This window comes from Coturnix japonica, chromosome 8 (genome assembly GCF_054131305.1).
Source record: "Coturnix japonica strain WE chromosome 8, WE-NBRP24, whole genome shotgun sequence".
In the NCBI taxonomy this organism is placed as follows: domain Eukaryota; kingdom Metazoa; phylum Chordata; class Aves; order Galliformes; family Phasianidae; genus Coturnix; species Coturnix japonica.
Window position 1 is genome coordinate 1679264 of NC_140670.1, and position 242348 is coordinate 1921611.

Sequence of the window (242348 nt, forward strand, 5' to 3'; positions counted from 1 at the left end):
AAATGGACAAGTTCAGGCAAGTCCTGGCCAAGGTTCCAGGACTGCCTTTGTCTGAGACACACAGGAGATGGACAAGTCCGGGAGCTACGAAAGGGAGATAAGATACTGATCAATGGCCCTTAAGTGGTCTTTCCTGTTGGCCCATCTCAAGGAAGATTGACATCTCTGAGGAAGTCACAAGACTCTGACCCGAGCCGTCCCGAAATCTCTGGAAGGCTGGAAAGAAGGATAAAAAGGGCACGGACAAACCATGGTTGTGTGGGCATCTAGGTATCTGACCTCAGATCCCTCCACCGTTGTCCAACTGCTGCCTATTCTCTCTTCTGGGATTGCTGCTCGAGACTCTGCTCCGAGGGACCTCGCTGCCCAAGACTCTGCTTCTAGAGACCACGGTACTCTGACCATCTTTTCTGCGATTCACCGATCTGCTGCTTGCAGCCTGCTACTCCGTTGCTGCACTCCCCTACGCTTATTTTGCCCCGGACCAACGTTAACAACGTGCTACGGGACGCTGCTGCATTCAGGAGGTGACTTTTCCCCGCTTTAACGTAATTCTTGCTCTTTTCTACCTTTTTCTATCGCCTACTTTCCCTTCCCCATCACCCTAATTTTGGCATTCGTCACTCTCTCTTCCCCATCCCCTCAATTGTCTATTATTTCCAATAAACTGGTCGGATCAACATTTGAATGCTCTTCTTCTTAATCTCACGCCGGGCATAACATTATTAAAAGAACCTTTGCCTCACTCCTAAATTGGAGCGAGACAATATGAAATCATGTATTTTTCATTAATCATATATTTGACATCTGATAAGGAAAATGAGGGCAACAGCATTCATTTCTGTTTCTGAATTTAAGGACTGTTAAAATAAGCGAAGGTTTATGAACTTGAATGTCAAATCCCAAGTTCAGCTAATTGCTTAAGCTCACGAGTAACCACAGTACTAGTTAAAACAGCACTCTAATGTTTTCAGCTTAAAGCACACTTTTAGAAGGTTGCTGTTGCTCACGAGCAGTGCTTTGGTTACTCAGGTGCTCAGGGAGAGATGAAGATGAGTACCTGAGTGAGCAAGGACCCGACGCCAGATGAACAAGGACGTGTTCTAAATGAAAAGAGACCCTGAACATTTTGTTCACTGAAGATTCTGTTTGAATAAATTATACATAAAGGACATTTCTTTTTCTTGGTGCGTGTTTTGGAGTCCATAGCACAAATTATTTATTAACATCAACTGATAGGAGAAGCTAGAACAGTTAAAAAAGTATTCAGTGGAGAGCTGAAATCTACACTGATGGCACGAGGCCACTTGACCTCCAAGCAGCTGCTATTCATTTTCCTTAAACAGAACAAATAATCATTTTCTTAAACTCTTCTGAGCTCTGCACTGCAGCAAAAAGTGACTTGGGGCTTTTGCTAAAACCACTGCTTGTGCTTTCCAGTCTCTTTTAACATGCAGGACACTCACTGTTCTTTGGCAACTTGTTGGAAAAAGAACAACCCACTTCTGAAATTCAGAGAGCTATGATCTTAAGTGATCAGTTTCCACCTGGATGGAGTGAAATTTTCTTCTTGGGAACTTTATCGGTACATTAAAAGATGCAAATTAATTCATAATTCTTTCAGCTCATTCTCTTGGGAGCAATTATACAAGGAAGTTATTAACGTACAAGAAAACAATGGTTAAAAATCTCAAAGGGCAACATGGGTGTGGAATATATGAAAACATTTAGACCTAACTAATAGCAGAACTTGGTTGTAATAATAACAGTTGATAAAGCCATTTGCATTTGTCTCTATTTGCAATCTATTATTAGCCACATAACACACACGAGGAATCAGATACCAGCAAAGGTCCCAATGTCACTGAAGTGCTAACAATATGCAGTGTGAGGAGCCGAATGCATGCTTCCGGGGCTTCTGGGATCACAGCCAAATGTAAGGCTCTGATCGATTCATGCTTTCTGGGTCTCTGATGTATACCAACCATTCCGCCATGACTGCATTCAAAACTATCACCTCAACAAAAGCCTCTGCACTCTGATAAATAAACCAAATATTTTCATCTGGATAATGAGCGCCTCTTGGGATGAAGTTAATATTTGATGAAAACACAGCATGCAGATTTGCTTTTTAGGCCTTATTTTTTCCTCCTTTTAGTTAAGGAGTTAGCTTTAGCTCAGCTAGTTCCCTTTCTTTTCAGAATTTATCCTACCTGCTTTTAATGTTACATATCTGCTGAAAATCTCAATTTTTACAATCGGAGTCCTGGCACAGGATCTCACTGGGGAACCAGTAACTGCTCTCATTTCTGCTGCTAGCGTTCCCTGACATCCGGACAGCAGTGTGTGAAGGGAAGCGTGTGTTCTCACAACACCATAAAACAAGCATCACTACAGAGGAAATTTTGTCCCTAACATGAACATTAAGTTGCCTTAAAGAAGTGAATCTTACAAACATTAAGCATAATATACATCAGTCAAGCTGCTGTTGTCAATCTGGGGTAGGTGGCAGCTGAAGGGGAGAGACTCTGACTAGGTTAAGGCTGCCGAGAGAAACCGTGAATGACTCCCTGGCTATTGCCATGGTTCCATGTATTTAAAAAAGTATATGGACTTACTGAGAAAAAAGGAGGGCACCTTTCATGCATAATTACGTTACTTAACATTCTTGTGTCTAGGCTCTTTTAGCTAGCTTGTTCTCTGCTGTTTCCTCCTGGAGACCTACAGCCCCACAAACTGGCAGAGAAAGAGATGCCAAGGTCTTGAAAGACAGTTTCTGAGAGAGAACACTGACAAAAGGCTATTACAGTTAAATCGTCAAATGCACCTTTAAATAAATGAAAATGCAAGCACAAGGTCTATCTGTCTGTCAATCTTTTTCCCCTTTCAAAAGCAAACAAACAAAACCAAAACAACTTGAAAGAAGGACAGACTATCTGGGGAGAACTGTGACATGCCGTGGGCATCAAAAGGTGAGGCCAGAACAGGCTTACCGTAACCAGAATTTTACACTGAAGTGCACCATCTGAAAGGATCAGTGCAAAGCCTTAGGGAGAACTCAAGTTAAATAGAATCGCTGTTCTGAAGAAATGATATAGTCATAGTGGCTATTCTAGTTAATTGTAGTCATTTCTGTACATACAGATGGCAGACAAAGAAAAGAAGTGCTATGTAAGGACAGTCCTTCACAAGGAGTTTCCTCCATACAGACAAGCAGAGAGGCTTGGGTTAATGGAAGAACTTGGCATGCTGCAAGTAAGAGGTGAGAGCTCCTCTAGAAATCAGGCTTGCTCTGGGTTTGGTCGCTGTATTTCTGGGACACGACCCTTAGCACTGCGGTCTTTCAGAGAGAAGCTTCTGATTACTGTCAAAGCAGAATCTGTGGTAAAGGTGCATGAAATGCAGAGGCTGAAGCAAATCACTTTGAAAATGCAGAGCTGCCTCATTGACCCAGTGAATTCACTTAGGCTGCTGACATTTTCCCATCTCTGTGACCAAAGATTGCTCATCTAATGGAAGTGACATACCTCAGCTGGTGAGGCTTTCTTCCCAGTACCCAGGAAGCAAATGAACTGGAATGTTGAGTCTCAGCTTGAAAAATAATCTTTGAAATGGATATTGTTTCACCTGCAATCATAAATGAGAATAAGCAGTGAGCAAGTGCCATGAAAACACACAAGTTTAGTTTTAAAGATAACTATAGGAAGTCTCACTTATGGCTAAATGATGGAGAACAGTTATAATCTGTTATCCTTAATTTACTGCTATGTAAGTAAAAATGTGCTAAGAGCAGCAGACCTGTTAAATGAAAGCTCTCTTAATGATTACTCAGAAGCTGGGATTAACATCCAGTTAGAGATTAAGCAATAAATAGATTTTTCTTCAGAATTCTTCATAATGGGTAAACATGATATGACAGAAGCCCTTTACGCTTCTGCTGGTTATGAAAAGAAACCAAATATCAGACAGGTGACTAAGAGGGATTTCTTTTAACTGTTAATCTGTGTTGGGTATCCGAGTGCTTATTCCTGCTGATACAACTACTGTGAGGAGGCTGCTGATTGTGCACCCCATCACAGCAAGATGAGCTGAAGTCAGTACTGAATGGGCTGGAAAAGACTGAATAAAATACTGGTCTGGATACTACTTACCTTAATATGTTTGTTGTTTCTGTTCTCATCGCCATGGTATCTGAAAATGTGATGCATCAAATCAACAGTCACGGCAGAAACACCAAACCTCAGATAAATGTTGGTGATTTCCTTGTTACAGTGAGGATTTTAGCTGTGTTAGGGTTATTTGTCAGGTATGGAGTAGCCTTGGTGATCCTGGGGAAGTGCCGAGAATGATGGGGAGACGTATATAAACTTTGGAACTGTAACAGCCTTTCTGATGAAAGGGTATTCTCCAGGAGTTGGGCTTGGGTGTATTTTGTCAGGAGGCTGGGTTATCTGTCCTATCTCTTTTGAATGGCCAGCAAAAGAAAACACTTCTGGACATCGTTTTCCTGTCTCATCCTGGGCTTTTCACTCTTCTTCAAAGTTATCTCAGACCTAAACACATAAAAAAAAAAAAGGGGGGGGGGGGGGGGGGGGGGAGGAGGGGGGAAGGGGAAGGCTAATGCCTGTAATTTAACAATCACAAACTTCACAATATTCCCATGGCATAATTGTGTATGTTGGGGAAAAAATAATAATTCCAAGATGAATCACAAAATTAATTGCTGAAGTTACATTTAGAAGCCACCCAATTATTTCTAAGCATGAAAAAGACTGCACCCTCATTTTTCTTCTTTTCTATCATGCACACATTTCAATAACAACCTTTTTAAAATCAGTGCTTTAATGACATTATGATTTTCTTTAATCTTAAATGTGAAAAGTCCTCTACAGCAATACAATTTGGGATCTTATTTTCTTTTTTCTTTTTTCTTTTTTTTTTTTTTTGTTATCACCTTTTAAAGCAGGAGCTTTATAAAGTGTAGCATTAGCGGTTCAGGGCCATGTTGCAGCCCCTTTGCATGGCAGTGTGAGTGGAAGCCATAATTCAGAGCTCAGTCACCTCGAGATGTATTCGGTAGAACTTGAGCACGACAGCACTGCACAAAATCAAGAGCAAGGATCACTGGGGATTTGAGGGCCTTCATGTGCTAATGTGGGATGGAAAAGGCTAGAGATGTGATCTTACAGCATCCTCCTTAAGCTTGTACAGATAGCCCCACACTGGAGGTCTAGGATGGGTACCCACTGACAAACCAGCTAAGTCATCCTGAAACAGAGCTACAAACAGATGCTTGCATTTTGTCTTTGGCAGTCAGCAGCTCCTCCCCCTCCCCCCCCCAACAATGCAATGACAATATGCAAAAGGGATCTGGACTCATCTGACACATGCTCGTCTCTGTGCTCCAGCATCAGATGATTATTTTTCTTTCTATACACACACTCTAATTGCATGATATTGGCAAAGGAGAGTTGCAAATGTAGATGTATTCACTCGTTTAACAGTGCTTGCATAATTGGTTACATATGGGATCTTAACGAAGACTACATGCAGTATGCTGTTTGTCTAATAAGAAATTGCAAGTGCATCTTTTTGTGGTTCACAGTGCGATCACTAAGAAAGCTCCTGCATGACTGAGAGAAAGCCTATCCTTTTATATTCATTTAAAAAAAAAAAAAAAAGGATTTGAAAAGCCTATATTTCTTTTCATGGAGGTACCGTAGTTAAGAACCTAACATTAACGAGAGTTACTAAAAGTTCAGGAATCGTTGTCTTGCAGAGAGTGAATCATCTCACCCATGATAAATTATACATATTGCACTGTCTATACAGAAAGATGAGAGTCAGTGACTCTCTTAATGGTGTCCGCTTATTCAGGTCCCATGCAAACCTACATATGCAAAGAACACAACCTGCTTTTAATTGAAGACTTTTTTTCCTCAGACATTGTAGGTACGTGCTGGCTGTATTTGTTACAATCTAAAATTATTTGGACTCACTGTAGACTTTTGCACTTAAAGTCAGGCCTAGGAAAGTCAGAAACCCTCTCCTTTCCTGAGGCAGCGCTTAATATCCCAACCTGTGAGATGCTGCTTGCACCCTTAGAAACAAATATATGTATTTTCAGCTATCATCATTAAGTCTTCACATTCCTCATAGGAAAAGCAAGCTCACCAACTTTACTTTGCTAACAACACAGAATTCTCAGTCATTGTGGCATCATTTTTCAGAGCTGCACTAAACTAAACCCCTGTAATTCAGCTCCACAGAAGTTTTCAAAACTGCATTTTAGATTAAAAACAAAAAACACCAAAACAATAAACAAAAAAACACCCAGGAGGAACATTTAACACTTAAAAAGATTTTGGGTTTTGGGTCCTGTCCTTTGAAGGGGTCTATGTTCATTGGGCTTATGATGGAAAGTCAGTCTCAGCCTTCACTGTGGAGCAAATACATACAAGTTATGCATAGCAATGCTGCTGCATAATCTGTTCCTCTGAAATGTTCTGTCTTACTGCAGATACCCATGAGAGCATATTGGTGGATGCACTGGCTCTGACGGGCAAACTACTTGTAAGAGCAGTAGAAGCTGCTGCCCATGAAGACTTGACAGAACTAGATATTTATGCAAGTGCTTAGTAATACTTATAAAAGGGACATTATTAAGCCTCTACTCTGCAATTGGGATATTACAAATCGTTTAGTATGTCCTCAGGAAAGCTGTGTTATCCAGCTAAGAAATGAATACAAAAGACTGAGATGACTGAGATGCACAGTGACCACATTTCTGAACATGAACTGGATGGCAATGTGCAACTTTTAATAAGGAACCCAATGAAATTACAGGTTGCTGAAACTCAAGGACAACCAGGCATTCCATCTTTGGCAGCCATGCTTTTCTCTGCCAACCGCAGTAAAAATGGGGATTTAGTGACACTTCTTTTTAGCATGAACAGAAATAGTTGGTTGTAAAAACAAATCCAATGAAATATTCAGCAATAAAATAGTAAAGTCACTAAATAATGCATTCATTTGGCTCTAGAGGCTGACCTTTGTTAAATTCTTTGGAGGTGAAGTGCAAACTATTATTTTGGCTATGGTGTATTCCTGGGGAAACACTGCTATGAGAACTCTATATTTCACAATGAAAGTAGCTCATTTATTAGCTTAAATTATGCATATTTTTCAGTAGGTGGCCTTCTTCCTTCTCAGGAGGTACTGAATCAATAGCCTGGTATAGTGCTAATGGGCACTTTGCCGCTTGAGGTGCCATCCTTCAGAAGACAGACTGAAAGCAAGGCCTCTTTTCTTTCTGACTTTAATGGCTCTTAAAGCATTTCCCCCCCCCCCCCCCTCCCCTCCCCCTTTTTTTTTCCTCCATTATTAAAGGTGTTAGTGTCTTGGCCACAGTTCAATTTGGGTAATTACATTCTGTCTCCCTAAATTTTGCTTTGTGCGGTTTTAATTTAATATGGTGTTCTTCTTCTCTTTCTTCCTGCCCTAAGTTGTTTTGTGTCACTGCTGAGCGCTATTAAATAACCGCCATATTTCCCCCAAGACAGCTGCATTTAAGAGGTGGGTGAGGTGAAGCCTGCAAACGCAATTTGTGATTCATTCCCAGAGAGAGAAACACAAGATCACTTGCAGTTGTTATTTGCTTATATTTAACTGGACAAACTCCAGCTTTTCCGCTCCCCTCTAGTAGTTTGTTTTATTTGGAATTTAATTACCCAGGTGAAAACAGGCAGCTGAAGGGAGCACTGTCTCTCCTCCAGAGAACACAAGGCTCATGCTTGAGAGACCTTTCTGGGTAGACTAGTGGCTTTTATTCTTTGTCTGAGAACCTAAGTTGCCACAAGCAACCTTCCTCCATAACTACGTGTTATGGAGTTAATTAGCTGCGCTGGAGATCAGTTTGTCTTTAGCTGCCTTCCCTCTGTCTCATCCCTCATTCAAGATCAGTCTGTCCTACCAGGAGAACTGCACAAACCTCAGCAAAGCTTGCCTTGTTACACCCAGAGCTACCCTTCATCTGACAAGTTCTTATGAGCAGTGCAGGAGACCAATAAGGGAGACAGTGTCCGGTGGCGCAGTGGTAGGAATGCTGCTTGCAACACCGGAGGCCTGGGTTCAAATCCCCCCTGTGGCGCAAGTGGTAGAAGTGCCGCTCTGCTACACAGAGGCTCGAGTCCCAGGGGTTGGACTAGATGATCTCTAAGGTCCCTTCCAACTCGCACGAGACTGTGAGACTGTGAGAGTTTCTAGCTTTAGCTTATAAAGCGACCTTCCTGATGGACCTTGTTGTACCTAAACTTGACACCTTGCACTTTAGCTTTCTTACTGAGTAGACACAGAAGCAGCGCTAAGAGAAATAACTGCTTGTACAGTCTAGCATGCAGATGGGGCTGGTGTGGAGTTCTCAAACCCAACAGAGCCTCTGCCATGAAGACAAGAACTGCAGCTTCCCAGTCACTGACAAGGAGACCTTCCCCACAGCCCGGGAGCTGCGGCCCACTGCCAGCATGACCCCAGAGCAGCAGGGGCCAGACAGCATTGAAGGCAGCTTCCTCCAGGAGTTTTTATTTTTAACAACTCTGTCAGCTGAATGATCTGCACTGAAGTCTGGCAGTTGCTTAAGAAAGGCTCTGGCTCTAAACCATCTGGAACTATGAGAACTTGTCTGATTTGGGCATTCTGTGGAAGGGGAAAAGTCCTGAAGCATTCTGAAAGGCTGCAGGGTAGCTTCAGTAGCAAGGAGACAAAGTAGAGCTCTGGGGCAAATGCTCCAGGTACTACTTGTGCAAGTTTCTCAGGCAATCCCTACTTTCTAGAAAATGCAGTATCTGTAACAAAAGCCATACAGGAGACTTCTAAACCCTACTACTCTAGAAAACTAGAGCAGACAAGGGCTTCAGTCTAACATGATTCTTTTTTGTTGGCATGAAACCCTTGTATGAACACTGCTGCTTAGGACTGAAATAACTCAGTTCAGCTTCACTGCCAGGGGTTTTCCTACACGCGCATGCTTTTAATGGCTATAAAAGGCAGAGAACACATATCCTTCTGAAGATGCAAATCAAGGTAGCCCGCTTTTCATCACCTTAGTTGAAAAAGTAAGCTAAAAGTTAATTTTATGAACTTATAATACGGCACTTCAGATGCAAACTGTGTAACAAGAACCATTCAAAAGAGGCCAGCAGCTAGACCTTCCCCCAGAAATCATGTGTTTGGAGTCTTAACATGAAAGTAATGTCAAAGGAGCAAAAACTCTACTGCTGCTAATCAGAGAGCCCACTGATTTTCCAATTTACTGTATTTGAATTATCTAAAGTATGTATTATCTCTCTTTGCTTTAAAACATTGCCAGAACTTCAGAGTTGGAAGCTTTTCACATGGATGAGATTGTTGTTCTTGATTCTTCAATCATTATTTTTGTTAAAATGAAACACGTTTTTAATGTTTAATTTAAATCCATTACTTCCGCCTGCTACTGAAAGACATTTTGCATGTGACAATAACATTTTGTACCCCAAATCAGCACCATCTGCTTATTTATAGTGAGATCCAATAATAAAGAGTTTTTACTAAGCCCGCAATGGGACCTGGATAATAACAGCATTAGTCACATGACTGCGTTATGAACTGAGTTTTCAATTTTCAGACACTAATAAGAGTGTTCCTTTATCAGTCACTGTAACTATTTTACAGTGTTCTGCAACAAGAATGTCTAAAGAACCTTCACTTCCCGAGATCCATTCCTTTTACCACCCACAGCTGCTGTTTCACCAGTTAAGGGCACATCTGGTCCTGGCATGCCATTATGTGCCAGGATTAAATGCCTCAGCATCTGAGGTGAAAGGTGAGCTGCTAAGAGAACTGCTTTCAAAATTAGCTGAGTTATCCTTAGTGTTACCCTCAAGAAAAACAAAACAAAACAAAAATACCCCTCCCCCAACAACAACAAACAACAACAGCAACAACCACAGAACCAAAAACCACAACTACAACATCAAGTGTAAGGTAGAATGATACAAAGATGGTAACAGATATTCAAAAGTTTATTTATAGGGAAGAAATCACTGATATGGCTGCCTTTGCTGGGAAATGCTGAGGCAATCTCCACCAGGGAGCAGTTTTCAAGAGATGCTGCCTTAGTGGTGGTCAACCCTTAAATGAGGTCTATAGGAGGTGGAGTCAAGCTCCACCCCTTCTGGGAGCTCAGCTGAATTACTCTCACCTGTGTTCCCACACCTGACCCAACACTTGCCTCAGCTAATTAATCAGAGGTTCAGGCTGTAATTACCAATTTCCCATACACCAGGGTTTTAGTGGAGCACCAAAATCAAACAGTTTCAGGAAGAAAGAATTCAGACACTGCTGTCAGAAAGCAGAGATTAAATAATTGAAGGAACCTATCTTGCATAACTGTCAGCAGCAAGCAAAGACTGAAACAGGTTTCAAACTTGCATGAAGTTTCTCATAAACTATGATACTGAGGGACTTTGATAGTAATAATAAAAAAAATCCTTCTGTGTTCAAACATGAGTATGTGGGAAAGAGCAAAGTTAGGCTGAGATCCTACTTCAGACGGATCTCTTTTCCTTCTAATGAGAACATGTTCCAAGCGCAGTGCAGTACAAGGGCAGACTTCTGCTGCTCTCGGAGTTTGCTCTTGACCCTTAAAGAACAGTGTGTGGTGAGTAGGAAGTTGTGTTTTTTTTACTTCAGCGTGTGCTGAAGTTGAAACTATTCCACCACACTTTTACAGACGGAGCTCTTTGTGCTACAATGACATCTCATTTTTCTAACTTAGATCCAAAAGCGAGTTTATTGGCTTTCACTGTGACGTGATTTTCACAAGCACTCCAAGTTCACAACGCTCAACTGACGTGTATCACATGAGAACTATGAATAAAGTTCCTGACACTTACTCTTACAGTCACCCATACACAGTTATACCAGTCAGTAAATAAAGCAAAACTAAGCCTTTACAATATACAGTACTAACTTCTTTTAATGCAATTACAGAGATAGTTGGACCATAGAATCATTCCAGTTTGTAGGGTTATGAGGTTTTACACTGCTTACCCTACTGGGCAGTTTGGTCCAGTATTGAGACATCATGAGATGTCTAGAGCAGCATGAATGTGAACTGAGAAACATTCAACAGCATTTTCAAAGCTAACACTGATTGATAAAAGGGACTTTATTACTTCTCTGCTCATATCAATTTGAATTTGTCTATTGAAAATACAAGTTGACAACATGAGCATACCTATTATTTGGTTAGGCTTCCTTTTCAGTCAAGGACAGTAATAGGCTTTTCTAGATTTATTTCCCCTTAAGATAGAAGTTAAACAAGCGTAGATGAGTTATGCTGTAGAAATAACTACTTTTGTCCATTGTCTGTGTGAGAGTACTGACCACAAGCCATGATATAGATGCTGATAATTTTGTGAGATGCACCACTCAGTCTCTGAGTTCTTCAGCTCCTTGAAACTGATGATGCTGGTCTTGCTAAATACAGCTGCTCTATAGATTTACAGAGTCATAGAATCTTTTTGACCAGGAAAAGACCCTTAAAGGTCATCTAATCCAACTCTCCTGCAATGAACAGGGAGACCTACAGCTAGATCAGGTTGCTCAGAGGCCCAGTCCAGCCTGACTTGAAGCTCTCCAAGGATGAGGCCTCCATCGCCTCTCTAGGCTACCTGTTCCAGTTACCTCATGACCCTTATTTGAAAAACAGCAAAAACAACAAACAAAACAAAACAAAAACAAACCACCAAACAAACAAAAAAGCCCTTCTTCTCTATATCCAGTCTAAATCTACCTTCTCTTAGTTTGAAACAAATTTCCTCTTGTCCTTTCACAACAGACCCTGCTAAAGAGTCCATATCCCCTCCCTCCTTGTAGCCTGCCTTCCTTAAGATACCAAAAGGCTTCTCCCAGGGCTCCCTGGTGCCTTCTCTTCTTCAGGCTGAAGAGCCCCAGCACTCTCAGCCTGTCCTCATAATGGAAGTGTTCCATCCCTCAGATCATTTTGGTGGCTCTCACCTGGACATGCACCGCATCCCTCCTGCACTGAGGACTCCACATCTGGATGCAGTACTCCAGATGAGGCCTCCCCAATGCAGGATCACCTCCCCCAAGGTGCTGACTGTGCTTGTTTTGATGCAGCTCAGGATATGCTTGGCTTTCTGGGCTGCGAGGGCACATTGCTGGTAAGCTCTCACAACCAGTTCATTGTCCTTCAAACAGAACACTCATCAAAACCATATCTTTCCACTTTCCAGACAGAGGACATCAGTGGCTCTTCCACTGATGCAATTGCACCATCATAAAAAGCAACAATATTGGGCACGCAGGACACGCCCTTGGTGAAACCAGGCTGGCTATCCCATACCACCTCCCCCACTTCCGTATGTTTTATCATAGCTTCTAGGAGAATCTGCTCCACGGTCTTCCCCAGCACAGAGTTGAGTCTAAGAAGTTGGCAGTTGCCCAGTTATCTTTCCCACCCTTGTTAAAAATAGGTGCCAAATTGCATTTTTTCTGTTCATTAGGAATACTGTTTGACAGTAGCACAGTGACTTCATCAGCCAATTCCTTCAGGACTCTGGATGCCTTAGATGAAACTGCTCTAGTACGTAGGCAAATAGTTGGTGTCTGAGTATGAAGGAGAAAGAAACCAGGCAAATCTGTATAAAATACTATATGGAGAGAAAATTCTAGTAGTGTTTCAGGAAGAGAACAGACTCTTCTGTTAGCTTGCAGGAGTGATGATGTACAGACAGAACACACCTGTAGACCATTTCGAGTGAAAACTTGATTCAACCGAAGTCAAATGCAAAGCTCAAAACTTCAGCCTTTGTCTGAACAACTAACATTTACTAATGCAACTGCCAAAAGACAGAGAACAGACTTGAATCTGATTGGACTCTGGGATACTCTTAAAGGAACATCAAGAGGCTTAAGGTCATCTTGGTGAGCTTACTGAGAACATTGTTCATCGCGCATGGTGTTCAAATGGGGTTGCAAACTGAGTCAAGTGGGACTGAGTTATCCCAGAACAGGATGGATGAGCTTGAGTGCTCCAGCAAGAAAAGAGCTGCTTTCTCTTCTATCTCTGTAATGCTTGGAGACAAGTCAAGCCTTAATTTTTGCACTACCTCCCAAGAAATGAGTAAATGCTATTTTATCTTGACTAGCTTGTCCAAGCTTAAGCTCTTCACGGTGTTTCTCCTCTGGCCACAAATCCGACACTGCTTACCAGCATTGGGTCAATTTTGACTGAATCTAATAATAGCTAGAGGTGGTGGACAGCATAAAAGGAAAACCAGGTCGTGTACCTTTAGCTAGCCTGCTAATTCTGAGCTCTGCAGCCATCAGCAGGAAGGACTTTCAAGTGGTGTGTGCAAATACAACTCTCAAAGATATCTGATCCGTGTGGCAACTATAACTATAGCTTGACACAAAAAGGTCTCATGACCTTTGACTTCGTGTGATACCTGCTAGCCAGCTGTGCTTAAGAAGAATGTACATTAAGAGCTTACAATATGTTGATTCTCTTCTCATGCTATCCAGGGTTTGTATCCTTTTTTTCCCCCCAAACACTAGAAAATGAATTGACTACAACCACAGCATTCATGTAAAACCAGCCTATCTGATATGACTGATACAGATAACAACACCTTTCATCAAAAGATCCCAGTGGTACTATGCATCTTATTCACAACAGTTCCCAGCCCTGTAACAAATCCTCGCTTAAATTTATACACAAACAGCTCCACTGAAAGCTAATCAGATGTGTGGGTCCTTTCAGAATCAAGGACTACTACAGCACCAGAATTATGTTTGTCCCTGCTGGTAACAGAGCTCTCTGCAGAACAAAGCATGACAAGAATCATGGTTAACTGTTTGAACTCCTCAGGACCATCATCCTGCGCTGGCTGATGATACTCCAAGATGCTTAACAGACAGAAGGCAAGCAGGATTTTATGCATATTGGGGGCTGAATGCTGCTGAAAAGGTCTGAACTTTTCAATGAGCTTCCTCGACTGGCTAATTAACTCTTTAGCAAACTAAGATGACTGACAAAATAACAATACAGACAAATGAGGCATTAGAGTGGAAGAAAGAGCTCTTGATGCTCAGACTGACACCATTTTTAAACACAATCCCCAGTGACCTTGGAGACAGAAAACCACACAAAATGCTATCATGAAATTGTATGGGCGTGCTTTCCCCTAATCTAGCTGGACCTCAGCGTCTGGACTAACTCAGGTGAAGTCATCAGCAACATGAAACCTCTTATTCTTGTAAAGAAAAACAACTGCTCATGTAAACATACAAAAAACACAAAATTTTGACTCGCATTCTTACACAGAGTGACAGCCCTGGTTGCCAAGTCACAATCCCATAAAAAAAATCTAACATGTGCTGCAAATGTTAAGAATGGTCTAAACCTAATTGCATAGCCTGTCTCATCACACCGTACATTTTAATCTAATCAAGGTCTAGAATCTGCTATTGGTCAATATCTGCTATCGGTCAATATCTGCTATAAGAAAGAAAGGACAAATTTCAAACAGTTAACTTCCAGTTTCAGTGGCTCTCTGTGCATGGATTTAACAACTGAGAAGTCAGAGCCCACCCTACCTGCCATAGTCACTAGGCAGTACAGCCAGGAAGGATGAAAAGCACATTTCAGATCTCTCTCTGTACCTTGGGAACATTTCAGACCTGTAGTTAGACTCAGATGTGACCCTCTGCCAATATCACACCAAAGCAAAATGTAACCAAGGAACTACATTCTTACTGCTTTAAGCAATTATGACCCAAAAGCAGTCCTGGCTGCAATTTATTTTGCAGCACCCTTTTTAATAGAGCTTCTGTATGCCCCTTTCTATATGCCTGCCCCTTACAGCAGCCTGCAAGAAGCAAGGAAATATTCTTGCATTTATTGTAGCACGGTAAACCGAAGGTGAGTCCTTCACAGCATAAATCCCAAGCAGAAAACTTCATGGAACAGCATGCTCTTTTGTTCTATTCATGTGAAAGGAGTCTTCTCACCCAACTCATAATTCAGTTCAGATAATGTCTCTTAAATAATACACACTCCCTTCCCAGAAGGCAGTCATCAGTGTTATCAGGTAGCTGCTTGTTCTTAGCCATTAAAGGAAGCGCAGTTGCATGCTGAGGGCTATAAAGCTCCTGTCTTATGTCCAAGTGGAATTTAGGGGATCGCAGGCTGGGGGAAGTGGTCAAACCCCCAGTGGTCTTCAGAGGAAACTTTGCAGTGTTTCTCAGGACCCAGGGAAAGAGCCCAGACTGTGCTGCTTCACAGCATAACCTCACAGAAAGCGAAAAGTGCAAACTCACGGCACTGCCAAATCCCTGTTTACCCAGAACAAGCCTTCTGTAACAAACCCAACCTCTACTGTAGGCTCTGTACGCTACAAAAATCCTAAGCCTGTTGATGTGGAAATCTTAAAACAGCATACAATAAAAACTAGTATCAATATTTTCCTGAAAGTCAAGATCCAGTTCTATGTCACCTAAAATACTTTTAAATACTGGGACAGAAGTAGGGAAAGAATAAATGGAAAAAAGTTCAATCTCACTTGCACTTATCTAGTTACATTTCAGAAAACTTAAACTGTCCAGTTTGATCCTGTTGTGTTTATGAGTCTGTGTTTCCACAGAGTAAAGTCTCTCCTGTCCTTGGAAGAGATGAAGGCAGTGCTTTCTCTTCATGCAACCAGTGAAGTGAATGCACTCAGAGTACTTAGTGCTCCATTGCAAAGCTACTACCTTTTCTGCCCAGCCATGCACATGCCCCCTCCCAGCACCTCAGATGATTACCAGGTTCCTTAGATGATTTCCAGGTTACCTAAGGAAGGTGGGAGAATCCATAGCTGGCAGCTTCTCACCAGAAAGTCCCCAGCATGGATGGAGGCAGTGCCAAACAACTCTCACAGGCCCACAGGAGAAGTAAATCCTTCCACCTCCATCCCAGTGTCTGAAGGCTCTTCCCCCCTCTGCAGTCCCCTTCGATACACATGCCCCCTGCCCAGCACTGCCTGTCCTCTCTACTGCTCTGGTGTGGCTCTTTCCATGCAGCCATCAGTGCCTCCAGAATCCAGAGTGCAATGGGGAATCAGGCCTGTCACATTATGGTTGCTCATCCCACAGTGTCCTATAAATTGTTTTGCATTTAATCATCCATATCCATGCCTTTGTCCCATTTTCAGACTTGAGTCCTTCTGATTCCTTCCATCAAGTCAGTGGGTTCTTTCTTCTTAAATGTACCTTTTAACAAAACCTGTATGAAATATGCCCACTTGTGTCAGTGATCTGGAAAACGTGTTCTGTCTTACTAACAGAGAACGTGCATGTTTCAGATTTCCCTTAAGCTTTCCTAATTATTTCTGATCTCAATGGTTTTACTTTGTCAGCCCAGCTGATACCAACAAGATGACAGAAGTGATTTGAGGGTGGACTTTGTCTAGGAGGAAACAGAGTAGAAAACGGACAAGGAAATTATGGTAATTTCTCATTTCATTGTAGAGACAAATCATGGGTATTTGCATATCTGTGAAATAAACAGAGCTATAATCAGGTGACATGGCAAGAAATGCTTGAAATACTAGTCAAGACTTAAAACATAAACACTTATTAAGCAAGACATCTTTCCTATGAAGAATGCTCAAAAGAAAGCATCGCACTGGGCACCTTGCTCAGTGAGTTGAATCTATTCTCACAAATAAAGGCTGAGAAACTGAACATATCAAACCATATGTATGGGCAAGTGTGTGTATACTACAGCAAATATTTGCACAACCTATTAGTTTGGTTGCAATCCATGTAAATAATAATCTAGCTCCTGCTGAGCCATAGCATGCTGAGAGCTTCTGTCAGCATTTTCCTCAGCCCCAGTGCTACATCCGTCAGCTGGCCTCACAGTGGAAGGAAGGAGAGGGTAGGAGACATCAAGATACAGCTTGCAATGGTGAAACCGTAGAACTGAACATCTCTGTTTCAAACTGACCGGTTCATTTAGCAGCTATGACTTGCTGTGACACCTGCTGAAGGGGAGAGGAAGCTCTAGGTACTTCACATTTTAGAATGAATCTCTGTTTACCTTCAGCTATGTTTAGTGTCTAGTAGATGCAAATAACATGCTTCTTGGGTGGGATTCAGGATGAAATGCTTTTCGTTGCCCAGAAATATCAAAGCACCTTACTGTTCAAATGAACCAACAACTCACACATTGATCAGTTGAAGCCATTTGGAGGAAAGGACCACAAGAAACATTTAACAGCTCTCTCTGTCCCTCTATAAATTTTTAGAGAAGTGATTGAAAGATACATTTCAGCTGAGAGCTCACAGATACCTCTCAGCTGAGAGGCCAAGGGGAACACAGGTGGAAAAAGTTTAATTATCTGAATAGCAATTTGGCTCTGGGAGTGTATCACTCTTTCTCATGGTACAACATTCATCTGCTTGGGGTGGCATTGTGCATATGGCCTATATAGAAACTAGTCTAGAATCCTCTTGATTGAACAGGTACTGTTCTAATACTGCAGGAGCCCAGCTGCAGGAGTGCACAGCCAGCCTCTTCCTCCCTCCCTCTCACGCACAAACACACACCACACAGACCTGTGTGACCCCTTCACCTCCTCCTGGACTTTTCTATCACATACAGCTCGTTGGATGCCCTAATTGAGAAGACAGCAGGGTTAGCTCATCCTCTTTCAGATTACTAAGAATTGTCTAGCATGCTGTGGTCAGAAGACAAGTGGAGTAAATCAGAGTAATAGTAAGGACAAGTTCCTTGCTCATGCCTTTGCATAATACATCTCCCAGCAGATCCAGACAGTGATTATGCAACCGGAGGAAGTGCGTGTGGGGGCACTCAGAGAATGCAGCTTCATCTCCTCGCTTCCATCCTGTGTCTGTAATGCATAAATAATGTTAACAGCATCCACACAGATGGACAAGGTGCCTGTTGAAATAAAGACTCCGCAGCAGGCTTGAGGGTGCTACTTATATGCAACAAAAACTCCTTGCTAGGTAAGAAGAGCTGGGTACTTTTAAGTGTCCCTTTAGGCAGGCGGCCTTCAGATTGACTCAAGAATGATTATGAATAGGAGGTGGCAGCTGCTTGACATGTAACTGCTCCATACGGCACACTGACATCTTCAATATGCCAGGAACTTCAGAACCGTGACAGATGCGATGAGCAGGAGACTCAGTGTACAATGGGGTAGTTAACACAGAATCCCTTGTCAGTGGGACCTACATCATTGTAATGATAGATGTTAACATGCTTAGGAAAAATAAGCAAGAGATCAAAATTAATTTGTGATGCATTCAGTTTCTCCTATACTCATCCACTCACATTCTTCCTCCTGCTCTTTGTACATGCTCTGGCCTGACTGCACAGCTCAACAAGGCAGCTTTCAAACATGCTGACCTCATTTGATTGCCCACAGGGAGTGAGTGGTTTCTGACTTGTAAGAAAACTCTCCTTTGCATTGGTGCCTTATAATTAGGGCCATTCACTTGCAGCATAATGCAGTAAGCATATTGTGCTTTATCATCCAGACAATAGTAGAGAATGAAGAAAAAAAACATCTGCGGAGGACCTAAAGCACAGTTGGGAGACAAGGAAGTACTGCTGCTCTTCAAGGATAAAATCACACACGGAGGGATGGCTGATTACACTGCAATTCATCCCAAATATCTTTTAAAAACGAAACAATGCACTACTTGTTAAAATTCCCCGACTGCATCCTTTGCGATCCTGCATGCAAAAGCACTCTGTTCTGTAGTGTGACGGCAGTCAGTTTAGGGGTTCTAAGATCTAAGATAGACCCACAGTCACTGCTGACACTTCAAGCTGGTGGGGGGGACATACACCGTTCTCAATGTTACTCTTCTAATGTTAAAACTGCTGGGTTTTAATGTGAGTCTGAGACATTTTACCACCTTCCACCAGTGTTTCTAAATGTTCCCTGGAAAGTTGTTTTGCAAAGCAAGCTCTGTGCAATTTTATGTGAAAACACTGAAAATGTTACAAAATATCAGTCTGCATTGCCACTAGAAAAAGAACAGGGAAAAAAAAAAAGGTCTATAAAATATGAAGCGTTTTACTAACATCTGTCCTCAGAATCTCCTAAATAAAAATGTGTCATTTAGCATATCGTCACTTTGTGTTGGTGCACAATTAATGTCATGAACTAGAGAAGCAATCCGTAACATTTGAGAAACATCTCAAGGTAAGAATGTGCATTCTCAAGCGAATTTTACAAAACAAACAAAAGAACAACCAAACCAAAACCCAAAAACAGACAAACAACCAGCCCCCAAAAGCACCAACAAAACCCCCACCAAACTCCCATAGTTTCCCTTCTACTTCTCCAAAACTGGTGTTTCGACTGCCAGTGTTTCATGCACTGGAAATTCTTCGCATTGGCTGCCTTTCCTAACACAAAAACAAAAGACTAAGGAAGTTAAGAAAGCAGCACAACTTCTCATTTTTACTTTACTTTTAAAGATGCGCTCGGTCCTGTATCCTTAATAACAAACTCCTAAAGGACAATTGCCAAGGGCTTTTTATACAATCATTCACAAAATTACATGGGGACAAAAAACAATATACAGAGCAGCTTGATTTGGTTTGTGACTCAAGCATTTTCTGAAACAGCTTTATAAAAGATGTCTTGAAAGCTGGATATCCATGCTTTGGCACTGCCACCAGGGCTGCAGCGTATCATGACTGGCATGTGTGATCCAGTAATTGGCTGTCCAAAACCATGTTGCCTATAGTAAGTGTGAAAGGGTGAACTAAACCCTTTTCTGTCCCTTAAGGTTAGAGCTAGGCACTACATAATCATTTCAGATTACCGAAATGCAATCAAAGTGGAATGTGACAAGTCCAGGATTCCCTGCAGAATCATAAGAAAGCCTTCTTAAGTTGGAGAGGATCTTAATGATCACCCACTCCCAACCTCCATGCAGTGGGCAGGGCTGCCACCCAGGGCCCATCCAGCCTGGCCTTGAATGGCTCCAGGGATGGGGCAAGCACAGCTTCTTTGGGCAGCAGTGCCAGTGCCTCACCAAATTCTGAGTAAAGATTTTCTGCCTAACTTCTAACCTTAATCTCCTCTGTTAGTTTAAAGCCACCCCCCTTGTCTCATCAGACTGTGTAAGAAGTCAGTCCCCTCCTGCTCCCTTAAAGTACTGGAAGGCCACAGTGAGGTCTCCCCAGAGCCTTCCCTCCTCCAGGCTAAACAAGCCCATCTCCCTCAGCCTCTCTTCGTAGGAGAAGTTCTCCAGCCCTCAGAGCATCCTTGTGGCCCTCTGCTGGACCCGTTCCAACAGCTCTGCATCTTTCTGGTGCCCCAGGCTTGGACACAGGAGTCTGTGTGAGGAACAGCATTGCTCAGCCTCCACAGGAGCACGGAGCTGAGGGCGGCTGTGCCCTTTGCAGGCTGGAACTGAACTTCCAGGGACTGGCTCTTTGGCTCCTTGATGGGCTCTCATTTCCCAAATGGAGCAGCTCTGCTGCAGCACAGCTTTTGCACCTCAACCAGCGGTGTGGAAATGGGGCTGTGGAAATAAAGCCATCCCTAAGAGCAGGTACCAGCCTGAGTCTGAGGGGCCCTCGCCAAAATGCATTTTCAGAGCAGGCACAGCACATCTATTATTGAAAACTGTTGTTTCTGTATGAGGTGCCAAATTGGAAGAAATGCAGATTTAAAATGTAGAAGTGATTGCTAGGGAGCTGGCCAAGGAACTAGAGGGGAAGGAACTAATAGCATTATTTCTTTTTTAAAAAAAATAAATCTTGGACTAGTTTTCTTTTTTATGGCAATCTTAAATAATTTACCTGTCTTTCTAGGTCAGAAAATGGGAGTAAATTTTAGATGTGATGCTTTCTTGTAATCCGGAGGTACAAAATGGGCTCTCACAGCACGCTGCAATATTTCACAGTGCCGCGCTGGCACAAAGAGATGTGTTTTGGGGTCCTTTGTGGCTCAGGTGCTGCTGTTGTGCCTGGTGAGATGTTTGTATCTGCTGAGAAAGGGAAAATAACAGAGCATAAAAATAATATCGGAGTGAAAGTAAGTAACACAGCCTCTATTTCAGGGACATTAGAGATAACTCCCTAGGGAAAGCCAGGCTGATTTTTCATCCTGTTTGGAGCCTGTCATCTTTTTCAAAGCCTCTGTTCGTCCACAGAGCTTATTTGAAGGAGCAGGCACTATGGCTGTCAGAGAGCTCTGCAGAAAATTCTGACCCACTGCTATGAGGGGAAAAAAAATGTAGCTGTTATTAAAAACATCGCTGCTGTTTTAAAACGGGAACCATCTCAGATTACTCCTAAGAAGCCACCTGCATAACATGAAAAGAATTTTCTAAAAGAAACGTCACCTGCTGCCTTCTGCCCTTTGTTTTTCTCATTATTCCTCCCATCTGTACAAAGAGAAGTAAAAGCAGGCAGAGTTTTCCACCTCACGAGGAAGTAACTTGTAGCTCAGCCTCCAAGAGCTGCTAACGCTTTTGTACTTAGGATGACTACAGCCAGAAATCATTCTCATGCATGTGCATTAGATTGGCCAGATGTGGTCTAAATCCAGAACGATTAAGACCCTGAATAATTAAGGACAGTTGTGTGCAGGTTCAGCCTCTAAGCAGGATCTGTGAGAGCAGAAGTTGCATTGATGACACGCTGCTGGTCGATCAGGAATATTAGGAGATTTCTGCAACACGACACACACAACCAGTGGTGCCACTGTGTCCACAGTTCAGGTATGCGAGTACTTTGCCACAAAACTCACCTCCACGCTCCGAAAATTCCTTGTACTGCTTTCCCAAAAGAGTATCCCGACACAGATTTCACCACAGAACAGCCATATTTTGAGCAAAATACAGAGTGCACTGCAGCTTCTTTCTGTCTCTCCACAATGGATCCATGGAAGTAAGAGAATTCCTGGCTCAGGCATAAAATCTCTCTTGGACCCATTAGCAGCAAAGCACGAAAAGTTTACCAAAAGGAAAATATTAGGCTAAAGCGATAGAAGACAATGAATCCAACTTGAGTTTCAGTTTACTAAGTGAGTGCTGCGATGACACTGCAGTGGTATGACCTTAGGTGAGGATCTTGAGCAGAAATTTAACATGAGGAGCTAATTGTCAATGGAAGAAACAACCACTGTTTGCAAAAGTGCTTCAAGAAAGCTGTCACCGAGGCCATCAGTGTTTGCCCTCGCCATAGAAGAGTTTATAGTGCTTGAGGTTAAGTAGCAACAGACAGGATCAGAAATATTTCTTTTAACAAATGTTACATCCATTTAGTTTCTGGCCAGTAAGTACAAACCCTCCAGAAATGTACAGCAAACTCTTTCACCTGTCAGTTGGCTTTAAATAATTGTAAAACCCGTAAGGGTAATGAGTCCGTACAGCACTCCAATTATTAAGTGAAATAGTTGTAACTTAAAAGGCTGCCTGGCATCCTGTTTCCATGGCTGTGTGACTTACATGATTCCCACAAATTCGATGGAAAGAATTAAAACGGACACATAAAACCCCCAGTGAAGCGCTGGCTGAAACCCAAACAGTTATGAATGGTATGGCCTGAAGTTTGTTCACCCAGTTACACTTTGGAGTTTTGACACACGAGCAGCAGAGCTGAAGAACACGAGCCAGAAATGTTGGCGCTGCTGTGGCAGTTTGCCCTTTCTCCCCAGCTGCTCAAGCTCTGCACGCCTTGATGCAGGCTGGGAAGAGCAGCTTTGCCTCCCTGTGCACCTTGAAGAGATGGACAAGTGAAGTGTTACAGATTCCACAAGAAAAGCAACTGCTCAGTCAGCCTGTGGGGTTTCTTTCTTTCTTTTCTTAAAGCCTTCCTTGTAGGATGAAATTGGTGAGAATGGCTGAAGATCATAAATAAATAAATAAATAAATGTCAGATAGATCAAGCTTTAGCTGTGGTCCTATTTATGTAACAAATCAGAGGCAAACCACTGTTAATATGCTACAGAGGCAGAGAAATTTTTGCTAATCCATTACCAGGGGACAAGCTGCTATTCTGGCACAGTGAGGGCTCACATCAAATTCTCTGGCAACCTTTTTTGCTCGGATCTCTCACATCCCTTGTTCTTCCCTTCCTGAGACAGGCACTCATCGCTGATAACTCTCACAGATGTTTGGCACACCAGAAAAACGTGTGGCCTACTTTTCTTTCTCAAGCACGGAGCTGCTGCACAGGACTCTGCCCTCACAGCTGATCAGTGTGTGCAGCTTGGTTTTGCCACAGCCAGAAATGGAGGCAGGGAGAAGCTTTTCCCTGCCAGGCTGCTTGGGTGAGGACAATCAGAGCTACACTGTCGGCAGGAGCTGGTACGTATTTCTAGGTTTACCTCAATGGGCTTCCCAGGCTCTCTTGTCTGGTCTTGCTATATACACGGCTACTGTGGTAGCTGCCTTGCCTTGTCCTGTTTAAGAAGGCAATGCCAATGCAGGTTCACAGCCCAGAACCAACACTCAAGTGGGAAAAAGGCAAAACCCTACAAGTTTCTAACAGTGGATTAATACCTCTGTACAGAAACATCAGCATTCCTTCCTTGAGGAAACCAAGCCAAACTGAAGAACTCCTCCCTTTAAAAACATCACATGGAAATGCTTTGCATAAATTCATAAGGCGCCACAATTCCAGGCACAGCATTAACTTTCACTGTGAGCTAAGCAGCTCTGGAGAACACATGCAGTTGTACTGTGATTCACAGATCTCTATTTACACATGAGCTGCCTAAGGGCACTGAGCCTCTTCCTTATAACAGCTGGCTACTTCCTCTGTGCCTTTCTAATCAGATCAGCAAAAAGAAGCAGCCACACAGCTTTCAGTTTGGCAGACCTTCATAATGTTTCCATTTCCATGCTCTGCAGTGTTCCATTTACCTGCGCTGCCCCTGCTGAACTGCACTCCTACATCTGATGTGCAGCTCCACCTCAACAACACAGTGCCAGGGGCGTACTTGTAAAGAGAAGATGGTCACCAGCTTCAAAACAAGTGCCACTCTTCTCCTGTGAAGAACAGTTTGCTCCCCTTCCACTCTTCCTTCTCTGCCAGGCCTTCTGCTAAACACAATTACATGCGGCATTTGACAACAGAGCTGATAAATTACATGCTGCTCAAACTGAAAATGTGAAAGACAACAGGGATGAATATCATTGCATTCATAGATGACACAAACACATTTCATCACTCCCAAGGCTTTCTGTCTGGGCTTGGGCTTGACTTGCGTGATGTGCTTCCTCGGTGCATCTTAAAACATCTCTAGAGGAAAATGGATTATGCCTAAGAGCTGGCTGACAAAAAAGAGGGAAAAAAAATCACAGAAAACCCTCAAATCCTAATGGGATACATTTTTAGGGGCATGAAAACCTCATAGCTGAGAAGCATAAGCTGAAAATTTTTCAGTTTTGCTGAAAGTGGAAATTGTGTCTGGCCTTCAGATAACTACAATTTATTCCCATCGGAACAAGGTTTGTGAGCTGCTGGAAATACTCTCTTATGACTTACTTATCTCTAATAATTACAGGTGAACACACCTGTAACAAGAGGATTCTTATTGTTGGCTGCCATTTAGCACAGAAGTCAGCCATCTAAAACCTGCAACAGGCCGCTATCTCTTGTAGATACCATCATTTCTGAAGGAAATAGCAATATGGGCAATCCACAGCCCTTAGTTAAAAACTGTAATGTAGCTCTATTGTCATTGTCCTGTATTAAAACGGTAGTTTTCCCAGAAATCCTTCCAGTGGAGGAGGGAAGAAAAAAAAAGAGAGATGTCAGTTTAACTATAGTGTTGCTAGTGGGAAACTTCAGAGAGTCCACGTTAGCACAGAGAATGCTCTGAGATCAATACCCCTAATTCAAACTGAGGGATGCAGAGGGTCTCATCACTGCTTTGAGCTTGCTTCAGAGTTTCACATGTTTCTGTTTGTGTGAACAACTCTGGCCAGTGCTCTGCAGGTAGGGATAGAACACCACAAGGACTTTAAGGTCCCATCCAACCTAAGCCATTCTGATTTCGGGATTCCATGATTCTTTTTGCTCTAACCTTTCTCCAGCTCCCCAAAGAGAAGTTGCTCTTTCCTATCAGCCATTCACAAGCAGGAAGACAATTGCAACTGCTGGGAAGCCCACTTTTTCTCTTCAGAGCAGCTTTTCAACATGAGCAGAGCCAAAGCTGCACAGCCAGGGCACTGCTCAGCCTGGCAGTGATTTATGTCATGAAATTTCTAGTGACTGTCAACTTATCACAGTGAAACTAGGAGACAGAGGGGAATTCTCTGCACCTTGTTAGAGAGCTCAGAGAAACTGGATTTAAAACAAAAGGCAAGCCAAGTGATTCCTCCCTCTGTGACTCATCTGACAACTGAATAGTGTAAGGTCAGGAAAAGCCAATCTTTGGCTGCCTAGAGGCAACTGGTTGCTTTCTATTAGCGCATCATCTTGTATCGAGTCCTATGCAAGTTGGAAAGAGACAGAAGAAGATTCCAGATATCCCAAAGAAAAAAAAAATGGAAGCACTGAAAAATAATTATATACCTTTACTAGCCATGTGCTGATCCAAACAAAACCTTATTAACATATTCAAGAGTGAAAAATGTGTTATACATATCATTTATTTATCACATGGAAAGTACCATGAGCTTTATTTATGGCACAAAGTCTTTAGTTTTGAATAAGTGACAAATATTCTTAGTATTAGGGACAGAGCTGAGCTGCATAATAAGTCATTAAAAGCAGACTTTTTGCCAGATGACATCTCTTCTTACGGATTGAAATTAAAATGTTGAAAATAGAGAGCATCAATAATTTTGAAGGTTATATCCTAAGGGCTTGTTAACAGTATGTAAATAGAGAAATAATGTCATAATGTAGATAAAAAACTCCCACATTCCTCATGAAAAAAAGAAGCTTGCAATTGCAAACATGGCGTGCATGTGTGTGTTTGTTCATTACAACTTAATTAACACAGCACAATATTAAGGACCAACAGTGATACTGGGTATGAGCTGACACTAGTTTGCGGGTGACATCTGTACTTACACGCATCAAGAGTAGTTGTCAATATAATAAATGCTGAAATAAAGACTGCTGAAATACTTGACATGGTTTAGTGGGCATGGTGGTGATGGGCTGATGATCTTCTCTAACCTTAAAACTTCTCTGATTCTATTCTGGAACTGAAGGGTACTGAATAGTTTAAGAATGTGCAGAGGCGAGCAATGAAGCTGTTGGAGGGACTAGAAAGACTTAATGAGAGTGGCTAAGGAAACTGAGGTTGTTTTGCATGAGGAAGAGGAGGCTGAGGGTAGATCTCATAGCTCTCTCAACTACAAAGTGTCCATCTCTCTTCTCAGGTGACAGGTGATAGGACATGGGGAAACAGCCTCAAGTTTTACCCAGGGAGGTTTAGATTGGATATCGGGGTGGGGGAGTCCTCATCCCTAGAGGTATTCAAGAAACATGTGGACGTGGCACTAAGGGACATGGGTTAGCAATGGGTCTCAGGTCTTGAAGGCCCTGGGCCAGCAGGACATGCTGTGTCACAGCCAGCCCACCCCCAGGAGCCATGCAGCTCCACCGTGCAGACCCAGCTCTCCTGCTGCCTCTCAGCAGAAAACTCTTTGGGCAGCTGAAAGCAGTGCTGGCTCACAGTGCTGCTGTTGCTGCTGATAGGCAATACCAATTAGGCAAGTGACCCCCGATCTATTTATGGACAAAATGCAAAGCACTAAGGAATATTTTTTGGCTCTTACAAGTTAAACAATATAGTCCGGCAGGGAGAGGGTGATGGTTCAACAGGAAAGATCAGAACACAATTATACGTGGCCAGAAATGTATTCAGTAGCGATCCATCATGCTGTCTTTGTCTGCTTTACATGCAGGAAGATCATCTGCTTTAATCTTCCCAGTCTCCAGATCCAAGCAGAGCATCATATATTATGCAAAGCAGTACTCTGGGTGGCAGCACTGAGTTCACCGTTGCAGCAGGCTCTGTTGTGCGCTTCTGATATTTTTCTTTTCCCTTCCAAGTCTCAACTAGGTATCCCCTTTCAGAAAAACACTTTGAAAGTCTCCATCTCAAAGGAGAGGTTGCTGCAGGTCCCCTTTTCCCCCGGTGCCCTTCCGCCCTGTGCTGCCTTTCACTACGCTGCCGGAGACATACTTCAGTGCAGGAAAGCAGCATTTCCTCCCTGCAGAAGGATTTGATAAATTCAACTTTGGGGGGGGTGAGGGGGGGGGGGAAAGGGGGGTGCTTGAATATTTTATTTCTGTGTTCTTTATTCTTTAAATTCAATCTCTATTGGACATCAGGCGTGTGCTGATGGGAAAACGGGGTCCTTCTGAAGAATTTGGGGGGTTTTCACCATGGAACAAAATCTGTTTTCTGCAAGCCTGTATTCTTGACAACACTCTATGCTAAAAGGAGGGGCTGCAGAGACGGGGAGGAGAGTCTCGGACTCATTACAGATTATTTCCCACCTGGAGCCCTGTCGCTCCAGGTGAACAAATGCCTGCCTGCCCCCAGTACTCAGGGACGGATCACAATGTGACGCAGCAGACACAGTACTGTGGGAGTGAAAGACATCACACCACACGACACCTGACAAGGATCTGGCCCAAATCCTTGCTGCTTTTTCTTCTGAGCCACTTAAATTTGGCATATTTTTAAAAGAGAACTGCTTGCAGGAACAGAGTGCAGTTTCGTTTGCTTCCAGAGAGTTGACCCAGATTTTCAAGGAGAGGAGCCCAGCCCCGTGCTGACCTGAGCCATTTTTGCTGTGCAGAAGGGCTTTGAACACCCCAGAGTGTGCAAATGAACCAACCCTCCTTCCTTTGCACCCACAAATGGCAGCGACTGCCAAGGGCCACTGCAGGGCAGGCTGGGCTCGGAGCCACGCGGGCTGACAGGCAGGCTGTGCCAGGCCCCTCTGTTGCAAGAACAGCCTGACTACGCAGCTGATTCCTTTTTTAAAAGTTTTATTTTACCAGGGAGCTAAAGGCTCCTGAGAGACTGTTTATAGAAAGTGCTTTTGAATGTATGCCTCAGCATAGATATCTCCCATTTAAAACAGAAGATGGTCCTTTCATCAAAAAATGTGACAGGCTATCTTAAGGGTAACTGTCACAGGTGTAGCTATCAAAAGAAGAAAAAACCCTTTTCTCTATTGTTTCGGTCTTCTTGTAATTTTTACCAAGCATTCAGAGAGTGAGATAATGTCAGATCCATCCGTCTTGGGCATTTTTAGGTATGTATCACCTTGGAATCTAAGTGTTCAGGCTGTATGAGATAACATACTGAAATACTTCCATCTCCCAGCTTCCCTCTCATCTTTCTTTTATTGTATCTCAAAAGGAGTTCAAGTAACTCCTAATTTTACATTTATCTAAATCTGACACACAGAAAAAGAAGAAGCAGGCCCCTGTAATTTAGCAGTAGATAAGAACTCTACAAACACAGTTCAAACCTATTCAGGATGAGCACTGAATTAGGAACCAAAGGAGATCAACTCTGAACTTTTATTTTGTTTTGTTTTTGTTTAAGGAAGTATTTGAACTGATTGTACCTCTGTTACTTCTGTAACTTCAATTCATCAAAGGGAGTATAGGAAGCCTTGCTGTCCTCAGTGTACAGAACAATAAGTGCACCTACAGGCAATTTTAAAATATTGGCATAAATCACTGCCAGAAGGGTTGCTGTGCCCTCATGGGAGGAGCCCACGACTTCCTACGCAGAAGAAAAGACAATTAGTAGCCTACTGGAATCAATTCCTCCCCTCTCCACCACTCTTAACATAATCCCAGCAGTGAAAGACCACCCAGAAGAGGACTGAATTGGACAGATGTGAAAGCTGCTCCCAATAGCAACACAGCAAGAGAGGCTGTTGCTTATGTTTAACAGGGACAGATCTCTGAATCTGCAACAGTGAATGTCCTTCAGAAGCAGATGCCTTTCAGGTGAGCAGTTCCAGCCAGAAGCAGCTGTGTGGAGGCTCGGTTGGATTCAAAACTTTAAATGTGGTATTCTGCTAATACAGCAGCACAGATGCCAGTTGGCTCAGAGTGTGGGTCAAGGCCATTTGCATCAAACAGAAATTAAATGGCTTAGAGCAGAGAAGAAAAGCAGTCCTGATAACTAATGTTTCTTTGAAATCTTCACTGTTGGAGTTTTCTACTTCAGCTTGGTCTAACAATGCATAAATAATGCTTGGCACTTTTGGATCCAAACCATCCTGGAGTCCACAGTTTTTGAGGAGGATTTTGAAAAGGATGTCTTTGGTGGCTGATAAGCGGACAACTTTTATGGGCAATCAGTGAGGCAAGGACATGGCCAGGAGACCGCTGCAGGAGCAGAACCACTGCCAGGCAGATGTACTGTGACATTTGCTTTGTCAACTTCTGCACACCCTATTTCTTTCATTATTTGCTGCTCTTCTGCATAGTTTGCCTGGTTTTATCCTCCTCCGGTGTTTGGCAAAATGGCTGACCCACCCACCCAAAAGCATATGATAAGACACATATATGTGATGCTGATCTCACCTGTGTTTGAAAATAAACCTCCAGCCTAAGAAGTGCTGGTCTACTAAGTTTTAGCCTCAGCTGTTTGTTTCCACCTCAATCCTTAAGCATTTAGCTTGGTTTATTTGTCTACCAGATTAAGGCTTAGTTGTCAAAGAAGGTGAAAACCCCACAGAATGATCTGAATTTGCCCCTGGAGGCCCCTGAGAGCCGTCACCCTGTGTGACCGCAGTGCGCTGGGAGGGCTGCAAAGCTCTGGCTGAGCTTGGGAGTGCAGACTGGGAGCCCAAGAGCTTCAGTCCCAGACAAATGATGTTGATTCACTTGCTGCCATTAAACCTAGTACTGATGTACAACAGCAAAAGCCAAGTTCATTTTAGTTCAATTATGAATATGGCATGAAACAGAAGTACATTTGTATGTACTGTACAAATGGGAAAATAGAGATGCTTAAGTGGGTACAGCTGGTCTCTCCCTACATGAATGATACATTTTAAGAACCAAGTTTCAATGTTCAAAGAGAAGGAGGTAATTCTTTTTAAAGATGTTGGATGACACTAAACCAGAAACCTAGACCAGCTCAACATTTCAAGTGTTTCTGCCCAAACAGGCCAAACAAAAAAACTCAAGAAGAGTACAACAAACACCTCATAATGAGCAGAAGGCCAGGTTATCTCTTAGGGAACGAAATGCTTTATTTCTTATGTTGTACAAACCTAAAAGTTATAAGGCAATTCCATTGTGGCTGCTGAAGCAGTGGGCTGGTCTGTGAGGATACCTTTCAAACAAGAGATTTTATTCCTTAAGCAGTGGAGAAATGGAGTTTCCCACTGCAGTCCACCACGGGCTGACCATGGTCTTGACTGCCCTGACAGGTCCAGGTGGCAAAATCCCTGTGGTGGACAAGGTGGACAATGGATTTCTTCAGTAACATGCACGCATCATGTGGGACATTTCCTTGGCTTGGGAGAATGAAGAAGGAATGGATTAAAACCCACAAATGTGGTGGTGAGGCGCTTTATTTCCATTCAGCCTTACTGCATTCACTCAAGGCCCAGTACAACATACTGCCTTGTGCCCATCAGTCCTCCTCACAGGCTGCACCACATATACACATTTCACCAGCAGTTACCACAGACATAGCTTCCATTGCAATGTGGAAGAACTTCCAGGTGGGCAGTGGCTAACACAAAGCACATGATGCTGTCCAGTATTATGGGCAATGAAAAGTAGATGATACCTGCCTGCAGCCTGATATTGATGGCAACTTCATTGCATATATTTATGATTTAATGGAGATGCTTCTACTTCAGAGGCCAGAGTAGGTGAGATGACAATGAACCTTGTCAATCCCAGGAGACCAGTAACCATTGGATCTGCTTAGACAACAGCATAGTAGCAGGTACCATGAAAAAAAGCCACACCACCACCACAAATCAAGCATAACACAACCCAATCCAAAAAGATCTCTCAAGTTCAACTAACAAAAAACTAGAACTCCTATTTATCTGGCATTTACCCAGCTAAACTGCAAGTACATAGTTTTACACATTATCTGTTATACCTGTTGGAGGCTGCTCTCCTTTAGGAAAAGGAGTCAAGTATCTTCTGTGTTTTACACTATTTGTACTGATGGGGTCAAATGTTAAAACACTCATGCCAGAGTACTGGCTGCCTGAAGTACATTCATTATGGATACCATCTTCCCCATGGCTGGTGCTCAGTAAAGGTCAACTGACCTTCCTGAGAATACTTCAGGTATTCAAAGAGAAACAAACTCACACAAATTCACACTTCCATTACTAAAGTTGTCCGTCAGGAGATACGACACTATTTGTTGAGAGGAAATGCCTCCCCTGTAAAACCTCTCGGAGCCAAAGCTGTAGGAAACCACCTCTGCGGTGGAGAACATTTGTTCATAAAGCATTACTACCAGGCAAGTAGGGCAATGGGATGGAAGGATGCACACAGGAAGCCTGCTTCCACTTCCATAACCTGAACTCCGCATGGCCTAGAACTGGCATGCAGGTCATTCAGCATTCAGGACACAAAACAAGCTTCTCTGCTTATGGCAGGCCAGAGCCTGCCATGGTCAGAGCAAAGGTTCAGTTCACTGTGGGAGTTGTAGCCTGTGGATCCAAATGAGTGCTGTGATCCAAGAGCTGCAATGTTTTAATGCAATATGAACAGCAAAATAAAAAGCACTAACAGAACAGGTTAGTTGTACTTTTTTGAAAGAAATGCTTTCATGTAACTGCAATTGCCCACACCTGAAAGGTTTGAGTGCTGTTGATGTGCATTCCCAGTCTCTGTATACTGTTCATCTAAATCTCTCAGCACAGCATTTGGATACCTTGCTGAAGTGCCCACTTTTGGAAGAGAGCTCAATACTTGCTGAAAGCAACGTGCCTCTTGCATAAGCCTTTTTATTTATTTATTTATTGTATAAGAGATCAATTTTGCTTTTTCTGTGGAGGTTCACAAGCTCTTGTGCAGAAGATAAATTGATGTGCAGCTGTGGGGCGCATCTGGATGCACGTGCTGCAATAGACATGCAACAGGTAGGAGGAAAACCCTCAAGCTTTCTAGAAACCTGCCCTAAACTAATGAATGGTGTCCAGTCCAGAGTTCAAGACTGCACGTGCAAACCTACCTAGACAATGACACTAGGTATCCTGTAACCTATCTCAAAATTCACTGATCATTGATTTGACATCTACCAAGCAAGTTCCTGTCTGAGATTTCCCTCATCATTTCCATGACCTTTATAGCTTTTCAGCTGAGAAAGCTAAATCAAGGCTGGTCACTGAGGGATGACAGAAAGCCAAACTATCACAGCGGGCAAACATGGATTAGAACAACATCAGTGTCAGCAGAATGTCACAATAATTGATACCGTTGTTATTAGCATGGCAAGTTGAACGTTATGTCAGTGTCGCATCAAAACATACCATCTTTGCAGGACATGCCATATGAAACCCTCACAGTGTTTTCCTTTTCCCCGTGTACGCTGACAGAAATGCAGTGGTTTCAATGAGCGGCCAACAGCTGCTTGATTCGGGAGGGCAGAGCCTCAAAAACCTCCTTGTCATTTTGCCTTATCCACTGGGATCAGGTTTCCCTCTGTTCCAAACAAAAGAGCACAATGGAGCATTTGTAAATGTACTCTATCTTTTGTCAATAAATCTGACAGCATTAGAGATAAATCCGCAGTCCCTTGAGGGTGAGATCAGCACACAGTTGCATTCCCATATGAGTGTATGTCCCACCATTAGTCTGAAAAATCGGAACCTACTGACATAATGAGTAGTTGTGACCAAGGCAGAATAAAGCTTTCTGCCCAGTTCCTAAATTTTTCTGTCACTGTTAATCATCTCTGTTTAGAACAATGTTTCTTGTTTACTAGCAAACAACTGCCTGTAGACAGGCTAAATATTTCTCTATCAACACTACAGTGCACTCATAGCAGGATTCAAGGCACTGAGAGGGATGGTCCTCTCCCCCACCACCTCAACACGCTTTTTGCAATGCTGTCTTTCCCTGCCATTAATCAGCAGACACAGACCAAGGACCCTCTCCAGGGGGTCTTCCCCCCATTCCTTTATCCAGCCATGAATTAAATGAAGAACACCCCGCACTGGGTAAGTGCAATTAATCAGCTTCCCCTGAGGCTGCCAACAAGGGCTCGGGGGCACACCAGGCTCCCACCCCTGGCACACCCTGACAAAAGATGGCGAAGCGCAGGGCACAACCGTGCTGAGAGCTGGGCTGTGAAACCCTGCTCCTTGCAGGTGTGGTGCTGTAGGTATCCATCTTCTGCTCTCCTCAATAAACAACACACCTCAGAGAGCTGGGGGAGGGCAGAGGAAGGCTGAAGCTGAAGCTGTTGCTATAATGGCTCTCTAGCAGCTGCCTTTGGAGGTTAATTGCCTTTCTAAAGAGTAACAATTCATCTTTTCCCCCAAACCATAATATCCTGCCATGCTAATTCTCATTTTGAAGACAGGAAAACGAATGACAGAGAAAAGGTTTAATATATATAACTCGAAAGAAGGAATAAATTTGCCATAACTGTGTACCAAACTCCATCAATAAAAACTCATACTGAAAAATCACAACTCACGCTATTCCCAGAACATAAATATTTTCTAGGATAAACCATCATTAGCAAAACTCATCAAGCTTTTGTTTCAATAAACAGCATTTGCCATGAGCATCTTCTCTGAACCAGGCAGAATTAAACAAAGTTTGGTCTCTCATTTATTAAAGGGGCAGCCTTCTGGGCTGGTGTCTCAGGAGTTTTTCTGAAACTTTTAAAAGACACAAAAAAAGCCCATCTAATTTGACCACCTTAAATATTGTAACAGGTGTTGTGTCATGAAAACACAAATACACTGGATCTGCTGGATATCATCCCAGAAAGACCAACTTTATTTGCTCCTGGTTGCTTCAGCTGTACTACCCAGCCACACAGCCACCTTCCTGGCTTAGCAGCAGCAAGCAACTCTCATTTTATTGCTGTGAAGACAGTAAGAGAACAGAGGAAGGCAGCTAGGGAGTGACTCGGGTACAAAGGTTTTGGTGGCAGAGCAATTGAGGGCAGGAGCAACAGGCACTGTTCTGACCTTGCTTAATGGTTAGAACAGTGGCCAGTCCCAGCCAGAGCCCTGGGCTCCTGGTGCAGTCTGCCTCCAGCAGATGGATAAAAACAGAAAACCTCATCCTTCCTCTCTTACAATATGCACAGCAGTCAGCAAAGAGCAAGCAGCTGACCAAAAGCTAGCCTTGGCAGGGACTGAAGCAGTGATCCCCAAATGTGTGATGTTTGTCTCTCAGAACCTACACCACAGGTTGCTTAGTTTTGTCCTCCTTGCTGGTTAAAATGCAGTCAAATTCTCTTCCATTCACCCTAGCCCTGACTGCATTATATTTTTGTTCACCTTCTCTTAAGTAGCGCTTAAAACACAAACCTCCTCATGACAAGAGATGTGCACAAGTCAAACAAATAAATGTGTTTGCTGAAACAAATGAAGAACAGCATCAGGTTTTCTCCAGGCTCTTGTTCTTTAGGTGGGTTTGTCCAGCCCTCACTGGCAGCCTCACACTGTGCTCAGGGGCTGCTGCGCTGCCTGGGTGCTGTGCCAAAAAACATGAGGTGCTACGGCTTGTAAAGAAGCAGTGGCAGGACAAAGCCAGCCCTAGAGCTCCTTTGAAATACTATTTTCAGCTAACTGCAGCCCTGCTGAAATAGCCACTGCAGTACCATGGGCATACAGCTTTACCATTCCAGATGCTGGAGTTGCAGGAATAAAATGTCCTCAAGTTCATGCTGAAAGTGACAGAAAAATCAATGTAGACTCTGAGAGTATTAAAAGAAGAAGAAGGCAACCCCAGTACATGTAAGCCAATTTCAGGCTGTCTTTTTTACAAGCTTCCAGAAAACTAGATGCAGCAGCCCGTGGTGTGTAATGCTCTGCCAGCTGAAAAATGTTATGTCAAATATCCCCATTAGAATCTTATTTCAAATTAAACATGACCTATATGGAAAGGCTGGAATGACCTGGTGTCACATTCAGGCACATCCCTGGATTTTCATAACAAGCAGGCTGAGGCCAGGCTTCTACCCCTGAGACAGCTGAGAGAACAGACAAAAAAAGTAACTAAGAAAGCTGACGCACAGCTCTCATTCCTTTGCAAAAGGTTTTTCTCCTCAGTTTTCTTCCCTCAGCTTTAGGTACGTGTGCAGCCAGGTGGACCTTTCAGCCACAGCACAGCTTGCCTCACCTGCTACCTGTCTCGCTCCAATTTAGGAGTGAGGCAAAGGTTCTTTTGATATGTTATGCCCGGCGTGAGATTAAGAAGAAGAACATTCAAATGTTGATCCGACCAGTTTATTGGAAATAATAGACAATTGAGGGGATGGGGAAGGGAGAGCAACGAATGCCAAAATTAGGGTGATGGGGAAGGGAAAGTAGGCGATAGAAAAAGGTAGAAAAGAGCAAGAATTACGTTAAAGCGGGGAAAAGTCACCTCCTGAATGCAGCAGCGTCCCGTAGCACGTTGTTAACGTTGGTCTGGGGCAAAATAAGGGTAGGGGAGAGCAGCAGCGAAGTAGCAGGCCGCAGATCAATGAAACGCGGAGAAGATGGTCAGAGTAGCGAGGTCTCAGGAAGTGGAGTCTCGGGCAGCGAGGTCCCTCGAAGCAGAGTCTCGAGCAGCAATCCCAGAAGAGATAATAGGCAGCAGTAGGACGACGGTGGAGGAATCTGAGGTCAGATACCTAGATGCCCACAAAGGTTCTTCAGCATGCAGGCATCTTCTTCAGCATGCAGGCGCTCGCGTAGAGAGGCATCTGATGACAGAAAACCTCCTTGTTTCCGTAGTGAGGCATCAGGTGTCAGAAAAACCTCCCCCAAATTCGGGGTTTGTACGTGCCCTTTTTATCCTTCTTTCCAGCCTTCGAGACATTTCGGGACGGCTCGGGTCAGAGTCCTGTGATTTCCTCAGAGATGTCAATCTTCCTTGAGATGAGCCAACACGAGAGAAAGACCACTTAAGGGCCATTAGTCCTCAGAGATGGCCATCTTCCTTGAGATAGGCCTACACAAAAGACCACTTAAGGGCCACTGATCAGTATCTTATCTCCCATTCGTAGCTCCCGGACTTGTCCATCTCCTAAACAAAGGGATTTCTCGAACCTTGGTTCCTGTGTGTCTCAGACAAAGGGAGTCCTGGAACCTTGGCCAGGACTTGCCTGAACTTGTCCATTTCAGCAAACTTTGAGACAGTAATGCAAAAAGCATGGCCTCTTACACTACCCCCTTTAGATTTCCAGTGGGTCTGACTTCTTTCCCGGAGCCACCTGCCAATGGGTATGCACTGTTATTCCTGGAGACTTCTCCAGCATTAGGTTAGTCCAGTTCTGCACACACTCCAATGATAACAAGTCAGAGTTTTCATGCAGATTTGCAGATGGGCCAAGCAAGAAGAAGCTCCTTAAATATTTTAAATAAAAAAGATATTAAACTCAAGTTAAACACACTACTGCAGACAAAGTCAGTAACACTTTCCCATCTTGATTTTCCCTTCCTATTTGATTTCTCTCGCTTGGCTGCTGCACGGACACTGACTGCAGTTGGCAGTATAACCTTACTTATGATGTGCTCAGGAACAGATGTTGTTCTTTGCATCTACCCCTCCTCTCCTACCTTTGGAGCAGAATAATGAGATATGCTGCAGCTCCTGTTCAGAGTATGGCTATTAAACAGCTAGGGAAAATGATGCTGGCGTGGCAAACTGTGTATCGCTGAATTATTATGAAACATGGTGATGAGACAGTAGATCTGCTTTGAAGGGGGAAAATGGCCTCGTTTCAGTCAAGAGCTCTTTTCTGTTATCCAGCCCAGCCCATGAGCACAGTATTAGTGTATGCAGCAATTTGCGGGCTGCACAGAGGGCAGCAATTTGCATCTAGAAGCTGCCACATCCAGCCCCTGGAGGGCTGCAGCCACTGTCTACCTAAGGACCATACACACGATGAACAATTTATGAGCTGTAATTATTTTCTGCTTGTCTTTAGAGAAATACAGCAAAATAATACACACAAGAACATTTCCTGCAGGCTTCCCTGTGCAGAATGCTGATTAAAGCACACAATGGGTGAAAGAGGATGACAGACATTTCACTGACATCCGCATCCTACAAATACAACATCCTTGTGCTGTGTGCCAGTGTCAAAGGACTGAGCAGGGATAAAATCTGCCAATTCATTTGCTTACTTTGCTAAAGTTTACATGGTTCTTCAAGCATCCCCTTCTGCCATGCGGTACTTTTGTAGGGCCCACGGAAGCTGCAGGCAGTCCCCACACACAGTCCTAAGCCACAGGCTGCAAGGAGCTGAGTCTGTGGTCATCCCTCACTGGTGGGTGAGAACTAGAGAAGTCCAGGACTTGTATGCCGTGTCATTGGGCAGCTTTTCCTGGCAGCAGTGCCACAGCCAGCATGTGAGGAACAGGAAGGTCAGTGGAGAACTGAAAGCAGAAACACTTCCTAAACATAAACTTCAAATAAAAAGGTCCTCATTCCATAATCCTACATTCCTGAAAACCCTTATCTAAAACCACAGTGACCTCATACATACACACAAACAAGCAGTGCCGCTGTTTACTAACAAGGATGTATTTAAAATATGGATGAGATGAACAGAAAAGATATAAAACTGTTATGGTGTAGTGCAGCAAAAGATTCCTCAGAAACACTCCAAATGCCCATCATAAATGACAACAGAGCAGACTCCCTGCTTTTGCCTCACTGCTCAGTTAGACCCATTTTTGTTACATAGTTGAATATTTAGTGTTAAAAGTCATTACACTGACATTATGCATGCAGAATGGGTCAGAACAGTGGTTTCTGGCTTGGTAGTTGGGAATTTATAAGTTGTACCTGTTCTCTGATCTTCTGAATAGCCCAGGTGAAGCAAACCCACCATCCTACATCTGAAGAGCTGAATCTCAGCTGAGTCCCTGGCTGATGATGCCCGACCACTTTCTCACTTGCTCTTACCAAGGCAGTGCTCAGAGCACCCTGCTGTGACAAGCACTTGTTCCTGTTGCCCCTAAACACTATAATGCAGTAATGAAGCAGGAGATAAGGAAATATTTGGTTCTAGCACTCAGCTAAGTAAAAAACTGTTTTTAGCTCAGTGTCAAGACCTGAATTCAACATTCGTCCATCCTTATCTGTAGGTGCCAGACTCATTAAACTTTTGTACTCATTCACTGCCATTTTAAATTGAAAAATGATCTTAAATCATCAGCTGCCCTGGATGAGCTGTGCATAGATTCAGACACTCTTTGTAAATGGTAGCTTTATGACAGCACTCCCTTTCTCGACTTTCTTTCTGATTGCTCACCTGACAAGATCCACTTAGCTAAGAGAGAGGAAAATAAGGCAACGTTTTCATACAGGCACTTTCATCTGTCAGTTAAAAGTCCTGCCATGTGGACTGAAGTCAGGTTTCACTTTTGCTGCTCTAGGTGAGCTTCAATAACCAGCCTCACTCACAGATGATGGGAAAGGTGAAGTCCCTGTAGTGCTCACCCAGGTCCAGGCCTTCTCCTTGCCCCCATCCGGAGTCACAGCTGATTCCCTCTGGGGATAAGAGAGCAACCACAAACCACCTTGCTGTCCCCAGTAAATGTCCAGTAAAAAAACCACCAGTCTAACTGTTATTTATACCAAGTGAATCATAGAGTGCCTTGGGTTGGAAGGGACCTCAATGATCATCTAGTTCCAATACCCTGCTGTGGGCAGAATTGCCATCCACTATATCAGGCACCAGACCAGGCTGCCCAGGACCTCCAGGGATGGGACACTCACAGCTTCTCTGGGCAACAGTGCCAGTGAGTAAATAATTTCCTCCCAGCATCCAGCCTAAATCTCCCCTATTTTGGGGGAGATTTTTGGTACATTTGTATATTAAACCTGGACAGAAGGGCAGAAGCTTGTGGCAGGTTAGAAGCACCATTACCTGGCCCTGGGAGTGCAGGCTGCTGGGTATGCTCCAGTCAGGAGCAGAACATTGCATATCACACAGGTGTTCCATCTGCATAAGGGCTCTCAGTCTCTGTTTGCAAACCAACTGCTCGCAATGCAGCAAATATAACCTGAAGCTGAGGAGCTATACTAAGATATTTAATAAGAGAGCCCTGGTCTAAAAATCTCCTTTCCTTGCTTGAGCAGACAAAAACACCGAGGTGTCATTGCTCATGATGGCACTCCTGTAAGATTTAAAACTGGCTGCAGTGAAACACAGCAATCTTCTTTGCAGAGGAGAAACTGACTTTGTCTTAAGTGTGCAACCCAACGTGCAATTTTTCTTTCTATTTCTAGGCATATGAGAAACAAGGCAAAAAAAGGAAAAGATTAAAAAGAAAAGAAAATTCCTAGCCATTGTCAGTGTGCTATCTGGTACAAAGGTAAAACAAAGCACGGATTATCAAGGAATGTGAATACAGTGCTCCACCGCTGCCTGCTGTGACCTCCCAGGCATGGCTCCACTGCAGCAAGGCTCAGTGCCACCAGCCCTCTGAGGCCATCAGTCAGCAGCTCCGCTCTCACCTGCGCCAGCATCCTCTGCTCCCTGCTGTATCTGTCATCTCCAGCAGTGACCAAGAAGGAGCCTCAGGAAAAATCACTCGGGGTCATGGATGCTTGGGATGTAACAGACCTGACAGCAGGCAGCTGTGCTGGCTGGAGTCATATATATTAATGGCACGTAAAACATTGGTGTATTGTCTGGGATCTCCCACGAGGCACTTTACCAGCCAGCATTTCATTGAGCATGAGCAAGAGGGAAAAATAATAACAGTTTAAGAATAACAACAACCAAAACCTAGTCCAAACAGAGAAATGAGCCTGGAATGAAATCCGCTCCACACAGACTTCTAAATACCTTTGAGATATTGCCGGGTAATTCTACCTTCCCTCCTGCTGAGTGGCTTAACCTTATTCCTCACTGGCAGTGGTGGCTGAGTGCTCAGTGAATAATAGGGTACCGGTGCTATGAGCTGGGAGCAGGGCAGCACCTCGAGCTAACCACTGCTTGATTTTTCTTTTCTTTAATGATACATATTCTCTATCTCTTGCAAAGAGAAAATGGACAGCAATAGGAAAAGCACGAGTAGTGGGGAACAGAGAGAAAGGAAAACGGAGTTGAAGGAACCAACCTCCTGTGTGCTTGCCCACACTCCTGAGTCTGCAATAAAGGGGAGAAGGAAGGTGAGAGTGGGGAAGTGAGAGAAAATCTGTTCAAAAGCAGTGTTCTTGAAATTCACTCCCTTCGGGCTATTTGGTGATGCTGAAGAAAAGACAGGACACGCATACAAACAAGGAACTGTAATTTGTTATAATAATGCTCTGTGGCAGAGAAGCACTTTCTGCAGCGAAGAACTAGACAGAGCCTGATCCTAAAGGGAAGTGAGATCTGCCCACAGCCCACCCAGGGCAGCATTAGGCCCAAAGAGAGAGCACTGCTCTCTGTTTCCTTCCAGGTCACTATGGCTGCCATCCTTCAGACCCACTGCCTTCACCTGCACTGGCTTGGAGGAAGCAAGGATTGAATGTGCAAAATAACAGAAGGACAGATTTTCAATGATTTTGCAGATCTGTAAGTGGCCATGCAGGAAAACAAACTAAAAAACTCCATAACTGTTATTATTATTGTTGTTGTTGCTAATAATAATAATAATTTTTAATAATCGGTATTCACAGGAGCTATGGAATTATGTTTCCCAAGTGCCATTCATCCAGTTATAGCTGTGAAAGAGGTGGACACTCACATTTCAACCTACAAATCTGGGCAGCTTGAAATGTATCTGATACGCATTAGTTAAGTAGCACAAATGAAGGCCTAATCCAAAGCCACAGATATCACTGGGATCCTTTCCATGTTTTTTACTGGTTTGGAAACAAGTTTCTGATTAACATAAGCTCCTAATCCTGCAATTATACTTTGGCAAAGGTCTGACTACACAGAACCAATGCCAACCCTGCTGCAGTGCTCCCGGTTAGTATTTCAGGACAGTTCTGGGTTTATGATCAAGACAGACCTTCATCGTGACCAACAGGTTAGTAAAGATTTTGCACAGAAGCAGAAGGGATCTATGTGTCAGTCCTGGCCGTGGACAGGCAGGCTGCATTGCTCTGCCAGGGTGCTGGCCACAGCTTCAGAACAGAATTCTCCATTTCATCTAGCACATCTAGCACCCTTACAATTGGCAGCAAAATTGGAAGTTTCCTTTAATTTAAGCCTATTCTGTGATTAATGCTTCTGTTCACTATTTGTGATGCTGACTTTGACTGGCAATGTACCTAAGAGCAACGGAAAGCAGTAGATTCTCCAGTACATTTTGCCTTTATCATCCTCCTCTCACTTGCTACTGTTGATCTGAATTGGGTCTGAGAAAGGCACACACACATTTCAAAACATTCTTTCCTGAAGGCGACTTAGGGTTTGGGAATACCCTATGTCAACAAAAGCTCAGTCCACTGAGAAACTAACAAGGGACCTGAAGAAGGTTTTCTGGACATAATCTTAATCCTGGAGTACTTCAAAACTGAGTTATACTACATTTCTACTCTCCCTTTTGCATATGCATGGCTCTGTAGATGGACATAGCAGCATTCATGGCATTACTCTTCACCATCACAAATATGTTATGCTGAGGATGGGAAAGAATTCCTCCCCTCTTCTTTGACCCCCTGTAGCCTTTTAAGAGGACTCAAATATGGCGTGCCACGTGAGATTTGTTCTGCAACAGACCCTTGCCATAAACTTTCCATTGGCATTAAGACGTGCAGTTCCCAGAAAGGAGCTGTTGTGAGTCATGGTTTTACACCTAGTATCATTTGTTGATAGTTAATGAATGCCATAAATGTGCAACTTCCAACTGACTTAGAGGTAATGCCAGTTATCTCTCAGGCCTCTTTTACCACCTAGAAATGATACAGCCTTTAATGCTACAATTGAAGGTCTTTCCTCTAAAAAGCCTTCCTACATTTTTGAATGTTTCCCCTTCATTTCTGGCCATGTCTCCCTTTCGATGTAAAGCATTGGCACCAGTTGTCAGAAGAGAATTCTCCTCCTCTATAAATACAGACACTGGCTATTTCAGCAGCTTTCCTTTGAAAGAAAGCACATTCCGTCCATCTGTCTTGAGGCTGACATTCTCAAACTGCCTTTAGACTTGTTTTCATTTGCTTATGTGACTTGCTTCCATTTTACGGCACAGATTTAGGTAATGCAGAACCAAAAGAAAAACCCCAGAGCGGACTGCAGCTGGAAAAACTCTCCCACCAGCCACCAGCATGTCTTATCCCTCCATCAGCTCTCCCTGGCAGTCACTCCTGCTCTTCTACTCCTTTGTATGGCAAGCCTGGAAGCAACAATGCCAATTAGTGAAGATTACCACAGTCCTTTTTCCTCACAGTGTTGAGGGAGGAAAAAGAAAAAAAGTGAAAATATATCAGCCAAGGGTTAGCAGCCAGCCCGTACTTTCTTTTTCATATCTTACTATGCACCACAAATAAAGATTTATACTTACGTTCTGCCACTCAGCAACAATTTAGAGCTTTCATCTCTGTCTTGCAGCAAAGATGAGTGTTACTTAGTGCCTTTGTCCCATCCTCCAAATGAGACCACCAGATCCCCATTTTAAAAGCTCAGATCGCCCTTCTCCCTTGTCTTGACAGCCATCTTGTTGCCCCTACTCCTGTGCATTGTGCACACACCTATCTGCCTTCTTTCTCTTTGCAGCTCCTAAGACAAGCCCACGACAAATTAATCAGTGCCTTGTCCTTTCTGCACAAGTGACTGTCAACAAAGCAGATGGTGCTGTCCCTCACAATGCCTTGTGTCTTCAATCTCTCTCTGAGCACATGCCCTCCAGTTTCCTGACACGGGCTGCTGCATGGCTAATTTCTCACTTATTTTTTTCAATACTCACAATATCAAACACTTACTACAGGACATCACTCACCTGCTCACAACTATGGATCAGAGTTGAAAGAAGGATGTGAATGAAGAGAAACACACCAAAACCTCAGTCCTCCTTCAAAGCCTGAGGGACAATTAGCAGTCTCTTGGCATAGGAGAATTATCAGATCATAAAAATTCAGGGAAATAGGAATGAAGAAAACTAGCACATGCCTGTGGCTCTGACTCGAGCAGGTTTGAGTTGTACCTTGAAGGAACCATCACCTTTGCCTGAAACAACCTTCAGTTTTCTACCTGAGCCTCAAAAACCTGTAGGTCATACAGCTTAACCACCTGAACTGCCCCATGGCTACTAAGAAGGTCCCATTTCATCAGGAATTCAGTACCTGTGGTAACCCTTCACAGAGCCCAGAGGAGCCTCTGGAACACCACTCCACTGAGACCGCCTGCCCTGCATCAGACATCCAGCTTATTTATTACACTGTTATCAGACATCATAGCCATCAAAAGAACTGTGTAGGAAAGGCTCATTACTAATGCTCCCAACTTAGGCTGATGAATCAATATCCATGATAAGATCAGTGTCATTCATGAATGAGATTTCTGCTGCAGTGCATCAAGAAGAAGCTGTGAAATGGCACTGTGAACTCAGTGTGTCACTGAAACACCTCCCCAAGCAGGCAAGGAAGAATGGAATAAGCTCCAGTATTTCTTTCATGTGACCTTGAACACAAAAGGGCATATACTACGTATAAAGCATGCATCTGTTTAACATGCTTTATTTATATTGCTGCAACATTGCTGCATACAACGAAAGGGCTTCTGCCATCTTTCCTCCCTCCAGGAACTTGGCTAATTCGACATTTCTAAGCTCTGTGATCCTGAAGGACACTGATATACCCACTGACACTGTGCATAGTCTGGAAGCGGCCTTTTGCTTGGTGTCACCAGATCCAGCCAGAAAAGCACCATTTCACAGGAGCAGCAGCACTTGACATGCAAACAGAACGTACCTCCTCTGCTCCCAAGTTCTTCCCATAGACATACCTTCACATTGTATGTAAGAGCCTTGGTGCCCTCTCAATACAAGCCAGACTTCATTGCACTCCTTCATCTCTTTCCTGCGGTTCAAGAGGTCTGGAGTCATTCTCAGTGTGAGACAGAGACAAATTCAAATGCCTAGGGTCAGACCCATTTGGACTTGAAAATAAATATAAATCACTGTTTTTATTTGCTGCCCTAAGCTAGTCATTAACACATAAAAAACAATTTGGGTGCAATGATTTTCTTCTGATTCAGCTCCCTTCCCCTGCAATCAGTGCTCCAGGAGAACATATGGGCTTCTTCTGTCACTTGGCTCCTGATTTACACCAGTGTAAATTTACACTAGTCAACCCAGTTCCTCAGGAGCCATATTGGGTTATACTGCATCTGAGCAGCTGCTGAAATCAAATGAGCCCCTGTGCTGCAAGGGGTAGCTCCTGGTGCAGATGCCCCAGGTGCCTGACTTGGGCAGGGCAGACACCTCTGTCCCACTGTGCAAGCAGCTGAGGGCTGTGATCTTGCTTCCACGTGTGAGGGCTGCAACTCTCAAGTGCCCAATGAGTGCTTGAGAAAGCTGAACAGTGCAGCTAACTCAAGAGAAAGAGCTTGGAGAGGCCCTTTTTGAGTTTTTGAGTGCTGTGCGTAGATGTGTGCGCCTGTGTTTGGGGTTGGAAGGTTAGGCATTTTTCAGGGTATGTTGTGGAAGGAAGAAATTACCAAGAGAACAACAAAGAGAAAAGGCTAGGAAAGACAAGCACCCCGTAGGTTTAGATGCAGGTTAGGCAGTGCCTTCCTGGAGCACAGCTTCTCATCTAGCATTCATTATTAGTGCTAATTCATGTTTCAGCTGCACAGGCAGTCAGTTCAAACAGTCTCTGGCTGGGATTTCTGCCAAGCCCCTCCTTTGGAGGCAATTCCTACTCTGTTTCCCTGTTTATACCATGGTTTCTTTATACACATCTCCCACTGCCGGCAGATCCAAGTCAGTTAAAGAAGTAAAGAGGGCACAATCTTTCCTCCCTTATCCACAGTTGTCATTCTACCATCTTTGCTGTTTTAAGTGTTTCCAGTTTTCTCCTGTCAAACATTCTGGGGGAAAAAAATTGGTATCGTTTTTCTGATATCTCCACCATTTTTTCTTTGTAAACTGGTACGAACAACACAGCTAATCCTTAGCATTTCCAAATCAATCAGCTCCATTCAGATTTCATCAAAAATCAGAGATGTCTCTGCAGCTGATACCTGTGCTTTCTTAATACGAATCCTCAGTTAAGTAAGCCTTTCTGGATAAAGAGAAATCTCTCCAGAGCTATTTCTGTCTAATTGAGGTGAGGGGATGCATATGAGATCTGAATTTGCCTAGAGTAATGGGAAAAGGACAGATTTTTTTTTTAGAAAAACACAGTATTTTTATGAGTTTTGTGAAAACATGAGGAACGGGTAAGCCAGGAAAGGAGTGATTTAGGCTCATAAATCCTGTTTGAATGGAACATGGACGATCTGCACAGCTCTTCATACCTCCCCACCTCATCAAACCGTTTCAGTGCTTGGTGGTGCTTTTCTGATGGGTCAGAAAGGAGAGAGAATACAAATACAGTCTTACAGGGAGCAAACCACATCCACTACCTGTGTCTGGGCTTCAGAGTAAGGCAGTCTGTATCTACTCACAGCTGTCACAGCAAAGAGACAGTGAAATGGTGTGGGCGCTGCACTACAGCCAAGGACCAGTGGAGCAGGGGGTATGTCCCAAGAGCCGCTGGAAACTGTTTCTACCTTAGAAAAGGCACCACAGCATCTTTGCTAACTGCTCAGGGCAGGAAGGACACTGATTTGTACCACCCAAGCCAAGTGATCTCAAGGGGGATGAGCAGACAAAGTTACAGTTAGAGGTGTCTCAAAGTGATTTCCTGAGCCAGACTTTTGGCAGGTGAAAATCAGCAAGGCTCCTGTGAAGCCAATCGATGCTTATCGACACAAGCTGCAGAGCCAACTGCCCCTCTCTAACAGAAGGTCCTGACTAACCGCTTTTCCCAGAGGAAAGCTGAGTTTACTAATGATTACAAATCTAAGTCATTGTGATCGAGACTTTGTAAACTGTAAACAAAAGCTGATTTACTAATCACCAGCCCCTTACTGACATCTCCTGGTTAAAAATCAATTTTCCATTTTTAAAAGCAGAATATTTAATTATCACCCGCATTGATTTACAAGTATCTCAAGTTGCGCTGATGTTACCCAGAGAAGATCCAAGGCAGGCATGACAGTACCTGCAGAATGCACTCTCTCACACTGTGCATCCTCTTCTGACCAGGCAGGTTACCCTGAAGGTCTTCTAATGAAATGCTGTGTAGCGTGTATGTTATCCCAGGGGATGTCTTCTTGAGCTGTAATTACATCTGTGCTAAGACATTAGTCATCTCCTTTCTGGTTGCCTTCAGAGACATGGAGACACAGATGGTTGAAAGTTTTGGGCCAATGCCCTGTCCTAGCATGTTTTTGTTTTCCCCCCTCTCTCCTTTCTTTTGATAGTTTTACATGGTACGGTCATTATCTTCCCAAATGGATGCACTGATATCAAATGAGAAAAAAATATCTAAAAAGGAGGAGTTTGTACCTACCTAATGTGATAACTGTGTAAAATCCACTTGGACTGAGCCAGTCAATTTTGTTTCCATGTATCTACATGTTTATTAGCTTGACAACCGAAAATCAGACAAATTCTCTCAACCAAGAAGCCTGTTGGTGAACGCCTTAGAGATATTTTAAGGTGAAAATGAGACCTGTTTTCCTTATGCATTTCTAGCTAAACACGCATTACCTTAATTTTACAGGTAACCAGGGAAGACTGTCCAGCTCCCTAGGATAAAAGGAATTTTCTTTCATATTCTACTAAGCAGGCAGGAAAGGAACTATTTTCTCAGTAAATTGTATCTGGCTACAGAAAGGCTGGCTGCTGGTCTAAATACAGGGATGGTAAAAGCGTGATCACAACATGAAACGCTGATGAGAAAAAGAAGAACATATCTGAGATACAAGCACATTTATACTCCATTCAAAATACCAGAAAAAAAGTGATAAAGCTTGTAAATCTGCTGCTTTGGAATTTACTGCTTTGGAAATTACCATCTGAGGAAGATCAGGGGAGGGGAAAAGATAATAACTGTCCACCTTGAGATTCCTTGAAGTTATTCCTGCTGGACTTGGCAGGAGAAGAGTGGATGTGACAGGCAGGGTGTCAGGGACACTCACAGCTCTGCAGAGAACAACTGCTACTTCACATAGTCCTTCAGAGTTAACAAGGAATGGGAGCGCTCAGGAGAGCTCTTCTTTGCCTGACAGACAGCTGCACCTTTTGTTTGCCACCCAAAACCTAGCAACCATCCTCCCAACCCCTGAGCATCCCGTCTCCCTCCAGCAATTCCCTCGCCCTCCACACCTGACGCAAGAAACTGAACTTCTCACACACACGCTTGCTAAATCATTTAGAGTCAAGCATTACAGTATTTTTACAAAAGCATTTGAATTCCCATATACCTTTTTCAGGCAAAATTGTGTTTTTCTTCACTGCTATGAGAGCTTTCTGTGTATGTATTTAAGAACCCATCAGCAGGTCAGATAAAAAGATAAGCTTTTTGGCAGTGCAGAGGACCTGTGACACATGCATACACCTTCACACAGCTAGCATATCTGCATGAACATAGCCTGACCCTGCACCGTGGGCACATGCAGGAGACAACTCCATTGCTCCTCCTATCTCCTGCTCTCCTCACACTTTTGGGGGAGCTTCCCTTGGGGTCTGGGCTGCTCTCGTGAGCCAGCATGGGCAGCTCTGTCCTTACAGGGAGCAGAGCAGGGGAAGGGGAGATGCAGCGTGCTCCTCAAGCATACAGCCCATCAAGTCAGTTCTGTTTTATGAGACCAATATGCCTGACGCTAATTTTTTTCTTTTTGCAATCAATACTGACTTAAGGAGTGACCATAGTTCTTCCAGAGCCTTTAAAGTTTATCATACCACTGTGATACTAATCTCTCTTACTCTCCTAATGAAATTAAATTGCTTCCCTTGAAGGATCAATCTTTTGGGAGTGATTCTGATCTCATTCATGCTGCTTTATTCCACTGCCTCCAGCAGAGAGCTGCTTTACACCCACCATCAGAATAAGCCTCTTTCCACTCACAGCAAGCATGGTGCACGTGGCACCGCTGGTGCCCAAGTGCCTGGGAATGCAGCCGGATGTACTCTGAGAACCTTTCAGCTCTTTGAACTTCTCTATTGTGTAGCTTCTGCTCACATAAGACAGAAAATGAAAGCCCAGCGCGCTTGTGCAGAGTAACCAAGCAACAAGGCGCAGCAGGGAGACCCAGCTATCTGGTGCTAATCACACGCCAGGGAGTGAAGGCTCATGAATGAAGTGCCGTTTTTAACATTTATCATATTTCTTTTCATTTAAAGGTAAAAATAAATTATTGCTATAAACCGCTTTGATCCCTGGAAAATGCCTTCTGACATGAAATCCACTCCATCTGGCTCTCAGAGATTAGCATACTGCATACCCAGCTGCCACTCAAAGCACTCAGCCCGGAGCAGTGAATCGCCAGCACTTCTCAAACCTCACAGCCCACAGCCACCTTCTCTCAGACCTGATCTTTGCCATGTGGTCACTTCCATACGCTGCCCTGGCAATGAGCCCCATGAGGCTACAGCAGGTGGCCAGACAGCTCCTTGCTGCCTCAAAGCGGGATGCAGGATGGATGGGAGGCTGCCTTCATGCCCACAAGGACTCTGAGCTTCTATGTCCCTAAGTGGTAATTAAAATGACAACATGCAATTTATGGCAACCTGCTAAGAGCTGCATTTCAGCTCCGCTGGAGATTGGAGCAGATCAGAATTTCCAAAGCAGGATACAAACCTACACATCCCTCTCCATCTCAAAAAGGAGGTCCAATTAAAAATGTGTGTTAAAGTGCTAAATGCAGCCCAAGCAGCTCTGTGCTCAGCTCACTTCATACTGCCCTGTCTTCTCATCATGTGTTGGGTCTGTGAGGGACTCTGGGAAACAACCACCTTGCTCACTTCAATGGCACTGTCAGCAAAGTACCATCAAGCACACAGCAACTGTGGTTGATGACATCAGGTCCTCAAACACTCCAATTAATGCAGTTATTCAGAAATTACATTTCTATGGACCAACATACTGTACAAACTCATTTTTTTTTCAATTTGTCCTGCCCCAAGGCAGGGGCTAAATAGACTAGTTGGTCTCTTAGTTCACCTGCAGGACTGTGTGTGTGAGTACTGCATCTTTAGTCTGCTGCAGCATGGCAGTATGAAAAGGCAAAGTATCAGCACAAGTGCCGAGCCTACAACCATTGATCAAGGTCCCTCAGTGCCTCAGCAGATGGCAGCAATGTGAGAAGGTATTAATCTCTGAACTCAGTTATAAGACAGGAATGCCTACTGTCGAGCACATATCTATACGTGAGCCAAAAGGTTTATTGCATAGGCAACGCCAGAAGACAATTATGACAATTAGGCAGTCTTTTTGACCTGTTTTAAATGGACTAATAGCAGGGATTATTATCGGTTTGTATTTTGTTTCAGTGATGATATGGTTCTGTCTGCACTGAGGATTCTGCACAAGCTGTGCAAGCACAGAGTCCATTTCTGTCTAGCTTGGCATACTGCTGAGCTATGGGACAGGGATGAAGAACAGCGAGGCTGGCAGAGAGCAAAGGGACCACCCCAGGCTCACTGTAGCTGACGCTCACAAACTGGTAGCGCAGCTATATACAAGGACTATTCCTTTTCATCACCATATAAATGCTATACTAGTAGCAGTTTGTGGTTTCAGCTTCATTTCTGTGCCTCATTTTTTGCAGCATGTGGAGTAAGAGAATTCAGAAGGAAATGTAATTATCTTTCCCAACTCCAATCCTGCTCAGCTAAGCCAGAACTGAGCCCTAGTGCTGGGAGGCAGGCTTCTTTGTGTTAGCAGTGGGTTCCCCTGAGTACAAATGCCTGGAAGAATAAAGTAGTGCTCATCAGAACCAAGAAGGGAACCAGCCACTGCCATTAGAGGCTGTTCAAAGGAGTAAAATCAGTATTTGGCTCTTTACTTAAAGCCAAGAGGAAATAAGATTTCCACTTGGAAACAGTGCAATAAAACAGAGTTTAATGCTGGGATAAAAGAGTCTAGAAGGTTCACAGAAGACTGCAAAAGCCAAGATGCTCTGGAAGGGAGGCAGCTCCTCTCTGACCCACCATGTGGCTGAAGGGAGCACAGGGTGCTCAGGCTTGCCAGACGCCATGATTCCAACACTGAAGTCACTAATCACACTGCTACATATGTTTTTTTGGCTCTGTTAATTTTCAGCAGTTTTAAATTCTCTGCTGCTTTAAATTCCAGAACACAGGAAGACACCTAGAATTTCAAGAATCTTTCTTTCCCCTCTCTTCCCCCTCCCCCCCCCCCGCCCCCCTCTACCTATCTTACTGGCTTCGGCCAAATGATCTTTATTTGCTCCTCAGCAAAAAGCAAACAAACAAACTAACAAATCAGCAAACAACAAGTTATATCCAGTATAATGGAGGCTAAGAGTATGCCAATGAGACATAAGATCTCATTAGCCAGTTGATGCTCCAGACACAAAGAACTGCTTCCCACAGAGGGGCCTGGGACCAGAAAAGCAGGAGCCACGGGCCCAGGTCTCGCTCTGCTTGCTGATCACCTCTCAAAGTCCCAGCCACAGCCCCTGGGCCCATGAGAGCTCTGGGCAGAAATGAGCATCAGGACAAGCAATGGAGAAAACTGCTGATGATCTTCTGGGCTGACTACATAGAAAAACAGATAGAAATATCTAGGGCAGCAGTAATCTTGGCTTAGTGAAGCCTCTTTTGTAAATTGCTTGCAACCTTCACAGTAAAATATTTTAACAAACTCAGTTGATTACAATGACAAAAGCCCTGGAAGTGAACAACCATCTAGCTCTAGCTGCCTAATAATAACTGCTAGAGATCAACAGAAAAGAATTCTCCTACTCTCCTGTCAGCAGACATTTCTCTCAAAGGTTTCACAGGCTGCACTTGCCATTCTCAAAAGAAAAGATGTGAGAAAGATGGTCTATTGCTCTAGGCATTAACCAGAGATTTGGGAATTCTGATTAATATTAATAAACTGGATAGGGTGCCTAAACCTTGAGAGGCTACGCTAAGTCTCCTACCCAGGAACAGAGGGACACAGTGAGACAGACCACAGACCACATAAGTAGGAATACAATAAGGGTAACATTTTTCAAGCAAATCAAGGGAAGAAACCAATAAGAGTTAATACACATGGTGCGGCTTCCCAGCATGGACATACCATGTGCACCACAAACACCAGAGGGCACAAAATGACACTAAAGGTTTGCCAGCATGAACCATTCCTTCATCCTTCCAGATTTTTCCCAAGCACACTGCAGCTCCCATTGATTCACTGCAGAGCTCTCCAGAAAGGGTCAGGGCTTTCTGCAGCTTCAAACACAAAGCCTGGCTTGCTCCCCTGCAGGAAGCTCCTTTGCCATCACTACTTATGGGACTCCCCACGAATCCTGCTTTAGGTTGGTATTACAGTGGACCTTGCTTTCTATATTGCAATTCAATTCAGCTGAGCTGAGTGCCTGCCAGTAAATCAAGAGGAAAATCCTGGGAGCGCATAGGCACAGACTCTGATTTTTCAGATTGTCCAGCTCATCTTTATGGATACACAAAGTTGCAAAGCATAAATCATTAATATGCAATTTGGGTAAGTCACTGGGATGTAACTGCTATGTAGGCAAATGAAAATATAAAGCTATCAGTGATATATTAATTTTATAGTGCTCCATATGAAGTGGTAGTTTATAGATGCAAAACTTCCTTGCCTAGAGGAGCAGCCTTTCTTTTATCTAGATTAATTCCTAAGAAAAGCCTAATACTATCTGACATTTTTCAGATCAAAGTAATTTGCTTATTTGGAAGATGGAAGACAGCTTTGTAGTAGTAGTAAGTGAAAAGGCAGCCCGAGGAACTGAGGTACAAAATCCAACTGCTCCTCGTGTCACTTGGAGTTTCTCTGAAGAGCACCGTCACTTAAATCCTGCCATTCGCTCAGATATCACTCACAGGTTTTGGAGGGCACAGAAAAGACACAACAGAATACACTGAAAATATTAATCTTCTTCTTTCTTTATGGGTCATTTTCCCTGGCACTCTTTGGTCCTCTTTTGAGGATGGGGGTAGCAAAGATGTTCAGGCTGAGACTGATCCCACAAGAACAAATATCTCAGAGATATCTCAGGAGAAGCCTTGCTTTGTTTACGTTGCATGAGTATGCACAGGGACAGGTCAGTCAAAGTCTTACCGAATGGGAAAATTAAAGGTTCTCCACAGAAACTTGAGCTGAAATGCGATTGGGCTTTTTGCTTTTAATTTCCTACTGTTTGCCATCAGTTATTTGATGTTCTGAATTCTTATTTAAATTCTGTTTAACAAACAGAGATCAAGAGAAGAAAAATCAGAAGTTCAAAATGAACACATCAGCTGCTGTAGAAGTCTCATCTGTACATCTTCATCTATACTGATTGTAGTTATCGGCACAACCTGATGTTGTCATAAAAATACCTCATAAAGTGTGAAAAAAGCTAAAGGAAGGCTTTTGCTTCCTAGTTTCTCCTCTTTTTTGTTGCTGTTGTTCTTTGGTTTTCTCACCCAAAAAAGCATCACAGAAGGCAGCTGCTTCCTTCCAAATCTTCATGCTGCTATGCAAGAATATTTCAGCAGTGCATTATAGTAAAGAGGAGTGGTAGAGGAAAAAAATAAAGCTCAGATCCCAAATGAAAGTAGCTCACTGATTAAAAACAAATAAATAAAAATTTATCTCAGCTTCATAAGTAGATTTGTAACACATCTGCATGCAAATCTATTTCCAAAATAATCCTAACCATAAAAAGTTTCCATCTGCTTCTGTTCCCTGCAGATCCAATTAGTTCTTTTCTGTTACTAAGATAACCACTTTTCAGTTATACCAAATCAATAACGTTTTATTACCATTCAGTGCTTCCCCTTTGATTCCATGGTATCTACTTCAGGCAGATACTTTCCTCCTCTGAATTCTCTGCCTATAATGTACATCAAGAGAATAAACTGAAATCTTGACTTTCTTGTTCAATACAGTAGGCAAAACTTAACATCTTTTGATAAACACTGGTTTATGCATAAACACTGGTTTATTCATAAACACTGCAACCAATAGGACCCATTTAGAAAATACTACCAACATACATACAACGCAAAAAATTGCTGCTTTGGCTTTCCACATAATAAAGCTAAGGAAGCTGGTGTTTAAGAATGTTTTGTTCTGGTCATTAATTCCCTATACATCACCAGAAGGCATTGCTGCATCTTAAAACAGTATCTATCTTTCTTACTTAAATGAGACTTAGCAGTCTTGATCATCTTCCGCAAAAGAATGGCACTTTTCCTTCTTGCTTTCCAAACAGCCTGGTATCTCCCATGAAATCCACTGGCTATAATGGGAGAATGCTTTGTCATCAGCCGCTTTCTCTCCTTCTACACGCCACTTGTTCTTGTTCACCTTCTCCTTACTTCCCTCCCACAACTTTCTCAGGCCGCTTGGAAGACAAAAGGTTAGCGTACAAGAAATCTCATGGAACAAACAGCCTGCATCTTGGCCTGTGATTTGAAGAGTTTTATTTCCGTGTTCCTCCTCAAACTTGCTTTTTGATAACTTAGGAATTCCTCACACCAGCTCCCTCCAGGTCCCTCACAGTCCAGAGCAAAGCTAGGCAAACCAACCCTGGACTGACATCAGAAAATGCTTTCTTGAGTCTCAGTCTTCTCACCAACTGCCATGTATTCATGAGCTCTTCACCCTGGGTTACTGTCAAAAGAGGAAGCAAAAGAATAAGACAGACAAAAAAGATGAGCATCTCTCCATCTTCCTCTCTGCAGGCATGGGAATGATTGCTAACAGAAAGCTGTAGACAACATTCCGTCCAACTCAGGACAGGAAGAAAAGCTCAGAGTGGAAGTATGCAAGCAGTTGATGGGCTTTAGAAGTTCAGTTTAATGGTGGCTTTTATGGAGCAACCACCAGGTAGAAAACAGGAATTGTTTCCTGGGCTTTTCTCACTAGAATTTAGACAAAAGTAAGAATTATCCACATGCATGCTATTTACACTGCCTAGGTGCCTCTGTTAATCTCCAGTTAGCCAGTACATCCTAGTAGGAATTTTTTCTTTAGGTAACTGCCGGACACATTTCTATGACAGCGCAATCTTGTAGTCTATGTAACTTATTAGTAACTCTCAAAAACTGGGAAGATTCTAAAATAAAATATAATCATCCAGTAGCTAAGAACTTACTTCCTTCTCAGTTCTTGTTTCGGGAGAATAAAAGTCAAACTTATTTTACATTAATACTGGACACTTCACATTTCACTAAAAGTACCAAGTGCTTCCAGAGAGCTGCCACGCGATGATTTTCCTTGGGATGGTCACATTTAAGCTGAGCTACTCAGCCATCGCAAAAACTATCTCAGGCAGCGTTATCGTTAACCATCACACAGTAAAAGCATAAAGAAACTCACCCTGGCATACAAAGAACCCCATTTTGGGAAAGCCTCTGCAAGAGCTATTCAGCAATGGTGTGAAAGCCGAAAGAGTACATCCCAATACCTAACTGTGGAGCAAGTCCTGCATCACCAGATTTATGCTTCCTTTGAAGGCAACTGTGCCTTTTCCTCTCCCTTACTGCCTGTCATTTACATTGGCTTTAAATTAACGTAAGGCAAACGGAAAGTACAATGAAATCAAAAAAACAACTCAGAAACAAACCAGATTCCATTTCACTTGCACAGAAAATAACTAACCAAACCATCCACAGAATATGACCTTGTTTGTCTTATTCGTTTCTCTAACTTTGTCTCGCTTGAGGAGTATGGAAATCAAATTCTTTTTGCCTGGCAATGAATAACTAACACCAGAAACCCTGTGAGGGCTGGGAACATCAAGGGAAATTGAGAGTGGACTGTATGAATTTCCCTAGTGGAACAGCACATCAGTGACTCATTCAAACTGTCACCTGAGACCCCAGCATTCAGACCAGTGGCAAACATTCTCACTCTCTCTTCCCAGATAAGCTTGTTTGTGACAAAAGCCTCACTGCCCTTCAGTTAACCTTGAGCTGACAGCCCATCAGGTGTAATCTAGTTACATGTCCTTGTCTGGACATGCCCTTCACCTCTAATCATGTCCCTAAAAACAAAGCCTGGATGTTGCACAAGCAAATAAAATCATTATGTCCTTTCATACCTATCACTAATTCTGTCAGTTTTTGTGTGATGTTATATGTGGAAAATTAGGAAACTGTAAAGAAAACAAACACCAACCACTTGCCTCACAAGCAAAAATGAGAGGACATATGTATATATAACTCCAGTGCATACAGCCAAGTGATGTCCAAACATATCTCGGCAAACCAGCCCCAGTGTGGCCCAGACTGTTTGCAGATCTAAACCCTACTGCGCTCCATGAAACCAGACACTAATCTTAGCAGTATCCATGTCAGTGAACTTCACAGGTTCAGATGAGAACAGCTGTTTCCCAGAGCCATGGGGGTTTGAGATTGCAAATAGCATTCTCTAAATCCCAGTGATTTACAGCTCACAGCCAACCATAGCAGGTCTGTGCTTACAAGAGGCAGTCCATGTTTCAGGATGTCCTGGGATGACCCTCCAAGCCCAGTTCTACCTTGTGAAAGAAAGTGAAATCCTTATGTGAGGCCCAGGAACCATTTAAGCTGCTCATGCTCAACAGCTAGGCTTGCTCTGGAGTTGCTGAGCAGCACTGGGAGGAAGCTTCTCAGTCACATCTTGGGCAAGGCCATACTCCAGAGATCAGTTTCTTCTGCCTGGATGATGAACACAGATCTTACTTCCTCCCTGTGCTCCAAGAAAGCGAAAGGAAAAGAAGACTGGCCACAGGCAAAGCTTTCGCCAGAGTTGTCCCCTGTTCAGGGCTGTGCCCCTGCCACACCACTCAGTGAGCAGGCAGAAACTGGTTGCACTCCGTGGACAACCCTGTGCCTTTGCTGACACAAACAGGACCAAACTTGAATAAAACGCAGCCAAAATCAGGTCGGTCTTAACTTAAATCTAAACTTCCTTTTAAGAATAAACTCAATGTTGTGCAGCTGCTCAAAACCCTTGAAAAGCTCACCCTTCTTGCTTTCATTTCCCGCTTGCTTACTGTGCTTGCCTGCCGTCTTCAAGAAAACACACTCCCTATTTAGTCTACTGCTTGCAGTTCAGGATCAAGGACTATATTTTCCTTCCACCTATTTATATATTTACAGTTTTTCTCTGTTGTTCCTGCTCTCTAGGAAGCTGGGAACATTTTTAATGGAGCTCTCAGCCCCAAAAAATATAGCCAGATAGCAGAGGGATGCTAACATGCTTTGAAATTTGGACTACCGATACATACTTAACAAGGGTTTCTGTGCTTCTTAGTTTTCTGTCATGATGAATTTAATATTCCTTTGATAGCATGACTGAATAGATAGCCGTATCCATTCCTGATTCCAACACTGGCTGTTAGGGTAAAGAGAGAAGAGGTGGAAGAGGCTGTGCAGACACAAGCAACATGGAGTAAAAAAGCACATCAAGCAACACCAGACCAGTGTACCTACTGAAATGCTGCAGAGGTCTAAAGCCTCTTTGCCAGCCTCACTTCTCTACTGATCTGTCTAGTGTTTTAAGATATACTCTTCTCGTGAGCTCCATGAGTAACATTAGCAACCTTTGCAGAAGACTGCAAAGTAAGAATCTAAGCCATCACTGCAGTCATCATAATAAAAGAAGAATTAACACGTGGTCCAGGAGGAGCCATTACACAGGATTCAGTGGCTATATATGAAAATGCCAAAGCTCTGTTTTCCCCTTCCTTCAACCTGTAAAAGCAGGCGTGAGTAATATTGTGGAAGGCTGCAAGCTTACTTCAGATATCATCTTGAGTGCTGCAAGATCCCAGTGATGCACCCCAAGCAAAGCATAATGTAATATGTATGTACTATACACATGCACAGTATCTAATTACAGTAGCACTTCTCATTAATGCCTTCAGACTCCATAGGTTATTTTCCTTAGAATACTGCTTACCAGTTCCCTTCACTGCTGTCCTCTGCTTCTGACAAGAGCTGAGAAAAGCTCCTGCTGCATGCAGAATGCTAATAGTTGCTTGAGTTATCAATCAAAACAGATGCAGACAAAAGTAATCAACATCATCAGAACATCTCTATGATGCAGCAAGGAGGTATTTCAAGCTCTGCTCAAATGAACTAGCGAGGAGTGAGCTACTGCCTAAGAATTACACTAATGTGATGTGACATTTGCTTAAAGCCAAGTCCTTCCGTTAATGAGTTTCAGAGTTCCCACAGCAAAGTCATAGCTACTGTTCAAGGATCAGAAAACCTGTGGATGGCAGGTCAGAATAATAGAAAGACTAAAGCAATAACAGTAAAATTGCAGGGAAAAGGAAATCAGGATGGGTGAAGTGTAACTCGCATTCAGAAGAATCCATAGAGAATGCATCTCTGCAGATGTAGCTGACTCAGTTGCTTATCTGGACCAGCACTTCACTTCAAGCATCTCATCTGTCCCTATGCTTCACAGCTTCGCTTGATCAGGAAGCACTCTGTGTCCTGCACTGTCTTGTTTCTGTATGCTGAAAGGGAAGACTGATATTCTCCAACATTAGTCAATTAACGAAGCCATCCTCTAAGGGGAGCCATCTAGAGAGTCTCGCATCAATCTTGACGCTGCAGATATCTTCAGGAGTCACATCTCTGACACACTGTGCAAGATTAAAACACAGTTTATTATCCCTTGTCTACCTAAACAATGTGTTTTGTTGTCTCAGATTAAAGCACTTGTCTTTTGTCAGGGGCGTGGTTCTGGTCTCATCATATGGTAACCTCCCTGCCTTGTCCCAGAACCTGTTACATTCGTGTTTATGAATTTAAAGTAAATAAATTCAGATTCCTGTTGGTAGCAGCTTGTTCTGTTCAGCAGAAGTGGTTGTCAAAACCACAGGCAGCTCCCAGGCTGACTGTTAAAAACCTCAGCAGTTGGTGAGCCCGTCTGCTGCCCAGCTCAAGCAGCCGCTCTATCTACGGCTCAGCCTCCCCTGTGACAGGGCTGAAGGAAGGATGAGCAGAAATAATGCTTGTTGAGCTCAATCCTCCTGTATCCATCACCAAGCCCCTTGCCCTGTCTTAGCATCAGCTCTCACACGTTTGACAGCTTTTTTCTAGTCAAACATGGAAATTGTTTTTTAAAGCCATTTTAAGGATTTAAACCCCTCAGCTACAAGGAAACTTATATGACTAACAAAAGGATTGTTATACATTTGGGTACTGTGGCTCTGGGGAGCTTAAATATTCAGCTAGACATTAAAGTACCTGAAATCCCCTTCCCTTTCATCATTGTTCATAATAGTTTCTAATAAGCATGTAATTGTAATTTCATTTCCTATTTCAAACTGGATTCTTTCAGTATGTAAGTAACATCATGGACATCAGTGGGGTTTCTGATGCGGTACGCATCTCTTCAGCGAGGCTATACTATTTAATAGAATGGCTTGGGTTGGAACGGACCTTAAGGATCACCAGGTTCCAACATCCCTGCCACAGGGAGGGTTTCCTCCTGCTAGATCAACTACTAGATCAGGTTGCCAGGGCCCCAACCAGCTTGGCCTTGAATATCTGCAGGGATGGGGAGTCCACAACCTCTCTGGGCAGCCTGTGCCAGCACCTCACCATCCTCTCAGTGAAAAACTTCCCCTTGACATCTAATCTAAATCTTTCTCCTTTTAGTTTGAAACCATTCCTCAACCTATCACTACCTACTAGTATTAGAAGCTGGCATTGCCTGTGACAGGGGGGTTGGAGCTTCATGATCCTTGAGGCCCTTTCCAACTCAAGCCACCAATGGAAAACAAACAAACAAAACACAAAACAAAACAAAGAACAACAACAACAAAAAAAAAAAAAAAGAAAAACAAGAAAAAAAAAGTAAAAAAACAGTACAGAAAACAGACATAGAATTTAGATACAAATGAAGAGAGGAAAAACCCACTGGCCCCACCCATCCTACTTTTGTCCTGACTTGTAGGAACAAATACCAAAAAGAGAATGCTCCTCCGGGCAGGAGATTTGGAGCCTAGCAACTGGATCTACGGTGATGTGAAAGACAGGTAAAAACAGGTCTGGATCCGGATGACAAATGTATTATATTTGAAAATAAAGCTTTTGTAAAATATATGATGTTTCTGCGTCCCACTCTGCTTACAGTGGCTCTAAACTGTAAAGAATTTCCACACGTAGAGATATCTTTACTTTTGCACTCATTTACTGGATGCAAACAGCACGCAATATGTGTAGACCGCAATAAGCTTGTCTGTCTATAGATCTCCCCAGCACAACTAAGCTAGAGCAAATGCAGATGACAAACCAACACAAGGCTTAAAGAAGCACCTTAATGTGAGGTTACAGAGTCCACGCTCTGCCTACTGGAAGGGCTCCAGCAGCCATGCTCCCCACCAGGTGCTACAGACTTGGCTGACTTGCAGGAACATGACAGATGACTTTATTTTGCCAGGGAATGCCAAGGAAACATCTTTATAGGCCCCGAGGCACGTTAAGCACTAGGACATGCCTCCAGCCAAGCAGGCGCAAGTCCTTCCAATTATACACCTCTCCATTTAGTCTTCTCTTCCCCCATGATAAAAGAACAACTGGGAAATGCCCTATCACTTCAAAGGAATAGTTGCTCTTTATTCCAGGTGCATTAATGATTAATTCATTAATTAGCTATTCACACAGTACTTTGAAGACATAAAGCTATAAGAGCTGAAGGAGGTTTGCAATTATAAGCTTTAATATAGAGGCAACACCAGTTGCAGCCTGTTTAGCACTTGCCAAATGCTTCTGCCTTAGCTTGGTGCTAAAGGGATATGTGCATTGTCCCTTATTTGTCCAGTCAGTTTGGAAGGGTACACTCACACTACAGCACGTTATTGAGTAAATAACCATCATTAAGGCAATCTGACACAACAGGGTCCAAAAGGATCCATGTTTGTGTTCTGCTGCATCCTGCTGCACAGGAAAGGCCTGAGGAAGGTTTACCTGAACATTTCCCTGACCGCTAAACTGAATGACGTGGCCTCTGACACATGGCACCTTCAGTGCCTTGATGATGAGGTCACCAACAGCACTTGTGGGAAGTGGGGCGCAATGGCCCTTTTCTGAGCAATGTTAACTGAGCAAACCCAAAGGAGTAAACACCCCAGCGAAAACTGCCCCTTATTACACCATGATCCACCTTTATGGGCAAAGCAGATTTTGGTTTTGCATAGTTCAGAATGAAATGCTAAAGAAGCCGCATTCTGAGTCTCAGTTACTCAGGCTCTACTTTAGACACATGTATGCATTTTTCAGCTCCACAACCAAGAATTTTTAAAAGTCAAAATAGGCATGACCTTTTAAAATGATTTTAAATCTCATCTATTAATCTACTTAAGCTGTAATCTCAGGTCTTGACTATCAAGCACAATCTTCAGACAAAGTGCTATTGACAGATCTCATTCAGCAGATGGCTTAAAAAAATAACTTGCATTAGGTTCCAGGAGTTCCAAAATTACTTGGGCAATTTCCGGAACCAACAGAAAAAGAGACAGAATTTGTCAGACAAATAATTTGCTGTGAATCATTCCCCTTCTTCTGCCAGAAATACGGTGCCAAATCACATGCAAGTTGTGGAAAGCCCACGCGCTGCTCGCGTTATGCTCTGATATGCAACACTGTCCATCTGACAGCTTTCCTGGGCACCAAATAAATTTAGAAATGCAGAAGAGAAAAAAGCAAAGTTACGGGAGGTGACTTCCGACAAACAAAAAAAGAGAACAGGGAAAAGCAGCTCTCCAGTGTGTGTGCCTGTTTGTAAAAGACTGTCTATGTTACTTCAATATTAGTAATACCAAAGGAGATCATAAAAACTGCTTCCCTGTTATATTTTAAATGTGGGAAGGAAGAATCCTTGATATTTTTGTTTCACACTTTTATCCCAGTTTACTCTCACAGTTACAGTGAGGAATTAAATTCTGTATATGTAAAACATATGTAGCTAAAAACATCTCAGGGTAAGGAGGCATTATTTATTGCCAGTATCAGGCAGGCTGTGTATGCGAGCCAATGGAAGCACAAAAAAAACCTCTGTAAGTAAGCAAAATCACATGTGCTGTGCTTGCTTTGTGGTTTCTGTTATTGGAATCACCAAGTTGGGCGTTGGTGTCAATCCACTGTCCCCAAGATACCGATTTTTTCCTGCTGCACATAAAAACACAACTCTAAGAGCCCTGTGGTCTTTGAAGTCAGATGCAGTTAAGCAAACTGTGCTGTGATCCTGACTGCTGATGTAGGTACCGGTATGTCTAAAAAAGGCTGCTCATTCAGCACGTATCTCTCATCCATGGCAAAAGGAACGCTGAGACCTTCTGCCCCCGCCAAGAGCACCCCGCATTCATTTTCTCCTTCCTTACAGCTGCTGCTCCTCCTCCCCAGCAGATGGCTGTTAGGAGGCTATATTTTCCTGGCTGCTACTTCTTTTTGCTACTTTGCTGTAGCTCAGTATTTATGTAAGTGGTAGACAAAAACAACAGGACCAAAACTTGCTCTCATGTCAGGGGACATTTGTGTAGGGTATCCTGGAAGCAGACATCTATAGCAGCTTCTTGACCCGGCACTCTGCTGTCAGACCATCACAGTGCATAACCCTACTGATTGTGACAAGAAAATTATGCTGAATTTTCACAGGCGCTCTGAAAGCCTGAGAGCTGAAGCTGGCCCCACCACCTTCTCCCTCAACGTGCCTCCCTTCTCCTCCTGCCCCTTAAAAAGAAAAAATGGAAATGGCTCCTTGTTGCAGAATGGCGGGAGAAAAGCAGACGACCACACCTGTCATTGACATATGATCAGCTATTCTCGTTTATTCCTTGGCTGTGTGTACCTTTATAATACGGATAATTAGCTCATACATATTGCAAAAGTGGAGCTCATCATTGGTTCCCAACTACATACCATCCCCAAGTATCTTAACAGCTTGTTGTTATCAACTGAAAGCTACTCCCTTGCTGAGTTCCCAGAACTATGGCTAGTTTCTCACCATCCCAGGGCATCCTGTTGTTCTTGCTGTCCTTGCAGGTGTTATGGCTGCTTGCTTAGCTGCACCGTGTTTACGACCCTTCTCAGCTAACTAGCTGTAAAAAACACTCTCTACAGCTCCTGTCAAAGTAAAGAGGCTCCTTAGAGAGCACAGAGCCCTCTCCTAACCACGGGAAAGCTTACATGCCAGCACTAGACAATATGCCACCTGCCCAAAAGATCAGGAATTACCCTTTTTTTCCTGTCTTAAAAATCCCCACATGCTGAAATTTAAGAAGATGCACATTCATCCTGTTTTCCTTCATATACATAATTGCCCAACTAAGGAAAGCAGACCAAGTAGAATGTGGCATGTTTATTGAAGTGTTCAAAAGCACAATCTGCACGCTTGGTTCCTGTAGATCCTTGTGGCTTTACCTTCCAAGGAAGGAATCCTTTCCCATTTACCCCAACTCAGTGTAAGTCCTCAAGTCACACAAAATGTGCTGCAGTGACTGGCATTCATGGAGAGTTATATCACTATTAACATTCACAGCCCAGCCTAAGACTAAATGGTAAACGTGGTATAGTTATTAAAACAGTATAGGAACTACGAAACATCATTAAACTAGAACAAGCATTACATTCCCTATTTTTCTGCTTTTTGTCATAAGATGTTACTTTCCTTCAAAGCCGAAAAGTTTGGTAGTTCTTTGAAGTCCTAACAGTCATTATTCTTAAAAAGCATTCTTTGCCCTTTTCTAATTACTATTTATTCATGCAAAGTCAATTAAAAAAGCCCACAGATTGCACTACCAGCATTTCTAACTTCTCTGGACAGTACAGGAAAATGGTTTGCATATCGTGTCATTCTGCTTTATTATTTGCCTGTCATCCATTGTTCAGAAATTAAGGTCTGTTAAGCACAACAATTCAGAACAGCAACAACTGTGGTTATCAGTCTTTCTGTCCTTATCACCCCACCAAAGCATTTGCAAGTTTGCTTCCCATTTTAATATGAACCATCAACTTTTATCCAACACGACATAAAACAGATCACCGACCAAAGGGGTCTGGGACTCAGGATGCCAAGAAATATCACATACAAAGTATAAAAGCTTTCAAGACACAAGGCTTGATAAGAACATCTATTATTCAGACAGACACGCACTGGGTATCCACAGGTATAGAAAGCCTCAAATGAACTCAAACGCTCCCAGAGCACCAGTCAGTAAATACAGAAAACATGACTGGAGGGAAGAGCTGGACAATTTCTTCCACCAAAACAAACATGAAGATTTACTCTAAGAAGCTTTTAAGGCACAGGAGACAAACAAGGGCTACCTCTCTGTTCAGATACAGTTAAGTGAATTGTTTTTACCAGTGGAGATGGGGAAAGCAGAACTTTCACAGCACATACACAACTGAGCTCTTCCAGAGGGGTTTTGAGGTGAGCCTGGGGCCTTGCTGCTGGTGGCTTCAGCCCCTCAAGCATCCTGAACCCTTTTGTAGGGTTCCTCTGGCCTCCTCATTTCAGGACAGGTGGGCACCTGCCATTAGAACAAAGCTCATTTAGGACACAGCTCAATTCCTCTTCCAACCAGTGCTGTTCTGGGGGCATGGGCACCTGCTGACTCTCCACAGCGCTGGCATGCCAGGCATCACTGATAAGCTCTCTCCTCCCATAGAGCAGCACAGCATGCCTATAGTCCACAGCCTGCAGCAACAAGCTGTGCTCACAGATCAGGCTCTGCACCCTGATTTTATTACCCTTTCAATGCTGTTGTTTTACTGGAGAATAATGGGGGAATTTCCTCCAGCCTGTGTGGTATTTAGGGCTTATGTGTGCTGGCAACATCAGCTGCTAGCTGAGGCTGCCTAATTTTGTGCTGCATAATGATCTTACAGCAGAAGAATGGGATCCACTCAGAATTCCTTGTAGTGCTCTTACAAATTTCATTTGCTTGTAAATTTAGGCAAGCAATGGACGCACTGGATGCCAAAGTGTTCCATGCCTCTGCCGGGCTGCTCTACAGTAAACAGCAGAGGTGCCCATTTCTGCCTGCCCAGGCTCGGTTAAAGAGAGAGAAATCAAATCTGCTCCTGCCATTATGTCTCCCAGCTCTCTGCCCAGCCATTAAACAAATGTGACTTTTACCCACAGAATAGATGCAAACCACAGGTGTAGAAGTTTCTAAAAAACAGCTTTGCAGCCATCCCTTGAATAGCCTCTCTTGCTTGTGAGCATGGCAGAGTAAATAAGCCAGCTGTTCCGATGATGATTTTTAGTTCCTTACAAAATGCATTTTGCTGGGCTGGCAAAATCCACTTGTGACTTGTCTCTGAGGTGCTTCTCCTTTCCTTCATGGTTTGTCTGTCTCTGATTGATTCCCCTTGGTCTGCAGGGTGTATATTCACACAAAAAGGAGGGGGCAATCAGTATAATACCCTTAATCAGAACTGCAAGGATGCTCAAATCTCCCTGCCACTTGTATCTGTGTTTTCACCACCACCCCTGACAACAGCAGCCCAGGAGCTGGGAGGAAATGGAAAGAGGCAGGAGGAGGCGGAAGCCACAAGTTTCCTCCTACCCCCTTTAATACCATTTTGTTTCCAACCTCATTCTTGTCCACAGATCTACAGCCCTCATGCTCATACACAGGAAGAATCTCAGTTTAACAGGGGTTCTTAGAAACCTCAGCCTGTCGATGTTACCTTGGAAAAGAGGCTAACCCACACACCTCTCCACAACATCTTTCCTAAGGTTTTCAGACTCTGACCCAGTCCTAGACATGCCTGGAAAGCTCACAATCTCAGACTCAGTTTAAAGCCTGGCTGTCCTACCCAAACAATGATCCATTCTACCAGTGCCAATACCAAGCGAGGCTTGAGTGACACAATTGTTTATCCAATAGAAGATGGGCTATGTAATTAACTTCAGACAATGCAACCTTACAAATTTACATCTGCTGTTGAAATGGCATTCATCTGAGCTGTTTTTTGAACTGGTTGTCCTACAGGAGAAAAGCTCTGCATTTCCCTACTTTGAGATATCCATTTGCTCAGCTTCAATATTTTATGCTCCCTATGGCTTTGTTATTCATGCAACATTTAATGGACGTGCACACAGTATTGTGGATCACAGCAAATCAGATATTTCTGCATAAATAGCATAAATCATGATCACATGGAAGATCTCCAAAAGCAGTTTTATGATGCCATCGGTATTCCTTTCTATTCTCAGTCCTTTTGCGGTTATGATCATCACTTTCTCTGGACAGCTGAAACAGGATTTGTTCAGTATCTTCTGTTGGGACCACTCTGGGTGGAAAGACAGGAATTTACTTAAATTATTTATTTACTACATTGTCAGCCTGGGGGCAACCAGAGTGGGATGAACCACACTGCTTCTTGGGACTGAAGGGATGAAATCCTTTCTTACAGCAGAGTTTAGATTTCTATAAGGAACTTTTTACTCTCAACACTTCATGGAGGGAAAATACAAAGCAACATTAATTCTCCCTCCTGCTTTATCTACGGGCAGACTCAAACTGCAAAGCAGAGCACAAAAAAAAAAAAAAAAAGATCATCAGAACCCTCAGATTTACTATAGATTGTGGTGGCAGACAGAAAGGAAGAAGTAAAAAAAAATCTCGTTTTGACCCCCTGACACTGATTGCTGGAATACCCTCCCCCAAAAGGGAAAACTAGCCTAGTTGACTCAGATTTTATGCACTGCAGGGACATAAAGAGTATACTCAATGAGAATATATACATTGTACTTGGCCACAGTATTTTCTGCTGTACATGACAGTATACTAATGTACTCTTGTAACAGTGAATGCTAAACATGAGGATTTTGTCACCCAAAGCAACTGCAGTAGCTAGTAACACAGCACAAGTATGAACATTGGTGCAGATCGTAACTGTGAAAAGCAATTTGCAATCTTCATCAAGGAATGAAGCACAGAAGAGCTAACTAGGGTAATTACTGGGATGTCGCAGTAACCTTCCTCTGATCTGCTCACCAAACTTTCCCAGACAGGTTTTCTATTAGAGCGCTGCCTCAGCAGGCAGTCCAGCACAGTGCTCAGCTCCTGCTCAGTCTGGTGAGCTCTGATCCTGGTTTTCTCCATGGAAAGATCTACCTAAGGATCTTTCCAGAATGACTAGGTGCATAACTCCCAGGAGCTTCCCGCTGTCCTGCTGCCCAGTGCTTTGAGCAGGCTCACGGAGAGAACAGGGCATGTGGAAGGAATCAACATGACAATGCTTACTATAACAGAGACATTCAATGGTCTTGCTACAGGGATCCCAGCACCATGTGTGTTAGGGACTGGCAACAGGAAAGACAAAAGCATCTTGAGAGAGCTCAGGAGTTCATAAACAGAGAGAGGGATAGCTATCCTAATGCGGAAGCATAAAATCCTTAGAGTTGGAAGGGACCTCTGAGGGCCATCTAGTCCAGCTCCCTGGCAATGCACAGAGACACCATAGACAGGTTGGGTTGTCCAAGGCCTTATCCAGCCTTATCTTGAGGGTTTCCAGAGATGGGGCATCAAACACATCTCAAGGCAACCTATTTCAGTGTCTCACCACCCTCATAGTAGAAGATTTTTTCCTTGTATCTAAGCTAAATCAACCCTGTTTGAGCTTGAAGCTTTTTCCCCTTGTTCTATTGTCTCACTCCAATTTGTAGGAGGGAGGCAAGGTTCTTTGATATGTGTATACCCGGCGTGAGATTAAGAAGCAATGGTTCAAATGTTGGTCCAACCAGTTTATTAAAGTCTTAGCCGTTTTTAGGGAGACGGGGAAGGGAAGGTAGGCAATAGGGAAAGTAGGAAATATAAGCAAGGAGTCTTTGCAGAGAGCAAAAGAGATAGTCACCACCGTGGGTCCAGCGAGGTACACAGTAGGTCCGATGATCTCAGGAACTCGTCTGATCACCACAGGGGATGGGAGACAGCCAGGGAGCTCTGCAGCAAGCCGGTCCCGGGGGTTCTTCCGACGAGGTTTTCCCCTCAGGGAATTCTCCGTCAAAGGTGTCTTTGGGAGTTTGTCTCCAAAGTCCCCAGTTTAGCGAGGGCCTTTTATCCCCCATTTCGGTGGGGGTTCTTCTTCTTTTAAGTTTGACTCAGCATTTTCAGGAACGTATCTCGAGCAAACACTGAACTTCCAAACAAGCAGGTAAACACACTTTGTAATAGGCTTTAAAACCAGCTTTTGTGACATTCCTGGCCCACAGATAAGCCAGCAAGGAGGGGGGGGGGGGGGGGGGCTCTGTTGCCAGACACAAGCATTATCGCCTTCTGCAGTGGTCAGCTCCTTCGAGCAGCACCCCTGAAGAAGACTGTTCATCCTGCTTCTGCTTATCTTTGCAATCATAAGCAGAGGTACTGTGGCACAACAACACCCACCATTCACCCTCCTAGATAGTTAGCAGTCGCCAGTCAGAGTCTTATCATCAGAAAAGCCTCACGAAGCAAGCTTTGAGACAATAAAAGAAAAACAGTTTAGTCCTTTACATCTATCACCATAGACCATGCTAGAGAGTCTGCCCATTTCTATCCCTTCAGATACTGAAAGTCCACTATGAGGTCACCTCACAGCCTTCTTAGGGAAACCACGTCCTCTGACAAGCACCCACAAAAATACACCCATGAGATTATGGCAATCTGAAAAATATTAGCGATGATGCTATTCAATGCTAAAATGAAGCTTTGGCCTCTGAAGTCAAACCATAGCCATGTAACTGGGGAAACTGATGTCCCTTTCTCCCTGCAGTAAAAAATGATGTAATTAATTCAAGTGCTAATTAAAAATTAAATAATTGATAATATTATTACTAAGGAACTATTTATAGCAATGTCAAGGGGCCCAGAAAAATCTGTCAGTAATTAACTGTGATGTAGCCGTAAGCAATTTTTCTACATGCACATCTGAAACAAACAATGCCTGTTCCAAATGAAGAAACAGCACAGGAAGGAGAACACGACTGTGTTAAACAAGGAATAGGGCAACACTGCCTGCAGTTGTTCATTAGAACAACTGAGAGCAGATGAGAAATGAAGACAGCACTTGGCACCATGCAAAGCAGTGGAACAGACGAGAACTCCAGCGAGATAACAAAGAACATATTTTTTTTTAGCATCACAAATGAAATGGAAATATTAGCCGTGAATTTGAAATGAATCATAGAATGGTTTAGGTTGGAAGGAAGAAGAGACTTGAAAATTCAACTAGTTCTAATCCCCTCCCATGGGCAGGATGCCCAGGGCTCAATCCAGCCTGGCCTTGAACGCTGCCAGTGATGGGGAGCCCACAGCTTCTCTGGGCAGCCTGTCCCAGTGCCTTGCCACCCTCTGAGTGAAAATCTTCCCATGACATCTCATGTAAATCTCTCCTCTTTCAGTTTATTCTTTCACTAGCAGACCACATATGCAGCTCGTCTTCTTCCTCTTTATAAGCTACTTTTAACTACTGGAAGGCTGCAAATGAGGTCTCTCCACCAAATAAGCCCATCTCCCTCAGCCTTTCTTTGTAGGAGAGGTGCTCCAGTACTTGATCATACTTGTGGCCCTCCTCCAGACCTGCTGCAAGAAGTCCCTGTCTTTCCTGTGCTGGGGCTCCCAGACATGGATGCAGTGCTCCAGATGGGGCCTTAGAAGTGCAGAGCAGAGGGGGACAATCACCTCCCTTTCACTGCTGGCTGCTCCTCTTCTGATACAGCCAAGGACACTGTTGGCCTTCTGGGCTGCAAGCACACACTGTGGGCTCACATCCATCTTTTTGTCCACCAGGACTCCCAAGTCTTTCGCTTCTGGGCTGCGCTCAATCAGTTTTTCTCACTGATCTTCACGTACCTGGGATTGCTATGATCCAAGTCTAACACCTTGCATTTGGCCTTGATGAACCTCACTACATTCAGGTGGGCCCACTTCTCAAGCTTGTCCCAGCCCTGGGCATAAAAGCACCCTTATTCGTCACTGAAGGTTTTACCATAAGAATAATCATGAGGTGCTGGTAACCAGCCTTACTGCTTGTTTCTAAGGCAGGGGTTAACAACGTAGTCATCTGGAGGAAGAGTGTCACAGCAATGGCCTAAAGGAGATAATCAGCAGGATGGGGGTTGCTATGTCTCACAATGAGAAGCTTCACAGCAGAAGCCAAAGCAGAGAAATTCAATTAAGCCCATTGCAAGAGCGTCCAGAACCAAAGAATGCTCACTGACACCTGAAGTCCCATGCACCCCTGAGCACCTCCTCCTGTTCAAGATGGTGGGAAGCTGACTCACAAAAAAAGGCAGCAAAATAGGTACTGTTGCTTATTTCCCCTGCTCTGTCTCCAGCAGATTTTCTCCTGTTTTCTAAAATCAGAAGTCTGGTGGTTAGACCTTTTTTCCCGTCTGCACAGCTCCCTTTCTGTTATTCATGAGTGATTAAAGGAGAAATCAAAGATATTTGGAGAGGGGAGAGGTACAAGAAAATCTGTTATTGGTGATCATCATGCACAAATTACAGGAGAACTTAAAGCAGTGCTGCTCAAACTCAGGCTCCTGTCGCTATTAAAAAGAATTACTATTTAATGAGCTTCTATTTTCCTTAATGGTGTGAGATTAAGGCTGCTTGCCACCAGGTGAATACTAATAGATGATCTGTAAGCAAATGAGGCTCTCATTCTCCTGATTTTAATATATGATAGAATAAAACATGCTTTCTAATTCTCCACTTTGCTAAGCAGAAGCTTCACCGTAGAATCCTTGCTTCAGCAATGGAAAGCATTTGGGTTTACTTTGTATCCTTTAAGGTGTTATTCAAAGAAAAGAATTTTATGATAAACCAACAAGTACATAAATAAATATAAACACGAAGGTGAAATAATTAACTACACAGATAGCTCCCTTCAGTTTAAATATTCCACTGCAGTGTGCGAACTGAGGGCAAACAGAGAAATGATCCCAACTCATAGCAAATGCTGGGCTGGCAGGTGAGGTTTGATGGCGCGGCCACAGTTGCTGTGAGATGCTGTGAGAAAAGCTGGCAGGGAGATTCACAGCACATTAACTGCACCATGGGAGCTGCCTCTGCACTGCCTCCTCCTTAGCTAAGCGTGCAGCTTATTTCCCAGTGAGAGCGGAGCTTCCAATTTCTCATGTCTAGAGGATCAGCACACTGAAAGAAGTAAATCACTTGTTCCTTACGCAGTGTTCCTTCCAAGGCCTGCTGAGGGCAGGAGTCATTAACATATTGTGTGCAACTAATGTGGACTGTATTACTCTAGATTGCTCTGAAGAAGGAACTGTATCTAAGCACCGACTGAGCACAGTGTATCTCTGAAAGATGCACATGAATAAATGGGTAGGAAAGATGGAGCCGGGATGCAGAGAGGAGTCTTGCATAATCAAGAAATGGATCAGGTGGAACACCTTTTCAACGGCAGTTTGGAGAACAAATATAGCAGTGTTGCAGTAGTCAAAGACACAGAGAGAGTGAGCAAGAACTCAGGAAAAGAAAAGTGTATTAGTTGTTAGTGTGCAGAAAGTAGGCCATTACTTAATGACATTATAGAAGAAATATCTGCAGTTCTTAAAAATATACAATAAAAATAACGTATAATGATGGTTTAAAAGAGAGGCAGAGCATCAGTGCTTTTCCACAGTAAAATAATGTAGTAAGAATGGCTTGAAAGGAGAAGATTCAGAATCCTCTGTTAGCCAACAAAAGCTTGAGCTGAAGGATAAGGTACCTACAAGGGATGGTATATTTCAGTTTGGACAGAATGAATCATACATATCACAGTCATCTGGACACACGATGTAACTGGATTTATGTTTGTAAAGAGAGAAAAGAGTGAATCAAAACCAGAACCAGCTTAAGTCTCTGCAAACTGTTTGGTAGGTCTAGCAACATTTTTGCATTGTGCAAAATTCAAAGCAAAACTGCATCATCTCTTACCTATCCTGAGGTAAAATGACATTTTAGAGGGATGAATTTGTACAACCACAGCTAAATTAATAGGAATAACAGCATGTAATTATAACTTCCCTTTAACCCACCCCTTCTCCAGAGTTGTATTATTTATGTTATTGCATTATTCCAAAGTGAAAAACTAATAGTAAATTGCAGTCAGTTAAAATGCTCAGAAGCTTCTTTCAAACACACAGGTTCCAGAAACAATTACATTTTGCTTTAAAAGCAAGCACACTCCGATCTCTACTTATTATTGGTGCTCAGAGCACAGTGATCATTGGTAATTCATCATTGCTGCTGTCCCAGGTAGGTGCCTGGCAAATTGCTCTGGGCATTTTCTGTTGCAATTATGGACAGATTGCTCAAAGGTGGAGCCCAGCAAGTGGAATAGCATCATGGTATGATTTGTGCTTATGTATAAAAAAATGTAAACAGGTTTAACCCTCCCATATCTAATGATGTGTCAGGTCCTTAAACCATGCAGTACTTATCATCAAGTAGTCACACTTTTCCTTTCATAGTAATGCTGAAAGGAACCATAAAGGTGGGACCAGTTAATAATGACAATTATTGTCACTGTTAACTGCACTACACCAGCTGGTAACTTTCAGCCTTTTGCTTACAATCATCATTATTCATGTTTAATCCTACTCCATACCAATCCTTTAGCCTAGCTGACTGCTAACCTACATTTGCTACCCAATGGAAGTGGTGTGGTGTTGCAGAACGGCGGGAGAAAAGCAGATGACCACTCCTATCATTGACATATGATCAGCTAATCTCGTTTATTCCTTGTCTGCGTGTACATTTATAATACGGATAATTAGCTCATACATATTTCAAAAGTGGAGTTCATCATTGGTTCCCAACTACATACCATCCCCAAGTATCTTTGCAACTTGTTATCATCCTGAAAGTTACTCCCTTGCTGAGTTCACAAAACCATAGCTAGTTTCTCACCATCCCAGGGCATCCTGTTGTTCTTGATGTCCTTGCAGGTGATATGGCTGCTTGTTTAGCTGCACTGTGTTTACGACCCTTCTCAGCTAACCAGCTGTAAATAACACTCTCTACAGTGTGGGAATAGAGATGTTTGGTTTTTCTTGGTAAGACTGTGAGCTTAAAGCCCCCAAAATATCTCAAGTAGAGTTCAGCAGATCTTTCTTCTAACAGATTATATATAGATAGTCATGAGTTCCAACAGAGCACAGGGACATGGATTCAGCTGGTTTGTTTAGACATGAGCCACAGTCATATATATATTTTCCATGTCCTTCAACACTGTCCTGGGGCCATTACGCCATTGAGAAGAATCAACATACTGTGGCACAAAGGCACAAGAAAAAAAAAAAAACAGTACTAAGTTAATGAGCAAGTAGAATGCATTGAGACCACAGCCTTGTTTTTTCCCTCAGAAAGTAAACCAAGAGGCTTTAAGCACAAAAGTAAGTGTGGCATTTAGATTCTAAAAACCTTTCTCCCTCTCCCCTGCAGTTTTGCATTTGTCTGAAGCTCCAGAGTTTGCCCTTCCAATTTTGTTCTGTTTCACAGTCCTTCAGAATTTCTGTAAGCAAAACTTTGCAGCACCATTCAGAGCTTCCCTTAATTTTCAGAGCTGATCAGGAGGGAAGCTGGCCCTGCAGGCATTAACTGGCAATTTGGCTTAAAATGCCTCATCTGAAGAAATTACTCCATGGATGAATGGTTACCTTGCAGGAAGAGAAAAATGCACTGAAGGACCATTGTGCTGGCATATGTTTATGACCTGCAATAAAAAAGCCCCAGAAATAATTGCTGAGCACTGCAAAAAAAAAACCTATGTTGCCAAAAAAGCAAGATGAACATCAGATATATCCCTGGTTTAGCTCCAGAGTGGGACTAGCCCAGAGTCTTTCCTCCTTCAACACTGAAATGAGTATGAAATCCTACGCAAAGAAGAGCTGGTGGGAATTAATGACAGTTACCTTCATTGGGGTTGTCAGATCTGTCCTTTCAGGGCTTAACAGGTTGAGGGAAAGGCCCATAATGTCATTACCAGCTCTGCATCTTGCCTGAGCTCTGCTCCCCAGAACTAGCTTCCCAGCAGGACTGTAGCTCAGCAACTAGTTTCACAGAGCAAAACACTGGTATGCCACAGGTACATAGGTTTGTCCTAACCCTGCTGCTACAAGTGTCTGCTGAGGAAGTTCTGCAACCTTTCTAACAAACACCTCTCAGAACATGAACTTCTGCTCATATTCCTCTTCTGCTCTCAGACTAAAAAAGAAACCACCAAAACCCACCACGCCCTGTTTCTACAGCCAATCTATCTTAAGCTTCCATTTCCTGTGCCTGCTGGAAAGGCATCTGCCAGCTCATTTTGAAGTACCAGTCAGGTGCAGAAAACTGAAATATGATCCCAGGTTTCCCCGGCACGATTAATTCTTAGCAAACCTTCTTGATTAGCTTATTTTTGTCATGTAATTAAGAACTTCAGCAAATACGCTCAGGCTATAAATGTCATCTATTTTATAAATCTTTTTTTTTTTTTAAACTGCCAAGTAACACTGAAGAGAAGCCATAGGAGTGGGTGGATGCTGGGGAGATATTGGAAAGGAAGAAGACTGACAGCTTCTGAACGGGGAGGGAAGGGAGTGGAGTGCTACAAGCAGGGAGCTGAGCAAGAGGAGGAAAGGAGAACCAGGAAAGAAAAACTGCAGAGCAGGAAAGGGTTACAGTGCAGAGAACTAGGTGGGAGAGTAAAGACATGACACAGAAAAGGAGTAAATAAGATGATGGAGTCTGAAGCACCTCTCCTTTGAAGACAGGCTGAGGGATCTGGGCTTGTTTACATTGGAGAAGAGAAGGCTCTGGTGAGACCTCACTGCAGCCTTCCAGTACTTGAGGGGAGCTAACAAGCAGGAAGGAACAGACTTTTTACATGGTCTGACAACAACAGGACAAGGAGGAATGGCTTTAAACTAAAAGATTTTGGTTAGATGTTTGGCAGAAATTCTTTACTGAGAAGGTGGTGAGGTGCTGGAAAAGGCTGCTTGGAGTTCTTGTGGATGCTCCATCCCTGAAAGTATTCAGGGCCAAGATGGATGAGGCCCTGGGCAACTTGACCTGGTGGCTGGCAATCCTGCCCATGGCAGAGGGATTGGAACTAGGAGATCGTTAAGGTCTACTTAAGCAGTTCTGTGATTCTGTATGTTACTGGTAGTTCCACATATACTGAGCCACTGACGTATGAGGGGATGTTTCAAGCTCTGCAGGCTTACGTTAGGCACACCTGTACCTTCCATAACCATATAAAGCCATTTCTCATCTTCTCACCCCCCAAAAACTTCCCTACTCCATGTGATGCTGCTGTGGACTGCAGCTTTGCAGCACTCAAAGAAGCCTCAGTCTTAGTGCTTCTAAATGCTGCTCGGAGACAAATTATAATAAGTAGGAGAGAAAGAGAATACAGAGATCCCAGTCCCAGGGCCTTTTTCCATCCATGTACATCATTTATCTTTTTAAATAATACATTAAACCATTGAATATGGATTTAAGAAGGAGAAATGCTCTGGCTCTTTTTGGAGCAGTTTACACAATTGCCATTTTTTCTCTGACCATTTCATGGCTCTGTTTATGGCTCTTTTTACCACCTATTAAATTCAAACTTTTTAAATAAAACACTTGAGTTGCAGAGAAAGGCTTTTCATCTCCTTAATGAATACAAATGTCTCTAATCCACTTTAAGAAACTTAAAATGGAGCCTATAAACGTACTGTGGGTTTTTGATGATGTTTGTCTCCTCTATCAGTCAGGCCATGCTGCAGCGTTCCTCCACCTCATGCTTTACACCCTTCTTACTGGATATGGATTGCTTACAGTAGGCAAGGGTTTGCAGCCCTTGTCACCTCCCTCCTGCCTCTCGGCCTACTGCAAAGCTGGATGCCAGCACATCATTTGAGGTCCATGGTTCCTAGGGCTGACTCTGACACAACCCCCCCAAGCACGCTGCCGCTTTGCCCTGCAGCGGTGCATAAGTACAGCATGTCTGCAAGAAAGCAGTTTTCATGCGACATAAGGAAAGCCAGAACAACACTTGGGTCAGTCAAACAGGAGAGATCTGTCAGCAAAACCTGAGCTAAGAGCAATAGAGAAAGAAGTTACACTTTTGCCAGAGCCCGTGAGCTGTGTGAGGGCAGTGAGATACTTGGAAACGTGGTTTTAGTCTTAACATGCATTTCATCAACCTGCCAGAGAAATCGGAGCTTTTCGTCTCATCCTTTGATTTACGACCCTCTACAGAACCAATGTGTAAATCTAGTTTCAGCTGCCTGGGAGACAAAGTCACACAATGGAGAAATGTTATATGGCCTAAGAAAGGTAGTGCATCATGAAAGCTTACATACCTAATGCCTTGCTGATTATTTGAGTACAATTTACAAATGTTCAGTAACACTAGGCCAAAGTTTACTGATTGATCCTGTCCACACGAATTCCATCCTGCTTCTTGGGAGCATGTTCACTGTGTTAGCCCTGCCTTAACACCCAGGCCACCAAGAGAGAGCAATGAGCCTTCTCTCCTTCTTGTCCTTGCTCCTTAAAGAGCCCAGGTGTCACTATCCACAAGTACCCTTTTCACATTTGCTGGCAACAACTTCCTCCTGCAGAAAATAGGACGTCTGACAGCACTTATTCTATCTGCATGTCATTCTATTACTTTCACTTCCTCCTTGCTGGTTGTGAGCTAGCTACAGCTTCTGAAGCTTGGGGTTGACCTCTGCTAAATGCTTTAAGATCTTAAAGATGATTTCTACTTGGTCTAGGAAAAAAGAAAGTACATAATCTGCACATTGGTGGTAGTTGTCTTTGCACAGCAAAATCGCAGAGCATTTCAGCTTCTTCTGTATTGGTTTCCAGCGCGCGCTAAGTGCAGTGAGAAACATCAGAAAGGAAAAAAACAATACTGACAGACCACATGGAGCCTTTCCGGGGCATTTTAGTTCAAGTCTGTGGCCAACCTGGACAGGTAAACTACAGAGAAATGCATTTGCAGCAAGACTCCCTGTTCATTATAAGACAAGAATAATGTTTCCCCATTTCTTATCACAGCTGGGAGCTGTCAGACAACGACCAGATCGGTGCACTAACAAAATAACTTCCAAATTTTAACATTAGAATTTTTCATTAAACCAACTAACAAGCAACAATAACAACAACAACAAAAAAAAAACAAAGCTAAAAAACCACTCACCACCTACAAAGCAAAACCAAAAGCTATTTCATATCAATTCAGTTGGCAAATATTTCAGCAAGGTTAGTGGTGTTCTTTTGTTATAACATTTTCCTACTCTCTGTGGCTGCCAGCCCAGTGTCTTTCAGTAGCATGAAATCCTTTTGCAAGATAAGATTTTACGTGGTACCTAACTACCTCACAGCAATGGATGCACTGCAGAAAAAGATAAAGAAAAATCAGAAAACTTAATACATGAGTGATCAGGAAAAAAAAAAAAAAAAAAAAAAAAAAAAAAAAAAAAAAAAAACCCAGCATACTGCACAACATGAGTTTTTTCCTCCAGAGCAAAACGAATTTTAGAGAAGAGGTAAAGTACCACAGAAGGGCAGCATTCCCAGGAGGTTAAAAAGAACTGAAGCATGTAAAGGAAACTGTAAATGAGCTCACAGACGCATCTGTAGTAGAAAGGTGAAATTCAGCCTTTAGTCCCATGCTGAGAAAATCCCAGCCTATAGACCTCTCCTGCTCTGCCCCAGAATCCAGAGGGACAAGGCACAAGCAGGGCCGATGAATAAGACAAGGAGAGGGGAAGCACTGTATACAAAAATAAGACTTGCTTTGTGCCTTAAGAGACTCTGTATTCATTGGAGCAGCACAATCACAATCACATCTCATGACAGCAGAAGCAATAAAAGAGAAAAGATTTTGTCAGAGAGCGAAATCGGAGGTCTCTCCATCACCACTGGCCCAGTGAGAAAAATCAGATCTCTCAAATCACAATGAAATTAAACTCAGTTAAAGAAAGACCCTTGGCACTGGCACTGGTTGTGTTCTGGAAGTTATCATCAAAGAATTACCAGATTTTCAGGTACACTTTTGCTTTTTGAGGGGGAACTCTGCTATTTGCATGCCCTTCAGTTTACCTATAGCATTTACTGAGCAATTACAACAGTTAATATGATCTACTATGATGTTGTTTCAGAGCTCCAATTGCTTCTGGAGCTGGCAAAGGATTTTCCTGCTGCCTCACGCACCACTGCCACTACCCTCCTCGTGAGCAGTTACCTAGCAGAGCAATATTCCCCAGTGACACAGCGGACCCTCTCCCTGACTGCTGGCTTATGCAAGTGTTTTAAAGCTGGCTGATTGTAAATCTGGGAATGGGGAGAGAACTCCTCACCTAATAATCACCTTTGCATGTATTTTCTTCTTCAGCAGCGTGGGCACTGCTGTGCTGATAATTCCTAGCTGGCATCAATCCTGGGCTTTCAGGACACATCAGCTTCTCCTGTGCACAGGCACTGAGGCGATGACTTAAACATGTTAAATATTAAGAAGTAGCAGAGACTTCTAGAATACCATCAGCATTTTCTTAGGGGCCTAGGAGATGAGGAACTACTATCTCACCGTTAGAAAACTTTCAAAACCAAACAAATCTTCCTTAATTAAAAGGAATCCACCAAGTTATTTTCTTACAAAGCAGGGTATTGTCAATGGCCTGTCTCTACGACTCCAAACATTATAACACAGACCTCAACAAGGTCTGCTATTCCTGGTGTTGCTCATCACTCAATGAGGACTCTTACATGCTACAAGGATACAATAGATGTTTAATTGGGCTGTTTTCTAAGTCCTCTGGATATGCTGACCAGAGAGCTTGATAACTTGCAGTGAACACTTCTATTAAATGGTCCATTTGAATAACCCTCAGTAACACTTACACGCACCTTTAAAAGTACAGTGCAAAAGAAAGGTGTAACAGCTACAGCAAAACAGAAGTTGGGAAGGGTCTGTCAAAACTGATCATGTCAAAACAGAAATGATAAACTTCAAACTACTACCCTCGTTTCTGTTTATCCCACAGACTCAGAGTTTGAACTGAACCCAGAATTGCCTCCTTGGTGGCTGCTGAGTACAAATTTGCTTTGGTATGTGAGGTGCAGCAGAACTAATGTTGAGAAAAAAAAACTGATCCAAGCCCCACAAATACAAACAGATGAGAAAAGCAGTAGGAGGGAATTTCTGTAGATGTTCAGAGAGGAATTACAAGTAAGAACAATTCAATAATTGCCATGGAATCTCCTGACAGTACATGGAACCAAAAGCACCAAGTAACCTCCTCAAAGTGGTGGCAGCTTACCTGCTATCCCCAGTACCACACAGCAGGAACTGCGTTACATCTATTCAGTGCTGAAAGCACAGAACTATCTCCCACAAGTTCCTGCTAAGGAGGATACTAAGCCGCCAGCCGTATTTTGGCACATTTTTTCATGAAAAAGGAATGAAAAGCTTTGCTTTATGGAGAGGATATTTTATCAGGATCAGGTTTGGATTTCCTAGGAAGGAAGAGAAAACTAGTTTTGCTAAGTAGCTCCACATGAGCCACTTGTGATGGTGATATCCACACCAAGACCACAATCTACTGTCAAAGAGAATATGATGCCTTTTGTTTCTTCTCTATTCCCCAAATAGAGTTAATTTTCAGTGCTGGCAGTGATATGAGTAAGGCCAAGAAATTGACATTTTATACCTTATTTATCATAGTTACACCAAAGCAAGAAAATATCCAAACACGGTTGAAGAAAGTTAAGAACTTTGGGAACAAGATTTAAAACTTCTACCTTTATACCTTCTACCAATGTTTGCTACATTAATTTCATCTTTTCAGAGTGGAATTTACCAAAATCAAATATTCCTAAACTAATTGAGAACTCATTACCTACAGGCAATGCGTTTATTCCTATTAGAACTAAAACAAGGAAAATAGCAAACAAAGCTTTCAATTTCTTGGAGATAGAACCACATATTGGGAGACAGTAAGCGCAGCAGTAATGACACAAATTATTGTAATTTGAGTACCTGGCTGTAATTTTCATTTTATTCCATCCTGACAGATATTAGCTTGAATTTGATTACACTTTGTGTGTGCTAAAGTGGAACTGAAAGAGCCTAAATATACAACTCCCTGAAGGAAGCACACGGCAGTGAGGATAGGGAGCAGTTTATCGTGTCTGGGAGTGTCTGTCAGCAAGGCGCACACCAGAAAAGTAACAAATGAGTCAGGGATTTTCTCTGTTCCTGACTGCACCACTAACTTCCTATGTGACTTTTTAGAAGTCATTTACAATACATGTTTTGGCTAAGAATTTTGGCACACTTGAAGTGTGCACATTTGAAGGTCCGCAAAGTTTGGACATCACTGAAAATTATTTTGTCATTACTAGAAATGACACCTAATGTAGGAGATGCAGGCAGTGATTACAAGGAAAGAAAAAGATGTCAAGTACGGCACATCTTTGTCATTACAGAGCAGTCTTTTTTGGGAATGGGGCACAGTCACTCATTTTAACTTCCAGCTTGTGAAAGAACAGTAATATTTTTTTCACATCAGATCCAGTGCTGGGAAAAAAAATAAATAAATAAATAAAAAATGGGTACGGCCAAAACTCAGAGTCTGCCTGCAGCTCTGACCTGGCATAGCAGCCCTTACTGGCCCCAAGCAGCCAGAGGCTGTGCGAGCATAAAACTGCCTTTGCAATTAGGCAGGCATTTTAGAATTGCAGAATTTTTATGTGACTACCTAGAAAATATCAAGCAGTATCTTCTACATAAATAATTCTAAACGGCTCAGTTGCCTTTTATTGTTAGAAACTTCTGTTAACTCCAGCTGAAACCTTCCTCCTGCTACAAATACCTTGTGCTTTATTACTATTGAAAAAGCTGTAAAACTGCATATCGACCACCTGAGAATCAGAAAATGTGGCCTGTATAATTCTGGCCTAAACAACCAAACACAACGAATACTCAATATGCCACTCTTGATGCTTCTCTTGACCAGGGGGCACATCTCTTTGGTGACAGCTGACCTGGCTTTGAGTATCCTGGTGAGGAGGATACCCCAGACATCACAATTATGCAGTTCAACACTAGAAAAAGAGTATCTGCAACCCCTGCATGAAATGAGGCATTTAAGGAGGAGATATAATAGAAGGTGAACAAGGGAAAAAGGAAGTGAAAATAAAAATGCATGAGAGAAACAGCCGTTTCTCCTTTCCAGTGACACAGTCTCTGCTCTTAAACCACACTGCCCCACTTTTAGGCTTTGGTTCAGTTGTGCTCTCATCTTTATTGCCTGCTGCTATTCCTTTGTGTGGGGAAGTGCTGTGCGGCACCCAGTAAGAAGTGGTGCAGTGCACCTGTATATGGAGGTAAAAAAGCAGCAATTCAAGTTTTGAGTTTAGCCACAGCTGTGTTTAGTTTAGAAGAAGGTGAGCAGAATCTGGATTTGTGATTTCAGTCTGCGGGCTTGGTTTTAGACTGCACACAGCATCCTTGCCTGCATAGAGTACTCCAGGCTTTTATTTGCAGTGCTGAGCTGCATGCTGCTAGGCGTTTAGGGTGAGCACACCTCTGTGCTAGGCAACACGATTCCCCTGCTCAAGGCAATCTGTAATCAGCTCTTCCTCTTACAGAATGAAAAAATACTCTATAAATGTAAATGATGTTACAGCGCGTCTTTCACTTAGTCTGGTAACATGGGAAAGCACATTTTCTTACAATACATTTCATCTATGGAAAAAGCTCTATCTAAGCATCTTTTACCTTGCTGCTGACACATATTAGCATCTAAAGCAGAAAACCCCTCCATTATTAATTTTTAAATAATGAAAACACTATTTTTCCTCAAATCTGTCATCTACTATAGAACTTAATCATTTTCGGTCCCAGTATGGCAGTGCCTGATGCAGCGAAACAAGGTTTGGAAAGGATCTGTCACCCAGGGAAAAATTGTTTCCTTTTCATTGGGACCCACAGCATAGGAAAAAAATTTAAAAAAATTACAACAGCATATGTCCTTCAATGCATTTTATTGAAAGCTAAATGCTAGAAATGAACATAAACCAAATCCTGGAAAGTTTTCAGCTTCCCATTAAAGTTCTGCCTTGGAAGCATTGCTAGGGCAGGCTGCTGGATACGGGTAGAGCAGGCACACTGCTAGGAGGGACACATCTTTTATGCTTTGCCTGTTCACAGAGTGGTTGCTAGCTATTTATCTGTGGATAAAATTCAAGCATCCATGTAGATACAGATTGTTTTGCAGGAAGTTCCCTGTCACGTTCATGCATACTCTTACAAACCTGAAAACTAACCACACATTCTCAGTATTGGAGAAGGGAAGAGGGAACCTCTGAGACCGCAGGGAACATCTGCAATTCCACTGCCTGTCATCACAGTGCAACTTTGAGGGGAGCACAGAGAACATAACTACCACTGCCCATTGTGCCAGAGGCCAAAAGAATAACCACAGATAGCCCATCTCATTTCACTCAGGTCACCTTTCTCAGTCCATGAAATGGGGGTGATATTTCCCATATTTACCTCAGACCAAGTTCTTGAGGTGGACATACAAACTCTCTGGTTCTATCCTGGAATATTCTTGTGTGCTGAACACATGGCCATACAATCTTCCATACAATGCAGGTTAGAAGCAATGGTATAAGCACAGGTTTTTTGTAACAGTTAAAACTACTGAGAATCTGAATTTCTGTTGTTTGATTCCCTGTTTGTGACTCATTACTAATCTTGCTGCTTGGAAATATAGGAGTTATTAAATTTCATAGGCAATAGATAGCCATGCCAAAATTATAAACACACCATCACTTAAAATATACTTAGAGAACTATAAATCACAGTAACAAATCACAATAACAATAGTGATCCCTCAATGACTGCTTTCCACTCCCCAGCAGCTTTGCTTATATCTTGTAGCATCGCATACAGTAACGTTCACTGGATTCATATACCTTACTTGATATACTTTCTATTCATCAGTCATACTATGTACTGGAACAAGTTTCACACTACTTAGATGGAGCACACAAAAGTTTCCTTACTCCTGACTTAAAACAGCAACACATCCTGATGCTGTTAATATGCAGACAAATATAGACATTTTGTAATTTTCTATGCTGATGGTAAAATAGAAAGAAAACAATTTTGTTTATGGATGGAGAAAACATGTCCACAAGGACACCTTTACACAAAAGAACAGTGATGCCTCACTGTTCTTTTAGGAGCCCTTTACCAATACTTTGCATTCCCTCAATTACTCAGCTAGGCTCTGTTAAAAACCAAACATCTAACTACTGAAATATTTGGCATTAGATTTGGCAATACCAAATTTTAATCATCTCTTCCTCTATTCCCCTTAATTTTAACTATCTTCTTGTTTATCTCAATAAATTGACAGTTCTTTTTTCCAATCACGTGTCATCTCTCCAGCATTAGCGTGCTCTGCTTTCTTCTTAGTCTAAAGCCAGATTTTTTACTTCCCCTGTTACTAATTACTCCTAAACTCTCTCCTGCTGAACATTTTTTCTTCAACAGGATCCAGCTTAACACTCTGCAGAAGCTACTGGGTGCCATAACTAAGATGAGGCTGCATTTTGTCTCCCAGAGATGCAAAATGCCTTCTCAGATTTCTGGTCTGACCTTTAAGAGAGAGTTTGCTAGAAGATAAAAGCATGGGCTGTGAATTACATGCAAATTTACACATGAGATGAATTGCCTCATCTGTACAATATGGCTTCCCAGTTGGTTTGGCAGCAGCCTGAAAATGCTAACTAAGAAAAGCATCTGGATGTCTTCTTAATATCATCACTAAAAGCACTTATCTGCACATGGAGGACTTGGGGGCTTCATTTCTGCAGGGCTGACCACACTCACTGCAGGCTGGTTCATCCACAGAAATGAATTTCAGTTCCTATAGTATGGAGAAGGGTGGTACTGCATGTTCCCCCTCCTCTCAGGCAAGTTCATTATCTACCCAAAGCCACCATGAACTAGTATGTACAAAACTCAAAGCGTGGCCAACCTTTTTGTGTGCTCGGGCCAAGATGAGTGAAGAGGAATTGTCTTGGGCCATGTAAATGTTATGTCACCCCAAAAATAATGCCTCGTATTTATTTCCATAGAAATCACAACACATACAGTGAGAACAGTAACTGTACTTGACAGAGCAAACTCTCAGCTACAAAACACTGTTTAGCAACACAGTCACCACCATGTGCATTTTTGTCTTTGACAAACAAGTGCCTGCATGCTGTGCTCCCTGTACCAGGGGAGGTGACCCATTGTCATTGTCACCACTGCTTAAACACACCACCCACTCAGGGTGTGCACATCCACTGTTTGGTATCCATGAACATTTACAAGTGTTGATTAATATCAATGGATGCCATTTTTTTCTGCATGGAGGAATTCAGTGCCACAGCTTTGCCTCATAAACATTCTGTATCACATGCCATTCTGTCAGAACACCTCTCTGCTGTCATCTGTCACACAGCAACAAAATGTAGTGGGGATGTTGGTGCAAAGTCCAGCCTCCTCTGCCATACTACCAACATCTGCCTCTGATGTTGTGGACCAAGAAAAAAAAAATAAAATAATAACAATAATAAAAAAAAAAAGGAGGTATTACTTGAAGCCCTTGTAAGCATATGTAATATAGCTAACATATATAAGTCACAAAGGTCATTTTAATTCTGATATATTGATTAAAACAACACACAAAAAAAGGAGAGAGCAACAACATCATAAAACTAGGGAGATACGTACATAAACAAATATATGTATAGGTGAAGATGCCTCGAATAATGGATTGCCATTCTCTCTTCTCTCTTTAATAACTTCGAGCTTTCATCTTCTCTGTGCTTAAACTGAAGTTTCCCCATCTTTTACGGCAGGTTGACAAATAGCATTCTCTCGGCTCTTGTGAGAGAAAGAAAACATATCAAAGATCCAAACTTCATTGTGGACAAGTCTCTCCACACGCATCTGCTCTATGTTACTGCCAACCACAGACACATCCAGATCTTACTACAGCTGCTCCTCTGTACCTGAAAAATTCTCAGTCTACTCTTCTCATCCATGATAGATTGGCATACTAGATACACTGCCCTACCTGATGATAAATATGATATTAAACTTTCAGAATAGCAACGTTTGTGTGCACTTAAAGCAACTGCTGTAGAAAAACATCATAAATTTTGCCAGCTAAGAAGGAGACTGCGAGAAATGAGAACATTACGCTGTAGTTTCAGGAGAGCTGATTGTCACCCATCAGTTTGGGAACATGGCAGACAAATTAGTTGAGAACACCTACAGAGAAAAAAGCATTGGAGAGGGCTTACTGCTGGAGTCAGACTCAACCATACAGAGGCAACAGCCCTTGCCAGTTAGATTAAGTCAGCAGTGGCAGTGAAAACAATACAGTCAGGGTACCATGAGCACTGCTCCAGCTGTATGGCCACTATAGGTAGGGGTTTAAAATGCAGCCCATGGAAAATTACAATATTACACACACATTCCTAGCAGATACAGGAAAAAAAAAATAAAATAAAATAAAAAAATTGCAACCACTGTGTTTCCATGTAGCACACTGGAATTTTCTGCTGGATGTCCTGTAAACTCTGCGTGAAATATGATGTTTTGTGACACTATGTCCTAGTGCTCCAAATGACCAATAGATATGAGAACTTACTTTTGCCAGAGATCCTGGTTACAAAATCTCTGTTTCTCAATACAAAAGCCCTAGATTCTCTGAGCATACAGCTACATATGCTGTTAACATTTCTGCTGCACCAGGAGAACCACAAGCCATTGAACTGATGCCAATCATGAGCTCTGGGGTCTCTGTGCTACCCCAATTTGCTTATTTGCATGAACCTTTGGAATTTTGCCATGTATAGAGCTGAGGCTATGCTTTGCAAGCCTGATAAAGCCTCAGCTTCTTCTGTTTGTTTACATGCTTGTAAATACAACTTTGTATTGTGCAGCTGCTGATCACGCTGTCAGATTTAGCAACAGCAATAAAGGCAGGTGCCTTCCTGAACTGATAACATCAATTTTAAATAGTTGTATTACATCAGCAAATATTAGTACATCATCATCTTCAGTTTTACCTGTATTTAATACAGGAGAGAGCACTAAGAAAGTGCTGTGCTCAAGTGTTGATTACAGAATTCCTGTTCAACACAACACAGTGCTGCACAAACAACCTGCACCAGCCATCATTTCCCATGAGAGGCACTGCATCATGAAAACTCAAACATCCAGAATTATGTAAAAAAAGAAAGGGAATCTTCTGGCTGGTGCTCATCAATAGTGATGACAAAAAAGAGGTTGGATTTGGTTTTGCATGGACTTGAGAGCTAATCTGAGTTATAATGACTGGTAATCAACACCTGAATTTGTGTCGGCAGAACTCAGTGGTATAAAAGGCTTCTCTATCCACGATCTACAATGTGGATGAAAAGTAAAACAGGAAGAGAGTGAAGGCATTCAAGGCCAGGCTGGATGTGGCTCTGGGCAGCCTGGTCTGGTGACTGGCAAACCTGCACAAAGCAGGGGGGGGTTGAAACTAGACGATCCTTACAGTTCTTTTCAACCCAGGCTATTCTATAATTCTATGAATTCATTCCAGTTATTATGTGATGGATTTTACCTTCACTTGATACATGCCGTAAAGAAATGTGATGTGCCTAAGAGATGTTTGTTTACGGAGGCTGAAAGTCCCATTACCCCAAGCCCCACATTTCTAGTTCTTGCATCACAGTAAGAGGCACTAAGAGCACTAGTTTAGAGAATCTCACGCTTGCTTTTGAAGATGCATTAGTAGCTCTGAAATAGTTGAAAGCTAGTTTTTGAAAGAGGGCATAATTTGTGCCACAATAATACATTTAGCTGGGAAGACAACACCTGTGAGCTGCTCATGACCATCAAAGCACTCCCACAGCAGCTGGGACACAATTCCCATCCCTTATCCAGCAAGGAGCACAGCGGCTCAGTGCATTTCCCCTGTACCTCATACAAAACTCACTGAATTCACCCAAGATCTCTAATACTATGCAATTTAAATAAGGCAAAACTGGAGCCAATCCATAGTTAGTTCACGCATGCTGCTATGCATGTACTGCTTCTGGTTTGAAGCAGGTGCCTCCTTTTTTTGATTCGCCAAATTATTCCATCAGCAAAGCAGTTGAGCTCCCTATCTGTAGGGAGGCTACAAAGAGGATCAAGCTAGATAGCTCTTTCAGGGCTCTGTTTCCTGATACATCAATTAAGAACAGCAAGCACTGCCTTACTGCAGGATGGAAGGCTTGATATGGGCACAGCCAGTATACAAAGCAGGCTGAGATCAATGCTACCAACTTTGTGCTTGCTGCCAGCACTGACTGGGATGCTGCCTCAGCAAGCATAACCACTGGCACATAAGCTACAACCTGCCAAGCTATGGCAGCATGAAGTCTGTTGTGAGCTCCTCAGATATGAGGAACTACAGAAACAGCAAACAGTGTGTCCATATTAGGCATGAGAGGCTTACATCTTTGGTGTTCAGAAAGACATCTCCCTTATAGGCACAATGAAAACAATACAGGGAGAAGCCGCCACAAACGGCTGACTAAATGTAGGGCTACACATAAATGGACACATGGCTACCAAGCTCCTGGCCCTCAGCTGCTGCTGCACTTCCATGCCTGATGACACTGATTTACACCAACCAAAGTGCTGGCATTACTGGAAAAAAAACTAAGAAAGATAATTAAATGGAGGTCCAAGTTTCCCCTCTCCCCCACTTACTTCTTTGGGTTGATAACACCAAGTTTCATTTATTTGTTTGGGAAGGACCACATTAAGGTTCTGGGGTGTTTTTGCTGCAGTTTGAAGGTTTCCTCTATCTGCCACAAGTCCTGGTGCCACGTAACACCCAATGCCATGAGGAACTTACTTACCTGCCAAGCTGTCAGGCAGCATTCTCTGTGCATTGCACTAAACACACACAAAAGAAGGAAAAGGGAAGGCTCTGCCATCTATCTTGGGCACTTCACAGACACTGGCAAATTGTAGCAATCATCAGCTCCCTCCCAATTGGTATTCAGGGCCTGTCACCTCTCCCAAGCCTCTGAGGCTGGGTGCAATCTGCTATTTAGACACCACAGAAGAGTGTGTTTCTCTGGCCATTATGGCAAGCTCTCGAGGCAAAGGGAGAGTCGGCTCATGAATACCAACATCACTCTCTCATATTGACCTGTCTGCGTTCCCATAACCCGAGAAGAAAAAACCCTACCCTCCGGGCATCTATTCACTGTGTCACGTTTTCCTTTTGAAAGATTTTCAAGGTAAGACATCCAATTTACTGCCATTTCTTTCACTGCAACCTGATAAGAGCTGATAAAATTAAAAGGCGCAAAGACTCTCATGAAATATTCCTATTCCTCAGTGCACACAGGAGTAGTTAAGGCAAGGACAAACAATTCTTAGCAAAAGCATCACATCTGGGGGGTGATGCTATGGTGTTTCAGGAGGCCGGGAGAGAAGGGAAGCTGCATTTAATAGAACAGCCATCCCTCAGACAATAAAGGGCTCTACAGGAATCTGGTCAAAGCCACCTGCACCTGATTCACAATGCTCTGTCATTCTAAATTTAGGCAGACGGTACTTTTTTTCCTTCAAAGGCATGAAAGCAATTGGTAAAGCACTAGCTGTCACAATAGTCCTAGGAAAAATGCATTATCTCCACCTTACACAGAAGGGGACCAGTGATAATAAAAGGTTCAAACAAATAGCAAGTGCTTAAGGCCAGAATTTTGAATCTATAAGCTTTTGCCCTCAAAAGCAGTCACTTCTTCACTTACATACGAACACCCCATCTCCTTCCACACCCAGGGACTCTGACATAGGATGTTCTTACCACGTTCACTTTGATATTCAGAAGCTGGAAACACTGAGCATTAGGCAGAAAGCATCTCTCAACGCAGAGCATTTTCCACCCTTATTTGCAACTGTTAGAAGATGAACACCTTCACCAAATTGGACTTGGAGTTCCACACCCAAGCACTCAATCAAATTCTTGATGCTTTCTGAAGCTAAGTCATCACATTCAGAGGACTGCAGTTCTGAAATCTGGGATATCCGTGCTTCCTTCACAGTTTCCCCTTGCAGTCCAACAGCTCTGTGTGCACTGTTGGCTTTGCAGCACACAGTTCCTGCACTAAAATCAAGCAGGGCACTACCCACAGAGAGGAGCTGCATGATTTCTCCTTCATCTCTGGGAGTGAAGGATTTGTGTCCCCAGAGCTTAGTACACCTACAGGAGGCCAGAGATGGGACTCAGCCAAGCCATGCTGGTCAGCTTGGCACTTCTAGGACTGGGAACCACTCTGCATGGAGCTGGTTCTAGATCCAAGTCACAAGATAACTGCAAGGCTTAAAAATATCTTGAGCTTCCTATCAACCTGGCTTCTTACAGCTTCTGCTCAATAAGATCATACTCATTGGATATTAGGCGAATACCAGAGTCTCATTAGTCCTCAACAGTCTCTCAGTCCTCACTAGGTGAATTCCAGAGGTCTTTATTCCAGGGATATTATTTATGGGGTTTTGCTGCTGCTGAATTTGCATGGAAAACTGTGTGAAAATTAAATGCATTGGTGGTGTTAATAAGGGGGTAACTTCGGATCTCCTGCAACAGGGCAGGATTTGGTACCAGTTTTGCTGCAGACACAAAATAGATTTTATGCAAACCTCTTTAAACCAGCTTTGTTAAGATGAAAGGCAGCCTTTCAGCTCTACTTTGCACATGGCTTCTGGTGAGACCTTCCTGCTACATGACCCCGGTTTAAGCACTCCCAAGCAGTTTGGCCAGCAGTCCAAGTAAAGGAGCAGTTATGAATCCGAATGTTGGCTTGTTTCTTCAAAGTTTGCATGTGGGACATTGATTCAGGTCCATCTCCAATTAGAGGACAGTACACGATATATCCTTCTATCGAGATCAGTGGTAAAGGCTAAATGAATCTTTCAGCTCATCAGAGCCTTGATGAAGTGCAAGGAGGAGAGGAGCACTTCCAAAATGGATAAGATGGGCATTGGGCTGCATGAGACCAGCCTGGTGCAGCTTCCCAAAGGCATCCTCCTGTTCCCAAGAAACCTAGGCTGTGCTCCTGCCTCTTAAATTGTATCCTTCACTGCACTTTGCTTATTAATTCTTCAGTAAATGGAAAAAGTTTTCTCTCCCTTTGATGGCTGAAGTACTTTATGGTTCATGAAGCAGCCCTAGGTTTGGCAGTCTCTATTTAGAATAAGCTCGGTCCTAAATGAAAGAGACTGCGCTATCCTGGACCTGGAGGTTACAGGAGGATAACAAAGTACTGGCTGCTTGAACCATATGAACTGGAGAAAATATTTTCAGATTATTTCCTATGAAGAATAACATAACACCAGGTATTTGAATTGATGAAAGAGCTTTGATGTTGTTATAAACTGATTGGATTGTTTCTGGAAGAAACTCCTGGACATAAGCACCTCAATTGCAGATATTTAGTTTGATGCCTCTAAGATGCAAAGTTTAATATTTTGCTGTTTAAAAGCATTTCTTGCTTAGGAAGCAAGAGTAAATTTTGTTCAAAAAGGGCAACGATTTCATATTATGAAAATACTTAAACCACTCTGACATGGCTTTATAATAATTTAATATAAATTTAAAGTTAGCAGAATGAAAGAGCTAATTTCAGACTTTCACCAATGCGTACCAAGTAATTGTGTTGTCCAACTAAACTTCTACTTTTCTTTCAAGTAACTGACTTATGCTTTCTTCTCTTTCCACCAAGCGTGAGGACTACCGCTAGCTGAAACCAGTTTTCATCAGGTCCTCCATCCATGGAAATGGATTGATGAGGAATGAGTATAGGGCCAATTCATCATCTGGAGTAAAACGCAGTATTTCTGCTGAAGTACAAGCATAAGCACAGCCTCTGTCTTGCAAGGTTTCTGAAGTGGAAGTATCCTCACACAGGGCGATAGCAGCCCTAAGACACAGTGAACATTTGCTGTAGAGATTTACAGCAGGAGAAGACATTCTGGTTTTATCTGCTACAGAGATTCAGTTAAGCCATTTTTCAGTGGCAGTTCAGCCTGATAATTATCATGTGCTTTGCACATGCCTACATGAAAAATAAAAGTGGCTTTTATTTGCAAGTCCTTGATCAAGCCTGCAGTAAGTCCTAAATCTTGATGAACAGCTACAGTTATTATCTTCTATTTTAAAAATATTTTGATTGATTTTACTATTCTAAAGAACAAAACTGTAAATTATTTCTGCTGGTTTCATAGCTCTTGCTTTTAATCAGTATGAAACAAACAAGCCCTGAAACAGATAGAGAGGAAAAAAAACTACCCAGCATAACCAGGCTCCCTCTGTTACTGGAATGTTCTGCCTGGAGAAAGCACTCCCTGTTGTCAGATTTCTTGAAATCAATGTTTTTATGAAACACCACTTCTCCACTGCTGCTCATTCAAATTCTTTCTGGGTACTGTATCTGTCACAGTAGCAGTGAGCAGCCCTGGTCAACAAAGCACATAGCACAGGTCCCTGGGTAAGACTGTACGTGCATGGGGCCTCCCTGGAAGCGCAGAGTGGTCCCAAGGTATGGCATGCTGGCACAGCTGGGCTCGGCGCTGGCAGCTGTTACATGCTGAAAATACCCCATGAGCACGGACCCTGTTCACAGATGGAAAAAGAAAAAACAACAACCACCACCACCACCACGAAAACCAGTCCCCTACTCATTACTGAAGTTCTCAATTGGTTCTGGTGCTCCCCGGTTCATAGGGCCTTTCAAAGAACTATAAGACTTCAAATCTACTTAATCTTGGTTTCTGCAGAAAGGATTACAGGAGTCTTGTGAAAGGAGGCAACAAGACAAAGCTTGCAGGGAGAGAAGCTAGGCTTGTCTTCCTGTTCTATGGCTTAACTGAGGAGCTGTGAACTGAAAATGAAGTCCTCAGAAGGCTGGGAAGCCCTCACGTGGCTGGGACTGGTTCTGAGGCAGCACACCAACACGCACTCTGTATGCAGGAGGCAAATGGAAATCCAGCCAGGCCCTGAGAAGAGATGCAAGGGGAAGAGCTGTCTGGCCCACATCAGCTAATGGAAAGAGTCTGAAGGAAGAGCTTCTTTGCCTTGGCGCTCTGTGTGGCTGTGCAATCTGTTAGCAGGCACGCATGTGCCAAAACACTCTGTTAACATCATTCAAACTGGATAAACACTGCCTGAAATATTAAGTTTTGTGGAAGATTACTGTCTTAGGCACTTAGGCTAGAGCCAGAGAGGAAGAGAACAAAGTTCCCCAGGCAGCAGAATCGAAAGTGAGCTTGGCATTCTCACTATAACAAATAAACATGCCTACTGAGGACTGGCTCCTGCCATTAAAATTGCAGGCATGCCCTGGGTTCATCTTTAATTGCTTGTTGCTTCCTGAAGATTCCTTGCGTAAGACAAGTACCAATCTGTGTTGCTGTGTGAATCATAATTCACTGTACCATTTATCCTCTTCAGTTCGTTCTTGTAAATCCACACACCCTTGCTTTTACCTCTTTACCTATAGCGGTGTCAGGGCTTCTTATTTTGTAGGGTTAAAAATCAAGTTTTGGACTTCTGAATTCACAGCAATCATTAGTAGCATAGCAGCAAAAAAATGAAATATAGCTAATTTTATGTATTCAGAGACAGAAATTCATTTTGCTTCCTTCATGGGATTAGTTGATCAAAGGCCCAAGCATCAGTCTTTGAAAAATATCTTAATTTGCAATAATTTGAAAATAAAATGGAGCTGTAGAAACTGCATCATGAAGTTCCCAGTGAATAGAAACTTATTACGCTATTTCATCCCTCACCAAATACTGATTTCTACCCAGTGCAGGCTGAGGAGCCACATATTTTTCCCCACATGTGACACATTACCTCCTTTTGGATCAGGAAGCAATGTGAGAAGCCAGTGACATGAGAGATCAGTTAACAGTTACCCCCGACCTGGAACAAGGACTAACACAAAGGCAACACCTCTGTGAAACCTCCCTTCACAATAACATGAGGCCAGCCTGCAAGCATTTGATTTATTTTCCTTCTAGGGAATAGGGCAGCAGCCCCTGCCAAAGCTGCTAATGTTCATCCACGCTGCAGACTCTCTAAAGATTAGCTTTCAGCTCCCATTGCCTGTGCAATCTGTCCTTGTTGCCACCTCCTCCCTGGCTCCAGCTTTGAGCCTCTTGCACACACGTACAGGCTCAGCATTCTCACCTGCTGCTCTGCTCTGCCCAGCCCTTTTCTTGGAGCCAGCAGGGAGAAGTTAAGCCCCGTTGCCTCTGGCTCTGCAGCAAGAGCTGTCCCCATTCAGCAACTGATGATGAGATTTTGACTGTTTGGGACTGGCAGCTGGACTCTCACAAAACTTCCCCTTCAAATCTTTTGCATGTGAAACCTGAAAAGGGGTTTCACTTCTACCTACAGGCAATCCCGTAGTTTTCTGGGCAAGGCCAAGGACACCACAAGCTTCTTAGAAGAGCTCATGAGCTAAATCCTGAGCGTCCATGTTTCTGGGGATGGGCAAACTTTCTCTCTTGCCCCTTCACTGCCCCCATGTCCGCATTTTGCTACAAGCTGAGGAAGGTAGCCCAGGTGCCAGCAGTTGCCCTATCCTTCCTCTGACCCAGCGACAGAGATGCAGAGGCAGCCACCTTGACTCGTTTACACAGCAACACCTTCCCTCTGCCTTTCTAGAAAAGAGAAGTGCATGTTCCTGCAGCTCTGCCCCTCTTTAGTCCAGGCCGTGCTGCAGGGAGCAGGGCTGGAGGCCATAGAGCCATTCCCCACTGTCACAGGCATGCACACACCCACTTGAGACACAGTGCAGATAAGCAGAGGACAACCAGCCATGCTTTTCACACTTGGACCTGCACACTGTGCCCCATGATGGTAATTAAAAGCAGTAGGTGACACCTTCTTTCTGCTCTCACCAGAAGTGCACATGGCCCCACAGCCTTCATGCAGGGCTTGCAGCCCAGGCCACAGCATTGCCCAAGCCCCATTTCAACACCAAATTTTTATCTGATTCAGTTCTGCAGTTTTACAGTGAATATCTCCAAAGAGGAAGGAAGCTAGGTGGAAAAAGCAACGAATTAGAATAAGCACAAAACATGGGAAGTGGAGGTAGAAGGCAATGAACAGCATGGGCAGCTGGGGCACAGAGCCAGCCTGCTGGACATGGTGCTGGTAGGCACAGGAGGAGAGCACTGCTAAAGGCAAACAGCATGGCTGGGCACCTGTGAGCTGCCCAGGAACACACCTGCAGAAAATGACCTCTTCTCCCACCCCAGTTCTCCATTGAACCTGGGAGCAACACTGCCTGCATGCTGATTCTGTCATTGCAAGTCCTGTCTATTTTGTCAAGCCAAGCTCTGTCAACCTGGTAGCTCTTATTTTGGCTTCCTAAATGGACCTGAGGACTTGGCTTATGTATGCACATATTCCAGCAATCCAACACCCTGTTCCAGTCTCAGGATTAGAACTCACGCAGTCAGCATCTGGGACTACAAGTGACAGAAAGAAAACCACTACCAAATGCTAGAAATAGAGAGGAACAGTGTTAAACAACAGTTAAGGGCAGAATACACCTACTATAAATGCCTGCTGACAGAGGAATAGTTATAGAACCATAGATTCTTTTGAGTTAGAAAGGTCCCTTGAAGGTCATCTAGTCCAACTCCCCTGCTATGAACAGGGACATCTACAGCTCCATCAGGTTACTCAGAGCCTGGTCCAGCCTGACCTTTGATGTCTTCAAGGATGGGGCTTTCACCACCCCTCTGGGCAACCTATGCCACTGCCTTGACACCCTTACAGTAAAAAACTTGTTCCTTCTCGCCAGTCCCCTTCCTCCTTGTAGCCTCCCTTCAGATAACAAAATGCTGCTCTCAGGTCTCCCTGGCGCCGTATTCTCTTTCCCAGGCTGAACACCCCCAGCTCTCTCAGCCTGTCCTCACAGGGGAAGTGTACCATCCCTTTGATCATTTCTGTGGCTGTCCTCTGGACATGCTCCCCAGCTCTCCCTCACTGAGGACTCCACATCTGGATGTAGTATGTCAGGTCAGATCTCACCAGCAAAGAGTAGAAGGGCAGGATCATCTCCCTCCTCCTTCTGGTTATGCTTGTTTTATTCCCCCATGCAGCCCTGTTTGCACACAGGAAACATTAGGCTCCTGCTCTGGACATTTCACTTGATGCTCAGTCAGTGAAAACCCTGTCTTTTGAGAAACAATTAATATTTACCTAACTGTTGTCATGTTTAGCCATTATTGTACACTGCTCTGTAGCATTTATGCAATGATGGCAACAACGATGGAAATAAAAGTTCAAATTTGTTATCCAGGGTCACAGTGACGTGCCTGAAAGGGAGGAAATAAGCATGATGTTCCTACAGGGAAAACAGCTCCAAAGACTTCAGTCAAAAAAGTCTTCCTTGACCCTGTGCCTCCAAGATGCTGGGATTTGTCTGGATACTGCTCTGTGTCTCACCGAGCTGCACTAAAGCAGATCTCACGTGGCTCTGCCCATATGTTAACTCCAGACCTCTAGACAGCTTTTCAGCAAACAACATGGTTCACTAACAAATTTGATAGTGCCAGGGCATTTGCAAACCTACCCGCAGCTATATAACAAATAGCCGCTCTGCTTCCAGAAAGACGAAACCAGCCTGTGACTGCAATTTTAATGCAATTAGGTTGATTGCAGCTTTGCTGGACATTTTGCTAAAATGTCTCTGATAATCAGCGAGGAACTGACTTGTGACAAGTGCCAGTATCATTCACTTAGGATTGATAGTCTGTCTTCATCAACAAGGCAGGTAACTTTCTGCACTCAGATTCTGCCACCTGTGGTACTTATTAATTCTCAGAGTGGACCCAAAAGCCAAACCTGTTCCAGTCCATCTGGAAAGGTACCACCACCACATCCTTAAGGAAGCAGTAGCCTGGCTACAAGCCAGACTCTTCTAATGAGCCCATACGATGCACCCACTAAATAAGCTACCTAATTAGACAAATCACCAAACTAAAGCTCTTGCTGCTCAACATCACACATGTACTCCGTCTTTTTCAATCTATACTGGGCATATTTCTATAATATGCAAAATACATTTAGTTTCAAAATACAAGCAGAAAAACTCTGAAGTAGACCAGACCTTTGAAAGAGGTGTTAAGCAAGAAGAGAGCAAGCCCTTGGTAGGGCCCTTGGGAGGCTCTCCTCAGCAAGTGCTTTGCAGAATGCCCTTGCGTTGCTTGGCTACTGCTGTACTCAGAAGCAAATAAATAAATAAAAATTGAACAATGTAGAGGGTTCCTTGTTGGTCCACCTGCTTCCTTTCAGATACTGCTGCCTAGAGCTCTGAGCTAGCTAATTACTTCGGACAGTCAGATCCAGTTGTCACTTGTTTCATGGTTTTCTCATCGATGCCTGGTGATTTGTACCTGTCAGCTACATAGCTCCCGCAGGTGCAGCTGTGCTGGGTGCCTAACTGGGCCTGGAACAACAACAGTGATTCCAGCAGCTCGTTTCAGGGACTCTATGGCCTTGCTTTTATTGGATCAGCTTCTGCTCAAGCTTTTACTCACTGATTTGAGTAAGCACCCTGTTCCCAGTGTGAAAAAATCTCAAATGCTGACTTGGCAAAACACTTTTCTGGTTAAGAAGAGCTATCAATAGCCCCACTATTTCAGTCCTGCGGTCTTCAGCAGAAGAGAAAATACACCTTAACATTAAGTGTTGCATTAGCTAAGTTCACGATGGGTTTTTAGGATTAAAGATGAAGTATTTCCTTATTTTCATCAGAAGTCTAAGCCAAGGTTTGAGTAAAAATTTCCAGCGATTACTGAGTAGTGGTCAAATACCCCCCTGTTCTTTAGCACTTCTTGCCATCACAGCACACAATGTTATTCTTAAACAACCATAAATGCAATTTCATTGCACTGAAGATGTCCACCTGGCCTCAAAACCATAATGTAGGAAGGGAAAAATGTAGCAACAGTCATGCATAGTTCTCAAATATCTGTCACGAAAAGCCCACAGGTTTTACATCATGGGTTTTCTCATTCCCACAAGAAGCTCATAACCAGAGTATTTTACTCATTTTCTCTGATTTTATACTGCTTTTAGCCTTTATTAATTTATAACATTTCCATCATATCACTAAAACCTTGAAAGAACATCAGAACAAACAACACTGAAATTCCAAACTACTAACCCCACTGCAGGAAACAGGTTTTAAGCTAAGATGAATTATTTTGTGACTTGCAACAAAACTTATTAAGAATGGGAAAACAGCATACTGGTCAGTATAATTGCCCAACATTCTTGAGTTATACCCAGAGAATCCTTAGAAAAGCTGAAATTGTCCTCAATTTCACAGCAATCCCTCAGCTTCAATAGAGTCAGCACCATAACTCTTCTCCTTTCCCTCCCAAATATCTTTATGCAATGAGGGCAGATTTACCTGCTCCGCTTTTGCTTCTATTTTCCTAACTGGTAAGATGAGTAAGGGAATATTTCTGGCACTGCCTCAGCAGTAGGCATATTAGAGTGACAAAGGATTCCCTGAATAGGGAAGCTAAAGCATTACTGCCAGCCTTAGGAACACTGAAAGGAACCCATGATGGTTAACACCAGTATCTCCCTCTCCACCTGACAGTTTCCCCTCTTTTGATAATTTTGCAAGAACCATTCCTTTGCACAAAACCTGTTCCTTTACAGAATAGGTAACACAAAACTCGTCGTGTTTCAGGAGGGATGTTCTGTCTCCTCCCTCTTGCTGCTATTATTCCAGATGTTGAAAATCTGGTACCCAGGAGTAGCAAAACAAATGCCTCTGGCACAGCAATGAATTTCTCCAAAGCTAAGGAGAATATGTGTGCAGTAAATATTTGGATTGTTACTTTCAGGAGCTTTGAGAGGATGCACCAGGTACAACACAAACTAGGAGCCTTGAGACTGCTCATACTCTAAAGCCTTCTAAAAACATGGATTTTTTTTTCTCCTGTTGTCAATCCACAAGATAGCTGTAAAGAAGTTAATTTGGCTACTGAAAAATACAGGCGGAATGATTTTGAAATCTGATATATATTTCCCTTTGAAAGACCTTCTCTATCTAGCAGTGGCATCTATGGTGACAAGCTAAGAAATGTTGCAGCAGCAACATCATTTGTAGGTTAGATTATTTCAAGCAAGCATTTGAGAGCATTAAGAGATTACTGCTCACAGAGAGAGAGACCTCACCTATGTGCGGCTCTGTTTTAGCCAAGTCCTTCTCACTTAAAATCTGCCAATACAGGGATTTTGCTAGGGCATGATCTCCTTGACAGGGGAAATTACTGATGAAGGTCTCTACTGCAAAAGATGAGTGTTTGGGCCAAATTGAATCCTAACTGTAAGTTTAAAATTATATGTTGTTTGCAGGTTAAACAGTGCACATGTTACTCTTTAAACTTCACTGAAGTTGTGTGTGTCAGCTCCTAGTTTGGCAGATAAAGCTATAGTAACATCACTGGATCTCCTTGAGAGAAGCAGTCACAGAAACAGCCCAAATCCTCCATTAGTCTGCAAATGGATTTGCTTGGAAGACTAAGAACCACGTCAGCATTGTGACTACTTTTAGGTACCATCGACTGGAGTCTCTTGAAACCTTTCCTTCAGTTCTCAATGTTTCTGAGGCACAGAGCTACACAGATACTAAATTAAGTGTTTACCTATTGACAGGCTTGGGGGGGGTGGGGAGGAGCACCTATTTTTCTAATGAGGTCACAAACATTCAGCAATTTTTGGAAGACGTCTTAAGAATGCAACTGTGATTTCTTTCCATGTAATAATGCATATTCTTAGCTAGTAAAAAGCCACAGGGTACCATCGAGTTCTGTCATATAACTTTTAGAATACAGTTTCATTTAACAGATGCTTTTTCCATGAGACTCCCTGTGAACGCTGCATGAAACCTAAGTGACAATGATGTATCCAACACAGATCCATTATCACATTTTCTCTGCCAACTACTGGATCTCTAATCACAATTTTTAAACATCTGTGCCTCAGTTTAGTGTAACTAAAAAAGCGATGGTGATGATAACAACTAAAGCTGGAAGCATACACTTTGCAAGATTCTGTTGCACTCAGCCTTATCCAGTTTACTCACCACAAACCTCAATTTCTACTGCCTAGTCAGAATTCAATTCAGAATTCTCTTTATAAAGAGAATCATAGTGTTGATTATCCATTGGCATCCAACTGGTCCATACTAAGAATTTCCTACTCAAAGTCAGATTATACTGATTTGGGACCAACTTTTATCACGACTTTGATCCAGCTTCTGACTGGCTCTCTAAGGTACAAGCCTTGTAATCTCTAGATATGACTGGCCTTTAATATGAACACCATAAGCCACTCATCCTCAAGACAAGGCCGACAGAAAAGAAATACAAGGGCCATGCCCCAGGATCAATTTAATGTAAGGAAAGCACAAATGCTTACGGCTTCTATAGCTCATCATTCAAACCTCTGTTCAAGTGAGACATGTTGATTAGAACTATTTGTATAAGAGCTTCTTAAAATCAAATGATCTTAATTCAACAGCATTCTCAACCTGCTCAGGTCTTTGTTTGGTTTCCCTGTGAGTGAAGTGTTTATTCACATAATATCACAGAACAACCTCATGTGGAAGGCTTCATTGAGACCAACCTCCGATTTCACACAGGACTGCTCAAAAACAAGCCCAATGTCTGAGAGCGCTGTCAAAACACTCTTCCAGCTCCAGCAGCTTGGGGCCTTTAGCACTGCCCTCGTGAGCTATTCCATCACCCTCTGGTGATGAACCTTTCCTTAACACCCAACTTGACCCTGCCTGACATAGATTCATGCCAGTCTTTCAAGATAACCTAATTCTCTCTCCCACCTTCATTGCAGAAAAACAACAAATATAAAATCCTCATGTTATTTATCTCTTCTGGAATTTTCAGATGTATTGTCAGTCCCATTGCCATCTTAATAATTTACATGACATCATTGTAATTGAGCAGCTAACTTGTACGTAAAGCTTTCTGAAGGCACTGAAGTCTCAAAGCCTATTCATTACACAGGCAACACAGCATTCTGAGAGCTGGGATGAGAATGGAGACAGCCCTCCCTCAAAGGAAATCAGCATGACAGAAATGATACAACCAGCAGAGTCAAATTAAAAGGGAAAAGAAACAATCAATAGCCAACCTCAAAACATCCTAGATTCCAGTCATTGCCTTGATCATTCTGATATATACTATTCTTCTTCAAATTAGGATGACACAGAAAAGCCCACTTAGAATAGATCTATTCCACTTCCATATCCTTGCAAAACCAAATGTCTGTGATGGTTACTATGGCACTGCAGAATTAATATGACCAAACACAATTGCTTGAATTTATCCCGCTATATAACTTTGTATACCAATTTATTTTTTTCTTTAAAAACTTAATCCTTGTGTGACTGCTTGGCAAATATTTCAGCTATAGACCTCACAGATAAAACTTCAGTAGAGGACTGATGGGGTGTCAAGCATTGCACTTTTTCCAAGCTAGAACATTAAGCTGTCAACAGAAAGAGTGACCCAAGAGTTAGAAAGATCTTTAGTGGTGCAACTTCCTCTGCAAATGAGTTCTCTCAAGGATAGCTCAGGTGCTCGCACAGCCTGTGAGGTTTGTTCTACATTATGAGCTGTAAATCATTTACCGTCCCTGAAATCTTGATACAGTTGCTAGGCAGAAGCGGATAGTTTATAAAACATCCATGTCACCAGGATATCTATGTTTAGCCATTTGGGAAAAAACAAAACAAGAAAAAACGCCCTCTCCACTCCCATTTAAAAAATAATAACAACAAAAATCAAACAACATGTTGAGCAAACAGGGTGAAATGCAAAGAGAAAGAAGAAAAAAGAAAATGTATTTAATGATGGACATTTCTCTGCAAAATAATAATGCCTAGTGAATTTTTGAGGATCTTTGTAGTAACACACACAGTACAAAATAGGAGACATCTGAATTGGTTAAAAAAAAATAAAATAAAATTTAAAAAAAATAATTCCAAATTCCCTGTCTGTTCATCTGGGAAAGATAGAAAGATACAGGTGGCACAGCAGATGACTTCCTTCTCCTCATTTAAATAGATAATATAAATAGATATAGATAAATAGATAATTTATTCTTTTTTCTCATCTCATACCTTTGCCTTCAGTTAATTCCCCTTTTTATTTTCCTGTCTAGCAAAGTTCCTGGCTTTTTTTTTTTTTTTTTTCCTAAAGGAGCAGGCTAACCAATTTATTTCGCAATAGGCTATATTCTGCAGTATACCTAGAAGCCGATGCTGTACTGCATTCAACTGCTTGCACTTTGAAAAATGACAGAACACAGACCTGAAAATTTGTAGCCTCCTTTTACTTGGCTGCTGGATTACAGCTCATCACACACTGGCAAGATATGGATGCTGCTTTTAGGAATAATACAACACAAAATTAGACTGAGAATCTGAGTGAGAAGCTGACTGGTTTCCCTGGCTTCACACTGCTTAGTCTTTGCTTCCTCTCAATTCTGAGATGCACATACTTTCATTCAATGAATTCTGTCTTATTTATCTTCCTCTCTCCCTTCTATTGTTGTTATGAGTGCCAAGAGCAGCAATATTAAACTTCAGGACTCAGAAATTAGATGTCTCTCTCAATACACCATCTTTTTCACTTCCCAGCTTTTCACACCACTCCCTTACAATGGCACACTTCACAGCTTTTTCATTTTCATTTCATTCTACTGGATGTGTTCTTAAGAGAAAAATAATTATTTTATGTCAAACACGACCGGAAAGGGGATGGCCTGCAATAATACTCTCCGTCCCCAAAGCATGAAAATAAACTGTAAATATGCCTTTAGTTACTTTACCCCCAAAAAAATTATGTATCCTTACTTCTCCATTGACTGATAACAAAGCATTTCATGAGTCCTTACCCTGTGAGTTTTATCTGACTGTGAAGTCATACACGAGTCTTAGCAATTTGAGATATTTAGGTCCAGAGTCAAAACATTTCAGCTCGATAAAGCTGTATCTGATGCACTGCACACCTGTCAGAGATATTTCGCCCACCAGGTTGGCCAGTCTTGCACATAAGTTAACAGGTTCTTTTTATGTACAAGGCAAGAAAAGACACTATCAAAGAACTGGTTTCTTGCAGTCTCTCCCCATCGCCCCCCATCTGCAGTCTTGATTAAACTGGCACATTCAAAGTAGCACACCTCATATTAGCAGATATTTCCTACAAGCCATTTTTTTTCCTTTCATCTTCTTCCAAATTTTCCTCGGGTGCAGAGACTGCTGAACTGCTATTAGTGCTACTTCTGTCTGGAAAAGAGGAAGAAAAGTTGATTCTGATTCCAGCTGGGATAAACCTTTTGGCTTGCTGGACTTCCCATGCAAATCTAATCCATTAGAGAATGCATTTATATTGTGTTTTGATCATCAGCTAATTTCGATTCTTACAGTTTGTTGATCAAGCTATGATTAAGTACTTGTCTGTGACAAAATCCAATCTTTAATGGTGCAATATTGTAAAGAATCTATTCAAAACACTTAACATTTCTAACTTTGCATGACACTGACTTTGAAAATGTAATAAATAGTGGAGGACCAAAGTGACCAGCGAGCAGAAAACTTGTCCTGTTGAGAACAAAAGCCTTATTTGACACACACTGTGAATACGTTTATAAAGATCAACTCAAGCTACAATTATTTCTCCATTTTAAATCTGGTGTCCCGTCGAGAGATTAATGAAAATGGATACAATGGAGAAAAGTAATGGATGGAATACGAACGGCTCAAAGCTTCACTAAAAATCTTCAAATGACACCAAATCTTTTTTGTAGGACAAACCGAACAAGCCTGAGAACACACCACTGAGCTGCAACTTTATTTTTTCACCAAAGTGCGTTCTGATTAAAATAAGATAACCTCTTTAAAAGGGCTCTATTTTGAAAGAAAACAAATCATTGTGGTAATTCAGGGAGTGATCTCTAACAGTTTTAATGCAACAAGCATTATGACAAGAAAATGTTCTAGAACTTACCTAATTGCTGTTTTATTTTACTTTATAAGTAACAACTTATATATATATATAAACTTATATATATATATATATATAATGAAGTGAATAATGCATTTTCTCATATTCATAGAAAGCGAGGCTAAAGGCTTTCTTGATTCTTTTTCACCTAAGAAATCTCACAGAGATGTGAAACATTTACATCTGTTCTGCCCCTAGCAATAGGTTTGCTAATAGAAAACCATAATTCTTCTCCAGTTCCACAACCAGGAGGAGAGATCTGGTCTACTAAACATGTTATCTTACTTCAAGTACTGTTGATGATGTATTGATCCAAGTAAGCTTTAACAAAACCTGTGTGCAGTGAAAATTCACATCTACTTAGGCAGAAACCAGTCAAAGAAACAGGTATGCTCTTGGAGATGATGCCTTTCTGGTATCACGACATACAGATACATTATTCTTTCTTTGGTGTAGTGTCCACCATGATAAATTTGGTCATACTAATATAATAGAACTTCATGTATACATACACACGGGCTTCTTACTCATGTTAACATTGCACATACTACCAGATCCACAGAAACCCTGTGCCACGTGGGTCTCATAACCCACACATCCAAGTTTTAAATTCTCTGTTATGAATCTGTACGCATCTTGCCTGCAGCTAAACTAATTTTAAAGCAGAAAAGTATTTTATCCACAGTCTCCTAATGTGACTACCACCAGTCCTGACCAAGCTGACTCAGTAAATAATTCAAGGTAGATACAATAAAGGTGAGAGAACCAAGAAAGGTAGATCATGCAAGGCCATTACATTATTTTCCCATTTGGAACTGCGGCTTAATTGTAAGCTGCTACTTAGCAATCGGAGAGAGGTGGGATTGCATTTTCCACCTCTACTCAGTTTGCCCAGTTTCTTTTACTAAAATATTTGGTTTTGAGGAAAAAGTGCTTTCTGCAACTAAACAATTTTACTCAAAAGAGTGCCTAGAGACTATTTCACAAGCTCAGGTAACAGTGACAGATTTCAGTCTACTGTGGTTAAAATGTTTCACTTCAAACACATTTTTAGACAGAATGCCAATATCTGTCATAATCAACCTCAAGCACTTGCTGAGTAGCCTTCTTGTCTTGGCTAGTCCTCCTGAGGCTTAGGTTAGACAGCTCTCTCTAGAAAGATTTGCCATTTAAATGCATCAAGCCTTCCAATTTGGAGCAGTAGCTACTGTAAGAGAAAATAGAGACAATAAGTAAATAAATTCAGTGGATGTAATCACATCACTGCAAGGCAATCAGTGTTTGCTTGCCTATTGGTTTAAAGCCACGCAATTGCAAAGCAACAAAGCTTAAGTTATCAGCCCATTTATATGCCTAAGAACAAAATGCAGTTCAAAAGAGATAGAGCAGACCAATTAATTAATTCATTTCACCATCTTGATGTAGGCAAACCTTGTGTCTCCACTGTTTTCTTATTTTATGCTTCATCACATTTTTATTTTACACTACACATTGTTTACAGGCAAGGTTACATTACAAAACCTAGAAGAATTACTTCAAATTTATCTCACTGCACAAGAGCGGGATATTTTTCTGTCTTCTCAGTTATTAGCATCTTGCCTATAAAAATACTTTACATATTAAACAGGCCAGAGATGTGAAGACATGAATGATTTCCTAAGTCAAATAACAGAGTGCACAGATGAATATGTAAGTATATCTTCTTTAATCTCTTGGCCCTTTGAAATAGATAATCACCAATGAAAAGATGAAGGAAGTCTTCACTTTTGACACAGAGCTTTGAGGAAAACACAGGATCCCTTTATATACAGCGGTATGACTGCTTTAACAACAGAATGCTGCCTGGCTGATCTGAGGTTACTCTCTTCTTTTTATAGCTGTCCAGGGGAAGACACCATAAAATGCCTCCACAGGCCTAACTCCATGATGTAGATTTTGACAGAGATGCTGTTTAGAGCCATGGAAGTAAAAGCTCCATGAAACGCAAAGGAAACACAATGTAAAATAAATCTAAATGGGCCCCAACACAGTAAAAAAACAAAAGCTTTTCAGAAAACTGAGCTGTCTTTTCTGTCCTTTCTGATAATTTGTACTTCCATTTTACTATATAATTTTGCTGATCGAGCTCTCTTAAAATAAGACAGTTGAGTAAAGCAGTTTCCTATCCCCTATAGATGAAACAATAAAACACGGAGATGACTAAGCATGAGTCACTCATCTTTACAGTAGGTATGGTATTTGGCCAGTAAGTTTTACTGGGGTACGTTGGAATTTATTGCTTATCAGATAAGGAGTTTCTTCATATGAACATTTTGAGGCTGTATTAGCCATCCCAAAGGAATCAGTAACACAGTACACCCATATACACAGTACTGAAGTTTCCCAGGTAGCCAATTGAAAATATAGTTAAAGAAAACATGGCAATTCGTGAAACTCTTTATGTGAAGCTGTTCTTAATCTTGAGATACTTGTCCTAACTTGGATGGTTTTGACACGTCTGCAATTCTATCACTAAACATGACTTTAAAAGCTGCAAAGGAAAATAACCAAATAGATTAAAGAACTAGAGGTCCAAATTTGTTACCATGACACTAATAAGGCAGCATTATAAATAAAATCTTATAATGCTAAGCATTGCACGAGGAGACCAAAACACAACTCTCATCAAAACGTATGCTTTGTGTGACCTCAGCAGAAGCGTACTTGTCACTTCGGTGGAAGATGCTGCTCTGCAGACAGCAGATTCCAAGCCTAATTATTAGATGACTGGATTTTCAAAGGTGGTAAAAAAAAGTTAATTTGAGGAACTGATGAAATACTTGCATCAAACTGTTGTGAGAAGATGCAGAAGGAGAGATACGAAAGTCACTCATAAAATCGCAACACCAGATCATCCTGAGTCATCTATAAGTGCTCAAAAGGTTCTCAAAAGCAAACTGCTAGAATGAAGAACAAGCAATAAAACTAAGAGCACCTGCAAATGAAGATCTTAGAGAACTGGTGGAGGATAAACCTTTTTTGGGCTCAATTTAAACCCAATGCAGTCACTTCTTTGATTTTGCCAGACTGTACAGTCTTCTAAGCACCAGAAAAAGTCTCCTTGTCAGCTTCTACTTTTGGCAGGTTGCCTGTCCCCACTTCTCATCATTCTCCACTGTGCTGCAGACTCTCTTGTTGCTGGGCTCCTGTGCCTGGTTGCCACTGTGCTATGGATGCTGCTGCACTCCCATTAAGATCAGAAGCATTTCCTCCTTACTAGCAGCAAACTCACGTAGAGAGATGTGAAGGTAGGGAGACTTAACCAAATAGCTAATTACCAGAACTCTGCCCCACCTGTTTTATTTGCCACAGTGCTCAACATCAACTGCTATGACCCCAGGTCTTCTTGGAGAGATCAAAATGCAGAGATGAACCGTGCATATCGGCAACAGTATATCACAGCAGTTACATGCCTGCTTCCTGGGATAGTTCTTGGGTCCCCAACACCTGACTTAGCTCCTTTACATCATAATTGAATAACCATTAGGGGAAAAAAAGGACCATTATTCAAAACCAGTCTGTCTGATCACTGAAACTTCTTTCGATTCACCAGCAGTGGAACTGTTCCAGGTTTCCATCAAACACCATATTGGTAGGGAATATGGATTTCATACAGCAACTGCAATCCAGTGCTGACACTGAACTTTTAGGAGAAAATGCTGTTCATGAAAACTTTTAACTCGGGTGCCCTCTAGAAACAAAGCTTAACCAACCACTTGTCTATCATCTCTGCCTAGCCCCTGCTGTTCCTCGGATGTTGTGAAGACCCATAAATGAACAGCTTCACGCAGCAGCTGAGGGCTAGGCACAAATGCTTTAGTCCTTGGAGCTTATTTGGCAGACATTAGCTGCCAATTAGCATGTGCATATATTAGGAGCAGCTGCAGAGCTGCTGTCTCTCTGGTGGGGCTTGGAGTATTGCTGGGGAGAAGGCTGATAAAGCAGAGACAGCAAAATCTGAAAGCAAACTGGCTACAAGACTGTTCTGAATGAGCAGCAATAGTATGTGCTGACTGACGCTACTGAATAAGGCTGCCTGCTGTACTCCATAACCCAAATGTTACCCAGCTTTTCTGCTTTAAAACCCCACCTTTGAGGGAGTAGTGCTGTAATACTGTTGTCCCAGGGCACAAGAAAGGCTTTATTCACAGGAGGATGCAATGTATTATTACAGAAATAGGAAAGAATGAATAGTCCATTTTCACTGTATCTTATCTCAGGTCGAAGAAGGTCCTTAAAGCCTTTGTTGTTGCCTAGTTATTCTTTTCCTTTCTTAACATTGTTTCCAGTGCTTAGAATGCCATGTTAATTTACTTTTTCTCCCTTTCCTAGAAACAGGGCTTTGGCCTAAAGTTTACAAAATATTGTATTCTAGCCACCTAACTACTAAATAAATGGCCAAATTTAGAATACAATTACTTTTATCCATTACTTTTATAACATCCGCAAGACACATAACAAAGATTCCTGAGGGCTCTTCCAGCCTTAACTCTTTTGTTTTTATGGCTGTAACATATAATCTTTATAATTCAAGAACAGAGATATCAACGGCTGAGGAAAGAACAAATGCTGGCAGACAAAGTCATCGGTTTTGCCACTCCTATTTGGAGCCATGAACACTTGCTGAGGGAATTCCCCAGCAATGCAAGACAAAAAGAAAAACATAATAAATCAGCAATAAGAAAGAAGTCGGTTACTCATTTTTCTTTTACATTCAGTCCTTGGGATTTTCCCATTTATCTCACCTTTTGAAGCCAAAGCACCTCAAAGAAATGTATTTTTGTAGAGGTGGTTGGCAGAATGGATGACTCAGTTGAAATAAGCTCAGAATCACACAGTGGTTTTCAGTTCCCCACTATATCAATACAAATTTATTGGAGGACCATTGAGCATGTGGTGACCAGAAGCAGAACACTGATGACCACAACCATCGCATTCCCTAGTGATGGCACTGCTTTTTGAGCAGATTGCTGCATGAGTGCTGCTCACACCAAACACTGAAAAACACCCTCAGCTCTGGTACGCACACAGAAAGTTTGTAACCTCTGGTGCAGGGCAAGCAATGAGAATTTGCTACGCACCAGGAGTTTTGATGAGGGAAAATGCAGCACCTCTTTTTTTCCTCCGGATTAAACTGGAAAAAAACCCCAAAACAAAAAAACAACCCATAGCTCTTCCACTGTTGTTTTTCTCTTAGAGGACTCATTAAAACTGATTGCTCTGGCTGATTTACAGGAACTCAGGTTAAAACAGTAAAGATTTAAAATGCTTACTGAGAAGATAATGCAATTTGCTTTGCCAGTTATAACATTGCAGGTGGGCACAGCTCTAAGCCTGAACATTCCACAGAAAATATCCCCAAAACATCATGTTAATAGACAATAGAAAACAGTCAGAACTGTTTCCAAAGAAAGGATAATTCCTGGAGGCGGAATATTTGCTAGTGAAATGAACGAAATTAACTTTTTAAATTAACACTGTGTGACTTACTCCAATTATACAGAGTAACCCCTTCACCTCCTGTTACGATTTGTTTGCTACTCATAAGAAGAACAAACAAGAGTAACCCTCTACCCTGACTGGTAATTTTGTTGCTCAAATAATAATAATTAAAAAAAAAAAAAAAGCCAAAAAAGCCATACAATCTGAGATTCTATTCCATTCCTTAAATGAACACAGATGTGCACCATTCCATCCTTTCCATACTGACAATACTTCATTCTAAGTCAAAACCATACACCAACAAATACCCTAAGAAAAGCCCTCCTTGCTATTGTTAAGTCAACAATCTAACAAGCAGCATGTATCAGCTGCAAATGCCTAATGGGAAGGAGGCAGAGAATACCTGACCTTCTTGGCTGAAGCTGTGTAGGTCAGCTGCGTTTTCAACACCTGACAGTTACCTTCACTTTGTTTAGGGAATAATACTCTCTGCTTTCAAGCACTGCAATTCTATCTTTCCCATTGGGATCAGCTAGCCTAGTGGAAATACAAGGGAAGTACGTAAGTAAGCCCCTTTTCCTTAATATCTCACACCAACCACTTTCCCAAGTTGTGTTGTGCGAAAAGTACTCCTGAATGCTTTTGATTCCTTATGTTGTTTCTCTGCAGTTCAGACCAGGCTGGCACAATACTCCTTTTCTTTACATGCTGTATGAAATTGCCCACAGCTAAGAAGATGCCCATGCACTATTCTAGTCCTTTATTACCTTTCTAGGAAGAAAGCTTCAAAGTTGTTCCTTGTGTGGAAAAATACAGATCATGGCCTGAACATCTAAGTAGCCCATGAGAATGGGCTTAAGTCCACTGAGGAACACAAGCAAACTGCCTGTAGTTTATGCACATAGCTAGAAAAAACTTGCTGGCAAGTAACCTCTCTGCAGCTAAAACCAAGGCTCCCTGCTTTCTGTGAATGACCTTGCTTATCCTGATAGAAAATGCTTTATCATCTCTCACTGTTACCTATGGCCATAATACTAAGGAAGCAGACATCTTGCTGGCCTGTCACCACCCATATATGCTGGGGCAGAGACTCTACTGGCTAGTTGCACCTACTGAGTGGTTGCACCTACCTCCCTGTTAAACTGATAGATATTAACTTTCTTGTCATGTACTTTCTACTTGACTGGTATCACAGAATCACAGAATTACCCGGGTTGGAAGGGACCTCAAGGATCATGAAGTTCCAACCCCCCTGCCTGGCAGGGCCACCAAACTTTCACATTTACTAGATCAGGTTGCCCAGGGCCCCGTCCAACCTGGTCTTGAACACCTTCAAGGACAGGGCATCCACAACCTCCCTGGGCAGCCTGTTCCAGGATCTCACCACTCTCCTTGTAAAGAACTTCCCCCTAACATCCAACCTAAATCTTCCCTCTTTCAACTTAAATCCATTTCTCTTTGTCCTGGTATTATCAGCCCTTTCAAAGAGTTTACTCCCCTCCTGGATATAGGTTCCCTTCAGGTACTGAAAGGCTGCAATGAGGTCACCCCGTAGCCTTCTTTCCTCCAGGCTGAACAAGCCCAGCTCCCTCAGCCTGTCTTCATAAGGGAGGTGCTCCAGTCCCCTAATCATCTTCATAACCTTATGAAGAACCACTGGTGCTTTCACATTACATTCCCAGATCTAGTTTTGTTCCAATTTAAGCATATTACTTTCTGTATAATAACTTAGATACGAGAAAAGTTTATTCCTCTTGTATGCTCTGGTGGCGCAAGTGGTATGAATGCTGCTTGCAACACTGAAGGCCCGGGTTTGAATCCCCCCTGTGGCGCAAGTGGTAGAAGTGCCGCTCTGCAGCACAGAGGCTCGAATCCCGGGAGTTGGACTCGATGATCTCTAAGGTCCCTTCCAACCTGCACACAGTATAATCTGCAAGGTTCACTAAAGATAGAGAACCTGATAGCTCTATATGTTAAGATTGCAATCTCAAAATTAACTCTCAGTCTCAGTCGGATATATGTAGGTAAATCCCATACATTTCTTTTCTAAGCTTCCTAAGGAGGAAGAGTGACACTATAGCGTGTTCAAAAAATCATCCAGATGAAAAAGTGCAACACCTCGTAGAGACTAGATGTGTATCTGTAGAGACAGACTGTCTCTACAGATAATACAAGCTGGAGACTCCATGTAAGTATGGATCATACAAACCCTACTTTTCTTTCTACAAGTTGGCAACGAAATAACTTCTACAGAGTTCTTAAAAATTCACTGTGTTGGACATAAACAGTGAATATTTGGAAAAGCAGATAAACCTCACAAGAACTTCCCTGATAAATAGGCTTTATTTTGCTACATATGTAACAAGTTGGCAAATCGTACTGCATATCCAGTCTCTATGGAAAAATGCACGGTGCAATCCTAAGTACTAGAATGACAGCATTAAAAGAAATGTATTAATCCTTTCAGCCCATGTATGAATACTCTTATTTTTAAGTGTATTACTGACATAACACTGTTTTATGATAGTTGGTGAAACAGGAAAAGATAAGCAAACCCAACTTCTAAACTACAGTTCTCCAAATGATGTAGAGGATCTCTCTACTCCAGCTAGATGTACCCTGGATCTCTGCTCCAGCTAAGGGACGGTAAGGTAGAAAGTAACCCAAAAGGTATTTAATGTCACCTGGAGACGGGAACAGAGCTGTGATGCCAGAGTTTAAATCATATGCTCCTTTGACTACTAATATCAGTAACATTTATATCACTGCAGCCTGCTGTCATGCCAGGTGACACATGCTCTAATTGCACTGGCAGTTTAAGTGATCTGCAAAGGGCAAGAACCATAATTCATTTCACCTGTATGTATAATAGACAGAGTAAATATGGTAGCCATAAAATTAATAGGAATAAAAACAGCAGTTAACTTGCACTCCACATTGGTCTTAAGTGTCTCAATTTATAGCAAGCGTTAATTCAATTTATGAAATTTAAGGTGGATTACTTTTAAGCCACAGATTTCTGTCAGAGTGAGCCTTGATCTGCCCTTGACGGATGACAGTGACAGACAGTTGGCATTTCAGGACAGTCTGTGCAGCACTTCCAGGCTGTAGGAGGGGAAGAAAAGAGGAAAGAAAAAAAAAGCAATTATGATCACCAGAGACACAAAGCATCTTCTACCTTCATCCATATTCTGGGAGCACTGCCCCTGCAACCTTCACCTTCCACATTATTAACCATTTATTTTAGAACAGAACAGAAACTAACGCAGAAGCTGCCCATCTGAGGCAGACTGGAAAGGTCAGGTTGGAACCACCAGGTTGCAGCATGGCAATGTAAAAGAACTCAATGGCCCTTAAAATGTATTGGGTTGATTTGGGAATGAAGTGTGCCTACCTCTGGGAGACATTCATTTTACTAACGACTGTGGGTAGCATATGTCTAAATAAATAAGTAAGCAAGCCCTCTCTCTCTTAAAACTTTGGTAGTGTTCCCATTATAATTTCTAAGTGATATTTGTGTTCAAAACAACACATTAATCATAAGAGACGTGACCTTTAGAAAGATAACATTCTCACTCTATGTTTTTTTGTTTTTACCTTGGGACGAGATACTGCATCAGTTCAGACAGTTCACATTTAACAGAAATGGAAGAAATGATAGAGTCATTTAAATCATACCAGCTATCATTTTATGTAAGGAAAAATATAGTCATATGAAATTGTTTCTATGGTGCTTGGTGGCATATTGTTTTATGATACCTGTTTCTATTAGATAACATTTTCAAATGCTGGTTTTGCAGCTAACCAATAGCATCTTTTGAATAAAGAATACTTAGACTTATAGACATTGAAAAGAAAGTAGAAACTCCAGCTGAAGTCAGAATAGTTGAAATGAGAAAAAATAATTGTATAAAAACAAAAATAACTTTCATGCTTTATATGAGATTTATATAAAGTTTGCTGTTTTACTGCCCTTGAAAATCTCCATCGCAGAGGTCATTTAAATGAAAGTCATAATGAAAATGGCTGTAGAAATTTACACTTTCTTACACTTCTGCACATGCAAGATCAAATCTATAATTCATCAAAACTGATAAGAGAGGAGCTCAAAACGGAAACATCAAAGTTTATCACTAAGAATCATCCAAGCTTATAGTACAAGGGGCTTGGCTTTATACCCTGGATTTGCAAATCTCACCCCCTGTTATATAATTACAACCTGTCGGAAATGAAATTGCTTGTCATGAAGTATTGCACAACCCCATAAATAATTAGTGTTTCCATTTTCCAAAACAAATTGATAAAACCAATATTTAGGTTACTTCTTTCAGCCCAAGAAACTCCATCACACTTGTGATGTTAATTCGATTATCCACAGTTGGAATGATAAAAACAAGAGAATTTCAAGCTCAATCCCCTGGCGAGCATGAAGGGCAGACTGGATTTAGATAAGTTCAGAGTATGCACAAATGCCTTTTAAAATCCAACAAATATTGCCAGGTTTTTCTAGTTTTTGTTTCATTTTATTTTTTAATCATTCATTCACCTATTCAAAGTAACTATTCTTCTATTTCACTAAAGGGAAAGACACCGTCTGGGACACGGGATAGGACTATCTACCCCTATATTCTGGCAATCCTAAGTCAAGGGTTATTTGCAATAAAAAGCATTCTGCATTCTGGCGATATAAAAAAGCATTCCATAGAAGACACAGCTGAGTAGAAACCTCAGTGATCAAGTCATTCTGCAAGCAAACCTTGTCCTCGCACGTGAACACAAGTTCGATGGTAGACATCCATCAGCACATCACGGTCCCACATCAACCTAGTTTAAGGTCAGACATTTCTGCAGAGAAATGTGCATTCACTTCACATGAATTAAAAATAAAAGCAAATCTAAGCAGATGGAGGTATGGACTCAGGAAGAATTCAGCAAATACTATTTTACAATACATGCAGAATCCTTAAGTGATTCCTGTGAAACTTAAAGCCTGAGATCCTGGCAGGATTGCTAGTGAAGTCAAGCAAGCAAGCAAAATTGACTGCTTGCTAGAAATACCTTTCAATGAAAATGGATCCAGTGTAATGTATCATCATCATAGTATCATAGTCTCGTACGTGTTGGAAGGGACCTTAGAGATCATTGAGTCCAACCCCTGGGATTCGAGCCTCCTGTGTAGCAGAGCGGCACTTCTACCACTTGCGCCACAGGGGGATTCGAACCTGGGCCCTGGTGTTGCAAAGTGGCATTCCTACCACTGCGCCACCAGGGCACACAGTGTCTTCTTTAGTTGCTGATAAGATTTGTCTAACTATAAGATGAATGTGGGTGTGTACCGAGCCTGAAGACTCAGAGTTAGCTTTGATTACATGGAAAGTTGCAGCTGTCTGGGATATATTTTCCCCAAAGGCTTCTTGGAAACTAAGAAGTTTTCTCAGTGTCCAGCCACTGTCCCAGAAGAATGATGATATGGTGAAGAGAGAGTCAGGAGAAGAAATATCTTCAAAATGATTCCTTGTGCAGAGAAGCCCTGTTTGGGTGTAACAGAGGATGTAGGGTATTTCAAGTCCAGTATACGCTGCAAGACATTTTCATTATTTAATAACAGTCCCCTTGGTGTGTCATTGCAGCCAGCCTTGAAGATTAAGGTATCAGCAGATTTATGAAGAACAGCTTTTAAACAGTTCCCAAGAGGACTCTGGCACTGCTGGTCTGGCTGTCATATTCTGCTGTGCACAATGTGGGAGCCGATGCCATTTATCTTTTCCCATCTTCATGCGTGAGGCAGTATCAGGATCATGGAAGACCTAACCCACTTCTAATAAACAGCCTGGGAGCAGGAACATCAGCTCACATGGCTGCTGGCTGCAGGCAGCCGTGTCTCTCAGCTTGCCTCTTCCTCCAAGCCAGGAGGTTCTGGCTTGGCTGGTGGGAGGCTGCACTGGGCAGTTGGGTTCCATCTGTAGTATGGTAACTTCGGGAGAATGTTTCTTCTAAGCATCCCCAGTGGAAAAAACTTACGTAACTTTTTAAAGCATTTTAAGCTTTCCTTGTGAAGAAAACCTGAATTTACCCATAGTTTACTTTTCAGAAGAAATGTGGAGGAAATTTTGTCAGACATTTACACATAAACACATGAGCACATATTTCCATGACTGCAGTTCTCAATATGCTGGACTGCTCTCTCAGCTGACACAAACAAATAAAGTTCCAATTTTTCAGTGTAAACAGTGACTGCATGGGGAACAAGACCAGACTAAGCCAACTGAGATTTGTTTCAGACATGTTCCAAAGCTCCAAATGAAATATATTAGATGTGTTGGAACTCGCCTTCATATTAAGCATCAGGTAAACATTTTGAGTATGCAAGTGTGTGTTTAAACTCAGGTCCATTTGAAAAAGAGAGCACATAGACTAAGTATTTTCTTCAAACACCCAAACCAGATGTATTTTCAGCTTAAAGTTCTACAGCAAATATTTCACACAGCTTAAATTCAAATCAATTTGCAAACTCAGATGACATTAACCTGTAATTTCAGCAAAGCAAACTCCAGAAATTGTGCCTTGTCTTATTAGACAGCTGAGTTTTATCCCTTAAAATATTCAGAAAGACAACCCTCACATTAGCATTTAACACAACACCCAAGTATGTTAATTGCGAGTAAGACCCTAATTCCTCATGTGAAAATAAATCAAAGCTCTCATACAAAAACCATGGTATGGAAAAAGAAAGAATCAAAGATTTATCTTTCATCAATTTGCTTTAAGATTATGTATGATTATAAGAGCTGTGTGGGGTATGTTTGAAAGGAAGCGAGAAATATGCTGATACATACATCAGAGACTGTATTTTGTTTGTTGGCCCCAGATAGGCAGTGCCTTATTTTAACTCTTCTGAATTCATTTCTTAGTCAATGTATTTATGGCATAGAAGTAAGCAGAAGAGTTTTCTTATACAGCAGTGTTAAATGTTGTAGAGATGCACAGAGAAGGTCTACCAGTTTCTAGTCATATGTTTCTCTGTATGACCATTTATCATAACAAACCGGTACATTTCTGCTCTACTGGAAGCAGAACAGAGATTCCTGTTATTTTTAATCAATAACAGGGTGTGAAATTCTGGTCAAATAACAAAGTTGCCTAGATAATTGTGTCACTATGCTATTATTAGTACACAGCATCACATTTCAATCTTCCATACTGAACATTCTCAAGAGCAATGATGAGGAACTCATTCAGCAATAGAAGTAAAAACAAGAGGTCAAAGCAATGTCCACACTGTAGTTCAGCCCATGGAGGTCAATCCCTTCGGATCCCTTTTTCACTTTCAATGCTCAGAGAAGAGAACTTTGCCCTTACTTTTCCAACAGAAGACACAGAACAAACTCTGGAATCTTCTACAAGAAAGCTTACCTCATCTACCTGTGTGGAGAAAAGATGAAGGAACAAACTACAAATATTAATGACTACCAAGTGTTCTTAGGGAAGATGTTTTATGGTGTTGAGTGGAGTGTTTACCTGCCTAGATAGGTTACACCAGGCTAAAATGGAATTGCTCATTCATAATCTGAAAAAGGTGACACAGGAACCTCTGCTTGTGATTTAGTGATCTCTAAAAGCAAGGAAGATGAGCTAAGCTGCATGTAGGTATTTTTTATTAATTATGTCTACCTGATCAGACTGGATTTCCCCTCAATCCCTGCCCCTCAGGTGGCTTTGGATACTTGACTGCCAGGTATGCCACGTGGCGTATCTGGATGTTGTTCATGGTGGAGTTCCGTGCCTTTGGAAAATGGGAATGAAGCAATGTTGTGCTGAAGCCACACCAAACCTCTTTTCCCAGCTCTTCTACATTTTTAGAGAACTTGCAATAAGTTAAAAGAGCATGAGAAGAAGATTGTAGCATCGGATTCAACAGCAGTTCAGATGCAGCAGCAATGATCTACATGTACCATGCCACCTAACTCACCCCTTTATCGCTGATATTAGCTTTCAGAAAGAGTAATGAAATACCCCAGCTTCCAAACACTGGAAAGGAGTATAAAATCCAGTGAGCCGTGAGAACCAAAGCACCCTCAAGGGGACCCAGCAGTTCTAAATGAGATTTTAATGTTAATAAGTGCTGACTGACCTTTTCCATTAACTTGCTCATAAGTCTCCAGCAGACAATGGAGTACCAATAGTGCACTAGCAATAGATTAAGTGGACAAACTCATCCCTCAGAAGAAGTTAACAATGCCCAGTTAAAAATGCAATTGGTTTCCAGAAAGACAATTTGGATTGATATTTTTAGGTCTCCATCAGCCCAGATCTGAATGACAGCTGAAACTCCAGCCTGTGGCTGAGAGGTTGTTTCCATGGGAATTATTCAGCAGTCTGTTAAGAGGTTATGACAGTAATCTGGCACTTTGAAGACATAGGTTAATACCCCTGTTTGTAACACAACCAGTGAAGTCTGGTAAGGTGATTTCACCCAACAGTGCCTATATGTCCACCACCAATAAAATGGGAGTATCATCCCTTAGTTCTTGGGATAAAATCAAGATAAACACACTAGGCAAGACATACCAACGCAGTAAGACCAACTAATATATATATTGCATACAATGCATCATTTGATAACACACCAGCCACAGCCTCCTTCCTGGCTGATACCAGCTGCTTTCATGTATACCAGCTTAGTTCTGCATACGCCTTGGCAAACAAGTCCTAAATGTGGTGCTTGGAGTCCAAGATGCACATTCAACCTGGCAGTCAACTTTTCCTTTGGGAATTCTGTCGCAACGAGTTACTTGAGAATGTTTTTAGTTGAAATACAAGATCCCCACACCAAAGCCATTACATTTTGAAGCTAATATAAGCAAGAGATCGACTTTAATATTACCTCAAAGTATAATCATTTAAGTCAACAAAAACTAAATTAATTCCATATTTACTGAGTCTGCAGACGGGACAAGTTAGTTACAAACAGACAGGAAAACAGGGTTACAAACAAAAGGAATCAAGTCTGCAGTGCTTATGAGTGGCTCATTCATTATAAGCAGCCTCTCCTTGAAACAGTTCTCATCATTTGGTGCAAGGCAATAGGCTAAAATGGATTTCACTGAATTAAATCATTAATGAGACAGAGAATAATCTATTATTTCTTGAGACACTGAAAAGGATTAAGAATAAGGCTGGCCTGCATAGATTCTCTCAGCCAGCTGAAGTCCTCTAAATTCACTGAAATAAAACTTGTTGGAATCCAAAGCCAGGCAAGATCTGGATAATAGCATAAGGAAAAGAATAGGGAGGGGAGAATTCATTGTGAATTAGGCATTCCCCATTCTCTCACTGCCAGACAATCCTCAGTGAACTTTCACTTCTTTGGATTTTGTCTAGAAATTTTCATAAAGGTTTTCTTAGGATCATAATTTTATTCAGGCATAAATTGCTGAACCTGAAAAGAGCTGAGTAGAGACACTAATGGAGATCTATTTTATCTACTTCTCCACCTAAGTCTAGGGAGCAGGCATAGCCCCACTCATCTCAGTGAATGCTAAAACATTTTAAATATTTGTGATTTCATTTATGATGTACCCAAAACTACCAAAGAATCACATACTCTATCTTTTAAATACTGTTGTTTATCTTCTCTGTCCTGCATGATGAATAGCTATGACTCCTCCCTTCTGTGAAAGCAATGCTGGCAACCACTTTCAACACAACATTATGTCTTCAGATAGTACAGTCAGCTACTTTTAAAAGTAAAATGTGATAAGGACCTACACCAGAGTCCATATAGAAACTATGCGTACTATAACTGGTACAGCAAAATATCTAGCTGCTGGAAATGCCTGACATATTCACAGAACTGTTGAGGTCAGCAGAGACCTCTGCGGATCATCTAGAACAACCTTCTCTAGTAGGAGCATGGCATCCTACAACAGGGTGCCCAGGATTCTGTCCAGTGAGGTTCTGAGCAATTCTAAGCATGGAGACCCTTCAACCTCTCTGGGCAACCTCTACCAGTATTCAATCATCCCTCCATAGAAAAAGTGTGTTCTTATGTTTAAACAGAATTTCTTATGTAACTATATCCTGAGATTAAAAATAAATATATATATAATATCCCGAAATTAGGATCACCTTACTCTGAATCTTTTCATTTGTATATTCTAGAAAGTCTTGCTTTAAGGATGCAGACAATATATAAGCCTGCTAAGGCACAGGTAGCATCTGCAACATAATGACACAAGACGACTGAAATCTTAGGATTCTAGTCTTAGTGTACAAGATATTTGAGATATTGCTTAATGTTTTTAGTGGGTCAACACAGGAACCACAGAGGGCGAACTGATTTGTTCTGTGCTACAGAGCAGTCCCAAATATCACAGTATCACAATATCGCAGTCTTGTGCGAGTTGGAAGGGACCTTAGAGATCACCGAGTCCAACCCCCGGGATTCGAGCCTCATGTGTAGCAGAGTGGCACTTCTACCACTTGCGCCACAGGGGGGATTTGAACCCGGGCCTGCAGTGTTGCAAAGTGGCGTCCTTAACCACTGCGCCACCGGAGGCACACAGGGAGATATAGGGAGGCATTTATTTTGAGAGAGAAAAATAAATTGCTGACGAGGCAAATTAGGTTTGGTTGGAGTCTAAATCTGCTAGTATACAAGAAAAATTACAAGGTCTTCAAGCTATGATTGTTCTTGTAAACCTCTGGAAAGAGTAATGTGATGGCCAGAAATGGTACAACTCAATGCACTAGAAAACAATTGCATCACTTTTAAACATGCTTAGGATTCTCCACCTTATACGACAAATCAGTTGTACTCCATAGCAAAAAAAAAAAAAAAAAAAACAAAAAAAACAAAACATCAAGAATCAACTTTTCTTTGGGAAACAACAATAAATTTCCCAAGGGTAAGTAAGAAAAGGTAAATCATTGGCTTTTTCTAAGAGACATTGGATCTGAATGAAGAAGCATTAGAAAAATGGTGCCCTAGAAAAAAACAGTGGCATCAGTTCTGCTAAACAATTGCACAAATAATTCACCTTTCTCATATTAAGTGCATGGATAATCCCCCTCTTTCCTGACTTCACTGTGTAGAAGGGCTTACAAGCTGTCTCACTACGTACAGACCATCATAACCTATAACAGCAACATATCTGCACACTTAGAAGAAAGAGATGGTGGCTTTTTGTCATCTTCGCATGATGCAAAAGCTTCACTTAACTAACAGAACTGTATGTTTCTCATATTTTCCCTTTAGGACACCATAAAAAAAGAATGTAAAACAATCCAACACCAGCAGAAGTCTGCCTTCAGTAATCCTTCGCTTTCCCATAAAATGAATAGAGATGCGCTTGGGCATAAAAAAAACAAACCTTAACCACACTGAAATGCCTTGGGAGGAGACCAGACGCTGCAGTCATTTAAAACCCCATGACCTCTTCTGAGTGCTCTGTTATCTTGGATGCCTGTTCTATTTCAGCTAATATCTGCCTTTGTGATATCACACTCCGAAAAATCATTTTATCTGATTAGAAAACACATAGCACCATAAACTTCCCTGAAATCTAAGTAATTCATCATTACTGTGTCATCATCAAGAATTTTTCCTAAAAGCAGGATTTTTCTTTGCTCAATGTTCTCCCATTTCCTTCTCCTCACCAAGAGTCTCAGAATTTTTAAAGCCATGTCACTCATTCCCCCATATCCCATCCCCACCTTTCGTTGCATATGCAATCAAGAATGTTGCATTTTAACTTATCTCTTCATTTTTACAAAAAATACCATATGTGTTTGATCTTTTCCATAGCAGTTTGTTTCTCCTAACCTCGTCCCCCCCCCCCCCCCCCCAACCCTTCCCCCCTTCATTTTGGTGTGCTGATGTCTTTCTCATGAACTCAGTGCAATTTTCCAGACATTGCCATACTGAAGGCAAGTCAACATGAACAATCAATTCCTACTCTAAAGCACTCATCAATAGTACTACTCAAAATCTCTGGTCATTTGTGGTGTTCTATCATGTAGAAGCTTGTTTCAACATCCACTCCACTCTTCTTTAACCAGTAACCCTCCACCCATGCAGCTAGTTTACATACCACACCAATAGGACAGTTAATATCTGGATTACATTTTCTAAAGCAGTTTTGCTTCCTTTTTTTGAGTTGACTATCTTGTATTCTAATCCTTCTATCATTGTCACTAATGTTTATAACCATCTATTTTAAAAATCAACAAGATTCTTTCTGCAAACTCTCACATCTTAAGGTTTTGTTCAATTCACCTATCACGCAATGATGCACAACCAACTGGCCCAACTGATTACACGATAACGATCGTAACACGAGGGCTGCCCCTAAAGTAATACCTCCTACTTTATTGCATCTGAAGCAGATATTGGTGGTATTGCAGTAGAGGTAGAATTGTCCCGACAATATTCCAATTATGTGTGGTTGCCACATGGCAGATTGCAGCAGAGGGGCAGTCTGACACGGAAGTGCTTCTGAAGCAATTGTGTGTCACTGAATTCCTCATGCAGAAAAAACTGGCACTTGGTGGCATTCATCAATGCTTGCTGAACATTGGAGTCCAAATGGTGGGTGTGAGCACAATGAGGCAGTGGGTGTTGTTTTTCAGCAGTGGCAACAGTGGGTCATCTCTGCTGGTGCAGATTTTGTAAGCACAGCATGCAGGCTGGTTGCTGGTGAAAATGCACAGCTAATGGTGAACACTATGATGAAGAATTGCATTTTGTAGCTGAGAACTTGCTTGATCAAATAGTGTTATTATACTCTTCATATCTGCTTCACTTTCCATGAAAATAAATTGAAAGCATCACTTTCAGAGATGCCTATATAATACCTGGTGGTCTCCAAATAGACCAATGGACATAATCATTCAAACTCCAATATATGAGACCCTTAGATATACTTGAGCTTCTTGTTATAGCAGATCCCATGGCAGACAGGTTCCTTTTTTGCAGAGATTTGTTCTATTTTTTCTTCAGTCTGCCACAGGCAAAAGCTTTTAAAGAAGGATGACTACAGAGTAGCCTAGCTGGAAATATGATCTGTGTTGCATCTAAAAACATTATGAAATGCTGTGGTGCAGATTACAGACATGCCACCAATTTAAGCATTTTCTTGGACCACAGACTATTTCATTTTCAGAGTCAGGGTTAATTTTGGATGGAATGCTGTTCATGGTCCATTATCAGTATTGTACAAGAACTTAACTAAGTTGCTGTTGCAGGGACAGCTGCCCCTGTTAACCATTAAGTTAATAAACACCACTGTAGATGTAATGTTTCATTTTGGTTTAACTGCTAACTTATGACTCATACAACTGTTAATGTACAGTTAAAATCACACAGGTTTAACTTCTGTCCAAAAAGAAAAGAAAAAAAATCCCACACAAAAAACAACCCTCCCCCCAAATCAACTACAAGTCAGAGGGTCTAAGAAAAACAAACAAGCAATCATCCACAAAATGAACAAACAAATATACAAGAAACCACTAAAACTCACAGACACTCCCTCAAAAACTACAGATGCTTGCATTACAGCAGTATTAAATGTATCTATTTCAGTATTTCTCTGACATTCGTGTTTTTTTCTGGGATTTTCAATGTAAAACGGAAAGGAGACAAAATATATTCACCTGATCTTCATGAGACTTTCCTTTAGTAGACGAAAAGCAAAAGCCTTACTCAGGCTATTAGTCTTTTTTCAGTTTGGCTGCCATGGCAAATGCCCTTCTGTGCTCCCAGTAGCCTTCAGCTTGTTTTTCTTGGTTAGATAAATAATGCACTTGCAGCTGTCCCATAAAGATATATGCTCTTCTGTGTGTTTCCCTTTTATTTCATACTGTACTTCTGATACTAGGGAACTCATTCCTTTGGGCTCACTGTATGTCACTGTATGTCACTGTAGGACATACATACAGAGAAGATCTGAAAATTACATTTGGGGTTATTGTCAGGCAGCAGATGGGCAGGTTTGCTTCCAGGATAGAAGCTGTTTTGTGAAGAACAGAGCAATTTGGCTTAGAGGTTGAGTGCTTCAATAATCAGGGATGATGACAGTCCCTGTAAAGCTAGAGTTGGTAGATTCACCGAATTTCAACCCTCTGCTGAGATCCCTTTGCATATCATCTAAAACTCAGTTCCCTTTCAAAGCCTTGTCAAGTTTCATAGTTTCATAGTTTCGTGCGGGTTGGAAGGGACCTTAGAGATCATCGAGTCCAGCCCCCGGGATTCGAGCCTCTGTGTAGCAGAGCGGCACTTCTACCACTTGCGCCACAGGGGGGATTCGAACTCCGGGCCCCAGTGTTGCAAGGCGTGTTGCAAGGCGGCGTCTTTAACCACTGCGCCACCGGGGCACACACAAGTTAGTGGGTCAAGCTAAGCATACATCTCTAACCAGGATGTGGAAACAAACGCAGAGCATATTTTACTTTGAAAAACAGTAGAAATACAATGCCAGCACAGATAGATCCCCAAATCTTTATGAGTATTACTGCCTGATTTAGTAAGAGTCCTCTAGCTGTGCAGATATGAAGTTGAATTTCCAGGACATTAACTGTTAGAGCAAAACTCACCTGACTTTTTTGAGACCAAAAATGCAGGGTATCCCACTGCTGATTCAATGAGAACACTTTCCAGAGCAGCTTCATCACCTAAGTAACAGAGTAGGATAAAAATCCCATGGTGGGTTTGTATTAGGTTTTGACAAATTATTTCTGTGTCACCACCATCCTTCAGGCACATTCTATTAACATCAGCACCTTATCAACAATCAACAAAAGCTTCACTCTATTACTAGTTACGTTGGCCCCAATACAGCTTAGAGTTCTGCCAGCACACATAAAGGCTCAACAAATCTACCTTCCCTGACTGGCTATCATAAGCAATGATAACATACCATAGAAAATGAACACCATAAGAAAATTTCCAAGTTTCACAGCAACGATATTTCTCTCTTCTTATAATTATTTTTAATTAATGTTACTGTTTTCTTTGGATCATCATATCCATTCTAGAGAGTGAGATTTCTGTCTGCGATACCCAAGTCAAGAATAATTCTACCATATAAAGGTGCTTCATTATGCTTGAACATGTTTCTTTAGCCAAAACAAGTAGTAGTAACATCCCCAAGATATTCTGCAAGAAAAAGGGTTAACCTGTGCACAGTTTCTCCCTCACACCAGAAAACACTTCTTCACCTCAAAATTTGAAGTAGTAAGAAGAGCTGATTGCAGGATTGTTTTTAAACTTAAGGCACCAAGAAATTTACAGTTGCGAGCAATAAGCAATTTCCCATCTATAGCATAGAAAGCTCTCTGTTTATTTTTCTTTCTTCAGGTAGTTTTGTAATTATGAGACCCCTGCTCATGATTTAACGTGACATTTCTCAAGTGTTTTACAGAGAATTTAATTTGCGCACTGGAGAGGATTTGTAAAGATCATGGAAGCACAAAATATCAGATCAGTGGGTTATTAAGAGATGATGTGAAGGTCAAAACCCTTCGCTACCCTTTGGATCAAATAACCATGAAAGCATTTTCCTCAATTGCAAGCAAAAACATCTTGTGACCACGATCAGATTTAAGAGTGCAAAATCCAAAAGCACAACTTGCCTTCATCCCATCTTATAATCTTGAGAAATAGCCACCGCAGTCACTACAAGTGCTATCACAGAACAAGTTTTAGGGTAACCTGAGTAACAAGACAGTACATACACACAGGAAGTACCTAGAATGTGGGTAAGAAACAGTCTTAATTCTTTCCAGATAAACCAGTGGGAATTTTGACACCAACTTCAGTAGAGGCACGATTTCTTGAAAAGCACATAACAACACGTCTATCAGCATGCAGCCTCATGGCTGCAGCTGACAGACTGTTAGGCATGAAGACACATGCTGGGTAGAACCACTCTGCTGTTAGCAGCGAGTCCCTGGAGTGCCGCTCACTGGCTGCTCCAGAGCAGAGTGGCTGCAGGTCATACAAGGAATTCTGTTCCTTCCACTAACATTTCTTATAACTGCTTCAACTGAGAATAAAAGTATTGAGAAGACTGCTAATAATTTTGTAGTCAATTTCTCTAATGAATCTACTAGCAGAACATTACTGTGTGTTTGAGAATGCAAATCACAACACCTCAAGCTTGGCAATAAGAAACCCAGACACAGAACAGCACTGGCAGACTACAAACAGATCTATCTAAATTCCTGCATCAGTGTTGATCATGGCACAAGTATGTATATATATACAAATACAGTATGAATCTATCACTACAGTCTCCCAGTGACTTCTTTTTTCTTAGGACTGAACAACAATTCTGGCACCAAACAGCCTTGAATGTCGGGATATTAAATATTCACAGCAATGTTTGTAATGTGGGAAGCTAATTTTTCCTGAGCTATGCTTGGGAAATCAGCTATACTTTGAAACCTGCCAATGAATGAATATTTAGATTGTCCTAAGGCAACCCTTGGACTGCAGCGTGCTCCTTTGTTATCAGTTTCTAAATGAAAGCTCCTCTCTACAGAGAACACCAGAGAAAAACATTTCCCATCAGGCCAAATATGAGCTTTTACCAGTAATAAATGTTTGCTTATATGGCTTGCACTTCTTAAGTCACCAGTTATTTGTAGGACAATGGGCAGAGGTGGGTGTAAGCACAGTCTGAATGTAAATGAAAATTTCATATACAAAAAGCATTAGTGAAATAAGTCTGAATTCTGAAAGTAGAATTAGTTTGGACATAACTGCCCAAGGATAACTCTTTCCTATTTTCTGTTAAATGTGCTTATGAGACATAACACCTGTCCACCTGCATAGGCTAGTAAAATGTGGAATGATTTTATCACTGTACCTGTGAAGCTGAGGAAATGCATATTGTACTAAACAAGCAGATATCAATCCAAATACTTCATCTTTGTCTGAGCTGTGGGTGGGAGTCATCCGTTTTTGTGAAACATTTTTATAGCATTTTTACAGTTTCACCTAAACACCAAAAAGCAATTACACTCTTTGGAAAACAAAGGAAACACCATCATGGGATAAGAACTGAAAGCAAAAGAAGGGGTAAAGAAGGGGAATTTCAAAGAAATCCCTCTGGCAGTTCAAAGATTAGGGACTAATCTAGGGAAATTATGTAGAATGCACTTTCTGCTAGCGCAGCCATACATTCTTCATAAAGTTTTTGCTTTAAATTCATTACACTATCGGAACTAATCCTATCTTGAGTTTTCTTGACAGGTAAGCAGATATTTATTGCTGTTTTGCAAGTTGTTCCAGCTAGTAAAAACACTTTTAAAAGTTACTTTTTGAAATAACTAAGCTCTCAGATGCAGATTAAAAGAAGGGATGTAGCTAATTTTGAAGTGACACTCTAAGGATCAGCTCCAGAAGTTTGGATGGATAATACCTCTGCTGCTCCACAAATATAGGTTGGCATTTCACCAAATGTTCCAGATTTAAGCTTCGTACATCATCATCAGGAATGAGGTGTGATGAGCTAAAAACCTCAGGCTTTTCTGAAGGGAGAAGATTCCAACCTTTCTTATAGGAGGTGCAAGACACAGAGAGAACCTTTCTGTCCCTGTCCTTCATTTCTCAGGCTTACAGAACTCTGACACAGAACAATCTCTGTCATTCTCGAGACTACTAATGATGTCCTTTGCATCTGAGATGAGCCATTGCTTTGTGTTCACGTAAATATTGTGACGTCCATATGAAACACTCATAATTAACAAAAAATTACGTATGAGTTACCCTTCAAATTGAGCTTAGCTTCTCTAGGTTAGACTCCCAATGCCCTGAGGAAAACTGTAGTTTGCCAGATTACATAAATCCCTAGCGATACCACACTACTTAACTTAAAATATCAAATGAATACTTGTGCCCTCCTGATTTCCATGTAAACTTTGTAATTGACCTTTTTTAATTTTTTTTTTAAATTTGTTCTTCTAGAGTGAATATTAAAAGCTGAATCCTAAAAAAACTCATGAATATCCTAGACAAGGGAAATTTAGTGTTCCCTAGAGATATGTAGGCACATCAGCACATCAGACCTACATCTCAAATTCAAAATGATAATAAAGATTAGCAAGATCAATATTCACTAGTAAATGTGAAGCACCACCTGAATGCTCAGTAGCATCCCTAGCATTGCCACAGAGATGAGCTGCATCCCTAGCATTGCCATAAAGATGAGCTATATTCTGGATTTGGAGGTGCTGGTGCAGTTAGAAATAGGTCCCCCCTCTCAAATCCAACTACAACTCAAGGCAGCTTTCACTATGTACTCAGAAAACAGTCTCTGAACTGAACATTTCCTCCTATCTCTCAACAAGAAACAAAAGTAGATTTTTTTGTGTCTGCTTCCAAATCCAGTGACATTCTAATGGGAGGCATGTCAGAATAACTGATTAGGATAAAGACCCATAAATCACAACTAACCTGGTTGAATCAGCTCTTCCCTGCAGGTCTGTACAGAGACAGAATTCTTTCTGCTTCTCAGAGAGCCAGCCCAGGAGGCATATCATATCAGTTTTAAAAATCCATGCTGAAATGTGAGTCAGAATAATGACAGTGGGATGATTATCACTGTAATATTAGAAATGCAGCCTTCCCTCCCTCCTCACTGTAAGAGAAATGGTTATCTTTCTGTTATGGTTATCAAAGATTTTAAGCCATATACCTGATAGCATTCCACTTGGCAATAACTCAGTAAATAAGCAGACCGATTAGTATGTGTTCAATGGGAAAATTATAGCTGTAAAATGTTTTTTGCCATTTTGAAACAGATCTACCTTGAATTAATTGTTTGTACTTGCAGTTAGTGGGTAAGCAAATGCTAGAAGACATTCAAGGTCTGATGAGATGGATCCCAAAGTGCTAAAGGTGCTGGATGACATCCCTGTGAGGCCACTTCCAATTGCTTTTTTAAAAGGTCATAATCCAGGGAGTCTCCTGAGGACTGGAAGAAATCTTTGTCACTTCTATCTTCAAGAAGGGGAAGGAGGAAGATCTGGGGAACTGTGGGGTTGTCAGCTTCAAGGTTAAGGTGAGTTGCAGTATTCAGCATGGATTAGTGAAGAGGAAATCATAATATCTTATTTACGTGATAACCATCTACAATAAGATGATTGGCTCAGAGGCTGAGAGAATGTTATGAAATTGAACAGAATTCTTACATCTAGAGAGGAGTAATCTCATCCACCAGCACCAGCGTGGGCTGACCAGATGGTGGGCAGTTTTGTAGAGAAGGTCCTGGTGGACACCGGGATGAATACGAACCAGAAACATGCCTTTGTAACAAAGGCAGCCAGCAGCATCTGGGGTTGCATTATGTAGAGTATTGCCATGGGGTCACCTTCCCCTCTGCTCAGTTCTGCTCAAGCATATCTATAGTGTTGCATGCAGTTCTGGGCTCCCCAAAACAAAAAGGACATTGAATTAAAGAACTGAGTCCAGTGAAGGGCCATGAAGATTTCTAAGTCTAGAAATACTTGTCATATGAAGAGAAGGCTCAGGACAGAACTTATCAGTACATGTAAATACTGAAAACACAGAAAGAAGACAGCCAGAGAACAGGAGAAAAGGCAATGGCATACACTCCAATACAGGTCATTTCATTTTAGTACAAGAAGAACATTGTTGTTTTTTTGTACTTCATACGTGGCTTAAAACTCCAGTAAGTTTGTCGGGGGGGGGGTGGCTTTAGCCATAGAGATGTTCAAAACTGGATGGCTGACCCAGTTGTTCTGAGCAGTGGAGTTGGAGTACGAAAGCTCCAGAAGCGCCTTCCATCCTCAGCTCGGCTGTGACTATGCACTTAACAGCCAGTGGGAGATTGATGAAGGAGAGAAATAGGATGATAAAGAACAGACTCTGTGACCCTGACTCTGTGCATAATTCCACTGTAATCAATGAAGATACTAGAAATCAGTGGTGCTGCTCATGACAAATGAGAGTGGCTTTATTTTTTCAAGAATTATACTCAAGCATCCTTAAGATCTGTAAAGCCCCAAGCAGCAGAAAGTGCTTAAAAGCAATGTGGTAAGGTGTTTTGTTGTTGTTGTTGTTTCGTTGTTTGTTTTTTAAATGACATTGGGGCTGATCAGCAAATTATATTTTATCCCCAAAAGACAGTATGTTGCAAATTACGGAGCTGAATTTGATCTCTGATATTAACTGTTGGGCAAGGATGTTTAGACTCTCACAATCTGTCTCTCTCTCACTACAGTAGTCTTTAGAATGCAAACAACCGATGATGAACATTTGCTGATAAACTCTCAGAAAGACTTTTTTTTTTTTCTCTCTCTCTCTCTCTTTCTCTCATTTGCTGTGCTTTATCTGAAAGGTGAAGTTTTCCTCAAAGGCAGGCAATGCATGAAACTTCAGTAAGGGGAATCAAACTGCAACCCTTCTGCATCCACAACTGAGCCGTTAAATTAACAAGAAAAGCAAGATGTCTTATTTCTTTCAGAGTGTCATAGAAATGAAGGGATAGAAGAGGAAATACTCTGTCAAGTACTCAACGGAAAGCATGTTTTGTTTAGAATTGGTTGTAGCAGAATAGCCAGATCTGCAAGAAAATAGAATTGAAACCACACCTTTAAATGTATGTGCCTTCAGAGTAATCATAACAATGATACAGCAATGGCAAATAAATAAATAAATATAGAAATAATAATCCAAAGAGCTCTTTAACCATAAGATGCAATCCAAAATGAAAATCAAATTAATGCTAATTTATGTTTGCTTTAATGATCTCTTTTACCCAGAGACAATCAGTGATGACTGTGACATTAAAGTACCAATGATCATGATACCAATGAAAATATCCCAGTGTGAAAATACGGATGGGAGATTAATTCCTTCAGCATTTGCCTTTGACAACAGCATCAATGGGGCAGGCTCCTCAGAGCAGTAAGCCTAGTCTGTTGCTGTGCACTCCATCTCAATAAATACCACCACCCTTAACAGCCAGACAGTTCCTGAGCAAAGCTAAGAGGACTCTATATGCTGTTTCCAAAGTCAGTAGAAAAATCTATGTCAGCTTCAGAGGCAAGAGGCATTAGTCACAAGGCACAAAATACAGTGAAATTAAGTCAGCCAGGAGCTCTAGCAGACCATTTCACTCCATTTGCCCTCATTTAAAGATTAGGGAAATAAAATAAACCAAGATGTTCAAGATGCTATAAATAGAACTAAATAAATAAATAAAAGGTAAATTCTGAATCCAAAGGTAAAATAAAAAGGTTCTATTCTATAAAAATACTACCATGACAACTTCTGCATATGTGTGATCTAAAACAGAGATGCCACCGGAAGACTGAAGGTGACTCCAAAAATGCAACAGCTTACCAGAAGACAAAGCAGCCGAAGGATGGCTACTTAATCTCAGTGAGTGAAAACAGATATTTTAAATACACCCTCTCCTCGTTTTATCAAGGGCTTCCATAGATGATGCAGTTACTGCATAAACCCCCAAACAAAGAAGAAAAGAAGTAAAGAAAACCAACATCAGTTAGATTTCAGTGAGAGGGGGAAAAGAGGTCTAAATCAAGTTGCTGCCCAGTATTACTTTTAGCCTCTACAGATCTGGGATAAAGTCTGTCAACCTGCAGTGTCTACTTTTCTCTGACTCCTTATCCAAGACAAACAGTACACCTTTCACTGTCCTTGAGCCTGCTGTACTGAATACAGTCTTGGGGCCACAGTCTCCAACAACAGACTAGCAGAGGGTAAGCGCAACAGAACTCTCATCTCCCCTGTAGTTTGCAGATATCACTGCAGAAATCTCTATTTGCGCAAACCCTCTCCGCTATGGAATGTCACTTCTTGAGCGCTCAAGAACAGCATCTGGTTTCTCTCTGCATCATGGCTGCTATTAAATGTACTGGTTTCATCGTTGGCTAGAAAAAAAAAATACAGCACAGCTGCATAATGAAGACTACCAAGTATTAAATTCATGGGGATTAAGTAATATGTGAATTCCAGAAGATAATTTAAGAAACTACAAGAAGCGTTCTCCAAACTAATAATTACACATTAAGAGAGCTCACAAGACATTCATCTATACTGAGTGCAAATAAAGTACAGAATGGACAAACACACACAGCCACCTGAAGCATGACTATCTCCTTTGCACTAAAACTGGCACTTAGCTGTATGGGTTGCTAAATTATAAAGAAACTGTAGTTAAAACAGCTCTGTGCATCCTAGAAATAAGTTATACAACCCATATCTCAGTTTTCAGCTGGTGCGCTGCACTACTGATTTTTTTTTTAAACACAGCTCATTCCCAGAAACTTCAAAGTCGCAGATACTCATACATGTGATTTCAAAATACTTATTTTTTCAAGCACTTCATAGGGAGAGAGAGTCTTCAGAGAAGAGGATTCAACAGAATAGAGCAGTTGGGAGAAGCTGGTGGCTTATCCTCCAAGGAGAGGAGATGGAACACTGACAGATAATCATCTTCTGTATTAGGAAAACAGATATAATGACATAAGGTTGTTTATTTATACTACAAAATTTAACGGTAAGAAATTAGGGGTAATTTCTAACCCCAACAAATGCTTTAGTTCACAACTCCAATTTGTTGGCATGATATCAGGTGGCATTTATTTTCTCGAGATTCTGAGCAAAATGAATTCTGGGTGGCCATAATACATTCGTGAGATCACAAGATTGGACTTGTGATCTTGTTTACAGTAATTAATTAGATTTGTGTATCAGTGTTATGCTCTTGCCTATTGCAAAAATATCTCCTTATTTCATACTCAGACTATGTAGAATGTTCAGAGCTAAACATTTTGGGCCAATTTGTAGGTTTTGACTGTAATAATCTGCTCTTTTTCAGATTAGATTGCTCGTCAGCAAATGCATTTAGAAATGAAGTGACATGAAGGGGCCTTAAACTGCATCAGTTTGCTCAGCATATTCCTTAATCCAGGAAATTCCTTCTGCAAACACTTCTACATGAAGCTGTTTCCTTATCTTCTCTCTGCTTTCCAGTTAGTATGGAATTGTATAGAGAAATTTCCCTGTGACATAAGGCCAATTAAAGCATTGAGCCAGTACCAGCACATACAGTCAGGTAGGTTTTCAGTCTTCAATAGTCCTTCACAGAATAAATACAGCCATTATTTTCACTCCTGTTTGCATCAAAGCTTGTTTAGATCACCCAGTATCTACCAAGTGCTAAAGGATCACAGGTACAAATTTATACAAGGTTAACAAAATAAGCAGTCAGGAAAGGAGAGCAATGAATAAAATGAAACTTGAATATGCACCCATAATATTTCAGAAAAGAATTTAAGATGGATACTTGAATAAACAAGCAGGAAAATGTGACCATTCAGAAGTAGACACGTGTCACTATTTAATCAGTGAAATGTCACTGTTGTTAATCAGACTTAGCTTTGGCTACCCAATGGAAACTGCATGTTTTCCATCCCTCTTCACATTCTGAAAACATCAAATAAGTATCTACTATTTAAGTGGATTTTTGTTCCTTTGCTTCCAGGACACAGCTTAGTGCCTGAAATGTACAATTGCTATACTATACTTCCTATAAGAAACCCTGTGCTCTACACTAGTGGCTTATTTGTTTTCCTTACAATTTAAACATCACTTGGCTCTATCGCCTGGTATTTCACAGGGGAGAGCATTAAGACAGCATGCTTTATCTCAAAGAATTTCACGCTTCACTGGTATATTTCTGGTTGAAGGTGTTAGATATCCATTTAATAAATATTTTAGCCAGGAAGAGTACCACTGCTGTTTTAGAGTCTGGTATTTTCTTTTCTTAACACATGGTTAGGAAACCGCAACATCCATTCCTTTCAGCCAGCCTTCTCCAGGCGTAGAACAACTCCAATGGCACTGAAATTTCAATTTCAGCAGAGATGGGAAGTGTACCTGAGAGACTAAAAAGTGCTGAGGGCAGCAGAGCAAATTTATCATCAAAAGCACTCATAGCATGGGATGCCAGGCAAACTTTGTGTTAGCCACATGGCTGCTGGAGCAGCGCAGCTTGCTTTATTAACAGCATGCAGCAAGAATCAGCATGTCAGCATTTTTCTGTTTCTTTTTTACTTCCTAGCCTGCAGGGGAGCCTTTAAATCGATCAGTAAGCGAGGTTCTCTCGGTGACGAAACTCAAGAAGTAAACTGTATCATTTATAGTAGGACAGTGGAGCTTAAGCAAAGAAATAGGACATCCTTAGTCTGACCTAAAGTCACAGTCGACCAAAACCTTCAAATTGAGAATAGTGGTGACATAAGCAAAGGCCACAGAAGTAACTCGAGGCTAGAAACAGGTGGCACCAGGTCCTTCAAGGCAATGTCTACATTCCAAGCTCGCTCATTTACAGACCATAACAACAAATGTGCCTCAATAATTTATCTACTAAAATTAGCTTGCCTAAACTGTAGCCACTGGGAATTACTTCTGCAACAAATTATTTATCATGGTCTGTCGATAGAGCTGTGCTGTCCTCATAGTATTATACAGTAAAGTTTATCATAAAATTCAGTGATGTTCTGCACTAGGCAATGTTTACACATACCTCATTGTTTGTCTGTCATGCATGAAAAAACCCTGGGTGAATTTAATGTATTGCATATGGTTCAACTAAACAAGCTTAATACTCTAATTAGTACTGTGAGAACTGCTAGTGTTTGTGCTAAGACTGACTGCTTACACCAATTACTGATTTCCCCCTGTGAAAACTAGCAACAGTAAGAATAGTAAGAATGAATGAGAAATAGAAAGAATTGCTTTGCTGGCAGTAAAAATATCCCCACAGCCCGTGCTGATGTCTCCCAACAGTTCATGATCTGTGATATTGCTGCTTCAAGATTCAACACAATTTTCATGTGGAATGTAACCATGCTCTTTGTTCTGAAAATATATTAAAAACAAACTAACAAAAAAACCAACCAAGAATAAAACCCACAAAACAAACTTATACAAAAAACACTGCTCAATACACAGATAAAATAGCACCTCTGTTGCTGGTATCAAGAGAGAGTGTTCCCGTGTGAGGGAATATACTCACAACTTCAATTTCTCCACACAGAAAACGTGTATTCTGGTGATAAATCCAGTGTTTGAACTCAGCCCATATACTGTCTCACTGATGTTTCACAGGTCAGCACAACAAAAAATGTTTGGCTGCTTTGATCCTAGAGAAAGCATGTCAGAGCCGAAAAAGAAGCCTTGATAAGCGTGAGCCTAAAGAGACCCAGTGATTTGAATTTGAAACATCAACTGCTAGTCGTGCAAAACCGACAGTGTTAAAAGTGGACCTATATATCATCTGAAGAAAGAACATTTGTGTTTGGAATGAGGGCCACCACTTCTGAATATGGACACAGACTGTTCTTTCCCTTATTCTCTTCCCCACAAATTAGTCTCTTTTCTATACTGCTCTTACTGCAGCATAATACCAGAATCAGAAACAACAAAACAGAGCAGTATGCAAACCATTGCTATTTGTTACACAAAGAACGATTGTGCTGTTTGGGTTTGACTATTCAAAGATAATAGGCAGCCAACTCTGAAGTGAAGCTCTATGACTGAAATCTAAGTCATCTCTACCGAATGTGTAGTTGCTGCTTAGAAACCCGTGGGCCTTCAGGTAGTACACAGAGAGAATGGCTTTAGACAACAAATACACAACAAAGAACTTCAGTGTTTCCTACAGCACTGCTAAGCACTACTAAATGGGGATGCATGCAAAAACCCCAGACTGGATCATAATTAATTGTGCACTAACTTAAATACTCCAGAAGGGAGAAATGTGTACCAATTCCCCTCTGGTCCATTAGGAAATCAAACCCACACCAAAAAAAAAACCAAAAAAAAAACCCTATATATTTAGAGTATACAACAAATACATACTCCTTTATTTCAGAAGAACATCACATCACCTTATAATTTCTGATTCTTCTTTGGGATCATGTCATTGGACAAACACGTTACACAAAATAATCTATTGCCTCGAAGATCTTTATAAACTGGAAAAAGGCATTGCAAAGCAGGATTTTCATCACAAAATGGCCAGTACATTAGCTACTACTGTTTCTCTACAAATACACAAACAGAAACCTCACTGCGCTGTCCCTTAGGGCTACCAGCATTTCCTATGTAGATCTATAGGAACAAGCATTAATCTAATTTGCAACACGTCTTTCTGTGGTCACATACAAGACAACACTTTTCTAGAGAGCTGCATGTTATGTTAATTCTGGAAGCATTAACTCTAATCCTAATTTTGAGAAAACCCAAGCTCTTCATCAGCATTTGCCGGAGTCCTATCCAGGTGAGCACAAAGTACTGTTACAAGCTTAGTTCAAGAAGCGCAAAGACAGTATAGACTTGGGCAGAGATATGTGCAAAGGCTGTTGACCAAATTCAATATGACTGTTTTACTAGCTGGGATTTTTATTTTAGTTTTTAGCAGCTTTAGCCATTTCGACATTGAAAGAGATGAATGAATGCACTGATCAATAAAAGAAGAGCAAGCAGCAAAAGGAAGGATGCAGTCACTGAAAACCAGATTATGTTTTGTTTCCATACAGTACAGGACTAAACTGTCCCCTCTTAAAACTTCAACCACATTAGTCTACCAGCTTGCAAGCATTCCCTGACCTTTTCACTCTACATTCAGTGGCAGAAAACATTTCTATAGAAATAAAGACAGAGGAAACTGGAGCCACAGACTGAGCCTGCCTCTTATCAGTGGTCTTTGACTGAAAAGCAAGTACCATTAAGAAGATTCATTATGCCCTAATTATTCATTCCCAGTGACATATTACCTGCCTCCCTAATCCTAATGAGGACTAATGAGGCAGAATATTTGGCTTTCATGTATACTTTTCTGTTCATGGAAGCTGTCCTGCCTCTTTTCTGAGAGATGCTGTCATTTGTTTTGACAATAATGACTATAAGTCTGTGCAGGTCAGAACAATATAACATCCAGATTTTGATCTCATACACATAGCCTTTTGTCAGTGCCTAAGTTAGTGCTCTCTCTCCAGTATCTCAGCATAACTTATCTTACAAGAGATGGACAAAGAAAGTTGTCCTTATTTAGGTACAGGAAGGGAAAACTATGAAGGAATTGCTCCTTCTGGAGAGGATGTCAGGAGAACTGTTAAGGTGAATGTTCATGTATGTTTAGCAACTTGTTATGCATTGATAAAAACCCAGGTGTCACCTGACGCCACTGATTTCAAAAGAGAATTCTGCTTAAAAACCGAGGTCACAACATGGGCACAAATTTTTGATAGCTGTGTCACAATTGCCTCCCCTCCCTTAAAACAGGTCATCAAAAACTGAAGCTACCACTCAGCCTCAGCTCTTCAATTATGTTCTCTCACAACCTCTCTGGCATAAGAGTCTTTCTACAAAGAGAGAAAAAAAACCCAGCACATTAAACTGTCAGTCTTACCTACTTCCAATTACCTTCCCTAAAAACACGACCCAGAAATTAAACCAGATTAGGTGCACATAATAACTCTGATGGGGAGAGCATGCAGAGCAGGTGATTTTATGTTTGGCTTTGCTTTCTGTGATACTCAGTTTAGGGACTGAGTGTTGCCCACAGACAGCCGTGCTGTTCTCAGACCTACACCTGAAGGAAGACAACCATCAGTTAGTCAGCTCCCCCATACAACAAGACATCAGTCTCATTCTGGTATAGACAAAGACTCTGTTTAAGCCTGACTTACCCCTGAACACAGAGGAGATGTATGAATTTGCATAAGTCACAGGGTCTCTCTGCAGAACAGCTTCCAGAATGGTAGCAGAAGCATCATGTCACCATGTAAATTCACTGTATAAAATGGTAAGACAGATGAAGATAGCAGAGAATATCTGGTTATATAGAGAGTTTGAAGTAAGCACTTCTATTTTTAAGACTGCCACTTTGATTTCTGTCCTCAGGAATGCCCCATGGAAAGATCATTAGATGCTCAGTGTCAACATCAGCAGGATCTGATTTATTCTACAGCACTAGAGGTAAAAAGAAGAAAAATTAGGGGTTGAGAATTAATGCTTCCTCTTCACAAGCATTTTCCCAGCTCCAGTTTCTTATAACACAAGTAATCCCTGATCTTATGTTCCAAACGCCGAAACCTCCACAGAAGCATTAAACTCACACTTTTCAAGGGTCTTTTCCAGAACCCTTTTTGTTTGTACTGTAGGAAAAAGGTCATGGGGAATATGTCATTGTTCTAGAGATCACAGTATTTTACCTATCCTGAAAAAAATTCAGAGGCTGAAAGCAACCAAGAAGTGTCAGCAAGAAGGCTGAAACTTGTTGGATTGTAAGCAGATCTTTAGTGGCCATGGAAGCTAAGTGAAATGGGTCCCTTGTTGCTTTCCATTTTAAGCGAAGGGTCACTACACTTCTAGCAATTTCTTGAAGGGGGAAGGTGATAAAGAAAAAAAGCAATGCAGCAGCGCTGCTTGTGTGTACACATGTGGCTCTGATCGAACCAGTTCAGCATGAGCATCACAGCTCCCACAGGATGTTAATTCTCTGCCCCTTCAGCTATGCCTGAGGGTTGCAGCTAGGACCATACTGCTCCACACAACTTCCAACTTAATAGCTGTGACATCCACATTCAAAAATCCTTGGCTATATCTCCCTATCTCCCAACTAAGAGGAACACGTAGTAGAGATTTGCCTCTGTAGTTTATATGTAAAGTACAGGAGAGCTTCTCTTGTGAGAAAGACACACCAGAAAGAAACACCAGAAGCAGCAATCATCATACCAACCTCACTTCTACTCCAAGGCTTGGTAGAGCCAACTAGTAAACTGGCAAGAAGTATTTGATGATTCTCATGAAGTATGAGTGGCGCAGGTATTATCAAGCACCAATGAGCAAATTTCAGGAAGGTCAGCTTGTTTGACCTCCCATGCTGCCAGGGGAGAATGATCTCTTAGTTATCACCTTCTTGCTTTGAAAATCAGCAAATATTAAAAATAAACGTGGTTAAAAACCTGCCTGCACATCAGAAGATTTTTTACTTGAGAACTGCTGATATATTTGAATCACTTCATCAATCTCAATTACCAAACCTCACTCACAGCTGCTAACAAACCTCTGATGGAATTAATAGTGGCAAATGATAGAACTAGTATGATAGTACGCTCTTAGCTGTACTGAATGTGGATAGAAATTACATTTGAGGGAATTAGATTATAGCTCTACAAACAATTAAAATCTCATCATACAGCAATTCTTACAAGCACTGAACCATTTTCTGATGGAGTTCCTTTTCTAACCTGTGCATTGTTAAGACCACACAGTTTGCTCCTCTGCTAGGTGTACCCAGCCATCCAGAGCTCCAGCAGCTGTTAACTACATTTATGAAAAGGCACCAAAAACTGACCTGCTTAGTGAGATAGTATGTGTCTACCAGGCTGATACCAGAACTAGAAAACATGTGGCAAGCAATTGCAGATTTAGTGGAAGTTTCTTCCCCATGTCTCTGGCCAGAGATTTTCCTGTCCCTTGAAGCCCCATCAAGGAATCTCACTGGCTGAAGAAAGCTGTAAAGGATCTAACCCAGGTCATTTTGCTAAAGTCTGAAGTCACTGGTAAGACTCAATGTCATTTTATTCCAATTCGTTTTGGATATCATTTTACAACCATATAGTGTACACACAGGGATGAAGTACTTTGAAGAGCTCAGACACAAGCATGACTCCAAAGAAAAACCATTATCTTAATTGTGGCCTCAATGCTAACAAAGACAAGAAGTTCAGCACACCAATTTTTGCTCTTATTTATGCATTTGTGTCAAAAAATCTTTTGTGAGGCCGCAGAGTTTTTCCCCCAGGTGCTCTTTCAGCATTTTTTTTTCCTCCTTAAAAAAGCTCATCGAAAAAACCTAATGCAAAATTACCACTTGTTTGATTAAGAAAAGACAACGTGTGGGAGCACACTCTGTTTTTAAATAGAGCACACTCTGTTTTTAAATAGAGCTCAGTTTGCTTGTTTTGTGCCTAGAGGGGAATAAAAATGAAAGCAAGTAAACAAATAAGAGTTAGAAGAACTATTTTTCATCACTTACCATTAGCCAGGCTGACGAGGTGCTTCCAGCCACACTTTCCCCATCCACCTTTTGCCACCCATGTATCTTGTGGGATTAGTGATCTAGCAGGAGACGCTTTGAACTTATGCATGCACCTCTTTCATCTGTGGTTTTAAAGAAGAAAAAACACACACAATATTAAACAAAACAAAAGGCTTTTGCAACAAGTCTACTTTGCTTTTATCCCCTTGAGGAGCTGAAACTCTCTCTAAGTAAAAAATAAAGAAATAATTATACATGTGAAACATCTTTTAACTGACTCTTGGGATGAAAGAATTGAATCTGCTTTGAGAAAAGACAAGGAGCACATCAGGATCTGAAGAAATTAGAAACAACAGAAGGAATAAGACTTCATACGAAGTATTACTCATGTGAGAAAGAAAAAACACGTGAGATAAAATCAAAAGGAAACAACTAACACAGCAAGCATGGGAATTGCTAGCAAAGCTTAGGGGACGGCACTCTATTCCCGCACGGTCTGTGTGCTCTGGAGCAAATGGCCACAGAGACTGCTCTGTGTGTGGTTATACTCAGAATGCCACTGCAGCTTGTACTTATATGATACAGGGAATTATAAGTGGACTCCTTACAGAAACTCCCATGCAAAGGAAGTTTATACATATTTTTTTTTGTCCCTCTGAATATTCAGGCCATACTGAAGTTACTCAAAGAGATATTCAAGTGCAACACTAATGAGAATGCAGGAACATCACATAACTTGAATAAGTTAGTCTGGTAACTACAGATTACTTAGGTTAACATACAGATTATAAAGCTTCATTCCTCAGTTATAAACACAGAATGTGATGAAAGCAAACTCCCATGCCTCAAAAGAGTACATGAAGGTTGAAGAGAAAGAATGAGTGGGAACACAGATACTATTTAACTGTCAGATATCTGAGTCTAATTCTGATTTACTGAATGACGTAATGGATAACTTGCCAAACTCTAAAATCAAACTCAAGAACAGGATTAATAAATTCTCACATTCATTGATGAAAAAAATGAAATTTTACTACGATACCTTCTGTATGTGTTGGCATTTTGGGAAAATAACCACATAAGCAGGAAGCAAAGCTGCAGGAACAGCTTCACTCTCTGTTAGCAGGGTGAGCTTAAAGTTAATTTCAAGTGGAATTGGACTGGATTACAAAACTCATTCAGAAATGTGATTTTTTTAATTTTTTTTTTCTGCTTGTGATTAAGAAGCCTTGAATTCTTTTATTATTATTATTATTATTATTGTTTTTTAATTTCTTGATTTTCACTCTGACATTACAATAATAGACAGTGGATATGCTGAAAAATTAGTTGAAAGCAAAGAAGGGCTTCAGTAGCACTAAAATTGATAAGCCTACAGGAACATTTTCACTAGTGGAAAGTGTCATTTTTGGAGTGATAAATCTTTTCTATAATTATTATTAAAGAGCTACTTGCATCTATAGTATCTCTCCTTGCTAAGTTGAGGATTGCCAAAGAGTGGGCCCTTTAACAATAAGCTGAGAAACAGAACTGGAAGAACCTTGATTCTAATTCTGATTTTACTTTCAGAGTCCTGAATGACTTCGGGCAAGGAATTTTCCATCTTTTTAGGCCTCAGAAATGAAATTAATAGTACCTATTCTCTTAGTTAAGTACCTCTGTATCACTTAGCTTTCAAGATGACATTTCATTATTACCACTATTCTCAGTTTCCAATATGAGTTTCAAAACCGAGGCTGAGATGACATTTCAGTAGCAAACTAATTTTGTAACAGATTTTACTAAAACATTTAATCTAAGAAGTACATGACACAGATGAAAGCATATGGTGGAACAAATTGATAGCAAATATACAGACTGGAAATTATATTTGGACAAACCAGTATCCATTTTTGTATTTACTTTCAGCAAGCATTTCAATAACTATTTTATTAGTTCAAATATGTATGAAATGTGAACTTTGAATTCATACATTCAGTTATTCACTCTAAGTATTCAATTGTATAAGTAACTGAAATATAACCCATTCTAATAAATGGACATAAGGCATCGAATCTGAGGGAAGAAAGCTGGACTATGAGTTGCATGTAATTCCATATGAAAGAGTGGTCAGTACGAGCACACTGATTTTGGAAACAGAGAAGTCCAAAAATTATTTATTATTTTCTTGTAATTTCAGTAAATTGATAATGAGAAATCCTTACACACCAAGAAGGAGTGACAGAAATTAATCAGAACATCACACACTCAAAATGGCTAAACTCTTATCTGACATTCATTATTTACTAGTCTAAAAGACTACAACTTAATATTCTATGAGGAAACAGTTAGTTTACCAGACTGGCTTTAATTACTCACACATCTTAATTGCTGTGAATTATATTACATTGTTTTGAATAAGCCAACCTCAAGAAAACAATCCCAGTCACTTGAGAAGGTAAGCTATCTATTTTATTCTACTTGCCACAGAACTACTCTTATTTCATTTTCAATATCTGCTATTATGTTCCACCTACAAGGGAAAAATAACAAAATGATATTATGCTTTCTTGTCCTTTCACTACCTTGGATTAGATATAAAAGCAATGAGATAGTTGATTGTTGAACATGGGACAGTGGGGATAGTGGGAAGGAAGAAACTTTTGTTGGGAGCAGATAATACCATTATGCCATGTAAACAATACCATCTACACTTGGAGTCTTTCTGTGTTGCTTAGCTTTTAGAAAATAATTTGTGGATTACGATCAGAAACATGTGATGTGCAGACATTCCTGGAATACAGGTAGTATAGAAGTGTCTGAGATTGTACAAAAAACACCAGAAAGAACCCCTGCATTCATGGAGTTCACGCTCTTGACTCATGGTGTAAAAGTGTTGGTAAGATGTCTTGGTTTCTATCAGAGGCTTGGATCAGGGTTTGAAAGGAGACATTAGTTACTGTCAGCAATGTGTAGAGAAGATCTATGGCAAAAGCAGCCTCCAGCAAAACCTACAGTGGAACAGCAAGCAAAATGATCTCACTCCAACCTCCACATGCCATTTCACTCCTCTGCCTTTAATTTGGTCTTCATAGGTCACTCACCCTTTGGATGCTCCTTGCTCCCATCTTCTAGTTCCTCACAGCCATAGCTCTAAGACTGTCACTCAGCCTAGAAGCATGAGTGCCATTTCATTAAGAGATAGCACTACATTAAACCACACAAAAATCCCAAAGTCACATTACTTATTAGTATTTTAATGACTTGCATGCCTATACTGCACTCCTACGGTAGAGCCTTAGGGTAGCTCCAAGCAAGCTGAAAAAAACCACTGAGCTCCTGTACTGGACCGTACCCAGGCTCATTAACCTTGCCTCTGAGCAGGGTTAATTAGATCACACTAAGCCTCTAGCTAACACAGGGACTGTTCTGCATTGTGCCATTCACACGTGCCCCTGTGATTCAGCCGCATCAGCAAGTGTGGGAATGCAATTTCATAATGTTCCAAAAGTGATTAATTTTGCCTCATAGGGTCATTCTTTCTTCCTACTGACAGGATAACTAGACAGCATTTCTGGGTCTTCTCACTGTAGATAAAGGAGAAAAAGTTACTCCAACATACACACATACCTACATATCTCCATTCTGCTGACTGAGTCAGGCCAGAGGGACAGCCTCCTGCTCAGCACTAACTTGTGTGAGAGTGCTGGCGAGGAAGCAATATAATTACCAAGGTTTCCACACTGTTCAATATATTGGAAGTCAGGGCTCCATAAGGTAGCTTTTACTGTAATGCAGTTCATGGTCTGGAAATGACCTAGTCCCCTCTCTCAGTCACATTATGCGTTTGAACAAATGTTCTTGTAATCTGAACTGGTTGTATGCCTGATACTCTGCTTTACCAGTAATGAGGTTGCTTGCATGTTTATGTCTCTCTAACACAGTTCTGCGCTGCACCACACAGGTACGTACAGCCTTCAATCATCAGTTACTTAAATCAAGACATGAGATTTGTGCGCTTTCCTTGGGACAATATATACGCATCTCCATCAGTACCAAGAAACTGCAGTTGTAGTAAGTTGTATTTGAACCTATTTTTTGTAAATGAATTTTTAATCTTATCTTCACGCTCACTATCATTCTTTGGGTTTGTAAAAACAGCAAAAACGTCAGACAATTGTGACTTTCCCCTCCAAATCTGTATTATTATTCTGTTTGAAACTGAAGAACAACATCCAATTCCTGGTTTAGTAGAACGCCCTTATAACCCTCCAGTATTCAAACAACAAAACAAGTTTAAGTTGTCAAAGTAAACTAACTGCACTGTGGTGACAGGTTTATACATGGGACTTGTTGCTATTGTTCCTCTTGGACTTTGATATGCATGTTTACTGTAGTCCCATTAAAAGCAGTAAGGAAGATTCTGGCAGGAAAATATTTGAGAAATCTTTTAAGACTTAATTCTTTTTAAATCATTTATCCTCAGTGGATTTCAGGTCCCATAGTTCACTTTACTCATGCTGCATTTTTCACTGAACAGCCTGCTCTGGCAGGTTGCTCACAATGGGATGACAGCATCTCAGCTTGATCTCCTGAGAGGAGAGAAGGAGAAGGCTGCATAGCAATTGTCAGATAGACGAGTACATGAAATATTACAAGCATCCACATGGGTGCTGTGTGGGATACAGGAACATAGGGAATGAGAAAAGCACCTCTTTGGATTAGCTATTTTGTTTTGTTTGAGCCAAGAGAATTATTTAACTCAAGAGAGTTAATTACAGTTAGCAGTATTGATATGCAATTCCAACCTCGGAGAGCAGAATAAATCCACTCACTGCATGTGTGTATGTACATTCATAGACACTTACTGACTGCTATCTGAGAAAATTACTGTAACATTTGCATTTGTTTTTTTTTTTTCTCCGCTGTAAGGAAAAAACAGATTTAAAAAGAAAAAGAAAAAAGAAAAAAAGAAAAAAGTCTTTTTCCTTCCACAATAATCTCACAGGCTTGGAAAGAAAACTTAATTGTTGCACTTTGATAGATGACACCCAGATTTTTTCAAGCTTTATTCTGTGAGTAAATTTTCCTGCAGCAAATTTCCTTATAATTACAGTCCTGATTAAAGCAAGCATTTCCAGAGTCCTGATAGCTTTGCAAATCATACTGACTGGCTTCTCTTACAGCTAACAGGAACTCACTTCGTAATGAAGTTTTACTATGCAACGTGACTAAGCAATAATGTAATTAACATTTATCTGAAGATACCCCTCATTCTTTTAACTAATGTATGTATATATCCACCCCCTCTTTTTATGCTGGTTATTTCATAGAATCAGAGAATGGTCTGTAAGAAGTTATCCTTTTATATCATTGCCTCAAAGCTCACTGGTCTCAATTGTAAAGGGCCACAATGATCATCTGGTTTCAACTCCCCTGCTATGTGCAGCATCACCAACCGCCAGGCCAGGCTGCCCAGAGCCACATCCAGCCTGGCCTTGTATGCCTCCAGCAATGTGAGCATCCACATCCTCCTCGGGCAACCTGTTCCAGAGCCCTCTGAATGAAAAACCTGAACCTCCCCTGTCTCAGATCAAAACCATTCTCTCTTGTCTTATCATTGTCAACCTATGTAAACTGTAGTCACCCCTCCTGTTTATGCACTCCTGTCAAATATATGAAGGCCACAAAGAGTTCTCCCTGGAGCCTTATTGGAACAAAAACATGACAAATACCCCACCCAAAAGGAACCTGGTAATTTTTGCACTGCACTGGGAAGAAGTAATGTTTGAAGGTACTTAGAAGTGAACTCTAACACAGCAATAGGCATGGTGCTCAAAACCCAGCCCAGCACTTGAGCCAGGATACTCTCACAGTTGAGTAACACTGCAAGGATTTTTTTTAAATTATTATTATTATTTTGCTTATTTCACACTAGCTTTTAACAGGGTACAAAGTTTAAGTAAATCTGTCATGGGTTACTTATATTTACCTATGCCTGTGACAGGGGGGAGCCACACCGTATGGCCCCCCTGGGGCCCGGAAAGGAGGGGGAAAAGGGGAATGGGATAAAAACAGCAGCAATCTATGGAGGAAAAACTTATTTTACTAAATATGATATCAAAATACAAGATAACACAATATAATATAATTGAGGCTAATAAATCGAACAAAACAGAGAGAGTTCCCAAAAACCAAGAGGCCTACTGTGGCGACACGGCTGGAACGTTTCCCACTCTCTGAGAAGTTCGAGAGAAGAAGAACGCTCCAGCCTGGGAACATGACTATATAGCATCCTGGTCCCGTGACTTATTACTGACTGTGTTGTTCTCTGGAATATGTAGTCTTCTTCTGTGGACTGCACATTCAATAGAAGTATCCATACTTTACATGATGTTATGATGTGGAATACTGATAGCAAAATTACAAAATTACAAAACCACGACATTATTCTACAGTATTTGGGATCTGTGAGTTTCCACGGTAGGAAGCCATTGATTTTTTGTCCAAATCCTGTCTCCAAAGCTGCTCACCTCATCCCTTGTTTAACGCCACTGCAGATGGTTCCTCCCAGTGAAGCACCATGATTTGCCTCCAGCCTTTTGCAATTCCGCTTCCTTCAGTTGATTCCACCAATTGCTCAAAATTATCATACTCTCAGAATACTCAAGGCCTTTCCCTAGAGCTTATTACCATCTCCAGATTTATTAAGTGCATTCTTTATTTCATTATTCAAGTTACTAACAAAAATACCAAGTAGTGCTAGACTTGGGATGAAAAAAGCAATAAAAAACTTCGTTGCTCTCCTACCTGTATATGTTAATGCTGTAAGCTAACATCTGTCACAGTGTTAGGAGACGTGATGGAAACACAACGTAATGTAAAGCTTATTTCACTTCTTAAAAAACAAAAAGCTGCAACAGCATCTGCAAAAATGAGTCAGTCTTCCAGATACAAAACTGTTGCTTTCAATTATTATAAATCTTGTCTAAACAATATGGCATGCAATCCAACCTCTGTATTACTATTAACTACACGGGGAGGAGCCTTTCATACACTTTCATTTTCAGTGCTGGATCCTTCCCTCAGCATCACTTGGAAGATGCTCGCTAACCACTAACTAAAACCGCTTGACATCTTTCTTCTTACTGACAGATATTAGAGCCTAACTCGTCAACAAAATTAGACAGAATATCTATGATAATAGAAAGGCTATAGGAAAGCTGTCTAGAAAAGCTGAATGATGAAGAAGTTGCAAAATTGAATTATTCTATCACCCAATGCCAAAATTTTGGGGAGACGAAGAAAACGGAGAACAAACCACAGCAATCTTCTGTACGAAAAACATAGAGAATAAAAAAAGCGGTGAGGAAAGTTAAGTCTTAAAATTCTTCAGATTTTCTAGGCAATTGAGGACAAAGCCCTCCTTTCTCCCTACAGTAATCCTGCTTTGTGTATATTATGTATATATGACAATTCAATATTCACAGCTTAACTGAACCATTTTCAGTCTACAGGTACGTGTAAGAGTGTTAGACTATTAGAGCAGAGACTCATCAAACAAAACAGGGATTAATATCCTTCCTTGAGATTTGACACTTCTGAAATCCTTTATTACTGAAAAATGGGAGAATTTATTATTCATATGGAAAGCTATGATATACGCTACTGCTATCATTCATTTTCTGATAGCATTAAGAAGAGCACTGCATTGTTTGCATGAGGTTCAAGGTTAATGCTACATAACAGACTCTCCCTATGTTGTTTTTTTCTGTGTGAAGAGATAGGAAGGCTGCAAACTGCTTACTGAAAGGCAATTGCTTCATATATGCAGTTCCTATTTTATTGCAAAATTTTGGCGATGGACTCCCAGAGCATTAGTCCTGACTCTCAGATCATGAGTCCAGCACAGTGCTCAAGTTAAGCCAGACCCCTAGAAATAACAGCTAGCTGCCACAGGTATTTCTCTTGACAAAAGGTAATACATATATACACACATATATTTGTACATAAAAAACAAAAGGTGTGCATAGCCAGGACCAGCATCAGATTTTTAAATGCATCCATTCTGATCAGACCTCTTCTACTAGCCCCTGCACATTTTTGCTGTGCTCACCAGTGCTTGGAAACAGCCTGAGTTATATTAAACAGAAAAAACATCTCTTAATCCCAACAGTGCTTCATATTCCAGAAACATATTACTGCCTTTATAAGAGCTGTGTCATAATGGGACCACCACTTAAAAAACCCTGGTTTATTCTGGGGGCCTGGAGACTTGTGTGCAAACCAAATACATCTGTCAATTGTCAGTGCAGACCCAAGCGACACATTCGCAGATGACCTTGTTACTTACGGCGGAAAAGCAATGGGACCGCACTGCCATGCCAACATTTTTCAACATGCAGAATGACAACTGTCACTTGGTGCCTGGTGTCCCATCAACTCACAGTGTTTCCAGTCACCTCTTTTTCTGCTCCCTCATGCATAGAAACACCACATCTGCAATGTAAGCCAAGAGGTACTCTGGGTATTTCTTGAAGTGACAAAAATATCCACCCCTTCAGTGCCGCCCCACTTAAGATTTAGTTAAAAACTCTTGCTCTGTTATTTGTAAGAGTACACTGATGAAACCGACCCATTTTCACTTAGTTACCTTCTGGTGATATGTTAATTTGGAGGCATTTCTGCAGTCCTTACTGCAAATCCCACGTCTTGCACAGAAGCTGCTAATCCTATACTCAAGATTGGTCTGCAGCACTTAGAAGTGACTCCTGATCCATAGGGCTACTTTCTGATTTTTTTGTCTTGACACCTTCATCAGCTGTACTCCTCCCCCCCAGAAAATCCCACACACTTGGTCCAAGTTCACATTCACTACCCTGTTTGTTGCTGCACCCACAGACAGTCATCCAGTAATCAGTTCTATTTAGGAGGAGGGGTCCCCAGAGGGGACAGGTTGCCCAAGGAGGTTGTGGATGCCCCATCTCTGCAGGCATTCAAGGCCAGGCTAGATGTGGCTCTGGACAGCCTGGCCTGGTGGTTGGCGACCCTGCACATAGCAAGGGGTCAAGGGGTTGGAACTGGATGAGCATTGTGGCCCTTTCCAACCCAGGTCATTGTATGATTCTATGAATACATGAAATTAAAACAGGAAACAGTTGAACTGACAGCATTTGAGCTCACTGGGGGAAGGAAAAAAACAGTGCCTGAATAATGTGAGAAAATGTGAAATCTCTTATTTCTGAGATCCCTTGCATCTACTGAGGTAAAGCGTATAAGGGCAGGCTTGAATTATCTGTGATTTTTAGAATAGCCTTTGAGATTCCGATGTTTCAGTTGATAATTAAGTTCCCAACTTAAGCTACCCTCTATTTGTACTAATAGATTAAATAGATTAAATAGATAAAAACACGATTTCACAGTCAGGTTAGCTTCCAAAGCATTCCATTAATACTATTTAGGTTCATGGTACCTAATGTTCTGTGTGGACCTCTATAGAATTATTTCATGAATATGCTTTTATTTCATTGTTATTATTCATTACTATTATTACAGTTATTTCATTCAATATCGTATTGAATATTATGAAGTCATAAAAAGCATTACATATTGTCAGTTTTCTGCTTTGAATAGGTGTGTTTGGAGATTAACTAAGGAATTTCAAATTAAAGTATCTCTTTTGACAATAACAGAAATCCCACACAATAATCTATGCTCTAAATTAACATAAAACAGAATAAAAACAAAACAACAAAAAAAAAAACAACTCCAAAAACTTCCATTAAAAGAAGACCCATCCTTTTTGGACTTTTTGAGAGAGTCTGAAAAAAAGGGTTATTGCCCAACTGTTAAAAATTTGCATCATCTCCTGGAAAAAAAACCACGCAATTCACTGTGCCATCCTCAGTTCCATTTGGTGCAATGGAAGCAGAGAAGAAAAGAGATCTCATTAAACGCACCCCTTGGTTTCAGCAGATGGGAGTGCTTAATATCATTTCAGTCCTGATCTCACTTGTTCCTGCACAGCAGATGCAATATATAATTTACCATAGATGATGGCATTTGAGATAATTCAAAAATCACTGATAAGATGAAATTATATCAAGCTAGATACAGCCATCTGCTAGGATTTCAAGGATTCACCCGACAGTCACTTCTTTCGTTATTTGAGCCTCTTGAAACACGGGACTTTGTACATATACTCTTGAAAGAGTGACATCTAAAACATCTATCTCAGGGATACACATCTGTGTTTTGTTCTGTTCTTGTAAGAGAGATGTAGCCACGTGTACGAGGCATTCAGAGATGCTGGAAGTTCCTTTTCCATGGAAAAATAGGTCAACCATGTATTTAAAGCTCATACAAGACTGACCAGAAGGAATAGGGATTAAAACTAAAGACCTTCAAACACCAGTCATTGAGATGGAAAAAAAAAACCACATAAAAGAACAACTGGGAATCGTCTACTGTTCAAAAACTGTGTTCTTACAAGGCAGAATTTTTCTTTACCTACACTTTTTGTGCAGTATCTATAAAGTCTGTGGATTCCTGATAGTCTTTTTTTCCCCATCATATTACAAAACTTCAAAACAGACATGCTAAACAACAAAACAAACATGAAAAAGGGATGAATGGGAAACAGAGATGCTATTACCATCATCTTACAGTACGTACAAAGTAAGGTATAGACATATAGACTGACTAGCCCATCATGGCAGAGAAAATCAATGACAAAAAAGAGAACCAAGCCCAACTCTCCAGTTCCAGAAGGCCTCACACTGTTGCAAGGAGTATCACAGTCCTACTATTAGCAGGCTTTTGAATGGGGACATCTGGCATCCCTCTTCCTGGCTGTGCTTTCATTGTCAATGGACAACACAGTGTGGGCTACTGTACAGTGCAATTATTGAGAGCTTCTTAAAATGCATTACATGTACTAGACCTTTATATAATTCTATAAGTTAAATATTATATTTTCCTTCATGACCACTACAAATTCCTTGGTCAGTTTAACAAATGAGATAGTCCTAAACATGAAAGGGCCTCTCTCCAGAATATCAAACAGGTTGCTACAACCTCATGACACAAAACACTCATACTTGAACATAAAGATTTGATGAGAAGAAAATAAACACTAAATAAAGAAAGCAGAGATCTACCAACTGAGATGCAGAGATTCAAAGACACCCCCCTTTTGCCTTCTACATCCTGCTTTATAGTCAGCAAACTTCAGTGCAGAGGATTCAGTCAGTTGTCGTGACTGCAGCAAAACCTTTTAAGTCCTTTCTGAGTTTAATCAGCACAATTTCCAAGAAGACAGAAATTTATAATACAGGTAAAAAGTATATATTATCAGTAGTGAATGACTGTGTCCAGTTTTCTGCATTACATCTCTACAAAGGAGCTGAAAAACTGAACAGTGCTTATAAAGCCATCTTACAAATCACTTAATCACTGTAAAAAGTGTCATTAAAAGTTACAGGTTAATGACTACTCACATTTCCTAGTTGCTATCATGTGGAAAAGGTCTCTGGCTCTAAGGACTGGCAGGGTAACCAGATCCAATGGCTGGAAAGCAGTCAACCACAAAAACAGGGTAAAGGAATTAACGAATGGAATTATTCAGCAAGCAGTGCAAGGGATTCCCTGTGAAATGAAGGCCTTAGCTTCTGAATATTTCTCTAAAACCCTTGGTTTTCCCACTAAGCTCAGTGTGGAATTGGGTGAAAAAAACACAAGTGTTAACCACAGCACTTGCTGCTCACAGTTCAACAGAAACATTTCCATCTTATCTGCAAAAAGTGTTCGGTGGTTACATGATTATGAACTGAAATTAATAAATTGTTAAGGTGATTTACCCGAAGCGTACTTAAACTGTCATCTGAAATGAAGGCTGAAACACATCATCTTATCGTTCTGTCAGATTTAGGGGATGTAACATAAATGACACCGAGATGCCAGCAGCAGCATTCCAGCCTATTGGTTTGTTGAAGAAAAAAAAACCAATATTTTTAAAACAGAGCTTTAATTACAGCATACCTAATGAATATTAACACAGTCCATATTTAATTTTTCATCACTTCAGCACATACAAATGCTGATACATTCACAGAACAAGAACTCAAAGTCATAATTATGTAAGAAGTCCATAGCATATATCTCCTGTCTGAAATGTTCAGTTGTTGGTGCATGAAATGAGCTCAGTAGCTGAGCCCACATACCATCACATTCCAGATATTCACTAGCTTTTGTTTCCTTCTTTGCAATTGTAATTTATAGGGGAAAATAAATAAACAAACAGATTTTTAATTAAACAAGGAAACAATTAATTAAACAGTTAAACTAAGGAAAACTAAAACATGCCGACCACTGAATGTACTGGCCCAAATATCTTTGGGCTCGATCCACAGGATAAGAATATGATATGTATGTGTGTGTGTATGTATATATATATATATACATACATATAATAATGTGAGACTCTCTGAATTCCATCTTGATTCAACAGCCATCTTAATGCATTACAGAAGAACAGAATACAACTAGGAATTCTATTTTTTGTTCACCTAATATCCGACTGGAAATAAAGTTGGCTGAAACAGCTACATGAATTCTAGCAAAGATCTAGAAATTCCAGTCCTGCTGCTATGATTCCTGATACTAGCACTGCTATGTAGCTAAGCTCTAAAATTCAGATTGTACAAGATACTCAGAGGGCACTCTAATATGTACACAGCTAGTCTCCTTCTCAAATGCCATTCCAAACCTGAGGGAGGAAGAAAAACTCCAGTCACTCTCAGCTCACATACCTCCTTCCATTCCAGACTGATGTGTTCCCTATGGACCTTCTTGTTCTTACGTAGATCTACCTTCGATGCTTTTAGAAGGGATTAGTTCCATCAACCTCAGAAATTATGTTAAATGTGTTTTTGTATTAATTTAATTAATAATTATTTTATTATTCCCATTATTTGGTAGAGTTTGAATTGCTTCTTAGTGTGGAAAACAAGTAAACATTCAAAGATCAGGCAAACCTTGTCACTAGTATCTTTTGTCTATGAAATTGATCTGGTAAGTGAGGCAGTAAGGTTTAGTTGAAATATCAAGAACCTTAAAGTGCTGTTAAATTTTACATGAAAGCAATTTAAATGGCAATTGTTATATAGATTCATCAGTCTTTGCTGTTGACGGGTAGTACTAAATAGAAGCCATAGTGTCAAATGCTTCAGAAACACAATCAAGAAAATACAAAACACTTTTTTTTTTTTTTTTTTTTTTTACAGTTGTAGTCTCTCACTAACTTTTAATTATGTAATATTCTGTGAATGCAAAGGCATACCACCAGCTTATTTTTGAACCGGCATGGTCTATCTGTATAGAGTCACAATTCAAACCAACAGCTCTTCTTCTTGAAGAGTTTCGGCATACACATAAGATCCCAATTTCACAGTACTTTCAAAAATGAAGTTTGAATACTGCAGAGCGTTCTCAAATATACAACAAAAATGTCTTCCTACCATAAACAAGGTCACTGTACTTTACACCATACTTTTACTCAGAGCATGCAGTACTAGCATTGCTCTATCACTTTTGGAAGAAGTAGTTTAAGAACTTATAAACGAGCACTGGAAGAATTCATGCACTCATCTGCCTGTTTAATTATATCTCCCAGCTAGAAAGGCTGCCTGCGTAGACATACATTTTGCAGTACTGTTAGATAAATGTTTAAATAGCTGCTGCAGTTCAAAGATGCATGCAATAATTTCAACCCGTAGCTTCAGAGACATACAGCCAGGAACGCCACCTTCACACATTTTAGAATGTTCCAGATAGTAAATAAGATCTTCCACATATGGTTTGTGTATGTAACCTGAATTTCAGTCTTCCCTGAGCAGGAGAAGCATTTTAAGATGTCAAATCCTAATTAAAAAGTAAAATGCACCTTCCTCTGCATTCAGCCACTGGCAGATGTTGCAGGATTAAGTGGACCAAGATAGTGCTTCAGTTTTAAAGCTATGGATAAAGATGTTATAACTGTTTTCCTAAACATCTGCCATCCAGCCTTTGGGAAACAAAAACATTTACGGACAGGTCACAGTGTTAACCAATTCAACACCAAGGCTTGGGTCAAAATTGCAGAAATCCAGCCTTACTTTAAGCATCCCTGTACTTCATAATGCATTTAGTTCAGGCCCCCTGTTTTTCAATTATACAATCTAGAAGACAGTTTTCAAGTAGAGCAGAAAGCTTAAATTTACCCGCAGAGGATCATTTTAAAAATAAAATACTGAATTTATTAGCCTCCTAAATACGTAGAGGCAAGTTTTCATTATCATTAGCACTAGCAGCCTTAAAGGAAGTTGCTGATGCACACCATTTAAGTTCCAGGAGAAAGACCTTCTGAAAGAGGTGGCCTATTTTGCAACACACCTAAAAAACATTTTTCAAGCATCTGCTTGGATGGATTTGCAGCGTAATAGTAAATACATCCATATATACTTCATCCACCGTACCTCCCTTTTATTGTAGGATTACAAATTAAAGTACATACAAACTGGCTAGCATCTTCCAAAACAAACTTCTGAAACTCGAGAGAGCAAAAATTAAGTTGACTGCAGTTTGATTTTACAACTTTCATTGGATTCCTATAAAGTCATGTAATATACTCATGCTATGGCATGCATTGGACTTAACCTCCTCATCTTCTCAGGTTCCTTTTACAGCATGGGCCCATCTCGCTCCAACGCTGCAACACATCTCACAGTGACTTGGAAAACTGGCTTCCAGCTTGTTTTCTAAATCTTTCATGCACTGTTTTTCCCCACTGGTTGTTGCTACTCCTGACAAAAACATTTTTTAAATTATTTCCATCCTTTTAAGAAGTTTCACATTCTATAAGCATTTATACAAACTCAATCTCACAGAATCACAGAATTGTAGGGGTTGGAAGGGACCTCTAAGAGGTCATCGAGTCCAACCCCCCTGCCAAAACAGGCTCCCTACACCACATCGCACAGCTCAGCGTCCAGGCAGGTCTTGAATATCTCCAGAGAAGGAGACTCCACCACCCCCCTGGGCAGCCTGTTCCAGTGCTCCGTCACCCTCATTGTAAAGAAGTTCTTCCGCACATTCATGCGGAACTTCCTATGCTGAAGTTTCATCCCATTACCCCTAGTCCTATCCCCACGCACTACTGAAAAGAGACCAGCCTCACCACTATGGCTCCCACACCTCAGGTATTTATAAACCTGGATCAAGTCCCCTCTCAGCCTTCTTTTCTCAAGGCTAAACAGACCCAGTTCACTTAGTCTCTCCTCACAGGGGAGATGCTCCAGGCCCTTCACCATCTTAGTGTCCCTCCACTGGACTCTTTCCAAGAGATCCCTGTCTTTTTTGTACTGGGGAGCCCAGAACTGGACACAATATTCCAGATGAGGTCTCACCAGGGCAGAGTAGAGGGGGAGGATAACCTCCTTCAACCTGCAAGATGCTCTTTTTAATACACCCCAGTATGCCATTGGCTTTTTTGGCTACAAGGGCACACTGCTGGCTCATGGTCAATCTGTCGTCCACCAGGATGCCCAGGTCCCTCTCAGCAGAGCTCCTCTCCAGCAGGTCTTCCCCCAGCCTGTGGACTCCCCTCAGGATCGCCTCTCTCAAAATAACACACAAACATGAACAAAATATGCAGCAGCTTAAGATCTCAGGGCCCAGGAAGGGCCAGAACAGCTTGCATTTACCTTTTTGACCTATCTCATTGCTGAGGGATGGAGCAGAGCATTTGGGACTCACCAGAATTGCCTCACATGAAACCAATTTCATCAGAGGAGCAATCTGTTCCCTGCCAGGACCCAGCCCGGCAGCAGACAAGGTAGCAGCTCTGCAGCCCTAGAAGGCTCATTCTAAGTGGGCCTCAGCTGCAACACCTCAGCTTAATGAGCAGCAGAGCAGCAAGCCCCAGGGCAGCACTGTGCCCTGAAAACATGCAAGTGGAGGGAAAACGTCATAACCACTAACATCAGCTATGGTGATTCTGACCACATGCTGGAAACCAGCCTAACCTCTGTTGTGATGCAACGCTTGCACTCGATCACATCTCACAGAACTAATGGCTGGCTTCCAGCCCACTCATATGTACCTCTGCTGCTTCTCAATTTTCTTGCTTTTCTGCAGATGTTTCCACAAAAGCACACCAGACTTAGAATGAGACATTGGTGACCTTTCTTCCTATTGCTTTTGCTCTCTTTACCTACCAGTCGATCTGCATTCATTTCCAGTCTCCCTACACGTATCTTTCTAGCATCCAGCTCGAAGAGCTGTGGCTTCTGAAGCAATGCTGAGTTTCCTCACCACCTTGAGAAGTGCGGTGTTCTACTTCAGTTCAGCAAAAGGGAGTGGGGAAACACTTTCCATGCAAACAATAGTGCATTTCTGAACTGAAAATAGCACAGGCAGTCTAAACTCATTTCCTTACATCTGGAGTTCAAATCACTTGACATCTGGAAAGTTAGCATACAAGGTAGTCAACTTCATGTTGCATGGATAAGACCTCTTCTTGTTCTGAAAAGCTGGTGTTCTAGCAATTTCACTGTCTAGTAATGTGTTTGATGAATAAATCACAAACACAAAACCTAATTAGGAATTCCACTATAACCCGGCTCATTCTGGTTCAGACTTCTTGTAGTAACAGAAATTTGCAAACTATTGTCGAATGTTTATAGACATTGAAGAGCAAATGATTACCCTGACTCATTCCCAAGTACAGAAGATTCATTTCGTATAAAACCGTATCTCTTGCTCATTGTGGAGGAATAACAGGATCAATAGCATCACACCAGGCACAAGAGACTTGGGAATTTATTTGGCATGGCCTCCAGCTATTGCATTTCATGGGCTACGACTAAGAACTCTAACTTGGACTGCTGTATTTGCAATACATGGCACTGGTGTCACCGCGTATTCTAATTCCCTCGCATCTACAACTTAGAGTCTGTGTCCCTGGAGCCTACTAAGGTAACAGCCAAGGAAATTCTCCTCCCTGCACAGTTCTCTATGTTCAAACCAGAACTTAACTGTAAGTTTGCATAGCCAGAAGTTCTTTGATTTCTGAGGAACAAGGACAATTAGCCCTGTAGAAACTGCTGCTCCTCAGATGACAGAAAACATTTTGATTCTGCAGAGGATACCAGTGTAAGCTACAACACAGGATTTCAACAAAGCACAGAGTTTTTAACAATCAGCAGAGTAGTCAAATCAGGTACCTCTCCTATCCATTTATCAAAGCAAGTGAATTTTCATTTAACATCAGACAACACATGAATATTGAGGTAAAAAAATAATTCTGTATCCAATTCATGTTAACGAAGTGGAACAAAATATCACAGCAGATGCATGGGTGTTCTGAAAATTATTTTTTGTGGTTGTTTTTTTTCCATTGCATCTCCACAGCTGAAAACACACAAAGCCTTGGAAATCACTGGCTTGCAGCAGTAACTCAGCCACAATTGCAAGATTTCCTTTTGGACCGTTCAATGCATGCTGCAGGAGAGCAAGTGCAGGCTGTAATGATGAGTGCTGGAAGACGCGGTACTGGTAGGCCTCACTGAGCAGAGAGGAAAAGGTCTGTGTGAAAGCCTGATTTTTTCTAGTCCTAAAAGCCAATGAGACCAAAGGGCATTCAGCTTGGGCTCACAGTAAACAAGTCCTCCAAGTGACAGATAGCAAGTCGGTATTGTTTTCAGAGACCTACAGCCTGCAGTGGTGTACAGCCATCATATGTGTAGGGTTCAGCAAGAAAGCTATACGCACTGCCTCCACCGTTCACATTGCATGAATGGGCCTGACAGCCCGGGTTCCGTAGCTCTGGGGTCCCTGAGCTTGTATCCACTGCTTCAGAGACTGCTTTCTATTTACAAGCATTTGTTCAAGCATTTCCACATTAAAATGCACTCAATGGGCTAATTTGGTAAGGAAATAATCAAAAACCTGTTCCAAAGTCTATCATTTCCAGTGACTCAAAAGCACCTTCAGTGAAAAAGTTTAAACTTAACAAAACAACACTGGCACTTTCTTCAAGGAGTTCCACATCAGGAAGCTTATGCTGCATCAATTCTTTCTCAGCCTTTGCTGAGACCAGTCCACACAGAATTAGTGGACATGAACACATTTTCAGTGACAGCAAAATTGCTGTTGCCTCTCGTATCTTTTAGCTAGTGGCCACATAAAAGGGGAGGAAAGAGCTGAAAGCAGCAGATTTTACTCTTTTATAGAAGGATACAATAAAAACAATGTCAAATTTGGTCATACATAAAGACAAAAAAGACTGCGATCTGTAGGCAGAGTTGTAGAAATATCACAGAGGAGGTAAACACCTCATGATTTTTCTTTATATTAAGAATTATTGTGTACAATGCTATCAGAACTCTTTCCTACTGCCATAATCTCTATCCCAATACAAATCTCGAGACCATCCCTGGAAAGAGTTCTGAAGCAAGGAACTGACTACTGAAACAAGAAGACCTCTTACTGGATGGCAGCATTAACTGCATTCCATATTATAGCTCTCCCCTTCCTCCCCATTAACTAGTAAATAAACTGCAAGGCGACTAAGGACAGCCTTCATTTGTTCAATTTTTCTCTAGGAAAACAGTGTATCTCTCTACAAATATCAGAGAGCTTTTTTCCCCCACAAACTGTCTAAACATTTATCACTTCAGAATTACAAACCCATATATATATGGAAACATCCTGAACAAAAAGAACCGTTTCTAACAGACTAGGACTGTGATCTAGCAGCTTGTAACTCTAATTTTCGTTACACCTGGCCCTAACAGAGGAACTGTTCATTTAAAGGTCCTTCCCACAGAGAACTCCTCATCATGAAGAGGAAATAATGCACAGAGTCCACAAGCAGATTGACTTAAAAAGCAATGACTGCACCATTTAATTTTGAAATAAGCAAGTAATAAAGAGAATATTTTTAATCAACTTTTTGAACCATTCAGAATAACCATAAAGAAAATTCCTAACTTGTTTTTAATTTGTACTGCTCAGAGTGGACCAATTCCCAATCCCTCCCCCCCCCCCCTTTTTTTTTTTCTTTTTGTGTGTGTGTGTGCGTGACCATTTTAAAGGCTAGCTTGGTTTAGAAGTACTGAAGTACCTTCAGTCTCAGCAATGACTCATATACCATCATTTCTTCCTACCTATTTCAGAGATTCCAAGTATTCTTGCTTTTGCGTTCTGCCTGTAGCTATAATCCTTCCTTTGGTTTCCTACTCCTGGCATTCTTGCCTCTAATCACCTTTTCTTCTCCTTACTCTGCCTCTTCCTTCAGCTTGAAAGTTGTTCAGAAGCACCAGAATTGCAACTGTGCAAAACAGATGGCTGAGACTTAACACACTGTTATAAAAACAGTAGGCTTATTCTCTATTAAATGTTGTTGACTCCCACACTCCAGTGGAAGTCCTTGGTGAATATATCCACAACAGAGCAAAAATTACTTAGCACCAGACTTAAATATACAGGAAACAGCATGGAAACAGCCTTACAATGTGGCTAAAGAACCAGGATAGATTGTACAGACCGTACACACATAACCTACTTTCTATTAGATTCCTCTTCCTTTTCAATTTTCCCTATAATGTTTTCCAGAACAAAAACTGCAACTCTAGAATGAATCAATATTGTGCTCCATTTTAACAAGAAAAATGTATTTCTGTTTCTCAAGGGCTTTCCCTTTGGTCTTCTAGCCTAGATGTTAATTCCTTCTCAACAGAAAATCTTCTGCAGTAGAACAGAAATTGGTGTATGTGCTGATTGGTATGACTACCTAATTGCTTGTTAGGAGTGCTTTGAAATGCTAACACACAGATTGAGCTCTGCCTAAGAAGGGTTAATCCACATAATGTAGTTTTCCCTGTCTACATTCCAGTCTATAGTTTGTACACTTCTTAAAGTATTAATGTGGCATTATTTTATGGTAGAACTGGAGACAGCAAAAGCAGGATAAAGCAACCACTATAAAATACCAAAAGAAACATCAAGGAAATTTCAAAACAAAGAACATAAAAACCGGAAGATAATAAGTACAAGCATCTGTCTGTCTTTTCCACTGCCACACCAACAGTATGATTAAGTTGTCTGCATGAAAGGAAATCAAAACACCTCCAGAGCGTATCGCTACACATTATTACTACTAGTCAGAGAACACGCAGTCCTGCAAAATGTTGCGCATTCAAACGCTGTTAGACAGACATCCTGAATGAGTTGGGACCATTCTGCAAATTTTGAGAGCAGAAGAGGACAGGGCATGCAGACAGATCAGTGCCAGAGGAGTACCCAATTACTCGGGGAAATTTGCAAGGAAGATTTTTTTCTAGCAGAATAAATATTCAGGTAACTCACATAAATTATCTCTTACAGGATGATTAAGCAGTAAAGATAACTGCATAGGCACTATAAAACAATGAGCAAGAAACAATAACAACAACAAAAATGAACCTACGCTCCCAGACAAGACGGTGTCTCAAGGAAGGCAAAAATGAGGAATTAGAAGCTGAGATAAAGGGCGTGCATTAGGGCATTTACGATCAGACTTCAATTTCTCTACAGCTCTTTCAACATTTGCACAGCTCAGAAGGCATTTTTCTACAGGGATAACTGCATACAAAGCAGCCTGTTATTTTTGCCCATCCGTATTATATCTAAAACTAAAGCCTCAGTTTAAACAGAAGTCAGTTAATAGAAATGAAGTATGAGAGTTGCCTTAGGAGCGTATCTCTCCTGCTTTTCTGACATAATGCACATGTGGACCTGTCTAGCTAATAGCAGAGGTGAACATGGGTGAAAGCAGCTCCTTACTGATAATTGGAGTACAAGGGTCACTAATTATGGAGAACTTGGTGGCATATATAAAGACACAGAAACACAATGTGGACCTAATGACTTCTATTCAACTGTGCAATATTTAATCCACTATCCAACTGCAGATGTAGAATAGGAACAAGTCTCTATTTTAAGATAGGATGAATACTGCATAGAAGACAATTATAAAGCAACATAATCAATAAAACGAGAAAACTCATTTTTCCCCTTTGTTTTTCCACTCCTGCTTGGGCAGAAAAAATGCTGCTTTACTTCTGAAATTAAACCATATTTTCTATGTTGATGAGAAGTTGGTATTCCTATTGCTGCTAGTAGTAACGTATTAAGCTTTTATGACTTATAACAATTGTATTTTTTCCTCACATTTGTGATTTTTGCTGGCTGTGGCACATCTGAGTCAACTCCACAGTGAAAGCATTCAGCTTCAACTCCTCTTTGGTGGAGGAGGAATAAAGAAGATCTGGAAGTATAGAATGGCATAGTAAAGAAGAACAACCTTAAGGAAGTATTAAACTAGATCTTTGGCAATAAGGCCAATTACTGGCATTGCATCCTTGACAGGAGCCAAGTCTGAGCATTCTGGTCCTGTTTCTCTGTTGGGCAAGCTTGCCAGCGTGGAGAATGATGGAAGATCAGCCTCAAGAGTCTGGTCCATCTGTTTGCATAGGCTGTTCTAGGAATTTGGCAGCCTCAACAGAGAAGTTTTGGGATAAATGTTACCATGCAAATAAAATACACAGCTACTTTATTTGACAACACCAAAACAAAAGAAAACAAAAAAGCATGAGAAGCTCTGAAGAAAAAGCTTTTGTATTCCTGACTACAGGATGGCTTGCATTTCCTCCCTAGACTTTAGAGTGCTGGTGTTGACATCACTTATTTGATATTAATCAGTGGGACCTTGCTTAGACAAGGCTCTCCATTACTAACTTCACTGGAAGAAACAGCACCAAACTGCAGCTTTTAATTTTTTATTTTAGAACAATCAGTACAAACATCCTTTGCTGCTGATCCATGAATGGATATTTTGCACAATTGAACCTTCCTACGTTTTCATCAGTAAAGGGTGAAGGATTTGGATCTTTCTCATAGAAAATATTTTGTGGGGTGGAAATAGGAGAAATTGATTCATTGGCTGCTCTAAAATTCAGAGTGTCTTACCACACATTCCTTTCTTCGTGATATAGGTAATTAATAAGCATTGCAGGCAATGCTGAGGCAAATTTATAACCTGGAATGCAAGATTATGAAAACTTACCCTGAGTGAATGATTTAGGTCGTATGTATCAATGCATCACAGAAACTGTAAACTGGCAAAATAACTACAACACGGCACAAACAACACGCATCATTCAGGAATCAACTTCGGGCTATTATTAGAATGTGAAAACCAAGTAAGTTTAACACCACGTTTATCCACCATACAGGGAGGAGCTTCTAACTTGAGCTATATGCTATAATGCTTCCAGAAAGAAGGCATTTAGAAACATGGATTTATTTGTTGTGATCAAGGAACAGTAATATATCAGCTTGCGCTGATTTTAAGAGGGTGAGATCCCTCACTACATATATACATTTAAACGAAATACTGGTTAACGGTGAAATAGCTTGCTACTTCTTCTCTATGTGAATTATTTATCTTAATGCCAAGAGCCTATCTTTACTGTTATGGACTTGTTTTGTATTTTGTCTGGTATACTCTAAATATAATTATGCAGTCTCTGGTTTATTTTTAAGTAAAAACTAATTTAAAAATATATCAAATGCGTGAAGTGTCTTTCAGCTGATTGTAAGTGAAATTGCTCGCCACACAATGCTTCCAAATAAGAAACTCGACAGGAGAAAATTACTTTTACTCTGGAGAATTTTTAAGCCCGTTTCCTTCCATCCAGTCAGATCCAGGCTCCAGAATTCATTCTGTGCTAAACCCCTGTCTTTGAAATGTATTTTTTTTCCCACTTGCAAGTGACTGGTACCACCTTTATTTCAAAGTAACGGAAACAGAGATGTCAAGGTCATGCTTCTCCAGTTTGCTGAAGCAACTTAATACCATGACTATCTAGGCCAGCTGCCAGCAGAACTGGACTTTAAATATCTTATAAGAGCATCACTGCATATCTGGTTTAATTCTGTCCCACAATTTAAAAGTCTAATGCAGGAAAAAGGACATGAAAGAATTTCTCATTCAATCAACTTCACCTTGTTCATATGCAGAAGAGCATCACATTGCTTTAAAAAAAGATACGGGAAATAAAGCTAACAAAAAAGGGCTTTTATGCCTTTTGAAAAGAGGAAAATGGAGCAGTAATGGATCGTGAATGGTTTGGTCAATATATTACAGAGCTGAAATAATAAGCAAGAAAGGAAGACTTCTGGGAAGGAGTCTCCCTGCTTGAAGAATGTGCCCTGACCTGCAAATGGCAAAGCATTTAGATGGTGTTTGAGTTTGAAGATGAAACTGGATGATACGGGCTATGAAGCAAAGAACAAACAAACAAGAAAGCAAAACCTGTTTAGATGCCTTATTGCCTTAAACAATACCAGCAATGGCAATATGCCTGTTGATAAATTGACCTTGATATATCTGCTGGCTACCAAAGTCATTTCAGTTCATTTCAGAGCTCAGTTGAAGAGCTTTTCAAAACTACAGCAAAATAAGTGGATGGAGAACAAGAACACCCTCATGTAGTCCATTACCATCTTTCAGCTTGATTACTCTCGCAGAATATATTAATCACATGCCTACAGCCATTGTGAAATGAACAATTAGGTTATGAAAATAAACAGTCAAGTGATGGCTTACCTCAATTAGTCTTGAGTTTTCCCAGACTCTAACACTTAGGGTCATGAATTAATTGCCTGTAGCTATTCTTTTACAAGTTCACCTTAGCTAAAGAATTCTAGGGTACTAAACTACGTATCAAAGGCCCTAAGGATTTTGTGTCCACATATAACTCAGAGGGGAAAAAACAAATGAAAAGAAACCAGCAAAAGGAAGAAAGAAAGAAAGAAACCACCGCTGTAAATACCTAAGATCCAATTCCCATTGGAAAAATACCCATGCCATAATCAGTAGAAAATCCACACTGCTGACCTTCATCAAACAAACCCAAATGTTTGTCCCATAAGCAACAGAGTACTGAAACAAAAGCAGCAATGGTTTCACTCTACATTTTAAATGAAAGCAAGTAAGACCAAAAAAAAGCAGTGTATGGTATGGCCATGCTAAACATTTAACAGAATAAGAAAGGCTGCTTAAAGAACACTGCTTAAAGAAATGTGCTGCTTAAAGAACACTGCAGTATGCATCAAGCAGAAAGTTATTTTATATATGAAGCTTGGAAGCACATGAATGCACAAAAAAAAAAAAAAAAAAAAAAGGTGATCTAGAAATGACTGTGAGAAATATCAGTGGTGAAGACAGGAGAGGAAAAAGACATATTCAAGCTGAAAAAAGAGGACTTGGTAATTTTTTTATGATTTGAATTTGAAGAACAGTGGAAATGAAGTGAGTCTGGGGAATCGGAACTATAGAAAATGCAAATCACAAATGATGAATGAAACATTTGTCTGGAAATCCTTACTCCAGAACACATTTCAGATTGATAATACTGTATGCAGATTATCTAGCCAATTGACAGATAACAGCTCTGTGTTCTCTCTGCAAATCACCATCAATGAGTAACATAGAGATTGCCCAAACCTACGGACATCTGGAAGTGCACTTAACATTAAACAACTTTCTCAAGAAACAAACTCTTGGTTTTTGATTATGTTTAATAAGGGTACATACCATAAACAGCAGATGAAGGGAATACAGCAACTATAGATTCCTAGATCTCCATTTGCATAAGTGTATGGAGAGACCATTGCTGAACAGTGTTCTGCAAAACTGCATGAGCAACGTTCTGGAAATATAAATGCCACAGGTAGGTGATATATAGTGTAAAACTGTCAAGTCAGCAGTAACTGAGACTTTATAGATCTCAGTTAAACTAACATATGTTCCTAGAGGGAGAATAAAGTTAATTCGCAGGGTTACTATTGACATAAAAATGAGAAATTCCTGGGTGTAGCCAGAGAGCCCTTCAAGCAGCAGAATGCAGCTATTGATCGTCTCTCCTCTTAAATATGTATTTAGAATAGAACCCATTTCAAATAAACTTTTAGGTTCCTGCAGTAGGAAGAACTAAACTGATAACATTAAAGTCCAGTAAAATATAAAAAAAATCTGGTCAGTTCAGCAGCAGGAACTCAGTTACAATCGCAGTCAGCACCATACACACTCATACTAGCAAGCTCCAGTGAAAGTGCTTTCAACAATTACAAGTGAGCACTGGTTCATTTGCGTAATGTGTTGACATCATCCAAAATAGGCTGTAACAACTCCTCATAAAGCTTTTCATTTTCCAAGTCTGACAACTCAGAAGTATTACTTTTTGGGAGCAAAATAGCTACATTTTAACTGCATCTCAAGGTCCAGGAAAGGACATTTCCACTTGTGTTAGAAGAACTTGATAACACCCTGCTTTCTGTAAAACCGTATGTTTGCCATGAATTTTGATAACACCAAACTCCTCACCATCCCTTCCCCCAGCAAAGAGGCAGTGAAGCCTCTGCCATTAAAAGATTGCACGGAAATAGTGCTTCTCCATCCCCTCGTTCATACAAACTAAATACGCCATGGAGATATACACTGAGATAAGAGAGCGCCATACTGGAAAGTTAAAGCTCTTTCATATTAATTAATGCCAGGAGAAGCATCCCCCCAGCTATACTTGTCTGCCCTCTATGGTAAATCCTGAATTCCATGATAGCACTAAAATCTCCATCTAGAACAACGCCTTCAATCTGCATGGGAATTTCCCTGATGATACGCATCACTGGAAGCTGTCCCCTAAATAGAATTTCAACCTAGGAGTCATCCTCTTCATTTCCAAAAATTATCATTAACCTGAAAATTCTGCAAATTGTCTCCAAGCCACTGAAGATCTCATTAGACAAATCTTTTGCAACAAACACTTGCCTATCCAAAGTAGTCCCCCAGCGTTACGATTTGAGTGTGCTGTGGGGAAATTCTCATCAGTGAAGGATGGAAACTCTCATCCATTCACCAAAGTAAATGTTATCAAAGGGGTAATTTGTAATTCTTCAGTCTTAGACTTAATTAATAAATCACATTGCAAATAAAATCTAATTTCACTACCTTGGCATGGCAATTTCTCTACAGTGTTGTGTCAGTAAAGGAAGTTTGAGTATGTACAGTTTTTGGTGCAATGGCTAACTGTTTAACTGCATAATAACTTGCTTAGTCAGATGGAACTTCAATTTTCAAGCTTCACTTGTATATACCAGCAAGCTAATCCCTGCTATCGACCTTATTTTCCATGAATCCCAAGTTAACCCTTCCACTCTTTACTCTTACGCTTCTGCAGGCAATTTTTTTCACCGCAGGATAAAGCAAAACTGAAAGAAATTATTCTACACAATCCACAGGACTTGTTATATTGTGAACACTTTGCTTACCAAACCTTCAGTCACTATGAAGTCTCGTAGGTGTTCTAGTCATACCAGAACTAGGAACGTAGCATACTCCTTTTTAACTGAAGTCAGTCTGTTAAAAGAGGTTGCACTCAGAGCATGAAAAGCCCACTTAGAAACACAGGTGGCGTCAGCAGTGCAAAGCATCTCCTAAGCTATTCAATATATTCATCAGGAGCCAAGTTATTTTGTTTCAGAAATACATATTTCACACTGTGCAGAGAAAAGAGGTATTAAAATTTAAACTGTTTTAGAGGAATGCAAAGACTATAGAAAACTCAGATACAGAGGCTTATGAAGGATCAAAATTTTACACTGGGATCAGTGTTGTTTCTCTTAGGTTTTTTTGTGTTTTTTTTTTTTCACTGGAAATATTGCTAAAATACAGAGTAGCTGAATGCAAAGTCAAAACTGTGATCCAACCTTGATGCATCATAATCTGAACATGAATATAATTACACAGGCATCCACATAACTGCAGAAAATGAGAGATTTGGGCAAAATTCACCCTAGAAATGAATTCAGAGCATACCATCTATCGCCACAGTAATCTCCCAAGGACAACAGGTATCCCCAGTAGGACTACAGTTACCAGAACCCACCCTTAGAAAATAGTTTTGCTAGACAGGGGTGTACAGCTTTGCTCTTGTACTAAGGAACAGGCAATGTTAATGTGCAGCCACAAAAGAGAATGAACTTATTGTTACTTCAGTTATTATGGTCAAAGGCACAACAAATCCTAAAGCTTTCAAGGCCTCCAGAAGACATTTTACAAAGATTCATTTACCATTTCTCAAGTTAGCCTCAAGACCTTTGGGTAACTCACATCTACAGACACAGATGATAATCAGATGACAGATGTCAACTACCAGGCAGCGCCACCACTTTGATCCTTGGCGTTGATGAAGGATATTTCCTTGCCCAAGAGCATTTCATTCACAACTCTCCCAGCTTTAAGACTGGAGAAAAGGTAAAAATCAAGGACACATATTTTGATGAAGTGCTTCTGCTAAGGTGCTATCTTCAACAAAAATACTGACTTTTGGAATTACATGAGATTATTTTCTTCTCAAATTACATCATTAACATTTAAAGTTTGTGGAGATGAGGACAAGTTAACAGGCAGAAACATTTTTAAAAAATACTTGCACAAAAGTGGTTTTGTCTGTGGGGTTTTTTTTGTATCTGTGTGTGTGTGTTTGATGGCTGCTTAAGTTGTGTTAGAAATGAAAGCACAGCACAACATAAGGATCTGTGAGTTTGTGCTTCATTTGCATCTCAAGGCTCTGTTTGTTTTTTTCCCACAAAAAAGACAAAAGCCCCAGTTTTAAATGCTGTGGTCTCTAGAAGAGTTTATCTTTTCTTTCTTTCAGATCCACTGTTTCCATAGGTCTGAGTGAATAAAATAAACAAGCTCTTGGGGGAAATACTCTATTCCTTTGTGAGGCGTTAAACAAGTGGGCATTCACCTGAAACGTTTGCCACCTTAGGGAATCAGACACATAATTCCTAAAGGGTTTTCCCTGCCGAGTCAGAAACCTTTTGATAAAGGATTTCCAACTGTTAGTTAATCTGGATGCTATCCACAAAGCATCCTTACAATTATGGTTACAAAAAGCCAGCTAGTCTGACAGCCTGTCCCAGAAATAGTTACAATAATGAACAACCAAAAACCATTCAGCCGGATTGATTAATGCATGTTTACTGCAAATACACACTGCCATTTCAAGAAATTGCTAATTACAGACATAAAGCTATGTCTGCTAAAAGAGGGGGAGTGCAGCATGATGGCTCATGTTTAAGACAACTTTTTTTTACATATCATCAGTTTTACATTGTTGTTGGACTACCATAGGCAAAAGACACAAAACTACGGGTTATCTTACTGCAGTCTTTTCACCTCTTTCCCATTCTCCACAATAAAAAACCACTGTTGGTCCTTAATAGTACCTTTAGGTCACTGCAATGCCACTGCAGAGCAAAAAGGTGCAGTTGCACTCACACAAGTACACTGTCATGAAAAGATTAGTAGACAGTCACAAAAGCAGAGTTGGCTTCACCTGCATAAACCCTAAAGTGACTAATTTTCGCTGGTGTTTTTTCTTCAATTAAAAACAAAAAAACAAAACAAAACAAACAAAACAAACCAAAACAAAAAACCAACAACAACAACAACAAAAAACAGCCCAAAGTCATCAGATGCAATTATACTCAAATACATATTGGTCATGTGTGAGATGATATCTTTTAAATCAGAAGCATGTCATCAGTTATTGGAGAATTCACAGCTGTGAGAGATGTGTATCTTCCATACAGAACAAAATGAAAGAGGAAAGCAGAAAGGAACTTGGTTCTGTTAAACCCACAGCTCGCTTGGTTTCTGTCTGCTGCTGTCCCCTTCCCACCTGAGGTGTACCTGTTTCTACTCTTACCCCATGAGCTGCCACCTCTGTCCAGAAGGAAACTCCATCGGAGATCTCAGCCATCCAATTTGGATACATTCACCTGAATGTATGTAAGACAGTTTTTTTCAGTTTTGTCATCAGGCCAAACATAGGCATAGCCGTGACAGTAGATCAGCCTCCTGCCAGATTTTCAGTCTCTTGCAAAATTCAAGCGATTCTCAATTAAATGGCTATAAGAACCAATATAGCAGAAAAATGTATTTCACCCTGTCTTATTTAAGCAATAAAATAAATCAATTATAGTTAAATTAGTCCAGAAATTTAGGCTGAGGATTATCCCTAACACAGTTGTTGTTCTCAAACTGCATGCCAAATGCCAAAATGCATCCAAAGCCATCTGATATTATGGAGGATTACTTGATAGTTGCGTGTACCAGGTAGAGAATTTACCCATAAATATTTAGTGAACCATTAAGACTCAAAGATTTCTTTCAGAAAGAAGGAATCAGAGTAGGAAAATCAGCCAGTCACAACAAGCAACATATAGAGAATAGTAGGAACTCATATTTTGTTCAAGCCAATCCCTCAGTTTAGGCAACAACATTAGCAAATACAATAACTGCAACACCAAGACCCAGTACCCCAGGCCAGACTCATTCAGCAGATAATTTCTCAGCCATTGCTAATGCTGAGAAAGAGGCTGCTTTAAATTTAACTTATATTTTTCTTATAGGTTTGAACACTTCCATCACAAAATTCAGTCTATATTAATACTCCATACTAATGATATTCCCTTTTCTGTCAGAAAAGCAGTGTTTTTCATTGGGAAGAAGTATAATGCTCAGTCTTAAATGAGTTCTTTCCTAGAAAAATGACTACGTTTCACTAAAGTGAACTTTGACTCATAGTAACTAGGAACAGAGGGCTACATTCATTTATTTACAACTGTCTGTTGCTGAATAAGAAACAAATAAAAATATAAATAAACAGAAATGAATCCTCCTTTGACTTGCTTCTCAGAAATTCTGCACTACAAACACACCCATTTTGTAGTATTTAATTACTTCCCCCTTGCATTTGGAATTTTAAACTTCCAAATGATTAATCCCTTCCCTTCTCCCCAGTAGTCCTTCTCACCACAGTCACATCAGGAAGTGTTAGAAGACAGATCTGTTGGGAGGCAGACCCTTCTGCTTATGACATCCCTTCTCTGCTGTTAGGTTATTCTGATTCCAGCACAGCGTTGCATGCACCTGAATCTGCACGGTTCCAAGTTACTGTAAGTGACAGCATATATGATTTGATAAGACACTCATGTGAGCTAATGAAACTATTCTGGTTCTGCATATATTAAAATATGCATGCGTTGAATAACTAAGTCCACAAAGTCTCAAGCCAGTAAATCTTTATCACCTAAATGATTCTGCTGTGTAATTCCACCAGCTTCATAATACTCACTGTCAGACACCTGCCTGTCACCCAATTTTGGTCCATCTCTCAGTGGAAAACATTTCCCCAGCACACGTAAGTACTTGGTTTTAAAGAAATAACTCATTCAGATTATGCCAGGCCAACTCTGGGGTATCCTTTCTCAGAAAGCAACGTTCATTATTATTAATAGGAAGATGTTTTGAAGAAAATTATGTAAAGCAACATGAACTCCAAAAAAAATGGCCTTAATGTTCTCTATTTGCTGAACAACTGGTACTCATTGGTCAGTAACAAATTGTTTTTTGCCATCTACATGGACCAGATGCTTCACTCAACTATTCTTGAAGACTTGCTTTTAGCACTCTTTACTATTCCCTGTATTTGTTCCCACACAAGTGCCGAGATCACTACTCTGAAGTCTAGTGATGAAACTAGAAATCTGAAAACAGGGAGACCCTTCAAGACGCAGCACAGACCAGCAGCAGGGCTCATCCTACCCACAGGGCTGAGTAAGCAGGAAAGAAAAATGGATAACTGTCTAAATAGTGTATGGTGTTGACTTGCGGAATCAAACTCTGTAATCCAGAGATGGGTTATAAAGCAGGTATGTTTATTCCAGCGTTGCGCAGCGCCGGGTGCAAGGGGGATAGCTCCTCAACTCTTGCACACTGACTTGTAAAACCGTGATACAGATATAGGTACACCTCATGCATAGTCAATGATTTCCCGTAATTCTGATACACATTCTTTATCATGCAGACCCCCTCTTGTTATCGCCCATCTCATCAGGGAGATGCAACTCCTCTTTTGATATTTACAACACCTAATCCCCTCCTCGCCAGGTGTCTCAGGGAGTTCTCACTCCTTGTCTGCATCCTTCCTGCTCTCCCAGACCCACTGTCTCCATTCCTTGTTATTCTAACTAACTAAATCATTTTCTGTAAACTACCTTTAACTATCCCCCTTGTAGCCCCCCTTTATTCTGAATTCCAGCAGAGCATCTGTTTCCTGCTTCACTGTTCAGTGTTCTTAGCTGGCACTACTGCTGGTGAGTTTTCTAGAGAAGTAAAGCTTAGTCCACAGAGGTCAAACAACCTTTGATTGGCAATAACGTGAAGCCTTCTACAAGAATGGAAAACAAGGCAAATTTCCTCTCCCAACTTCCTTGCACATGCAGTGAATGATATTTCAATGCTAACACTTGGAAGCAAATTTTTTGAGATGAAGTCAAAATTAAGTGTTAAACTAAGTTGCTGAAGCATCTGTTTACTGAATTCATCAGGGTATCTATATAAAAACACTAAAGCTGAGAACTACTGGCCTGCTTTAGATAATTTAAAAGCGAGGGGTATGAGGCCTTTCAAAAACTCATACACGTCCCTTGTCCGATTAAGTAGGAAAATGAGCGGTGGCTTCAACAGTTAGACCCACAGCAAAGTATTTTTATTTACTTCGGCCACATTCAACTTGACAAACTTAAGATCAATCTAATCATAAAAACAACTTCCCAAACTTCCACGTTGATATTTTTTTAACTACGTATATTGAAGTGCAGTCGTTCATAACGTCAAGACTGTATTGAGCTTCTGGGGAGTTACAAGGCATCAAAACAATCTCAGAAGAACATCTGTTTTGCACAAGTCATTTGTTCAGCATCTTATTAATACATCAAGAGCTCTTCTCAGCAGTATAAATCCCTGCTCTTTGGAGACCACATGATACTGTAAGAAAACAGTAGGAGAAAATTCCAAGACTTACAATAAAGAAAGCACTTACCCTACACCTGTGACTGCAGAGGTCTTTCTGCTCTGTTGTGCTCCAGTAATGGGTGTAATGGTTTTATTTGCATAAAACCCAGATCCCATTATACTGTAGTTGCTGCTTTCTTACTCTTTTAAAATAACACTAGCTTCCTGAACTATCAAGTCTGGGGCTGGTTAAAAAAAACCTACACAAACATTTGTTATCTTTTTATGAGGTGATTTATTTGCATAATACATTTAGAGTGGAAACCAAAAAATATTCAGAGTAAAAAACATTTCTGCCTGCAGATGTGAATTTATTGGACTGTCTAACTAAGGAAAGATGCATTTCTGCTGCTGTTAATGTACTCTACCAACAGGCCTTCTCTAAATGACAAAAAAATTAAAATGAGTCACCTTCAGAAGGTAATACACAGGAAAGCAACTGCAAGAAATCTTTTTCTTGAGGGCAATTTTCATATGGTTTTATTGTTAAAAGAAAAAATCGTTTTCTTTCTAATCTTCTTTATTCATCTACTCACAATGCACTTCAGCCAAACACTGCTGGGGTGTCCAGCTGAGCAATAGTAAGTGCTGGGGCTGGTGCATGTTATATCCTCATAAAGCCTACACTGCTACACTTAAAGACTAGAAGAAATATATTATTTACTGCCATATCCCTTACATACATTATGTTAGTGAAGCATAAAGCATTAGAAGCTATAGAGCATACGGCAATTTAAGATTCTTTGAGAAGTTCCTCATCTTATATCAAAAGACATCAAATACACAAAGTACCCGATGAAAGCACCATCATCCTTTTGAGCCCATGGGCACTTGTGGCAATTTCTCCCAGTCTCATTCACATAGACTTTTCTGGAAAGGTTTTAAAGTTAAAACTACAAATCTTCATTACTACTACATTTGACAATATTGTTTAATTGGAAGTCATGTAGCACTTCACCTCATCGAACTGAGGTAAGGAAATGTCTAGTGAGAGGAAGTCGAATGACAACTCTTGCTCTGCTGCAATTCAAAAAGAGCAGGGCAGGTCTTAGGCCGAAGACCACTTAACTCCCTCATGATCCACTGCCGCAGAAAGGAAGAAACCTTGCTGCAATCACTGCAATCCTGAGCAAGTTCAACATATAAGCTTCACTATGGTGCTCTAGTAAGAATAAAGGACAAGACAAAATCCTGTTTTAAGTCAGTATCCTGATGAATGTACAGGCTACTGTTACCAGGTATTGTCTTCTCACAGCGAGTAACACACCTCTATCCTCTCCAGTTCTTCATCTGTTTGCTGACAGAGGCTGTCCTACAGCATACTAAGTTTTCCATAAGAATTCATAGGTAGCAGTAGATACAACCATGGCTTTTATATCATGCTGTTGAACTTCATGGACTGAAGTTTTTTATTACTGCCTGCAAAAAGTGGAGTTTTCTCAAGCTTCAGGGATCAAACTGGACTCTGATTCAAATTATTTTTTAGCTAAGACTTCGGCCTGCAACATCTTCACTGTTAAGGATGTTGTTAAAAAGCAGAGAAAATAGAGATTATGAGCCTCAGAGGAATGTAAGCGCTCACGGTAGCAAGCTGGACTGAGTAAACATGAAATTTAGTGTTTACTGTCATAGACAGAGCTAAGGCTTTATCTGCCCTGTGAAAGTACTGAAGCAAACCTTCAATAAAATTGAACAGTAGCAGAGATACAAGGACACTGCAGCTCTCATTGACTAGAAGTAACAAAATAAAGGGCAGTATCTCAAAGTCGATGTCTTTTACTGATAGGTCTTAAAATCTCAGGGCTCTTACAGAGTCAGTATGAAGTTATTTCAGGAAGCCCGAGGCTGTTTCATGAGTAAGATATTCTAATTGCAGAGAGGCTAAGGCCTGTCATCAGGGTGGGCACTGGCATCTTGGCAAGCATTTGCTCAGGTAGAAGAAGGGAGACAGCTTGTCCTGTGGTGAGGGCAGACAGGATGACAGGAGCTTTGGGTTGCAGCCAGAGCTACTGTCATGGCTGAAGCAACAAAACTACACATGACAGAAGAAAACTGCTTTTCCTTCCCTCAGCAAGGATACCAGCCTGCTGACTTCCCTACATCCTAGTACACAGGAGTAAGTTGCTGTTCTGTGTGCTGGGGTGCCATCATACACAGCTGTGGCACAACTCTGTGCAACACGACACAAACAAACATAAAAGCTCCCCCATGCTTGTGCCCACTTCTGGCCCCTAAGCTACCACCCTCCTGACCTTTCATCCCCTCCAGATGAACAAACCAATGCTAAACATAAGCTCCAGTTCTTTCCATACACTGAAATCCTAAAGGTGAAGAATTCCATTAACCTCAGCACTGTTCCTTATTATGCACTTTTAAAGTGGCAGATTTGTTCTAGCCAGGCAGCAAGCATGGGGCCCTTGCTGCCTGATGCCCTGGTAGGCAGGGTGGATGCCTCCTGATATCACAGAGTAGAGAGGCTGCCCACCTGCTACAGCTCACTGGACTAAAACATTCAGACACAAGGTTTTAACAGGTCAAACCACAGCTCTCCATTTTGTTTTGTTTCTCAATACTTTCCTTCACTGTTATGATTTAATAGCCTGATTCCTAGAACTCTGAAACACAAGCCAAAGGAAATCTACATTTTATGAACAACAACTATCTGTATTTTTATTGTCAAAATCATTTAAAAACAATGTGCTACTCAGCTTTCAGTTTATATATTAATTCTGCTTCGCAGTGCACACTGTAAGAGTTGTACTGCATAACTGTTCTCTGCAAAGCATCTTTAATTATAGCTCTGCTATGATTTGCCACATAACAATAGGGATGGGCCATACCTTTACAAGGAGTCTTACACTTTTAGTGCTTGAGAATACCATACGCGAGCACTGGAAACTTACTGTTTGCTGGTGAGCTCTTCAGATTTATGTTCTTCCTTACTAGAATTCCAAAACGTGTTAAGTGAAAGCATGTTACCAAGTCCCTGTTCAGTAGCACTGATTGTAGTCACATGGGCAAAAAAAGTAAACTCAAATGTCCTACCTTGTTTTGAGCGAAAGGCTGAAGTTTTACATAAACTTACTCCTCCACATACCCCCTTGAAAAGAATATCTTGTGTTAACCTTGCTTTCCGTGTCTGCTGGGCTTACATTATGTTAGCATCAGGCTTTGGTTTGATTAGTTCGGCAACATTATTGCTGCTCGTTCAAGCAGGGATCCTAATACAAGTCTAATCCCCAAGTCCAGTTCTTCAGCCCAGCAACAACATAATCATCTGAGATTGGGTTCAAGCCAGCCTGTAGTCAGTGTTAAGTTTAGAAACAGTAACAAGAAGACTTTGGGCAATAAATATCATATAGTCAAGTCAAAATAAGAGCTTTGGTGTGACTTTCCCCATTTTATTCCAGAAATCAGTTTATTTGGCTTTTCCCGAGCCACCGAGCACAAAAGCCAAACCGAAAGAAAGCCACCTGAAAGAAAGCTGGAACCCCTTGGAGACAACAACAAAGGTCTTCCCTGGCTACCTCAGCAGCAGAGGCTTGACATACTCAATGCAGACACACGACACATAAGGAAATCTGTCAAAAATAACTTATGAAAGAATTATCCAATGACTACTTGTAGGAACAAAAGTAAACTAAGAATTCAGTGTCATTTAAGAGCCACTTGAAGGAACTACTACCGTTTGCAAATTGGCTCCAACGTGAGAGAAACAAGCACAATACAGTCGTCTTTCTAATCTCAGTAAGTAAGAATGCACATGAATACGCAATCAAAGTTATCGCAACTATTTACACAAAGATGACCACAAATTCTAATCCTTCAACCACCCTTTCCTATACCTAACATTGTTAGTTATGGCTTATACACATCAAGGAAGATACAAACATAAATTCTAACTTCTTTCAGTAACCACCATGTAGCAAAGTTCAGATAAACCAGTATGTATTCTTTAAAGTCAAAACCTTGACAGGCTCCCTGAGAGTTTCCTATTATGAGTCCTATTCAACTCGCATTCTTCAAGTATTGCCCTTGTAAGTATGCTTCTTTATCAGCAGCAGCATAGACATTAAGACTGGTGCTGATAGCTCCTACCAGACCATTTGCAAAGAGATCAAAAAGACACTAAATTATTCTCTTTCTTGTACAGCCTAGTCAAAGTATACTGCAATTATTACAACTGTTTACTTTTCAAAAGAGGAATGAGTAAGAGGAAATCAGATTGGCTCTATTTCTTCCTTTACTCTTGATTCAGTATTTCTATGATTTATTAACTTTCCATTTTTTTCCTATTTTTTTTTTTCCACAGTGAGAAAATAGGTATCTATAAATACTCTATTAAACTCACAGATTTGTGTTATGTCTAGGATAAAGCAATAGCAGATCTAAATACTGTCCCTTGCATTACATGAAATTTAGTCTACCTTGCCCTTTTACTTATCAATAATCACACAACAGAATTGTCCAAAATCACACGTGCAAGGAGACTGTCATCCTCCCATCAGCACGGATACAGGTACATAGCTAGAAAAACTGATCATACAGAACAAAAACTGCATTTGACAGATAGATACTCCCAGATCTGTTGGAAAAAAACATAATTGTAACAGAAAGCCAGCATGGCCTATTCCCAACAATACAACCACAGGTTTTATTTGATGCTTATCCTAATCAGAAGAACAACCTAAAAATATCCCAGGTCACCTCCTTCTAGTACAGAGGGAAAAACAGCAAGTACAGCAACAGAGAACCAGCCCTCCAGGCTTCTCTAACTGCACTTGTCATAGAGCGGTTATTGTTGCATAGCATTCAGGAAATGTGGGCTGCATTGTGTTTTGGGGCCAGCAAAGATGACGTCACAGCCTTTATTCTTACAGCTGCTTCACACAGGACCTTTCTTCTCTTCCTGCAGCTGATTCTACCACCCACCTCACACTAAAGCTGGCACTCAGTCCCCACAGATACAAAGGACACACTCGATGGAAATCATGACATCAGGCAAACAGCTGCATACATACAATGTTCTGGGCAATCATCAAGAGCATAAGGTGCGGGTACCTAAATGAAAAGATAGACATTTGTCAACCAGAATGCTCCTTACCCTTAAATTTCTTGAATTTTTCCTTCCTTGCTTACTGCTTGTCACTAAGCACATCCACTTACATACATTCTTTTTCTCCCATCTAAGAGATGCTCTGTTCCTTCTGCCATCGCCTAGCCCTCTCCATTCCTAATGCTGCAATCATTTCCATGGCAACTAATTTGGATGTCACAGATAGAAAGCCATGCAGGTTCAGGAGGTGAAAATGAGCCACACCAAGACAAACTGTGAGGCAGTTAAAATCACGCAGCCATGCACCAGGAAATGCAGGAAAAATAAAAATCAACCAATTTTGTCAGTTTAAATCAACTTGTTACATCATCAATTAAGTTCTCCATAATACGGGATAGTATTTTGTCAGCTGAACTGTGCTGTAGGCAGTGCAGCTACAATGTGAAACAAGTTGCATATGGAGCTGCCTTCCCTCTGCAGGTTTAAATGAACACAGAAAACCTCCCTCTAAAAATCAACAGTGCTGAAGGAAACGGACTGAAATATCCAGAAGCCTTGGAAATGCTCCAAACTTGATACAAAATAGGCACCTTTTTATTCACTCTGCTTTTCAGCTATGTGATCTATGCTGATATCTCCTTGCCTTAAGGAAATCATACATTATTTCACTCTGGGTCTATATTGCACTGTGGCTGCTGGACTGTGCACTAAATATTCTCCTTCCTCGGGAGAAGGCCAGGAAGCATCTCTGGAATTAAAGCTGCGTGTGTTCCCATTTCCAAAGTGATCCCATGTTCCTGGGAAACTCGACAAGCTGAGCATTTGTGTCCTCTGTTGCATAAGAATGAATTTACACAAACAAATCAAGCCTTAACCTTGCAGTTAGAAGGAAACCGCACTTTGCTGTTGACCGTAAGTACTGCTGATGTAGTGAACAGGAATATATGCTTGATGGAAGATTGAGGATTTTCAAATTCGAAGATTTTAGTACAACTCTCAAATAACAACCAGAACTGAAATGGTTCATAAGAAAAACCTTCTGCATCCTTCTTATGCAGCAGGCAGCTTAGAAACGCCTTCCCAGTGGCTTAACATGGCTAAGTCACTCCTACAGCATTAAGCTGGCAGTTTTCATTATCCTTAGAACATGCTTTTGGCATACAGCCTAATTAGGCTCTTGTGGACCACTTACCATGAGATTATTTTGAATCACAGAATCAGCAGGGAAAAAGACTAGGTAGACATGAGATTAAGATCAGACCAGAATCAGCATGAGAGAACTAAAGCCCGAATTAGTCATATGAACCTAATTCCTGATATTGGTGGCTTCCTAAATTTATTATGAGATCAGCATTCACTTACTGCAACCTATGAGAGTCAGCCTAAGTAGGATACAAGAACCAAAGGGGAAGGCAGAAAACATTAAGTTCTGCTGTAGTTTTTCTTCTCATTCCTGCTTGTCTGCTGACAACCAAGGAAGCAGAGCTAAATGCACAGGCTTTGTGCGTTAAATCTGCACATTTGTTCAGTGTGACAATGTGCCAAAAGGAAAAACACTAACCCAGCAATGAAAAAGGGAAGAAGTGGCCAGGAAGGCCAAATGCCTCCAGGTGCACATCTGCTCAGGAGCACACAGGCCCTGTTAGGGCTGGGCTGAGTGAGCAGCATGCTGCAAAAAACAAACATACAAAAAAACTAAAGCAAAAAAAAAAACAAAACCAACAGAAACAAGCAATCCCCTAAAGAAACTAAAAACTGAACAACATGCACAACTCAAAGTCTGAGGCAACCAAAACAAAAATCCAGCTTGTTTCATTCAACTCAGCTAAGTCACCTCCAACGTGGTAACGTCAGTAATCAGTACAGTCTGAACCCGAATCCACTATTAATCTCTTGAGGCCAAGTGTAACTCTGCATCATGAAGGCATAGAAGGTTGTACTGCACTCTGAGAGAAGCATTTCCCAGCTCCCACCACCAAAACGTGTTTAGCACTGCTGTAATTTCCCCTCACAAACCTGACACACAAGAAAGCTGCCGCTCAGCAGAACAGTGGTGACATCAAGACACCGCATTTGACAGAACATATCACCCAAGTGAATCCATTCAACTCCAAATCTAACAGCTCTGTTAAAAGCACAAAGACAAATATAATAAAAGGCTGAACTGTCCCTCATGACATCCTTATAACAAAGCTGAGGATGTATGGGATAGATGAGTGGACGGTGAAGTGGGTCAAGAACTGGCTGTCTGGCAGAGTCCAGAGGGCTGTCATTGGCGGTGCGGTGTCTGGCTGGCGGCCTGTAACTAGCGGCGTCCCCCAGGGGTCTGTGCTGGGTCCGGTCTTGTTCAACATCTTCATCAACGACCTTGATGAGGGGATAGTGACCACCCTCAGCGAGTTTGCTGATGACACGAAGTTGGGAGGATTGGCTGACACGCCTGAAGGCTGTGCTGCCATTCAGTTAGACCTGGACAGGCTGGAGAGCTGGGCAGTAAGAAACCAGATGAGGCTTAACAAAAGCAAGTGTAGAGTCTTGCACCTGGGTAGAAATAATTGCATGCACCAGTACAGGCTGGGGGAAGACCTGCTGGAGAGGAGCTCTGCAGAGAGGGACCTGGGCGTCCTGGTGGACGACAGATTAACCATGAGCCAGCAGTGTGCCCTTGTAGCCAAAAAAGCCAATGGCATATTGGGGTGTATTAAAAAGAGTTTGTCCAGCAGGTCAAAGGAGGTGATCTTCTTCCTCTACTCTGCCCTGGTGAGACCTCATCTGGAATATTGTGTCCAGTTCTGGGCTCCCCAGTACAAAAAAGACAGGGATCTCTTGGAAAGAGTCCAGTGGAGGGACACTAAGATGGTGAAGGGCCTGGAGCATCTCCCCTATGAGGAGAGACTTAGGGAACTGGGTCTGTTTAGCCTTGAGAAATGAAGGCTGAGAGGGGACTTGATCCAGGTTTATAAATACCTGAGGTGTGGGAGCCATAGTGGTGAGGCTGGTCTCTTTTCAGTAGTGCGTGGGGATAGGACTAGGGGTAATGGGATGAAACTTCAGCATAGGAAGTTCCGCATGAATGTGCGGAAGAACTTCTTTACAATGAAGGTGACAGAGCACTGGAACAGGCTGCCCAGGGAGGTGGTGGAGTCTCCTTCTCTGGAGATATTCAAGACCCGCCTGGACGCCTACCTGTGTGACATGGTGTAGGGAACCTGCTTTGGCAGGGAGGTTGGACTCGATGGTCTCTTAGAGGTCCCTTCCAACCCCTACAATTCTGTGATTCTGTGATTCTGTGATTCTGTGAACAGAGGCTAATTGAGAGTCATGAGTCACAGAGAGGAGGATTTGGAAGCTTAAATTGGAAAACTGTATGGAGAAATATACAAGTTTTCATTTTTTTCCTCAAACTTAGGGGCCTAATTTCCATCGTGGGACATGGAAGAATAAAAGTGGTGTAAACACATAAACTACAGAGCAAAGGAACTCACTCTATGGGAAGCACAGGCACACAACACGCATTTAAATACAGCAGCAATTAACGCCTAGGATGGAAAGGAAAAACAAGTCTGGCAGCAAACTGATTCACTCAGTACTGAGAAGGAAGACAGCAAGTCTTTAATCACTAAGTAGCTATAACTAAAACTCATTATCTGACTTCATTGGTAAAGGAATGGAAAAAATTTTCCTCTTGTTCCTCTTAGTGAAAGCACCAGATCAGAGAGCATCAAAACAACAGCTTTAAACAGTTTGCTTCCAAAGCTTGAGCTGAAATAAATTGGCCAAGTATTTCAGCTAACAGAAGAACTGGTTTTAAAATATTATTTGATTTCAGAAATATTGAATCCGAGTCTCCTTTTTTTAAATATAATTAAATGTGCTATTAATTTAACATTAAAGAAATTCAACTTGAGCTGCTGAAATAATGAAGCATCTGACAGAAAATAACTGCTAAAATGTGCTGCAATCAGTGAAAACTCAAACCAAGAGGAGATCATCCTGCAAGTCTGGTCTTCAGTTTCATCAAAACTCTACTTTTTGAATTAGTGGCTTTCAAATAAGGGCGTTCTGGGTTATGCTTTCAAATTCTGATTATAAAGTAAAAAAAATAACCTGAGGAAAGTCAGAATCTGAGGTAACTGCCTTTCTTTCAAACACAGGGCCTAGTAAAGGCTATTTGGTCCACGTCTGCTGCAAAGGGCTGTACTACTGATGGCATTTTGAGATGGTGACAGAGCCTGTTGTAGTTTATAGCAGAGAAATCTCACTGCAGAGCCTCCCTCACCCATTGTTTTGTCACCTCTCTAATTGTCATCCAGACTATGTCATCTAAGTAAATAAAGGCATAAATGATTACGAATTCACCGTTTCTCCTTATGTATGAAATGGATATGCAATTAAATTCCAAGAGTAATTTTAATATTAACTCCTCAGAATGTTTCAGGAGACCAAAAAAAAAAAAAAAAGCATTGCTTGCAGAACACACTTCTCCAACACCTTTGAATTTTTGCCACTAATGTGTATCACATCAAGAAATTTCAAAGCCTTGCTTTGACAGCCTGGCTGATCACACTGTCTTTCATTGATATCATCCTCTCAAGAACATCTCAACAGCTGATACAGTGTACCCCGGTGGCGCAGTGGTTAAGGACACCGCCTTGCAACACTGGGGCCCGGAGTTCAAATCCCCCATGTGGCGCAAGTGGTAGAAGTGCCGCTCTGCTACACAGAGGCTCGAATCCCGGGGGCTGGACTCGATGACTATGATACTATGATACTGAAAACAAAACACTGGGAACAATGTTTCTTTATTTGTGTCCTTATCCTCCTTTGCTTGGCAAGAAGAGATTCAAGAGTCTTCAGGTGATGGTTGTGAGCAAGGTGGACCTAAAGGATGGATGTGAAATGTTTACAGTAGTTTGGAGAGCGGCCATTTGTGTAGTTGTACCTTGGTGCGTTCTGCATGCTAAGCATGCCAGCTTAAAAAAAAAAAAAAAGAAAGAAACAAGCCTTGTCCAGTAAAGGGAAATGCCAGAACTTTCTGAGAAGATGAAATAACAAAATGGTCAACTTTTAGATGTATATCATAAAAAACATGCATTGATTTAAATCTATCGGTTTATTGACAATACCTAAATGGAATTGTTTATCTCCTGCAAACTAGTACAAAGGAAAAAATTATGATGGCTATTCAATTACTCTGCTCCTGGCCACAGGACACCAAGTGCCTATTTTCTGTCTGTTACCTGTAACTCAGGTGAGATCCAAACATTGCATCCATTAAAAGAATCAAGTTATTTTAAAATATCTAATTATTTTCAATTGAAGACCGTCTTAATGATCTTGATGAGCCTGTCCCCAAGTACCAGATACAACCCCTGTCCTATGTTCCCTTCACATCACGTATTTGAAAGAAAAAATAAATACATAAAAGAAAAAAGACTGAAAAGACAATAATCAGAGACAGCAGTTTCTCTATAACCTTCCATTTAGGCACATTTCTGAATAGTGGAAGGCATGTGTATTCTGTCCCCTATCACACACATATAACTTGAAGAAGTCCAGTGGGACCATCTCCTTTCATCCACACTGGTTGCTCATGAAGTAACACGTATTTATTTGCATAGAAGCTGCAACAGGTACAAAGAGCAAAATAATACTACTTGATAGAACAAATTCTCAGCTATAAAACACCATTTTCAACTAAGTCACCATCATTGACTATGCATTTTTAACAGCAGTGAACAAGAGCCTGCATGGTGCACTCTCCAAAACCTGCACCAGCAGAGGTGACCCACTGCTATTCATCACTGCTGAAATGCACGACCCGCCACCTCGCTGTGATCAAACCTGCTGTTTGGTTTCAGTCAGTGTTCAGCAAACACTGATGACTGTCTATAGAGACATACTTGGTTAGTGGATAACTATGTGAGCCTAGGCTAACGCCTATGTGCTGTGGTACATGCTATACTGACGGTAGTCATCCACTGACTATAGTGACAGAGTCATCAAGAATAGGGAGATGCTGTAGAATTAAAAAGTTACAATTTAGGGTGAGGTAAAAAGTTTCTTGCTGCCAACCAGAGTAGAACCTTAGGTGCATGATTGCCTTGTGCCATCCACATACTACCAATTGATTATGGAGTCACTGCACATGATTCACTCCTCCATCCAAACAGACACATGCTTTGTATTATTTAAGAGTTATATTTTTTCTAATAAACTGTTACCACTTTCATTAAGTGCCAGAGTCCATTTCTTTCTCTCCCAGCAACTGACAATAGTCACTTTTTACACACAGACAAATTTAGTTCCACAGCTACAAATTTAGTTCCATACCTTGGCTTCATCCACACTTCCATGACAGATACCATTCTGACAGACAGCCCCTCTACTCTCATCTGTCACACAGCAACAAAATGTATTGGAATGTTGTCAGGAAGGTTCAACTCGTACTGCTGTACCACGAACATCTGCCTCTGATATCATGGGTCACCATTAGAATATGAGGTATTCCTTTCAGAGCAGCCTTGGTAGATCATGCTGAAAACATGAAAACAGTTTGGTTGGTACATAACCTAATTGCACACGGACATTCTGCTCTATGGGAGACCTTGGTTTAGCATCTAACACCTCGTTCATCTTCTTTGGGTCATTATTTCCCATACTCTCAACCAAACACATAATAGCCCCAATCGTAACCATACTCTGCATTTTCTTCTTGTTATTTCTGTGGCCTCAACAGCAGTGAGAATAACCTCTTGTACAAACATACATTATTTGTATTCAGTGTGCTTAAAATAGCCTCCTGACCAGTCAATAAATCATACCTGACAGAGAGAAGAAAAAATAAACTTAGAAGAAACCCACAGAAATATCACACCTTCCTCTTTAAAGGTAGACAGTGTGCCTGGTTGAGTTTGATGCTTCCAAGCAGGACAATTAATATGTAAAACCAGAGTGGCTGAGCCAAGTGAAAGGTCAGATGTCCTTGAAAGAAGATGATGAAAGAGGATGAGGAAAAAAAAAGGGGGAGGGGGGCGGGGGAAAAGGGGAAGCCAGGTCAAAGCCAGCAAAATATCACTGGAAAACAGCATGCAGTGCAATGTGCAGAAGCTGAAGCCTGACAGCAGGCACAGGAGCAGCCTAAGCAGCACAAGACAGGGGACCATCCTGGCAGTTGCGTTCTGAGACTTACTGTGGGCAATTTCAGCACAGCAGAAAGAGATTTGCTTTGATCTAATTAAAAAACAGCTTAAGAACAATTCTAGTGGCCTTGAGCAATCCTAGTACCACAAGCTAGAAGTCTAACAATATTGTCTCACGCTAGATCGTTTAACAGGACTGTTATCATCTCTCTTCTGAATGAACAGGTGGAACAGAACATTTCAGCTTTTGAAACAGGCCAAGTTCTTCAGCTGATGCTTTAACTGTATCACAGAATAAATATGATCACATCAGGAGTCATTGGACAGTCTAATGAGACTTCTACATTAGCCATCTAGAAAGAAAGATTCAACTGGTCATTGGCTGATAATTTATCTGTTATAAAGGCACAGTTTTTAGATACTTTATAGCTTGATGAAGACAGTGCTTTTGGCTGAGCTTCCAGCTACTCACTGTCCTGCAAAGTCTTGAGATATACTACCGTTTGATTGGTACTGGACAAAAGGTGGCTTCTCGCAACAACTAAGTTATAAGATGGCATTCCTGTGGAACAAGATGGAAAAATATAGTAAAGCTCTAAGCTACTCAAAAGGCATAAAAATTATAGAACTAGCCAAAACAGACCACAGGGGCACAAACTGACTTCCCATAAAGTCCTAAAGCAAGGCCTGGAGACAACACTTCACCTGAAACCAGGTATGAGGTTTTTTTTTCTTTTCATTGAGAAAGAATTTAAAAAAAAAAAAAAAAATCAATCATCCAACCTGAAAAAACAAAAGTAATTATTACTTGAAATTTGATGGTGAGCCAATAAACAGATATGCAAGTGGCATTTAGAGCCCCATGTTTAATTACATATTCTAATGCATCAAGATAAAAAATATCTGCCAATTCACTTATGTCATGGAGTTCTCTCTGGAGCTCACTCCGGGACAGTGGGAACAAACCCAGGGGAGCAGGAACAAAAGTGCCCCCCTTTCTCTAGTGGCACTGTATGGCGCGGCGTGGCGTGGCCCGGCCACGTGCGTTTCAGGAGAGGGGAAGGGAAGGGAGATTGTGATTGGGTCTAAAAAAAAAAAAAAAAGAAGGAGGAAAAAGGTGATCTGAGAACGAACGGCAGTTTAATAACCTAATAACGCTAAACAACAACAAGAGAGTTTCAACAAAGAGAATACCAAGTCCCCAGTCTCACCTATGGAGCTGTGGAAGGCAGGAAGCTCCAACCACGTTGTCTCCTCGCAGGGAGCCAGGCCAGCAACCACTTCCCCACTTCCCCTCCGGTGCCACTCCCCACATGCCCATTTAAGGCAGTCCACAGAAAAAAAACTTGTCCCCTTTACTCCCATTATTAGGCATGGTGTTCTGATGTGGAATACCAACACCAACCAAATTACAAAACCATAACAACTTAGAATAGCAGTTACTACAAAATACCTCAAAACATTAAAACCTTCCAGATTCAAGAACATGAAACTCACAACCAAGACATTTTTTCCCCCTAGAAATACAAAAAACTTTTATCTGATATTTCAGACTCTTCCATACATATTTTCCTACATTTATTTTACTTCTATTTCTATACCTACTAGCATATAGTCTATTCTACTGCATTGTCTTCAATACTTGTGTACATGCTCCCAAATTCAATTTATCTGAAGAGCCATAGTTCGGATACCTATCTCCCTTTAATAAAAAGGCAAAATTTTTTGTTTGTTTTTTAATCTAAATACATTACAAACTCTTTTCAAAACATACACATTAAGCAGAAGTTTATTATCACATAATTATCACAGGAAAAATTGTTCTAATAAGAGCATGATAGCCCTCCTATGCTATAAGCCCAGGCTGGTATTACTCTTATAGTACAGTAGTTTGTATTAATGTGATGTTTCTCTCCAAACAAGAGATGTCCCCACTTGTCTCTGGATGCCCTTAATGTAATGCATGCAAGCTTATATGGGCAAGAAGGAAAAGACTTCAGCCCAACACACACACATGAAAAGTCCTTCTCTGTCTTGTTGTATTTGATATACAGGAGCAGTAGCCAGATTGCTGCACCCTCCTAGAGGAGGCAAAGCGCAATTAGATCTTGCATGCGAATTGTGGATCCTGCAGCTTATTAGAGTGATGTCTGTTCTCATTTGGCATCTGATGCCATTTTGTTGTTATGTTATATTATTATTAAGGTTTTTGAGTGGTGAAGGAGCAATCAGTTCAAGGTTTATCACTGTCTGAACAGCAGCTGTTAGTCATAAAGACAGCATATCCATCCCAGAATTTCAACAACTTACATGCATTGATGCAGGGTCAAGTAACTGAAGAAATTTTAGGCACTTTCTGAACAGTACCTATACTACCATCATAATATTTTCATGTCAAATTCCTTATTAGAAAGTGTTTGAACACTCTGGAATTACACAGACTCCTTCCTACATACTGCAATCACAACTTAATCAAAAAATGTGCTAGTATAATCCTGGCAATAAACACTTGCCAAGCAAAACAGCTACTCAGGGGGATACTGTGTGTACCATTATTATCTGTCTCCAGCACATCTGCTCCTCCACTAATCCACGACCTCATCATCACAATTCTTTTGTCTTAAAGGATATGTGAAGTTTGGAGATGACCTCCTCCAAAACACACCACAAATAGTAGTGTCATGGTTTTGTAATTTTGTAATTTTGCTATCAGTATTCCACATCATAACATCATGTAAAGTATGGATACTTCTATTGAATGTGAAGTCCACAGAAGAAGACTACATATCCCAGAGAACAACAGGGGTAATGATAAGTCATGGGACCAGGACACTATATAATCTCGTTCCCAGGCTGGAGTGCCCTCCTTCTTCTCTCGAACTTCTCGGAGAGTGGGAAGCGTTCCAGCCGTGTCGCCTAGAGTTCACAGTAGGCCTCACGGTTTTCGGGGACTCTCTCTCTCTGTTTGTTCGATTTGTTAGCCTCAATTATATTATATTGTGTTATCTTGTATTTTGATATCATATTTAGTAAAATAAGTTTTTCCTCCTTAGATTGCCGCTGTTTTTATCCCATTCCCCTTTTCCCCCTCCTTTCCGGGCCCCGGGGGGGGGGGAGGGGGGGGCCACGGGGTGGCTTCCCCTGTCACGGGCATAGGTAAATCTAAGTAACCCGTAACAAGTAGTTATGAGCCACATGCAGTTTTCTTTGGCAGAACAGGCTGAGTCACAAGTTGCAAAACCCTGAACTGCAATAACAACTGCCCGACCTTGCTTAAGTCTGTATATGCCTAAAACATGCTACATTCTGCCTTTTTCAGCTTTCAGGTTCCCTACATGCATTCTCTAAAGCAAGTAACTAGCTATTTGAGACCCTGTAGACAAGACAGGGCAATGACATGGATGACTTCTGGGGGCTGCAGATACTAGGTGTTGTAAGGCTGCTGGGGGAAACAGCACCCCAACAAACCTGGAAATGATCCAAGTAGGGCTGCTGCTCTGCATGGACCACTGGGGTGTGTCTCCCTCCCGAGGTCCTACAAAAGAGAGAATTCTACTCAACATTCCACAGGATAGAAACAGAGGAATAAGGAGATACATAAAGAACTCCTGAAAAAGGACAGTAAGACTAGAAACGGAGATTATACATCAACTACGCAAGTATGGAACAAGAAGAATTCAGGGAGGAAGGATACATGATGTCAAATAGCACTGCTAATCTGAAGGTCCTTCTCCTTTCTGACTTATCTATTTTTACAAATATATTTCTATTAGTTGGTGAGCTCATAGCAAAGGTCACCAAAAAATTGTGTGACTTGCAAGCAATGACATAGTGCCTGCTGCTTTACGTAAACTGAAGGTTAATTCGCATAGAGGTGAAGCAGTGTGACACTGTTAATACGTGGTATTTTTTAATTGTACCCCTAAGTGCACAAACAAGATGACCTCCACAAACATCAAAATTAGTTGTAGTATATGTAGGATTTTTAGAGACTTTCATAATCTGCTTCATTTTTATTTTTTCCCCTTCAGCAAGGGTAAGTCAATAAATTACTGTCTCATAATTAAAGAGACAAAGTGCACTAAGCCAGAGCAAGTGAGGAAAAGGAAGCAGAATAGCAGAATTAACTGAGAGCTCATGGCCAACAGTAAACATGAAGTTTCTTTCTGTATTTAACACAAGCAGCTGAATAGGACATTGCAGGAGCTGCTGACAGCCCCAAAGCATCCTACCAACAAATTCTTCCATATGGATGCTTTGCTCTTACTGCTGCAGAACTCCATGGTATGGCACTCACTGATTCAGGACATCCTGAACCCAGTGAGTACATGGAAGTATGTGGTTCACGCCTGGGTAGTAGCTTCTTACACTATCTCATTTCTCCAAATGAAAGTATGCATGTACCAAAATCTCTTTGAACCAAACCAGTAGGAGGGAACTTGGAGACAAGCAGGGAGTGATCTGCAAAACTGCACCGCTGATCAGGAACAAAGCAGAGAGGCAGCGCCTCAGGCTGAACAAGTATGCAGTCTGAACACACCTGAAAAGCTCACACAAAGCCCAGGATAGTACCGGAACTCTGTCTGCCAGCATCTTGTGCCTTCTGCAGCCGCAGCCTGCTTTCTCAGCAATGTCAAAGTATATTGGGATGTCCTGGCCAGCCCTCTTTGTTGTTATATCTTCAACAGCACAACAGGAACAGAAGCTTCAATGCCCTTCATTCTCTCTCTTTCCTCCCTATGTTTTTGTTAATAACGTCACTGTTACAGGACGAGATACCAGTTCTCAAGCTGTTGTTTCTAACTCTGTTGGAGCGTGGTATAACCCCAGCAGCTCCAGCACAGGGCACCGTGCAATGCCAAACTGCACACCGCAGAGGAGCAACGGGGCGGCCCGACTGAGCAAAACAAGGGCTCGAAATGTTTTCCCAGCGGGTATGCAGCTACTCTGCCACTAAATGTAACACATACGCCCATTCAAGTCATTCGGGAAACCAAGTGACTGCTGAAACAATGGCAGCTCGCTGAGATGGATCACAGCCATTTAAATCACTTCGCAATTTCATCACCAGCCCTATCCTGTCATTTACAGTTACTCTGTTTCCCATTATTATTCCTTAAACGAGCAGCTGAGCACTTGAGAAGACCTGCAGAGTGGCTTCCGAGGTGAAATTACACAGCAGAAGCAGAAAGGGCAGCAACAGCCCCGCTGAGCCCCTCAACCCCCAGGGTCACAGTGGTCAATACCTGGCTTATTATGGGCTGCTTATTATCAGCAGAAGCAACAAATCCACAATCAGACTTGAAAGACTGGGAAACTATCTTGCTGAAGGATCAATGGCTTGCACTCCTGGCTCTGAAAGGGAAATGCTTGCATATAATTGAATGAAGAAATAGCAAAACGACATCTGCCACAGTGTTATGGTTTTGTAATTTGGTTGGTGTTGGGCATGTGGGGAGCAGCACCAGAGGGGAGGTCGGGAAAGAGATGGGATTTCTGGCTCAGCTCCCTGAGAGGAGACAGCGTGGTCGGAACCTCCTACCTCCCACAGGCCGTCGGTGAGATTGGGATTTGGTTTTCTCCTTGTTAAAACTCTCTCGTTGTTGTTTAGTGTTACTGGGTTTATTAAACTGCCGTTCATTCTCAGATCATCCTTTCTTCATTTTTTTCCCCCCTCCTAGACCCATTCGCGGTCTCCCTTCCCTTCCCCTCTCCCAGAGCGCATATGGCTGGGCTACGGCGCGCTGTTAGAGAAGGGAGGTACTTTCGTTCCTGCTCCCTCTGGGTTTGTTCCCCTGTCACAGAGTGAGCTCTAGAGGGAACTCCATGACACACAGTAAAGTAAGAAGGGGGGAAAAAAGCATTTGAAGAAAAGCAACACACTGTCAGTATATTTCACTTTTAGTTCACTCCATTTTTTACCCATCTGTTGACAAATGTTTGATATAAATGATAAAATACACACTGCACTATGACATCTTTTTCTACCAGCTCTTCCATCAGCAGCATCCGGATGAATCTTGTCAATTTTGGATTTACAGTGACACCAAACGTATCTGTGGGAAAATCATAGCCATTATGCTAACCAATCACGTCAAAGTATTGAATAATCTATCCAGAGGTCAGAAGCACTCATTTGGACATTAAGGTAATATTAAGTGTTGAATCAGTTATGCCTTCATATTTGCGGTTTCCCTCTGGCACAGAGGCCATCCTCAGAATAACATGCGGGTACTGTTAAAGAAGCAGAAGTGACAGAGACACACGATTTTATAATTAACATATCTCCCCAAAATCTGGATAGTAATTCAACTATTCTATACTCCCTTTGCTATCTCAATCCTGCCTAGAGTAACAGCATATCCATTTCTAGTGGTATCTGTCAGCTCTCATCATTCACTCAGAAGAACCTGCTGGTTTCCTGCAGCTTTACCTCAAACCAAGGATATGATGCCCTTCTAAAGAATTGAGTCATAGTAACTGCAGTTTGAAGGCCTTATTGTCCATTAGCATTTTGCTGTAAAAATGTGTCTATGAGAATTCAGAAGCTTAACTGAAAACATTTCTGAGGTCCCCTAATATGTGGAAGCAAAAAAAGAATTATGTTTCTAGATTATGAATATGAATCCGGTGACTGATGCAAGCTTCTGATGCAGTAATGCCTGTGGTTTAGAGCCTACTGCAGTGGTATTACACAAATGCCAGCAAGACTTGGAAAGACAGTCTTCATTCTGCAGGTTCTGAAGCCTAAGCTTAAAGAAATCTGTCCCTAGGGCACAATGACAGTCAATGGTGAAAACCAGATTAAAATTCAACACTCTCAGTTAGTGCCCTGCTTAATCTACCACTTTGTCAGAAAGACACATGAGACCGCTCCACCAAATCTGTGCAGTGGGACTGGCTGATTCAACACAGAAGCCTTTGCTTTGGGGATAATTGCAGAACTGCTTTGTTTTGTCTTCCTATGTAAATCTGCCATATGGGCCTCTGTAACGGTAATGAGAGAAAAAGTTGAGTTTGATAATTCTTAGTTTTAGAAAGAGATTAAAGTCTGGCAGCTGGCAAGTATGGAGCAAGGAAATTCAATCTAGCATGACCAGCTGCACTGTGGAAGTAGGATGAGCCAAAACAGACACTCTGCAAGCAGGGAAAGCTTGCTCAGGAATTGCCAGAAGTGCTCAGGTACAGAATGTCACATAAGATTAAGGAAAAGGAACAGAAAAATTCAAGAGGCCTTTCCAAGTTGGAAACAGGCTGAGATACAAAGATAACAGTAATGGCTCACATAAAGAAAATGAGGAGACATAAAAGATCATCTTCGTCACTTCGGATAGCCGTTAGAAATTACACCCTGTAATTTTAGTCTCTAACCAACCTTCATAACAGCATATGCTGGACAGTGCTCAGCGTAGCCTTGAGTGGTCATATCTAAGAGTTCCAGAAAGAAAGCAGGACTTGTACAAGTGAAGATGCAACACATCAGCAAATAGTAAAGGCGGAAGGCCAACTTCAAGGACAAAATTAAGAGCGGAATACGTACAAGATTTGGGATCACCATGATAACAGTACAATACCTTTTTCAATATCTGTACATAAAGGATATGTCTATATTTAATATCTTGAAAAGCAAACATAAGCATATACAGACATAGAAACTGCTTTTGCTTCAATTTATTCTATTATCACATAGACCTGACTCCTGTATAGTCAATCCTAAATTATGGCACATTGAAAAAAGTAAAATTACATTTTGACCCTTTGAATAATTAGCCAAATCCTGAATTCACTTGTGTTGGGCCACATAATACACAAATGTAGAGCAATACCACCGTGCCCCACAGACAACAACATATTATCAAGACACACAGAAAACAGTAGTTCTTTGTCCATAGCCAACCAAACCAGTAAATAAATTATGACCGAAACATAACAAGAGCTCCTAACCACAAGCAGAACATAGTGTGGAATAAGCATCAGTATTTCTATAAAATAAGATAGATTATTACAGATAGAAGATTTTTTTCTTTCATACTTCTTAACTGTTAACTGGGAATTTATATTGTACTCTGTTTTTACTGCAAGGACTAAGACAACACTCACTACCATGCAGCTTGGGCAGTGGGCACCCCTACGCTTTCAGAATTCCAGACAGTGAAAGGTATGAAGCTGGGGGTCAACCTACCAGGAAATTAGGCTTACAACACCTACTGCTGCTTTAAACAACAGACAATTATTTAATATTAATTTACATTAAATGAAATGATTGCTGGAACTGGAAGTGTGGAAGTACCTCAGAGAAGGCTGCTCCGACAAAGCTCATGCTTAAACTTTCAGATGAACTCTGCCACCCAAAAACAGGAGGATAAATCAAGTGTGTATGCCAAATGTGTACATAAACTCAATAACATTTAAGTGTATACAGCTATATACAAACGTAGATCCCACATTCATGGAGAGAGATGTCAAAAATGTTCTATGAAACATGCAGAAGTCATTCCCCTCTCACCTTCACTTTTTAAAAGTAAGTCTCAAAAAAGGAGATATAATATTCACAAACGCATTTCCAGTGGCTACTGATGACAGAATCTGACCCTCTCTTCTTTCATCTAAGCCAGCCCTGAGACTGTTTCTAATGGTGTGCTTTGCTAAATTTCACTTAGTGATGTAATACCAGCTTTCCACCTACGATCCAAACTGCTAACTGCTTGTCCAAATGGAAAACAGAATTTTAGGCAACGGAAGGTTAAGGCAAGAATGCATTCTAGCCTCAAACAACCACATCAAAACAATTAAAAAAAAAAAAAAAAAAGCCATCAAAGGTGACAAGATAAGTCCTTGGCTGTTCTCTAGATGTGGTAACCAGAAATTCTGACAGTTCACCCAACTTGCGAAGCTAGGTAAAAAGTGATTCCTACTTTCCCATGGGTGGTCCAGAAAGAAAAAAGAGCTCCCTGATGATTTTAATACATTCCATGTCCCTTAAAGGAACTGGGCATCTGGTTGAAACCAAGAAACTTGCGGTCCCCTGGCACTCCTTTGGGACCAGTAAGGTGTTGAGTATTGTCCCTCACTGTAGAATAAGCCTTGTCCTGAAACATGCATTTTTTCTTTAGGGAATCTGATACCTATGCAAGCACACATAGAAGCTTAATGAGTAACACAACTCTAAACTAACAACTGTCTCTAATTTTCCTCACTAGGATTGACAAAGTGAGCTGAAAACTTTCTTTGATGAAATTATCAGTAATTGTTCTATCTACTGCTCTTTGTGGATGAGTTTGATTTCGTTGCAGAATAATCCATTATATTTATGGAAAGACTGGTTCATTAAACAGCTAAGGAAGTGACAGTAGGATCTTCTTGCCTGTTAAACTGATCCATGGAAAACACTGTTGTCAAAACCCCACAGCAATTATAAAAAGAGAACAACAAAGGAGAGGAAATTCTAAGAATTCTAACAGCCTTCAGGAACAAAGCAACATTCTGCTTCTCTTAAACACTGGCCCAGGAACGACCCCCTCAGGCTCAGATGCCAATGGATTCTAATTGATCTGCTTGTAAGTAAAACGCTGAGAAAACAGAAGAATACTCTACACTTGGGATGTACCTGCTGGAATTTGAATTGCTTCCCTAATGAATATATATATACTTCAAAAACAGAGAGATGATAAAAGCCACTATTTGAAAACTTCCTAAAATGTAGGTGAAGATATTTCTCAATACAAGTGAGTTTGCTCAATCAAGTTTTTGAAGACAAAACGTTCTCATTTTAGGAACTGTGCTGGTTTGTGGGAAACATACAGATGCAAACTCAGTCTGGATGACACTCCTGAATTGCAAGCCTAAGGCTATGTGCCAGTACTCCAGCTCCATTGGTATACCATTCTCCACTGTTCTGCAGTTATTCAGATACAGCTGTTGTATAGATGAAAACACAAAGAACCTTCTGCTTTGTCGCAGTGCTATAATGGGATGATAATAGCAGAGCGGCAAAGTCTTTGGCTACAGCAATTAAGAACAAGCCCAAAAGCAACAGACATACATACAGAAATAAAGGAAAAAAGCTGCTTAACTTTGGAAGGCCTCAGATAGACAGGAATCTCCAGGAAAAAACCCTCACCTCCACTGTCAACCCTTAAATGAGGGCTGGGAAGGGGTGGAGGGTGCATCCTGGCTCCAGTCCTTCCAGTCACTCAGCTCCATTACATGCACCTGAGTTCCCCTGGGTTGGCCCTGCCTTCCCACCAGGTGCTCCAACTCTGCTTCGGGCCATGACTTAGCATTTCCACTGTGCTTGCCTTGTCTCATAGAATCACAGAATCATCAGATTGGAAAAGACCCACAGGATCACCCAGTCCAACCAACCAGTCATCACCAATAGTTCTGTTCATAATCACAAGACACACACAAAACAGTGTTAGTCAGAGGGATCACATTACTCAAAGGGGTTTCCCTACCTATTGGATTTTGGAAGCACTGGTAGCAATTTCTCTGCAAGTGTTTTGTAACCCGTCTTCTGCTTGCTCTCTGGCAGCAGCAGCTGGTGGCACTCTCTCCTGCATGTTGTGCTGCAATATGTGCGAGCAAGCCACTTATTTCCTCAAAAATGAATGTTCAGAGCTTTGCAGTGGTAACCTGCTAGGCTCATGACTGTGAGGTAGCACATACAATCAAAGAATCATAGAATTACTCACTTTGGAAAAGACCTCAAAGATCACCAGGTTCAACTGCAGCCTAAGCATAGTACCCTAACTAAAACAACCCCCTGCTAAATATTATCTCTGAGCACCACATCCAGGGACGGTGACTCCACCACCTCCCTGGGGAGCCTATTCCAGTATTTAACTACCCTACTAACTACATGCCACGTAACTTTTGTAAACTTGTGTACAACACAATCCCAGGAATCAAATTTTAGGTAGAGACCGTATCTTCCACCTTTGTAGTGCTTAGCTCAGTTCGGACCCAAAAAGAATTCTTAGTGCCCACATAAAATTGCAGTCGTCATTACTTCACACAACTTCTAGTGTTACACTCGCTTCTAAAAAGTTGAAAAACTCATACCTGTTTTTTGTGGCAATGTAAAGCTTACAAGGATCTGGTGACTTCACTCCCTTTCAGGAGGGTTGCCAAGCACCTGTATTTGCACCTGAACACAGTGGGAGCAGCAGAACAGGAGTTTGTCTTTGGAGTGAAATTGGCCAGCACTATGCAGATGCTGCTCCTCTTATGCCACATGACACTAAATCCCAGTGAATTAGGTGCTCAGAGCATCTTCTCTGTGCAGGTGGATCAGCAGGTGGCAAAGGAACCTTCCAGCAGTTCCTACACCATTGCTTTTCCCTATTAGCTACAGCTATTTACACATTGCATCTCCCAGTCCTACCAATCATATTCGAGCCCAACATGTAAATGAAACCATTTAAGTGCCTTTCTACAAAGATGAAATTAAAAATTTTCCCTCAAAAAAAGACACAAAGCCTCTAATCCTCACCACTAACCCAGTGTTAGAATAAAGCTTAGTTAAACAAATGCAGTAATTTTCTTAATCAGTCAGCACTTCAGAAAGACAGATGCTTCTGTTTATGTTGGTCTATTATCAAGTCCTTTGGTGTCTGAATAATCCTTACACCTATTCTGAAACTCCATTAACATACATTTCTTCTTCCGTGACAGACAGTGCAAGTACATTTCATCTGGTTGGTTTATCCATCTTGGCCTTGAAAATCACAGTATTTTGTGCATTTCCTCTATCTTTTATTTCAGCTGCAGTGGTCGAAAATTAGGAATAATTACACTACATTTGAAAATCAGAAGCTGTGTAAGTACTAATTCTACAGTCTTGAAGCTCTCACAAGAAAACCATTTCTGTAACTGGATTTTATTCAACAAATGCTCTTACACAGGATTTTGTAGAGGAATCATGCAAACTGAATATTAACTCAATTGCTGGCTCTCTGAAGGCTTTGAGCTTGAATGTGCTCTTTGACTGTTGAAGGTATTTGTCAGCAACATATATATACATAAACATTTCATACCTCTCACTTTGTTCATTTTTTGTTATTGTTTTTCATTTTTTTAACTGAGCATGGAGTTTCTGCAAAAACTAGCAGCAAGTGAAAGGAAACTAAACACAATTAAGCTCAGTTGAATATAACTAGAATAGGTCAGACAGAAACAGAAAAGCTCCAGTTTTGAAGTCATGTTGCTGATCTCATCAGTACTGACTAATAACATACATGAAGAGTGATACAAGCCAGCCAGATCTTGTTCAGTACTGTGCAGATGAGATTGGTATTAGCCTCTTCTTTACATGTCTGTGTCTGGTTAAACTAATGAATTACTCACAACCTGTAATATGATTGACTGACAATCTGGGGGTTTAGTTCCTATATTCTTTATTTGCATTTCTGCCAATGTTGTTTGGGTACCAGATAGACCAAAGTGTTGCTGCAGTGGCTTCATGCAGACATAGCAGCTTTCCCAGCTACGCTTTAGTGCATCTTACAGAAAGCATCATCCTGACTGTCAAAAACTTAACAAGATTTTGGAATTTTCCACACCAATAGGGGTCATTCGTATTTAGACCATGCTCTTGAGTGCACAGTGTACAGAGAATGCCATCCTTTCAATCTTTTATGCACAGTTCTTCCACACTGTTCTAGTAAAAGCTTAAATAATCTGAAATGCTTCATTAACAAGTATTTGAAAATTTTGATCGTGATAAGAGAGGATCCTTTCTCTGAGAAAAGAGACATTTTTTTCCCTGTTGTATATAGAAAAGATGGTACAACATAGTTATCAACTTTTCTGGGCCAACATTTCCCAAGTGCTTCAAGCCAATTAAATGCTGAGATCAGCTTTCCAAACAAAACGTCAAGTAATTTCTTCTTCTAGTAACTTAACACAGAACATGGGCTTCAGCTTATCAAACAAACCACTGAAAATATTAATCTTATAGCAAAGAGCTTTCAACTCCTGCTGCAATAACAGGTTTATGTCACAATTAACAAATAAAACAAGAACCACTTAATACAGCTGTTGCTATCAGGTATAAATAAATGGGTTTTCCATGGCCAAAACTTGCATAAACTCTGCTTTCTTGCCAGTTTTCAGTGAACTCCAGGTACACTAATCACTGTCCTGCTAAACAGCACCCACTGTACACAGATGTATTCCGTGAGATAACAAATTACTCTTGAAAAAATTAAGCTGATGGCTGAATGAATATATTAAATATATTAGTAGTCCTCTGTTGTAGAATTTAATGCAAACTTGATTGTCTCAAGAACAGTACATAACACCATGATATTTCAGCAAGATTACATTCTAAAAACACTGCTGTTTCAGAGATGATATTAACACATGAGGCACCCATTGTTACATGGCTCCCTAATATACACAGTATGTTTCTTAAGTTTACTGTGTTATTTCATAGGAATGGCTTGGAATATTTACTCCGGTTTTAGGATTCAGAAGTCATTAACAGGGACAAGATTTGACGAACTAAAGCTGCAGTTCACAACTGGGAAAACATGTTTTAAAAGGACTACCTGCAACACTAATAGAAATAAGAAAAATTACCAACTCCTGAACATTCTGAAATTATCTGTGGAAAAAATAAAGCATTCATTAAGCTTTCAGGCAGTTGCCTGAGAAAGTGACAGATGAAAAATATCTAAGTATCAGGGAACTTATCCCTCTACTCTATGTTTGCCAACTTCACTTACAGGCAGAGCTCTTCTAAGGCAACATTCACATGTTAAAAACAATTAAAAGGAAAGTCAGCACACACTCCTGAAATCTTAAGTAACCAACAACTTTCTAAAGCAGACTGTCCGCCATGTAAGCACTGACTGCCATTTACTTAGGAAATAATGGAGACTGTCAAGTCCAGCTCTCTCACCAGAGCAGGCGCGCACCAGCAGGCTGAAGACATGCACATGAACCAGTTTACCTGAACGCTTCCAGGGACTAACCAGGAATGAACAATGAAAAATTCACACAACAAGTCTACCCATAAGTAGTCTGCACACGAGTAATAGACAATTGGGAGGGAGAACTGTTCTGTTCTGGGAGAGAGTTAAATAAAGTGAGCAGGTTTTCCTGCAGTCTAGCATGCAAATTCATTATATTTCTTGCTCTCCAGCATCCAACAGTACACTGCCAAGTGTCTTAAGGGTATTCTCTCCTATTTCTTTTCCTCTTCTCCTCATTTATCGAGTTTCCACTTGTTTCCTAACTATAACACAACCTGCAGCACATTAGAGAAGCTCCTTCCCTGTTCTCTTCATTTCAGACCTGTCACCAGTAGCTTTCTGTTGTTTCTCTTACTTGTATCAAGACTTGTTAGTTTCAGCCAAGACAATAAAAAAAAAGCATCTGTTTTAGTACAGTGTTCTACCATCAAAATTGAGATAATTGGTGATGCTTGAAATTTAACAGCTTACAAAGAAGAAAATATATCTCCTAGCACAACCATAGACTAAATACACTTTTCAAAGTACTCAAGTCAAGTCCAAGTCACTTGAGGGCCAAAAAGATGAAGTTACTTTTCTGGTAATTGACAAATGCACACACTTCATTTTAAAGGTTTGCCCACATTGTTGAGAGATGACACCTATTGTTAGATTAAAACTTATTTGCCTAAGTTCCTCAGTAAACTTACTGAGCTTCCAGAGGACAAGAGTCAGTATTATAATCAGAAACTCATCTTTTTCTCTTAACCAAATGAGAAAATTTAGACTCCCAACTAAACTAAATTTGATAACTAAAGTTAGAAGGCATGAATATCCACTGAAGATCCAAGTAAAGGGAAGACTGTTAAGGGATAGATGGAAAGAGATAATAAGGTGCAATTTTATTTGAATCTTATTCATTCTATTGTCATCCTGCCTCAAGCAGTAAATGCTCCTGATTAGCTCCACAGCAAAGTGTACCTACTGTTTTCTTAATGTGAAGACCCACCACCAGGATTTTCATTTTAAGAATAACTCATGCTTCTTTTCATTGCTCTTCACTCATACATTAGGCCCAAATCTTCATCAGGTGAGCTGGGAACACAGAAGAAACAGAAGCAAAACTCACCTCCTGCTTACAGGGCTCATCCAAAGAGGCTGGACTGCTAGATTCAACTAAGGAAAGCTATGTTTGCCTTCATCTAGTGTTGGCAACAGCCCCGCTTTCACTGGGAGGTTAGACTACAAGTTTCCATAGAGGAAGATTATCTTTCTAGGACTATTTCCGAGTTAACAAAGGGAGACAGGAGAGGTATGGAATGACATTACTCCCAAAGCCTCCGCAGCATATATGGGATTTTTAAACTGAACGTGTTTACACTTCATATGTGGGTGAGTACAAAGATCACCACAGCTCTAAAGAGAAATAAGCATAAAATTCTCCAGATAATTTTCAACATGCTTTGGTTTTAATGCATACTCTTCAGAAAACTTTTTAGAAAATTCCAAGCACAAGTTTTTATAGCTCAAGTTAGCTGAATGCTAAAATAACCTTGCTTATTTTTTAGATCTTTTAAAAGACTGTAGTGTCTTGCAGGAGGGAAAACCTCGTTACTGATGTCTACAATCCCTGCAAAAGAAAGAAAGAAAAATCACTGAGCATCACAAATAGCAAAGTTTTCCTGTGATCTTCCTGAAAAAGGTTTAAATGAAAGCAACCCTTTGCTAATAGAAGAGCCTGTTCTGATGCATGCAGAGGCTCAGGCAAAGCTCAGAACCTTAAACGCCACATGAGGTAACAAACAGAAGTCTGAAAAACATGCCTCATTCTTGCCCTCTCACAACAGATTTTTGCAGAGGACAGAAACAAACAGCACCAGGTTGAACCACAGCTGCCTTGGTTTCAGCAGAAGCATGGTTCTGCAATGCACTCACACCCTCTTTTCCAGCAAAAGAAGAAGGCCATATATGCATCAAGCCACACTCCCCTGAAAGCAATCTGCTATACCTCTATGTTACTTAAAGGTTTTATTCTAATGCTACTTAAAGAACCAAATCCCTCCACGGTGCCCGATGCAGTAGCTTATTACTACAAGCTTCAGATTCAATCTCTTCTTTTATCAGACTCACAGAGTATAAGAGAGGAGGCTGAACTTAAGTGTCAAAGGCTGAAAAAGGCTATACTCAATTTTATTTCAGTAAGAATACTCTGGAGAAGATGGCCATCTTGTGAAGACAAAGGAGAGAAAAGCAAACAGATGCACAACAAATTTCAAAGAGCTTCATATCCATTTTAGTTTCTCTTGAAAATGCTGACACTCAGCACTGGGCTTCTGATAACTGAAAGCGAGTTCCAGCCAGCCATATTTTCTGCCAAAGACAGCAATGGGACCTGATAGGTTGTCAGAGGTCAGATTCTTTGTCACTTTACAGCTTCCTTGGACAATACTACTATCAGAACACGTGGTTAGCCATCTGGAGCTGGGTGAGTCGTTCCAAGAACTTGGTATCAGTCTTTAACTCCCCAGATCAAACACGTTCAGAAAAGTGCTAATTCCAGCCTTGAACAGTACATAAATGAATATGGTTACAAGGTCCACAGTGGAGAAGAATCTTCCAGATGTCCAACTCCTACCCAACCCATGCAAGTAGATACAGGTCTAGTACTAACAGTTACCTCAGTAATGATTCTAGCATCCTCCGGTAGTTATGGTGAAAAGTCCAGCTGTTAGCATGGGTCAGCAACCAGAACGCATGAACAGGCTCTGAAACCTTTCCCATCAGGTTTTATCTACCTCTCTATGAGGTTGCTACCATTCTGGCACCAGCGCTGTAACCTTGGATCAGGCTGTTGCCAAAACTGTTAATTCTGAGAAAGAGTTGTGCCAGAAAGACTGGTGTGTGCATGTCTTCTGCTTGGCTCGTGAGATGCACCTAAGCTCAGATCCTTGCCCCAGTGTTTCAGTGAGAACCTCATGGCTGCCACCTCTGTTCCTTCCAACTCCAGGCACTCTTCTCCTCAAGATCCTTTGCAGACTGGCTGCCATCTTTTACCTCACTACACTTACTGGATCTGGCTGCATCAGTACAGAAAAATAACTAATAGGACCAGAAGAGCTTACCTTCCTGTCTCCCATACAAGCTATAAACAAGCATACAAAAGAATGCAAGTATCCTGATACACCAACACCAGTCTCCTGTACAAACAGAAACAGTGGAAGAAAAACTGCTTTCACAGCAAAAGTAATGAGGAATAGAGACTGAGGAATTAGATAATCTCTAAACCACTTGAAAGATGGATGGTTTCACTATTTGGGCATCAGATGAAGACCCTTGGGAAAACAGTGAGTGCAAAAGAACATTGTTATCATGCCTTCTGTTGTCAGAAAAGCATTCAGCAAAGTTGGGAGCAAACAAAAGATCAGTATACCTTCTTACATCTAACTTGAAGCATGGAGATCCATTGATACTCTAATCATACAGCATTTGTCTAAAAAAAAAAAAAAAAAAAAAAAAGAAAATCTCTATGACATTATCCCCTAAAAGGCATGAAATCACACACATTAAACCACATGATTTAGGGAGGGCTGGATCTGCCACAGTTTTTCATGACCTTTGGCATTCTCAGCCGCACACTTTTCATATGGTACACCTCTAAGTCTGCAAGAAAACCTCATGAAATGCATTCTACCTTTACACATAGTGCAGATGCATGCAGAAGTGGGCTTACTGTCACTGGAAATTCCCTATTGCAGCATCGCATCTTGACTCTAAGTGCAACACTCCTGTTCTACCAGAAGAATTCTAAACCCACATTAGGCACTTTAAAATGTATTTCAGTCTTGGGCAGCTTCTGCAGCGTACTCAGGCACCCAAGTTTTGTAGACCCATGCGATCTGACCGCAGAGAGCACTTGTGATTAAGCAGACCTAAGGTTTTAATAACTTAACAGCAGGTGAGGGTAACAAGAAAATCACAGCTCTTTGCAGTCTCGGAGTAATGCAGTCATAGATACAAAAGAGTTCAAAACATCTTCTATGCATTACTGAAAAAGAGGAACGAGTACCAAGCTGTACTAAATACTACTGTCACCAGAAGAGGGCGGTATTTCTACAGTCTGAGATGTACCTCTCAGGCTTCTCCCATTTTCCAGGGAGGGCACGGGCTGTCTTCCATGGCAGCCTTACCTTTCCCTTTGGAAACAGCCACTGCTGTTGCAGAAGCAACTTCTGAAAACTATCTAATGTTGTGGTAGTCTTGTTCAGAGGCCGCACACCCAACTCTGACCAGCTGTTAAACTTCAGGCATTTGGCATTTCTCCCGTTGGAGGACAGCATCTGTAAGAATATGGTAAAAGGAATATTGTCACAGTCTTACTCCTTGAATGATTACCTCCTCTTTTATCCAGCATTTTTGATTCAGTCTCATCCTTTCATTTAGTAACAGGCTAACACTTTGAATTACAAGGTCTTTATTATTACTATTTTTGAAGTAGGTGTCTCCATATCTTTTAGAGATTAATAATAAATTTAAAAGAAAACAATCCTAGTCTATTCTCATTATACCGCATATAATTCTGGTTCAAGTGTCACCAGATCTCCATAATATGACAGTAACTGATTAATTGTCAATGAGAACAGAATCTGTCCAGGACTCGCACTGAAGTTTCAAAGTTTTCAAATGCTTTTTGTTTCCTTGCTAAAGGGAAGTTTGTGCTTCAGTCGGTGGTTGCAAAAGAACCTCCAGGCTTAAACAGTTACACAGTAGACACACCGGTGCTGTGATTTGTTCTTATAGTTTGTTCTACCTTTTTTCATCCTATATGATGTCTCATTCCCCATGTTTGTGCTGTTACTATATTTTAATGTATGAATACCAATTACCAGTGTATCTATTTATGAAATATTTAGGTTTTCATAGAAATTGTTATACAAAACCAAACCAACTATTCCATGCATCCACAGAAGTGTCAAAGATCAAATTCATCAACTCATTACTTTCAACACCATGTACTCAGGAAAATGAACAGAAGCCTTTGCTGTCATAAACATATGGCCTTACAAGAGTGGTTTAAATGAAAGTTGAAATGCTTGAAAATTAGGCATACATTTCTTTCCGAAGCAGCTCAAAAACACATCATTTATTTCCTAAAGAGTCTGAATGTAAGAAGGAATTGTACTGGGACATAGGCAGTAAATAAGTAATCGTAAAAAGTTAAGCAGGGCAAAGTAACATCTTGAAGCATCACAAGATTACAGGTAAGAAGGATTAGCCATTGCCTCAGTTCTGTACACTTCAAGTGAATCAGCTGCTCCCACGGAACAGTGGAAAGAAATCCCAAGCACTCCTTCCAGCATCCACCAAAACCCATAGCAGCGTGTCACTGCTCAATCCCAAACCCAACAGTAATAATAACAACAATGGAATCAGGGGAAAAGAATAAAGCAGATGAACCTTCAAAGGGAGATCATGATAATTTTTCTCAGAAACCTCAGAATCAATACAACCCACAAACATTCAGGAATTGCTTCATACATTTACTAAGACTGAATGTACTAAGACTCCCATAGGCAGATGTTTACGTACATTTAGTATACACAACATCCCACTAACATCCTGGTTTGTCTGTCTCCATTTCATCCCAAGACAGGCACAAGGAAATCACACGGAGCACTTCAGACTCCGTAACATCAGTGTCCCAAGAAACTGCAATTGCCCTGCTCAGTCAGATCCAGGTCTACAACAGACTGACATTTTTGAATAAGAGTACACACAAGTAAAGGCTAAAAATGAGATGTTGGAAAGGGACAGTGAAGATAAAAGGAGATTCAAAAAGCAACCAGGGAAGGCAGAGAACAAACAAAGCTTTGGTTGCTCTTATTTAACCTGGTACAAATAGGTAGTCAGTATCTGTAATATCAGTAGGTGGACCTGAAGAGTATGTACTGTTTAGACTTCAATGATGATGAATATATTGTGTTATTTCCCATACAATGCAGGCGGCTTTCAAAACAGTGATTTTTAAATTAATTTTTCACTCTCTGGAAAATTACATGCGGTTCTAACCAATGGGTACCTGCGGAAGTTCAGACTGCAAGCTCCTTCTGGTGGGACTTGGATTTGTGAAGGAGCAGCTTCTGGTTTGTCACTGAAAAAGATTCTGCCAACAGAGGCTAGCAGAACCCCGTTCAATTTTCCCCTTTCATTCATTTTAAGAACACTGAGGTGTAACAGACAAAAGAGGTAAAAAGGTGCAGTACTAAGAGGAATTGATCCAAAACACTGTTCAAGTAGTAATGTTTGTTTCATTCTGAAGAATTCTGTTCAGTTCTAATGAGTTTTGGATGTGGAAATTAGAGAAGCGACTGCCAGAATGAATTTATTTCACACTATCTGAACTCTTTTCCCCAGAGTACCACTGGACTAGAAGGGAATCAAGTAATAAGAAAACGAAAGGGTCTAATCTTGCTTTCATACAGCACCAACACAGTGCACCTATTCTCTTTTACTTTTGATTAAACCAAGATAAGAATTCTGAAAATTCTGGTTAAACAAAAAGAAAATTAACCGTTGTGTATATTCATTCATATACAAAAAAAAAAAAAAAAAAAAAAAGAGGTTTTTTTGAAGGTACAAGCAAACCAAAGCTTACCCAGGGATAAAATAGGAAGCTATTCACTTAACTCGTACCTGTGTATTTGGTCACTCAACCTGTCTTCTTGTCTTATAGCGTTAATATCATTCTATTCTTTGCAGAGTCTGTTAACAACCCCAGCCTTAGTGCTTACAAGGAGAAGGTAGCTGGGAGATAGACAGAACAGAATGAAAACACCAAGCCATTTCACGCAGACAATCCAGCTCCCATTAACTGCTCATCAGTGCCGTTATGCAAGGTTGGACAAGTAAAAGCCACTGTGAACAAACCTAATGGGTGCCCCTGGGTTGGTGTGAATTGGCTAGAAGAGTCCCTACAAAATTTTCACACTTGGCAGAACAACAACTTTGGAAGTGAATGACAAAAACCTTTTAGATGATGTAGGGAATCTGTTTTCCGGGAACGAAATTCATAACTCCTCAGGCCCAGCTCTGACCCCAGAGTCCTCTTGCTTCACATTTGGTATCAAGCGAGCAGGACTGCACAGTTCTATTTCCTGCAGTTCTCACACAGAAACAGGGATATGGCTTGGAGTAAAATTTTTGAACACCTTAGTCGATAATGCAAGATTCCCAGCAATACCATTCCTTTATATTGAAATACCTAAATTCACACAAAATACATAGAATACATTTGCTACTGCACTTTTCCCAAAGGCAAAATATGTCCTGTTCTGACTTCTACAGAGAAAGAAACCTATTTATCAAAATTACTTAAAACACCTCACGCACAACCTTTTGGATTGTGCGAGTACTGGCAGGCTTACACGTCCAGGCACTGCCCTGGCAGGGAACCAGTCAGATGTAGCTGGGCCATGGGCCCACAGAAAATAGCTATAGCATTCCAGTCTGCTGTGCTTATTGTATTGTGAACCACACTCTATTTGCTCAGCAAAGACAGGGGAAAGATACAGGGAATTCTATACCCTTTTCCATGTAGAGCTATTACAGTAAGTAGGCTAAATGCAACACGAAAGTAAACATCATCAAAAGACTCTCAAGACTAGCAGCATTTCAACACTGAGCATCATCAAGACAACACCACAGCTTTCCAGTCTGGTTCTCACTTTTTCCTCTGGTTTGACTAGAATTGGCAATGTGACATTCGGCTTTGTAGGTATGCAAAAACATGTCTAAAACCCTCAAGTCCAGCAGGTGTCATTTTTATAGAGTGGCCTGGGTTGAAAAGGACAACAACGAGCATGTTGTATTAGGCGAAATACGGGGAACTTACCGGGATGTTACATGACAGGCCCTTCCCCAATTTCCAGAAGCATCTTAGTGACATGTAATGCAGTAGGCGTAGATGAAAGGCGTAGTTTATATAAGGATGTGTGTGTTTCAATAAATCGCCATTTTACCACTCCGCCACCTTGGTGTTACTTGGTAATTGGCCTGGCTGCTGCTTCAGTAGAAGGCAAGAGATCGTAACGTCATTAACAATCGTAAAGCCTTCATGAGCATCTAGTTTCAACCCCCCTTCTATGTGCAGGGTCGCCTGCAGGGATGGGGCATCCACAACTTATTTGACCTTTCTGAATAAATGAATAGGATAGCAGAAGAGATTATTTTTATCAGATCTGAATGCATATGAGAAGGCAATAAGCAATTAAATAGATTATACAATTATGCTTTTATCTAACATAACAGCAGAAATCAACTTACGGAGCCAAGAGAAACTCACAGTTGCCACAGAAATGCAACAGCATTCAGATAACTTTTTATGTTATATGTTATTTGGTTTTATTTCTTTCAAGATTTCTCCCATCGTCTGGGAAGGGAGGAGAGTGGTTGTTCAAGAAAACAATATAGAGAGAACATTCTCCTTTAAACAGTTTGTCACACAGCACAGAAGAACTAATTTTTCTGCTATTTCTACCATTACAAGCCACGATCTCCTAATCCTGAGACAGCTTCCACGCAACATACGTTGGGAATCAGAAAATGTGACCACTGGGTTTGTCCCAGTGCATGAAGATCAACTCTAATGACAGGAAACAAAGAATAAAAAATGGCAATGCCTGTCCAGAAACAAGAAAAACAACTTATCCAGACAATACTCCTTAAGATCCTATGGCATTCTAGACATTTATTAGCTCCAGAAAATAGATCCAGAGAGGACCAAGAAAATGATAAGGACCACTGAGCAGTCACTCATCCAAGGACAATGGAGTAGAGAGCATGACCTCAGAGCTCTTGGCTATGGTGAGAAGGGTTGAAACCATGTTGGGAAACTGCTGGAGGGGCCACTTGCTCATGGCAGCTAAAGGAAAAGTAAACTGAATATGCTGCTTGAGGCTTCCACTTCCATGTTACGATCAGAACTCTCAGAAGTTTTGTACTTCAAGAGTAAAGCCTATCTACTGCGTTTTGGCTATGGTTCCCTAATGTGCAATCTTAGACTAACTTCAGTGATCCTGCAGGAAGACACTTCAGAGGAAAAATTTCATTCAAGAGAAAGACTGACCTTAGGACAGCTGTTGTCTCTGACCACATATGATTTTATCAACCTGTTTCTGCTTTTGACCAAGCTAAGCCTAAATTCACCCTTGACTCTTGCTTCATTCCAAATCATTTTAAGTGATCACACAGAACAAAACATCAACCTTTTTATATACCCCTCATCCCCCCATTACATAGGAATGCTGTTAATGTTCTAGGAGGCATGAACAGGCAATTAAAACACATTTTTATAAAAACTGCCAATTGTATAGCAGAAAACATGGCTAGTAGAATAAAGAAAAAAACTGGCAATGTCAGGAGGAAACACAGCTTAGACTTTCTGCTGCTTTTTGTTTTCAACTCCTATACAGAAACCTCTACTTAAAAGGAAAGCACGTATCAATAAAAGAACTGGATGCTATTGATATTTACAGTAGACACTGTATACGCAAACTGAAATACAATGAAAGCATTTAAAAGGATAAGGAGTAGGTCTATTTTACTAGGGGAAAAAGCCACTGATGGATAAACATTATTGAACCAGAATGAAATAATGAGTCCATGGGTTCTAACTGAGTAAGATGGGATTAAGAACAATCATTTACAATGACAATGTATGGGGACCCTTTCACTCTTCCTCTAAGACTGCAAAAAAAAAAAAAAAAAACCAAAAAAAAAAACCAACCAACCAAACAAACAAAAAAAAAACCCCACAATGAACAAGAAAGGAGGAACTTGGGTATGTGGATTTATGGAAATGTGAAGTAAACTGCAGCCTGAGAACTGGTCTGATGAGTTAAATAACTTCCAGAGTGAAGCCTGCAGAGCAAATGAGTTCCAGCAGGCAGAAAAGGGGGCAGAAGGACAGCGCTATAAGGAGGAGGAGCCCAAGGCAGAGGAAAGAAATATGCCTACTGACTGCAGCAGCATTGCTGATAACTGCTGAATTGAAGATTTATGGTTAGAACCGTACAGGAAATTACAGAAGAGCTCCAGGGCAAGATAAAAATCCAGACTTGGAAATGCTTAGGAGAGAAAAGCGAAAGAGAAAAATGTAGAACAACCATAGAGGAGGGGCTGCAGAATGTGCATCCTAGATGGGAGAAGAACTGCAGAATGGCATTGAATGGAAACCTTTTTGTAGCAATATTCTAAGTCTGTGTCCACAACCACTTCTTACTTGACATTAAGAAATGAACAGAAATCAGAATTGCAGGGAGCTGATCAAAACATGATGAACACTAACAGGATCTGAAGACATATTTATGAGACGGTGCTGCAAATTCATTTCATTCTCTTAGAGCAAATACGTTGGGAATATATACAATTGAGAACAAAGACCTGCCTGAAACAAATTATTTTAGAAAATGCTCACAGAGCATTTACATTTCAATCTAACCATCACTCAAGAGTGAAATGGAAAAGAGGTTGCTGTGGGCTTCCTCAAGACAGCATAGAAAATTGTGGGAGTTTTATGGTCTGAAGGAAAAAAAATCACCCGCTGAGTGCTCTGTCAGTTTTTACTGGGGATGAGAGCTCAGACTGGAAATACCAGTGATAAAGCCTTGAGTGTGGCCAGAGAACAACAGTGTTGCAGTGTTACAAACTGACCATAAGCAACTCTGAATTAACTCACTTAGTGATCTGAAATGTCAAGACTCAGACTAGGCAGTGCAGTCCTATTAGTGTGGAGCTCATTTAGGCTTTTCACCAGTTCTACTGGGTTCTTACCCATCCACTGACAAATCATTACAGGATCCAACAGCTTCACTTCCGAAGTCAGGCTAAGATGATTTTATTTCTGAGTAGTTTGTCAAGTCTTCACAGCTTCTTCATTTATCCTCTTCAACACCTTCAGCCAAAACAGGACAGCCTGGTGATAAAAACCTATCAGACATGGAAAGCATTAGAGAAAAAGCCCTCTACATTTCATTTGATCTATCTCACACATGAACTTACATGATAACAAGATTTAGAATATCTAATTTTCAGCTGCTGACAAAAACATAAAATAGATCACTAGGATAAGTCTCATTGCAATGGTAATGCACCGTATTTTTTAGCTTTCAACATTGCTATTAAACAACAACCACATCAACTGAAATATTTTAATTCAGTACAAAAAGGGTGTGTTTATTTTTCTCTCCAAGAAACAAAAAACCTTTCCAAATACGATAGCTTGGCACATTATCCCCTTCACACGATACAAAAGCATCTTAGACTGAAGATTTTCCTGTCTGTCCTCCTGCAAAGCTATTTAGAAACCATGATGAGCATGGCATTCGTACTGGTTGTATTCTCACCCCAAGTATTAAAAGAAAAAGCAAGTACTCTGTCCAGGGCAGTTCACCTATCAGGTGCCACCGGAATAGTAAGCCTTAAATGGATTGCAAGTTCAACCTGCCAAGGTGTGATGAACACGACTGCCAAATGCCCTAGTTTGTCAGGCTCCCTATTGCTGTCAACCTGCCAGGCAACATGCCAAAGGCTGAGACGGGAGAGGGAGCCAGAAACCCAGCAGAAATCTGTCAGAGCCCAAGTCAGCCCTGCTGAAATGAAAATACTCGGTGCAAAATATTCCAGTCTCAGTGAACCTGCAAGTTCCAACAAAACTGAGCAGCGATTTCCTATCTTGAAGGAATGGGCTGCGACAAAAGGTGGTTCTTTCCTACATTCCTTTGAAAAAGTTTCCTGGATAACCTTATTCAGGCCAGCTTCTGATTCAGGAATTGCCGCCACCTTCCCCCGGTCACATCCAGGTGTGGATTCTTGCATCACATAAACAGATTTGGCTCCCATCTGCAAGCCAGACACCCCTTCTCTTCCCTGCATTTTCCATAGAAGACATACTTATTTTGGAACTTGGCTGTTCCGCCAGTCTGGGTGTTACACTCGCATCAGCAATGAACCAGACTCGTAGCTCCTCTGCCAGCCTTCTCTGGCACTTTCTTCCAGGTTCTCACCCTATTACAGAATCACTCTTTATATGTGCCACACTAAGGGAACAGCTCTTCTCAGATACAGCTTTAAAGAGAAAAATCATTTCCAACTAAGAGAAAAATCTGGAACTTGAAAGCAGTAAAAGGAAAGAAAGTAAGACAAAAACCTGAACCAATAAGTTGGAAATTGAGCAATTACTTAATTCCTTTTCAGACCAGCACTGTAAAGGACAGAACTGTTTTTCTTTTGTTGTCTCAAAGCTTGCTTCGTGAGGCCTTTCTGATGATAAGACTCTGACTGGCGACCGCTAACTAACTAGGAGGGTGAATGGTGGGTGTTGTTGTGCCACAGTACCTCTGCTTATGATTGCAAAGATAAGCAGGATGAACAGTCTTCTTCAGGGGTGCTGCTCGAAGGAGCTGACCACTGCAGAGGGCAATAATGCTTGTATCCGGCAACAGAGACCCCTCCCCCCCCTCCTTGCTGGCTTATCTGTGGGCCAGGAATGTCACAAAAGCTGGTTTTAAACCCTATTACAAAGTGTGTTTACCTGCTTGTTTGGAATTTCAGTGTTTGCTCGAGATATGTTCCCAAAAATGCTGAGCTGTAATCTTCAAACTTCAAAGAAGAAAAAAAACCCCACCAAAATGGGGGATAAAAGGCCTTCGCTAAACTGGGGACTTTGGAGACAAACTCCCAAAGACACCTTTGATGGAGAATTCCCTGAGGGGAAAACCTCGTCGGAAGAACCCCCAGGACCAGCTTGCTGTGGAGCTCCCTGGCTGTCTCCCATCCCCTGCGGCGATCAGATGAGTTCCTGAGATCAACGGATCTACTGTGTACCTTGCTGGACCCACGGTGGTGACTATCTCTTTTGCTCTCTGCAGAGACTCCTTGCTTATATTTCCTACCTTTCCTATCGCCTACCTTCCCTTCCCCATCTCTTTAAAAACGACTAGGACTTTAATAAACTGGTTGGATCAACATTTGAACTGTTGCTTCTTAATCTCACGCCGGGTATACACATATCAAAGAACCTTGCCTCCCTCCTATAAATTGGAGCGAGACAAGCACTTACATGTTTTATTTGACTTCTGTGTTGCTGTTTACATCTTCAGCTGCAGCAGCTCTTCGGGAAAGAGGGAAAGAAGGCTGGGACCAAGTACCAGAAACGTGTGCTGAGAGCCAGAGTTAGCTGTGGAGCAGCCCTGCTCTTTGTCTTACCCAGTCAGTTCTGTTGCTGCGAATTGCACAACAGGAGCATAGAACTGAATTGTGGAGGACTGGCTGAACTATGCAAAAATAAGGTCTTCAAATATGCGTTTAATTCAACGTTGACTTACCCTCCAATGCCTATGTCTCAACTTTGTAGGCTTCCAAATTTTATTTCATTTTAATCAGCCATCTTCAGTCCCCAGGGTTGCCTCCAGGGAAGATAAGGCACTACAGAATACTAGTACTATCAAATGAGCAACATCCATCTTACTCGGTTTCATTCTGCAACTACATTCCATTCAGTGCTTTTATCCTGGCCAAAGACTCATTCACATATGTTCCTTAGGTATCCTGAAAATCAGCATAAGTAGTGGCAGGTCCAATACTGCTTTGATGCCAACCCAGACTACAGAACCTCCAGGACCTGGCCCTGTGAGAAGGCTTCTGGTTCATACAATGAATGCCTAAAGCTCTTGTGTAACACCAACAACCACACAGCATTGGTCAGAGCCCAAACACAGCACGTGACCTGCACAGCTCCATAGTGGAAGGCTGCTCTGAGAAGATGGGTAAAATACTGATCTCAAGGAAGATTATAAAGAAGAATCACTAACTACCATACAGAAAACTGACTTTCTCAACACCAGGGAGGGAAGGAGGTAGTTTTTCAGACATGCAGTCATGCCAGTGGTTCATATCAGGTTGCCTAAGCAGTCTTTTCTTTTTAATCAATATGGAGCAACACCCTCATGAGCAAGCTAGAGCAGCTGAGGGTAAGAAGGGATTAACTCCTTGCTTAGCCTATTATAAATACTAGACAATTAAAAAAAACAAAAAACAAAAAACCTTTGAAGAGTGCAGCAGGCTTGAGTGGGCTTCAACGCTTACTCCCGGGGACTGGAGATGCTCAATATTTTGACAGTGAACTTATAGTGACTGGAAAAAGTAACCACATTCATTTTGTCCATCGTGCATTGTATTGTGATTACCATATATTGCTGTATCACTCATGAGTCAAAATCCCACAGTACATCAAATACATCAAATAAGTAAACGTGCTAATAAGAGCTAAGCCCTCTACAGGAACAGCTAAAAGAACCTGGTCAGAAAGTATCGCACTCTGACAGGCTCCTGTTGTTTCTCCTTCCACAGAAGGAAGCCTTAAGAAAGAAAAAGAACAGTAACAGAACTGCACAACAAACAGAGCCTAGGTTTTAAGTGGAGTCCTTGCATTTTGCCTTCGTGCGACACTGATAGAGACAGATGCTGGCTGACCTGTCTTCCTTCCAATGCTGGAAGAAAACAGTCACAGACATTTAAGAGAGCATGTCTTAAAAACACTATTTTGAATATTCGCAACAAGAGAAACCTTTGCTAAGGTACTGGAAAACAAAATAGAACAACAATATGTGGGCACAGCAGGGTTTGGTTTTAACATAGAGGAAAAGTTTATCCACTTATGGTCTTGTTTTTCTGAACAGCCCTGTTAAGAGTCCCCTCCTAAAATCTACCTGTGTGTTAGAGCTGTGGATGTTTACCATTACCAGGGGCTCAAGTTAGCCAAGAGGTGCTCTCTCCGTTATTAATGGAGCATAAGACTTGGTACAGAGAACTTGTCACAACTTACAGAAGAGAAAAACAAGAAGAAAGGAAGAGTCCAAGCCTAGTTCCTTAATCAGTTTGTCAGGCTTCTTCATTCTGATGTGACTAAAGGCAAAACTCAGTGTAACCAATCAACATGTTCTTGCTTTTCTTACACTTTAGGGTTAAATTTGAATTGTAATAAATTAACACTGGTATACAGATTTATACACGCTTATGAGCAAACTGCAAGATAAATGAATGATTTTGACACATATAGAAAGAGGTTCACTTTACAGAAAGGATTTTGGAGAAAGCAAATAGAGGAGAAAGTTGTAAATGAAAGAAACTTCTAGTTGATCTTTTTCAAAGAGCACAAGGCCCTTTATTTGTAGAAAGGATGTGAAGCAAAGAGAACGACTAGCTGTGTTTATAAAGAATCTATGATCTTTTAATAAATGGTTCTCTACTTCTGACCTTTCTCTCTAAGCAAGTTAAATCTCACAAATCTGATCAAATTTACAGTTTTGGAACTTGAAATATCAAATATAAGGAAGACATTTTCATTTTTACAGTACACTCTCTCCAGAGGAACCAAACCTACCTTCTTATATTGAAATACTTTATTAAGGAATTGAGATTAAAACACAGCTGCCTTCCTAGAATGCATTACAAAAGTTCAATTAAAAAAAGCTAAACTAGAAGTAGCATCACAAGCAGAAGTACCCTCTGCTCTAGTGCATGCCCATAGCATTCTATCTTCAGTCAGACAGTGCTGTGAGGAAGCAGTAGGGGAGGCCCATAGGCACACAGTTTTTGATTGAGCTTCCAGAAGCACAGCTGACTGGATTAGTTTTGATGTTTTCATACCATACTTCACATTTCTTGCTCTGCAGGGATGCAGAGAGCCAACACAAGCATTTGTGTCCATGTTGCAATTGCACCACAGTCTCCTGCGGAAAATCACTTATCGTATGTTTGTTTTCATGAACACACATCAAATATCAGTTTAAAAAAAAAAAAAAAAAAAAAAAGAATAGCTCTACCCTAGGGGATCCTAACTCACTTCTGTATTTGCATCCTTAGGAGAAACTCACTTGAATCTGAACCACCTTCATAGCAGTACCAACAGACTAATAGATAGACCCCTTCTATTTCACGCTGTGGTGGTGTCAGGCTGATGGGCGGCTCCACCTCTCACTCCCACTATATCTCAATGGAACATGGTGAAAAAAATGATGAAGAGGGTCCTGAGCTAAGGATGGGGAAATAGCTCACCAATTACTGCCACAGACAAAACTGACTCGGCACAGGGAGATAAACATTATTTCTCACCAACTACCAACAAATTTGAGCAGTGAGAACTAAAAGCACACACAAAAAATACCAAACACAAAAACACTCCACACCTTTCATCTTCATCCATCTTCTGCCTCTTCTGTCAGAGTGGCACTGAAGAATAGAAGTCGCTGGCAGTCCGTAATGCTTCGTATCTGCTGCTCCTCTGTGGTCCCTCTCCACCTCATGGGTTCCCTCCCACAGGATGCTGTCCTTCCCAAACTGATCCTGCATGCACTTCCCAGAGGCTGCAGCTCTCCAAACAGCACAGGTCTGTACAGTAAGACCAATCCTTCAAGAACTACTCCAGCACAGGATGCTGTGTGCAGCAGCTCCCCCGTATCTCCTGATTGACCGCAGGTACCTCCTCCTGGGCTGCAGCTTCAGCCTGGTGCTGCTCTTGTGTGGGCTCTCCATGGTTCCCCAGCTCCTGTCAAAAAGCAGTTGTTCCCTGCTCTGGCAGTGGCAGGTCTCTTCTGGAGCAGCTGTGGAGCTTTGCTCCCAGAGACAATCCTGCAGTCCTTGACTATCAAAACCTTGCTACGTAACACCAATACAAATGCACAAAGAGCATCTTTACTCTATGTTATCTCTTCTTTGCAGAAGATGAACTCCATCATCAAGGATGAGGTTTCAAGAGAACCAGCATGCATTCCCTCCTCACTGATATCATCATATCTAAGCGCACTGCGATGTTTTATCAAGTGACCAAATAACTAGAAGGAAACTTATTGTTGGGTCCATTTAACTTCACGCCCTTAAAAACACTGCTTAACCACAGAGTTTTTACATGGTTTGGCAACACCCTTTGCCAAAGCTTCAGGGCATCTCAAAGACCAAAGGACTCTCAACACTCAGACTACAGTGGTTCCCTTTCAGGAGCGCTTTGGTCACTACCCACTGCTGTCCCCCTAAGACACAAACAGGTGTGGTGGTGGTAAAGCAGGAGGCTGTAAGGTTTCTCTGAGCAAGCAGCACTGTACAGATCCTGTTTTGCTGTTACACTAATATATATTCAACATGCCAGCATCAACATTCACCAAGAAAGGATTTCTAAGAAAAAATATTTGAAAGAAACATGTATTTTTTAAGGAAGATTAAAACATACACAGAGATAAATGTATGTAACAATTCCAAAGCTCTGTGACAGCATGGAGTTGAGTGAGTTGATGATGAAACACTGTGATTATAAACCCCTTAATCTGGAACAGGGCTAGCTGATTTCTGCAGTGGCATAATTCTGCTGTTTTTAACATTATGTAGCTACGGTATCTGATTAGATAAATTACACTGAGAGATTTGACAGGGATTTTAAAATATCTTTGTTGCTTTATGTATCTATTAGAAAGGAACATTTCTGTTTCACTGTAATTATGTGATCAGGCAAGGATTCTGATCTCTGTCAGAAAATAAATCCAACAGAACAGGATTTAATTACAAAGTATTCACTACGTAGTAGAGGCTCAGATGAGAATGTCATTTCACAAGTCTTCAGAGTATAATTTCTTTTTGTTAATTGGAGGGAGTCAGTCCTCAGTGACTCAGTTTTACTGAAATAGCTCTGATTACTCCAGATTTTGATAGTTACATCTCCAGTCTGCCCGCCCCCATTTACTTTGGCCTGCCTTGTAACAACACTCGGAACAACCTTGTGTTAATGTTTTCCCACTGCTGTTTGTCCTTCAGGATCCATTGCAACTTTAGCCTTTGTTTTATTACAGCCTCCTCCCAGAGCACTCTGCAGTTCTGCTCCTTGTTTTGTTTTACCTTGGTGCCTTTCTCTAACTGACTTTGCATACATGCAGTTTTCGCCACTGTTTCCAGATCCACAAATCACAGTTCTATTCAGACCTTTCTTCAAACTCCTATTTAGCCCTCCTGCACAGACATCTTCTCTAAAGTACAGATAATCAAAAGGGTTTGTGTCATTTTCCTGTGCACAGTTCTGCCATAAGCATGTTTATACACTGAGTGAGCAACTCAGAGAGGTTAGTATTAGGAAGACCTATCTTCTGAATTCTCTACCACTTGTAGCCCAGCATCTTAGACTACAAAACAATTTAAGAACCTAATATAGGTAAGATGAAATGAATTGCATCCAAAGGTACATTTCATATAGCAAGTTCAGCACTGCCAGGAAAAAGAGACCATATTGTTAAGGTATATTGAAACTTCTCTACAGTGTTACACATCTTTAAGTCCTAAGCAGTTCTGGCAAGTAGCAAATGATGCTCCTCTGAACAACTGTCTGGTTCTGGAAACGGCAGATGACAAGGACTGTCCCAAGAAACAAAGTGACAGCTTGAATGCTGCCCACTCAATCCTGGTGCTGGCTGGTGAAAGAGTTTCCTAACATAGATGTGGGTTTTTCCATGCCAGATGACCGTACTGCCTGAAAACAGTCTGGAACATATTTATCTGGACCTGTGTAAGCAGTCTACTAGTACAAACCACCACTTTAGACATAATAAATGACTTTGGCCTACAGTGATGGACGGGAAAGAAACAAATATGTAAATGAGAATCAAGTCGCTAAGTGGGTTTTTAAATACTGAATCCTCAAGCTACATCATTTTGAATCTGTCAGTGAGGGTTTGCGTTGAACACCATATTAACTTCCATAGGAGCTTACCTCCAACATTAATTTCGTTTATACAGTTTGACCATTAGAAGCTTAGTTTGAAATGTTTACATATGGAACAGGGAGATAGCTACAACAGCAAACATGACCAATGCATGTGAAATTTTCTACTCAGCTGTGAATGGGAGCTTAGTATTCATGAAGTACATCTTCATTACTGCTGGCATACCGATAGCACTGTGCTATTTTACACTGACAACACAGAACTTTGGCCGTCCAGAACTCAGATGGTTTGCATGCGTTCAGGTCAGGATTGTAAATCCTGTCTCCCAGGAGCTTCATGCTGAGCGCTGACATTTCAGCAATTCCCTTTCCTCCCTCAATATAAAACTGCAATTTAAAGAGGTTTTAAGTCATAAGATCAGCAAACAAACCTTGCTAAACTCTACTCTGTCATTCACTTGCTTCAGAACTCAAATAAATGCGCACATCTGATGAAGATGGAGCATTAAGGGCAAACGGAAAAGAAAAACATAAACAGCAAATGTTGATTTTTGCTCTAAACCAGCAACGTGTACTTTAGAGAAAAATATACTCCATGTCAATTCTGCACAGCAATTCCTTAAGTCTGACAACTCCAGCTCAAGTGCTGCAAACACCTCTTAAGGAGTCATTTCATTCCAAATCCAACGCAAATGCTTTGGAAAAACACAGTCTAGCCTTATTTCAAATACTAAGGTTTCCAAAATGTTTGTCCAATGACCCACACCACGTGCCTAAGCACTGTGCTAGACCTGAGCTGTGCCACTAGGATGTTCTGAACTCATTACAGTGTTCTCACCACAATCCTTTTGCCAAATCCCTTATTCAGCTGGGACTCTATCATCTCATCAGGGAAATGATAACTCTTATTTTCATTTATCCATATTTAGTGTTTCGTGGTATGGATTCCAGCTACAGGGCAGAAGCACAATTCACTAAAGGACTCTCATTCAGATTGCATAACAGTATTTGAAAGCGCACCTCGTGAAAAGGAAGAGGACTGTCTCAGTCTCCTACTTTGCCCTTATTCCAGTTAAGGTGCAGTCACAACTTTTAAACAGATTCTTAAGTGATTCTTAATTCTGCAACACTGAATTGCTCTAACGGCAATGAAGAGTTGCAACTGCTCTTTGTTATCGCATTTAATTTAGTCTCACCTTCACACAACAGGAGGATAATGCCTCTTTGCTGGAAAAGAAAGAAAAGGAACTTTTACTTCCCCATTTCCCTTTTATCTTGAGCTGACATTCAAATAACCACTACTGTTAGATTCAAAGGGTTTGTTCTCCTCTGTAGCTGCATGCAAGAATACTTTCATATCAGCTTAAGAAGCATGGAGTGGGAGATTTCTTCAGATAAGGATATGGGAAGAAAGGAAAACCTTCATTTTATTCATTCCTCATGAAAACTTTGTTCTTCCTTTCTTTTGAGAATGTAGTACTTTGGCAAAATAAAGCAAAAAAATAACTAACACAGAATGGTAAACATACCTTGATAAAGTACTCCCTGTTTTGTTTCATAATTCATTTGTATAGTTTTGTATCCGGGTAGAGGTTCCCCTTGACAAAGCAGAGTACCACCATTGTGCAGTACAGTGGGTGAGGAAAGAGTTGCAGCACAGCACGCAATGGCACGCAGAGGAATATTTTGGTCTTTCAATGGTGAAATGAACATAGGTGCATACTCACAGTGGAGAAAAAATGCACCAGCCCACCTGACTGATGTCTCCTCTCGATTCCAGTATTACGCTACCTGCAGAGCAAAGCCCATAATTAGTCCCTTAGAGACAGAGAGTACCTTCTCTAAGTTTAAAAGAACATACTTACGTTTCCTTTATCAAAAACACACATATTCCAGATGTTGTCAAAGAAATCCACTGGGAAATTCTTAGCATAATACTAATTAAAAGAAAACAGATACACTACCTGAGAAAAAGTACTGTCCAAAACATTTTTGCCCCAGTCAGAAAGGTATTTGCCACATTGAAATGATTCTCAGAATAAATAAATTTAAGTTATTAACTAGCTTTTGAATCTATAACTACCACCTGATATATGCTAAGTAGAGCGATAAAATTCCTGTCTAATGTTACAACTCCTCAGCCTGAGAAATCCAGATAATTAAAGACACACTGAACACAGTATATAAATAAAGAGATATGAAAATAAATAAATAAATAAATGATATCACTAACAGAATGAAAGCCTTGAAAGGCTGAATCCCACAGGAATAAAATCAAAATATTGATAGCCATACTAGTGAACAAAGCTTCAATTCTTCAGATAATCAACAGCACATTCCTATTGTCACGGTTTTCACCACTCTCACCTGGATTTACCTGTAAGAGAATATCTGAGATGTTGGAGAAGTCTGCACATTTTTATTACCTCTAACTATATCTACATAGCATGCCTATTTTGCTTTTCACATACTCAGTTCCTAGATCATCTTCATCCAGAAAGCAACAGTGCAGCTGTGTTTCACCAACTCCATTATCTGCAGTTACTGCCAAGTTTTCTGGACAGATGGCACAACTCATGATGTCAAAACCAGAGAAAGGTTCAGAACAGATCCAGTTGTGGCAGACTACAACTTTCTTTTCATTACCTTACAATGCCCGTGTTTCTTACTGTAGATTTATTAGGTTCAATGAAAGCTCTTGACCTCAAGAGCAAGGTTTTTTCTCCAAGAAAAACAAAGCTACATAATAATTAGCTCATTTTTTTCTTTTGGAACACATCTGAAAGCTATATCATTCATTCTAGCTTGAGACACAACAGAAATAAAGGCATTATGACTTCTGAAATAAAAACGAAGTTTAATAAACTTGATTAAAAAAGGAGACTACAATAATTCCAAACTCCATACAAATCTAACTAGAACTACACGATATCAGGTCATCTTTTTTAAGAGATACTACCACTGTCTCATGATTGTTTCATAATACTTGCTATTGTTTGGCATGAGATGAGGATACTCTGCTGGTATGTCTGCTAAATATCAATAAACAGCAAATCATTAGTACGCTCAGTCGCAAGATTAGTTTTGAATTATAAACAAGAAAAAGCTATATATTACAGGTTTTAGTCTGTTCCCACTCTCTTTCATTTTGATTAGTTCCAATAGGAATACAGATTTCTAACCCTTTGGACTCTCGTTAAACATTGAGCTGAGTAAGGCATAACGTACAAACTCTCTGTCCTTGCTGTCTTTCTTTTTATACTAGTTCTATCTGATAAACTATGTTCCCTACAAAGCCATGGAGAAACTATCAGTGATTAAAATACTGAACGCTGAAAAACTTGCTCCTTAGCTTAAGGAGGCAATACTTCCTCTGCACTGCACATAGTACTTTTTGATGACAATGCTGAATGGAGGACACACTACAATTTAAAAAAAAATAAATAAAAATGTAGGTTTCATGAAGAAGATAAAGCAGTGGCAGGACAATAGAGGTTTTTAATAACAACTTCAAGTAAGCTTGAAGGCAATGCTATGGTAATTTAGGTAGGCAGGGGTATTCAGAGGCTTATTAGCAGATTTTAGTTTCAGTGATTCTAGACAGTAACTAATGTTAATGCATAATAGTGCTTGAGATCATATTGGGAAAAAAAAAAAAAAAGGCATAACACATCAGAGCACAAAGTCTAATTTCGTCAATAACTCCCCATCCCCCCCCAACAGAATCACAAGCTCTAATTCTTCCTTCCCATGATGTTACTGGTGATACCACAGGGTATCTTACTTACAAGTTACTTTAGGACATCCTGAATTCACACTCTCAACCTAGTAGCATACAGATGCCCAAAGCCCAGTAAGCAGAATCCCTTTCTCCACAGCCTTGCTGTACTGCAAGTCTCCATGCTAGCCTGTACAAATAAGTGCAAAGCCACTGAACATGCTTAGATAGGCTAAGAATTCTCAAGGACTGCAAGCACAACTATGCTCCACTATCTTGACTTTACCACATCCATAGAAATTGAACTTCATCTTCAAGCAAACCTCAGAATTGCCTTTAAACAAGAGAAATGTCAACAGAAAAATAAATTAAAAAAAAACTAAACTAATTAAGAATCCTTGAGAAAAATGAGTTATAGAACAGTTTAAAATAAAATAAAATAAATTTTTAAAAAATATATAAATAAATATAAAAAAATAAAATAAAATAAATAAAAGTTTAAAATAAAATACAGATACCAAGACAGAAATAATATCACAGCTACTTACTTATCTTGAGTACACATGAATACCCAGTGTACTACTTGTATAAGTATGCAGCTGACCTAACCATCTCACGCAGAACTTTGTGCATTTCTGATATGCAGAAAGCATTTGTAAGTCAAAACGCATACCTTCAATTCATGAAAGTCTATGAAATAATGGTAGAGCTGGATTTCAGAGCTCTGAATAGAAGGCAGCAAAATATCTACTAAAATAGTATTGTTTACAGATGTTGTTAATCTTAAAATAACTATTTTATGAATTTTCTTTCAATTAAGCCAGTAAATTTGAACCACAGCACAAATTAAGGAGTGCCATCTTGTTGTCTAGGACATCACTTGGTCACCACTCCATGTTCCACATTTGTTTTAGGAATTGCTTTCCTCTATTTTTTTTCAGTCTTGATTCTAGTGCAGTATTAAACTTTCCATTACCAACTACACTTAATGTTCACTTCAGAGTGAAGGCAGTTTTACTTTCATGTGTTCTTATAAGAAGCAGCAGTCCAGAAGAATGGGAATAACCTAACAGTTTGTCTAGACCGTGAAACCAAAATAATTTCCTTGCTGGTAAGGACAATTAATCTGGAGTAAGAATTACTGCAACACAAGAGAAGCATGATATACAGATAACACTCCAACTGATGACAGTTCCTTGACTAGTCACCATTCTTCTACCCCAATTTTCAGAAATAACAACATAACAATTAACAGAAACCTCTCCAAATAAATAAATAAATAAATAAAATCCCAGTCCAACAGACTCATGAGGAAATCCAATCCAAACACAAAAGAACATTTATACATTTTTCAATACATCTCCATGCTACATAGAGTGTGGCTGTAGAGGAGCTTCTGATTTATTTACAATTTGATTCTAAATACAGGCACTGGAATTTTCATAATATGAATAATGGATATCTCCATGCAAATATTCCTACCGCATACTTTGCATAGCAATTGCTTTACATTTTACATTTTCAAATACAAATCCCAGGTGAAACCGTTCTTACAGGACTGTTTCATTTTCAACATCTGATTCTGAGTATCTTAAACTGCCATGCAACTTGAGGTTAAGAAATTATTGGAGACTTGTCTCATTTTTATACAACTATGATTTGCTGATCTGTACTAGAAAGCTCAGAAGAACAGGAAGATGCAAGTCCCCAATGTGCTAGTAGTTCTTGAATTGTGTAGCACTTGGAAGCACAGTAGTCCAGAACACACACATCTACTATAGTCACCTATTAAGCCTTCCTAATATATCCAAATATTGAGACTGTTCCATAAATAACTGCACAGAAAAAGTTAATTAAAAAGAACATACACATTTGCTAACACCAGCCAACACACAGAATTCTTGAGCTCCCAGATCGTTCATAGGGTATAAAATGTTTCAATCAAAATAATCTGAGTGGAGCACTAAACACATAGTGAAGTATGTAGTGAATAAATACATGGCTAATCCCACCTGCATCATTCCTTGCTTGATAGAACATCACACAAACACCCTGAAAATTAGTCTTCAAGAAAAAAAGATGACAATTTAAGACACTGAAAGATAAAATAGTAGGATTTTCATCTGTTTTGTGAGGAAAAAAAAGAGCACCATTTAATTTCTGTTCCGAAAAAGCTTCAACAGTCATGCAAAGAAAATATTAGTAAGTGGGAAAAACCATCCAAGTATCATAAAAATTAAGCTAAAGTAAAATAACAATTGAGCTGCAGTACAAAGCACCTTCTGGTCAAGTGGAGAGCACAGCGACAAACACCACAAACACCTTGCCTGTGTTTCCCAGGTCAGCCACATCCCTTCACCAGGTGCTCAATCTCCAGTTCCAGTTGTGACCTAATGGTTCCCCTACAGGTAGTTTACCATTAAGAACAGAAACAGTGAATCAGTAATGTTTATGTTACTATAATCTGCATGATATTACTAAGTCTCTCCTCTCTTGTTTTCACAGCTCCTTCATGATTTGAAACTGTTACAAATGTTAACTTCCTAGATGACCTATGCAGTCAAAAGACAATTAGAACTATTTCTCTGTTCTATAGAGGCAATAAAAACACCCAGTCTTTTTTTGTGTGGCAAGAATTGAAGTCTTATTGTATTCTTTGTGTCAAAGACAGTACAGAACTTCATTTTGCATTCTTTTTCTAGCTGAAACTTTGACAGTGCCCTCACTGGGCTATTTTCTGAACAAAGTACCCATGAGAGACCAAACAGTTGAGATTGAAACCAGGACTTAGTCCGCACTATTTCTACCTCTTATTTTAGCTACATATGCTCTTCAGCAAGTCATTTACTCATGCAGCAGGCTGTTAAAAAAACCAAACACTGTGGGAAACACAGATTATGAAGGTGTCTAATCCATCAGAAAACATTCTGGCTTCACAGTCCATATCAAATTAGTTATACATTACTACAATCCATAGAAAAGAATGTCACTTCAACTCAGACATCAGAAAGATCTCAGGCAGCTAGGAGGCCATTTCCCCCCCCCCCCCACATTCCCTGTAGCTTCTTGGACAAGTCAACATAAGCAGTCACAGAAAGTGACTTGCACTGTACTACAGTGTTGTTACTCATCCTTTGTCGGCTCCAGCTTTCTCCACTTACCAGTGTGTTTTCCCATCACTGCACATGTAGTTATACTCTTTGTTTAGACTGCCAGGACTTTGGGTTCCAGATCCTATTTATTTATATCAAAGTTGTCAGAGAAAGACTCCATCTCCTGGTGAGGACAAAAAAAAAAAAAAAAAAAAAAAAAAAAAGGCAACATGTAGGAAGAAACAAACATAGACATGTGCCAGAAATACCAGTATGAAATAAGTCTTCAAATATCGGTAAATTCTGAGTCAAATCTTCCTTCAAAGATTTATTACTAAATATAGAAAACATCAACTAATTACTCCCGGATTGGGAGGCGACATTCTTCATCTCCTACCAAATGTACCAAAGCACAATAACACTGGTTAGAACCTCTGGAAAGATGCATTGAAAATATATATGGTTACTCATAGATGCAGAAAGAATGCAATATGCAGGAATTAAGCTTTCAGAAAAAAATTATAAGCAGTAGATGGATTTTTGGTGGTGCTATTCTTTTCAATCTTCAAACCAAATTTTACATATTCATGTACAATAGCAACCATTTTAGTAATTACTCAGAAGAAAAGAGTTGCTTATCTTTTGAAACAACAGAAAGGGAAAAGACCCAACAATATTTACATATCAGTTCTAAAAACTATTAAAAATAGTTCTGTCTAGTCCAAAAACAGCCAGAAAAATACAAGAAAAAGGAAGCTGGGAAGGACTGCATGCCTGCCAAATGTCTGTTAGCAACACTAGGCAGTGATTTAGGTAAGCCATCTTTAACACAAATAAGCACAAGTGTTTACTCAGTTTATCAGAGATGAGAGCAAATGAGCTGCATACTTTAGGTATTGCATCCTCTTTCACCTGGCACATTGCAGGACAATTTAAGACAACTAAATTAGTGTAACACAAAACATGTTCTTCATGCATTTAAGCATGCTGCTGGAGAGACTTAGCTGCCCTTGTCCATACAGGTGCTTCCAGCAAAGCCAAGTGGACCTGACTGTAGGACTGTAACTGAAAAAACTTAGCTCTCTGCAGAGGCTTTCTGGAGCTTCAGGAATGAGGTAGTGGCTCTTTTAGTCTTTAGCTTAATCCCTCTGGCTGAAATAGCAGCCTCTCTTGCAGCAGTGTCTGACAACAGCTTACAAATTGATCATTTTTCCTATTATGGTGACTTACAGTCATCACTGGCTAACCTGTTATTTATTTGAATGCATAAAAATACTTTGCTGCTTGCAATGTCAGTTTTCACATGGATCGCTCCTCAGGGTCTTACAAGCAGATGGGAGAAGTACCAGTACTTCAGAGGACAATACAGACTAACTTCACCCTTATTCAAATAAAAAACATTAAGGTAATTTTCCTCTACAAAGCCTAAGCACTGTACTTAAAACCAAGGTAAAAGAGAGAAGAAATCTGACTACAAGAAAGGGAGCAGGGTGGAACAACTGTTATCAGGCTCTATTGAGCATCCACCTCATCCTGCAACCAGCTCTGTAGCACCAGAAAATCAGCTCAGAGGGCATTTGCTTTGATTACTCTGGTTCTTCATGTTCTAGACAAGTGTCACATACTGTACAAGTGCCATGTGGATCCATGCAATCAGATACTTTTTGCAATTGGATGGATGCAATTGGATACCAGTACTCCAATACCTGGGTGCTATGGAAAAATCCACAGCCCAGCTTGTTTGCAGATACCACAGCAAATAAATACCATTTCTGTTCAGAATGAATAAATAATGTTTAAAACAATTTATCTGACTAACTGTGTTAAGAGGCAGATATCTTCCCTGGGCAGCCAGATCATCATTCATCCTCTGAGACAGCCGAGCATCCAGGACTGTGCATAGAGATTAACATTCACAGAGTTCTCAAGCAAGCTCACAGCTAACAGATTACAATACATCGTTTTCTGAACTGACCTGGAAAGGTTCTCATTATTTAAACTGTTGATTGCACTCCATTTCAATGGTTGTAGCATATTCAATTGTAAGGAGAAACCAATACAGAAATTAAATACTGTTTTTGTCACAGAAGAGAACATAATGTGGAAAGAAGTTGTCCACCAGCACGGCATCAAGTAGACCCTCCCTCGGCTTGTTCATTAGTTTCTGTCCTTGGCTACTTACTGACCTTTCAGGTTCTTGAGCAAAGCTACTTTCTGCAGTTCTTAGTAGGCTGTCTTGTAGGATTATTCACACAAAAAAAGAGAAGTGACACTGAGTCAGGTAGGTGACTATTCACAAGAAACAGTAAGCTGATGGCTACATGTCTGTAACATCACCCTTTAGCACTGCAACACTCTCTGTCAATGCATTCTCTTCTCTGAAGCTTCCTAAAGCACTACTACAGTGCCTCAACACACCATAAAATGAGGTAGTACACTTGACTAATGGTAATTCCATCACTCTCCTCACTTTTGTCATTATTCTCCAGAAGATTCAAAATACAAATAGGAGGAAAGAGTAAGTTACTTGACATTTGAAGAACAGTATTTTTTATCCTTATAGAGGAAAAAGGAAACTTTTCACATGCGTGCCCATTTAGATGGCAGATTTACAGTGAAGGCAGGTTTGTTTTTATGTCAGGTAACCTGTATGACAATACTTGGATAAAATAATAAATTTATCTCATGAAAATAGTAAATATTTTCAACCCAACTGCAAGCCTACTCCCAACCTCTAAAATAGAAGCTCTGTTTGGTCCTGCTGTCACACTCTATTAGGTTTTTTGCTTTTCTGACATCCCATTTAGAATCCAAGAACTGCATATTTTGTTCTCAAGTTCTTGTGAAACAGACCTTATCCTAAATATTGAGCTATTAATCTCAGATTTTCATTCAAAAAGCAGTAGAAAAAATAAATAAAGCTGTGAATAAAGGAAAACATTAAGCAAAACTTTTCAGTAAAGTCTTGTATCTACTTCAGAAAATGGAACCTATTCCCCAAAGCTGTTTTCTGAGGACTACGTTCTGGGTAGCAGTCCCAAAGCCAGATTTAAATGAGTTCAAATGTCTGTAGATGAGATCCTATGAGATCGATATGAAAACTAGAAATAAAGGAAGACAATCCTATAAACAACTCCTTATTTGCTAAAGTTAGAATAAAGCAACATTAACACAAGCAAGTCCCTCAACACTTGGTTCTTCATTTTCTCAAAGACACTGAACCAGGTGTATTGCAGTGACACAGAACAGTCACTGAAAGACTACGCAATTTATCTGAAGTCAGATAAAAAATACAACAAAGAGCAAAGATTTAAAGCAACTGAAGAAGTAGTCGACACCAAACCAGAGCAGGCATACTAATTAAATCTTAGAAGCAAAGCCAACAAAATCAGCTGATATGAGTATTACTGTTTCATGAATGTGTGGGCCACAGAAGCCCTTTTCCCCCTCACATACATGTGCCAGTGAGATGCTGAAGATACTCCTAACACCTCCAGGTCAGCTGCTCCATTCCATGCTGCTTCTCCTCAGAGCTCTTCAGTCAGTTTCCAGCATACATGAAGAGCTTGGTGTCAGCAGTAGTTAAAGACTGATACAATCTGTACCAGAGACCTATAAAGAGATCTTATACATTGCCTAGAGAACTGAAATATGATAAGTAAAAAAACCACAAGGTGCAGATTGCCTCACGTTGTTAGAAATGGAAATCATCCTTAGAAGTAATATTAAGACTGAAATGTATAGTCACTTTCTGTTTCTTATACAGCTGAGGCAAGAACCATCAGATTGTGATACTGGGGTAATTGCGACATAGGCAACTATCAATAGAATGGCAATCCAAGAATCCTTTGTTAAAACAGAATGCTATATTTGCATTTTCTATGCACACTAGCATTGAAAACAAACCAGCCTTTGCTTTCATGTTCAAAAACTGCAGATAAAAGCTAATGAAATAATGCAAGAAAAACACCAAGAAAAGCCCTTCCCACCACCTAACAAACATAAGAACCCCCACCTGGAACCAGTGTTAGGTGGCAGTTACAATGCAGTTAAGAGGCGAAGAGAAACCTTGCTGCTGCCAGCACCTGCAGTCCACATAGGCACCAAAGGCATCTGCCTTTGGCACTTCAGCCACAAGCAAGGTGTCACAAACCCTAATGCTCACTACAAAAATGATAGCAGCCTATACCTGCAGGTAAATATGACTTCTACTCAGGCTGACAACTACCAGCCTTCCCAGTAAGAAAAGCTTTTTGAAGTATGTCAATAGGAAAAAGGAAGACTAGGAAAAGTATGTGTCTGCTACTGAGTGAGGCTGGTGCCTGGATAACATGGGACAGAGAAAAGGTGGTGATGCTGAACACCTTCTTTTCTTCAGTTTTTACTACAAAGGCTGCCCCTCAGGAATCCTGGAAGACAGAAAGTCTGGGGAACAGAAGGCTTCCACTTAATTGAGAAGGATCTGATCAAAGAGCATCTAGCCAAATTCAACACAAACAAATGGTCCCTGATAGGATGTACCTACAAAAGAATTACCAGAGAGAATCTAGCAGAGCACCACAAAGATGATTAGGGGACTGGAACATCTTCCTTATGAGGCAAGGCTGAGAAACCTGGGGCTGTTCAGACTGGAGAAGAGAAGGCTGAGAGGGAACGTCAAAGCTAGATGGGGACAGGGTTTTCCAGTGGTGACCAGGAACTAACTGGAACACAGGAAACCCCATACAAACATGCAAAAGGACCCTACTGCGATAATGACTGAGCACTGGAGCAGCTTGCCCAGAGAGGCTGTGGAGTCTCTTCCTCTGAAGATACTAAAAGATGCCTGGATACTTTCCAGGGCAACCTACTGCAGAGAACATGCTTTAACAGGGGGATTTAACTCAGTTATGTCCAGAGATCACACCCAACCCCTATGAATTCATGAAGGCCACCACTCATGGGCATTACCCCATCAGAATCACTGTAGCCCTCAGGGTGGTTGTGGTGGGCGGTGCTGCTGCCCACAAGCAGGCTGCTCATACTGCACATTCTGCACTGCTGCTGGCTGTGCCTGCACACCAGATCCAGGTCTGTGGAGGTGCTGTGCATGTTTTTGTCCCTTCTTGTCCTTGTTAGCTTCTCTTGAGATAAAGTACAACCCCATGTAGCCTTGTTGAGCCCTAGGTTTCAACACATCACACGGCACAAGCTCTCACATCCTGCTGCTCCACCTGACCTCAGTCATTAGAAGTGTGAGGACACAGGTCTGCCTTTGTCTGATTTAAGCCTTAAAGGTCTGTTTGTGCTATTGTCACGGAGTTCTCTCTAGAGCTCACTCCGGGACAGGGGCACAAAACCCGGGGCAGCAGGAACAAAAGCCCCCTCCCCCCCTTTTCTCTAGCGGCAGGGTACGGCAGAGTGCGGCGTGGCCCGGCCCGGCCACGTGCGTTTCAGAAGAGGGGAAGGGAAGGGAGATTGCGATTAGGTCTAACAAAAAATAAGGGAGGAAAAAGGTGATCTGAGAACGAATGGCAGTTTAATAACCTAATAACACTAAACAACAACAAGAGAATTTCAACAAAGAGAATACCAAGTCCCCAATCTCACCGATGGAGCTGTGGAAGGCAGGAAGGTCTGACCACGTTGTCTCCTCGCAGGGAGCCGGTCCAGCAACGCCGTCCCCTTCCTCACTTCCCTTCCGGTGCCCCTCCCCACATGCTCATTAAGGCAGTTCACAGAAAAAAAACTTGTCCCCTTTACTCCCATTATGAAGCATGGTGTTCTGATGTGGAATACCAACACCAACCAAATTGCAAAACCATAACAGCTATGCAGCAGACTGTGGCCTGGACACACACAGAGGTGTGTGCCCTGCAGCATCCTGGTTCTATGATTGGCCATTAAAACCACTGCTGTAGGCAGGGCCGGCTGCTGTCACACAGCTGAGGTTAGAAAATACAACCTGGTGCCCCATTAGAGAACCTATAGAGATGTTCTCCAATTTCATGCAGATAGATAGAGAAGTAATAACAGAGGGGCTAACAACAACCCTGCAAGAGCAGCACCTTTGCTAAATAAAGCTCCCACATCAGCCTGCTGGAAGATCATGACTCACTCCATAGTGGAGTGTAGAAAACAATTCTTAATACCTGCTCATGATCTGATACAGAGAAAATTCCCACCTGGCTCCCTTTCTGCGCTTGCCTTTATGCTAAGTGGATTAGCAAAACACCAGCCAAATACATCTGAATTTCATGCTCTCCGCTCTTTCTGTCGGCTTACTAATGTGTTCTCTGCAGAAGTCAGATTTTCTCTCGTGTGGAAAATATAATGCATCAAGTACAGATTACAGTGTGTACCTTGCCAAAACGCTATCTGTCACTGAAGCCAAACCCCAACACTGCAGAGGGTTCCAGAAATAATACCCCAAAGCCAAGCAGTGTATCAAGATCAGAAAAATTCTTCCTAGACTCCCAAGAGTACATCAGGAGGAACCTGGAGGCCTGAGATTAAAACAATATAAACAGTGTGATTCCGACTTGTGCCCTGACTCTGAAGATATGCCAGCACAGGAGAAACCTAACTATTACTATGCAGGTCTGTAGCGTCGTAGATTACCTTGGATGGGACAAATTTAATACAAAACACTAACAACTCTTTTTATGCTGTCCTTTCTACACCATTACTTTAACTCATTTCAGTTACGTTACTTAAGAGTAGATGTCTGCTGGATTCAAGTACCAATACTTAGTTATCCAGATGTTATCGCTCTAAACACAAGAAGTAACAGCTATCTCTGGGGGCCAACCTACCTCAAGAGCAGGGATGGTCCGGTCAGCCTAACAGCACAGACAACATGGCTCTCTCACTCACAGTAAAGGAGAGTGGCTGGCCAGTTTCTTGTATCCTGAGTTAAGATGGGTAAAAGAAAATTCCTTGATATTTTTAAATAGACGCTTTGCTGGTGCAACTCTTAGTAAATGATTATTTTGTGATATCGTTTCCACATTCCTAGAGGGTAACTGATACACAGTTCCACATCATGAACATTTCTGTTCATTACTTTACCATATTTTAGGGACTAAATATTATGTACTGCAATGAACTCTAAAAAAAAAAAAAAAAAAAAAAAAAAAAAAAAGATTTTGGACCTATATACCCTTTTAAAATACAATCAAAGAAGTGAAAATAATTGACATAATTTGAAAGAAGTAAATTCTCTCCAGCAACATTTGAGATGTTTTCAAATACGCTTCTACTGGGTAAGTTTCTATCTTGAGACAACCACATTTTTGGAGAGCAAAAAAGAGGGAACAACCCTCAGACGTTAAAGGATTTCTCGTATTTTGGATGAGGCATTTCATTAGGAAGCCTGCTGATCATTTTTAATCATTAAATGCTACATGGATATTGCTTCCAGTTCCCTTGTAATCCGCACTTGTTTCTCCAAGAAAGCTTTCCCTTCAGCTGCTTACTACAGCACACTGCAACTGAAAAAAGATGCAGAAGGGTTGTTTCTCTGTTCCTGAATAGTTGCTTCCCTACATTTCTGTTCTTCATAAGAGTCATCAAGCATAAGGTTCTTTTTTACACCCTACCTCACTGTTTATAGGATAAGTGCCTTTCACAGAGGGTACTCATTCATGTTGCTTCCAAGGTATAATACCAGTCACTGAAGTTTGATACAACAGAACTGTTGAATGCTGGATCAGTGCCATGATCTAACATTGTCTTTTCGTCTCAGTGGAAAAAAATGAAAAACCATCACCAGAAGATCTTGTTTGCTAAGGTTTTCCACATTGCTTGTGGTACAGCCCAGACTTCCAAAAGGCTAGCCTGTAGGACTGAGTTTTGGAATGGTAACTACATATTAGGCTTTCTTCACTGAGATTTTAGGGGAACTTTAAAACCCTTAATTGTTCATGACAGATGCAACTGTTCCCTGCATGTTCCTTTAAGGTGTCATACAGATTAAGAGAGGTTAAGATTTTTCATTCACTTATTTCCCAGAGTGAGAGCCTGTACAAATACATTTTATTCTTTTATAGTGAGAAGATAAAATCCACGAGGAACAAATGCACTTCATTGACTGTAATTTCTTCTGATATTCAGTCCTCCCTCATTTCATGAAATGCAGTTGCAGCCTCATACAGTTAATACATTTTAGTAGAGCAAGACCGGATAGCATGCACATAGGCAAACACAAACATAAACATGGGGAACCTTTAAGGATTTAATAGTACCAAATAAGTATTAAATAAATAAAAGGATCTCTGAAAATGTAATTTTTTAGTATAGATTCATACAATAGACAAGCAAACCAAACACAAAGGCAAAATATGCATATTACGCTGAGACAGTACTAGAAAGATCAGAAGTCTATTTTCCAGACCCATTCCGCTAACCAAGAAATCTCTGGGTTACATATGTATGAGCCTCTGTATAGATACACGGCTAGTGAATTAAGTCTTTCTTCATTTACATCAACATGTTCAACTTTGAATTACCACCCTGAAGGATCTAGATTTAGGTCTGGAAGTATCTGCTTGCATTAGTTCAGGTCAGTGGTATCTGAGAAGCAGCATGAAAATTCAGAGAAAAAAACATCACCTAATCATTATTCACAGTAGCTTAGGTGCATGAACTCCTGTGGACAACACGGCTTCAAAACCAAAGTTTTCCTCATGTTCTGTCTCACAGCTCGCCATTTCTCCATGCTCACTAGCTTTGAGTAAATAAGAGGAGAAGCAGCAGAAACTCCTACAGCCCAATTCCAATTCAAAACACAATAGCTGCCCTGGAGAACCATATCAGACTAAAGTGAGCCTATGTAAAGTCCCAGGAGGCTGTTGCTACCTCCTCAAAACTAAGTGCCTTTTCTTCATCCTGAATTCACTTACCACTATTTTCACCAATTTCACTTGGCAATTCTTAGGACATAAGTTTATTTCTTTTTCTGTTGTACTCAGATGCAAGAGGTACTCAAGTGCAGTCATAAAATGTCACTGGCAGTAGCCCAGTGGTGAAGCAGAAGGAAATAGGTCTTCAAAATCATTCTTTGGACTCTACTGGAGATAAAATGGTATTTCATGGCTCCTTTTCCTGACAGCACTCACATGACTGTACATTATCATGAGCCTTCAGTAAAACCACACTGCTGAAAAATAAATGGGGGCCTCAACTCTTCAGTCCTCTGGAAAGATGAACAGCTGTACTAGCTGAGCTGTCTTGACCTGTTTTGAATTCAGAGTAGTCACAAAAATGTAAGAGGTGTACATGTCTGCAAATAATTCTGTCCACTTCATTCATCAGTCCCTTGTTGCTCCTAAAGAAAAAGGGAAGTACCTTCCACAGCAGCAGATCAAATCTAATGAAAAACTTTTTCTCTCAGAGAAAAGGGGAAGTCAGAAAACTCACCAGGGCAACAACTGAAAATGTAATTGTATTAATAACTATACTAGTAATTGTATCCTGTTCTGCTTTGTCATACTAAATATTATAAACTCATACCTACGTTTTAAACAGACTAATGACAAGCTACTTAATATAACTTCCAGAAATGCTATAATAAAACAGTCCCAGGGAGACTAACTGAAGAAAAACCTCTAAGACATAAATGAAAATATACACTCAAATGAGAAGCGAGGAACATAAAGCAAAAACTTGAAATTAAACAATTATTTTAAAGAATTAAATATGTTTTAATGAGCTGCATGTCTAATTGCTCCTAATCTTCTTCAGCTATTGATATTGAGGAGATCAAGACCTTTTCCCCCCGCTACAAATCCAAACACTTATTCCTATAATGTGAGACAGCATAACTTCTTCCTCAGCCATCAATTACTGACAGTGAAGAGGTGGAGAATATCTGCAAACAAAGCCGAGATTGTACATCAAGAACAAAGCTGAGCTGACCGCAGGCTACTGCTTCTCTGCATCACAGGGAAACGCAAGCTATTTTCCCACAGGTATGGTCTTCATCTACCTAAGTGAGGAGGATTTTCTTAGAGGTGAAACCAAATTTGAGTGAATTTCACAAGGAGAATTAGGGATCGCTGATAGAGGATGCAGCAGAACCAGAGCCATCCAAAGCATCCAGGGTTTGTGCTAAGATAGGATGGGATCCTTCATGCATACCAAACACTGGATTTACTGAAATGAATCTCAGTCGCTTGGGGGATTAAGTGGAATTTATAATTGCATTTCTCTATTTAACCATTAAACGTATCTGTCTCCCAAAAAGGTTTCAAATAGCTTTTTCTCAGGAAATGAGTTGACTTTTTTCCTAAAATCATTTCACATTAAGATTTTCAATACATCTGATAATCAAGATAAGGGGGTTAACTTGATTTCTCTACAGCAGTAAGTCGAGTACTTGAAAAGGACTTGTGCTGTATTGGAATGATAGTGCTAAGAAGTTGCTAAGAAGTATAGGCGTTTGCTGATAAAAGTGGAAAAAATACTTGTTTGATGTCCCTAAACTTTAAAGTAAAACAAAAAAAAAAACACCCCAAATTTTAAAGCTCCTTCTGCCTTTGTTGTTTGAAACATCGTTGCAGATTCATAATACTCTATTATAGCTTATGCTTCTTAGATTACAAAAAGAAAACTGTACTTTCAAGTTTGATCACTTGGGAGCCTGTACTAAAGCAAAATTTGACTTTGCCAGAAGAACATCTCCTGTCTGTTCTGCATAATGTATTCAGTCCAGATGCATTTTGCTCTTTCTCCTGGCAGTTAACATGTACAACAGTGTGTTTATGCAAGTTTGACCTTCCTGTTCTTCCCTGTCTCATTGCTGTTTGCATGAGCATAGTGAGCTGATGAAGTAAAGCACACTGTAAAGGTCTCTCTATTTTGATGTCTCGGCAGGAAGATGCCTCCTTCTCTGACGTGAACCTCCTAAAAATAGGCCAGACATTTTCCTTCCCTGTGCAGTGATGGAGTAACAGTAAAATCTTTTTTTTTGTTGAAGACAGTAAATAAATAGTCTGAGGATACATTAAGCAAAACATCCATGAAACAAACCTAACAAGAATTCACACCACGCTAGCTGGGTAACTGAGTGGCTCCACACAGATCCCCAGACTTGAACTCTTTAAGAACAACTGTTAAAAACACCATGAACCTGCCTAAGTCCGTAAGCAAAGCTGACATGCTTACTTCCACATTATATTTCTTTTCCAAAGAAGTAAAACATACCCTAGCTCGGGCTGAATCCACACTTACACATCTTTAACAGTCCAGAACGAGAGGGCATGGTATCTTACTATATTTTATCAGTGTTTTAAAGTGAAATAAACATATTTTCAAATCTACATCTGAACCTCACCCTACCTTATCCTCACTCCACTTTTTCCCCCCCAGTAAACAGTTACTCCCATTAATTAAGCAAACACATATACATACACACACACACACACACACATATATATATAAAATAGAATCACGAAGATGGAAAGGACCTACAAGATGATCTAGTCTAACCATCCTCCCATTACCACTGCCACCACAGTCTACTACATACCTACACACACACACAATTAATTCATTTGCACCACCTAACACTACTTAAATACTGGCTTTGCAGTTATCTTCTCCAAAATACACTAAGTGTTACTTAGCTATTCAACGAAATAAGCCAAATAAACAATGGGAATTTGTCCCCCCCTTGCTTTTTAGGCAATAATCAGTTGATAACCACATTTGTTAAAGAAAAAAGCTCAGCTGTAGCTTTTTTAAAATCAGCAAGATATCATGAGAAATGTTTGACTGCCAAGCCCACATAAACATAATCGCTAAAATTTCACACAGGAAACAAAACAAAGCAAGCAAACAAGACCAACTAAGCCCCCAAAATGCTATCTAACTCATAGGAAAGAAGAGGTTGGCTTTTTTATTCCAACAGCTAAACAACTATCATCTATCATATCTTGGATGGATATATCAAAGACAGATGTGATACAAAATCACTAATGCCAAGGCTAGGTTTCTCTTTTCCCCTTTATAACTGAACTCAAACCCCCAAACCACCAGGCACCCAGTGATCTTCCCTAACACTATGAGAACCCATTTATCAGCACTTTATGGCCTTGAGTCAAGTTCCCATAATCTTAACTATATTTCAAAAAAAAAAACCAACCACACAATGTCAGTCATTTACCACAGTGATAATGGGGAATAAACTCATAATTAATTGAGCATAAGAATAGATTAAAACCTCAACTGAGAAATTTAATACCTCTGTGGAACCTAAGTTTAGGTGAAATCTCTTCATTCCTCTGCAAATGGTCTTGACATTTGTATTGACCTACTGTAGAATGGAAGAGCTGATTTCCTGTGAAAGCAAGTACGATATTACTTTCATTTCTCACCTGTTGTGTATTTGCTTCCAAGAAATATTTCACTGCCTACTCATATTTTGTTCCTATGTACTTTGCATCGTTGTCAGAATGATGTAATGGCAGCTGGAAATAACGTTGCAATTGCTGCAAAAATTGACCATCTTTAAATGGAGACAAAGAGCCACAGAAAAGAGAAGATGGTCTCACGGTTTAAAAAGATGGCAGCTGCTCAGAGAGCTGCATTTTAACTATGCCAAGAAACTCATGTGTGTTGTTGGACACAAAGAAAAATGATGCTTTTCAGAGATGATTGCTGAAGTGAATTTCATTCTTTGCATTAGAGATAGCTGAGGCTACTTCACAGAAAGAAAACTCAAAAAAGAGCTACTCAGAGCTTTCCACAGGATACAGACGTTAATATAAATAGCTAACTTATACCTCACAAATTGGATGCCATAACAAACAGAAACCTCAATGAAGTAGAAAGATGATACAGAAGGTGCAATGTCAAAAGGACTAGTTCAGTGGAAAGGTGATCTCAAAGAAAAAGTACTCACCCATCTCCAAAGATCTAAGCTCACTGGCAAAACTCCACAAAATAGGGATCTCCAACCAGTAATCCTACCCCACGGCCAGTCTACCCTTAAATGGGGTCTAGGAGAGGTGCAGCCAGGCCCAACCCTTCTGCTCACACAGCTGAATTGCCTTCACCTGTGCTCCCAGGGCTGACCATGTCCTTTCCCCAGGTGCTCAATCAGTGGGTCAGGCTGTGACTCAACAGTTACTGTAGAGATATTAACAAAATAAACTAACTGTATATTTTAGTATCTCCTCTTCAGGTTTCAGTCCCTCATAAGTAAGACTGGAAGAAGAATATCTCACAGAGGTGTTGTGTCCACCCATAAAGAGTCAGAGTGGTGCAGTAAATAAGGCACTGAGGCTACACAATGAATGAGAAAGACATATATATTAAAGAAAGATGTAGAAAAAAAAAACCAACACACACAGAACAGCTAGTTACCAAGTGAGTGCAGGGCAACAGGAAAGGTCATGAACCAAGACTAGGGAGTGATGAGTCTGGCAGAAAAACAAGTCAAGTGAAATTAAAGGATGAGTTAAATGGATACAATGATAATTTTGATACTCCTAGCTTCCGAAAAATCTCAACTTTCTCTGCGATATCATAATAAGAAGCCAGCAGGCTTATTTTCTGGTGGGGATACACAGATTTATTTTGTACAAGGAATGTATTTTATGCAAGCGTATTTCTGTCTCGCTCCAATTTAGGAGTGAGGCAAAGGTTCTTTTAATAATGTTATGCCCGGCGTGAGATTAAGAAGAAGAACATTCAAATGTTGATCCGACCAGTTTATTGGAAATAATAGACAATTTGATCTGACCAGTTTATTGGAAATAATAGACAATTTGATCCGACCAGTTTATTGGAAATAATAGACAATTTAACAAATGTTAAAATTTCCTTAAAAGCCATCTGTAACAAGGCCGAATTATGTCTCTCTCTTTCCAATTGTACTTCTAGATTTCCAATTTGGTTTTGCAAAGCTTTCACAAGTTCCTGGGTTGCTTTAACTGTTTCTTGTAACGACTGTATAGTCTGGTTTTCCGCCTCAAACTGCTGGTCTCGGAACTCCACGGCTGCTTTTAAAGCAGCACCGAGTACTGCACAAATAAATGATTTGCCTTTCCCGGCTCGGGTACGAGCCCCATGTTGTAAAACGCAAATGCGGTCAGAAACAGCCTGCAAATTATACCAATTTTCACGTGCCCAGTCCATCCCTGATGACGATGGCCGAGACGCGTGCTTTTCAAGGATATCAAACAACATATTTTCACCTTCCATATCAGATATAATTTTACTCACAACCAAAAATCTACAGGTAACGAAATCTACGCTGAGGGAGGAGGCGATTCCTTATCTCCTCAGAGAGGCAAACACTGAACAAAACCAACAACTACTCAAAACACTCCTTTACACAAAAGACCAAATGACTCAATCAACACTTCCAAAGAAAGTGTAAACACCTCAATCGGTCCTGGCTATTCTGGCAAGCCACAATGAAAAACTTCAACCTCCAAGCAAAAAAAAGTTAGAAATAACTTCTAAGTTTCTCAAAAGTAATAAACTTCTTGGAGAAGCACACACCACTTCCACAAGAGGCGCGCACACAAAACTTTAAAACCAAAGGTACGTCACAAGATACTTAAAACCACCACAATGCAAAATAGTCTTCCCAGGGAGGCACACACGTGTAAAACAAAAGCAAACAGTCAAAATTAATTCACTCGTCCCCGAGAGGTAGACACGTAAGAAAGAAAGTTTCAGAATGTGGAGCGGTCTTCCTGGAGAAGTGCACACGTCAAATTAAGTTATCAAAACAATCGCTCCTTGCAACTCCAGGAGAAACAGACAGAAAAGTTTTAGAGAAACTGGAAGGATAACACTCTCACGACGGTTATCCTGCCGACTACGCCAATAAAAATGTCTCGCTCCAATTTAGGAGTGAGGCAAAGGTTCTTTTAATAATGTTATGCCGGCGTGAGATTAAGAAGAAGAACATTCAAATGTTGATCCGACCAGTTTATTGGAAATAATAGACAATTGAGGGGATGGGGAAGGGAGAGTGACGAATGCCAAAATTAGGGTGATGGGGAAGGGAAAGTAGGCGATAGAAAAAGGTAGAAAAGAGCAAGAATTACGTTAAAGCGGGGAATAGTCACCTCCTGGATGCAGCAGCGTCCCGTAGCACGTTGTTAATGTTGGTCCGGGGCAAAATAAGCGTAGGGGAGAGCAGCAACGGAGTAGCAGGCTGCAAACAACAGATCGGTGAATCGCAGAAAAGATGGTCAGAGTAGCGAGGTCTCAGGAAGTGGAGTCTCGGGCAGCGAGGTCGTTCGGAGCAGAGTCTCGAGCAGCAATCCCAGAAGAGATAATAGGCAGCAGTAGGACAACGGTGGAGGAATTTGAGGTCGGATACCTAGATGCCCACAAAACCGTGGTTTGTCCGTGCCCTTTTTATCCTTCTTTCCAGCCTTCCAGAGATTTCGGGACGGCTCGGGTCAGAGTCTTGTGACTTCCTCAGAGATGTCAATCTTCCTTGAGATGGGCCAACAGGAAAGACCACTTAAGGGCCATTAGTCCTCAGGGATGGCCATCTCCCTTGAGATAGGCCAACACAAAAAGACCACTCAAGGGCCATTGATCAGTATCTTATCTCCCTTTCGTAGCTCCCGGACTTGTCCATCTCCTGTGTGTCTCAGACAAAGGCTGTCCTGGAACCTTGGCCAGGACTTGCCTGAACTTGTCCATTTCAGCAAACTTTGAGACAGTAATGTAAAAAGCATGGCTTCTTACAATTTCAACAAAGGAAAATGTAATAACAAAGTAAGAATCAACAAGTGCTGTAATTAAATTGTACTTAAAGGATAATAAATACCTCTTAAAAATGTTTGGTATGTAAATTTTTATTTTATCAACATTTAAATTTAGTATTTCTGCAGCACTCACCAGGTTTTCTTTGTTAACGGGGAGCATGAATAGGAAAAAACACAAGCTACGAAACCACAGCTGTATTACTCATAGTAATGATTACACAACTAAATGCTATGTCAAAACCACTAACTACACTGTTACAATAAAAGGTAGGTCTTCTCAGTGGGAGATTCTGAGAACACAATTCCTGAAATCCTATATTCTCTCACATTTCACCTGTGGAAATGTATTCTGTGTATGTTACTTGATGCAATATAATTGGATGTTGCAAAACTCAAATTCCAAGGACTGATGAGATGGAAGGCACCGCCAGGCAGTAGGTTGGCATTTGTATTCTTTTAGGCACATGTGGATTACAGTACAGAGACTGCTAAACAAGAAGGCAGTCTATTGCCCAGTAATCTGAATCTCTCTAGAATAGTTCTGTGAGTTAATACAGGGAAAGAACAGGGAAGCTCTTGCCGAGAAACAGTCTTAAGTACCTGTGCTAAAAATCCAGTCCAGGGTTCAGGCTGACAAGCATAGGGCATGCCTGAAAACGTATAGAAACAAACATGCCCATTTAGCAAAAGAATCAGATTTACATGAATGATCACAATGGCATCTGTGGATGTCCCTGTTCAGGGGTATTCATAAGTAGATCAGGTTGCCCAGAGCCTGATCCAGCCTCTCCTTGAAATCTTCCATGAACAGGACATCTCTGGGCAGGCTGTTCCAGTGTCTCATTACCCTCCATTGCTCTAATGCAGCGTTTCATACTTAAATCTCAAACCTCTTTGCTGCTGTTAGGGATGAAGCCAGTCTTGTGGGTTTCCTTCCACTGTAAGAAACAGTGGCAGAAAAGAAGCTCAGTTCAACTGAGTTAGCAGATAACTCCTGCTGCTCCTGGGAAAGACCAGCACCTCCAAAGCTGACAGCCTCATCAGCATCTGCCACAGGAGCAGGTTAGGGAATGGATGATCCGGAAGGTCTTTTCCAACCTTGGTGATTCTATGATTACAGTTTATATTTGTTCCTGTATACTCAACCAAATTTGTTAAATTTGTTTTCACTAAGAAGTCGCTCAAGCTACCTCTTGCTACATTGCCTAGGAGATAAAGATCTAAGGGGGAAAATAAAGTGCTGTTTTTGGTACTAAGCTCACGGGCAAAACTAAAAGATGGAGAAACACCGATGGTTAGGCACATTGAAAGAAAAATAAAGTAACATGGTTTGAACAAAAGCAGCCGCTGTATCTCCCCTTGGCTTTATGGCAGATGTATTTGCCTGTTGGTTTTGGAAAAGTTTCCTTCTGAGTCTAATGCAGGAGAAATTCAGTGCCTGCAATGAAATGTACCATCAGTTTTGTTGTGATTGAAACTGAAAGAACATTTCCTTTTTATGTTTCTATCTTTTTCTTTTGTTATGATACTTTGAATAAAAGGCTCAATGTATAGGGAAAAAGAAAATAAACCCTACGTTTTCGTCCTTTCTTCTAGCTAGGTTTTATAGTGAAAATTCAAGTTGTCTTAAAGAAAACTGCATTTATCTTTTTCTTTGCCTCATGCAAAGCGTGTGTACATGTAAAGAAAAAAACACTGAGGTTTCAGCTGAAAATTTGGGCATGTCAATAGAAGGCTACATATTTTTTGCATTATTTCTTACATGGCAAAATATACCTTATACACATTATCTGACGTTAGACCCTCCCTTTGCTTTCCCATTCAGCAATCCTGGATGGAAGACAAAGCATCCTTTAAGCTGCTGACAACACCACTGTTTAAGATGGCTGTTCTGTGGTAGTGGCTAACCTATGCTCATGATAAAATTACGGATCCTGAGGGTGTTTTGTTAGAGGAGGGATTAATAACAGAGATTTTGATTACGTATACAGAAAAGAGAAGAAAAAATAGTGAATAAACAAATTTGAAGAATTGCCTGCATCTGTATATTGCATAGAAGAACAGGAGAGAACTTTGCTTGGCAACAGAGGCAGCAACTGCAGGTTTCTGCAAAAGGAAGGACTTGTGCAATCATCATGACTCAAATTTCTCATTCATGGCTTCTCCAGACTGACTTGTTATTTTGTCAAATCAATAAATAGATATAGGAAATCAGTATCATCAGGAATGCCTGAATTAATATGTGTGGTTCTTGGTTCTGGAGAAACATCCTGAGAAAATTGCAGTTGTACAGCAGACACATCAGAGATCCCCAGTAGAAACTGAAATAACAGATCAGATCTTCCAACTGCAAATCACAACCCAGATAGCTTACGAACAAAAGGAGAAAACAGGAAGAACTCTGCAGTGTTGCCACACTGAATGCAAGTCTAGACACAGGAAAGAGACCTGAGATGCGTTGTTCTTCATAAAAACCTAACGTAGAAACACAGGCAGGAATATTTGGATACCTTTAAACTGGAGATCAGCGTTCACAAAGCATGTCTCTTGAATCCCACTGGAGTCTGAGGCGAGGAGGGGAGGATCACTATTTTCATAATAACACAAGGCAGGCAATCAAAACTGCATGATGCTCCTAGATGTCAAATTGCTTGACATAATTTATAGTAACAACTGTAAGAAAAAAACCCACAAATTTGGCAAAGCTAATTATTTCCCAAATAATATTTTCTACTTTCTGATGTGTGTAATAACCTTTGTGCTATGTGCACCAAAGAACATGACATTTTAGATCAAGTGGAGCTTTGTGTTTAGCTCGACTGCCTCTTGGCAGGCAGTGAAATGGCTGGCCGTATATTTACATGCAAAATGTCATTTATATAAATCAAATTTTCAACAAATACCTAGAGACATTGTTTTCCTGTAGGCAAAAGTTCATCATAATATGTAGTGCGTCGAGTGTGAGGAATGAATTAATCATTTGAAATAGCATTCAGAAGTATAGGCAGTGACTGCCCCTATCTTAGGCAGCATGCAGAGAAAAGGCAAAATCAGTTGCCCACAATGAGGATTTCAAGATTTCACGCCAGAATACCTGGCATATGAAAATGCCTTACAGAGTGGAAGCCTGTGCGTTTAGGGAATGCAAGCTGGAAACATTTGACTTAATACTTAAAATACAGCTGGTTGCTATTGAAAGCTAAAATCCAGCAAAGGAAAAAAAAAAGGAATATCTTAAAAGAAAATGAGATGAGAAGTAACAAATTAAAATAGATCTTCTTTGACACTTTGTTCTGTAGAAATATCTTAGGCTTTAACATGGAGGAAGAAGAAAGCTAAGAGAATTGACTCAAAAAATGAATAAAGGAGATGTTTCTTTGAAAGGTATTTGGATGCTTAAAGATGGTATCAATGGCCAAAGCATCAATGAATGACTACATTTCAGGAAGGCTATGCAGGAAGTTGACTTTAGAAATTAGATTTGCTGCTTATTTACCCTGAAAAGGGTCTTTCACAGTCTTGTGAAGAGCAGTTTGTAGTCACTGATATCCTATGCGAACATCTGCTTCTCAGTTCAGAATCATCTTAAACTTATGCTTGTGTTTTATCTAAAATAGCCTAATTTATTCACATGACACTTCAGAATTTAATTCTTTCGCAGAAGCTACTTACTGAAAATGGACTCCACCAAACAACCACACATTGTTTAGTGTAGAAGGGTGTGGAAAGAATATTTGTCTCATTTATATTTATGATTCAAAGTCACATACATCTTTCAGAGCAAACCGTGTGACATTCATAGTGCTTATTAATATAAAAATACATCTTTCCAGCTGTAAGCAGTAACTCTTTCCATTTTGAATATGCATTCAGATATTTGAGAAAAGGAGAAAAATCATCCTTTGGGATCCATCTTTAAGTGAATCAACTTTTGGGGGAAAAATCTTTTAGCAGGAAAAAGAGAAATGACTTTTTCCCCTCACTAAAGACTCCTATTAACAGCAAAACTATAAGGTGGAATGGAATCCTTTTGTTTCAAAGTTTATAGAAGCAGCTGCAGTATATGCGGTTTGCTGTGTAGCAACCAGGTCTTCGCTGGTTCTGAAATGCCACAGGCACAGATGCAATTTCAGCCCAAATTAAAGGCATTATCCCACCTAAAAAACTGCTTCCTGTGAAATATTGAGTAATTGCAAACTGGATACGAAGGCACTGGGTGATGTTCATTCCTCTTTGCCTCCTTAATAGGGAAAAAAAAACAGGAACTGAAACATAATGGAACAGATGTAGAAAAGTTACTGCAGTCTTAATTTCCATTCCCTGAGAAAACCCATAAGCCAGATACAATCAGATTTCTACAGAGAAGCCTGTTGTTACATTATCCATCTGACATACCAAGAGATCACCTAGTCATGGCCGTTTCAGTCATGGACATCCACTCTTCCCTGCTCCATTTGGTTTTACATAACATCTAGTTTCTTCAAGTCAACTAGCTTGGCTTTTATCTCTTCCGCTCAACTGCCTCCTGCTGCCCTAAGTAATTTTTGTCGGAGAAGCTGAGCACACAGGGGTAAGAGATGCTTATGGCAACCTTGTTGTCTTTCTCACACAAAGGATTCAAATCAGAGAGGTGGTGATTTTTATGACTTTCACTTTCTTTTTTTAATGTTTGTACTGTTTTATATATATATATATATAACATATATATATTATATTGTACTGATATATATATATATATATAGTACTATATATATA

General features: G+C 40.9%; 1 long non-coding RNA gene across 9 annotated transcripts; it reads right to left on the bottom strand.

Moving 5' to 3' along the window:
* Positions 1-110383: 110383 nt before the first annotated feature.
* On the bottom strand, positions 110384-240717 carry LOC116653631 (uncharacterized). Of its 9 annotated transcripts, none has more exons than XR_014948830.1 (9): positions 236940-240717; positions 221944-222058; positions 216261-221184; positions 212552-212910; positions 207138-207293; positions 200498-200647; positions 199741-199800; positions 138162-138286; positions 110384-111162 (listed from the first exon to the last, which is right to left on the bottom strand). It is a non-coding gene; the product is annotated as an uncharacterized LOC116653631 (long non-coding RNA). The 9 variants fall into 9 exon arrangements; XR_014948829.1 differs by lacking the exon at positions 110384-111162 and adding an exon at positions 135805-135911; XR_014948836.1 differs by lacking the exon at positions 199741-199800.
* Between the last annotated feature and the right edge of the window lie 1631 nt (positions 240718-242348).